The sequence below is a fragment of the Acinonyx jubatus genome, chromosome B1, assembly GCF_027475565.1.
Source record: "Acinonyx jubatus isolate Ajub_Pintada_27869175 chromosome B1, VMU_Ajub_asm_v1.0, whole genome shotgun sequence".
Classification (NCBI taxonomy): domain Eukaryota; kingdom Metazoa; phylum Chordata; class Mammalia; order Carnivora; family Felidae; genus Acinonyx; species Acinonyx jubatus.
In genome coordinates this window covers 38,818,083-39,078,740 of record NC_069382.1, presented here as the reverse complement: position 1 = coordinate 39,078,740, position 260,658 = coordinate 38,818,083, and the positions used below count along the sequence as shown (strand labels likewise).

The 260,658-nt window shown below is 37.1% G+C and overlaps 4 protein-coding genes and 1 long non-coding RNA gene across 15 annotated transcripts; 3 read left to right on the top strand and 2 right to left on the bottom strand.

The window, feature by feature from the left end:
- Positions 1 to 33,451: 33,451 nt before the first annotated feature.
- On the bottom strand, positions 33,452 to 46,005 carry THAP1 (THAP domain containing 1). 2 transcript variants are annotated; one of them, XM_015088502.3, is made up of 3 exons: positions 45,680 to 46,005; positions 41,881 to 42,076; positions 33,452 to 37,231 (listed from the first exon to the last, which is right to left on the bottom strand). In XM_015088502.3, exons 1-3 carry the CDS (start codon positions 45,748 to 45,750, stop codon positions 36,857 to 36,859), a joined length of 642 nt encoding a protein of 213 aa, XP_014943988.1. In that variant the 5' UTR covers positions 45,751 to 46,005; the 3' UTR covers positions 33,452 to 36,856. The 2 variants fall into 2 exon arrangements, with proteins under 2 accessions (XP_014943988.1, XP_014943990.1); XM_015088504.3 differs by lacking the exon at positions 45,680 to 46,005 and adding an exon at positions 45,281 to 45,495.
- Positions 45,926 to 48,866, top strand: LOC113602973 (uncharacterized). Its single transcript, XR_003424476.2, has 2 exons — positions 45,926 to 46,036; positions 46,339 to 48,866. It is a non-coding gene; the product is annotated as an uncharacterized LOC113602973 (long non-coding RNA).
- A 6,557-nt stretch (positions 48,867 to 55,423) lies between these two features.
- Positions 55,424 to 96,882, bottom strand: RNF170 (ring finger protein 170). Of its 5 annotated transcripts, none has more exons than XM_027071575.2 (8): positions 96,743 to 96,807; positions 90,738 to 90,813; positions 89,911 to 90,054; positions 74,290 to 74,365; positions 71,002 to 71,110; positions 66,975 to 67,048; positions 62,358 to 62,468; positions 55,424 to 58,319 (listed from the first exon to the last, which is right to left on the bottom strand). In XM_027071575.2, exons 3-8 carry the CDS (start codon positions 90,045 to 90,047, stop codon positions 58,050 to 58,052), a joined length of 777 nt encoding a protein of 258 aa, XP_026927376.1. In that variant the 5' UTR covers positions 90,048 to 90,054; positions 90,738 to 90,813; positions 96,743 to 96,807; the 3' UTR covers positions 55,424 to 58,049. The 5 variants fall into 5 exon arrangements, with proteins under 5 accessions (XP_026927376.1, XP_014943992.1, XP_026927375.1 ...); XM_015088506.3 differs by lacking the exon at positions 96,743 to 96,807 and adding an exon at positions 96,423 to 96,697; XM_027071574.2 differs by lacking the exon at positions 90,738 to 90,813 and having other exon boundaries at positions 96,743 to 96,882.
- Positions 96,883 to 97,155: 273 nt separating this feature from the next.
- On the top strand, positions 97,156 to 211,791 carry HOOK3 (hook microtubule tethering protein 3). 6 transcript variants are annotated; one of them, XM_053216499.1, is made up of 24 exons: positions 97,156 to 97,448; positions 105,448 to 105,533; positions 112,373 to 112,471; positions 125,155 to 125,227; positions 128,356 to 128,406; positions 129,886 to 130,018; positions 134,031 to 134,098; positions 142,504 to 142,566; positions 144,182 to 144,265; positions 151,644 to 151,807; positions 158,067 to 158,207; positions 159,770 to 159,971; positions 164,243 to 164,353; positions 165,079 to 165,166; positions 172,349 to 172,418; positions 174,988 to 175,128; positions 187,927 to 188,014; positions 192,660 to 192,694; positions 196,069 to 196,151; positions 196,718 to 196,818; positions 199,297 to 199,401; positions 199,569 to 199,640; positions 202,125 to 202,261; positions 204,796 to 211,791. In XM_053216499.1, exons 1-24 carry the CDS (start codon positions 97,392 to 97,394, stop codon positions 204,854 to 204,856), a joined length of 2,313 nt encoding a protein of 770 aa, XP_053072474.1. In that variant the 5' UTR covers positions 97,156 to 97,391; the 3' UTR covers positions 204,857 to 211,791. The 6 variants fall into 6 exon arrangements, with proteins under 6 accessions (XP_053072474.1, XP_026927393.1, XP_053072475.1 ...); XM_053216501.1 differs by lacking the exon at positions 97,156 to 97,448 and adding an exon at positions 110,473 to 110,611 and having other exon boundaries at positions 105,474 to 105,533; XM_027071592.2 differs by having other exon boundaries at positions 97,158 to 97,448; positions 202,125 to 211,791.
- A 12,821-nt stretch (positions 211,792 to 224,612) lies between these two features.
- Positions 224,613 to 254,794, top strand: FNTA (farnesyltransferase, CAAX box, alpha). Its single transcript, XM_027071627.2, has 9 exons — positions 224,613 to 224,859; positions 226,892 to 226,977; positions 238,199 to 238,313; positions 241,952 to 242,056; positions 245,050 to 245,176; positions 246,736 to 246,884; positions 252,230 to 252,292; positions 253,712 to 253,883; positions 254,159 to 254,794. The coding sequence occupies exons 1-9, from the start codon at positions 224,654 to 224,656 to the stop codon at positions 254,279 to 254,281; spliced, it is 1,146 nt and encodes a 381-aa protein (XP_026927428.1). The 5' UTR covers positions 224,613 to 224,653; the 3' UTR covers positions 254,282 to 254,794.
- Positions 254,795 to 260,658: the final 5,864 nt, after the last annotated feature.

Here is a 260,658-nt window from a genome sequence, read left to right as displayed (position 1 = left end):
ATTATTAATATTTTTAAGCACCCCCCCCCAGTTGCTAAATTAAAGTCATTGCTTCGTTCATTCTAAAAACAAGGGCGACTATTTGATAAAACTCTATAAAATTGGTTATGTGCTTATTTGAAGTCTGAAGGGTTTATGGCGTAGAAACTGCACGGATGAACATTTTGTTGACCTTTCTCCAACTGTCAGTTCGCTTTAAACTCAAAACGAGAAGACTCTTCAGTTGTCCCTAAAGAAATGTAAAGGAAATAACACTTTAAACATGTATTATTTATAAATCCATTGCAGCAAAACATCATCAATAATTGAATGATCCCATGTGCCGGTTGTTGTTTTTTTTAACTACTGTCATTAAAACTGTCACATGTTCAATATCCTAGTCAGTAGTATTTCACATCCACCTCACTTGACATTTCCCACACAGGAAAAATAAAACAGCAGTAAGGTAAGTATTCAAATTAGATGCTAATTTTTAGACCATGAAGAAACATTTAATAAATAGCTCATAAGAGAGACTCGAATTAATCCTTACGATACCTATGTTTTGTCCACCTGAATTTTTTTTTTAAAGAGGAAAGCCTTAGAACCTAGGGTGGGGTAAAGCAGTGAAAGAAAGTTGAAACTGGGTTGAAATGTTAAGATCATGCATAGCAATGATGGATCCTTCTTAGCAGCCTACATGCCAATCAGCAGGCTAAGTAAGCCCTTTACATTCTCTCTTTTAATCCCCACAGTAACTCTAGGAAGTGAGATTCAATGTCATAGGTGAAGACACTGACACTCAAGCAGGTCCTTGCTTAAAGGTCCAATGGCTGAGTTAGGATTCCAATCTCAGTCTGTCTGAATCTACAGTTATGCTTTCACCTTAAAGCCATATTCAAGTGCTTTTAGATCTATGAATACCTTATAAGTTCAATATATTTTTAGAGGGTTGTTATTGAAATGGACCATGGTTAGCACTAACTTCATTTGCATTCGCCATGGATCCCTCACATAAGACAAAGTTAATATATAAAGGGAGTTGTAGTGGAGCACGTAATGCCAAACAGAAATGAAAGACCAGAGATTGCCCCACCTAAGTCACAAGCTGACATCAGGCAAGTTCCCAACTCTGGGAGCGTGGGTGATGGCAGCCACATCACATCTTCGGGGGTGCTGTTGCTGGCTGTGCTGTGAAGGTCGATAGGCCAAGCACTTACTGGTGAAGGGCATGATGGGCCACACTCTTCCAGCCAGAATGATTCCTACACAGACCTTTGGGAATTCTGTAACTTCCCTCCAGGCTTTCCTCTTCACTAAATGGGCAGCAATTATCTCTGGGTTCTTCAACTTAGAATGGAATGTACTTAACTCATAAATCCCCTAAAAGGAAAAATCAATTCAACGTTACCATTGTCCCAGAACCCAGCAGTAATAGAATTGTAACAAAATTTATCACACTTACAGTAGACCCAGCTCTATGGTGGTAAATAGGAATAACAATGCCAATTTGTATCCATTTCTGAGGACTGTTCTAACAAATGACCACAAAGTTGTTGGCTTAATGCAACGGAAGGTTACTCTCTTGCAGTTCTAGAGGCTAGAAGTCAAAATCAAGGTGTCAGCAGGACCACGTTCCTTCTGGAGGCCTTCAACTGCGGTCTTATTGGGTAATCCAGGATGAACCCATCTCAAGATCCTTAACTAAGTTATATCTGCAAAGCCCCTTTTTCAAAGAAGGTAACATTTACAGCTACCAGGGGTTAGGGCACAGACACATGTATTTTTTGCCCGGGGTGGGGGGGGCACTATTCAACCCACCACAGAATCTCACGGGATTGTGGTGAAGATTTAATTAGAAAGTATATGTAATAGCAGCTACTGAAGTGCTATAGGGGCAAATACACATTCGTTTTCATTTTCCAGAGAACAGTGCTCTGACGTGTCGGACTTTGCGGACTTTGTGTGACGGACTTTGCGGACCAGTGGGGAGGCCCAGAAAGTATGACCGCTTTTGAATAGAGTGGGAGATTCCTTTTTCTTTCACAGAAGACATTCTGAAAAGTCCTGATTTTCCTGATTAGTAGTTCAAATGTTAGTGTGCATCAGAATCAAGGGTAGGAGGCAATCTTAAAAGACCAGCAGGTTGGGCGTCCAACTCTTGATTTTGTTTGGGTCATGAGCTCATGGTTCATAAGACTGACCCCCTGAGCTGCATGGGGCTCTGTGCTGACAGCGAGGAGACTGCTTGTGATTCTCTCTCTCCCTCTCTCTCTCTCTCTTTCCCCCTCCCCTGCTCTCTCTGTCTCGCTTAAGATAAATAAATAAACACTAAAAACAAAACAAAACAAAAATAAATTAAAACAAAAACAAAAACAAAGATCAGATTCTGGGGGACGTTCTCAGAAATGCTGATTCACCGGGTCCGGGATCTGGAAACCGCATTTTTAAAAAGCTCTGTAGTTGATCCTGACGCAGGTGGGCAGTGGTACACACGTGAGGAACTCCTCCAGTGAGCTACGGGATATGGTCCATCTACGGTGTGCTTCTGTGATATTATAGAGTTAGACGTTTCTAGGACATACGTAACCCCACAAATGCATAGGTTGTAAAACAGAAATGTTAGAGATATTCTGAAGTTGCTATATAAGCACTGTGTTTTATGTGGAGAAGCTCATTCAACATAGTGTTTTCTAAGTCCTACTGTGCTTTGGGCACAAGGATAGATGCTAAAACATAGCTGTAAAAAATACACATTTATGTTTTCAAGTAGCCATGGAATATTTACAAAAATTGACCTCTTATTAGGACCAGAAAAAGTCTCACAAAGTAACAAAGAATCTACCATATGGAACATTCTCCATCCACAAAAAGGCAAACTAAAAATTCCAAGATAATGCTCCAAACTTCCCTTTCTTGAAGATGTCAAAATTTTGTATCAGTTTTCTCTTTTTCTAGGGTCAGGGAGGTAAGGCTAACAGTGGATGGGAGTCATGTGGCTCAGGTTTCAGTCCGAATATAACAAGGATCATATCAATCCTAAGGTGCTGATCACACCAGTTCTGCAGCATGCAGCCCCTTCCCAAAGATGCCTTGCTATTCAGGCTGCTGCCCAGGCCTCCATGAGGCTTGCCTCTGCCCCCAGGCCTTCTTGCTACTTTGCAGAGCATGGCTGTCTTCCCAACATCAAAGCCTCCCTAAGGTCTGAGAGGTAGAGATGAGGAATGGGGGATGGGAGAGAGGATCTGGGCAGGGAAGAACCACAAAGAATCACCAACCCCACAAATCGTGAGGCTGTTTGTGCCCAAAGCCTTACCTGGACTTTTATAAACATGATGTAGGGGTGCCCACTGGGCCTTCAGCTAGGATACAGTCTCCACTAGCTAAACCCCGCACTCTCAATGCACCCTGTCTCCTGGAGCCCCCACACCAGAACACCTCCTTCTTCCTCAAACTAAAAAGGCAGAGGCCCAAAGACTTACCTATGGATGTGAATTGCTGGGGAGAAGGTTGGCACCAGGAAGCTCCAACGTCCAGAAGCAGCAAGTGAAAGAAGGGAATGAGGAGAGAGGAGTGAGGCACTCCTCACAGGGGCCACTGGGGTGGCTCACTCTACGTGCTGTTACTCATAAATAGAGTTACACGGGGAGGAGAAAGAAAGTCAAACTTGTGGAAAGGGAAGTGTACTGTTGCCTAGAGCTTTGCCTAGAGCCCCATGGCAAAGCAGAAAGCAGTGTGCCAGAGGCAACCATGGCTGTGTCAAGAGACATGGCTCTGCCTCCCCCAACACCTGTGCCCTGTGCACAGTAAGACCCTGATTTTACCTCTGTGGGCAACAACTTCTTCCTTCAAAGGAGGTGAAAGGACCAGAGGAACTCAAGGCCCCAGCTCTTAGTTACACTCAACGAAATATAGCAACATGAGCAGTGGTAGCCTACTGTGGGCAATGTTTTCTTTTTTTTTATTATTATTTTTAATGTTTTTTATTTTTTATTTTTGAGAGAGAGAGACAGAGCAAGAATGGGGGAGGAGCGGAGAGAGAGGGAGACAAGTAGGCTGTCAGTACAGAGCCTGACGCGGGGCTCAAACTCACAAACTGTGAGATCATGACCTGAGCCGATGTCAGACACTTAACTGACTGAGCCACCCAGGCACCCCACCAATGTTTTAATTTAACAACTAGCCTAATATTAGAAGGTGCAGAGAGGTGCCTTGAAAGAAAGTGAGAAAGCATTCATTTAAATGAGATGAACTAAGGGGAGCAGTCAGGGCAGGGGGAAAAAAGAAGTGAGAAAGCACGGTATCTGGAGATGGTTAGTAGATCAATTTGGCTACTCAACTGAGGAGTGATGATGCCATTGAATGGAGAGCTCGGAGCTAGATTTTGGAGGAACTTGAATGGTAAGCTAACAGATTTAGTCTTTGGGTAATAGGAAACCACTGGAAAGTTTGAATATGGGATTCACATGATGGAAACTGTGTTCTGAGATCATTAACTTCCACTTTGTAGTGTTTGTTTTGATGTATCAGATTTTTGTTTTCAATAATTTATAAGTATTTTCTCTAGCATATTTCAAGGAATTGAAAAGGATTGAAATGCATTAAACTAATTCTCTTAAGACATCTTAAGACTTTAAAACCCTGTGTTCTTTTCGAGTCCAATGCTCTCATGACTTACAAGAAAAATTTTAGAATCTACTGCAAATACATACGCTACAACAGTTTTTACATTTTTGTTTGGACTTAAGGAATTTATAACCTAAGACTTGAATTATATAGTTTCCGTGTGCTCTCCAGAGAGTTCGAAACTAAGCAGGTTAATTTATCTGATATCTTATAGTTCAGTTGAAATGATTGACAAGGCCATTTTTCACTTTCCCTAACAAATATGAGGTTACACCAAAGGAACTTGGCTGTTTTGATCTGTTTTTGAGCCTAATTTTGTATGGCTCAGCCGATTATATTGTTATATGTTCTGTTAGTATACACTTACTGTTCTCTTTTCCTTTAAAAGTGTCCATAGAGTATATAATATATGTATGGCATTGGGGAGAGGGAGAGGTTACTGGGATAAATAGTAATAATCCTTACCCTCATATACCATAAAATCTAGAAGATTCTCAAACTTTCAAGTATATAAGAATTATCTGGAGATATTTTTTGAGGGGGAGATTTTTTTAATTAATGAAAATCCCCAGAGATTCTAATTTTCACCCAACACATAAAGTCAGAGTTCTCAGACTATCCTCTCTCAAACACTGATCTACAGAGAGAAGCATTTTAATGACTAATATGTGTGGGATGTGGGATAGCTACAAGTCAGAGGAGGACCATTTTCTCCCTGGAACTCTGAGGAATTCACACAACATTTAGAAGCTATTGTCTACTCAATGTCCTCCCAGAAACAGGGATGACCTTTGGAGAAAAGGATTAGGTAGAAAGAAGAATCAACTTTGCACTGTTAATATCACCTCCCTTGCTAATGGGTCTCCCAAGTTAGTAACAGTCTTGTTTTCAAAAATGGCCCAGAAATAGATCACTAACCTAACTGTCTCAGCTTGGTAAAAGTATTCTAAATGGCCAAACTTCTATTTTCTAAGTAGAAAGTTCAGATTAGAATTCAGTAGAAATTCAGAATTTTTATTTCCAGCAATATGACATACACTAAAAGTATCGGAAAGCTTTTGAGAACAGAACACTTAAAATGAGATTTAAAATACAAAAAAAAAAAAAAAAAAAAAAGGGCACCTGGCCGGCTCAGTTGGTTGAGCATCGGACTCCTGATTTAGACACAGGTCAAGATCTCATGGTTCATGTGTTCAAGCCCCATGTTGGGCTCTGTGCTAACAGTGTGGAGCCTGCTTGGGATTCTCAGTCTTACTCCCTCTCTGTCCTTCCCCCCATTATCTCTTTCTCAAAAATAAATAAACATTTTTTAAATACCAAAAGAAAATATTTTTAAATTTTGTTTCAATGTTTATTTATTTTTGAGAGAGAGATGGAGACAGAGAATGAGTGGGGGAGGGAGAGAGAGAGAGGGAGACACAGAATCCCAAGCAGGCTCCAGGCTTTGAGCTGTCAACACAGAACCTGAACCCATGAACCTTGAGATTATGACCTGAGCCAAAGTCAGAGGCTTAACTGACTGAGCCACCCAGGTGCCCTCCAAAAAAATTTTTTTAAAAAATGTTTATTTATCTTTGAGAGAGAAAGAGAGAGAAGGAAAGCATATGTGCATGTGGGGTACGGACAGAGAGAGAGGGGGAGAAAGAGAATCCCAAGCAGGCTCCACGTGGTCAGTGCAGAGTCCCACAGGGGGCTTGATCCCACGAACCATGAGATCATGACCTGAACCAAAATCAAGAGTCAGATGCTTACTCAACTGAGCCACCCAGGTGCCCCCCTCAAAATCTTTTTAATTCATGGATGAGATGGCAGGAAAGAGAAAATCATGAAAGTCAGTGAAAGAGTGAGAGAAGAGAAGAAGGAAAGGAAAGGAAAGGAAAGGAAAGGAAAGGAAAGGAAAGGAAAGGAAAGGAAAGGAAAGGAAAGGAAAGGAAAGGAAAGGAAAAACATTACAGGCCCCAAATCCAGATAGGTATACCAGCCAAACAGGTAATGAAGCAATAAAGAGAATATTTGCCCTAAGGTAGCATCTGTTGATCCCTGGTTTCAGAGAGGAGACAAAGCTGTAGAGCCCCCACCCCCTCACACTATGAGTTTAGGGCTGGTGCTCACCCTATTTCAGTTACACAGGAAACCCCAAGGGGAAAATCCAGTTTAAAATGCACAGAGTGCACAGGTTGGCACCTGCCCCCTTCCCTGCGGGTACCTGAAAGAAGCAAAGCATATCTTTTTTGGATGCACCCTTTGAAGCCCAATCCTCAAAAACTTCAGACAGATAAAACTCTATATAATATGAGGAATAGTTTTTAAAAAATCACAGACACATAAGGGCGCCTGGGTGGTTCAGTTGGTTAAGCGTCTGACTTCAGCTCAGGGCACGATCTCGCAGTTTGTGAATCCAACCCTTCACGGGCTCTGTGCTGACAGATCAGAGCCTGGAGCCTGCTTCAGATTCTATGTCTTCTTCTCTGTTCACTCTCTGTCTCTCTCTCAAAAATAAATAAAAAACATTATTAAAAAATCATAGATGCATAAAAAAATAAGCCACTCTGAGTAGAAGTCCAAAGAAACAGTAAACTACAGAATAAAGCTTGCAAAGATTTAGTTAAAAATTATTTATCAGATACAGATTCTGAAATATATTTTACATGTTTAAAGAGAAATAAAAGATGGTTATCATAAATACGATAAAGTAACAGGAGACTCTCAAAATAACCAAATGACAGATACGAAAAAGAATCATATAGAACTTCTAGAAAAGAAAAACATAATTAAAATTAGAAACTAAATAGATGGCTTAGACTGAAAATAGACATAATGAAATAGTGATTTGAAAAACTATTTAGAATGCAACACAGAGACAAATAAATGGAAAATATAAAAGATATTAAGAGACATGGAGGAAAGAGAAAGAAGGTCTAAGATTGATACATCTAATTAGAGAGGATAGGCTAGGATCACAAGGGAGTCTGTACGACAGGTGAGATAATAATGGCTAAGGGTTTTCTAGAATTTATTAAAGATATTACATTTATAAATTGGTATAAATACCAAGCAGGACAATTACAATGAAATCCACAGAGCAGTAAAAATACAGAATGCCATAGGAAAAAAAAAAAAACCTCAAAAGAAAGCAGGTAGGAAGACAAATCACATACCAAGATATGATATTTAGACTGAATATAAATTTATCTATGGCAACAATGGAGGTAAGAAGGTGGCGGAATAGTATCTTCAAAGTGCTTAGAAAAAACTATTGTCAACCTACAACTGTAAACCTTATAACACTGTCTTTCAAAACTGGGTGAAATAAAGACATTTTCAACAGAGATAATACAACCTAAGAGTTAACTAAGAGACCCTCACTGTGGTACCTTCTCAAAGATGTACTTAAGAAAGAAGGAAAGTGGGGCACCTTGGTGGCCTAGTTGTGTAAGTGTCCAACTTTTGACTTCAGCTCAAGACATGATAACACAGTTCGAGGAATCAGGCCCCCCATCTGGCCTTTGGATGATGCCACAGAGCCTGTTTGGGATTCTCTCTCTCCCTCTCTCTCTGCCCCTCTTCCTCTCATTCTCTCTTTCTCTCTCAAAATAAATAAACATTAAAAAAAAAAAAGAAGGAAAGAGATCATATTAGATTAGAGAGGAAAGAAGACATAGCAAGCAGCATCATAAACATGTAGATTGATGTAAACAAACATTACTTGACTATCGAATTTTTTTGATACTCTCTTAAATTTTGTGTCCAAGGCAAGAGCCTCACTCACTTCACTATGCCCTGGAGGGGGTCTCATCATTCAATGGGAAGAATTTCACTTTATCTCCCTATTTTCAACATGGTACCTTCCTCCCAGCCTCATCCTTGGGCCAGACTCCCTTTGGTTCAATATCTCAAGATAATGAAACTCTAGCCCTTTGCTTGGAAGAAGAAAGGAGATCTGGGGTCCAGTGTTTATTATCATATATCTTCCTGTATTTGTCATATGCATCTCTCATTTCATAAGTATCCAGTGTTTCCAATTCCTGACCTTTCTGGGGATCTGCCAATCAATCGAGGGCTTTTGCCACTGCTGGCTTAGGTTTCAGCTTTCTTGGGTTCATGAAGTCCATTATTACTCATCTATCTCTCTTCTAGCTTCCAAAATTTTGTCCTTTTCTTCCAACATCTTTACCCTGTGTTTATTCCTAGCATTTTAATGGAGTTTCGGTTGCATGAGAGGCATTTTTCAATCCACCATATTTTAACTACAGCTTTGTCTCCTGTGACTCTTCAGAGAGAGAAGAATCCCCAGAGGCTCCACCAGACTTCCCTGTTCATCTCAACGGTCAGAACTAAGTCACACACCCAATCCTAAACCAGTCACAGGTTAAGAGGAAAGAATTGTCAACGCTAATTCAAACCTTATTATCTGGGGTGGAATGGATGTTTGAGATCAACCACGACCACAAGAACCTTAATCAGGGAGTGGAAATACCAAAGTCCAAACCACTTACCCAAGCCAGAAAATGACCTCTTAAAGGTAGTGGTCATATTTTTACTCTTTACACCTTTAGTAGTGAATGTTGGTGTTTAGTTGACTGAGGGAATGATCTATTTCATAAATACAATGTACAGAGATCATCTTTATGTATAAAACCATGAGATGGTGAAGGCAAGATGATAAAGGTTATCCACTCAGAAAAGACCTAGAATCATGGAGTGAGGAAAGTTTTAGACACTGTGATTACCTGCCTGAATCCTTCCAGGCTAACCAGTAACCGTGACTCCCTGTGTAAATAGGCATTTTAAATGTCAAAGAGCTAAAAGACAGGATTATGGTAGCTCTCAAGCTAAACACAAAATCAAATTACTTCGAGGATTCTAGCCTGAAGGTCATATTTATATAACGATGGCTAAATTAGACTAGACAAAAAGTTTGGACTGTTCTGTTTAATGTGGCTTATGTGTATATACATATGTGCATATCTGGAATACTCCCTGTTCTGCAAGGCGTTAAAAGTCTCTAACAAATTTTATCAAGTGAAGTTTGGGTCTGAAATTAAACTTTGTCATAATCATAAGGTTTGGGCTTAATATGAAATTTTAAGAGAAAGTCAACAATTTATCAGAAAATAAAAGACACGGTTGTATTGGTTGCCTAAAAAATAAGCAAAAACCATGAGAAGTCATGTGTTCTTATAATTCTGAATTGTCTGCTACAAAAACCTTGTAGTTTAAGAAAGAATGTATGAAATTAAAGAGGTTTCATTTTTTGTCTCGTAAATGTCTTGTTAGGAGCTGTTTAAGTGAGGGGTGCTTGGGTGACTCGGTTAAGGGTTTGTCTCTTGATTTCAGCTCAGGGCATTATCTCATGGTTTGTGGGTTCAAGCCTTGTGGCTGGCTCAGCACTGAGAGTGTGGAGTCTGCTTGGGATTCTCTGTCTCCCTCTCTTGCTGTCCTTCACTCTCTCTCTCAAAAATAAATAAATAGGGGCACCTGGATGTTCAGTCAGTTAAGTGTCTGCCTTTGGCTCAGATCATGATCTCATAGTTCAAGAGTTCAAGACCCACATCTGGCTCTCTGCTATTTTAAAGTCAAAGCCTGAAAAGCCTGCCTCAGATCCTCTGTCCCTTGTTCTCTCTGCCCCTCCCCTGCTTGTGCACGCTTTCTCTTTCTCTCTCAAAAATAAATTAAAATACATACATACATACATACATACATACATACATAAACTTTAAAAAAAAAAGCTGTTTAAGTGTGTTTGTAAATGCATATTTTGGCAAGATTTGGATGCATATTTGAAAAAGAACCTGGGGGTCTCTGAGAAAGATATTTACCTATACCGTTATTTGAGTTTATTGCTAATGCAGAAATCCAAAAAGTCACTGACCACTTCTAACTTCAAAGCTGCTGAGCCACAAATTTTTGGAAAATGAAGAAATATAGAAACTACACAAGCACCTTTTAAAGGAGAGTGCCCAGTGGATTACATTCAAATTATATACAAATAAGTAGTGCAAATACTTCAGTACTATTTTTTTAGAAATGTGCTTTATACTGATGATAACATTTCCTACAATATCAGTTTTTATGTGCTATGCATATGTGAAAAAAACAATACATTTCTAAATATGATATCCCTTGGGGCTCCTGGGTGGCTCAGTCGGTTGAGTGTCCGACTTCAGCTCAGGTCATGATCTTGCGGTTCATGAGTTCGAGCCCCGCGTCGGGCTCTGTACTGACAGCTCAGAGCCTGGAGCCTGTTTCGGATTCTGTGTCTCCCTCTTTCTCTCTCCTCCCCTGCTCATGCTCTGTCTCTCTCTTCTCAAAAATAAATAAATGTTAAAAAAAATGTTTTTAAATAATAAAAATAAATAAATAAATATGATGTCCCTTTCCAGTAAACTCATGAGTTTATGACATCGTCATGGGGAATTCACTCAGTTTCACGGAAGAAAAAAAATATATATATAGGAAATCTTCTAAGCTTTTGAAGTCGATGGGTGATATAGCTAAGAAAAGAAGAAAACTGCATCACACTGGTTTCTGATATTTTAAAAAAAACAAAAACAAAGAAACAGTATCATAAATAAGATTTTTAAAAAGGCAACAGAGCTACAGACGTTTGCAAATACTGATCTGATATTCTCAAGCTGTTCTCATTGTGGATAATCGGGAGAAATAGGAGATGGTGGACAGTGTACATGAAATCCAGCTTCTCCACTGCCAGCCTCTATCCAGAAAGATTCACATGTATGGTGAATACCATACACGGAAATGTATGGTGATGGCGAGAAAATATTTACTATTCTAAAAGCAAGCTGCAGCTTAAGACTGTTGCTCTAAGCAAGACCTGCCAACTCAAACACCTTTAGAGCCCAACAAGCATCGAGCAGGAGTAAAAGGGCAGGTGGGGGAAGTTGCCCCCTGCCGGGTTGCCACAGCCCTGTTTGGCTCCAACACGTGTGGCCACGTGGAATGGCGTTGCCAGGATTGATTTCTCAAAAGAAACACAAACTTTCCATTATACGTGATTTCTCTTGTTTCTTTCTTCTTCACCTTCTTCTCCTCCCCCTCCTCCCTTTCTCCTTCTTCTTTTTCCTTTGTTCAAGTAATCTGTATGTCCAATCTGGGGCTCAAACTCATGACTCCAGGGGCGCCTGGGTGGCTCAGCTGGTTAAGCATCCGACTTCGGCTCAGGTCATGATATCACAGTCCATGAGTTCGAGCCCGGCATTGGGCTCTGTGCTGACAGCCCAGAGCCTGGAGCCTGTTTCAGATTCTGTGTCTCCCTCTCTCTCTGACCCTCCCCTGTTCACGCTCTGTCTCTCTCTGTCTCAAAAATAAATAAAAACGTTAAAAAAAATTTTTTTTTAAATTAAAAAAAAAAACCCTCACGACTCCAAGACCAAGAGTCACGTGTTCTACCAACTGAGCCCGCCAGGTGCCCCTTTCTTGATCCTTAATTTTAACAAATTAAAAAACATTTTATTTTATTTTATTTTTTAAATTTTGTTTAAGAAACATTTTTAATAGCTTGTGGCCCCACAAAATATGTCTGCTGGCTAGATTCAGACCATGACCTAGAATTTTCTAATTCTGCTCTAGAGGAAAAACAATATCTGTAAGTAGAGAATTGCAGTGCCCACTTAGGAAAATATGCAAATGGATCTTTTTGCTGAGCTAGTGTGCATTGCTTAGTTCATCCGCATAACAAAAGTAAGGTAAATGTGTAATTTTGGTGGAATTTGGGGGCCAAACAAAAACAAAATTTCTTGGGAGTGAGTGAGAAAGCAGATGTCAACAGTATGGATGATGGTCTGCACTTAAGCTGAGGGAGATGGCAAGAACCCAGGATAACTGAAAATTTGCCCCGCGTGCTTGAGTTGTGTGTGTGTGTGTGTGTGTGTGTGTGTGTGTGTGTGTGTTAGAGAAAGGGAGAGAGAGAGAGAGAAACACTGCATTAACCCTCTACTACCACAGACCTTCAGGTCAAGCCCGGTTCACAAAAGCACAGCAGAGGTGGCACCCAACACAAGCCTGAGTTGTCCCACCGTGAAGTTAAGAAGTTTTGCAAGAAAGATCACAGTATAACTATTAAGGACAATGGCTACCAGAATGCAAGTGTGTATGGAAAAGGAAGACACTAGTTTTGGCTACTTCGTTTTAATTTGGAGAGTGACATGTGATCACAAGGACTTTAAAGGAAGCATTATTTTTTCTGTGATTAGGGGGACGGAAGAACCTGGGTTTTTCCCTTTTAGACTCTTCAAATACCAAGCTTTCCCTGCCACCTGCTGGTTATTGGTTGCAACTTAAAAAAAATATCTTCTGAATAAGTCCTAAAGTATAAAAAACATCACCACAATATGCCAGCTTAAGAAATAAAATAGTATCATTGAAGTTTAGAATTTCCTGTATTCCTCTCCCTGATTGCATCCCCCTCCTCTTCCTAAGTACATATCTTGAATTATATGCTTATCATCCCAACACACCTCTTTATTTTTCTGTGTATGTATCTCTAAGCTATGCGGGTGTTATTTTGCATGTTTTTAAAGTTCACCTAAAGAGTATCATTTTGTATAGAATTTTCTATATGAAATCTGCAGGTTACTTTTTTTTTAAGTTTATTTATTTAGTTTTGAGACGGCCAGGGCGGGGGGGGGGGGGGGGGGAGGGGTAGGTAGAGAGAGAGAGAATCCCAAGCAGTCTCTGCACTTTCAACGCAGCTGGTCTAGACCATGAGATCATGACCTGAGCTGAAATCAAGAGTAGAATGCTTAACCAACTGAGCCACCCAGGTGCCCCTACAAGTTACTTTTTGAATTCACATTGTGTGTATGAGATTCATCCATGTTTGACCAGTGTATTTTCACTGCCATATAGAATTCTGTGTAATGGATATGTCATAAGTTATTTGCCCATACTCTTTTTAATATGTATTTAGATAGCTTCCAATTTTCTTACTAATACAAATGTTGCTGCTCTGATCATTCTAGAATATGTTCTCACATGTAAATGTTGAGTTTCTTAGTTAGCAATAATGCAATTGTTTTGTACTTGATATTGATGGGATTTTGGAATGATGGGGGTTCGATGCTGACAGCCAAGAAACAATTCTTAAAGATGTATTTGGTGCAAAAAGGTGATTTTATGAAAGCACAGGGACAGGACCCATGAGCAAGAAGAGCTGCACTGGGCTTGTGAAGAGTGACTGGTTACATACTATGGAGTTGGGGGAGGTAAAGTCAAGAGGAAGTTTCTTAAAGGGATTTCCATATGCTAAAGAAGACTCCTAGGATACTGGACGCCTTGCTATTGTCAAGCTGAGGTTGTTTTTCCCTCCAGCAAAGCAATAACATTAAGACAGTAGGGAGTTCCTGGAGATAAGGCTATTGATAAGATTGTTCTTTTTCTTGTAATATTACTAAGATATTTGTAAACTGATGGAGACTATCAGTTTAACCATTTGTTTTCTGTCCTTTCCTTTGTTCTTGGGCAGGCAGGAGTGCCTGAGGGATGTCACACAGATTCCTGGGGGGGTTGGGGGGAGGGGGGTTGACTTGTGCTTTGCCCTCAGTTTGCCTTATGCTCCCTCATCAGTATTGTCAGATTTCTGAATTTTTGTAGTTCTAGTGCGTGTGCAGTGATATCTCTTCGTGGTTCTAGTTTCATGTGCTTGATGGTCTTTTGCACAGGATCTGTGAATCAAGTTTTTTAGGGCATCTTGAATAAAGGTTTATAATTGCCTCTGTAAAGATCTTTCATTTCCTTTATTGGATTCATTCTTAAGTATTTCATATTTTTATTGTAAATGTATTGTTTTTATTTTTTTAATTATTATTATTATTTTATTTTAGAGAGAGAGAGCATGAGCAGGAGAGAGGGGCAGAGGTGGAAAGTGAGAGAATCTTAAGCAGGCTCCATGCTCAGCATGGAGTCTGATGCAAGGCTCAATCCCATGACCCTGGGATCATGACCTGAGCTGAAATTGGGAAATAAAGTTTTACACCATAAGATGGCCGACGGGACTAAAACAAGCTCTGGTCTCTAGCTTGGAGACCCCTCTTCCGGGTTCTTCTTGCCCTGTTTGCCAAGCGCGTGAAAACCCCCACAGATATGGAAGCTGACAACTATAAATTACACTTCTCACTTGCATTCTGCACTCAGATCTTTGGAGAAACGGTCTCCTCTGAGCCTGCCACTGTTAAATAAATCTCCAATCCACCAAGATCTCCAAGTGCCCCTTGGTTTTTCCACCAGCATTCCAGCCTGGTTTTGTAACAAAATTAAGTCAGATGCTCAACCAACTTAGCCACCCAGGAGCCTCTAAATGGATTATTTTTAAATGACATTTCCTAACAGATTTTCTTTTTTTTTTGGTACTAGGGTATATTAATGCAACTGATTTTTTATATTGGTTTACTGTCCAGTAACATTGTTAAGTGCTTTCATTAACCCCTAAGACAGTATTTGCAGATTCTTCTGGATATTCTATGAAGGCAATTATATTTTCCATGGGTTTTTATTATCTTTTTTCCTTTTTAAATTCTTGTTCTTGTTACCTGTTTTTCTGATCTTATTATACTGTCCTGGGATGTAGTACAGAGTTGAATAGAAATGGTGAAAACCAGCACTTTTGGATAGCCCATGATATTATCAGGAAGTCCTCTTTAGTCCTAGTTTTTAAGAGTTTACTTTTTGTTGTGTTTTTATCATGAATGTGTGTTAAAATTTATCTTTCTAGGGGCAACTGGGGGGCTCAGTCGGTTAAGTGTCCAACTTCAGCTCTGGTCATGATCTCACAGTCCTTGGGTTTGAGCCCCACATCAGGCTCTGTGCTGACAGCTCAGAGCCTGGAGCCTGCTTCAGATTCTATGTCTCTCTCTCTATCTCTCTCCTAGAAATAAATAATTAACTTAAAAAAAAAACTTATCTTCTTAGCCCTGCATATATGGATAATTCTATTTGGTTTGTCTCTTTTGACAAAATTTGAAGTGGGATTCATGAGCAAACAGCTAAGAAAGAATTCTTGAGATGTCTTTGGTGCAAAAAGGTGATTTTATTAAAGCACGGGGACAGGACCCATGGCAGAAAGAGCTGCACTGGGGTTGTGAGGAGCTACCCGTCATATATTTTTAAGTTTGTGGAGGGAGAGAGGGATGGAGATAATGTTATTTTTCAAGGAATTTCTGGATGCTGAAAGCAGGGGCTCACAGGACCCTGAAGATTTGGCTATTATCAAGATAAGATTGCTTATATTTTTTAAGAAAGTGTGAACATTAAGGCAGCCATAAATGTCTTGGGGAGTGTTACACGCTGCAGGTGTCTGACATCTATGAATGGGCTGCAAGCTGGAATTTCACTTAAACTATATTTTTCTTAGCACTACGAGAAATTTATCCTAAGGATACAGGAGTGCTGATGCATAGGGGCACATGTACCCCGATGTTTATAGCAGAACTTTCAACAATAGCCAAATTATGGAAAGAGCTTAAATGTCCATCAACTGATGAATGGATAAAGAAGATGTGGTTTATATATATAATGGAATACTACTTGGCAATGAGAAAGAATGAAATCATGCCATTTGCAGCAACGTGGATGGAACTGGAAGGTATTATGCTAAGTGAAATAAGTCAGTCAGAGAAGGACAGATATCATATGTTTTCACTCATGTGTGGAACTTGAGAAACTTAACAGAAGACGGTGGGGGAAGGGAAGGGGAAAAAATAGTTACAGAGAGGGAGGGAGGGAGGCAAACCATAAGAGACTCTTAAATACAGAGAACAAACTAAAGATTGATGGGGGTGAGGTGAGAGGGGAAAATGGGTGATGGGCATGGAAGAGGGCACTTGTTGGGATGATCACTGGGTGTTGCATGTAAGTGATGAACCATGGGAATCTACCCCCTAAACCAAGAGCCCACTGTACACACTGTATGTTAGCCAATTTGACAATAAATTATATTTTAAAAAATTTAAAACTACATTTTTCTTGACTTTGTTTCCTTCATCATCTTTCATTCTGTTACTCCAGTAAATAACATTAGCAGATTTTTTCAGACTTAAGCCATTCTTGCATTTGGGGGATAAACTTAACTTGAGTTTATCCCAAAATTAATGAACTCAAGCCTGATATGTTATTTTCTTACATTGTCTGGTTCTGGCTTATTGGCCACATAAATTAATTGGGTCACATTCTCTCATTATCTTTTCTCTGCCAATGAATATTAAGACTTAGTAGAAATATTTGTTCCTGAAATCTGAGGCATCAGTGGAAACATTTAAAGAATGCCTCACTTCACTTTGCAAATGTATAGTCTACTGTTAAAAAGAAAGCCACAGGCCCAAAATGGTGTCACTTAGGTTGAGGCCCCAGGTCAGTAAACCAAGACTTAATAGCCAAACTAACTAGAGTTTCAACCCCCCAGAAATGTGACCGTTAGGCTGTCAACATGGGAATTTCCTGGTCAGCTCTAGGAAGTTTACTGATAGACCTCTTCCATTCCCCTTAGGGGGAGGGCAACCTTGCCTAAAACAATGCATTCTTTGCTAATAGTTTCCTTTTTACCACTCCCTATCTACCTTTAAAAATCTGTCTTTTTCTGTAACCCTTTGGGGTTCCTCTCTACTCCATCTAGCAGATACTGCCAGATTCATGAGTCGATTAATAAAGCCAGTTAGATCTTTAAAATTTATTCAGTTGAATTTTTGTTATTTTTAAAAAATATTTGTTATTTAACAGAGCATATGTCAAAGATTCATTTAACTCCTTCACGAGGGAATCAGCAGCATAACAAAGCTGGTTCAGTGTTTGAAAGAATGAATAGGTACTGAAGCCAGATGCTGGAATATGATGGTTAGATTAGATTCAAAACAGGTTAATGTCTACACAGGGAAATAAAACTATAACCTTTGGGGTTATCTCTTCTACCAGATAGAAGTCTCGTGCATCTTTATTGGGCAAAAAATGTACAGGTTAGCCTGCAACTTCAAAGAGTCTTAGTCCTAATCACTACTACATAGTCAATCAGACAAAGGTATAGTTTTTTAGAGAATGAAATAGTCTTTGGTGAGCCTGTTAGATAATGCTCTAGTAAGACACTGAAGAGACTTGCAGGCATCCTTTGCCCTACTTCCATGTTTTGGCTTTGATTTCTTAACCATTGAATGCCCATGGCAGGCTGAACACCCTATTGGGGACTAAGGTGAATGACTTCAGACTTGTTTTCAGATATCTTACAGTCTAGCAGAGAAAGACAGCCATGTAAATGACTAAGTTCAATACTGTATTATAGGTTCTATAATAAAAAGTCTCCCAGGACACAGGAGAGACAGTAAGAAGGAATAGTCCTGTGTTAGTAGGAGAGCAAAAAGGCCAGAGGCATTGCCCAGGTGCTGGGGAGGGAAGTCCATTCCAGGGAAGAACAAAGTCAAGAAGGTGTAAAAAAACAGTCATTTTTCTTGTCATAACCATTGTTTATAGCCTCTAATTACATTCTGCCCTGAATTGTCATTCAGCTGCTTTCTGTAACAGCAACATTTCAGCAGTATCATATCCTCCTCATGGGGAAACACTGGACAGAGATGGTCATATACTTTTTGAAAAAAGTCAGAAGTCATGGGTAGATGATGAGATTTGTAAAAATCAGGAAAGTTGACATTTGAAACCCAGGTTCAAATCCCAGCACAACCATTTACGAATGCGAGACCTTGGGTAAATTAATGAAGTTCTTTCTGTGATTGCTTTGTGCAAAAGGGTCCCCAAACCACCTGACACTAGCACCACGAGGTATAAATGAAGGAGAGCATTTCCTTGGAAGCTCACAGGTAGAAAGGCAGCAGAGTCCACTCCAAAATAACAATCTAGCTATGTTCAGGGGAGGGGGGAGAGTCAGGGGGAATATTTAGGTGAAGCCATAATTACAAGAACTTCCTAGAGGAGGAAATGACCTTTTTAGAACGATGAACCTCCAGAGGCAGCCTCTGGTTTCTGCCTATTGGATGTGTGTTCAAAAGTTATACCTGCAGGGGCGCCTGGGTGGCTCAGTTGGTTAAGCATCTGACTCTTGATTCGGGCTCAGGTCATGATCTCATGGTTTGTGAGTTTGAGCCTGGCATAGGGCTCTGTGCTGGCAGTGCAGAGCCTGCTTGGGATTCTCTATTCTCTCTCTCTCTCCCTCTCTCTCTGTTCCTCTCCCACTTGTTCTTTCTGTCTCTCTGTCTCTCTCTCTCTCAAAATAAACTTTTAAGTTAAAAAGAAATTACACCTGCAGGATTTTAATTCATGAAGGGCAGGACCAAGTGCCAACAGGAGAGGCCAATGCCACTGAGAGAATTTATCACTTATATTTCCCAAGAGAAGGGGACACACAAGGCCACACAGGGCCACAGGGGAAAGCCAGGATTGGTCAGGTGGGAGAAGACAGGAGAGAGGGGAAAGCTGAGGCCAGAGGTTCTGTTGGGGTTTAGGCAGAAAAGGCAAGGCAGGGCTGGGTTTACAGGTTAGGCTTGGCTAGTTCAGACATGGTCTCCAGTTGTCCTATTTCTGGCCTGGGGGGATTTGGGGCTGGGGAGATACTGGTGTGCAAGAGTCAGAGAAGGGTCTTGGTCTCATGTCTGCCAGTCTGCACATGAAATGTGTATCCTAGGCAAGCTACTCGGGGTCCCCAGGAAGTTGCTAACCCTGGGAAGGGCAGTGTCGCTCCAGGACTGAAAGGTCCCCAAGAGATATCAAAACATAAGATACAGAAAATTAAAAAAGCAAAATGAATAACCTGCTGGGACAGCTTCCTGCTAAACTACTCATGCACCTTCAGCATCACCTGGACTTGTCTGTCCTCACCTCATCTACCATACGGGAGCATTCATGTTCACCAACCTCACAAGGTTATTATGAGACTTATGTGTGGTAGCAGACACTTCATAAATGGCAGCTCTGTGACCTGTCTCACCAGCCTGAGCTTCCATATTGCACATCACTTTTTTATTGTAACAAAATATATGTAACATGATTTCTTTTTTACTTTCTGTAATTTATTTATTTTTTATGATTTACATCCAAGTTAGTTAGCACATGGTACAACAATGATTTCAGGAGTAGATTTTTAAGCTCCTTATCCATTTAGCCCATCCCCCCTTCCACAACCTCTCCAGCAACCCTCTGTTTGTTCTCCATATTTAAGAGTCTCTTATGTTTTGTCCCCTTCCCTGTTTTTATTTTATTTTTAGAACTACCCTACAACCCAGTAATTGCACTACTATATATTTATCCAAGGGATACAGGTATGCTGTTTCAAAGGGACACATGCACCCCCATATTTATAGCAGCACTATCGACAATAGCCAAGGTATGGAAAGAGCCCAAATGTCCATCAATGGATGAATGGATAAAGAAGACGTGTTACACACACACACACACACACACACACACACACACACGCAATGGAGTATTACTCGGCAATCCAATATATATACATATATATATATATATACATACACACAATGGAGTATTACTCAGCAATCAAAAAGAATGAAATCTTGCCATTTGCAACTACGTGGATGGAACCAGAGGGTATTATGCTAAGTGAAATTAGTCAGAGAAAGACAAATATCATACAACTTCACTCACATGAGGACTTAAAACAGATGAACATAAGGGAAGGGAAATAAAAATACCGTAAGCCATTTGATCTGCTAATATTTTCCTTTTCATGTATCCACAGGTGATATATAAGGAACTATGTCTAAATACATCTTTAAAAAACACCTTTGATGAGTATATAGATTTAACATTCCTGGTGACAAGAGGACATTGTGTCATCATGGAATTGACAACCACTATGAAAGATAGTGGTACATGAACTGCTTGTTCACTGATCATTTGAAGGTTTCTTAGATTTGGTGACAGTTGAGATGGTATTGTAAATAGGAATTATGGAGAGAACCAGAAAACCAAATTGAGGTTAGAAGTCAAGAATAATGCTGAAAATCATTCCAGAAAAATGGTATGGTGTGAACACCGTTACTCCCACTCCCAAGCATGGATACCACAGCTCATACAACCAATAACCTTAGCGCTACAGCATCACAGCCAATGCTGACCAGAACTCAACACTGCTCTATTATAATCCCTACTAGAGACCACGTCTCACTTTTTTTTCCCCACCCCTCCCTTCCCTATGTCTCACCTTTTTGCATTATTAGCTTCTGGTACAAAGACTGAGGTGGGTATTAATGCCCTTACCACAGAAACTGGGAAAACAAGTATCTGGCATTTTGGTCCTTCATAGTAGAAAGTGGACTTGGTTTCTGGCCAGTACTTATAGATAAGAGAATTCTCCAACTGTAAAAAGGGGATTCAGATGTGGGGCAGCCAGAAAGAATGACAAATATCCATACAGGGAGGATTGGGATAAGATCTACTGGTGAAATTAAAATGCCCTTCTATGGAAACCCATGGTGAAAAGAAAATCATGCTTAATGCTAGGGAGAGGCCAGAACCACAAAAACTCTGATCCCACCCCAAAATCAAAGCCCCAGGGACACCAAGGATCCCCAGGGACTGCAGTTCATGTTTCAGCTTCATTGGTCCTGGTTCTTCCCTCCAAGATAGTAATAGACAAATTATTTCCACTTTTACTTTCGGAAAGCCTTTCATATATTTGAAGATAGTAGCTCCTTAGAAAACATTTCAACAATTTAAAATTTTAAGTTATGAGAAAATAGAAATTGAAAAACCCCAAGCTAGTACCCTCAGACTAAGACATTATTTTGCCTTGTATAAAACTTATTATTGCATATCAAGAAAAAAATAAAATTTATTATAGGGCTAAAAACTACCTTTCCAAGTTAAGTGAGAATTACATAGAGAAGAATAACATAAAATCTTTGTGATGATCTTTATTCACCATTACCTGAATCAGAATTTAACTTTGTATTTAGAATAATGTAAATCAAAATAGCCAAAACTTTAAATGAAAAAGATCTGACTGTATGGAAGTGCTTTCTGCGTGAATAACAATAATAATGATAATAATTTTTAAAGTATTTATGCTGACTTAAAGTCATTATCATGCATTCTTTTTTTCCAGCTTTATGGAAACATAGCTGACATCTAATAGCTTGTAAGTTCAAAGTGTACAACATTGATTTGATACATTTATATATTGCAAACTGATTTCTGTGGTAGCATTATCTAACACCTCCATCAGGTCATGCAGATACATTTTTTTTTAATGAAAACATTTAAGATCTCTTAGCTTTCAAGTATATGATATAGTATTATTAACTATAATCACTATGCTGTACAAAAGATCCCCACACCTTATTGGTCTTATAACTTGAAGTTTGTTACCTTTGACCAACATCTTCCCATTTACTCTACTCGTCAGTTTTTGGTAACCACCGCTCCACTCTATGAGTTCAGCATTTTTAGATTCCATATACAAGTGAGATCATACGATATTTCTCTTTCTCCCTCTGACTTCCTTCACTTAACGTAATACCCTTGAGTTTTATCCATGTTGTTGCAACTGGCAACAAATATTCATAAGCATGTGAATTTCATGTCCTGAAATTTGTGCAAGTAAGTCTCTGAGGTCATCTCCAAATTGCTTTTAGTATTTAAAATACTTCCTCACGAGAGGCTAGAATTCAGAATGTTCAAAATGTGTAACCATTTATTTTTCTTAAGACTCTAGAACACTAGTCAAGCCCTGGTTTTTCAGATTCTTTGCTTTGAAAGGAATAGAAACATCTCTAAATAGGTGTGGATTTCTTTACCATACACTCATCCAAAATTAGGACCACTTTTTTACTTCTTAGGGAAGGCAATATATCATGATGGCTAAGGGTGCCCATTTTTGAGTCAGCTGCTAGAGTTCAAATCCTAATCCTGCTTCTTTCTAACTGTGGGATTTCTCTGTCCCTTTGTGGTCCCATGTGTAATGTGAGGATAATAATAGTATCTCCCTGACTCATTGAGGTGTCCTGAGGATCAAATGGTATGAAGTGTTAGTAAGGTGTCTAATGCACATTAACTGCTAATAGAGTAGCTATTTTTTGCTATTTTTTGTGTGTGTTTGGAACCTCAGGTTACAAAATTAACTGGTTGATCCTTTATTCATAACCCACTGTCATCATTAGTCCACATACAGTACTCTTGTTTTATTCATTTTATTTCATTTGTCATCATTTTTAATTTTTCTACCTTAGCTTGTTTAATAGTATATTAGATACATACCAACCCACTCAACCCCAGAACTATATTATTATCAATAACTTGCATCTACTTAAAGGCTCTCACCTTGTCCTCTCCTTTAGCCTCCCTCCTCCCAGAGATAACCACCATCTTGAATTTTGTGTTACTCCTAAATACCTCTGTATTTATTTTATTTTTTTTTAAGTTTATTTATTTTGATAGAAGAAAGAGAGAGAGAGAGCACTTGAGCAGGGGAGAGAGAATCCCAAGCAGGCTCTGCACTATCAGCATGGAGTCTGACACAGGGCTTAAACTCAGGTACCATAAGATCATGACCTGAGCCAAAACCAAGAGCCAGCCACCTAACTGACTGAGCCACCACCCAGGCATTCCTCTTAAATACCTTTTGAAGAAATAAGTTATATACCTGTATGGCTCAACAATATATTATTTAATTTTGTTGGCTTTGTACTTTAGAATAAGGATACAAACTATACATTGTGTCCTAAGATTTGCTTTTATCACACATTATTTTACTACAACAATTCATCCATGTTATTTCATGAGCCCTAATTCATTCATTTTCACTGTTATATGATATTCCAGTGTGTGACTAAACCACAGTTCATCCATTCTCCTATCAATGGGAATTCAGACACTTCCTTTTTCTTTTCTAACACTGCTTCTATGACCATTCTGGTGGATGCCTCTGGTGCATTATGTGCAACAATTTCTCTTGTGCATATAAATATAATGAACGTGCTAGTTTATATGCCAAATTGTTTCCCAAAATGGGTGTACCAGTTTACAGTCTCACTAGCAATATGTAAAATATCACATTGGTCCACATGCTCTCTAAATCCAAGTATTGTCACAATTTTTTTCAGTGACACATTTATTTGGGGGCCTTGTTTGAGAATTATACAAATAAGCAGTTGATTTTCTGTTAATTTGTTAAAAATAGAGAAGGATAGGGACGTCTGAGTGGCTCAGTCGGTTAAGTGGCTGACTCTTGGTTTCTGCTCGGGTCATGATCTAGCTGTTTCTGAGTTCAAGCCTTGCCTCAGGCTCTGTACTGATAGTGGGGACCCTGCCTGAGATTCTCTTTGTCTCTCTGCCCCTCCCCTGTTTGTGGTCTTCTCAAAACTAATAAAATAAACACTTCTTAAAAAATCATATTTAAAAAAATAGAGAAGGATATTTGAAAATACATATATGGCATTTCAGTTGCTGAGCATCAAAGTTGATCTTGTGTTCAACTCAAAAAGAATAGAATGGAAGCTGTTTTGTCTCAGCATGCTTAATTTTATGTTTGTTCATTCATGGGCTATAATTATACATTACGATTAAAATGTTAGGTTAAAAATACTAAATAATATTAATTGAATGAAAGTTGAATAAGTAAAGTCAACTCTATGTTTTTGTTTCTTGTAAGTTATGATTCAGATTGCTATTCAGTTAATTGACTATTCATTTAACAGATTTGTTTTTGTTTTTACCTTTCACTTCTTAATTCTTAACCATCAAATGAGTATGAAATTATATTTCATTATGGTCTCTATTTCCATTTCTCTAGTTATTGATGGGATTAAATATTTTCTTATATGGTTATTAGCCAAATGTGTTTCCAGTTCTGTGAAATTCCTTTAAGCAGGCAGTCATATTGGCATTTAATTATTGTTGGTTAGTCTAGCTAAAGTTTGTCCATTTTGTTGATTTTCCCCTACAATAATTTTTAGTTTTTTCTATTTTCTCTCTCATTTTTCTATTTCATTAATTTCTACTTTAATATTTATTATTTTCTTCCTTTTGCATACTTTAGGTTTAGGTTGTTCTTTTCTCAATGTCTTTAGGTGGAAGGTTAGGTTATTGAGTTGAAATCTTTTTTTTTTAATTTTTAAAATGTTTTTATTTATTTTTGAAGGAGAAAGAGACAGAGCATGAGCGGAGGAGCAGCAGAGAGAGAGGGAGGGAGACACAGAATCCGAAGCAGGCTCCAGGCTCCGAGCTGTCAGCACAGAGCCCGAGACGGGGCTCGAACTCACCAACCGTGAGATCATGACCCAGGCTGAAGTTGGGCGCTTAACTGACTGAGCCACCCAGGTGCCCCAAGATCTTCTTTTTTTATTTTTATTTATTTATTTAATTTTTATTATTTATTAATTTTTTTTGAGATCTTCTTTTTTTAATTTTTTTTCAAAGTTTTTTATTTATTTTTGGGACAGAGAGAGACAGAGCATGAACGGGGGAGGGGCAGAGAGAGAGGGAGACACAGAATCGGAAACAGGCTCCAGGCTCCGAGCCATCAGCCCAGAGCCTGACGCGGGGCTCGAACTCACGGACCGCGAGATCGTGACCCGGCTGAAGTCGGACGCTTAACCGACTGCGCCACCCAGGCGCCCCTGAGATCTTCTTTTTTTAAATATAGGTTATAAATTTCCCTCTAAGCACTGCTTGGGCTGCATCCAATAAGTATTGATGTTATTTATTTTTATCTATCCCACAGCATTTTTAAATTTCTCTTGTGATTTCCCCTTTGTTCCATTGGTGGCATAAGAACATGCTTTATAATTTTTACATTCTTGTGAGTTTATCAAATTTCTTTGTTAGTGATTTCTCATTTAATTCCACTGTGGTTAGAAAATACACATTGTATGATTTCAATACTTCAAAACTTATTGAGACTTTTTATGGCCCATCATATGTTCTATGTGATTTGAAAAGAATATGTACTCTGCAGTGGTTGGGTGCAGTGTTTCATGGAGGTCCGTTAAGTCTAATTTCTTTATAGTGCTGTTAAAATCTTCCATATTCTTGCCAATTATCTGCTTAATTGTTCTACTGATTATTGAAGTCTTCAACTATTATTGTTGCATTGTCTATTTCTCAATTTCTGTCACTTTTCACTTCATGTATTTTGGGGCTCTGTTGTTAGGTGGATGTATGTTTCTAATAGGTATCTTTCTGATGGATTGACTTTTTATCATTACCAAATATCCTTTTATATCTAGTAATGTATATATAATATACATTTTCTGTTTTGTCTAATATTAGCATAGCCACTGCAGCTCTGCTGTGGTTGCTGTCTGCCTGGTATGTCATTTCCATCTTTTTACTTTCAACCTATTTTTATCTTTTTTTTTTTTTTTACATTTTTTAATGTTTATTTATTTACTTATTTTTTTAAATATGAAATTTATTGTCAAATTGGTTTCCATACAACACTCAGTGTTCATCCCAAAAGGTGCCCTCCTCAATACCCATCACCCACCCTCCCCTCCCTCCCACCCCCCATCAGCCCTCAGTTTGTTCTCAGTAACCTATTTTTATCTTTAATGTTAACTGTGTCTCTTGTAGACAGCATATGGTTGGAGCTTGTTTTTCTTATCTAGTCTGACAATCTCTGCGTTGTGATTGGATAGCTTAATCTATTCACATTTAATGCTATTACTGATATAGCTGGATTTATGTCTGGCATTTTGATTTTTGTTTTCTATATGTCTCAAGTATTTTCTCTCTATTCCTCCTTTATTGCTTTCTTTTGCATGAAGTGAAGGTGTCTCATTTAAAGTTTTAATTCCTTTAATGATTCTCCCCTCTACACTTTGGAGTTATTTTCTTATTGGTTGCTATAGGGCTTGCCATATACATCTTAATTTATCATAATTTACTTCAAAGGTATACCAACTTAATTCCAGTGAGATATAGAAGCATTACTTTTATGTAGCTCTATTACCTCTTCTCCCATTTGTCTATTATTATGCATATTACCTCTATATATGTTACAAACCCAACAATATATTTTTATAATTACTAAAATGTATATATAATTTTATATCTTCAAAGAAAGCTGAGAGAAAAAAGGAGAGCAAGTGTATATTTACAGTTTATTAACCTTTTAGTTATAATTTCTGTTTCTCTACATGTCTTCTTATAGATTCAAGTTACCATCTGGTTATTTCCTTACTTCAGTATAGCTTTCTTCCCACCCACTTCTTATTGTAAAATTGATTACATTTCTCTATGTTATAGGCTAACAATTGTACACATAGATTTATGCAATTGTTTTTTTTTTTTTTTTTTAACGTTTACTTATTTTTGAGAAAGAGAGAGACAGCATGAACGGGGAGGGTCAGAGAGAGAGGGAGACACAGAATCTGAAGCAGGCTCCAGGCTCTGAGCTGTCAGCGCTGAGCTCGACAAGTGGATCGAACTCATGGACCTCGAGATCATGACCTGAGCCGGTGTCAGATGCTCAACCGAATGAGCCACCCAGGCGCCCCTATGCAATTGCTTTTTAAATCAGAGTGAAAAATGCAGTTATATTGTCTTTTATGATTACACTATTACCTTTACTGGCAATCTTTTTATTATTCAAATTACTGTTGGGTGTCATTTGCTTTCAGTGTGAAAAGCTTCTTCTGGTATTTATTTTAAGGTGGGTTGGCTAGCAACAGATTCAGTTTTTGTTTACCTGAGAATCTTTTTACTTTATCTTCATTTTTGTAGAATTATTTCTCCTTTCAGTTGTGCCAAATTTTTCTTTATATTTTGGTAGTCTATTAATAGGTATGTGAATGTTTATAATTGTTATATATCTTATTGCTGTGTTGAAACTTTTGTTAAGATAAAATGTTCTTTTTTGTCTCTTGTGAACTTTTTTATCCAAAGCCTATTTTGTCTGATAGCCACCTTTGCTTTCTTTTGGTTACTGTTTGTAGTGACTCTCTTTCTCCCATCCTTTCATGTTTAACCTATTTGTGTCTTTGAATCTAAAGTGAGTCTCTTAGGGACAAGCATATAGTTTGATCATGTTTGTTTGTTTAAAAAAATTTTTTTAACCTTTATTTATTTTGAGAGACAGAGTGTGAGTGGGGGAGGGGCAGAGAACGAGGGAGACAGAATCCAAAGCAGGCTCCAGGCTCTGAGCTGTCACCACAGAGCCTGATGCAGGGCTCGAACCTATAAACTCTGAGATCATGACCTGAGCCGAAGTTGGACGCTTAACCAACTGAGCCACCCAGGTGCTCCTGTTTGTTTTTTAATTTTTTTTTTTAATGTTTATTTATTTTTGAGAGAGAGAGAGAGAGACACAGAGTGTGAGTAGGAAGGGGCAGAGAGAGAGGGAGACACAGAATCTGAAGCAGGGTCCAGGCTCTGAGCTGTCTGCACACAGCCTGACTCGAGGCTAGAACCAATGAACGGCAAGATCATGACCTGAGCCGAAGTGGATTCTTAACTGACTGAGCCACCCAGGCACTCTTGTTTGTTTGTTTTTTAATCCATTCTGCCAATCTCTGTCTTTTGATTGGAGAGTTATTCCATTTACTTTTAAAGTAATTACTGATAGGGGCACCTGGGTGACTCAGTAGGCTAAGCAGCTGACTTGGGCTCAGGTCATGATCTGGCTGTTTGTGGGTTCGAGCCCCATGTCAGGTTCTGTGTTGACAGCTCAGAGCCTGGAGTCTGTTTCAGATTCTGTGTCTCCCTCTTTGCCACTCCACTGCTCATGCTCTCTCTCTCTCTCTCTCTCTCTCTCTCTCTCTCTCTCGCTCTCTCTCCAAATAAATAAACATTAAAAAAAAAGTAATTACTGATGAGGAGGGACTTACTTTTGTCATTTAGCTACTTAATTTCAATATGCTTTATAGCTTTTTTTGTCTATTTCTTGTACTATTGTCTTTTGTGTTACATTGAATTTTTTTATAGTGAAATATTCAAATTCCTTTCTCATTTCCTTTTGTGTGTATGCTTTAACTATTTTCTTTGCAGTTACCATGGTGATTACATTTCACATCTTAAAGTTATAACACTATAATTTTAATTTATACTATTTTAACTTCAGTGACATAGAAAAACTGCTCCTTTACTGTTTCATTCCTACACCTTTCAATATTGATGTCACAAAATTACACTGTGTGAGTAAAAACATAAACTAATACTTTTGTTAATGTATTAGTCTCTTAAATTATGTGGAAAACAACATGTGGAATTACAAGCCAAAGTTACAATACCATCTTTTTCGCTAATTGTTTTGTTTTTGTTTTTGTTTTTTTTTATGTTTTCAACATTTCTTGCAGGCAGGACTAGCAGTAATGAAGTCCCTCAGCTTTTGTTTATCTGGGAGTGTCATAATTTCCTTCTCACTTTTGGAAGACAATTTTGCCAGCTGCATAATTCGTATTTACAGGTCATTTTTGTTTTTGGTTTTGGTTTTTTCTTTTAGCACTTCAAATTTATCAGCCCACTGCCTTCTGGCCACTAAAGCTTCACCTGAGAAATCTGCTGATAATTTATTGAGGATTCCTTATATGCAGCGATTAACGTCTCTCCTGCTGCCTTCAATATTCTCTTTGTCTCTTGACAGTTTGGTTATAATGTGTCTTACTATGAGTCTTTTTGAGTTTGTTCTATTTGGAGTTTGTTGACTTTCCTGGGTATTTATATTCATGTCTTTCATCAAACTTGGGGGAATTTTCAACCATCATTTCCTCAAATACTCTCTCCAAACTTCCTCTCTCTTTTCTCTTTCTGGGACTTCCACGATGCACATGTTGGTCTACTGATTTCTGTCCCACATGTCTCTTAGGTTCTGTTCACTTTTTTCCTATCTTTTTTCTTTCTCTTCTTCAGATTCAACAATTTGAATTTCCCAGGCTTCATGTTTGTTGATTCTTTTGCCTGTTCAAATCTGCCTCTGAACCTCTCTAGTGAATTTCTCACTTCTGTTTCTTTTCAGATCCAAAATTTCTTTTTAATTCCTTTTTCATTTTCTGTCTCTATTTTGTTCATACCTCATTTTCTTGACTTTCTCCATGTCTTTCTTTAGTTCTTGAGCTCACATCTTTATTAAAGTTGTTTTAATAGTAAAGTTGTCTAGTAGGTCTGCCAACTGTTCTTTCTCAGGAATTTGCTTTCGATTTATTTTCTTCCTTTGAATGGGTCATGTTCCCTTTTTTTTTGGTATGCTTTATGACTCCTTTGTTGAAAACTGGAAATTTGAATCTAATAATGTGGCAACTGAGGAAATCTGATTTTCTCCCTCCTCAGGGTTTGCTGGGTTTTGTTTTACTTTTTTTGTTGTTGTTATTGTTGTTTTTTATTGCTTTAGCCTATCTACTAAGACTCTACCAAGGGTCAGCATAAAGTGTGAACTTAACATCTTCTCAGGTCTTCCCCAAGATTTTATTTTCCCCTGAGTATGCACAATGACTAATTGTGTGGATGTTTTAATGCCTCGGCCCCCAAAGGGGAGGGGAAAAAATGAAGTAGGGAGGGGAAGGTACCAGCCTTTTAAATTCCCTGAAGTCACTTAGGTCAGAGGAGAGGGCTTGGAGAGTGAGGGGGATGCAACAATGACTGCCTATTCTGTGTTTTCACCTTAAGGATAAAAATAGTAGTCACCTTTTAGAACACAGATCTCTGATATTTGGAGGACAGGATCCTTATCGTTCATCATAGGTCTCACCAGCTGCATACAAATTTCTCCTGCAACTCCTCCACTGCCTGCATTGGGGCTGGGGGTGGTAAATGGGTCCTTGCCACTGAGCTAATAGTTGAAATTCACTGATATTAACCACAGTTTACCATCCAAACTTTCTTCTGGAAGTTGCAGGCCCTCAATAGATTCCAGAGTTCCAAATATTTATATCAGATAGATGATGTCAGTGCCAGCGTGGCCTAGGTAAGGAGACAGATTTCCTGGTGGTTTCTACTGCACCTTCTTAGAAACCTCCTTCATTTTTGATAGTTTTGCTACATATAATATTCTTGGTTAACAAGTTTTTCTTTCAGGACTTTGAATGTCATCTCACTGCCCCCTCATCTTCATTATTTCTGATGAGAAATCAGATGTTAATCTTATTAGGGTTCCCTTGCATATAATGTCATTTTTCTCTGGTTTTGATCTTGATAACTTTACTATGATATGTCTGGGTATGAATCTCTTTATCTTTCTTAGTACTTGGTGAGCTTCTTGAATTTGTAGATTCATATTTCAACTGAGCCAGCTAGGCACTCCTCTTCAAATATCTTTCTGCTCCTTTCTCCCTCTCCCTGTCATTTCTATTCTACTCTCCCTTCTTCTGGTACTTCCATTATGCATATATTGATGAGTTTAGATGTATTATTTTTCTCTTGGGGCTTCTGGGTGACTCAGTCAGTTGAGTGTCCAACTTTCAGCTCAGGTTGTGATCTTGTGATTCACAAGTTGGAGACCTGCATTACACTCTGGGCTGACAGCTCAGAGCCTGCTTCAAATTCTGTATCTCCTTCTTGCTCTCTGCTCCTCCCCCGCTGATGCTCTATCTCTCAAAAATAAAAACATTAAAAAATATATTAAAATATATATATATTAAAAAAATAGAGGTATTATGTTTCTCCGAGCCTCTGTTTATTTTCTCTATTCCATTTTGTCTCTGTCTCTTGATCTATCTTCAAGTTCATTGATATTTCTTCTGCAAGTTCAAACAATTGTTGAGCTTCTCAGGGCTCCTGGCTGGCTCAGTTGGGGGATTGTGTGACTCTTGATCTTGGGGTTGTGAGTTTGAGCCCCACATTGAGTGTAGAGATTACTTAAAAATAAAATCTTTAAAACACAGAAATGTTATGCTTCTCTAGCAATTTTTTTGTTTTGATTATTGTACTTTAAAACTCCAGAATATTCTTTAAAAACAAAATTGTATCTCCTTGATATTTTATTTTTGATGAGATATTGTCATCATTCCTTCATTTCTTTAAGCATGGTTTCCATTAGTTCTTTGGAACTAATATTTATATAGCTTATTTATAATGGCTGCTTTGAAGTCTTTGTTAATTCTGATATCTGCCCCTGTTTCTCTTGCTTGCTCCCTGCCCAACCCCCTCCCCATGTATGAATTACACTATCCTGTTTCTTTGCATATCTCATAACTTCTTTTTTATGACTGGACATTTTAGGGGTGCCTGGGTGGCTCTGTTGGTTAAGTGTCCAACTCTAGATTTTGGCCCCAGTCATCATCTCATGGTTTGAGATCAATCCCCTTACGGTTTGAGATCAAGCCTCATGTTGGGCTCCATGCTGACAGCATGGAGCCTACTTGGGATTTTCTCTCCCTCTGTCACTCTCCCCCACTCTCTCTCTCAAACGAAATGAATTTTAAAAACTTAGAAACAAAACACACAACATTTTAGATTATATGTTGTAGGATCTTTGGACCTTGACCCACCCACAACCCCCTCCCAGGCTTGGATTTTTTTTTTTTTTTTAATTATTTGAGTTATTAGTGAAGTTTATTTCCTCTCCAGGGTGAAGTCTCTGATTTCATTTCCTAGAAAGTGCAGCCTTGGGCATGAACATTGTCACTTGGAGTGACAGAGCTTTTAACAGGTCCTTCTCTACCTTCCTGATATCTTTGTTAAACTATCTAGCCTTTGCTGGTACCAAACTCAGATGTTAGTTCCAACTGCCAGTTAATGGCCTTTTGAAGATGTCCTAGAGCTTATATTGCTCTGTAGCCTGATCCACTTAGATTCAGGCCTTTTGCAAGGTAGGTTTTGAGGTTGGTCTTCAAGGCTTGTTATGACCCCAGGAGGGTTCTTCTTCTTTCCCTGTTCTCTCTGGTAAATTAGCTAGGCTAAAAATAACAGCTTATTACTCTGGTGGAGCTATTAGCCTCCTTTAATTTTTTTACCATTAAATTTTCCATTGTCCTTGAGAGTTCCCTTAGTCTTGAACTTCCCCAAACTCTTCCAAATAAAATTAGTTCTTTTGGGGTGAGCTTCAGAGCTCTCTTCTTATGGCCTTCTCTCCCATGGGAAAAAAGTCTATGCCACTCCACTGTAGTTACAGGTAGTAGATGACATGATCTGCTTCTTTAGGATTGATATGCTTGCTTTATGAGCAGAACTCAGTTGGGATGGTAGCTTCTGGTCTTCTTGGCTTACTTCTCCTGGCATGAAAACTTTGCCCTATGAGCATCTAGGATGAAGGTGATCAGAGTCCTGGTACTCTTGGCCTGCTGCACCTAGGGTAAAGTTCCACCTTGTGAGTGGGAGCTGGGTGGAGGGAGTCCTGACCGTTTGGCTGCACTTACCTGTAGTTTAGCCTTTGCAACACAGATCTAGGGGTGTATGAGAAATATTGGCTGCCTGCTCTCCCTTGGGAAATACCACAGGACTTAATTGGGTACTGGGAGGAGAGTGACCATTGTCTTCTTGGCTGTATCCACTCAGAATGGAGTTCTGTAGCACTGTGCTGTGTGTGTGAGAGAGTGGTGGTGGACAGGTGGTTTAGGGCAAGAATAAGTTGTGGCATAAATGCCACAGACTCTCTTTTTTTAATGTTTATTTATTTTTGAGAGAGAGAGAGAGAGAGAGAGAGAGAGAGAGAGAGAGAGGGAGACAGGATATGAAGCAGGCTTGGCACGGATGGCAGACAGCCTGACATGCAGTTCGAACCCATAAACCATTGAGATCAGGACCTGGGCCAAAGTTGGACGCTTAACCGACTGAGCCACCTAGGCGCCTCAATGCCACAGACTCTTAACACTCTTTCAGAGATTTAGATGTTCTTGAATGTTTCTTCATTTGCTGTATGCCCCTAAGACAACATGCAGAGAACTTAAATGGTTGTTTAAAAAAATTTTTTTTAACCAATCATGGTAGTTAGGGTGAACATGTAGCCAGTCCAGAAGTCATTTGTCTATTTATTATTAATATTGTACAGTTTGTCTCATGAAAAACAGTTTAAAGCAAAGGAAGTTTATTCATATCCCTTAGGATATTTTAAAAATAAAAATTTAATAATCTCAAAACACCAAATAATATGAATTTAGAAAAGAATAAAAATTCCCAATATATTTTTTGAGCTTAAAAAATATTTATCGTTCAGAAAAAAAATCCCAATAGAATAAAACAACATCCCAGGTTAAAAAAAAAAAAAAAGTTATCAAGACATGGAATTGTAACTTTTTCTGTTATTTTAAGTACAATATTTATAACTGCTTTTTTGCTTGTTTGTAAATCATTGTTTGCTTTTTGATCACAACAAGAATTGTATTTTAATGCACAATATAAAAACATAATGCCCAGAAACACCAGTTAACATCATCAATGCTCTTCATTCATTGGTTATCTAATTCACATGGTTGCCAGTATCAGGAAGAGTAATAGCCAAGCAGATTTGTAAGCCTGCTATGATTGTTATTCATCGATGGCTGTCTTTTAAAAATCCTAGAACATAAACGGGAATTTTCTTTTTATAGATCATATGGACTTTTACTAATTTATGTTGCTTACCACTGACTTTATAAAAGTCATAGGTGTTGAGTATGTGTATATGCGTATAATTTTGTAATAACTAAAGATGGCCAGAGAATATTAATTTCACCAGAAAACCCCATATCAAATGAAACTTCCATTTGCTTTCACCCTTACTATTACACTTCTAAAAAAGAGGAAAAAAAAAAAATCTTACGTACTTGGACTTCCAAGTAAAAGTTTTGCTAATAATTTTAAACACCGCTGTTTCTTTACTGCAACAACAGAATTATTTTTAGTTCACAGAACAGGTATACAATTACTAAACATTTAAATTATTTTATAAAATTTTAAAACTTCTTTAACTTGGAATGTGATGGTTCAAACTATGCAGCAGTTCAAAGTGAAGTTTGTATTTCCACTATAAACAAGTATAAAAAGAGTGGTAACTAATTCTTTCCTAATCCAGAAGCCCATTTTAAAGAATCTAATAAGAATAACTGCTTAAACAGAATAGATGACCACTTATCACGGATATTTTACAAACAGATTTCTGTAGGGTTTGTAGGTTAGGCTAGTGTTTAATCATGTCTAAGTCCCTTCTAATTCTAAAATTCTATGAGTCTATAGTTTTCCTAACAGTTCTATTAAAGAAGTTATTTCTTCTCACCATTAACGCCAGATTATGTCATTATACATAGATGGAAATTTTAGTATGTTACTGTATGTGCTTAAATGTCACCTTTCAGAATATGCTGCAGTTCACATGAGTCTTCCCCCTATTTGTTCCAGATTGAGACTTTGTCCATTTGTTTCAGACTGAGTTTGACTATACTTGAACAGGACCTATTTTAAGGACCAGTTTTCCTTTACTTGGCAATGTAATAAACAATACAGTAGACAGAATGAATTTTGAAAGCATTCACCAAATGTTACATCTCATATTCAGAAATAACTACTTGTAACCTCAAACTCCCTATGTTAAACTATGGTAATTTATTGAAATGCAAACAGTTAGTATACATGCTGCTTGCTCAGTTCTCTCCAAATAGGGATTTACGTTTGTTAGGAAAAGAATGTAACTCCAGGTTAAATCATAATGGTAAGATGCTAAGTAATTAGGATTGCTACTTTTACAATTCAGTGTTGGATTCTTGACTGTGGGAATACACACGTACACACACACACACACATACACACATACACACCCACACACACTTCCTTTTATGTAGATGACAATTTACATAGATTTATACTTTGCAAGATGTTTACCCATATATCCTCCAGGAATTGCTAGTGAGATGGAATGTAAAGACAAACTACTTGGAGATTTCATGGGTTTCCAAACCAGGGATGAGATTCATGAATAACTAGAGAAAGTCTTCTGATTCATTAGAGCTAGTTCTAAATGTTATCAGACAACATAAGGTCAAGTAATCTTTTGATCATAATTTTCTATTTTTGAAATACTGGTTCATAAAAAATCACGGTATTATCCACTGGCAGGACAATAGTAAATTACATTGGAATCCACATCTACAAAAGACACTTCTGAATGTCATTGTTTCAGATTTTTAATACTGCCTTAAAAAGGCCTGTTATTCTTCAACTATCTCAGTATACTTTTAAATATAAAATAATTATAATTGGAACAGTTATTGTAAATCTAAGTAGATAATTCCTAAGGCAGTATTTGTTTAATCAGAACATATTTTCATTTCAAATATATAACTAAAACTTCTCACAAAGTCAGAACACAACTCATAGTTTGAACAGAAACTTCAGTGTTTAAATCTCAACATTCAGTAAAATAAACACTACACATTAAGTTCCTCTGGAATACAAATCACTCATTTAAGTAAATGGGATATAATTTCTAACTTGTGTTAAAAGTGAAGAAATCCTTTTTTATGTGAAGACTTGACCAAAATCAATTAGTCCTATTACGGTACAAATCAAACTCTACTGACACAACACATTTATTAGAGATTTGGATACGGATATAACTACAGTTGGAAACTAGATGCTCCTTAGCTTGGGGGTAGTGAAAGAAAAAGGCATACTATGGATCAGGCCCCCGTTTTTATTACTTTATTAACAACAATGCTTACTTTATTTAATGAAGAATGTCTCTTCCACTGGAAATACACTTCTAATTTAATAATGCTAGACAGTGGGGAAAAAAAAGCTGGACCCACTTTTTAAAAAATTCATCCTTTATAAAGTTATGTAACAATATTGATTAGGTATAGAATGATTCTTCATTTTATGCTCTGAAGACAAGCAATTTTTTTAAGTATTGACTTGTCAATTTATCTTTGACAAGTGATTAAGAAAGATAAACAAATCTTCTGACTTTACAAATAAGAATATGTGAATAAGAATATATATATTCTGAGAAGTTATGTCCCGTGATCTGACTTATACTTCTGATTTATAATGTAACTAAATTCTTTTAATAAACTGCATTAATTTTACATTTTAAACTTAAATCATCCTTGCTGTACTGTTCTCATTCACTTTACTTTCAATTTTTGCATTTCTATAAATACTCAAAAAACAAAACTCAATTTGAAACCAACTTACATTGGAGTTCTGAGGTTAGATTATAACTTTTAAGATATTTTGTTAAAATGTAAAAACCCTGAAATTACAAACAAAAAATTTACAATTTTACAGTATATATCTAATTTATTTTTTTAAAAAAATATTCTGAATTGTTTTTATATAAGTAATCAAGTGTTATTTTTTCAAATTAAACTCCTTTATAGGCTAGAAGAAGGTATGTGGTTTTGCCCCATTAAAAACCAATACAAATATCATTTTTTTATGCTGGCACTTCAACTATTTCAAAGTAGTCATTTGGTAGAATCACATAACCTCTCTCTGATATGTCGTCCTTCTCCTTCTGGAAGTGAACAACCTCCTTTAATTTTTCAAGTTGTCGTTCTTGTCTTCTGCATCGCTGCTGTGCGGTCTTAAGCTTCTTTCGGAGTTTTTCAACTTGTTGTTCTAGCTGATGAATCCTTTTTCTCTGGTGCATTGTATCCTCCACAGTATAGTTGTGGTCACAGAAAACTGAGAGATTATCAGGGGTCTGAAGGGGAGGCATTAGTAATCCAATAGCAGCATCAACCTGGGAAATGGGAGGTGTTAAAGGAGGCGGGGGAAGCTGTTCTTGTGGCTCCAGAAGATCTTCCTTCTACAATGATAATGAAGAGTATGTTCAAGTTTAGTAACTACAAATAACAGTTTAAAACAATCTACCCAGGGTGCCTGGGTGGCTCAGTTGGTTAAGCGTCCGAATTCAGCTCAGGTCATGATCTTATGGTTTGTGGGTTTGAGCCCTGCAATGAGCTCTGTGCTGGCAGCTGGGAGCCTGGAGCCTGCTTCGGACTCTGTGTCTCTCTCTGTCTCTCTGCCCCTGCCCCACACATGCTTTGTCTTCTCTCTCTCTCAAAAATAAATCAACATTAAATAAATAAATAAATACATACATAAATACATAAATAAATGAATCCACCTGTGGAATTTAAGAATGACTTTTTACAAACTGGACAACCTAGAAGAAATAGATATGTTTCCAGAAACATACAGCCTTCCAAGAACAAATCAGAAGAAATAGAAAATCTGAAAAGACCAATCATTAGTGACAAAATTGAAAAGGTAATCAAAAAATTCCCAAAAGACAAAAGTCCAGGACCAGATAGCTTCACAGGTGAATTCTATCAAATACTTAAAGAGTTAATATCTATTCTCCTCAAACTATTCCAAAAAATACAAGAGAAAGAAAAGCTTCCAAATACATTCTATAAGGCCAGCATTACCCTGATATCAAAATCAAAGACACTACAACAAAAGAAAACTATAGGGACAATATCCCCGAGATGCAAAAATCCTCAATAAAATGAGCATATTAGATAATACATTAAATATTCAATATACATTAAAAGGATCATTCACCAAGATCAAGTGGAATTTATGATGCAAGGATGGTTCAATATTCATAAATCAATGTGAAACACTACATCATCAAAATAAAGGATAAACCCATATGATCATTTAGGGGTGCCTGTGTGGCTCAATTGGTTGAGCATGTGACTTGACTTCAGCTCAGGTCATGATCCCAGGGTCAAGGGATCAAGCCCTGCATCCGGCTCTGTGCTGAGCATGGAGCCTGCTTAAGATTTATTCTCTCTCTCTCTCTCTCTCTCTCTCTCTCTCTCTCTCTCTCCCTCTGTCCCTGTCACCCTGCTCAGGCTCTCCCTCTCTAAAATAAAATAAAATAAAATAAAATAAAATAAAATAAAATCATGTGATCATCTCCATAAATGCAAAAACAGCACTGGACAGAATTCAATATCCATTCATGATAAAAAGTCTCAATAAAGTTGCTTTAGAGGGAACATACCTCAGGGCAACTGGGTGGGTCAGCTGGTTAAGCATCCGACTCTTTGTTTCATCTCAGGTCATGATCTCACAGTTCATGAGTTTGAGTCCCACACTGGGCTCCAGGCTGACAGTGTGGAACCTGCTTGAGTCTCTCTCTCCCTCTCTCTGCCCCTCCCCTACTCACTCTGTCTCTCGCAAAATAAATAAGTTAATTTAAAAAAAAAAAAAGAGGGAACATACTTCAAAATAATAAAGGCCATATATGAAAAACATACAGTTGCTATCACACTCAGTGGTGAAAAACTGAGAGCTTTTCCTCCAAGATCAGAAACAAGACAAGATGTCCACTCTTGCTACTTTCATTCAACATAGTACTGGAAGTGCTTGCCATTGCAATCAAGCAAGAAAAACAAAAGGCATCTAAACTGATTAGAAAGAAGTAAAATTGTCACTATTTGCAGATGGCATGATAATACATACAGGAAACCCTAAAAACTCCAACAGAATACTACTAGGAATAATAAATGAATCCAGTAAAGTTGCAGAATACAAAATTAATATATGAAATCAGTCGTTTCTATACACTAATAATGAAGTAGCAGAAAGAGAAATTAAGACAACAATTCCATTTATAATTACACCAAAAAGAATTAAATATCTAGGAATGAATTTAACCAAGAGGGTGAAAGACCTGTACTCTGAAAACTATAAAACACTGATATAACAAATTGAAGATGATGCAAATAAATGGGAAGATATACCATTCTCATGGATTGGATGAAGTAACATTGTTACAATGTTTATACTACCCAAAGCAATCTACAGACTCAATGCAATCCCTATGAAAATACTGAGAGCATTTTTCACAGAACTAGAACAAATAATCTTAGAATTTGTATGGAACCACTAAAGACCCTGAATAACAAAGCATGCCTAAGAAAGAACAAAGCAGGAGGTATCACAATCCCAGTGTTCAAGATATACTACAAAGCTGTAGTAATCAAAACAGTATAGTACTGGCACAAAAACAGACACATTGATCAATGGAACAGAACAGAGAGCCCAGAAATAAACCCATGATTACATGGTCAATTAATCTACAACAAAGAGAGTAAGAATATATAATGGGGAAAAGACAGACTTTCAATAAATGGTGCTGGAGAAATTGCACAGTTACATGAAAAAAAAATGAAACTAGACCATTTTCTTATGCCATACACAAAACTAAATTCAAAATGGATTAAAGACCTGAGTGTGAGACCTTAAACTATAAAAATCTTGGAAGAAAACATAGGCAGTAGTTTCTTTCACATCAGCCTTAGCAACATTTTTCTTTTTTTTTTTTTAATTTTTATGTTTATTTATTTTTGAGAGAGAGACAGAGAGAGCGGGGGAGGGACAGAGAGACGGGGGGACACAGAATCTGAAGCAGGATCCAGGCTCTGAGCTGCCAGCACAGAGCCTGCCGCAGGGCTTGAACTCACCAACCAGTGAGATCATGACCTGAGCCGAAGTCAGACATTTAACCACCTAGGTGCCCCAGCAACATTTTTCTAGATATGTCTCCTCAGGCAAGGGAAACAAAAGCAAAACAAACAATTGGAATTAAACCAAAAGCTTCTGCACAGTGAATAAAATCACCAACAAAATTAAAATGCAACCTACTGAATATGAAAAGATATCTGCAAATGATATATCTGATAAGGAGCTAATAACCAAAATATATAAAGAACTTATACAAGGCGCATCTGAGTGGTTCAGTTGGTTAAGCATCTGACTCTTGATTTTGGCTTAGGTCATGATCTCACAGTGGGATTGAGCCTGTCAGGCTCTGCACTGACAGTATGGAGCCTGCTTGGGATTCTCTTTCTGCCCTTTCCCCACTCATGTGCTCTCCCTTTTTCTCTCTCAAAATAAATAAATAAACTTAAAAAAAAAAAAAAGAAAAAAGAATTAAAAAAAAACCTTATACAACACCAAACAAACAATCCAATTAAAAAATGGGCAGAGGACATGAATAGACATTTTCCAAAGACATACAGATGGCCAACAGACACATGGAAAGATGCTCAACATCACTAATCATAGGGGAAATGAAAATCAAAACCACAATGAGTTATCACTGTATCTGCCAGAGTGACTATTATCAAAAGACAAGAAATAACAAGTGTGGAGAAAAGGGAACCCTTATGTACTGTTGGTGAGAATGCAAACGGATGCAGCAACTGTGGAAAACAGCATGGCATTTTCTCAAAAACTTAAAAATAGAATTACCATATGATCCAATAATTCCCCTACTGGGTATTTACCCAAAGAAAATGAAAACACTAATTTGAAAAGATATATGCACCCCTATGTTTACTGCATAAACATATTTTTTTTACAATAGCCCAGATATGAAAGCAACCCAAATGTCCATTAATAGATGAATGGATACAGAAAATGTTTTGTGTGTTTACATATATATCTATGCATACATATATATGTACACCCACACACACATATGCACAATACAATATTACTCACTGTAAAAAAGAATGAGATCTTGCCATTTTGTGACAACATGCATGGACCTAGAGGGTATTATGCTAAGTGAAACAATTCAGAAAAAGATAAATACCATGTGATTCCACTTATATGTGAAATCTAAAAAACAAATGAAAAAAAACAAAAAAAGCAGAAACAGATCCATAAATACAGAGAACAAAGTGATGGTTGCCTGAGCAGAGGGGATAGGGGGAATGGGCAAAAGGGTAGAGGGGAGTGGGGAGATACAGGCTTCCAGTTATGGAATGAACAAGTCGCAAGTATGAAAGGTACAGCATAGGGACAATGGTCAGTGGTATTTTAATAGCCTTGTATGGTGACCGATGGTAGTTACACTTGTGGTGAGTGTAGCATAATATACAGATCAGTCTATTTAGTATGCTTACATTTGAAGCTAATGTAACATCATCATGTGTCAACTACACTTGGATTAAAAACAAAAGAATATTAGATTTTTGTAAATCCTTGATATGGAAATATTCTAAAATAAGAAAAAAATTTAAGTTCTAATAATTACACTTTTCCACCTGGAGTAGAAATGGGATCCAAGAAAGAGAAAGAATGACTGGTGAGATTTAATAAAATACTAAGCACTTAAAACTGAGGGGGAAAAACTTTGAAACTGAACTGTCACTGATAAAGGAAACCCAAAACTTATTAACATATATGTAGGGGTAGAAAGTGATCTTCAAGTAAGTTACAAAACTAAATTGACTTTCTTAGTGTGAGGATGTTTAACTTTTAATAAACTGCATTTTGTATTTTTAAATAGTATATCGTTGTTAACAGTGGTTATGTACAAGTGATGGCTTCCAGGTAACATTTATTTTCTTAACACTGATCTGAATTTTCCACAATAAAAACAAATTAATTTTATAAATAGAAAACCCAGTATTTTAAAACACATATTACCTTGTCATGTGGCTCAGTACAGAGAAATATCGTGGGCACTGCATTCTCTTTCAGCAACTTGTTGTTGCACTCCCTCTTAAAGCAGTCTGGAGTAAAGTGTTCTGAACAAATACTGCTATACTTGGTGGGTTTAAAGTTTTTTCTTCTGACAGCTGCCTCCCATTTTTTACAAAGACTGGGTCTTGTAAGAGGAAACCTAAGAAGAAGAGATAATTCAGTTCTCTGACTTTATTTTAAAAGAAAAAAAGGCACATCTCGACTTTCCTGCTTAGAAAAAAACTATCTTACATTGGCATTAACAAACTAAGGGGTATTTGATTAAAACACTAGCTCTGCTATCTTTTCTTTTCTTTGACAGTTTTTAGTTGTGCTTTTATTCACCTTAGTTAAGAATGTACTTGTTTTAAAGATCCTATAAATAAAGTGACCATCTACTAATGTGGGATGTAAACCACCCCTCCCAGCATGGAATTTTTGTTTTTTTTAAAAGCAGTATTTGTTAGGGGTGACTGGGTGGCTCAGTGGGTTAAGCACCTGACTTTGGCTCAGGTCATGATCTTAGGGTTAGGGAGTTCGAGCCCAGTGTCAGGCTCTTTGCTGACAGCTCAGAGCCTGGAGCCTGCCTCAGATTCTGTCTTCCTCTCTCTCTGCCCCTTCCCTGCTCGCATTCTATCTCTCTCTCTCTCAAAAATAAATAAGCATTTTAAAAAATTAAAAACAAAAATACTGCTTTAAAAAGAATTTTTTAAAATGTTTTTATTTGTTTTTGACAGAGAGAGAGAGAGAGAGAGAGAGAGCATGAGTTGGGAAGGGACAGAGAGACAGAGAGGCAGACACAGAATCTGAAGCATGCTCCAGGCTCTGAGCTGTCAGCACAGAGTCCGACGCAGGGCGCAGACTCGGGGCTCAAACTCGTGACATGCGAGATCATGCCCTGAGCCAAAATCACACGTTTAATCAACTGAGCCACCCAGGCGCCCCCAAAAAGCAGTATTTTTTATAGGAATCTTTTGATCACAGAGTAGTTACAAGAATGTCAGATACAATGATGTATACAATCTGAACAAGATAGGCTGATAAAAATTTACAAAATGTAAAAAGATGCATATTAAAAGTTAGCCATGCAATGGGAGGAGGAGATGATGGGAGGTCGGGGGTCAAGAGAAATATGTAGTAATATTGCTTGTCTCTCTCCGTTACAGTAAATGACTTTCACTAATTGATACAGATATTACACACACATCTAAATACACAAAGATAAATCATGTAGCTCCTCTCTCATTTATTAATGTTTAACTTTTTATGTCAAAGACACTAAGAGTTTCAAGTAAAATACATACTATGGGGTGAATTTGTTATTAATTTTTTTTAACCAATAAAAATAAAATTGCATGTTTATATCTACATACTGCAAAAAAGGTTTTAGTTCTCTTAGGATCAGTCTGACATAATGAATTAATCAAATCATAGTCAAATCATAATGATAAATACAAGATTTTATGTATGTATGTATGTATGTATGTATGTATGCGTTTGGAGAAGACTGGAACTGAAATGGGATGGTCTATTAGTGTCATGAACATGGATATCCAAGTTTCTCCCCAGGTTTGGGAAGTCTTTATTTTTTAATTTTTAAAATTTGTATTTATTTTAGTCTTCCAATTTGTTTTTAATTCCAGCATACGAATATTATTTATCTGAATTTACCTTGAACTCAACTGGAATATGTCTCTTAGGCCCAAATAAGGAGGGTTAAGAAGAGTTTAAATTTATTGTGATTTTACTTTTCCAAGTCAAGTATTTAGTGAACTGGGGAGACTGGAAAGAAGCCAAAAGATGTTTCAACTATATGTTCCAGTTTCTCTTCCATGTAAGGTATGCTACAGCCTGACTCTGCTATATTCTGAAGACCTAACCAATCCTGGGACAGTTCTTCTCTTCGCCCAGCATAGTTGCTGCCACTGGGCCACTGTGTAGAAACTGGGAAAATAAGTACTCCTAGAAGATCCTGCTGGAAATGGCCTACAGAAAAACAAACTATGTTAGCAATTACTGGTACAATTCAGCACCTTGGGCCTCCTGTCTCAAGGACTACAATGCTCAGGCTGTTTATGAGATTCTGTCAAGGTATTCCCATCTACTCTCAAAAAACCGTTCTTTATAGGTAAGAATGGGAGGCAGATCAGCCCTTCTTCTGATTCAATCAATTGTTTGACAGCCAGAAGAAACTATTTCTGATGTGTGAATGCCATCCTTAGTTTCCAGTACCAATGAAAGGTTTTCCATATTTTTAGATTTCTTTAGATTTTAGATTCCTTGCATATTAAGAGGACTTTGTCTTACTTAGCCTTGTAACCCCAGCAGCTTGCAGTGTTTGGCATAAATTAGAAATGTGGTTGTGGGGAGCAAACTGTATGTAACCATGTCACCATCTTCTGACTTATTCCAACACTTTCAAAGAACTGGAAGTCAATTCATCAGCTTTCAGAAATTCCAATAAATCAATTAAGTAATACCAGGAAATACTGAAGTAAATCTTGCAAGTGTTAGTGTTCTAGCTCCTCCTGGAGGTGGGGGGCCAGGGGTGTTGGTGGTGGTGGTACATCAACACTCAAGATCTTTCTATGCTGCAAAGCACTCATTTCTATAGGGTCCCTCTCATATGAAACATAAAAATGCATCTACGCTCTGTTAAACACAAAACGAATCCCACCAAAAATTGAAGGAATACTTAATTTTGCTTTTGTAATTATTTACCTATGAATAATTCCTATAATTGACCACTGGTTCTAGTTTCTTAGCTACCATCTATTCAGGGTGGGGAATTTTCGCAAAACAAAGTAACGTAAATGTAATAAAATTTGTATTTGGCTGAATAAAAATACCATCGTGTCACATTTTGCAGACATCTGATTATCAGTAAATCGTTTCCATTTTGCAGTTTTCTCTTCGTATTTTCAAAAGAACATTTTCCCCTCTAGGCCTCTAACTGCAGCGCTTTTTGGATAAAACAGCCCTGAAAGTTGTGGGGCAGGTTCTTTTCCAAGGGCTTCCTATAGGTGCCCATAAGAACTCATATTGACCTTTATTATGACACTTCATTATGACCTGTGTTATTATTGTCCAAGTTATCGTTATTGTCCGCTGAAAACATTAAGTATTCATCCTGGTAGTACCAGAAGCTTTCTCTAAAACTTAGGGGTCCTTAAAAGTTAGTTTCTAGGAAACTGGGTGAAGACATCCTCCCCGAAATTCTGGCCAAAATCAATCCTTAATTTCTGTGATGCCGGCCTCCCATCCACAGCAAAAACGAAAAAGAGTGACTTCGGGATTTTAAAGGTTTTTGTTTCTATTTCAAATTTACTTCTAAGGCGTTATTACCACCTGGTTTCTCTATTACCCCAGGAGTGAAATCCAGATGCCTCTCGGCTTGGAGGACCTCACGACCTGCGCTGGGCCGTGAGACATAGCTCCGAGGTCCCGAACACTCCAACAGCAGGAGGCGGGCGAACCTCACGCAAGGGTTCCAACCCTCGAGCGCGAGAAACGGTCGCCACGGCGACCTGCGCCGAGAACGCGCAGCCCAGTGCGACATTGCCTGAACTTCTACCAGAGGCGGGCACACCCACCGCTCGCGGCCGGGACGGACTGTGAGGAAGATCCGGTCGTGCCCCGCCCCTGTCCCGCCCCCCTTATTAGTCTCGCGCGGACACGCGCCTGGCTCCGCCCCCGAGCCTAACCGGCCGCGCGCCCCCAGCCCCAGCTGGGGCCAGCCCCGCGAGAGGCGCAGGGTACTTACTTGTGGAAAGAAACGGGCTTATCCTTATCATATCGGTTCTTGCAGCCGTAGGCGGAACAGGACTGCACCATCCTTCCGGTTTTCAGTCACTTCACTTCTGCCTCTCCAGCAGGCAGGAGAAGCTATCAGTGTCGCCGCGCTGGGCTTTGACACCCTCGCTTCTTGTGTAGCTTTGGTCACCAGATACAGTGATGATAACCTCTTTCGGGTTGACTAATGTGCCCGTTTTGTTGTTTGCATTAGCAGAAGAACCACAGCCATCGCCCGTCTCCCATCTCCAAGATGGCGGAGGCAGCTTCAACCTCACCTCTCGCGAGGAGTTTGTCCCACTGTCTCTGATTAGCCCCGAGGTCAGAGGTAACGTTCCTTGGGAAGCAGGCCATTGGCTAAAGCCCGGCGTTGCGGAAGTGGGTGGGGCCTCCTAGCTTCCGGAAAGGAGAAAGGAGGTGCTTGGGCGAAGGGAGACATGCGTGCGGAGGGGTGGGGAGGGAGAGCAGCGTGATTGTAGGACCAGGTTTTGCAACGTGTTGGGTTTTCTTGTGTAACATTTTCTGGGACGGTTTAGGGTGAGGAACAGTACGGTCTTTGGATCTGGTGGCCTAAAGGAGGACAGATGTAAAACTGAGGTCGTTGGGTAATTCTTCCCATTTCTTTAAAAGGGCAGCCACAGATGGTATATGATTTGTGAAACTTTGTTGGATCCCTTTCCCACATCGCTAGTCTTCATCCCATTACCTGTCGTTCAGGTATCACAGGCTTTGTGAGAACTCAGCTGCCAGAATTTTAACAATGAGAGAAAACATTCATTCTCACTTCTGAAGGCTTTCATTGCTGTAATGATCTCCAGGTGCTGCTGTGTTGGAACTCTAGAACTGGTGCAAGCTATTTTCACACCATTTGCCTCCTGTTGCGTGCCCTTCCTCTCTATGCAGATCAGAGTCTGGAAATCCGGATAGCGGGATGTTGACAAATTCCAGTGCTCTATTAAACTTTTTTCTCCCTCCCCCCACCCCCGCCAAATCTTGTTGCTTCCCCAGGGTTCCATCCTCTGTCTTCCTCTCACTCAACACCCTGCTGCTTGAATTCAATAAAATGCTATGATCTACCAAGTCTTCTATTTCTTATGTAAATTTTCTGCCTTCGGATTATTGTCTGAATTATCTATTCAGTTGTTTAAACCGGAACCTTAGTTTTCTCACCCTCTACATCCGTTTGATGACGAGGATAATACAGAATAAGTAAATAGTTATTAAATCCATCCCTTTCCGTCTCTCTTATTGTTCTTGATCAAGCCCTCATGGCCTCTTACCCTCAAAGGCAGTAATTTCCTCCATGGTTTGCTGTGCAGGAAGTATCAGAATGTGATAAGTGCTTGTGAACTGAAGTCTATTTTAAGAGTTCACTGAAATTCTTTACTCATCAGTTGATTCCCACAAATATTTACTGAACACTTGTTTTATGCACAAAGGGCTTGGGATACATTAGTGAACAAGACAAAGATTTCTGCCCTCATGAAGCTAATATTCTAGTGGAGGTTGGAGGAGGCAGAGAAGTCTGACCATATAAAATGTTGTAAGGTGAAGGGGGCTAGGTGGCGATGAGGGGATTGCAATTTAAATACAATGGATGGGACAGGCCTAATAGAAGAAGGGACTATTGAGCAAAGATGTGGAGTGGGTAAGAGTTAGCTCTGAGGACATCTGGGGGAAGGGCCTTGCAGGCAGAGGGAATGGCTAAGGCAAAACTCCTGAGGCTCAGTGTCCCCAGCCTATACAAAGAACAGTAAAGGGTCAGTGTGGCTGGAGCAGAGTGAGCTAGGGGGACAAGTATAAGGTCAGAGGAAACAGGATGCAGTCCTATGGGGACTTGTACGCGAGGGTAATAAGGCTTTGACTTTTACTCTGAGATGGAGAACATGCTTTAAGCAGAGGAGTAGTGACCCAGTCTTTTAAAACGATCACTCTACTGTGTTGTATATAGATATCAGGGGGCAACTTAGAGGCGAGGACACTGGTAGGCAGGCTTCTGTAGTAACCTAGGTGAGAGATGATGGTGGCTTACACCTGGGTGGTAACAGTCAAGGAGTAAGAAGTGATCTTGTTATCTCTTCCTTATTCCCTTCCATTTCTTTATTAACCTTTATTTATTGAGTACCTATTATGGTGGCAGGCATTATGCTAGGTCTGGGAATATACTGGTGAGCAAGACTAACATTACCTATCTTCATAGAGCTTATCCTAGTGAGGGGAAGCCATACAATAAAAATGTGAATAAAATAACATTGTGCTGAGACACCTGAATACATTACAATGTTATAAAGGTGAATGAGGTTAGAGGAGGGGTCACTACCTACTTTAGCTGGGGTAGTTAGGTAGTCTTTCTGAGAAGGGAACATTTTACTGAAAACCAAAGAATAGAAAAAAATCTAGTAATGTGAAGAATGAAAATAGGGAGGATGGGAAGAGCATTCTCCAGACAGGGAGTGTGTACTGGGGCCTGAGGCAGTTGTGAGTTCAGTATTTCCTGGGAACTGAATGGAGGCTATGGTGTGAGCCAGGGGAAGAAGGGTATAAAATGAGGTTGAAGAAGTAAGTGACTTGTTAGTTTGGATTTTAAGTGCAAACCTTTTTAGGCATGGTAGAGACCTGATCTAAACATTTTTAAAGGCCATTCTATTATGTGAAGAGTTTATCAGTGCGAGTAGCAGACCAGTAAAGAGGCCATTGCAGGCAAGTAAGATAAGTTGGTAACTTGGACTTAGGTAGTGGCAGCGGAGAAAGAATAACCAGGATTTGAGAATATGTTGCAGGTAGAAACATCAAAACTTGCTCACAGATGGATATGAGAATGAGGAAAAGAATCAAGGTATTAAGGTTGACTTGTACTTGAATTTCTTCTGGCTTGAGCATTTACTGAGATGTGGATGGCCTTTAAGAAAGAGAACAAAAACTGCCAAACTACAAAAAATAAAAATAAATATATATTAAAAAAAGAAGAAGAGAGCAATGTAACCCCCACAAAACAGGAACTGTGAGATGGGAGCAATTTAGGAAGCAGGGTCATCAGCCATGAGGTTGTAGGACTGGGGAGTGCCAGAAGAGAAAGAATGTATAGTTCTCAAAGGTTGGTAATGCAAGTTACTAAAGAAGCATGAAGATCACCAGCCAGTGCAGAGTGCCCTTCTGAGGTTTGTGATTTTTTTAAGTTTATTTATTTATTTTTGGGGGGAGGGGTAGAGAGAGCAAATCCCTGAACCCAAGAACCACGAGACCACGACCTGAGCCGAAATCAGGAGTCTAATGCTTAATTGACTGAGATACCACACACCCTGGTTTGTGATCATTTTTAATCAGTGTAGAGTGAAACTAGTCAATTAATTATTTGGTTAGATTTCCTTCCATGAAGTTCTCCTTTGCTCCCCATTTTTTCTGTTTTCTTTCTTCTAGCTATCTATAATTTGGAAGTGAAATCTACATTTTTATTATTGAATATAATCCTCATTTTTCCTTACTTCAAAATGGTAAATTGATCATGTAAATTGTATATAATTTTTAAAATATTAATTGAACTGGATGTTGAATTTTTCTTTCTAAAACACCCCCCAAATTAAATTTTCACTCTGCATGGCTTAAAAATATTTACTTAATACAACAATAATTTTCACTTTTTCTAAACTAATTTACAACCATTGTCTGGTTTTCTTCTCTCCTTTATCCAGTTCTTCTCAACATTTCCTAAGGCTCACATAACTGTTCTCAACTTGTCAAAGGGTGACTGTGAGGAAACATTTTTACTTTCAAAGATGACCATCTGCCTTTTTAAAAAGTTGATAGAAACTATCCAAATGCCTGTTAATAGTTGAATGAATAAATTGTGGTATAGTCATATAAAGGAATACTATACAACAAAGTAAAGCTATGGCCCACAACAATATGGATAGTTTTTACACCCATAATATTGAAGTCACACAAAAGTAAATATGGGATCCTATTTTTTTGTAGAGTAAAAAAGGTAGGTAAAAGTCAGTAAGTTGTTATTTGGGGGAGAGAGGCAATGAAAGGGGGCTTACCGGATGGTGGTAATGTGTGTTTTGACTGAAGTGGTGGCTAAATAGTGTGTTCACTTTATGATACTTCATCATCTGACCCTGATGATTTAGAAAATCTCTGGTGTTTATTCTACTTTAATAAACTAAAAGTTTATTAAGCAAACAAGGGCTATATAAAATATGTAAAATTGCCTTTCTTTTAGAGAATGGGAGATATTTATATGCTCATGTGATGTCTTCATTTGGCTCCTTACATAAGTATCAAAAATGAATTTATATCTTAGCTTTATATGACCATTTAAGGGAATGAGAATAAATACAGGTAAGTTGAGGAAGGTTGGTTAGAAGTTTGATGTTTTTCAAAGTCTTAAAGGCCAAGAGCTGGTTCACTTACTAATAGGCTTTTTAAGGAAATAAATACAGTTTTGTTTTGTTTTTTAATGTTTATTTATTTTGAGATTGGAAGAGAGAGAGAGAAAGCAAGCCAAGGGACAGACAGAGAGAGAGAGAGAGAGAGAGAGAGATGGAGGGAGAGAATCCCAAGCAGGACCCGTGCTGTCAGCACAGAGCCTGACATGGGGCTCGAACTCACAAACTGTGAGATCATGACTTGAGCCAAAATCAAGAGTCAGACGCTCAACTGACTGAGCCACCCAGGTGCCCCGATAAATACAGTTTTTAAGGAAAAAAGAAAACCCTTGACATTAAAAGGATAAGTTGTGTCACAATTATTGTAGAAGGCTTAACTTTGTCTTCTTGTTTGATAAACTGGAAAGAAGTAAGCCACTTGTTTTGACATAAGGACTGAACATGTTTTAAACTCACTGATCTCAAACAGTTTAGATTTTAATTTCTATCTAACTATGCTTTCCTTTTCTATAAACTTTTATTAAAAATACCTAGCATTCATTCTCTCTGGTTCTCATTATCCTTATCTGTAGAATAAAAGCTATGGGACTAAATGAAGAATTTTTAATTTGAAATCCATGAATGCCAAGGTCTTTGAATCCTCTGAAAATGAAAGAAAATCATACATAGGTGTGTATATATGCATTTTTCTAGGGAGCTATCAGTAGCTTTCATCTGTTTTTGTAAGGTCCCTTCCACTCTGGTATTCTAGAATTAGTGAAACAAAGATTAATTTTCATGTAGATACACAGATTTTCTCTAAGACTGATTAGAAGGGTTATTAGTGTTTTGATCTGAATATCAGGTATTTCAAAAATTTGTTTTTAAACAAATTGAAATGTAAACTATTAGATACACGTTAAAAATTTTTTTTAATGTTCATTTATTTTTGAGAGAGAGAGACAGAGAGAGGGAGTGGGGGAGGGGCAGAGAGGGAGTCACAGAATCTGAAGCAGGCTCCAGGCTCCGAACTGTCAGCACACAGCCTGATGCGGGACTCAAACCCATGAATCATGAGATCATGACCTGAGCCAAAGTTGGATGCTTAACCAACTGAACCACCCAGGTGCCCCTATACCAGTAAGTTTAAAACATCATTAGCCCTTAGCCCTCTCCAACATCACATAAACTATATTCCCCTCAAAAGACCTACTACAGCTACGGGTGCCTGGGTGGCTCAGTCAGTTAAGCATCTGACTTTGACTCAGGTCATGATCTGGTGGTTTACAAGTTTGAGTCCACTTCGAGCTCTGTGCTGACAGCCTGCTTCAGATTCTGTGTCTCCCTCTCACTGCTCCTCCCCCACTTGTGGTCTCTCACTCTCTCGCTCTAAAAAAAAAAAAAAAAAAAAAAAGGCCTACAGCTAAATACCACTAGTCTGAAAGAATAGGGACAGTGTCCAAACACATTCAGTGTTTCTAACAAGGTGTTTACTCCTCTCGTGCACCCTTCTGGGACATAGAACAAGTCAGGAGATGCAGGTGGATGAAGAGGACAGCGACTGATAACACTTCAAATTTGCTTGCAGTCAGTATCTCAATGCTTAAAACAAATACTAATGCCATGAAGATGGTCTGGTTTGGGGAGAATAACAAAAGCTCAGTGATTGTCTTTATTTCTATAATATAGCTTCCTATCAGTAGCCTTTAGAGCCCACTGGCCTGATCCTGGGAAACTCTTAAGTCTTAGAGCCATAAAAACTTGAGTGCCCTTTCCTATTCTGACCCACTCCCAGGTTTTTGGGTTGCTGTTTAGCAAAATAGAAGAGCCTGGAGTACATCAGTACATTCAGTATTTCAAAGAGTGGTGAAGGAAAGTGTTGGTGCAAACATAAAGACACAGACTCAGAAAAGAACATTTCAACATCACAAGAGAGGACAAAAACATATGGATCGTTTCAATAAATGTACAAAAACCATCTGGCAAAGTACAACATCCATTCATGATAAAAACCCTCAACATAATAAAGGCCATATATGAAAAACCCACAGCGACATACTTAATGGTGAAAAACTGAGAGCTTTCCCCCTAAGGTCTGGAACATGACAACGATGTCCACTCCCACCACTTTTATTCAAAATAGTACTGAAGTCCTAGCCATAGCAATCAGACAATAAAAAGAAATAAAAGGCATCTGAATTGAAAAGAAAGAAAACTGTCACTTTTTGTAGATGACATATTACATATAGAAAACCCTAAAGACTCCAATATACTACTAGAACTGATAAATGAATATATTAAGGTTGTAGGATACAAAATCAATATACAGAAATCTGTAGCATTTTTATGTACTAATAATGAGGTAGCGGAAAGAAATTAAGAAAGCAATTCCATTTATAATGGCATCACAAAGAATGAAATACCTAGGGATAAATTTAACCAAGGAGGTGAAAGATCTATACTCTGAAAACTATAAAACATGGATGAAACAAACTGAAGATAACAAGTAAATGAAAAGGTACACCATTCATGGATTGGAAGAATTAACATTGTTACAATGTCTGTACTACCCAAAGCAATCTACAGACTCCATGCAATCCCTGTGAAAATACCAACATCAGTTTTCACAGAACTAGAACAAATAATACTAAAATTTGTATGGAACCACAAAAGGCCCAGAATAGCCAAACCATGCTTGAGAAAGAAGAACAAGGCAGGAGGTATCACAATCCCAGACTTTAAGATATACTACAAAGCTGTAATACTCAAACAGTATGATACTGGCATAAAAATAGACACATAGATTAGTGGAATAGACAGCCCAGAAATAAACACACGATTATATGGTCAATCTTCAACAAAGGAGGCAAGAATATGCAATGGGGAAAAGAGAGTCTTTTTTTTTTTTTTAGTATTTATTTTGAGAGCGAGCGAGCGTGGGGGAGGGGCACAGGAGGGAGAGAAAGAGAGACCCCCAAGTAGGCCCTGTGTTGTCAGTGCAGAGCCCAATGTGGGCTTAATCTCAGGAACTGTGAGATCATGACCTGAGCCAAAATGAAGAGTCAGATGCTTAACTGATTGAGCCACTCAGGTGCCCCAAGACAGTCTCTTCAACAAATGGTGTCAGGAAAACTGGACAGCTACAAGCGACAGAATGCAACTGGACTACTTTATGTCAATATATACAAAAACAAATTCAAAATGGATTAAAGACCTAAACAGGAGACCTGAAACCATAAAAATCCTTGAAGAGAGTGTAGGCAGTATTCTCTCTGACATGAGCTATAGCAACATTTTTCTAGATATGTTCCCTGAAGCAAGTAAAATAAAAGCAAAAAAAAACCAAAAAAATTATTGGGACTATATCAAAATAAAAAGGTTTTTCTCTTTAAAAATATATCTAACAAAATAATGCCCCTCTCCCCTGCTTACGCTCTCTAAAAATAATAATAAAAAGCTGCTTCTGTACTGCAAAGGAAACAACCAACAAGAAAAAAACCTACTGAATGGGAGAAGATATTTGCAAATCATCTATCCAATAAGGAGTTAGTACCCAAAATATATAAAGAATTTATACAACTCAACACCACAAAAGCAAATAATACAATTACAAAATGGGCAGAAGGCATGAACAGACATTTCTCCAAAGAAGACATACAGATCGCCAATAGACATGTGAAAAAATGTTCAACATCACTAAACATCAGGAAAATGCAAATCAAAACTGCAATGAGACATTACCTTACACCTGTCAGAATGGCTAAAATCAAAAGCCTGAGAAACAAGTGTTGATGAGAAGGTGGAGAAAAATGAACCCTCTTGCACTGTTGGTGGGAATGCAAACTGGTGCAGCCGCTATGAAAAACAGTATGGAGGTTCCTCAGAAAATTAATAGAATTACCATGTGATCCAGCAATTCCACTACTGGGTCTTTACCCAAAGAAAATGAAAATACTAATTCAAAAAGATATAGGCACCCCTATGTTTAATGCAGCATTATTTACAATGGCTAAGATGAAAATAACCCAAATGTCCACTGATAGATGAAGAAGTTGCAGTGTGTGTGTGCGTGTATACATATATATATATATGTATACAACTTCTTCAGTGTGTGTGTGCATATATATATATATATATATATATATATATACAGTGTATATATATGTATACACACACACACACACACACACACACACACACACACACACAATGGAATATTACCCAGCCATAAAAAAGAATGAAATCTTTCCATTTGCAACAATATGGATAGATCTAGAGGGTATAATGGTATGTGAAGTTAAGTCAGAGAAAGACAAATACCATATGATTTCACTCCTATGGAAGTTAAGAAACATCTAAGAAAGATATAGGCATCCCTATTTAACCAGAACTCTTAAATATTACATATCTATATAAAATATAGAGAACTGGTGGGGAGATGGGTGGGGGGATGGGGAGAATAGGTGAAGGGGATTAAGAGTACAGTTATAATGTTGAGCCCTGAGTAATGTATAGAATTGTTGAATCACTGTATTGTATACGTGCAACTAATATAATATTAACTGTATGTTAATTATACTGGAATTAAAGTTAAAAAAATAAGTTAAAAAAAAGAATCTTTCAGTTATCAAATATATACTCAAAAGAAACAGGAGTGGGGAATCAGGGTACAGGCCTAATTTCTAATTCACCTATATTGTCCAGAATAGATTGTCCAGATTAAAGAATTTTCCTCAAGAACAAAACATTTCTGCTTTTTCAATTTAACAATATCTAAGCATAATTAATTAGAAATGTGATGAGGTATACTTGCGTGACTCAGTCTTAACTCTTGATTTTGGCTCAGGCCATCATCTCTTAGATGGTGAGATCCAGTCCTGCATCAGGCTCTATGCTGACAGTGCAGAGCCTGTTTAAGACTAGCTGCCACCCCCCCCACCCAACACCTCCCCTCCCTGCTCTCTGTCCCTCCCTCGCTTGTGCATGTGCACTCTTTCTCAGAATAAACATTTAATTTTTTTTAATGCTTATTCATTTTTGAGAGACAGAGACAGGGCATGAGCTGGTGAGGGGCAGAGAGAAAGAGAGAGGAAGACACAGAATTGGAAGCAGGCTCCAGGCTCTGAGCTGTCTGCACACAGCCCAATATAGGGCTCAAACTCACGGACTGTGAGATCATGACCTGAGCTCAACCAACTGAGCCACGCAGGCACCCCAACAAATAAACATTAAAAAAAAAAATAGAAGAAATGTGATGAGACATCAGACGTCCATTAGTTGAAAAGGAATGCTATTTCAGGAGTTCTGAATTTTAAAGCAAATATTAGAAGAAAGGAATATAACACAAGTTTTTAATTTTAGATATGTTGCTTTTATTCAAAAGAATATCCGCTTGACAACTTAAATCACAAAGTTTGGACCAAACCACGAGTCCGCTGAAATAGTCCTGTGAGGTATGTATCTGCACAGCCACAGGGACTGACAAAGTCTTTTCGTCTCTTGTTGCTCTCAAAAGCTGAGAACTGTGGTAGCTGAAACCACTGTTCTAGTGGACAGTTATAATAATTATTTCTTCATCTTGTTCCCTACAGAGCTGCCCAAAGTTATCTTCTGCTCCTGGGGTCGGACCGTGTTTTTGTGAAAGTTACAATATTGCTATTTACAAAAATCCAAATAGTTCTTTTGATTTATATGATCTAACTCTGAATCATAGAAGTATTACTATGATGTTTAAAACACTGATTGACTACTTACTTTAAATACTCTCTCAGATCCCTTACATGTTTATTACCAGTGATCAGTAAAGAGGACATAATAAGCAGGTCTAAAATTCTGAGATGTCTACATGTTCCCTTTTTAGTTTAATAAGACTTCACTTTATATAGTGTTTTTGTATGTTACAAAGTTGGTACAATACACCTCTACCAGGAAAGTCTTAGAAGGAATTCCAAATATTACAATAAAATTGTAACTAGAAACATGACACGCAAAGCAGAATACATGCACAGAAAATTAAATCCTTTCCAAAAAATGACACTGCTGTAGCCCTACACCAAATCTGTAATTGGTGAAAAATCCGTTTCTAGTCTGGTAAATGGTAGTATAGCAACCTCTTAACTCATTAGCTTTTCAACTTGTGATTGCCGCTGAAATGTTTTCTATGAAGCATGCCACTGTCTGTATTAGACATTTGATTTGGAAGTGTAGAATTAGGATTCATGAAGTCTTGGTATATAACCTTTCTAGACCTTTCCTTTAGGATCACCTAAGTTATGGTACTCCAATGTGTTCTGAAAGACTTCCCAAGGATCCCACTTTCTCTCCTGCTTCCCCTCTCCATAACCTTCAGATCTACTTGAACCCATACTAGGGAGTCTACTAAGAGTATAATACCTGCTCAGTCACTTATTTGTGTGTGGCTTCAGGCAAAAAAACTTTGACCTATAACATATGGGTTTCATCTGTGAAAAGGAAGGCCTTCACATAACTATCCTAACGATAAAATTAAAAGTATGCAAGAAATGCTTTAATTATAATGTGCTATATTTAAGCACTTTTTCTCTATGACAAGCAGCTTTGTCCTAGGCCCAAATTAGAAAACACTGTTACTGATACTTCATTCAGCATCTCATTAATTGATGACTAATTAGTCTGATGAACTTGAGAGAATGTGATAGATTTGGTTTTCCTCTCCCTATCACTACATAATGAGGCTCACTAATACATGAACGGACAGTATGACTATCAGTGACTGCAGGTAACAGATCCAACACTAACCCTTAGCATCAAGGACTAGTTCACAAATGAGCAGTTCACAAATGAGCAGTGCCACCTGAGGGAGTTACGATTTCATAACACTTGTGGTTTTGAATATTCTAAACCAGAAAATTGCAGATGAGAGCACTGGGGACTTAAGCTGTAGCTATCAAAAAAGCAAGATAACTTTTCTTATTGAATTGCCTCAGACATTTGCGCATTCGGTTAGACCTGAGGAATCTGGGCTCTATGCTGCCATCTAGGGACAGTATTACAAAAGTTTTCTGACCAGAGAAAAGCAAATTAGGCCATTTTGTTGGTATAGGTCACCAGTAATTTCTCTTGTCAAATTTAAATAGTGTTCCTTTACCCTCCTAATGTCTTTAATGCTCATTGCCATGAAAATCTACTTTCCTTAGAAATGCATCAAACTACTATGTGTTTGCAGTATTATAGAGGTTCCTGAAAAAAATTTCCCTTTACAGTTACTTGTATATACTATTCTTATAAAAGGACCAAACTCTTGTTTAAATGTCATAAGTGAGAAAATCAAGAGTGCTGACTGGAGATAAACGTCTTATATCTTATTAATTCTTCTATTGATTAAGAAGTGTCTTATAAGCTAGTATATGAAATCAAATTATAAACTTCAAGTTTCTTCTTTCATTTTTAGCTGTTAGCAAACAATTATATCAGAATGGAAAAGCACAGCTGCTCCAAGTACATAAAACTTAGCTAGTACTGAAAGAAACACTGACTTTCCTCCAATATTGTACAATATTTTATTGTAACAAAAATATTTAAACGTATCTCATACCAATATATTACCATATAGGTACTCACCGAGAAAGATAAATTGGATAAACTGTAAAACAATATCTTACTATATACATCCAATTAATCTGAGTAATTTTTGGAAAAAAAAGATATAAAAATCATCCCTTTTTATATAATTCCATATTTTTTCCAGACACTTCATAGACAACATAGAATCAGCATATAATTGTAAATTATTATTATAATTCTAACCTTAATATTAGAACCTGTACATGTAAAAATTCCAGTCATATATTGCTAGACATTTGCCAAATGAAATCAAATGTTTGTCATACAGTGGTTTTACGCTCGTATAATAATATTCAAATTCCATATGCTGCCATGGGTCCTTCTGTTTGATTTCACGTATTAGCTGAAATATTTTAGTAAACTCACATTTTTTCACCTGTTTAGTCTCTGTGTTATCACCTCTCGATACATAATAGAGATGTAGATGAGCAACAAAAAGATGACAAAGAAATCATCTAGAAAGCCTAGAATTCCAAACAAGGCTTCAGGTACAAAATCTAGAGGTGATATAAGATAGAAAAAAGCTCCCATTAAACAAAGTATTATCCTGATGCGGAACATCCAGAAAAGGCCCCCGACTGAAAACATTTCCCTGAATGCATGCCTCAGTAAAGTAGGTAGATCCATAATTCTTTCCATAATCTGGCAGAGGAAAGAACAAATATGATTTGTCATCTAATATGTCAGACTTCAAAATAATATAATTTTCTTACAATGTGCAAACTCCGTTAACATGAGTTAGGAGTTTCATATATTTTCTAGTTACACATTTTACTTCAAACAGATCTTTCATTACTAGGTTCTTATAAAATAGATCTTATTGCAGATAACTGAAAGGCAACTAAAATGTCCACAAACTTGAAAATAGAGGATACAGTGAGGCAAAACTCAAGTCCTCTATTATTTGAATTAATAAAATAAACGAAATGAAGAACTTATCAAGTCTCAGCTCTAAAGTCAGACAGGTCTGGGTTTAAACTCCAAGTCAATCACCTTGGGGGAAGTTGTTTAACCTACTAGAGATCCAGCAACAACTAATGGAGTATGATATGCCACAAGGACTAGTAAGAACTAAAAGAGATATTGTATACAAAAGATCTTTATAAATTGCTAGACAATATATAAGTAGTATACGTTAAAGACACGGTAACTCGGAGGAATCTGACAGTCTAAGAACAGCAATGAAAGGGACTCCATCTTAGGATGTGTATTCGGCTTAACTTGAGTTTAAGTGAATTACTAACTGCCACAGTGATTTTTGGAAAGCCAGACCCTACCTTTCTGAAAATGATTAAGTTTCTGAATATGTACAGAAACATCAATTACTGGGATTTTACATAAGTGAGCATAATTTTCACAGCTGAAATTTTACAAATTATATAAATTTTTGAAAATTGGGGATTCAGAGAAATTAGAACCCTCATACACTACTGGTGGGAATGAATGGCCTCCTTGGAAACAATCTGGCAGTTCCTCTAAATGTTAAACATAGAGTTATAATATCAAGCAATTCCATAATGAAGTATATACCCAGGAGAAATGAAAACATATGTCCACAGAAAAACTGGTACACAAATGTCAATGGAAACATTATCCATAATAGCCAAAAAACAGAAACAATTCAAATGTCCATCAACTGAATGGATAAACAAAATGTGATATATTTGGCCACAAAAAGCAATGAAGTTCTGATAGATGTATTACAACATGGATGAACCTTGAAAACACTAAGTGAAACAAGCCAAAGACAAAAGGCCAAATACTATATGATCCCATTTCAATGAAATGACGAAATATTCAAAGTAGCCAAATCTATAGAGACAGAAAGTAAATTAGTGGTTGCCAAGGGCTGGGGGTAGGGAATAGGAAAGGGGACAATGGGAAAGGATGGCTAAAGCTTTTGGAATGATGAAAATATTCTAAAATTAATTATGGTGATAATCCAATTATATTTACTCTAAATACATGAAAGACCATTGAACTGTATACAGGTTGCACTTTATGACATGTAAAATACATCTAAATAAAGCTGTTAAAATAAGTACCAGTATCTATTTGTATTGCTTCGAGCGAGTTAGTTTATCCTCTGACTGCAAACTTCTCATTTGTTTTGTGTAGTTTGTTTGTTGACTACATGATCTAGAAGGTCCTGTGTGGTAAATGAACTACCATGACTTCTCAATATAACTTCTTTCTTTATCTCATTTCTCAGGGGCTAGGAGATGCAGAGAAACTGACCAAAGGAAGAAAGTCACTTCCTGTGGTCATTCCACTGTAACAGTTCAGCTATTTTTAATAATCTGTATAATTCCTATATATCCAAGTCTAGGTATGTATCTTGTGTGTTTAACAAGTACCAAATGAGAGGGAGGGGGAGATAAAAATGGGAAGAACTATTTTCTAAGGAAACAGTTTTATAAACTCCACCAGATTATCTTATAAATCCTTTTTGGAAAACTGGTCACAAAAAACAAAATGGTCTTTTTAGAATCATTCTAAATGTTAATTTCCTATTCTTTATGGGAGAAACTAATATTGAAAGCAAGACAGGTGCACAACTTTCACAAAGTCTATAGTCAGTTACTTTAAATATTCTAGTGACCAGATAGGATATCTTTTGAATATTTTTCTGTCCTTTATCAGAGCTATTTGTTCACTTCTCAGATGGTGTCATTTATATAAAATCTATAATAAATAGATAAGAAGTATGAAATGGGTTATTAAGAAATGTTTATATATTAATCACAATCTTACTTCAACTTTGGAGGTGACAGAATATCAAACTAAGAGCTAAATGTTTCTATTACACTATAATTTCATAACCTACAAAGATTTCTTATTTATTAAATATCTGATATGTACCAAAAAAATAATAATTGAGCAATGGTATGCTTCACACTTACAAATCTTAAAATGATTTTTTAAGGTCAGTGGTAGTCTTGAATTTGGAACATGTGAATTTTCAAAGAATCATCCTATAGATGTTACTGCAGAATATGTAAAAAAAAAATTGCTGGATGAAAAATAGCAGAAGAGGCTCCCAGATAACTGTGGATTAAATTTTCTTTCTGTTTAAACATCTAGAATATTTACCCTTTATCCACATGGGTATGCCTTTAAAGGTATATGACATCACAGTATAAGGAACATGTGCAAGGGTGCACAAGAGCACACAAGTGTTTAATACTGAAGCATTTTAACAGCTTATATTCTTGATGGAAAGTAGTAGTATCAATTCTTAAGGATAGCTTATTAATCTATTCAACAAATATTAAGGGCCTACTGTATACCAGGGCACTGAAATTGGCAATGAGAATATAACAGTGAATATATAAACACGGTCGTTGCCCTTATGAAGCTTTTAGTTTACTGAGAAAAGGATACTGAACAAGATTTGAGTACTGTTTGTAATAAATGCTACAAAGGGAAATGTATAGAGGACAATAATAGAGAATACCTTAGCTGATCAGGGCAACCCTCTTTGAAGAAGGTCTATTTAAGAGCGACCTAAAGGATAACAAGAGCAGAGGGACAAGCACCCCAAACCAAGGGGTCACATGTAAAAGCATTAGATGGAAAGACCTGGAGTGTATTTTGAGAGCTGAAAAGTGACTGGTGGAGGTGAAGCATTTTGGGTGAGGGGAAGGGAGGGACCAGGTCATACAGGGCTGTGTAAGCACAGTAAGGAGTTGGAACATTATTCCACAACATTGGAAGTTTTAAAATATAAGAATATCATGGTCTTACTTATGTTTTCAAAATATCACTTGGGCTGCTGTGCAGAGAAAAAAGTCACAGTGAAGAGGCCACTTGCAGTTATTCTAAGCAAGAGATGATGGTGGCTTGGGCTAGTATGATGGCTATAGACACAGGACATTTTTATGAAATTAAAATGACAGGATCTCCCAAAAAAAGAAAAAAAAATGATACAACTTATTTATAGATCAGATGAAGGGAATGAGGGAAAGGAAATCAAAACAATTAAGACTGAAAAAAGAGTAAACTGAGTTGAGGAGACAAGCAATTCAATACTGTACATGTCACGTTTGAGGTGCCTATGGAACATCCAAGTGGATATGGAAATGTATAGTCTAGAGCTCAGAGGAGAGGTCTAGGCCCTCCATATAAATCTGTACTTAGAATATTCTGATTTTTGAAGTACATAGTCATGCACATGTTTCTAGAATTGTTAGATTTTGAAAAAACTGGAATGAGTCAGTAAAATGTGACAGTATATAATCTATCAAACGCCTTTTTTGGGAGGAGGAGGTAAACTGTAAAATGAACGTGTTCTTTAAAAATCAAATGTTTTTGAGTAGCTAAAATGATATACCAAAAAAACTGCCTAACACCGAGGGTTACTTAGGAAAACATTTCAAACAGGAAACCAGGGTAAGTAAAAAAGAGGAAAACACAACTGTAAAACTTTTCAGAAGATCCCAAGTTATAAGCCTCTTTTATAAAGACTTTTATAATCCTTTTTTTTGGACAGAAAACTGTAGTTCTTGGAAAAGCTGTAACTCAGTGATTGACAACAACGATGAAGTTTGTTAAAACTTTACCTAAACACATAAACAATGAGATTCTTTTACAGTCAAAGAATACTTGTTGGTAAATCTCACCTTATCAAAGAGAAGTATCATTATACTGTAACTTTGCACCTGCTATAACATTACTTACAGATCTGGGCTGCCCTGAGAATCTCCGGTTATAATCATTAATATCTTGACGCAATGATACAACATCCTGAGACTGGTCATTTTCACCAAATACTGTTAGCAGTAAAGTTACCTGTATATTACAAAAAACAAACAAAAAAACACTGTTAAACCTTTCTACAGCATTAATTTTTTCATTTTGTGTTATTATTCAACAGAATGAGAAAAACTTCTAAATTTATATTTCACTCATTTCCTTTAATAAAGGCAACATGGGAAAGAAAGTAAGTTATCATTGCCTTACAATAAAATCCAATGCAAAATGTAATCTGAATTCCTATAAAATCAAATGCGTACCTTAACCAAACACGGGTTCTAGTATGTTCCAGTTCACACCAGGGATAAAGCCAGTAGTTCTCTGTTTGAACTAACAAATATTTGAAGATACAAGAACTGAAAAAAATATTCAGGGGCAAAGTGACACAAAAATATATATCACTCTGAGAGAGAAAAATTAGGGAAGTTGGTTTTTTTTTTTTTTTTTTTTTTTGAGGAGGGGGGGTTCGCATGCAGGGGAGGGGCAGAGAGAGACAGAGAGAGAGAGAATCCCAAGCAGGTTCCATGCTGTCAGTACAGAGCCCAACATGGGGCTCGATCCTATGAATGGTGAGGTCATGACCTAAGCTGAAATCAAGAGCAGGACACTCAACCAACTGAGCCACCCAGGTGCCCCTGGAATTTCTTTTTTTGATCAAAATTATTCTTCAACCTCACTGGTATTTGAAATATCTTTGAATGCTACCAAACAGAATACAGAGATTAAGTTATTGCAGGGACCCACTCTCAAGCACCCATCTCTACTATAATCAAAAAGGGTAGGGGCACCTGGGTGGCTCAGTTGGTTGAGTGTCCAACTTCGGCTCAGGTCATGATCTCATGGCCTGTGAGTTTGAGCCCCACGTCAGGCTCTGTGCTGACAGCTCAGAGCCTGGAGCCCACTTCAGATTCTGTGTCTCCCTCTCTCTGCCCCTCCCCAGCTCATGCTCGCTCTCTCTCTCTCTCTCTGTCAAAAATAAATAAACATTAAAAAAAAGTTTTGTTTTTTTTTTTAAAAAGGTAATTTGTGACACTGTAATATAACACAATATTTTTAGCCTGGTTTCCTCCAAGGTAGAGGTGAGTATACACAAATATCACAGGAACATAACTGGGGTAATCTGAAGATGACAGTACCTTGAAAAATCAGTATATTTAAAAATATAACAATGTCTATAGAAATGCTAAATGTATGATGAGATACAAATGGGAAGGAGCAGTAACAGATTTAGGTTTAAATCATCTAGGTGTTTTTATCCTTCATCAGTTCAGCTTTCCAAACAGATGCTTTCCAAACAAAGGACTGACAAAGAACTGTAGGTGGTAGGAAAGCAGGTACAGCCTGTTTTCACAAATATGTTAATAAAAATGCATCTTTCAGAACATAATAACTGAGTACCTATTGTGGGCCAGGCACTGTATTAAGGGCTACATGTACCCCCAAAATGAAGACATAGCCCTGCCCCTTGCTAACCACAACACCCAAGATAGAAGGGGAGGCAGACCTGTTCAACAGCCTGTTACAAAGCACTATGGTGGGGGTTATAATGATGCTTCAGAGGAAGGACTTCTGCTTGGGGTGCTCAGAATACTGGAAACATAAGCTGGCCCTTGAAGTGCAGGTAGGACTATTGGTATGTTAGCGTATACATTCAGGAAGAGAAGTGGTGAGTATGTTACAGTCGGAAGCAGCAGCCTATGCACTATTTCCAGCGAAACAGGATGGGGAGCAGGTATCTGCCACCTGTCTTGCTTCTAGGATGAATTATTCTACAGTTAGGGAACCAAAAGCTATTATATAAAAACAATTTTATCTCCACCTTTTTAGCCTCTAGCAATTTATGGGTGATCCAAAGGATATCACCTGCTAATACATATACACCCTATGAAAAGCCATGGATAGAGCCAAGAAGGGGACAGGTGGTGGAACTAGTTCTTTAATGCTAGACCTATGGCCTGGTCTCAGTGTTGCTGGCAGATAGCTAAAGATTATGAGAGGTGGTACTGGCAAATAAACTTCAGTGTTGACTGCTTGTGTCACATATTAAATCAGCCACAGAGGCAGTGCCCAAAAAAAACCCAAAAACAAAAACAAAAACTATTTTCCTCCTGCCATGTGCTACAAAGTCAAATGTGAAAGATGCAGAATTTGGGAATGTACAAGCAAGGAGGAAAAAAGATAAAGCCCTGAACCTCTCTCTCTACACCAAAAAGGGAGGCAGTAATGGGGGTAAGTGGATGGCCAGAACAAAGGTTGAAAGTATCTGTGCATGTGCATTCATATAACAATAAGTCCAAAAATCGGACAAAATTAAACAATAATCTTAGAGATGCATGCTAAGGTAATAAACCTATAAAGAAAATCAAGGAAATGCTTATCATAAAAGTCAATAGTAGTTGCCTCTAGAAGATGTAGGAGAGAGTAGAGATTTGGAAGGGGTCCCGAAGAAATTTCTGGGGGCTGTTGGCCAGTTTCTACTTCATCTGAGTGGTGATTATTGAAGTGTTGCTTTGTGGTAATTCAATAAGCAGTACTTCTTTGTTTTGTGTATGTCTGTTATATTCTACCAAGAATTTTTCAAAAATTGTCACCTCTTCTATCATTTTGTTTATTTTCTGATCTCTGTGGGTTTATGCCTTTACAAAATGTCTTGTTCTTTTAGTGGGGTGGCAAGCAATAGCAAATATATGTGTTCAATTTGACAACTTGGAAGCTCTCTATCCTTTTTAGGACTTCATTTTGCACTTTGGAAGACTTCCTAAGGAGCTGCTGTCTTTTTCATGTTCATAACTCATTACTAGAAAGGTATTTTTATTTTAATTTTCTTAATGTTTATTTATTTTGAGAAAGAGAGAAAGACAGAGTGTGAGCAGGGGAGGGGCAGAGAGACAGGGAGACACAGAATCCAAAGCGGGCTTCAGGCTCTGAGCTGTTAGCACAGAGCCCTATGCGGGGCTTGAACCCACAAACCATGAGATCAGGACCTGAGCTGAAGTCAGACACTTAACTGAGCCACCCAGATGCCCCAATATTATTTTAAATGAGAAATTAGTATATAGGAAATTATGAAAAAATAGTATACAACTGTTAGAATGTTCTACTACATTTGCTAATTAAAAAACTAAGACTTAATTTTTTCGGGTTTTTCAGTATTTTGTTTTTCCAGTTTGTCAAAGAAATTGAGAAAATTTGGCACATATCATCTGTGCTAACATTTCAGTCTTCAATATATGTTTATAAAAACTGTCTCCCTCCTGAAGTAGCTTCTGTACTAACTATAACGGTCTGATCTGTTCTGGATAATGTAATGTGGTTATGTCTCCAAAAGAGACATTTTATGAGACTGACGCGCTGCCAGCTGCGCTAAGAAGGCACCTTAAAACAGACATTTTAAAAAATTATTATCCATCATAGAAAGCTACCTACACCCTCACTGGAGAAGGGCAGATTAAAAATAAATAAAAAAGGAAAAATATTTTTTTCAAAAGAAGTATATGTAGGGGAAATATCTGTTTAAGCTTAGCTAGTTCAGTTATTCCTTTGCTAGTATTATAATAAAGACTTATTAGAATTTTAGGGAGGATTCATTTAGCAGCTGTTTTTTATTACAACTGAAGGATTTCAAAGGGAATTTCTTTCTTTTTTTTTTAGTGTAAGACCCCCCCAAAAAATAATGGAGGGATGCCTGGGTGGCTCAGTCAATTGAGTGTCCGACTTGGTTTTGACTTAGCTCATGATCCTAGGGTTGTGGAATTGAGCCCTGCATCAGGCTCTGCACTGAGTGTGGAGCATACTTGAGATTCTCTCTCTCCCTCTGTGCTTATCCCCCACTAGTGCTCTCTCTCTCTCTAAAATAAAAAAATAAAAATAAATAAGGGGGTAACATTATAGAAGTTTGGAAAAATAGAACTACCCTATGATCCACCATCTGCACTGCTAGGTATTTACCCAAAGGATACAAAAATACTCTAATAGCCAAATTACAGAAATAGCCCAAATGTCCATCGACTGATGAATGGATAAAGAAGATGTGGTATGTATGTACAGTGGAGTATTACTAAGCCATAATAAAAAAATGAAATCTTGGCCATTTACAATGATGTGGATGGGGCTAGAAAGTATTATCTATGTGAAATAAGTCAGTCAGAGAAAGACAAATATATGATTTCACTCATATGTGGAATTTAAGAAACAAATGAGCAAAGCAGAAGAAAAAAGAGAGAGAGGCAAACCAAGAAACAGACCCTTAGCTATAGAGAACAAACTGATGGTTGCAAGGGGGGGGGGGGGGGCGGGCGGGTAGGGATGCGTTAAATACATGATGGGATTAAGGAGTGCACTTAACCCCGGATGAGCGCAGGGTGATATATCCAAGTGTTGAATCACTATATCGTACACCTGAAACTAATATTACACTATATGTTAATTAACTGGAATTTAAATAAAAACTTTAATAAAAATAATTCAAAATTTAGATACAGAAATTATAAAAATTTACAAAATAAACTAGCATAAATGATGCTTTCTGGATACAAACATTACCGTTTGTCTACAGATTGGACAACTGATTGCCCCAAGCCATGAACCGTATCGCCAGTATGCAATAATGCAGGTACCTAATGAGAAAAAAAACCATTAATACTGATGTTTTAAATTTTAAAGCCCATGAGTCCTCAGAAAGTTTCAAATTTGAAATATTTTTATAGCATCATCTTATTTTAAAATATTTTTATTTCATTTCATTTCAGGCAAATTCAAATCTGGTAATAATTCCCAGCCATTAAAAAATATTTTTATTTGAACTACCAATTAAGATAAAATTATACAATCCAAAGCAAGAATACATTAACTGCTTCAATACTGTGAGGCTTAATAGAAAATACTGCATTTCCTATGTAAAATAAATGAACATCACTGCAAATATGATAACCAACAAATCACAGCATAAATATTCTGTTCCAAATGGTATATATGTTACAAAAACATAGCTTCTATTTTTTTAAAAATTTAGAATGCCAAATTACAGTAGTATCAATAATAATAATAAAGTACTATGAATAAGGAACCAAAGGATACAAAAATTACATGCTATCTGACCTAATAAAGTTTATAATCTAGTTCAATAATTCAACCAACTTTTGTACTGGATAGATATGATTTTTCTGCCTGAAGCTGTTCATGAGCAGCAAAACAACTAAACACAGCTTAAAGGAAGAGTTTATAGACCTCAAAATTAGCAGGTAAGCTAAGTGTATAAGCACTAAAGTTCAGACCAGTAACAAATGAAGAAGGAATATTTATTTTATTTTATTTATTTATTTATTTATGAAGAAGAAAGAGGAGGAGGAATACTTTAAAATCCTATCTGATGTTTAAGGGCCCAATTCATTTCTTCTCTGCAGGACGCCTGTTTCTCAGACCATTTAGGTCCCATTGTGAATCTGAACTAAGTGCTTCCAGTCTCACTTCTACCTCCAAGATCTTTTCTGTATTCTTTAAAAAAAATTTTTTTAAGAAGAGTTTTTTTCTAATTTTTATTGATTTTTGAGAGAGAGAGAGAGAGAGAGAAAGAGAGAGTGCGAGCAAGGGGCAGAGAGAGGGAGGGAGACACAGAATCTGAAGCAGGCTCCGGGCTCTGAGCTGTCAAGATAGAGCCCAGTGCGGGGCTTGAACTCACGAACCATGAGATCGTGACCTGAGCCGAAGTCGGATGCTTAACAGACTGAGCCACACAGGAGCCCCATCTGTCTTCTTATCCTTGTCTTAGCAACCTAGGTTAGCCCTTCTGCGTTCCTTATTCTGATTCTTCCAGATCAAATAAATGTCTAGAATTTGGAATAAGCAATGACAGTCAAATTGAGAAGTCCAAGGTGACATACTGAAATCAATCAGAAGGTAGTTAAATCTCAAACTATGTAATATTAACTTTAAGTACAAAAGGTATGTAGGAGAGAGAATTCTGGGATATATCAGAGAGTCATTTGTAGATGAGAAAGGATTTGAACTGAACTTTGTAGGATAGGTAAGATTTAGAAATAGAAAACAGGAGGGAGGATGCTCCAAGTTTTATGAATAGCAAAGAGCAAATACCAGAAGTAGAACTAAGTGGTATGTAAAGAGACTGGTGAGCATCCAACGGGCTAAGCAAAGGCTATCCAAATTGGACATTACAGTGACTGTGGGGAAAAACTGGTTCAGTGATTTAAAGATGAATTTAAAAGCTAAAGAATTTTTACCTGATATCTTTTCCTACTTTCAGAGTGCTGTGTTAGCTAATATTTATTAATTTGAGAAATCTAATTTCATATAGAAACTATATGAAAGCAAAACTTATAAATCTTGTCAGTATTAACATCTGTAATGATGCCTTAGTTTTATCTATGACCTTTTCACTCAAAAGTTCAATGTGTTTTGACATATGTTAACTTATTTAATCCCACATCTCTTTTCTACAAATTGGGGTACAGATGTCCTTGTTTTGCAAATTATGTAATGGCCACTGCCTGCACAGAAAAACTATGGTCCAGCAAATCAAACACTTCAGTTCACACACATCAGCTGTGATATGCTTAATGTTTTCCCTTTTCTTCAACCTCCCCCCTGTATAAAAAGAGAGATCCACCTAAATAAGATGGTGGGAGAGACAATGACATTAATCTGGGTCACAATCTCTATCTATTTATTTGTAAAATGGGAAAAATACCTCATAAGACTGCTGGAGAATTAAATAAAACAATGTGGGTTACAAATGCAAGTAAGATGAAGTCTGTTGCTGTTATTATTCTTAACACACTGTAAAGGAACAGAACTGTAGTTCCACATATAGGAAACAAGCTAAGGTGCTCTGGATATATACGGTATCAATATACTTGAACTACCATTCAAAGAAACACATTTCTATTTGAGAAGCTGAGTAACAAGTTTTTTGAATCTGTGAACCTAGAGACAGTAAATAAGTGTCTAGCAAGTACAGCAGGATATCAGAAGCAATCTACCCAATTACGTCAGACCCAGAAACCAAGAACACAATACAGCCATCTTTGAATTGACTAGGTTATCCACTCAGTGAATTACCTAAGCCTGGGCTGGCAAATAGAGTTCATCTAGCCTGCCAAACCGCACTGATTCTTAACACCTGTCCAAAGTATTGTGTTAAAGGATGGCCATTTAGGCCATATCCAGACTAAGAAAGAATGTCCAATTGATTAGGAATATCTACCAGAGGTTCGAGAGGGGGAAAAGTATCTGCTTTCTCTGTGGTCATTTAATTCCCTGTAGCTGATCTTTCATAATTTTGCTGCTCATTAGCATTCCCAACAGACAAAGACACTGAAATAAGTGTTTTATAACTTGTAGCTAATTTAGGCAAAACCTTTAGGGAAGACAATGAAATTAATGGATGATGCAATAATAGGACTGGTCAGGTATAGAAAAGGTATAGAAAACCCTGCATTGCATGATATGGATTTCAAAGTATTTATGCCATCCCTGAGAGCATAAATAATAGCACTATATACCTAATAATTCTATATAATCCCAAACAAAAGATACAATAGGGAGAAAGAAACTTAAAGGATCATTGTATGCTATATTTTAAATTAGTCTTAAAATGGAAAATGGGTACATTTTGGGAACAATTAGAACCCTATCTTGAATATAGCCATTGGAACAAGAAAGAAATACTACAAATAAAACAACAGGTCTAGTGAATGGATAAATGTTAAGTAGAGAGTAGTTATGTAAGCCACTAATCACGTAATAGAATTGACCACAGGGTTTGAAGTAGACCTACATTTAAAATCTGGCTCTTTCTCTGGCTGGGTTACCCTTTATAAAATTTCTTAGCTCAGTTTCAGTTTCCTCGTATCTGGAGTTTGACACAATGAAGTAACTTAAATGTTCAGCACATAGCAGGTATGTAGTAACTGACTCTCCTCAATCTCATAGGAGCACAATAAGCAATGACTATATGATACCTCGTTCTCTATGAAATCTTTCTGGAGGAAAGAAATGCCCAGAGGTAGAAAGCACCCCTTACTGATACTAAGTAAGTGTGAAATTGGTGTTCCCTTCTTGTCCTACTATATGCTCTGTGTTCTTATTCTCTCTTACAAACCCTCCTAAGGTCACACACACACACACACAACAGGCTAATAACTTTTGTGCTGACGCAGGATAAAAAGGAGGTAGGAGAGCTAAGGGAAGGTCTTGGGCAGGGTCCTTGAGAGAACCTTCCTGCCTTGGGAAGGACTATCAAAAAGTGATAAACAATGAAGGATTCAATGAATCCCTCATGGTATTCATATACTTGAATTACCATTCAAAGAAACACATTTCTGTTTATTGAGAAGTTGACTAATTAGGTTTCTTTTAATCTTTGAGCTCACAGATACTAAATAAAAGTGGCTAACAGGATATCAGAAGCAACCTACCCCACTTGTGAAATATAAAATGTAAATTAGGAATAACTTAATAATAAATAAAAAGTAAATTAGGAATCCAGCCCATGTACATTTATGGGTCTTGGTCTAAATAGTCACTTTTACCAAATATAGTATTGTTTGCTTACCACAAAAAAGATGTCCACAGTTTGTTTCAACAGGGAAGGAGGCTTGATGTAAACAGATTGGACAATACATGTCAGTGTAGAACTGCTGTCGAGCAGCAGCAGGGGCATCCTGAGGAGAAAACAGGGATTCATAATTACACAATGCACACAGGCTTTCAAAGTTATCTCTTAATTATACTTAAGAACACAGTCAATAGTGTATAATCCTCAGCAAGTTTTAGATGTGCATTAGCTTAAAATCTTATAAGTTTGATAAAATTATGAAGCCAAATTGTTGTTTTATTAAGCTCCACGGTCTCTACCTTCCTTCCTGAGCACATTTTAAAGACAAAAACCTACATTGACTCAGGAGTTTCTCTTTCACTGTTAGAATGACTATGTTATTCTGAGAAACACAGGCTGAGCTAATGCAAAAGCTAAAGATATATCAAGCGGTTTCCCAAGTAATAGCTTTTAATCATTTCTTACATCTTTTTCATTCATACATTCCTGGTAAGTGTTGCACGTGTGCCGTGCCTCACAAAGGGACCAGAATTAAACTTGCAAAGAATATTGGTCATTTTGGAAGAAGGAAATTTAATACCATTGGTACCTTATACTTAATCTTCCACATGGTCAGATTAGTAAAATTTAATGTTCCCCAGTTACATCACTGTTATGAGATTGTAATAGGAATGTTGAATAGAATCATCACTACAAGAAGCATCCAGATATCAAAGAACCCATCAGAATGTAAGTGCTATGAAGGAGCACTTTACCTATAGGACTCGCTGCAGTGACCCAGGCACTGGAAGGAATCTAGCACAGTATGTAATGTGTATCTTTGAAGATACTTATAAAAAACTATATTCACAGCACCCAGCACACCTCTTATAAAGTAGCCAGCATTAAAAACGTCAAATACCAAAAAAAAAAAAAAAAAAAAAAAAAAAATTATAGAATTCACTAAATATGAACTATTCTTAGTTGTAAACCAAATCAAAGATTTTTGTCACCTGCGTGCCTGGGTGGCTCAGTCGGTTGAGCATCCGACTTTGGCTCAGGTCATGATCTCACAGTTTGTGAGTTTGAGCCCTGCGTCAGGCTCTGTGCTGACAGCTGGGAGCCAGGAGCCTGCTTCAGATTCTGTCTCTTTCTCTCTCTGCCCCTCCCCCACTTGTGCTCTCTCAAAAATAAATAAATGTAAAAAAAAAAAAAAAAGATTTGTCACCTAAAACTAATAAACATAACCAAAATCTCCTATTTCTTATCAGTCCTAAAATACTAGAATATTCTATAAGCTATGGTCACACCTTGATGTTATAGTCTTTTATATTATTTAAAACAGAAAAACAGAAAAACACATAGCACTTAATTAAGTCTCCCTCTCTACCTTTTATCTTATTATTCTTTGTAAATTAACTAAAACAAAACAAAAACAATTACCAGTTACCAGTGCTGTCCAACCAAACTTTTTGCAGTAATGGGTATCTCCTTTATATCTTTGAGTATTGAGTCCTTGAAAGGTGACTAGTGTAATTAAAACATACTGAAATTTAAATTGTATTTAATTTTGGTCAATTTAAAATTAAATGGCTACATATGGGTAGTGGTTACCATACAGACCCGCATAGGAAGGGCTAGGTCACTAGCTTTATTCTAACTAAAGCTACATGCCATGTGTGAGGTAGGTGAACTGGAAAGTGGTGCAAAGAAATCTGGAATATCCAGCTCAGTGTAGGACTTCTGGATAGCCAGATCTATTCATGTAATTCCAGTGTGCATTTAAGTAAATCTTAGTGATCTAACATGTTAGATGGGAATGATACTTGTTGCCTTACTTGTGTTTGCAGATTAAATAAGATAGTTGTAATGTGAAAGCACTCTGTAAATTATAAAACACTATCCCAGTATGAATTATTAATAACAACAGCCCTTGAACAGAGTACTATTAACATGCTTAAGCTATTTTTACATCAGTGAATTGAAATTTTATGAAGGCAGGAATTCTTGTTTGTTTAGCTCACAACTGAATCCTCAATGCCCACAACAATGTCTGACATATGGTAGATGTTTAATAAATATTTGGTGAATGGATAAATTATAAAACCCTCTTTGGAATTAAAATTTAATTGGTGGGAAATCAATTTTTAAGGGTTGTTTTTTTTTTTGATATTAGCTATCTTGGCATGCAGGTGTATAATATCCTACTTATTCCAGCCTTCATGAAATACATTTCTGGTTCGTAGAGAGTCCATTTGGTTAAAAGCAAAGAAGAAGCAGAAAAGTTTTCTTTTTTTTGCCTAACTAGTTTTATTAACTTTGACCACTGAAGAAAAAGAAGAGGAAAAAAAAAAGCCACCCCTTACAGTCATTTCTTTGTAGGTCTTAGATATTAGAAAAATAGCTTATCTAGGGTGCCTGGGTGGCTCAGTCAGTTAAGCGTCTCACTCATTTCAGCTCAGGTCATGATCTCATGGTCTGTGAGACTGAGCCCCTTGTCAGGCTCTGTGCTGACCGCATGGGGCCTCCTTGGGATTCTCTCTCCCTCTCTGACCCTCCTTTGCTTGCATGTGCACATGTGGTCTCTCTCTCAAAATAAATAAATAAACTTAAAAAAGAAAAATAGTTTTTCCATTACATTTCATTAAAGCCCAATTAGATAGTTATTATTTCCTCACAAATAACTAATAGGAAAACTGCCGGGGTTTTTTTTGTTGTTGTTTTTTTTAATGTTTATTTTTGAGAGTGAGAGTGTAAGCAGGGGAGGGGCAGAGACACATGAAGACAGAGAATCCAAAATGGGCTCCAAGTTGTCAGGGCAAAGACTATGTGCGGCTTGAACTCACAAACCGTGAGATCATGACCTGAGGCAATGTCTGATGCCCAATTGAGCCACCCACACACCCCGGAAAACTGTTTTTAAAGCAGTTTTGGGGCGTCTGGGTGGCTCAGTTGGTTAAGTGTCCAAGTCTTGATATCAGCTCAAGTCATGATCTCACAGGTTCAGGAGTTCAAGCCCCACATCCAGCTCCCGCTGAAAATGTGGAGCCTGCTTGGTATTCCCTCTCTCTCCCTCTCTCTCTCAGAATAAACAAACATGCACATGAAAACATTTGAATAGTTAAAACTAGTCATTTGCCTAATCTGAAAATATACAATCAATAGAATCACTTAAATTAGTACAGCAGGAAAACACCCCATGTTTCCAAACAGTAATTTATTGTTTCATCACCATTTCATATGTAAGGAGAATAGCAACATCTACCCCTTACATAAATACACATATTTATATAATAGCAATAGTACCTGTTCTGTTTGAAGTTGCTCCCGAAGCACCCTTACTAATTCTTGGTTTTCTGGGTGAATGTTTTGATGGGCGTTTCTGTTAAATAAAATATAATAAGCTTTGAATACAAAATATTGCCAGATGAATCCATTTTCTTTATGGGTCTAATTTTCAACCAAGAACTTCATAAACGTAAATGATGGCACACAACTGTACTCCAATTCCAGGACTGAACATTCCAGACTACTCTGTGAGGCGTTCTAAGGTTACCGAATACAGCTGATTTCAGGTTCAGCTGGCAAATGATGAAATCCAGAGGCCTAGCACCTTGTAGATTTGATGTAACTGCAGGCTTACAAATCATCTGAAGAACGATTAACACATTTATTTCTTCTGCAAAATTCCTTCAAAATAAACTATATAATTCTAGATATTATTATGTATTTGAACACTTTTGCATATCTAATTAGATCTTTCTCCCATAGAGCTTTTCACAGAGCTTCATAGAGCTTTTATGAGGAAAGGGGGACAAAACAACAGAAAATAAAACTATGTCATACAGAAAAACCCAGACGTAACATACCACTTATACCTTAACATTAACAATTAAAAGGGAGATTCAAAGGCAAGAATTTAGTGGCTGATACACAAGGATGAGATAAGGTATGTGGGTATTGGAAATTGGAAGGGGTGGTTTAGGTTGGCAGGGTGGGGTTGAAGATTTCCATCTGAATCACAGCTTAATTCCATTTGGCTGTAACAGTTTCTTCTAAACTTAAACATTTTTTAACAGCAATATTTTAAGTCCACAAAATCCCAGTGTTACTTTATATAAGAGCCTTTATTCCCTGGGTGAGCTAATACCCAACAGTGATAAAAACTCTAAATCAATAACTTAATGGGACATGGAAAACTTTTTAAAATACATCTTACGATTATTCAATTTTTAGTAAAAAATCCAAATTTTAGGAAAAAAGCTGGCAAAAAACCATTAGTTTTGAAGAACATTAAAAAAGTCAAATTTCTTTTTGGTTTTAATTTTTTTAATGTTCATTTATTTTTGAGATAGAGAGACAGAGTGTGAGCAGGGGAGGGACAGAGAGAGAGGGAGACCCAGGATCCGAAGCAGGCTCCAGGCTCTGAGCTGTCAGCACAGGGCCCGATGCGGGCCCCACGAACCGCGAGATCAGGACCTGAGCCGAAGTCGGACACTTAACCAACTGAGCCACCCAGGAGCCCCCCAAAAAGTCAAATTTCTAATCAGAAACTAAACATAAATGTAATAAAGCTACTTGAACTGTTTAAACATCTTAAATTCTGGTGGATTATTTATTTTAAATATTACCTTCTTATGACTGAATAACGATCTCTGTGGTGGAAACAATCTATCCGGAACAGCACAAGGAACCATTTCATTTAAGTGTCAATAACTACCTACCTAAACAGCATTTCTCTGTTCTTTGACAGTGGAAAACCATTCCCTTCTCCTTGAAAGAAAGACAGTTACTACTTTTCAGAGTACACATATAAACCATGTAACTGGAAGGTCTTTCTTTTGGTTTCTTTCCATAAAGATTGTAAAATCTAGTAGTAGAATGTTAGAAAACTCAAAGTATAACCAAAGAACAAGATAAACAGCCTGAGATGTTGAACGCAGCCTGTAGTTTAGGCAATTAAATGGGATTAGCAACTGTGAGTCCAGAACCAAAAATCTAGAAAATAATGGGATAATTAAGACAGACTGAAAGTGAGATTAGAAAACCTCAAGATGTGATCACTTCAGTGATGAGAAAATGACAGCATTTGACACTAGGTCTAAAGATGCCGAGGAAAACAATGGCTCTAATACAGAAACAAAATATATCATTTACCAATGATTTATGGTCCTTTGTTATTCATGAAAGGAGAAACCAAAATTATCAAACCAGTTATGTGGCTCTGGAAAGAAGTCAGGAATCTCTGATAAGAGGAAATAAATATCCAAACTCTGGGTCAAGAAACAAAGTCTGAATCAAAGTTCACAAATGTGCAAGAGCAAATCTGTGGTTTATAGGTTAAACTGCTTACCAAACCCTTTGCACTGGTTTTTAGTATGTCAACTAATGGCAGCTATTCATAACAGTTTAAGAAGGGAGGACAAAAAGATTTAGAAAGAAATATAACTGTAATACACTGCTGAAGGAAATTAAAGAAGACATAAATAGAAAGACATCCTGTGTTCATAGACTAGAAGACTTAATATTTTTAAGATGTCAGTACTACCCAAAGTGACCTATTTACAGATTCAGTGCAATCCCTGTCACATCCCAACAGGATTCTTTGCAATATAGAAAAACCCAGATCTCAGGAAGATGGCAGAGTAGGAGGATCCTGAATTCACCTCCTATGGACACATCAAGGCAACAACTACATACAATACAATTCACTCTGGAACTGAAGACTGGCAGAACAGCTCCTCCACAGCTAAAGATATAAAGAGAAGTCCACATCAAGAAGGGTAAGGGCAGAGATGTGGTCAAGAACCAAACCCTCTACACAGTATCCCACAAGTGGGAGGGATATCACAGGCATGAAGGTCAACTCTGAAAAGGGAGATAAAGCTTAACATTGGGCATCCCCAGCCTTGGGGAACTGCACTGCATTCGGCCTATGTAGCCAGATGCTTATGGGAGACAGTTCTGATACTCTCTTTCTACCTTGCTAACCTTGTTAGTCCTGCTCGCCCCATCCCAGCATTCACCTGTGGAACTGCCCCACCCAATCATTCTACCCTGGCAGGCACCCTTTCAAAGTGGTTCCTGCCCTGGTGCACTCAGCAAGCAGTCCTGGCTAGAACTGGCATCTGCTCCAAAGCAATTCCTGCCCCAGAGAGGGAGGAGCCAGCCCCGCACACCAGCATGGCTGCAGCGGATGTGGCTAGGACGCTCAGCCGGTGGTGCAGGAACCAGCCCCACCCACCATAGCAGCAGCAACACACATGCCCAGGCACAAGCAGATAGCACCTGCAGCCTACAGAGAGGACACCATTGGAGCACCTGGTTCTAGTGATGGAGGTATGGGGGATGGGATTGTGCTACTGGGCCCCAAAGCACACCTTCTACAGAAGGCCAATATCTTCAAGACTAGGAGACCTAGCTGACATACCTAATACATAGAAACAAACACAGAGAATCAGAAAAAATGAGGGACGGAAGATTATGTTCCAACCAAAAGAACAAAACCAAACTGGAGAAAAAAGAATTAAACAAAACAGAGATTAAATAGTCTACACGATGAAGAGTTCAAAATAATGGTCATAAACATTTTCACTGTACTTGAGAGAAGAGTAGATGAACTCAGTGAGAACATTACAAAGAGAAAACATAAAAAAAGAACCAATCAAAGCTGAAAAAAATACAGTAAGTGCAATCAAAAATACACTAGAGGGAATCAACAACAGAAGAGAGGATACAGAAGAACAATTCAACGAATGGAACACAAGGTAGGGGAAAGCATCCAAGCTGAACAGAAAAAAAGGATTTTTTAAAAAATGAGGATAGGTTAAAGGATCTTTATGACAATATCAAGCATACTAATATTCACAATTATGGGGGGATCCAGAGGCAGAAGAAAAATAGAAAGGGGCAGAAAACTTAAGAGATAATAGCTGAAAACTTCCCTAAACTGGGGAAAGAAACAGATATCCAGGTCTAGGGAGCACAGAGAATCCCCAAAAATATGAACCCATAGCAGTCCACACCAAGACACATAATTAAAATGCCAAAAATTAAAGATAAAGAGAGAATCATAGAAACAGCAAGAAAAAATAAAATAGTTATATACAAGGGAAACCCCATAAAGTTATCAGCTGGTTTTTCACAGAAACTTTGCAGGCCAAAAAAGGTCTGGTATGATATATTCAAACTCTAAAAAGAAAACGCCTATAATCAAGATTACTCTATTTGCCAGAGTTGTCATTCAGAATTGAAGGAGATATAAAGAGCTTCCCAGACAAACAAAAGTTAAAGGAGTTCATCACCACTAAACCAGCCTTATAAGAAATGTTAAATGAAACTTTAAGCAGGGGGAAAGAAAAAAGTCAAAACTATAAGTAACAACATTATGAAAGGAAAACATTTCACTGGTAAAAGCAAACATACAGTAAAGTTAGTAGATCGTTCATTTATAAAACTGCTATGAAGGTTAAAATACAAAAGTAGTAAAATCAATTATATCTACAAAAACTAGTTGAGATATGCACGCGCACACAGGACAGGGGTGCCTGGCTGACTCAGTTGGTAGAGCATATGAATCTTGATCTAGGGTTGTGAGTTCAAGACCCACATTGGGTTAGAGTTAACTCAAAAAAAAAAAAAAAGATACACAAAATAGAAAGATGCAAAATATGACATCATATACATAAAACATGCAGGGAAGGAACAAACATGTATTGCTTTCAGAATATTTTCGATCTTAAACAACCTTCCACTTAATGTAGACTGCTATATATACATAGGATATTACATATGAATCTCACGGTAACCACAAACCCAAATCCGACAATAGACACACAAAAAATAAAGAGAAAGTAATACAAGTAAACACTAAAAAAAGTAATCAAATAACAAGGGAAGAGAGCAAAAGAAAAAGAAGGAAAAGAGAACAACAAAAACCAGAGAATAGCTGACAAAATGGCAATAACTTCATAGCTATCAATACTCACTTTTTATTATTTTTTCATCATACTAAGTGCACTCTTTAATCCCTATCAGCTAATTCACCCTTCTCCCCACCAATCTCCCCTCTGATAACCATAAGTGTGTTCTCTATAGTTTTGTCTTTCTCACTCTTTTTTCCTTGCTCATTTGTTCTGTTTCTTAAATTCCATATATGAATGAGACCATATGGTATCTTTCTCCAACTTATTTCACTCAACATTACACTTTCTAGCTCTCTCCATATTGTTGCAAATGACAAGATTTCATTCTTTTTTATGGCTGAATAATATTCCACTACATTTGTATACCACATCTTTTTATCCATTCATCTATAGATGGACACTTGGTGGGAGCACCTGGGTGGCTCAGTCAGTTAAGCATCCGACTTCGGCTCAGGTCATGATCTCACAGCCTGTGAGTTCGAGCCCCGCGTCGGGCTCTGTGCTGACAGCTCAGAGCCTGGAGCCTGCTTTGGATTCTGTGTCTCCCTCTCTCTCTGCCCCTCCCCTGCTCATGCTCAGTCTCTCTGTCAAAAATAAATAAACATTAAAAAAATTATAGATGGACACTTGGCTGCTTCATAATTTGGCTATTGTAAATAATACTGCAAATAAACACAGGGGTGTATGTATCCTGTTCATTAGTGTTTTTGTATTTTGGGGATAAATACCCAGTAAAGTGATTACTGAATCACAGAGTAGTTCTATTTTAAATCTTTTGAGGAACCTCCATACTGTTTTCCATAGTGGCTGCACCAGTTTGCATTCCCACCAACAGTGAACAAAGACCCTTTTTCTCCACATCCTTGCCAGAACTTGTTGTTTCCTATGTTTTTGATTTTAGCCATTCTGACTGGTGTGAGGTGATATCTCATTATAGCTTTGATTTGTATTTCCTTGATGATGAGTGATGTGGATCATCTTTTCATGTGCCTGTTGGTCTCTGGATGTCTTCTTTGGAGTAAATCTATTCATGTCTTCTGCCCATTTTGTAACTGGATTATTTGTTGTTGTTGTTGTTTTTAATTTTTTAATGCTTATTTCTTTTTGAGAGAAAGAGACAGAATGTGAGCAGGGGAGGGGCAGAGAGAGGGAGACACAGAATCTGAAAGAGGCTCCAGGATCTGAGGTGTCAGCACAGAGCCTGACGCAGGGCATGAACCCATGAACTGTGAGATCATGACCTGAGCTGAAGTCCGACACTCAACTGAGCCACCCAGGTGCCCCTATTTTTTTGGTATTGAGTTGTATAAGTTCTTTATATATTTTGGATACTAACCCCTTACTGGATATATCATTTGCAAATATCTTCTCCCATTCAATAGGTTGTCTTTTTGTTTTGTTGACTGTTTCCTTTGCTGTACAGAAGCTTTTTATTTTGAGGTAGTCCCAATAGTTTAGTTTTGCTTTTATTTCCCTTGCCTTAGGAGACATATTTAGAAAAATGTTACTACAGCTGTTGTAAGAGAGATAGCTTCCTGTGCTCTCTTCTAGAATTTTTATGGTTTCAGGTCTCACATTCAGTTCTTTAATCCATTTTGAGGAAACTCTCATAAACAAGCTAATGTTACACATACAGAAACTAGAAAAAGAATGAACAAAGTCAAAAATTAGTAGAAGGAGGGAAATAATAAAGATCAAAGTAGAAATAAATGAAATAGAGACTCAAAAAAAAAAATAGATCAGTGAACCTAAAAGCTAGTTCTTTCAAAAGATAAACAAAATTAATAAATCTTAGCCAGACTCATCAAGAAAAAAAGACAGAGAACTCAAATAAATAAAATTAGAAAGAGAAGTTACAACCAACATTACGGAAATACAAAAGACTGTAAAAGACTACTATAAAAAATTATATGCCAACTAAATTGACAACATAGAAGTGGATAAACTGCTTATAAATATACAATTTTCGGGGCGCCTGGGTGGCTCAGTCGGTTAAGCGTCCGACTTCAGCTCAGGTCACGATCTCACAGTCCGTGAGTTCGAGCCCCGCGTCGGGTTCTGGGCTGATGGCTCAGAGCCTGGAGGCTGCTTCCGATTCTGTGTCTCCCTCTCTCTCTGCCCCTCCCCCATTCATGCTTTGTCTCTCTTTGTCTCAAAAATAAATAAACGTTAAAAAATAAAATAAAATAAAAAATAAACACACAATTTTCCAAAACTGAATCAAGAAAAAAAGGAAAATCTGAACAAACCAATTACTAATAACAAAATTGAATCATAATCAAAAAACAACCAAGAAAAAAAAGTCCAGGACTAGAAGGTTTCACAGATGAATTCTACCAAACACTTAGAGTTAATACTTATCTTTCTTGAACTACTTTAAAAATATAAAAGAGAAAGAAATGCTTCCAAATTTATTCTATGAGGCCATCATTATCCTGATACCAAAACTGAATACAGATACAATAAAAAAAAAAAGGGAGAGAAATTACAGACCAATACTCAACAAAATATTAGCAAACCATATTCAGCAATACATTAAATGGTTCATTCACCATGATCAAGTTGGATTTATTCCAGGAATACAAGGATAGTTCAATATCTATTACTCCATCAGCATGATACACCACATTAACTAAATGAAGGATATAATTCATATGATCACCTCAATAAATGTAGAAAAACATTTGACAAAATTCAATATACATTCATGATAAAAACTTTCAATAAGGTGTGTTTAGAGGACACATACCTCAACATAATAAAGGACATAGATAAAAAACCCACAGTTAACATCATAGTGAACAGTTAAAAGTGGAAAGCTTTCCTTTAAGAGCAGGAACAAAACAAGGATGCCTATCCTTGCCACTTTTATTCAACACATTACTAACGTCCTAGTCACAGCAATCAAAGAAGAAATGAAAGGCATCCAAATTGGTAAGGAAAAGGTAAAATGGTCACTATCTGCAGATGACATGATACTACATATTGAAAACCCTAAAGACTCCACCAAAAATTAAAATAAGTGAATTCAGTAATGTTGCAGGATACCGAATATACAAAAATCTGTTCCATTTCTATACATTAATAAAGAAATAGCAGAGGGGCACCTGGGTGGCTTAGTTGATTGAGTGTCTGACTTTGGCTCAAGTCATGATCTCCTGGTTCATGAATTTGAGCTCCATATCAGGCTCGCTGCTGTCAGCACAGAGCCCATTTCAGAACCTCTGTCCCCTCTCTCTGCCCCTCCCCTGCTTGTGCCCACTCTCTCTCTCTCTCAAAAATAAATAAACATTAAAAAAAAAAGTAGCAGAAAGAGAAATTAAGAAAACAATCCCATTCACAATTGTACTGAAAAGAATAAAACACCTAGGGATAAATTTAACAAAGGAGATTAAAGACCTGTACTTTGAAAACTATAAAATACCAATGAAATAAACTGAAGACAACACAAACAAATGAAAAGATATAACATGCTCATGGGCTCAAAGAATTCACATTGTTAAAATGTCCATACTACTAAAAGCAATTTACAGACTCAATGTAATCCCTATGAAAATACCAACAGCATTTTTCACAGAACTAGAACAAATAATGTCCATAATTTGTATGGAACCACAAAAGATCCTGAAGAGCCAAAGAAAGAAGAACAAAACTGGAGGTATCACAATCCCAGTTTTCAAGATATACTACATAGCTATAGGAATCAAAGCAGTATAGTACTGGCACAAAAGTAGACACATCAATAGAACAGAGAGCGCAGAAATTAACCCATGCTTATATGGTCAATTAATTTACAACAAAGGAAGCAAGAATATACAATGGGGGAAAAGGCAATCTCTTCATTAATGGTGTTGGGAAAACTGGACACCTGCATGCAAAAGAATGAAACTGGACCACTTTCATATACTATTATACACAATGGTAAATTCAAAATGGATTAATGACCTAAAGTAGAGCATGAAACTATAGAACTCCTAGGAGAAAACACAGGCAGTAAACTCTTGGGCATCAGCCTTAACAATATTTTTTCTGGTCCTCTCTCCTCAAGCAAGGGAAACAAAAGCAAAAATACACTATTGAGACTGAATCAAACTAAAAAGCTTTGGTACAGCAAAGGATACTATCCACAAAGCAATAAGGTGATATATTGAACGGGAGAAGACAATTGCAAATGATAATAGCCACCAAGGGGTTGATATCCAAAATATATAAGGAACTCATACAACTCAGCACCCAAAAAACCCCACAAATAATCCGATTAATAAATGGTAAGAGAACCTGAAAAGACGTTTCCCAAAGAATACATACAGATGGACAACAAACACATGAAAAGATGCTCAGTGTCACTAACCATCAGGGAAATACAAATTAAAACCACAATGAGATATTACCTTACACCTGTCACAATGGCTATTACCAAAAAAACAAGAAATGGTAAGTGTTGGCCAGAATGTAGAGAAAAGCAAACCTTTGTGAACTATTGGTAGGAATGTAAATTGGTACCACTGTGGAAAACCAAGTGGCAATTCCTTAAAAAATTAAAAATAGAAATATCATACAATCTAGTAATTCTACTTCAGGGGATTTACCCAAAGAAAATGAAAACGCTAATTTGAAAAGATATATGCACCCCTATATTTACTGCAGCATTATTTACAATAGACAAGATATGGAAACAACCTAATTGTCCTCTGACAGATGAACTGATAAAGAAGATGTAATATATGTACACAATGTAATATTACTCAGCATAAGAAAGAATGAAATCTAAGGGCACCTGGGTGGCTCAATTGGTTGAGCGTCCAACTTCGGCTTAGGTCATGGTCTCACAGTTTGTGAATCTGAGCCTCACATCGGGCTCATTGCTGTCAATGTGAAGCCCACTTCAGATCCTCTATCCCCCTCTCTCTGCCCCTCCCCCACTTGTGCACGCGCTCTCTCTTTCAAAAATAAACATGAAAAAAATATTTTAAAAGAATGAAATCTAGGGGAAGGAGGACGAAAGAATGAAATCTTGCCATTCATGACAACGTGGATGGACCTAGTTGGTATTATGCTAAATGAAGTAAGTCAGATAAAGACAAAAACGCCATATGATTTTATTTATATCTGGAATCTAAAAAACAAAACAAATGAGCAAACGAAAAAACAGAAGCAGACTCATAAATACAGAAAACAAATTGGTGGTTATAAGAGGGGAAGGGGATGAGCAAAATAGGTGAAGGGGATTAAAAGGTACAAATGTCCAATTATAAAATAAATAAATCACCAGTGATTAAGTACAAAATAGGAAATACAGTGAATACTTTAATTTTTTATGTTGACAGATGGTAACTATACTCATTGTGGTAAGCATTTGGTAATGTTTATAACTACCTAATTACCATGTTATACACCTGAAACTAATATTGCATGTCAATTATACTGCAATTAAAAATAAAAATTGAGGGGCACCTAGGTGGCTTAGTTGGTTAAACATCTGACTCATGGTTTTGGCTCAGGTAATGATCTCACTGTCCGTGAGTTTGAGCCCTGTATCGGGCTCTGTGCTGACATTGCGGAGCCTGCTTTGGATTCTGTCTCCCTCTCTCTGTGCTCCTCCCCCACTAGCTCTCTATCTCTCTCTCAAAATAAATAAAAAATAAACTTACAAAAAAAAAAAAAACATTTAAAAGAAATAAAAATTGGAAAAAAAAATCAACTCTAAAAAAAAAGAAAGAAAACTCCTAATGGGGCTCCTGGATGGCTCAGTCAGTTAAGTGTCTAACTTCCACTCAGGTCATGATCTCGGGGTTAGTGAGTTCAAGCCCCACATTGGGCTCTGTGCTGACAGCTCAAAGCCTGAAGCCTGCTTCAGATTCTGTGTCTCCCTCTCTCTCTGCCCGTGTCCCGCTCACACTCTCTCTCTCTTTCTCAAAAATAAACAAACATTAAAAAAATTTTTTTTAAATAAAAATTTGTATGTTATGTCAATGGATCCCAACTAGCCAAAACAATCTTGAAACAGAGTGAAGTTATAAGATACACACTTTCTGATTTCAAAACTTACTACAAAGCTATAGGAATCAAAATGGTATGGTACTGACATAAGGACAAACATATACTAATGGAATAAAACACAGAGTCCAGAAATAAACTCATATAAACGGTCAAACTATTTTTGGTAAGGATGCCAAGACCCTTCAGTGGGGTAAGGGTGGTCTTTTCAGCAAATGATACTAGGAAAACTGGATATCCACATGCAAAAGAATGAAGATGGATCCTTACCTTCTACCATATACAAAAATTAACTCAAAATGAATCAAAGAGCTAAAACTGTAAAAATCTTAGAAGAAAACACAGGGGAAGATCTTTGTGACCTTAGATTTGTCACCAACAACACAGGCATCAAGAGAAAAAACAGAAAAATTGGGCTTTACCAAAGTAGTGCACCATAAAGAGAGTAAAGGGGTGCCTGGGTGGCTCAGTTGGCTGAGTGTCCGACCCTTAATTTTGGCTCAGGTCATGATCTCATGGTTCATGGGACTGAGCCCTGCATTGGGCTCTACGCACTGAGAGTGCGGACCCTGCTTGGGATTCTCTGTCTCCCTCTCTCTCTGCCCCACCCTCTGTTCCCACTCTCTCTCTCTCTCAAAATAAATAAACACTTTTTTAAAAAAAAGAGAGAGGGACACCTGGGTGGCTCAGTTGGTTGAACATCTGATTTTGGCCATGATCTCAGGGCTCACGAGTTTGGGCGCTGCATCAGGCTTGCTGCTGTTAGCATAGAGCCCACTTCAGATCCTCTGTCACCCTCTCTCTCTGCCCCTCACTTACTCTCTCTCTCTCTGAAAACTAAAAAAACACTTTAAAAAAGAGTAAAAAGGGGTACCTGGGTGGCTCAGTCGGTTGAGCGTCCGACTTTAGCTCAGGTCATGATCTCACAGCTCCTGAGTTCGAGCCCCGTGTCAGGCTCTATGCTGACAGCTCAAAGCCTGGAGCCTGCTTCAGATTCTGTGTCTCCCTCTCTCTCTGCCCCTAACCCACTCACATTCTGCCTCTGTCTCTCTCAAAAATAAACATTAAAAAAAATTTTTTTTAATAAAAATAAAAAAGAGTAAGACAACACACAGAATAGAAAAAAACATCTGTAAATCATATAGTTGGTAAGTGATTAATGCCATAATATATTAAGAACTCTCACAACTTTTGTGTCAACTATACTTCGATTAAAAAAAAAAACAACAGGGGCGCCTGGGTGGCGCAGTCGGTTAAGCGTCCGATTTCAGCCAGGTCACGATCTCGCGGTCCGTGAGTTCGAGCCCCGCGTCGGGCTCTGGGCTGATGGCTCAGAGCCTGGAGCCTGTTTCCGATTCTGTGTCTCCCTCTCTCTCTGCCCCTCGCCCGTTCATGCTCTGTCTCTCTCTGTCCCAAAAATAAATAAACGTTGAAAAAAAAATTAAAAAAAAAAAAAACAACAAACAACTCTCAGAGGGCACCTGATTAGCTCAGTTGAGACAGCATAAGACTTGATCTTGGGGTCTTGACTTCAAGCCCCACATTGTGTGGACAGTCTATTAAAAAAGACTCTCATTACTCGAAACAAAAAGCAAGCACCCAATTCAAAGATGAGAAAAGAATCTGAATAGACTTCTCTTCAAAGAAGATACACAAATAGCCAATAAGTAAATGAAATGATTATCAACATCATGAATGAAATGCCAAAGCAAAGCTCCAATGAGATACTACTTCATACCCATTTGGATGACAATTATAAAAAAAAAAAGAATAGAAGGTATCAAGTGTTGGCACAGATATAGAGCAATCAGGGGCACCTGGGTGGCTAAGTCAGTTAGCATCTGACTTCAGCTCAGGTAATGATCTCATGGTTCGTGGGTTTGAGCCCCGTGTTGGGCTCTGCACTGACAGAGCTGAGCGTGCTTGGGATTCTCTCTCCCTCTCTCTCTCTGCCCCTCCCCAACTTGCTCTTTCTCTCTCAAAATAAATAGACTTAAAAAAAAAAGAGAGAGAGAGAAATCAGAACCATTGTGCACGGCTGGTGGGAATGTAAAATGGGCCAGCTAGTGTGAAAAACAGTTTCCTCAAAAAGTTGAAATAGAATTACCATATGATCCAGCAATTCCAATTAAAAGCATTTGACAGACCCAAATGTCTATCAAAAATAAATGGGTAAACAAAATGTGGTATATACATATGGTGGAATATTATTCAGGCATAAAAAGAAATGATATTCTGATACATGCTAGAATGTAGATGGACCTTGAAAGCATCATGCTAAGTGAAATAAGCTAGATACAACTGGGCAATTATTTTATGATTCCACTTTATGAGATTCCTAAAACTGGCTAATTCATTGAGATACAAGGTAGAATAGAGGTTACCAGGGCTTAGGAGGAGGAGGAATGGGCAGTTAGTCAAGTAAACCATACTGTCTAAAAATTATTTTTGATAAAATTAATTTTATTTTCAAATATTTTCCCCTTATTTTTTTTTCTAATTTCCCTACTATGGGTATTTATTACTTATATAATAAGAGTGTTTTCCCCACAGACTGGGAAGATATGAAGCCCAAACTAAAAGTTTTATATTTAATATATAAAATTGTGTGTTGGAGATGTCAAAAACTTAACAGTATTAGGCTACAGTAATCAAAATAACCAGGAAGAGGTCACATTTGGCTTATATACAGTTTGGGTGAATTATTTTATTTTATTTTATTTTAATTTAATTTAATTTTATGTTTGGGGGGTGAATAATTTTAAACCAGTAAACATTTCAGGGGAAGTTTTCAGAATGGATAAAGCTATGGAAACCATATAGAATGCTTGAAGGGACTGGGGATATCTAGCTTAGTGGAAAATACTGTTGGACATAAAAGTTGTCTTTAAAAATGATCACGGCTTTTTTTTTATTTTTAGTTTTTTATTTATTTATTTTGAGAAAGACAGTGCAAGTGGGGGGAGGGGCAGAGAGAGAGAAGGGGCAGAGAGAATCCCAAGTAGGGGATGGGGCCCAAATTCATGAAAGCATGAGATCTTGACCTGAGCTGAAACCAAAAGTGGGACACTTAACCAAAGGAGCCGCCAAAGTGCCCTGATCAGTGCTTGTTTTATTGATAACTGCAGTTGAAGTAACAGGATTACAAATGCCAAGTGAATGTGAATCTGAAGAGCTGGACAGAAACTCAGAGCTCAGAGCATGGAGCTTACTTTGGATTCTGTGTCTCCTGCTCTCTCTGCCCCCACCCTTGCTTACGCGCTCTCTCTCTGTCTCTCAAAAATAAATACGCATTAAAAAAAAATGTTTTCTCCTATTCTATGGGCTTTCCACTTTCTTGATTATGTCCTTTCAAGTACACAATTTGGTAACTTTGATGAAGTCCAGTTTATCTATTTTTTTCTTTTGTTGCCCATATTTTGTGTCATATCTAAGAATCTTGATGTTTAAGAACCTTTTCTATAATTTTTACAACAAACTCATTGATTTGTAATTTTTGAAATTAATCTTTTTTTCTATTTAATACTTTTCTCAAAAACTTTTTAATGTTCATTTATTTTCAAGAGAGAGACAGAATATGAGCAGGAGAGGGGCAGAGACAGAGGGAGACACAGAATCCAAAGCAGACTCCAGGCTCTAAGCTGTCAGCACAGAGCCTGATGTGGGGCTCCAACTCACGAACCGCGAGATCATGACCTGAGCCGAAGTTGGACACTTAACCGACTGAGCCACCCAGGTGCTTCCATACCTTTTTTTTTTTTTTAATGTTTATGTATTTATCTTGAGAAAGAAAAAGAGAGCTTGCAAGCAGGGGAGGGGCAGAGAGAAAGAGAGAGAAAGAATCCCAAGCAGGCTCTGCATTTTAAGTGCAGAACCTGATGTAGGGCTCGATCCCAGGAATTGTGAGATCATGACCTGAGCCAAAATCAAGAGTCAGACACTTAACCGACTGAGCCACCCAGATGCACTTCTATTTTATACTTGTATACTTTTTTCCATTTCTGTTTTCAATTTTATATATATATATGTGTGTGTGTGTGTATATACACGTATATATGTGTATATATATAACATATATATATATATATAATTTTATTTATCTCTGTGTGTTAACACTTAAATTTCTAGTTTATATCCTAGTCTGTGTATTGGCATATAAACATGAGGCTTTTAAAGATTGTTCCTGATTCTATAACAGTAATTTTAATCTTTTTTTTTTTTAACATTTATTCATTTTTGAAAGAGAGAGAGAACGAGTGAGGGAGGAGCAGAGAGAGAGACATAGAATCTGAAGCAGGCTTCAGGCTCTGAGCTGTCAGCACAGAGCCCAATGCCGGGCTCGAACTCACAAACTGCAAGATCATGACCTGAGCCACCCAGGCACCCCTAATCTGTTTTTAAGTTTATTTATTTTTGAGAGAGAGAGAGCACGATTGGGGGGGGTCGGGTGGGTGGGCAGAGAGACAGAGAGATCGACAGAGAGAGAGGGCTGTCAGCAGAGAGCTGGATGCAGGGCTTGAACTCACAAACCGTAAGATCATGACCTAAACTGAAATTAAGAGTCAGATGCTTAATTGACTGAGTCACCCAGGTGCCCCTAATCTTAATCTTAATTCCCTACATACTGTCCAACTTTTTTTTTGCCTGTTTTTCCATTTGAAGACTGAAAATATTTTGCACTTATTGTCTGCATCACTTACAAATTGAGGGATTCAATTATGAAAATTATTATCTTAAACTGTGATACTTCCATAGAAAACATTAATATTTTATTCAAAATATGGTGATAAGTTTAAATTTTATCTCATAAGACAGCTGAGGACAGGAAAAATATATAGTAGCATTTAGAGCCTAGTGGAAAATAAAATACCTTAGTAAATATATACAATCACTGAGCTCTATTACTCACTTTTTAAATGAAATATTAAAAATTACTAGAAGCAGTCAGAAGGCAGTGGCCCTTGCAAATATATATTATTTCAACTCTTTTGTCCTTTAGTCTCACCTGAAAAGTGCATATACCAGGGTAGCAATCAAAGCGAAACTGACCACAACTGCCACAAGTACTTGGTCACTTACTCCTTCTATGACTGAATCATCATCCAGTTTCAAACTTTGAACCTCACTGTGATATTTGGCCATTCCAAGTCTAAAATATAAAGAAACAAGACGAAAGTTACAAATGACACAGTAAAAATGAAATATACTAATCAAAACAACATAAATATAACTGACTTCTAAGGTTTTTAAATTTTCAGAGTGCCCACTTAAGGAAGGTTGTTGCATTAACTACAACTCCAGTGAGGATTCTCCCTTTGAGTTCTGTAAAATTTGCCAGACACATTATTTTGAGGAAAAGAAAATTCTACTTCCTTTAAGGTAAACAATTACTCTAATTTGTCATCCATTTACAGTTTTTAAAAACAAATTAAAAAATACCGTTTCTTCTTCAAGCTCAGTTCCTTTAATCTTAAAGGAAAAAAAGACACTCCTCATGCTCAACAGCTCTTCTCATTCTTGAATACCAAATCAATTCTCCAAGTAAATCAGATTCCTCCTCTCCCTTACAGCACTAAATGTGTCCTGGAATGCACCATGTATAGATAAGGAAAGCAATATATTCTCTTCTTACGTAAATATTCTTATATTATCTAGCTTAGTGCTCTGTACACAGTAGGACCTAATAAATACATGTTTAAATAAAAGTGACTTACCTTACTTACAGTGTTAGTAATTTGAAAAGTAAAAGACATTTAGGCTATAGCACATTTATATCTACTAAGATTAGTTGAATTAATGAAAATTCTGGTGCTTGAAAACAATTAGCCTCACCTGGAACTAAACTCAGCTTATGGTTCAGAATTCTTTGAACTGCCTGGAATATGGAATCACTCTGAGGCTGCATTTCCTTATGAAGAGAAGAGGGAGGATATGAAACTCTGCTTCCCATACACTAAGCTAGAGAAAAATGGTAATATTCAATTTCTATAGGTATGAAAGGAAATAATCCAACCACATCAGAGTCCAAGTATCATAGGTAATTCTTATTTTTTATATGGCAAAAGAGAAAAATTTAGTCTCATAAGACACCACAAGGAAAATAAAGGAAATATTCAATTAAATATATATGACTATTCATAATTAAAATAAAATCCTGTAGGGGCACCCGGGTGGCTCAGTTGGTTAAGCATCTGACTTTGGCTCAGGTCATGATCTCGCAGCTCCTGAGTTCAAGCCCCGTGTCGGGCTTTGTGCTGACAGCTAGGTGCCTGGAGACTGTTTCAGATTCTGTGTCTCCCTCTCTCTCTGTCCCTTCCCCCTCATGCTCTGTCTGTCTCTCGCTCTCAAAAATATATACACTTAAAAAAAAAAAGAAAATTAAAAAAAATAAAATAAAATTCTGTATATAGGTACCTTATTGCACTGATAAGTTTTATTCATTAATCTAGTGAGTCTCTGTTAAGAGGAAACTGTGAAAGTCTAACACCTTTAAGAGAATCTGAACTAGCAGCTAAAAACGAAATTACCTTATGGAAGCAAACAAACAGATCAAGGTCAGTTTCCATCGGCTTTACACATAATAACAGCCTAATATATCAGGAACTTTCTAATGATAGGTTTCAAATAACCATTATGAAGGCCACACACCAGGAAACTCAGAAAAGCAGCTGTAACTTCATTATTTTCATTCAAAAGAACAGTTAAATGAACTGCCAAATGAAGGTGAAAAAACAGCCTCAAGTAGTGTAGGGGTGTGTCATGTAGTATTTAGATATTTATTTTTTCAGATTTCCTCTTCTTATATTTTATTTTATTTTTTAAAAGATTTAAGTAATCTCTACACCCAACGTGGGCTCAACTCTACAAACCCAAGATAAAAAGTCACAGGCTCCGGTGACTGAACCAGCCAGGTGTCTGGCTCTTTTTAGAGATGCTATGTACAGCTGTATCAAAAGTCCTAAGAACAGTTAGAACTATTTCTATCTGCAGAAAGATAACCAAAATGCTATCCCATAGTGTCAAGATTTCCCACCTCTAACTACTGAAAAGTGAAAAGATTTTTCCCTATGCTATACATTCAGGCAATTCACTACTGAATAGGAGAATTTGTCACCCCAAAATACGAATTTTGGTTTAAGAATTACTTTAGACTGGTTATTAAAAACAAACAAACAGCAAACAAAGGAAAGGCTCTGAAAACTAAGCGGAAGCTATCCTATTTTTAAAAGCCATTTATGAGTAAAATCTCCATTTGTAAGGGTGTCTCTCTCTGTACCGGAAGAGGACTAAATCTCTAGAAATTTTTATGAATGGGGCAGGGACTTAAATCTGCATAACATTACCCTTGTTTGCTGTGCTTTTCCTGGGAATCTCTCATAACTATGCTCCCTCCCTCCCCCAACATCTTTCTTTGGTCTTTAGCTGAAGGTGGTATATAATGTGATGGTTTGGGACATTTTGGAGTTACTCAGTTTTCCTGGGTACCTCCCATGTACGCAGAAGGTTTATAAGTTATTAAACTTCTGGGGTTTTTTCCTGTTAATTTGTCTTTTATTACAGGGGAGTCTCTGCCAAGAACCTAATAGAAAGATAGTTATTTTTTTCTCCCCCACACTCCTTGTATTTTTTTTTAAATGGGTTACACTTGTTTTTGTGTTCTTTCAAGTGCAATCAATGGTAATGTGACTAAATTCCACTGTACAAATTATCTATTCTTTTAATCCTACTGTATATTTAACCTCTATGCAACTAAGATATTGCTTATGATATTGCTTCAGGCACACTTCCAAGAGCTCAGAGAGCCAGGATACTCTAACTCTTGCATGGCCATATGAAGTTATTTGCATAATTTTACAGCAAAAGTTCCCAATGTTATTAAAATGAAGACACAATACCACAAATTCTAGTATCCCCAAAGATGTTTGGGCTTAGAGAGGAGAGGTTGGGGGGAGAGTGCTGATAAGTTTCTGAGAGGAACAGAGAGGTCAGCTGCATTTTCTGGTTACATGGAAATCCTAGCTAAACCTAGAGCTTTCATATGGAAAACTACTAATCACTGACCTAATTGTTGCGGGCTGCCAATAGCTCAACTTCCACCAGTAGTTTTTCTTATGATCAGAGTTAAAAAACAAAATAAAACAAAATAAAACAAAATAAAACAAAACTGCAGGAGCTAATAGCTCAAAAATGGGGTATTATAACATCACTCTGTTTGGAAAGAGGCTGATCTAAGATTACAGAGGATAAACACTAAAAAGAAAATTTTCTACTTGAAGAGATGACATAATATCTCAATCTCGAAAAGTCAATCTTATCTGAACTTCAGTTCAACTTTTGCTTTTCACAGTCAGGTCTTGTCTAGATCAGAACAGTGCTCCTGGTTTTGTTCAATGGCATTGGCTCTCAACTCAAGGCTAAGCACTGCTACTTGGACATTAACAGTCCTAGATTTTAGTTCCAATTCTACTACCACAAACTGTGCCCTACATAAACTCTAATGACCTCTCATTTTCTGCAAAATGTAAAAACTGTGCTTGAGGATTTCTTAAGTTCCTTCCCGAATTACATCTCTCTGATTCAGGGTTTTTTGAATTAAAACAAAACAAAACAAACAAACAAAAAAACCTCAGAAAGATAAATACAAGTTAAAAGTGGTTACACGTGGGAAATAGACCTGAGAGCCAGCCTTTCACCTTTCCCAGGACACAGTTCTATAGTATTCCTTTAACCATAAAAATAAAAGCCAGTGCCTAACTTCCTCCCTTGAGTGATGAAAATTAGGCTTCAGTGCTCAAAGACAAAATGTCTGTGTCCAGTCCCATTCTTACTTATCACCCTAGTCACTCTATTTCCTGATGGTCGCCTTCCTTCTAAAGGTATCTATCAAGGGCACTCTAAGACACTCACAGAGACATCTTATTCCTTAGAGCAGTGCACAGGGAATATTACATGTGTTAGGGGCCACTAAATGCTGCTTACTTGAAACCCAGAAATAAAGTTTATAAACTTATAGAACATGATTTCTAATGTATTTCAAAGGATCCTATCAAATATGAAGATAAGAGTTACCAGTACTTCATTTTTGTTTGAGATTCACAGAAACAACACACCATAGATCTTGGAGACAGTGTGGCATAATTGATAGAAGCCTGAAGAGGAATGCGTTTCTAGCTTGGGTTTTGCTATTGATTAGCTGAGTCTTATTAAGAAGTAGCTTCATATATTAGAGAAGCATAAGCTTTGGAGTCAGGCAACTGTGTACTCATGTGAAGTCTGTATCTCAACTCCCTCATATGTAAAAATAATTTTAACCATATCAAATGCCCACTTTTTTAAAAAGCAATTTCCACACCCAACGTAGGGCTCAAACTTACAACCTTGAGATTAAGAGTTGCATGCTCTACCTAGTGTGCCAGCCAGGTGCCCCTCAAATGCCCACTTTTTGATGAAAAAAAAGCTCCTTGTTTTATGGAGTTTATAATGAGATAATGAAGGTAAAGCATTTAGCATATTGCTTGTTACACCATACAGACTTTCAGTAAACAGTTGTAATACTTTGATTATTTTCTTTTTAAATTTTTTAAAGTAATCTCTACACCTAACGTGGGGCTCCAACTTACAACCCCAAGATCAAGACTTGCATTCTCTACAGTTTGAGCCAGCCAGGCAGCCCTTGGTTACTATTATTAACAACTGTCAAGAAGAACCACTCTAAAACTTAGCCATGCATTCCCTATAGCTGCACTATGGTGCATCTCAAACTCTCTTTAATCAAAGCTCTAAGTATGTATTCCCTGGGAAGACTTGGGAACATGGCCACATAGGACACCCCCGTGTTTATCTGAATCTGATAAACAGCTATAGTCTCCAACTAACCAAAGTAAGGAGACAGCTAAGGCAAATTATACTCACCTCTCAACTTGGCCTTTTACAAAATTTTCAGAAAAAAATAAGTAAATAAAAATAATGGAAATACAGGAAATTCCATAACTTCCAAAGGAGAAATCCTTTGTCTTTTTACCCAAGCTCATGTAGAAACATGATAGTCACATGACTTCCACAGTTACATCCAAGAAGCTTTTAATATAATTTCCTTCATCGAGGATAATAGGAGCCACAAATGAAATCTTAAGAACACTGCAGTATCATGCATAAATGCATTATGGGTGAGCAGTCAAGATTGAAAAAGGAGGCTTAGGTCATCTGTGTCAAAGCCTTAAAAACCTGAGCAGCTGGAGTAAAGGTGTTCACTACACCACAGTCCCTCCAGAAAAAGCTAGAATTTGGTTCTCCACATCAAAACACAAGTTGTGGGTGAGTCAGGCTTAAGTCAATGTAACATATACTTAATGACTTTACATGTCTAAGAAGGGTAATGGTCATTAAAGTGCTGGGGATTCGACAGAAACAACCTAGTATGGAATGTAGGAACTCTGGTTAGACAGAGATCCAGAGGCAACAACAGAAGAAACAAAGGCAGTCAAGATACATATTTATCATTTCTAAAGATTTCTCTGCCCTTGGCATAGGGAAGAACATTTTTTAAAAAGACCATTGAGAAGACTTCAGGTAAGATTTTTTTACATTTGCAAAATGATAAATCATCACGTGTCAACTGTTAACTGGTACTTTGTAAGGCGTCCTTAAAAACTCACTGCAATTCTTAATGCTCACGGACAAAACCTACTCCTAATGGGAAAAAGGGGGGCTCCAGGAACTGACAAACCAGAGTAAAGATGTGCTCTAGGAAGTTAAGTTTGCTGCACTCCAAATAAAAGTTTGGCATTATCTTATTAAGTTAAGCATATTCTATGACTCAACAATTTTCCTAGGACTCCAAGGCATGTATCCTAAGGAAACCCTTACACATTTGCACTAGTATCCAGGTGTAAGAATGCTTACAGCACTGTTTTTGGTAGCCTCAAACTGGAACAAAAAATGTCCATTAACAGAACGTGTACACTGTTATAATCATGCAACGGAATACTAGACAGCAATGTAAATTACCTATAGATATAAACAAATTTACTATTAATTGAAAGCCACAAAATACACTAATCCCACTCGTTAGAATTCAAAAACACGCAAAGTAAAACTATATTGTTCAGGCATGCATATAGTAAAGCTCTACGGAAAAGCAAGAGAGTATCCTAAAAGTCAGTCTAGGGAGGGAATTGTTCTCAGGAAGGAACATTATGTGTGGGTAGAACTTCTGAAATATGGGCAGTGTTCTTTTGTTTTTATCTGGGTGTTTATTAAATATTTTTCTTTAACCATGTACATTGTACGCACTTTTCTGCATGTTATGTCGCATAAAAATATACGGTACCCCAGCAGAAATCCACAACTCTAAAAAGGTGAGAGAACTTGAGGACAATCAAGCAAGCCATTAAGACGGCCAACTCCTAGCTCTGCGCTAGGAGAAACAGGCCCTAAGAACTATCGGGGTCCTCACGGACTAACTGGCGCACACCCTCTCCCTAAAGTAGCCTAAGTTTTCAGGGAGTCGAGGCTCACCGCGACCCAAGAAGGAACGGCTGGCTCTCTTCACCCGGCCAAGCACCTAGAACCACCAGACACCCGCCACGTCGGCCCTTCCGCTGTCTCCGGAATTCCGGGCGGGAGCCGGGCGACTCTGGGGTTTAGCCCCGGGCTTCCCGAAGAAAGGCGGAACCCCTGAGTCCAAGGCAGCAACTCCCCCCGCCCCGAAGCCCGAGGCGACCCCTAGGGCAGTCCCGCCCTCGTCCGAGCCCCGCCGGCGGCTCCCGCGGGCCCGGACGCGGGTGGGCGTGGCCGGCCGCGGCCAGGCGGGCCGCCGAGGGGGAGGGGGCGCGTACCTCTCCACCGCAGAGGATACCTCGCCAATTCCCGGTGACTGAGACTAGAGATTATTTCCGGGCACGGCCCCCGCCACCCTCCCAGGCAATCACTAGCTGTCTCTTTTTCAATTTGGAGTGCGGACACAGGCGCACGCGCACTGCCGAGCTTCCGTAAGGGTGCGAGCGGACAGGCGAGGAGGACCCGCCGCCGCCGCCGCCGCCGCCGCCAGGGCCGGGCGCGTGCGCGCCGCGACACGCAGCGGGCCGGCGTCGGGGCGCGCGCGGCGGCGGCGGCGGCGGCGGCAGCGGGGAGGCGGGCCAGCCGGAGCGCGATTGTGCGCAGTGGCTCCTCGGCCGCGGCTCTGGCCTGGGCCGGCGCTCTCCGGAGGAGGGGTGTGGGGGCTGGGGGCGGGGACGCGGGGCTGCGGGCGTGGCCGGGGGCGCGCGCGGCGGGCGCGCGGTCCCGAGTGAAAAGAGAAGGAGGGGCAGCGGGGGTGACGGTGCGGGAGCCGCTGGCAGCGCCGGGAAGGTAGTCCGCGGCCCGGGCGGGAGGAGAACGTGGGCCAGAGGCCAGGTCAACTGCCCGGACCCTCCGACGCAGCCCCAGACCGAGCGGCAGCGGTTTCTGGAGAGGTGGGGAGGCGCTGCCAAGCCCCAGCTGGGGAAGATGTTCAACGTGGAGTCGGTGGAGCGGGTGGAGCTGTGCGAGAGCCTTCTCACTTGGGTATGTGATGACTGGCGGGTCGGGGGAAGACCCCCTCCCCCAGGCCTCCTTTCCGGGATCCCCCACGCTTGTCGCGGGGGGCGAGCGCCGAGGGCGGCGGTGCCGTCACATCCGGGGCCTGGGGCGGGCGGAGCCGGGGGACGCCGGTGCGGGCCGCGTCTATCCCGCGGCCGGGTGGGGCGGGGGGCTGCGCGGATCGTCTGGGCGCTGGGGGCTCGGCCCCGGGTCCGAGGGGAAATTTGCCAGGCTTGGGGTTTGAGGTGTTGGCTGCGCTCCGAGAGGAAACCGGCCCTATGGAGGCTAATGATGGGGTGCAGGCGGCACTGTGATTAGGAATGTTGTTGTTTGCAGCTGATGAGGCGCCTGGTGCTTCCCTCTCGCGCTGCCAGGGACACCGAAGTATTGGCTGTCCCTGCGCCCCGCGCAGCCGGTAGAGGCACTCGGGACCCTTGGTTACGACGCTCCTCGCCTTTGTTGTAGCGTTCACGGAGGACGGAGGTTAGCCCCTTGAGGGATGAGCCAGGCCCACTGGAAGAGAAAAGTACTTTGAAGGGAAGATAGGAAAAATATGAAAAGGCACCCCGAGACCGTATTTTAAGTGAGAGATGCGCTTCAGCGATTAGAAAGTAAGCGGTGTGGAGGTACTTGTTAAAGGTATAAATATAAAAATAAATCTGGAAGATATGTGGGGATCAGTAATGGAACTCGACATTTTGGGAGCAACGTTGTGGGATTCTGATTTTAAATTATTAAACTCATTAAAATGGTCACGTTTTAAAGTCACTACATGTTCAATTCTGATGCTAACAATTGTGCCTTTAGCAGCTTCTTCGAGAGCTGGACTTAAAACCCATGCTGTGTGTGTCACTAACTCTGGTGTCAGTTTTTGGTGTGTGTGTGTGTGTGTGTGTGTGTGTGTGTGTGTAGAGGTCTGCAGACCCACGGGATAAACCTTTTGCTTTTTCCCAGAGTGTTACTCATTGCTAAAAATGTTAAACGTCATTTCTAGAATAGGATGTTGATTGAGGTGACTACAGCATTTGGGTTCATGTTAAAGGTAAGACGCAGAGATTCTGTTCAGCGGTGCCTTGAGTTACAAGTTCAAATCCTTGAAGTATAGATGTCACTCTCCTGTGTGGGAGCACTTCCGTAGAGGGTTTAGAGAAGCATTGCCTTAGGTAGGTTGTAACAAAGGTGGTGAAAATACTCTTAAGGTTTTCATAATGTGTTTTGTGTCAGGATTCAGATTACGTCTTCTGATATAATACATACAATGGTCGGGCTTGATATACTCTGTAATTTTTTTTTATGTTAGGCTATTGGGATTTCAAGGGTTTTGTTTTTGTTTTTTGCAATAATACAGTTAACATACAACTTACAAATGTAATGGGTTCCAGCTTCAAACGAGGAGATGGATTCCACTGCTGTATTTTAGAGGAGAGAAAAACTGATAAACTGCATAATGTGGCCAAGGCAGGGGAGAGATAAAGGAAAGAATGACCACATTCTTTGGTACTGTGGAAGAACTAGATTTGGCAGAGGTTGTAAACAGAAGATTGAGAATCTTAAGGTGTGCTTTTTGAATCTATACAAGTGCCTCCCTCAATGCTAGAAAAAGAGGCAAGAGGGCAAAGATGAGGAAGCTAACTGAATCTGAAGTAGGGCTACATTGCTTAAAGTCTAGAAAGACAAGTCTTGGAAGTGGAGGTGTATTTGAAGAGCATCCACAAAAAGATGGTAATCGGTGCAATTATTTGAGTGAGAAATGCTAATAAAAATAGAGAGGAAGAATCATAAAGGGAAGTTTGAAGGGATACTAACAGAAGCACACAATATAAGAGCATCTATTTAGAATCTGGTAAATATAAAAAAAAACAGGTATCAGATACTAGAGAGGTCAGGGAATATGGTATTGTAGAAAAGGATTAAAACATTTTTTTTTCAATGTTTATTCTTGAGAGGGAGACACACACACAGTGCTAGCCAGGGAGAGCAAGAGAGAGAGGAAGACACAGAATCCGAAGCTGATTCCAGGCTCTGAACTGTCAACACAGAGCGGGAAGTGGGACTCAAACCCGCTAACCATGAGATTATGACCTGAGCCGAAATCGGACACTTAACCAACTCCCTTAAAAGGATTTTTGAAATGTCACTGGAAAGCTCATCAAGGAAAATTTCTGGAGAAAATAAGATTGGAATTGTCGGGGTACCTAGGTGGCTCAGTCAGTCAAGCATCCGACTTTGGCTCAGGTCATGATCTTCTGGTCTTTGAGTTCAAGCCCCAGATCAGGCTCTGTGCTGTCAGCAGAGAGCCTGGAGCCTGCATCCTGATTCTGTGTCTCCTCCTCTCTCTGCCCCTCCCCTGCTGGCACTCTGTGTGTGTCTCTCTCTCTCAAAAATAAACATTAAAAAAAAATTTTTTTTAAATTAGAGATTGTCAACAAAACTGGAGAGCATAGTCTACACAAAGATTTACAATTCTGAGATTTTGAAACATTTTAAAACCTTGTGCATTGAAATGTTTTCAAAATAAAGTTGAGTTTAAATACTGGATTTGTTTTCTTTAACTTGTCATTATAAAAAGAATAAATGTGCAGAAAATGTTTGAGGTAGCTGAAAGTGTACATTTAGTCTAGTAGGTCCCTCATATCTGGAGGCCAGCTTATGCTGAAAACAATTCCAAAACCAAGTGTAAGAGAAAAAAATGTATGCAGTACACTCCAAAGACAAGACTCCCATTGGAGCACCTAGCAGGCTCAAATCAGTAGACCCATGTGACTCTCAATCTCAGGGTCTTGAGTTCAAGCCCCATGTTTGGCATAGAGCCTACTTAGAAAAGAATAAACTCCCATTTAGACTGATTTGCTCTATTTTACGTAAACTTCTAGCTGCCTTGGTCACGTGGGTTCTGTGCACACAGAAGGTTAGAAGGTAACTGTAATATTAGGCAAGATACAAGACAGCTGCTAGTGACCTAGAAGATCCAAGAACTGAAAGTTCAGTCTGGGTGATTCACCCTTTGAACTGACAGCCTTATAGAATTCAAGAGCCTCCATGCTCAGTTATTGAAGATCATAATTATGATCTTGAATATCAAAAGTTTATTTTCACTACATAGCATTTAGTACTAGATAGGTGGTATATAGTATACTTCAAAAATTCTTCCACTAGGAATAGTTAAAATAATAAAACCTCAGGTGTCTAAAGGGATGTATGTTAGTCGCCTATGCAGAATTCATTTCTGTGGACATGGAATTGCTTTAAATGCTGGATAAATTGTTATTGTATCAAGGAGCCTACTAGCTCAAGAACCAAATGTTCCAAATTTTTGTTGAAAGCGGAATACTTAGGAAAAGACAAGGTACCATCCTACCGATGGAAAATACTTTAAACTTAAATTCCCTATCAGAGTTTATGCAGCAAGCAAGTTCAGCAGGATGTGCTTGAAAATTTCCACTCTACCTCCTCTCCCCACCCTCTGAGTCAAAGTGTATTCTTACCTGTTAGAGAAATCTGCCCTGCCTATTACACCTGTCAAGCCTAATTTCTTGAACTTCACATGAAAAGATTGTGCTTTCCTGGGTTTTAGAAACTGAAAAACCAGAAAAAATCTGGAACACTACCAGTTAATGCAAGAAGCTGAGTGGGAAAAGAATCGTCACATAGGCTCACATTTCTTCTGGGAAACCCAGCAATATTAACATATCCTTGTAATTTTCATATTACTTAGCAGCCAGTGAAATGCGTACTAGTGTATAGACTTGAGGAAGGTATAATTATTGTGATGGTATCTCCCACATTCCATTCTCTCTGCTCTGCCTAACTCTCTTCTACCAACAATTTTTGTCCTCTGATGGAGGAATAGGAAATCCATGTACAAAAGTTAAAGCACACATTTTTTAAAAGCTTTAATTTTCTTTCTTTTTTAAAACTGAGGGTCAACATAAAATGGTAGGCAAGAGTATAGGTTCTGACATTAGACTACCTGGATTCAAATCCTATCTTTGTCTCATATTAACTGTTGGTGACTTTGGATAAGTTACTTTATCTCTGTGTTTGATCAGCATCATTGGAGGCTCATTAAAACACTGATGGCTAGGCCCCATGTCCAGAGTTTGTAATTCAGTAGGTCTGGGCTGGGACCTGAGATTCTGCATTTCTAACCAGCGTCCAGGAGATGCTATTGTTAGTGACCTGTGGAACCACACTTTGAGAACCACTGCTCTAGAGCAGGGATTTTTAACTTTAACATTACTTACATTTGGGGCTGGATAATTCTTTGTTGTGGACAGTACCCTGTTTATTTGAAAGTAGCATCCCTGGCCTCTACCTACAAGATGCCAATGGGACCCACTAATTTGTTAAAAACAAGAATGTCTCATAGGGAGCAAAATCACCTGTGGTTGAGCACTGTGGTTCTAGAGATACTAATTCCAGGTGATTTCATGTTTTACTTTTCTCATGCTTTTGTTGAGGAGGGTGAAGTGGAGGTTGGATAGTGTTAATACAGCTTTTTGGAACTGAGACAGAGATTATGACCTTTCGCATAGAATTTCACATCTTAATGCTTTTAGGTGTAATTATCTTTAAATTTTACTGTACTGCTATCCCAAAATATGCTGTAGATGTTAACTCAGAGGTTATGAGAACTGGTAGAGGAGAGATTATTTTTTAAAGTACAATTCACATACCATAAAATTCATTCTTTTAAAATGTGCAATTCAGTGGTTTGTAGTATGATGACCAGGTTGTGTAGCTATCACCACTATCTGATTCCAAGAACATTTTCATCATCCCAAAGGAAACTCCATAAAAACAGATTTTCTTTGGGACTTGCTCTACTTTATCTCAGAGCAGAGATGAACATCATCGACCCTCATGATCAATTATTTACCTCAAGACCCAGTACAGAGAAAGCCACATTTAAAAAATCAGGATGAAGATAGTTTTTTCTAAATCCCAAGACAGAAACAGAGTTTTAAAACTAAATTATTTAAGAAGAATTATTAAAAAATTGAAGAATTATTGAAGAATTGCCTGCTTTATTGAGTTTTTTCTTCTGATTGCCAGAGGCAGTTTTTTAATCTGCTTTGGATCAGAAGGATTCAAATGCCCAGTGCCCCACCATATAAGAATTACTTGGTAAGCTTGTTAAAAGTAGATTCCTAGACTTCTGCAACTTCCCAGATGATTCTGATGTATACCAGGTTTGGGAATCACTGCTTGTAAGTTTAAAATACCTAATGTGCATTCATTTTCTCATACATTCTTTTAGCAGCACATCTCCCCCTAATGTATTTTTCCCAATTGCTAGATTGAAAAACTCATAATAAGAGAAGTAAAGTAGCACACCCAGGTTCACACAGCAAATTAGGGGCAAAGCTGGGGATAGAATTAGTTTATTACATTCAAAACATACTGAGGGCTTGTTCTGTATCAGACCTAAGATTAGTGAGAGAGATGAATGAGATGTGGTTCTCACTGCTGCTTTTTCATTCTAAACAAACCTACAGGAAAGATTGATGTATCAACTGTAAAATGAAAGGTGCTTATCTCTTTAAACTACATTGTTGTTACCATATTACCATTGAAGAGGCAACTAAAGATAGTATGGAGTAAACTTTAATCTCAGTTCCTGCAGAGGTATTTATTTGTTCCATTTATTCATCTACTAATTATTTATTGAACCCCTACCATCTACTAATTATTTATTGAACCCCTGGTAGGGGGTTATGTCCGGGAATGACTTTGGGACTTGAGGTTAGTGTCCGGGAATGACTTTTCATTGCTTCTCCCAAATGGATAGCTAGATAAAATACACTTGCCATATGCTTTAAGGTAATTCCCTTAGTTTTTGTCACCATAACCACCACTGCCCACAAGACTCTCCTATGTAGAAAATATGGAAAAGCTACTGACTGCACTTGTCAGCCTTTTTATTTTTTAAAGGTTTGATAGATGATACAGTATAAAGAAGTAGACACTCATCTTCTGTTAGCAAGAGACTAAATTACTAGACTATTTGTTAAGGGCAGTTTGTCAATATTTATCAAAAACCTTAAAATGTACATACACTTTGACTAGTAATTTCACTTCTGAGAATGTAACCCAGTAAATAAAAATGTGTGAGAAGAACTGTTATTCCCAGTATTTCCATTGTCACTACTTAGTTTGATCTCATCGGTGTTCATAATGTAAACTTACTAAAATAAGTCTCTGTGCCTGCCTCTTTCCCTCCAATCCTTTCTTCATACTGTAGCCAGTGTGGTTTTTATGCAGTGCAAATCTCATTTCCTGCTTGGGGTCCTTTGCTTACTCCCCATTGTTCTTAGGATAAAGTCCTAACATGGCTTACGAGGTTTTGTACAATAATGCTTCCTTCTTTAGCCCCATCTTTCACCATTATACTCTTTTCCTTGTTCCATCTCTTCCTCCTATTCTTGCCCCCCATCCCATGGTAAGCAAACGTTTTTCATTCCTAGACTGCATCCCACTCTCACTTCTAATCTTTGTGTTGCTCTTTCTTTTTGCTAACCTATAAACTGCAAGAGCATGGCCTACCTCTGTCTTTTCTCAGTGATTTTTTTTTTTTAAGTCTTGGTTGCACTATTGGGTATAATCATTGTTGGCTTGGCTGTATTATCTTACTCGTGGAAATACTTTCTACTATTTCTCAGCCTTGTCATGTTGACTAGTACAAAGTTAGTTTTTGGGTTTTTTTTTTTGCAAATTTCTAATTCAGAATACATTTTTTTGAGAGAGAGAGCACGCCTGCGCACATGCACACAAGTGTGGGGGAGAGGAAGAGGGAGGGATAGAGATAATCCCAAGCAGTCTCCACGCCCAGCAAGGGAATGAGATCTCACAACTGTGAGATCATGACCTGAGCTGAAATCAAGAGTCACTTAGTCAGCTTAGCCACCCAGGCGCCCCTAATTCAGAATACATTTAAATTCAAAAGTAATTGAGGGGACAAAACATAAGAGACTTAAATATGGAGAACAAACAGAGGGTTACTGTAGGGGTTGTGGGAGGGGTGATGGGCTAAATGGGTAAGGCGCATTAAGGAATCTACTCCTGAAATCATTGTTGCACTATATGCTAACTTGGATGTAACTTTAAAAAAATAAATAAATAAAAATTAATTGAATATTTAACCTACTGCAGTGAATGTAACTTCTACATCTGTTTAAAGATATTTTGGTTTTAAGTAAAAGAAGTCTCAACTTGGCAAGGCTTAAACAAATTTATCTCATATGCTTTGAGACTTCAACAGTTTTTAATTCAGTGGCTCAGTTTTGGCCTCAGGGACATAGTTCTTTGTATCCTTCTTCTGTCATACACTGCATTGGCCTCATCGTAAAATGGATTCCATTAAGAGCCAAGATGACTGCTTGTGACCATTGAGTCAACATACTTGTTCACATCAAGAGGAGATTGGCTTTGGGGTTCCTGACTGGCTCAGTCAGTAAAGCATGTGACTCTTGATCTTGGGGTTATAAGTTCGAGCCCCATGTTAGGTGTAGAGATTACTTAATTTAATTTAATTTAATTTAATTGATTAAAAAATAGATAGATTAAAAAACCACTAAATTTAGTTTAATTTAAAAAGAGGAGATTGGCTTTTCTTTCCCAAAAGCTCAAGTAAGCTCTTTGGTTCAAATTGCCTTTGCCCTGTCAATCTCAGAGTCTGTCACTGGTAGAGGAGATGAAGATATCAGGACTTGCTTAGATTGATTATCTGTGATGAGAATGAATGCTGGGAAGTCACCAAGTGCCCAGCACAATTTCTTTCCTACCCAAGGGAAAAAATTACAGTAAGAACCTGCAGGAAATTTCCCACAAGGGAAAATGTTTCCAACTCTTCCACTTTTTAAAATTTATTACTACTCCCAAGGTGAGATAATCACAAAAATAAACTAAGAAATCTTGTGTGTAGTTAATCATGGAATCCACCGAACTCAACTCCCCCACCCCTCCCTTTTTTTTTTTTTCCCAGATCCAGACATTTAACGTGGATGCACCATGCCAGACCGTAGAAGATTTAACGAATGGGGTTGTGATGGCCCAGGTTCTTCAAAAAATGTAAGAATAAATTGCTTTGTCTTTTTGTATGTTCTTATATGTGAATATTTATTAGATTGAAAATATGGACAAAAAATAAAGGGTTCATATGAAACGTGTGTTGGATGTAGAATAAGAACTGTGTCAGTGAAAATTTTGATGGCATGTACTCATTTAGGTACAGATTGACTGGCTGAAAGTTCAGTTAGGGCTTTAATTGTTATAACACTCCAGTAGTTTTAGCAGAATTATTTGCTCTTGTGTTTTTCAGCATAAGCTTGGCAGAAATTTTCATGTTAGTGATGAGATTTTCTCATTGTATCAAAATCTAGAGCCTAATCCCTCTAAAGGATTTTGCTCAAATGTTATCAGTGAGGCCTTCTCTGACCACTCATATAAAATAAGTGACAACCATTCCCTTTTAACCTTTTGTGTTCTTTGAAGTATGTAACACCATCTTATATACCACGCATTCATTTGTTTTATGCTGCTTCCTCCACATCCATGTACACACAGACACAGACACACACACACACACACACACACACACACACACTCACACACAGTGTAAGCTCCACACAGAGGCAGGGATTTGTTTTGTTCACAGTTGTATCCTAGCACAGTGTTTGGTTTTTGGTTGAATCATATGAAAATGCCCTATGTAGGTCACAAATATCATAAGTTTTTCAAGATTCAGTTTGCATCATGGATACTCATGTCTACTGAATGACTGAAAGAAGGACATACTTGTTTGGGATATACAAAACATACCTGATTTTTTCCTTCTAAGTACTTGAAAACATAGTAGTTGTAAAACTGATGTTGTATGGCTATCTTCAACTTTTGATCTGGGAAGTTTTCAAATAAATCATAACATGTAAATTTAAAAAATCATTAGGTTTGATGTGATTTGAGAGAGATACTTTTTTTTAAAATTTTGTTTATTATTGAGAGAGAGTGAGTGAGAGAGTGCACACAAGCGAGCAGGGGAGGGGCAGAAAGAGGGGGAAACACAGAATCTGAACAGACTCCAGGCTCTGAGCTGTCAGCACAGGGCCCGAAGCAGTGCTTGAACTCATGAACTGTGCCGAAGTCAGACCTCTACTGACTGAGCCACCCAGGCGCCCCATAGGGAGATACTTTTGTCTTTGAAGCACTGAGCACTTTGAGGCCTCATGATATTAGAGATTTGCATATCAATAAATGGGATTTCCTGCAGTTGTGTTAAGAATTAATATCATCAGTAAGTGAATTTTTGCTGTTGTTCACTTTGCAGTGGACTATGTAGAGTTGCCCATCTGAAAAGCAGTTCAGATGCCTGCATTTCAGAGAATCTCTCAGTGTGCCTTTAGTACTGGGGACTCATGCTTGAAAACTAGCTTGCTGTCACTTTCTTCCAGAACTACGTGGCACATCTCTCCAGATACATAGGCGCATAGACTTCTTGATGGAGTGTGAGAAGGCTCATTTGAAACCTTGGATCAGGCTTGGTTTTAGCACTCTGAGAAGAGTGAGCTTGTGATTTTCATGGTCACCTCTGAGTGATGCCCTAATAAGTTTTAGAAGTTGAATGGTCTAGAGAGTTTCAATGAAGCTAAGCTTTCCAAGTATATGTCACTAAATGGATTTTTTGTTTAAGTTAATTAGGGTAGGATTTCTGTCACTGCAGAAACCAGAAGGACTGTATGTGTATATTGTTTTGCCAAACCAAGATCATAACATACAATATTTTAATTTACCAAAGTCTTGTAGGCATATTTTTCATCAGTACTTAGTTTTTTTTTTTTACCTTTTTCCCACAAAATGCCTTCCGTTTTTCCTATTGTTGTGGTATAACATACACAGAAAAGCATAATAAAAAAAGTGAATTTGTGTATGTACATGTTGTATGTATTTGTGTGTGTATACACATCTAAGTAACCACCACCCAGATGGTTCCCTCATGACCCGTCCTAATCAATAACCCTTGCCCCCAAATAGTCATGATTGTGACATCTACACCACTAATTAGTTTTCTCTGTTCTTGGGCATCTTATAAATGGAATCATACAGTATGTACTCTTGTGTCTGACTTCTTTCACTCAACATAATGGCTGAGATTCATTCATATTGTTGCATGTTATTTATTTTTAATAACTGTATAATATGTATGATTTCAAGGAAGTTCAGTTCCTCCTTGTCCCTGTGGTATTTATTGAATGGCTACTTTGTGTCCAGCACTGGTGATACAAGGGTAAGCTACAACCCACAGGGCAGGTACCTTCAGAGAGTTTATAGCCTTAGGAAAAACAGAGTTTAAATAACTATGAAAACAAAATTGCTATTATAACCAGTGCTCCAGGGCAAAAATACACAATGTTATGAAAGTTTGTAAAGAGGCTTATTTAACTTAATCAAAGAAGACGCGAACATTTACCTGAATAAAGAAATTAAATCTGCAAGATGATTGGTAACAGATTTCTTAGCATGTGGAAGAGCATACACTGAGGCCTCATAGGCTGATGGAGCATGGTGAACACCACCACGGAGAGAGGGTTTGAGTGATTAAAGCAGAGACAGGGGAGCATGTTACAAAATGAGATTGGAAGGATAGATGTTGCCAGATCACGTAGGGCCTCATGTCTTTATTCCAAGGGCTGTGAAAAGCAATTGAGGGATTTGGGGTCAGGGAAGGGTTAACAGTCAGATTTACATTTTTTAAAACTTTTAAAAAAAAATTATAGTTAGTTAACGTAGTGTTATATTTGTTTCAGGTGTACAGTATAGTAATTCAGTACTTCTGTACATCATCTGGTGCTCATCACAACTGCACTCCTTAATCCCCATCACCTATTTAACCCATTTCACTCCTCCCCTCTGGTAGCCATCAGTTTGTTCTTTATAGTTAAGTCCCTTTTTCTTTTTTTTTTTTTTTTTTTTTTTTTTGGTGCCTTTGCTGGTTTGTTTTGTTTCTTAAATTCCACACATAAGTGAAATCATGTGGTAGTTGTCTTTCTCTGGCTTATTTCTCTTGGCATAATACACTTCAGTTCCATCCATATTGTTGCAGATAATAAGATTTCATAATTTTTTGTGGCTGAGTAATATTCCAGTGTGTGTGTGTGTGTGTGTGTGTGTGTGTGTGTGTGTGTGTGTGTGTATGTGTATCTCAATGTGCACCATATTGTCTTTATCCATTCAGTGGATATTGGGTTGCTTCCAAGTCTGGGCTATTGTAGATAATGCTGCTATAAACATTGGGTGCATGTATCCCTTTGCATTAGTATTTTTGTATTCTTTGGATAAACACCAGTAGTGTGATTGCTAGATCATAGGGTGGTTTTTTTTTTTGTTTGTTTGTTTGTTTGTTTGTTTTAACATTTATTCATTTTTGAAAGAGAGAATGTGAGCGGGAGAGGGGGCAGAGAGAGAGAGAGAAAGAGAGAGACACAGAATCCGAAGCAGGCTCCAGGCTCTGAGCTGCCAGCACAGAGCCCAACGTGGGGCTAGACCTCACGAACCACGAGATCATGACCTAAGCTGAAGTCAGAGTATCAACCAGCTGAACCACCCAGGCACCCCAGGGTGTTCTATTTTTAACTTTTTGAGGAATCTCCGTATTGTTTTCCAAGAGTGGCTGCACTGGTTTTCTTTCTTTTTTAAAATTTTTATTTATTTTAATTTTTTTTTTTTAGAGAGAGAGAGTGCATGCAAGAAGGGGAGAGGGACACAGAGAGAGAATCAGGCTCAGCATGGAGACTAATGCAGGGCTCAACCCCACAATCCTGTGATCATGACCTGAGCTGAAATCAAGAGTCGGACACTCAACTGACTGAACTACCCAGGAGCTCCTCTCTTTCTTTCTTTCTTTTTTTTTTTTAATGTTTATTTTTGAGAGAGAGTGAGAACAAGGGAGAGAGAGAAAGAATGAGTGGGGGAACAGCAGAGAGAGAGGGAGACATAGAATCTGAAGCAGGCTCTAGGCTCTGAGCTGTCTGCCCAGAGCCCAATGTGGGGCTTGAAACCATGAACCTCAAGATTATGACCTGAACCAAAGTTGGACGCTTAACCAACTGAGCCACCCAGATGGCCCTCTTTTTTTTTTTTTTTTTAAGATTTTATTTGAATTCTAGTCAGATTTACATCTTGAAAATACTCTGCAGGTGTAAAATAAATTAGAAGAGGCCATAATGATGAGGGATGATCAATTGGAAAGAAATTTGTAGTAAGTCAGAAGGGAGATTATGGTACTTTGGATTAGAAGGTAGTGAAGGAGATGAAGACAAGTGGGTGAACCCAAAATAGTAGAGAAAGCCAAATGTTGATGATTGGTATGGGAGGTATCAAAATTTACTTTTAAGTTTCTAACTTAAGCAAATACATAGAAGAAGGTGCAAATGACTGATGTGGGAACGTTGAAGGGTGATCTGCTATGGAGGAGTGCTGGATGTATCATGAGTTTAGTTTGGGGGACACTGACTTTGGTGTTGATACATAAGAGAAAATGCCAAGTTCGCAATAGATCACATAGATTGAGAGGGTAGAAGAGAAGTCCAGAATCAATTTGGCTATGTCTTATTGAAGACATTATTGTGGGTTAAGTCACTTGGGGTATAGTACAGCATAAGAAGAAAATATGTGTAGCCTGAGCCTTGAAGAACTTTGACATTTAATTCTTGGTTGGAACCTCAAACAGCAGAAGTGCCAGAGAGGTATGAGGAAAGCCAAAAAGGTGGGTGCCAGGCAGAGAGTTGCATTGCAAATTGCAAATCTTTTCATTTTATTTGAGCTGGTAAGTGAAAAACTGTATCTTTCTGTAGTTTAAGTAGAAGTTTTAGCAAATATAAATGGATGTAAGTATGTTTCTTGTTACTGTAATTTTTTTCTCTTTTTAGTCTTTTAAATCATTTCCTATTAATCTGCTTTCCAGCTTCTAAAATTTTGTTGCTGTTGTCTTCTTTCTCTTTTTTTGTCCATATAGGTTCATGTCCCCCCTCTTTAAAAGACACGTTTTTTTAAGAAAAGTTTTGGTTTAACAGCAAAATTGAGTGGAAAAGAGTTTCCAAATGGGATGATGAAAAAGTTCTGGGGATGGATGTTAGTGATGGTTGCACAACAATGTGAGTGCACTTGATACCACTGAGCCACACACTTTAAATAGTTTACATGACAAATTTTATGTATATTTTACTACTTTAAAAAAAGTTTTTACAGATTGAGAGAAAAGTATGGCAAATTCCCACATACTCCTTGCCCCACTATACACAGAGCTTCCCCCACTATCAGCATCCCATACCAGAGTGCTACATGTGTTGCAATTGATGATCCTGTGCTGACACATCATTATCACCCAAAGTCCCTAATTTATTTATTTTCTATTTTTTTATTAAAATTAAAATTAAAATTAAATTAAAATTTTTTTTTATGTTTGTTTATTTTTGAGAGACAGAGAGACAGACTGTGAGCTGGGGAAGGGCAGAAAAGAGAGGGAGACAGAATCCAAAGCAGGCTCCAGGCTCTGAGCTGTCAGCACAGAGCCTGATGTGGGGCTCAAATTCACGGACCATGAGATCATGACCTGAGCTGAAGTTGGCTGACTGAGCCACCCAGGTGCCCCCAAATTTATTTTAAGTTTCTTAATTTCTTTTATAAATTTATAGTGTGAGCAAGGGAGGGGCAGAGAGAGAGGGAGAGAGAGAATCCCAAGCAGGCTCCAAGCTGTCAGCACAGAGCCCCGATGCAGGGCTTGATCTCACCACCATGAGATCATGACCTGAGCCAATATCAAGAGTTGGTTGCTTAACCAATTGAGCCACCCAGGCACCCCTAAAGTCCCTAATTTACATTAAAGTTCACTGTAGATACGTGTAGATACAGAGGAGTTTTACTGTCCTAAAAATCCATTTTGCTGCACCTAGTCATCCCTCCTTCCCCCTAGACAGACTCCCAGCAACCCCTGATCTTTTTTACTGTCTCCATAGTTTTGCCTGTTCCAGAGTGTCAGGTAATTGGAATCATAATCATATGTAGTCTTTTCAGATTGACTTCTTTCACATAGCAATATTGCCTTTAAGATTTCTCCCTGTGACTTGATAGCTCATTTCTTTCTAGTACTTTTCTGCAGCTTCATTGAGATGAAATTGACATATAGTAAATTGTACATTTTTAAAGTATAGCATTTGTTAAATTTTCACCTAAGTAGATACCTGTGAAACTATCACCACAGTCAAGATAATGAATGTGTCAATCACTCCAAAAAGTTTTTCAGTCCCTCCTTTTTCCACCCCTCTCCCATCTCTAGGCAACCACTGATTTGCTTTCTGTCACTATAGATTAATTAGCAATTTCTAGAAATTTATATACGTAGACTCACACAATATATTCTCTTGTTTGAGGGAGAAGGTATGGCTTCTTTCATGCAATATAATTATTTTAAAATTCATTCATATTATTGCCTGTAATAGTTCATACATATTTCATTGTATGGATATACCATGATCTGTTCATCCATTCATCTGCTGATGAACATGTGGGTTATTTTAGTTTAGGACTGTTACAAATAAAGCAGCTCTGAACATTAGTGTACAAATCTTTGTATGGAAATATGCTTTCATTTCCCTCAAGTAAAATCCCGCCTAAGAGTGGAATGGCTGGAACATATGGTTAAGTGTGTTTAATATATATTTTTTTACATGAAATTTATTGTCAAATTGGTTTCCATACAACACCCAGTGCTCATCCCACCAGGTGCCCTCCTCAGTGCCCATCACCCACTTTCCCCTCCCTCCTACCCCCCCATCAACCCTCAGTTTATTCTCAGTTTTTAAGAGTCTCTTATGGTTTGTCTCCTTCTCTAACTAAGTGTGTGTTTAATATTTAAGAAACTGCCAAAGTGTTTCCAAAGTGGATGTGCCATTTGTGGTCCCACAAGCAGTGTATGAATGTTCCTATTGCACCACAGTTTCACCATCACTTGTAAGGTCAGTGTTTTGTGGGGTGTTTTTTAAGATTTTATTTTTAAGTAATTTCTATAATCACTGATGATGTCGAGCATCATTTCAGGCCATCTGTATATCTTTTTTGGTGAATGGTTTCCCGTAATCTTTTGCCTGTTGTTTATTTAGATTCTTTGTATTACTGAATTTAGAGTTCTTTATATTCTAAATACAAGTCCTTTTTCAGATGTATATTTTAAAATATTTTCTCCCAATTTGTGGCTTCCCTTTTCGTTTTCCTAATAGTGTCTTTGAGAGGCAAAAGTTTTCAATTTTGATAAAATCTAATTTATTTTTCTTTCATGTTTTTTTTTTTTATGTTTTTAAAGGTTTGTTTTTAAGTAATCTCTATACCCAGTATGGCGCCAGAACCCACAACCCTGAAGATCAAGAGTTGTATACTCCACTGACTGAGCCAGCCAGATGCCCTGTTTTTTGTTTTTTGTTTTTTGTTTATTCTATTAACAAATGTTTAGCAAAGCCAGGGTCACTTAAGATTTTCTTCTACATTTTCCTTTAGAAGTTTTATAGTTTCAGTGCATATATTCAGGTCTATGATGCATTTTGAGTTATTTTTTGTATAGAGGATTGTTTTTTTTCTTTTTTGCGCTATTTATTAAAAAGATCCCTTTCCCATATTTTCAGGACTTTTGATTATGTTGATTTGCCTAATGACCAGACAGACATCATCCATAGATGATTAAATTCTTACTTGTTTAAATATTTTTTACTAATAGATCAGTCACTAGAAACATTAAGGTGTTCAAAACGAAAACCTATTTTTTCCCTTAAGTCTTGAGGGAACTGTGACTGTTAAATGAATTTTCTATTTTCAACCCACTTCAGAGAGCACAGGATTTAAATTGACTGTGCTGTTAAGCCTGTGATTCTTGGTTAACCTGCAGTATGTGTGCCAAAGAACAATCAGCACTTTTCCTCATCAGCTTTGGCTCTGAAAGAAATCTGGTTCTCCCCTAATGCTACTTGTGCAGGCTTCTCAAGTGATGGCTATTTTTACTCCCACAGGCTTTAGAAGTACACTTAGCCCAGAGGCGGTGCTCCTCAGTGCTGTTCCAGACCATTCTCCTTCATCTTCCCTAAAACCCTAGTTTTGAATCTTATGATATCATCCACTACCCTTCATTGTTGCTATCATTTCTTCTTGTTTCTCAACAGTTTTGGATCCTGGCACACGATTGGCTCTTTTCAATACTACTCTTATCTAAATTCTTGGTGATTTGGATATCCTTGCCTACCAGTTTCTTGAACTCTTCTCCATTGATCTTGTCTTCTGCTAGATTTCAGCCACTCATCCCCATGGTCATACCCCGTACCTTATAATTAGTGATAATGTGTAATCCCTCCATAATCTCAGTTTTCTCATTACCACTGTCTGATTATTGTTCCTGTCTTTCCACCTCACTTCCTCTGGTATCAAGTGTCCAATAATTCTTTGATTTTCTTCAGCCAGTGTGATCTCAACATTGTCCACCTTCATCTCTTTTTCGTTCCTCTTATTTAGCTGAAATTGCATGGTCAATCATAATCACTCCCTTGTGTATACTTTTAGCTTTGCTGCCCCCCTCATATTTGTTTGGCAAAACCACAACTCTGCTTAAATCTACCATCCCACCAGTTTTACTTCTTACCTATGCAGCTGAACCCAGCTGAAAAATAAAAGCAAACCTGCTGATGGATCTCATTTTAAATTTCTCACCACAAAATTGCAAGTGTTACCTTATGGAATCCCACAGTTGTACTGTGTTGCCCTAGTCTTCCCATTCCCCCAACCTTCCAGATGACTGTCTCACACTTTTCTCTCTTCAAACCTCCAGTATCACCTTCTCTCTCATCTGATCCCCTTAACAAGGTAGGATACATCCTACTTCTCAGGAAGTTGAAACAAATGTAAAAGAATTTCCGTGGAATCCTATGACGACGTGTACCCACCTACCAGCATCAGTTTGACTTTGCCTTGCAAGCTGTTGTCTACACATGAGCTGTGGGGTTGATAGGGAAGGGTTCTATCTTAAAGTCAGTACCTGTACTTTGTATTTTGTACCCTATTGCCTCTCGCCTACTCAAGATCATCCCTTAACCAGTTTGCCTCTCTTTCCTACATCATCACTTTTCCCTTCTCTGCTGGATCATATCTATTAGCATGTAAGCACACTGTTACTTCTTTTCTCTTTAAAAATACTTCTCATGATTTCACCTCTGTCAATCAATTTCTCCTCCTTTTGTAGCAAAAACTTCTTTAAAGCATAGTCTGTATCCAACCATCTCAAATTCCTTTATTTCTGCTCTCTTTAAATGTGCTTTTCAGGCAGGGATTTTTTTTTTCCCAATCATTTTATTAAAATTTCACTTTTTAGGGGTGCCTGCGTGGCTCAATCAGTTAAGTGTCCAACTTCAGCTCAGGTCATGATCTCGCAGTTCATGAGTTCGAGCCCTGCATCGGGTTCTGTGCTGACAGCTCAGAGCCTAGACCCTACTTCAGATTCTGTGTCTCCCTTTCTCTCTGCCCCGCCCTGGCTCATGCTCTGTTTCTCTGTCTCTCAAAAATAAATAAACGTTAAAAAATTCTTTTTAATAAAACAGCACTTTTTAGGACCACCAATTATCTACACATTGCTGATTCTCATGGCCCATTTTCAATCCGTATCTGGACCTGACAGCAGCATTCAAAGTACTTACCTCCTTGTTACCCTCTGGGGTTTTGTTTGTTTGTTTTAATGTTTGTTCATTTTTGAGAGAGAAAGAGAGTCACTCAACTGGCTGAGCCACCCATGCGCCCCAACCTTCAGGTTTTTCTCCTGTCTCACCAGATGATCTGCATTTCCTCTACTCATTTTTCCTCTTCTATCCTACTTCCTCACACTGGAGTGCATAAGAACTCAGGCCTTGCTCCTCTGCTCCTTTCTGTGTTCACTTCCTTGATGGTTTCTTTTAGTCTCATGGATTTAAATGTCATCCATGTCTTAATGACTCTCAAGTTTGTGTATCCAGCATCAATCTTTCCTTTAACTTCTAGACTTAGCTCATTTTCTACTCAATGTCTCCATTTGAGTCTAAAAGATATCTCAGTTATATATAAAACTAAATTCCCTGTTTGCTACCCAAAAGTCACTCAGCCAAAAATCTCATTTCAGTTGGTGTTTCTTGCCTTCCAGTTGCTCAAACCGTAAAACTTTCTTTTTCTCCCCATCCCACATCCAACCTATCAAGAATCCTGATAACTATACTTTTAAAATGTATCTATAAAATATATCTAAATCTAGCCTTTAGCTCTAACTTCCATTTACAGAAAAGTACAGAGGCTAGAGAAACAAGTTAAATTAAATCATGAGGAAACAATTAGGCAAATCCAGAAAGTAAGATATTTCCCAGGGCAATTGACCTAGTCTCCTCAGTAAGTCAGTGTCATGAGAAAAAAGGAAGGAGGTAGACTGTTTTAAATTAAAGAGCCTGAAGAGGTGAGACAGAGACACTAACCAAATGCATTGCATGGTTCTTGGAAATACTGCCATATGCAACAACGTGGATGAACCTGGAAGACATTTATGCTTAGTGAAATAAGCCAATCACAGGACAAATAGTGCAAGACTCCACTTATATGAGGTATCTAAAATCATCAAATGCATGGAAGCAGACATTAGAATGACAGTTGCCAGGAGCTAGCAGTTGGGGCAAGTGGCAAGTAAATATACTTGCTGTTCAGTAAGTATAAAGTTTCAGTTATACAAGATGAGTAAGTTCTAGGGTTCTGCTGTACAACATCGTGCCTATACTTAACAGTATTGTGCACTTAAAATTTTGTTGTGAGGGTAGATTTCATGTTAAGTGTTCTTTCCACAATTTTAAAAACACAAACAAATGCAGTGCATGATTTTTCTTGAATCTCATTTGAACAAATCAACTATAGCAGACGTTTTAAGGATAACGTAGGAAATTTGAAAATAGGTTGAATATTGGGTGGTATTTGGAGAGTGTTGTATATTAGGTGTATATCAGAACTATAAGAAAGTGCCTTACTGATTAGAGACGTATAGTGGAGTTTTTAGGAGTAAAATGTCAAATCAAATATGGAGCAAATGTTGGGAGAATGTTAAATCTCTATGATTGGCATATGGTTGTTCACCATGATATTTTCCTTCTCTGAATGTTTGGAGAAGTTTTATATTAAAAATTATTACCTTTACTGCTACCACATTGACCACCATTATCTCTTCCCTTTATCGTGTTAATAATTCCTGACTGGGGTGTTCTACACTTGGCTGCCCACAGTCTAATGTGAACCCAACTACCAGAGTGATTTTTTTAGTTAGCTTAGAATTCTCATTGGCACCCCGTTTCACTCAGGGTAAAAGCCAATGTACTCATAATAGTATATCCTAAGTGATATACTAGTGGTAACAAGTGACGACTTGTTACCATTCTGATGCCTTGTTTACTTGTGTTCTTTCCCACATCAGTTCCCTTGCTCATCCTTATGCACATCTGGCAACTCCTGCCTTAGGACTTTTACATGATCTCTCATAAATCAGATGTCCACACAACACTCTTCTTACCACCTTCCAGCCTTCACCAATATTTGCTGGTTTTTCAATATATCCTGCCTTGACTACCTGTTTAATATCATCAGCGCCCTTACAGTCTAATCCTCTTATCCTGCTCCATAGTAAGTATTTTGGAAATATTTATTGAATGAATGAATATGGGCTTACAAATTTTGGCTTTGAAATTAAAGCAGCTTTTATCTTTTGTATCCAAGAAGAGTTTACCACTACTCTGTCATTTTCCATCAACAATTTCCCTGATAACAGCTGGATGTCCTGCATTTCAGTTCTGATGCTAACTTCTGAGTTAGCACAGACTCCACAAGTTAAGGCCTCAGTCCCATAAAACTGCCCCCACTTCAGATGCCAGGAGGACATGGGGTTTTCAGTGCATCCACACTTTTTCCTGGCCAACTACAAATTCAGGAGTTCCTGTGAACTCCCCTCCACTGCCACCCCTTTCAGTAATTTTCAAGAATGACACAAAACTCAGGAAAGCTTTATATTTATGATTACAATCTTATCATGAAGGATAAAATCCAAGAATAGCCAAATGAAAGAGATGTATAGGGCAAGGTATGGAGCTGGGGGCAGCGCAGAGCTTGCATGCCCTTTCCAGGCATACTACCCTCTCAGCACACTGATGAAACTTAGATGAAACTTTCACCAACTTAGAAACTCCCTGAACCCAGTTATTTAGGGGTTTTATTTGGGGTTTCACTCCATAGGTATGATTGAAATTATGAACTCAATCTCCAGTCCCTTCCTGGAGGTCAAAGTGGGGCTGAAAGTTCCAACCCTCTATGTGTTTTGTTCCTTTGGAACGAGCCTCCATCCTGAAGCTGTCTAGGGGTCCATGATGAATTACCTCATTAGCATAAACTCAGTTATGGTCAGAAAGTGCTCATTATAAATTACAAAGGACACACTCCTGAGGACATTTTAAGGGTTTTAGGAACTCAGTGCCAAGAACCAGGGATGAAGACCAAATATATTTTTTATTATACCACAACCACATATTGATTGAAAGAGTAAAATCAGAAGTAGTAAGTTGTGCCTCTGAGTGCCTTTAGTTCTAGTTTTCAGAGTTTTAGAAAGAGGGGAAAATAAAATAGGAGACCAAAAGAGATAAAATGAAGGTCAAGCTGTGCACAGTGGTCGCAAGCCTCTTAAATGGATACTTTTCAAAGAGCCCTGAGTTGTTGGTCCTTGGCTCAGAGCCTATCCCTTATGCGCCTTTATTGCTTATTTTGATACAGTAGGGGCTAAGCATAATTCCCTATATTTTTATTGTTACCATAGATGTGAAATTTAATTACTATAGCTAACTCTTGAATAGACATTTAACTTCAGGGGACCAAAGTGATTGTTTTGGGTAATTAAAACATAGGAAAATAGACCTAAGAATCAACATATCTAAAAAAGTACTAAGGTTTGCTAATAAAAATGCCATATTGAGAGAGAATCAAAATATAGTGTTGGTTTTGGACCCGTCTCGATTTGGCTGAGTTCAATAAGAATATTATGGTGCTTAAGTAATTTTAGCAGTATAAATGAAATTTAATATGTTTATTTTTGTTAAGGTAATTAACTGCAGGCAGATAATATATTTCTGGAATTTTATTAAGTATTAAAGTCAATGAGCTTTTTTCTTTTCTCTGTCTCTCTTTTTTTATTTTTTAGCTTAAGAAGCTATGACTGGTACATAAGTTAAAGTCAAATAGATGTGCTACCGGAAAAATCTAAGGAAATGGTTTTGTATGTTTCATAGGTTCTTGTTTTTTTGTTTTTCTTAGCAAGAGACAGGACATAGTAAGAAGCTAAAGATAGCTTCTTACTCATGAAGAATGCTCCAGTAAGATTATCCGTTGTTGTTTACATGTCTGTGCAGAACTATGATCTATTAAGATCTTGGGGAAAAGTACCTTTATATTGTTTGATCATAACCTGAGAGCATTAATTAAGGGGTATTTAGAAAGCATTGCTGAAATTGTAAGCTACTTACAGAAACAGTTATGGCTAGATGCCTGCATATTGAGTCAATATTTATTACTCAGAAAAGTCACATTGGATATAAGAAGACTGGACTACGGTTTTTGCTATGTTCTGTGCAAGTAGTAGACTGGAGGCTTATGGATAGCTTAAAAGTTCACTTTCCAAATTTATTTTATTTTTTTTAATTGTCTATTCATTTATTTTGAGAGAGAGATAGAGGACATTCATGTGTGAGCAGGTGAGGGACAGAGAGAGTGAGGGAGAGAGAATCCCAAGCAGGCTCCATGCTGTCAGTGCAAAACCCAACACGGGGCTTAATCCCATAACCACGAGACCATGACCTGAACTGAAATCAAGAGTCAGACTCTTAACCAAGTGAGCCACCCAGGCGCCCCCCCCCCCCAATGTATTTTAGTCCACAGATATTTTAAAAAAATTTTTTTATGTTTATTTGTTTTCGAGAGAGAGACAAAGAGTGCGAGCAGGGGAAGAGCAGAGAGAGGGAGACACAGAATCCAAAGCAGGCTCCAGGCTCTGAGCTGTCAGCACAGAGCCTGATGTGTGGTTCAAACCCACAAACTGCGAGATCGTGACCTGAGCCAAAGTTGGACATTCAACCAACTGAGCCACCTAAGCACCCCATATTTTAGTCCACAATATTTATTGAGAACTTGCTATGTGTTAGAAATGAGGTATGGGGAAGGAGTGGGAACAAATACCTACCCTTAATGAATAACAGAGTGCCATGAACAATATTTGTCTTTCTCTTTGGGATCTAGTTTATTGAGCATGCATGAAGGAGATAATTAGACACAGGACCTTTAGTGTTGTTTGCTGGAACCAGTTTTGTGTTGAACTCTGCTGACTTAAGATTTATTGATTTATTTATTGATTTATTGATTTATTTATTTATTTATTTATTTATTTATAGAAAGAGCAGAGGAGGGGCAGAGAGAGAATTCCAAGCAGGCTCTGCACTGTCAGCAGCGCAGAGCCCAATGTAGGGCTCGAACTCATGAACCATGATATCACGACCTGAGCTGAAGTCAAGAGACAGACGCTCAACTGACTGAGCCACCCAGGTGCCCCTCTGCTGATATAATTTTTAACAAAAATTATTCTGTCAACTTTGCTGCTTAATTATCTGATAGAACTTGTGGAAATTATTTAATTTCTGAGTATGATATTCTTCAATGGTAAGAGGGATAATAATACCTTCCTTGCAATGTCATTGCAAATGTAAAGTACCTGATTCAATGACTGGTATGTTTACTAGTCCTTAGCAGTGGTTTTTGTGTTTTCCCTTCCTAGCTTAGACATAATCTTTTAAGGAATAAGCAAACTGTATCATAGTGTTTGATTTGCAATATTTTATTCAGATATTCTTTTAGTTACAATAAGTATTGTTCTAAATTGCAAATTAAGTATCCCAGGAGTTCTTAGAGTGTATAATTTTCTTACACATTTTTAAAGTTAATTGTTTATGTAAACTACCCCCCAACACAAGGCTCAAACTCATGACCCCAATATCAAGAGTCATGTGCTCTACTAACTGAAACAGCCAAGCACCCCTTCTTACACATTTTAAAGCATTCTTTTCTATAAGTTTATGAACTTGCTGGTGAAGTGTATTTTTAAGCAGTGTGACCCTAAATTGCCACTCAGTAAATTCAGCATCTTTGGCTTTGACTAATCATCAGCCAAATAGCACCAAACTCAGATTGTCTTCCTTATGAGTCTTTTTTTGGTTGGGAAGACTAACATTTGATTGGCAATGATTATGCTCTTTAGATTATTCAAGTATCAAAAAATATTGAATATTTTCTAATTTCTGTATTTTTATAATACTTTGGTATTTTAGAACTCAATTGTTGCTTTTCTTTGCATTATCTGTTTTTTTTTAATGTTAATTTTTTGAGGGGGGAGAGTGCACATGGGCGTGAGCAAGGGAGGAGCAGAAAGAGAGGGTACAGAGTATCCAAAGTGGGCTCCGCAATGATAGCAGTGAGCATGCAGGGCTTTAATTCATGAACTGTGAGATCATGACCTCAGCTGAAGTTGGACGGTTAACTGACTAAGCCACCGAGGCGCCCCGCCTTATCTATTTTTACAAGAGGTTTTAAGGGACAAGGACACTTTTGGGGTGGTCTGCCCATTTTTCACAATCACTTTCTCTGAATCACTCTTATCCTGCCAGATGTGGTCATTCTTCCCCTTAAAGTTGTGTGTGTCCTACTTGCAGCCCTCAATCCTTTTGGTTACATATAAATCGGATTAGGGATGAAAAAGAGACTCTAGCTGAATTATTTGAAACGATCTGGGAATTTAGAATTGGGACTGAATGATGGCTGGTCTTTAAACTATTTGCTTGAACTGAAGTGGTGAAGACTTGGAACATGTCTGCAGTTATCTTCAGCATTGTATGTGGAGAAACAGAAAAAAGTTGGTCTGCAGAGAGAAACGGTATAGATGGACAGAAAAAAAGATGAAAGGAGAGTACTGTCTGGATTCCTAACAGCTTTCCAGATCCTTATTCCAGTACTGTGTGAGGCCCAGTTATTTTTCAGTACCGTAACATACCTCAGTGGTCTTCCAGTAAGTTTCCTTTTTTTGTATAAGCTTGCTCAAATTAGTTTCTCTTCATTTTTATTATTCTTTTGTTGAATTCTAAAGAAGATGAAGCTTAAAAATAAAAGGGGTATATGACTATCCACATGCTGAAGAATGCATTTAGACTACTCCCTTACACCATACACAATGGGTCATAGACCTAAGTATAAGAGCTAAAAGACTCTTAGAAAGTGAAAGGACAACTCACGGAATGTGAGAAATTATTTACACATTTTATGACCGAAAAGGGGCTTTTATCTTGAATACTTAAAAACAAAAACAAAACCCCAAAAGCAGCTCTTAGAACTCAATAATAAAAAGTGAACCCAAATGTTATTTTATTTTATTTTATTTATCTTACCCATTTTTTAAAATTTATTTATTGAGAGAGAGAGAGCGAGCGAGGGATGGGCTGAGAGAGGGGGTCAGAGCGTCTGAAGCAGGCTCTGCGTTGACAGGCTGACGGTAGTGAACCTGATGTGAGCAAAAATTGGATGCTCAACCGACTGAGCCACCCAGGTGCCCCAAAGACAACCCAATAGGCAAAGACTGAATAGATTTTTCCCCAGAGAGAATATACAAACGGCCAGTGCTCAACATGATTAGTCATTAAGGAAAGGCAAATCAAAACCACAGTGACCTACCACTTCACATCCACTAGGATGCTATAATTAAAAGGACAGAAAATAAGTGTTGGCAAGGCTGTGGAGAAATTGGAACCAACATGCATTGCTGGTGAGAATGTAAAGTGCTGCAGCTTGACCTTGCTTCAAATGTTTGAAGCAACAGTTTGACCTTGCTTCAAATGTTAAACATCGAATTATTACGGGACCCTGCAATTCTACTCCTAGGCATATACCCACATGAAACATGTCCACACAGAACTAGTACATTCAAAGCATCGTTATTCATAATAGCTAAAAAGTAGAGACAACCCAAATGTACAATGGCTGATGCATAGATTACCAAAATGTATTTTATCCATAAATGGGATATTGTTGAGCCATAAAAAGGAATGAAGTGGTGATACGTACTGCGATATGAATGAATCCTAAAACCATACTAAATGAAAGAAGCCAGACACAAAAGACCACACAGTGTATGATTTCATTTATATGAAATGTCCAGAATAGGCAAACCCAAAAAGACAGAAGGGTGAGGAGTAATTCCCAGGGACTGGAGAGAGAGAGAGAGGGGGAAATAGGGAGTTACAGGTAGCTAAGGATTTCTTTTTGAGAAGATGGAAACGTCCTGACATAAGATTGTGGTTAGGTTGTACAATTCTGTGAATGTACTAAAACCCATTGCATTGTATACTTTAAATGGATGAGTTGTATGGTATGTGAATTCTAACTCAAGCTGTTTTTAAAAGTAGGTACAAAGTTAATGTTCACTTTGATACAAGCTTTAAAACAATCATAAAATAATTATAAAAAATAAATAAAAATTTGAAAATAAAAAAATAATAGATTTATACAGAGGTAACTTAGTTGTAACTGTTTTTTCATAAATTTTATACCTAAATAAATTTATTTTTCTTCCTTAATAGTAACACTAAACATTATAAATAACATGTGACTTCATGTAAATATATGAACAAAATTTAGCACAGATTGTACTTTCAGCTTGAGTGACAATATAAGTTGAAATGTAGTTTTTTTTTTTCCCTCTAACATATTTCTTTCATTGCAATTATGTTTTTTGGGTAAATGGAGACAGTTGTGGTGTTATGGAAAGATCTTTGGACTTAGCATTTGCTAAAGCAGGATAAACAGGTATCCAGTCTCTGGTCTTGAGCAAATAATGTCATAGAGCATTGGTTTCAAAAACCTTAAAATGAGGATCATGCTAGGGTAAAAAAAATTTTTTTTCTACTATTTATCATAGTTTGAGAGATTTTCCTAAGGAAAATAAGTATAGGTATATTCACAGGTGTTTTAAATATGTCCACGTGACACATGTCCACATATGTCCAACATGTCTAATGCTTAGTATTACATTGAGAAAGTGGTTCTCAATCTATACTGTTTAAAGGAATTGAAATTTTAATAGCATTTATTATTTATTGGTGACCTTCAAAATATTAAGTGATGGAGGTCATTGAAATATTAACTGAAAGGCTAATGTTAACTTTTTTCTTGATATATTTCTTTTGTCTGTTTAAAATTGTGTCATTGATTTTGACTTTTTAGATATTATTGTATCTAAACATTATGTTAATTCCAAGGTAGCATATTCCTCTATAATTTTTTTTTTTTTAAATGTATCAACTGTAGGGGCACCTGGGTGGCTCAGTTGGTTGAGCGCCCAACTTTGGCTCAGGTCATGATCTCACAGTTCGTGGGTTTGAGCCCCGCGTCAAGCTCTGTGCTGACAGCTCAGAGCCTGGAGCGTGCTTTAGATTCTGTGTCTCCCTCCCTCTCTGCCCCTCCCCCACTCATGCGCCCGCGCGCGCGCGCTCTCTCTGTCTCTCTTTCTCTCTTTGTCTCTCTCTCTCTCTCTCTCTCTCTCTCTGTCAAAAATAAACATTAAAAATTTTTTTTCCCCCCCGTAGGGGCACCTGGGTGACTCGGTTGAGTGACTCTTGATTTCGGCTCAGGTCATAATCTCACGGTTTGTTGGGATCAAGTTCCACGCTTTGAGTGTGGAGGTGGCTTGGGATTCTCTGTCTCTGCCTCCCTCAAAATAAGTAATTTATTTTTTTAGTTAAAAAAATAAAATAAATATATCAACTGTATGTTACAAGTTTTATTTTTATTTTTTTAATGTTTACCTTTAATTTCTTTTAACGTTTATGCATTTTTTGAGAGACAGAGAGTGAGTGGAGGAGAGGCAGAGAGAGAGGGAGACACAGAATCTGAAGCAGGCTCCAGGCTCCGAGCTGTCAGCACAGACCCCAATGCGGGGCTCAAACTCATGGACCATGAGATCATGACCTGAGCCAAAGTCAGATGCTTCACTGAATGAGCCACCCAGGCATCCCAATTTAATGTTTACCAACGGAGAGAGAGTGTGAGCGTGAGTGGGGGAGGGGCAGAGAGAGAAGAAGACAGAATTTGAAGCAGGCTCCCTGCTGTCAACACAGCCCGACATGGGGCTCAAACCCATGAATGTGAGATCATGACCTGAGCTGAAGTTGGATTCTTAACTGCCTGAGCCACCCAGGCGCCCATTTTTCTAGTTTGTTTTTTGGGGGGAAATGTATGTATATATACATAATATACATTATATATGATGTATATATAAATATGTGTGTGTGTATGTATGTATATATATGTGTGTGTATACATATATGTATATATACATGCATATTTTATGATGCTCTGGTAATACGTTGATTTTAGAGAAATCTGCGAAAATTGCATCCAATCTCCAGACTGAGTTCTTTAATTGCTTGGTATGTGGTAAATAGATTTTTATGTTGCAGTTAAGGGATAGATTTCATTTTTTTTTTAAGCTTGATAGCTGCATGATCTTAATATGCTAGCTTTTTCTGATTTGCAGAGATCCTGCATATTTTGATGAAAATTGGCTGAACAGAATCAAAACCGAAGTAGGAGATAATTGGAGGCTAAAGGTATTTTCTTTTTATTTTTCCATCTGTTAAATAGTCTTTTAGTAGTATGCGTGTAATATTTGTTGGAATTTTATCTGATGTGTTCAGTGAGCTTTAGAAACCTAGACAGCCTGTAGTGAAATAATCCAGAATTAAAGATTGGAGGTAACCTGAGGTTGCTCACAAAGATACATAGTGTGAGTTAGTAAAGCACCGTGACTAATGGCATGGACTCTAGAGCCATAGTGCCTGTATTCATATCATAACTTTACATTTACTGTCTGGGGAAGTCCTCCTAACTGTTCTGTACCTCAGATTCCCCATTTGTAAAATGAGGATAGTAAAAGGATCTACCTCACAGAAATAAATGAGTTGGTATATATAACGTACTTAGGATAGTGCACATGTAATGTTAGTTGTTGGTGTTGTTACTAATAATGAGAAAATACTGATTATAGTTGACTGAGTCCAGAGCACTCACAGAATGAAATATTTTCATTTTTATCCTAGTAGCCTTAAGTTCCATTATTTCTCAAGCTTCTTTGACTAGAACCCACAGTAAGAAATACAGTTTACATTGCAGCCTACTGTCAACTAAATGTATGTGCAGATATAGTTCCCTTAATCTGTGCACTGATGTTTTGATTTTAAAAAACATTAGTTGCAACCCACTAAATTATTTTTTTAACTTTATATTTTGAAATAATTCTAGAGTCACAGGAGATGCAAAACAAAATGTGTGGAGAAGTTCTGTGTACCTTTCACCCAGTTTCCCCAGTGGTTACATCTTGCATAACTATAATACGATATCAAAACTAAGGAACTGACATTGATGCAATCCAGTTCATTCAGCTTTCACCAGATTTATCTATGTTTTTTTCGTGTTTTTGTGTACAGTTCTGTGTAGCTCTATCGATACGTGGTTTCCCATAATCACAATGAAGACACAGAGCTGTTTTATCTCTGCAAGTCTCCACGATGCTGCCCATTTCTCTTTGATATAGACAGGTAGAGACTCAGAAATGCAAATGAGTAAGCATGTGAAGTCCCTGGACTTAAGATATGTTAAGCTTAGTTTGTCATTTTAGTTCTTTTTTTTTTTTTTTTAAACATTCATTTTTGAGAGAGTGAGACAGGGCGTGAATGGGGGAGGGGCAGAGAGAGGAGACACAGAATCCTAAGCAGGCTTCTGAGCTGTCAGCACAGAGCCCGATGTGGGGCTCGAACTCAAGAACCGCAAGATCATGATCTGAGCTGAAGTTGGACGCTTAACCGACTGAGCCACCCAGGCGTCCCCTTTTTATTTCTTTCATAAAACACATATTTGATGAACAATATTCACTGATTGCTTAAATATTGAGTCTGCCAACATTTAATTCCCTTTTTTAAACTAAGCTAGAGTGAATGAACACTGTTTAAGCCACTGTTTTAATTTCTAAATAATCTTTCAAGAAGAGGCAATTAAATGATTACTTTCATACGGTATAACATGTATAAAACAATTGTGGATGTTTAAAATAATGCTACGAATCATTTTGTATTTGCTTGCTATCTTGACCAAAGAGGGAGTTCTTTACCCAACTTGCATGCACAGAACACACACATAAGCATACATCCTGTCTTCATCTTTAGTATCATTAGTGTGGCAGAGACAGTAATATAGAGAAGGGGAAAAACTTTATCATATTCTTAATATTCAGAACTGGGATTAATAGGAAATCAACTACCATTTTATTATTATTTTTTTTAATGCTTATTTATTTTGAAAGAGAGAGAACAAGTAGGGGAGCAGCAGAGAGAGAGAGAGAGAGAGAGAGAGAGAGGGAATTCCAGCAGGCCCCACACTCAGTGCAGAGCCCGACGTGGGACTCGATCTCATGAACCAGTGAAATCATGACCTGAGAGACCTGAGCCGAAATCAAAAGTTGGACACTTAACCAATTGAGTCACCCAGGCGTCCCTCAACTATCATTTTAAATGAACACATTGATTTTTAAGACGTGTTAATTTTAAATGTTAAAATATGAAAAAAAAACCCCAAACATTCTAAAATAAAGGAAATAAAGTATATTGTATATTTGCCATGTCCCCAAATCTTTCTAGAAATATGAACATATTTGTTTTCTTTATGAGTTTTTTTAAATAAGTTTTCAGTTTATATTCTCCCTTAGAAATAAATACGTCTGATTGCACTGGATTGCACTGCCATGATTGAGTGTCTGTTACTTGATAGTCACAGGTTCTACTGTGACTTCTGTCCTACTGTGTACTTCTGTCCTAGGACATCTTCAGCTACTAATGTTGGGTAGGGACAGTTAGGGTCAACAGAATCCTGTCGTATACACATTTAACTTAACACAGTATCAACCGAATGAGATGGGTCAAAAAAAAAAGGAAAAAATAACAGCTTAAAATAGTGCAGGTGATCGTGCCTGTCATTTCCCTCAGATAACATATAAGCCAGTGAACCCTTACTTTAGAGTGGCTGAGTGATAGGTAACATGTTGGTCCCTCACCCTCTCTTGCTTCTAGAGGATGCTTCTTGTACCACAAGTATCTTGCAGTGCCGAGTGTTGTACTAGCATTTCAACATAGTGTATTTTTAACCATATGGCTCCTCAGTATTTACTTTGGTGCTCAACTGAACAATCAGCAGTCTTTTCTGACAGTGAAGAAAATTTGGAGACATTTCCAACCCTGATTTTGACTGTAATTTTCGCTTAATGCTCTAATTTTAGAATTTAACCTCTATGTGAGATGCAACTCCATTTTTCTAGGGAAGACAGTACTAGAGGATGTTTTCAGTAAGGATGGCACATTTTTTTCTTTACTTGCAGAAAATCTGATACTTTTAATCTTACTGTTAAGTGTTGTTCAATTACCCTCCAGTTTCTGTCAGTGTGATCATAACATTGAAAATTTAACATGATTGGAAACTTAATTTTTTTATTATAATCTCTTGAGATCACATAAATTAAGCCACTGATAGTCCTTTTTTGGTGATTATGGAATTCACATATGCTGTTGAGTTTTATTTTTTATATTTATGATTAACTAGAATGATTAGTTGGTTCAGAAATTTTTTATGTTAAATTATATTTTGATCTATGCTTGACTTTTACCCAGTTGTTCTATCTCTCTCTAAACAGATAAGCAATTTAAAGAAAATTTTAAAAGGAATCCTGGATTACAATCATGAGGTAGGAACTTTTTTCTCACTCTGCTTAGAAGTATTACTATAGGAAATTTAATTTTACAATATTTTACAGTGGTTTCAAGTAAAGGAAAATTTACCTCAAAATTAAAAAGCAGCTTATCTTCCATTGTTTTAGATGTTGGTTCAAACAACTATCTGTTAGGTGGTTACTAAATAGAGGCTCTTTTTCACTGTAACGTGGATAGTGTGTAGATGATTATTAATGTTATACTTTACTTTCTGCCATATATGAACTCTCTCCTCTTCTCCTCTTATGAAGGTAGTTTAGAATCCAGGCATTATAGCCAACTCCCTTGCTTACATTAGTTTTATTCCATGGCAAACCTCCATCCCTAGATTAACTCAGTTTATCCTCTGAGTCTGCATCAGAACAGTCAAGGTATTAAAAATCAGGCAGTGGAACTAGTTTTACTTTAAATTTCATGATCACAGATAATCAAATGAACACAACAAAGCATAGACGCCTATGTTATTTTCTTAACTGTTTTTACCCCATGAGCTTACCTTCATTTATACCTACGTCTATACTTGTATCATTTATCTTCACAACTTAGTAAGTGGTCCAAAACCTATAAATCATCCTATAGTCCTTCCTTTTTTATAATATTGTCATAAGACCTAAATCTCCAAAATAAAGCTTTTTTCCTTCTTTACTGCCACTACTTTATACCATGCCATCATTAGCTCTTGCTTATATTTCTAGAGTAGTCTGACTGGTAACCCTGATTTCACTCTTGCCCCTCTACAGTCTGTTCTTATTCTTCACTCTAAAACCAAAATGATTTTTAAAAATGAAAATTTGATTATGTCATTCTTCTCAAAAGTTTTTCATGGTTTCCTATTGAGAATAAAATTCATAGCTCTTACCATGAGCCACCAGGTACTGTGCTCCTTGCCCTGCTCACCTGTAACGCTAGTGCCTTACTCATCCTGCTTGTGTGCTTCTAGGATTTTCTTTATTCACTGTAGGGTTATTAGATAGGAACCTACCCGTTTGTCTGCATATATTTCATTTCATTTGGGACCAATTTCCCCATAAAGGAATCCTCTGTTTCCTTCCTGATACAGGTATTTGGCTATCAGCATTTTGGAATTAAATGATATTAACTATAGGCATGAATCTATATTTAATCTCTGCTCCTTCTGGTGCTCCCTTGTTCAGAACCTCTCTGGCTCTACTTTGAACTTCAGAGAATTTTTCTTTTGGGAGCTGGTGAAGGAATCAAAGTATTCAATTTCTTTTCTCAGTGTTCATACCATATACCAGATTGGGACTAAATTTGTAAATCAAGATCTTTATAATTTAGCTTATAGGAGATAAAAATAGAAATTGAAAGTGAAATTGACGTAATAGCTCTGCCCTTAGCAATGAGTTTCTGGTGCTGATGAGCTAATTTGTATCAAATATTTTATTTGGACATATAAATGTAAATGCAGTTCTAATCCTTTTGTCTCTATTCAGATTTTAGGACAGCAAATTAATGACTTTACCCTTCCTGATGTGAACCTCATTGGGGAACATTCTGATGCCGCAGAGCTCGGAAGGATGCTTCAGCTCATCTTAGGCTGTGCTGTGAACTGCGAACAGAAGCAAGGTAATTTATTTGATGTTAGGGTATGCATTTAAAATAATTAAGCAAAGGAATATATATTGTATAGATTATATATAAATCACTAGTACAAACAATAGCATCTTCGCAAGGCCACCCTCAAACAATGTCATTTTCTATGATTTTGCTAGTACTTTGTTTGCAAGCTTAAAAGAGTTTTGCAGCTTAGAATAAATTTGATTATGAGGATTCTCTCCCTATCTGCAGGACTATATAATTCCTTGAGTAGATTAGTTTTAGCTACAGTGAAAGTGATGAAATTTACTGTTAATTGGAAAATGTCCAGCTAAATTAATCTCCGTAATAATGGTAATGTTATACTGGATCAATTTAGCTCTGGGAACTTAAAATTGGATACTTTAGATTGCAAGTATGAAGGATTTATTTCACAAATATTTACCAAACTCCTGCATTATGCTGGGGCTAGGAGCACATTGCCAGACAGAGCAGACACGGTACCTTCCCTTGTGGAACAGGTTGGTGAGTGGAGGGAGGGCAGGAAGCAATGTCACACATAATAACTGTGTGGTCTGAATGGGAATGAGTGCTGTGAAGGTAAAGTGTAATGGGCCAGGGAAGTTATTTAAGCAAAGATGTGGAGATGGATGAAGAGTAATCTGAGTAGTAGAAACTGAATGTCATAATGACTTAGGTTATCTTTGAGAGACTGAAAAACCCACCACTATAATTAGAGAGTAGTAAGGAAGGGATGAGGGGTGATGAAATAGAAGAAAGGTACATAGGGACTACTCCAAACAATGAGGGCACAGCGTTTTACTGTTACTGTATGAACTTCGTAGAAGACGGAGGTTTTTATCTTTTTAAACCCAAAGATTTTTTTTCTTATTCCTTCTTCCTCACTCCTGGTAATGCAAAAACAGATTTTTATTTAAATTGTCTATACCTTTTCGGTGTTCTAATGTGATAAGTTTAATAGCTGTCAATATTGTTTTCTTGAAACTGTGACTAGTTTTATTGGTGTGTGATCCAGGAATTTTTTTCTAACAATATATTTATTTCTCTTTGTCCTCATTCCTGTTAGATTTTAGTATGCATGCTCTTACAGTAAGTTTTAGTTTTCTTTATTCAGTTTAACAATTAAAATGGAGAACTTTCTACATTTGCGATTTTTATATATTACTAAGATGTCTAAAAGTTTTTTGCCAAAAGTTAGAAGATTGCTATCAATAAGATTCCAGACACATTAAATTTCTAAGTAGATGCTTTGATTTTAAAAGGTGTGTGAAAATTATTTAATGTAGTTGACTGAATTCAGATAATGACCTCGTATGTGCTTATTCTGTTAGGAGATTCACCTACTCTTGGAAGCAGCATACCTGTTAAGAGTTGACCAATTATATTTATCACAGGAAAAGACAAGAATGTTACCTATATCCATAGTCCTATGGAAAGCAATCATAATATTTATCCAGATTCTCACACAGACCAAGAGTCCTGTGTAACACCTAGATTCATTTTTTCCCTTGAAATTGTGTATAAATGATGAAACCTTTGAACAGGATTTTAACATCTTATTTATCCAGAGGGCATTCCCTGTTTTCAGAAACATAGTTGAGAACCAAGAATCAAAGTAAATGAATTCCTGAGTTCAGATTTTCAGTGTAATGTGAGGCTTACTAAAGCGGCGCTGCCATTTACTACCTGACTGACTTTGGACTAGGTACTCAGCCCATTTCCACATCTGCAGAATGAGGATACAAAACCTGATAGTCGTGAGGAGTAAATGAAATTGTATATGCGTATTTGCTTTGTAATCCATAAAGTGCTATACGGATAAAAAAGCTTTTATGTTTAGATGAGTTTTTCAGTTACTAAAAGTAAGGAGCAATTGCTCAGAACATTGACAACATACATTTATGTTGGCCATCTGTCTTCCTAAACAGGGCAAATAAATGGTGGTAAAATTGGAAAGACAAATATTAGTAATATAAAACATACTACTAATCATTTCTAAGTGTCTGTCTTCTGTCTGGTACTTTATTAAGTACTCATAGAACAAAAAAAATACTTTATACACATGAGGAAAACTAAGTATTAACGTGATTTGCCCAAGGTTTCTGGTTTGTGAAAGGCTAGGCAAGGACAATAACCCATGTTTCTCCATGTTTAAATCACGCTCCTCATACTCACCTGCTATAAATTTTGGCCTTAAAAAAGCTGTTTTCAGGATGAACTCTGTGACATAGCACACCTCATTCATTGCCTCATAGATCTGCACCAAATAATCATATATATTTATATTTTGGACACAAGATTTGTAAATTTTTTTTCTTTTCAAAAATTGTACATTAACGTAGTTGTCATCATCATTTTATCATGTAGCATTTTACGGTGTTCGCGGGGAAGGGCCTTGACGTGGCAACACCGCTTCTTAACTAACGCTTCCCCTCTCACACCTTACTAACTTCCTTACCTCCCTGTTCCCACTGTTAGTTTCTTCACTTCCAATAGGCTGTCATTAAGTTTCCTTCCCCATTATCAGTGCCACTGCTTTTTCTTTTCCATGTTCACAGTCTTTTATTTTAAGGGCTGTTAGTCATCCTAGCTATGCCATTTTCTCCATAGCCCTGGGATTCTGTGTGTAGTAGCTTTGAACAGAACATCTACAAGCACTCCCTTGCATTCCAACACTTAGAGGATGCTCCTCATTAACAAAACAGAACAGGAAACGAGCTCAGACTAAAGAATTTTTTTTTCCCCAAATAGTGGTTCTGATACATTCCTACTATTGTCCTAAGAAAATACCTGTGATTAAAGTGTGTTGTGTATGTTTGTGTCACCACACATTTGATTGGGTACAAGTATCCTAAGAACAACACTTGCTTAAAAACATGTTTTTTAAAATCTTTGGCATCAATAACCAGGATGTCAGAATGTCACAATTTAGTAGTGTTGTCCAAATACTTTGGTTTTGTTTGTTTGTTTTTAATAAGTTGTCTGTCACACACAGCTTTATACACCTTGGCATTCCAAATACATGAGTCTCGTAGGTTCACTTTAACAATTTCACAGTAAGACTCCCATCATGTAATACTTGAAGTGCAGAGACAAGTTTTTGGTGTACATATGGAGAGGATTTTTTGGATGTATGTGGAGAGGCAGGTTGAGACTAAAATTTCCTAATTATTCTTTTAAATGTTTCTTATTAAAATGTATTTACCATGTTTGTTAGAACCCACCTGGCCTGTTGATTTTATTTTATGCTTAATGCCACTTTTTCCATTCATTGTTGGATTTGCAAATAAGGAAAAGTACTTCTAGGGCTTTGTTTTTAGGAGACAAGAAATAATTTTTTTCAGCTTTTTCATTACTGACAGCTGAGCGATCCTTCTCTTTTTTTGGCAGTGGCGAGGGTAAGATTGATGAAGTTGGTACTTCAGCTTATTAGAGATGTGTGTATTTTAAAGTCCAGGGTTATGCAATATTTATTTTTTTATGGTATCAGTTTCTATCATAATTTCGTCTTAATTCATTGTCCTAAGCAACTCTCAGGTTTATTAAGATTTTTCTATTCTATAGCAGAAAATATTAAGGTAGAAATTGTACACAGTGCAGTGCTTTGTCACACAAGCATAAGGCACAGACTTCAGAGTTATTTTTTTTAACTTGTAACAAAGTATAATGTGAAAGACAGATTTCTAAATTTTAGGAATAGCAATAAGGAGTTCTTTCCATCCTGGCTTTAGGCTTTACCAATTCATTGTCTTGCATTCCTGAGATACTGTATTCCTGTGACCTTTAGCTTGTAGCCTCAAACTTTGTAAATTAATGGGGTGGTGGGTGTGGTTTCTTAAAGAAAGAACTGTAACTTTCAGCCTGTACTTTACCTGTGGTGCAGATATTTAACCACTTAAGAATTCCTGGGAAGAGTCAAAACATGGGAGACTACTTATAAGAATTCATGAAGTGTAAGCCTTTTACTCCCTTGAGTATCTTTAACTTGAACAGTGACATTCCAGATTATTCTTGTTTTCAGAGTACATCCAAGCCATTATGATGATGGAGGAATCTGTTCAACATGTTGTCATGACAGCCATTCAAGAGGTACGTTGGAACTTTAAGTATGTGTGAGAAATTAAAGGAGCAAATAGGAATATGAATAGCAGAAGTAAAGATTTTTAAAAAAGATTCTCCTCATTTTTTTTTGAGAATTTTTTTCTTACACTTACAATATAGCTTGCCTCATTTTTATTTTAAAAAATCATACATTTTTCTCATTTTTATTTAAAACTTAAACATTTGTCTTTAGGTATATTTAGTAACTGTTCCTAATTTTTAAAATTGCTCTACTGAACTAGGAATAGTAGACTAATTCCTAAAGTCATTATAAACACATATCTTAAACCAGAAGTGTACCTCACACTTAATTGTTAGTTTCTTGTTTGGCAGAAAATAATGCCTTCAACTCCAACCATACCCAGAGCAGTTTCTAGATGAATATTTATACTGAAACTGTGGGGAAGGAAAAATATCTTTTTCCTCTACCCATCCAAGTTCGCAGCTGGGACCTCTATTAACAAAAGACAGATTAACAAGAAAAAGGGTACAAATGCATTTAAAGGATGTTTAACATTACACCAGAACCTTCTTAAGGAAATGAAGACTAAAGGCGTGTTTAAACCTGAGTGTTTTGATGCTAGGTTTGATGAAGAGTGGAGAATCATGGAAAAATGTGATAGGGCAAAAAAGGTTTGAGCTAAGGATAGTAACCTGGGGAAAACAGCATATCCTATTCATTCAGAATCCTTTCAAAATCTATCTTTGGAGATAAGGATGCTTCTTTCATCTGAGTATAGGGAGAGTACCTCTCATATGAGGGTCTTATGACCTGCTTCAGGAGAAGGTAGGAAATCTTTCCTGTACCTACTCAGATTCCTTCAGCTTGAAATATTCAGTATGCCAGGATGCCACATTTTGGGATAGCATGTCCTCAACTCCATCAAATGTGAAACATAAAACTATAAAAGTAAAAATAAAATGTAGATTAATATAACCAGTTTATCTCAGGATGTGAGAATGTTTTTGATCATAAAAGGGGAACAGATTGTTAGGGGTACTAGAAAACAATATAGGATGTGAATGTGCAACTGACAGAGAAAAAATATAACAAACATGAAAAATGCTAAATGCAAATTAAGTAAAGTTGTGGTTTTTTAAAAATCTGACCAAATGACTATAAATCTGGAGGTTCCCATTACCCCCTCAGGGTGCTGATTCACAGAACTCAGGAATGATGACAGTATTATAGCAGAAGAATACAAACCAGAACCAACTCCCCCCACCCCCAAAATGCATAGAGTGAGGTCTAGGAGAGTCCCATATGCAAAGTTTCTGTTGTCACCTGTCCATAGTATCAAGGCATACCACCACTCCCCCAGCATATTAACATGTACTGCCAACCAGGGAAGCTCACCTGAGTTTTCATGTCCAGAGTTTTCATTGGGGTTTCATTATGAAGGAATGATTGTTTGGATCTGTGACCATGGGGTTGAACACAGTTTCTAGCTCTCCTTCCCATCAGAAGTCAGGCTCATTATCAAGTGATAATCTGATACATCTGGTCTTCCTGGCATGACCAGCCCCCAACTGGAGTCATTCATCTTTTTAGCTTAAGCTACCTAGAGACCCACAGATCATAGATACTCTTTATCAGTTAGGAAATCCCAGAGATTGAGAGGCTACTTGCCAGTAACGGGACAAAGGCCAGCCAAATTCATTACTACACAGGACGTTTCAAAAAAACAAAGCTTTGAAAAGATCACTTTAGCAGTCAGCTCTGATGGTAGGAAGATAAACTGATACATCTTAAAATCATGTCATATTCTTTTACATCATGTAAGATATTAAGTCATGAGTATTAAAGTATCAAAACAATGATCTCTTTTAAAAAAAGTTTTTTATGTTTTTCTTTTACTTTTGAGAGAGACAGAGTGTGAGTTGGGGAGGGGCAGAGAGAGAGGGAGACAGAGAATCCAAAGCAGGCTCCAGGCTCTGAGCCCTCAGCCCACAGCCTAACGTGGGGCTCAAACCCACAAACCGTGAGATCATGACCCAAACCAAAGTCAGACACTTAACTGACTGAGCCACCCAGGCATCCCTCAAAACGAGTACCTCTTAAGCAAGATAGAAGATTTTGCTCTTAAGTGGTCCTGGACTTTATTCTATCGTCATGAGGGATCCAGCTTTCTTGTTTCTTATTGTCTGCCATCCTTAAATATATGATTCCCAGGTAGTGGGAGCATCTGTGGGAGTGGGAGTCATCTGTGGCTTCTCAAGTTCCATCTATCACATTCACATTTCCAGCCATCAGGAAGGATTGAGGGGATAGTTATTCACTTCCTCTAAGTAAACTTTCAACAATTCTCACTCCTATTAGCCAGATATTACTCACACAGCTACACAGGGAAACTGGGAAATATGGTCTTTTTTTAATTTTGAGATAGAGAACAGGAGAGGGACAAAGAGAGGGAGAGAATCCCAAGCAGGCTCCACGCTGTCAGCACGAAGTCCAGCGTGGGATTCAGTCTCTCAAACCATGAGATCATGACCTGAGCTGAAATCAAGAGTCAGTTGCTCAACTGACTGAGCCCAGGCACCCCTGAAATGTGGTCTTTATTCCAGGTAGTCATAGCCCAACCACAATTTGAGGAGTCTGTTATTAAGCAAAAATAGGAAAAAGAATAAGGAGCCACTAACAGTTCTGCCTTACAATAATTGATCCTACAATTCTATTTTTAGGAATTTATCCGAAGGAGATCTGAAATACAGAGGTACATAATAGTAATAGCAAACATTCATCTAGCACCTACTATGTGCAAGATAGTGCTGGTACTTACTAAATACATCTATTAACTCTTTTAAAATTATAACTAATACTACTGAAATGTACACTTAAAATTTTAAATGGCAAATTTTATGTTCTACATATATGTTCATACATATAGTATGTTCTACTACATACTACTACATGTAATAGTTCTACAACTACACGTGGTTCTACATACCACAATAAAAAAATGAAAAATTAATTGTAATGTTTTGAGGTATATGCTGTTATTATCCCCATTTTATAAAAGGGAAAGTGAAGCATAGAACTCAGCAGTAGGGAGACAGATAAGTAAATTATGGTAGAATAATACTTTGGCATAATATGTAGCATTGAAAACATATAACAACATGGGTCAGACTTGTCTAGGGAAACAGAGCACATGAGCAATAGAATCCCATTTCTGTTAGAGATTAAGATGAGTGAAAACAAACTTGCAAAATGTTAATTATCTCCAAGTGGTTGGATGTTCTATATTCTTTTCTATATTTGCCAGTTTCTCTATAATAACAGGTTTGCATCTATAATCAGAAATATTTTTAAAATTAAAGTCTATGACCAAGCAATTTTTAATTCTACATATCTAGCCCAAGGAATTATTTAGAAATTCAGACCAAGATTGGGTACAACAGTGTTTTTCCAACTATTTTATTTATTTTATTTTTTTAAGGTTTATTTATTTAATATCTACACCCAGCATGGGGATTGAACTCCCAACCCCAAGATCAAGAATCAGTGCTCTTCTGACTGAGCCAGCTAGGCACCCCCAAGCTATTTTATATTAATAGAAATATGAAAATAATGTGCATCCATTAGTAAGCAAGTGTTTAGCTTAGGGTACCTCCATCTCATGGAATATTATGTAGTTGATAAAATTTTTAAAAAGTATATTATGACAAAGGGAAAACATTTAAAATGTCACGTGAACAAAGTATATAAAATTATACATACAACTAGATTTTAAAAATAGATTACATGTCTTTATGTGCATATTCCTTTTATGCATTTAACACATACTGTCAAGCCCTTAATATGCACCAGAAGCTATAGATACACCAGAAGCATTCAGGATACAATTGTGAAAAAGACAGACATGGTCTCTTGCCCCAGAAAGTCTAAGTCTCATGGGAGAAATGGCTAACCAAGCAATTCACGTACATTTAAAGCATTCAAAATGAAAAGTACCATGTTGGGGAAAATATTAAGAGGACCTCCAAGAAGTAGCTAACTCAGCTTGGGGACTTAAGGGAAGGCTTCTCAGGGAAGGTGGCATCTCATCTGAGCACAGAAGGATGAGATGACGTGAGGAAGGGGTAAAAATTGTTCTAAAGTCCAGGTGGCAAGAGAAGCAAGACCTGCATGGAATGTTGGAGGTATTGAAAGAAGGTGCCTGTAGCAAACATGGTGAGGTAGGAAGTGCTTAGAAATGAAACCAGAGACCTAAGGTCATTAGAATATTGAGCAGTTTCATTAGAGATTTGGGACTTTGGAAACCAATGAATAGATTTTAAGGAGAAAATACACTGAAGTCTGTATTTAAGAAAATCCATATGATGAGAAGAATGGTTTGGAGGAAAACCAGGTTAGAAAATGGGAGAGCAGTTGAGAAACCTTGATAATTATCCAGCAAAGAATGACGGAAACCTGAACTAGGTTATGGCAGGGTGGAGACAGGTGGACAGATTTGAAAATTGTTAGAGCTTGAATCAATAGGCTTGGTGATTGATTGGACCTAGGGGGGAGAAGGTGTAGCTGGATAGAATAATACAGGTAAGAAGGGCTTTTTTTTTTTTTTTTTTTTTTTTTTTTTTGGCACATTGTATTTGTATTTCTTTATTCAAGTACTAATGACTTAGACTTTTTTTTTTTTACCATGGTAAAATACATATAACAGAAATTTGCCGTTAGTAACATTTAGTGTGCTCATAATGTTGTGCAAGCATTGTCACTGTTTAGTTCCAGAACTTTTTCCATCAGCACAAAAGGAAACCTTGTACACCCATTACACAGGCAATTCTCATTTCCTCCTTGCTCCAGCCCCCATCAACCAGTAATTTGCTTTCTGTCTATAAATTTCCCTATTCTGGATATTTCATATAAATGGAAACATAGGATATGTGACCTTTTGTGTCTAGCATTGTTCATTTAGCATAATATTTTCAAGGTTATTTTGTAGCATGTATCAATACATATTCCTTTTTATGCTGAATAATGCATTGTATGGATGTGTAGCATTTTGTTTATCCATTCATCAGTTGATAGACATTTGGGTTGTTCCTACCTTCTGGCTATTGTGAATAATGTTTCTGTGAATGTTAGTATATGGGTTGTTGTTTTTGAGAGGGAAAGAGAGACAGCTGGGGAGGGGCAAAAGGAGAGGGAGAGAGAGAGTCTTAAGTGGGCTCTGCGCTGGGCATGGACATGGATTCAATCTCACAACCATGAGATCATGACCTGAACTGAACTCAAGAGTTGGATGCTTTAGGAACTGAGCCACCCAGGCTCCCCAGGTTTTTGGTTTTTTGTTGTTGTTTTTTTTATAAAACACCTATTCTGCCTATGTTGAAATTGAATTGCTTGGTCATATGGTAATTCTCTGTTTAACTTTTTGAGGATGCACCAACTTCTTTTGCATGGGTGCTGTAGCATTTTACATTCCCACCACCAGCACTAGGATTCCCGTTTTTCCCCTGTCAACCCTTGTTGATGTCCATCTTTTTTATAATAGCCATCCTAGTGGGTGTGAAGTGGTATCTCCTTGTGGCTTATTTGCATTTCCCTAAAGGCAAATGATGTTGAGAATCTTTTCATGGGATCATTCTTTGGAGAAATGTAAATGGTGGTCAAGTAAATGATAAGTCTTTTAATTCTTTGAATGCTAATTGGAAGAAGCCACAAGTAAGAGAAGGACAGATGTTGATTTATAAGAGAGAGGATGATAAATGGTACAGGGTCTGTGAGAAGCTGGGAAGGGACTGGGTCAGGGAGCACAAGTGAAAGGATTAGCCTACTATGGGAAGAACAATACTTGTATTACAAGATTGGAGAAGGAAAGGATGGGCATGAATGTTGCCAATTTTGTGGATTAAGACATGGGAAATTCTTATTTGAAGACAAAGATTTTTTTTTTAACTTGTTTTATTTTTTATTTTACATCCAAATTAGTTAGTATATAGTGCAACAGTGATTTCAGGAGTAGATTCCTTAGTGCCCTTTACCCATTTAACGCATCCCCCCCCCCCCCACAGCCCCTCCCATAACCCTCAGTTTGTTCTCCATATTTATGAGTCTCTTCTGTTTTGTCCCCCTCCCTGTTTTTATATTGTTTTTGTTTCCCTCCCCTTATGCTCATCTTGGAGACAAAGTTTCCTGGTGAAGAGTATGGGGGTGTTGGTGAGGTTTGAGAAGTAGGAAAGGTTTAGAATAATCTCTGAAGGGAATAAAGAGACTGCTGACTGGGGAAGCATAACTATACTTTGGGGACAACTTTGAAGTCCCAGTTGAAATTGGAAACTATGTATTAATAGTGTTTTAGGATTAAAATATTTTTTGTTTACTCTCTCAGTACTTAGCAGTCAGGATTTATGGTCAGAACAGACAGGTATTTGGATTGATTCTAGATTGAGATTTTGCCAGGAAGAAGAAGGAATGGACGTAAGAGAAGTGATGATATTGGCAAAAGTTATCAACATAATAGACCGTGAAAAATCTAGGCTAGAAAGAGAAGGTAGTTGGTTAAACAAATGATGAACCATGGAAGCTAAATCAGTGGAGGAAGATTGCAGAAAATAAGATGATGTTAGCAAAATAAAGAAGAGTAAATGTGAGCAGACAAAAACAAGAATGTTTACTATAAAGTCTAAGCAGAATAAGAAAGAAAGTGATGGGTTCCGACTGGAAACCTGGGAGAAAGGAAGGGAGGTAGAGGGCCTGGAAACCTCAAGCAGAGAAGCACGTAAACTAAACATAATTGAATGAGAGAGCAGGGATGACAAAAGGTTGTGTTCAGAGTGTAGGACACCTAGGTTTTTGTTCAGAAGTGTTGCTGTGTTATGAGGAGGACTTAACTGCAATAATGGGAAAAGGAAAAAGATGGGGAGGAGATCACTCCTAGTATTTCTGCCACCTGCCTCCAAGTCAGATACCATCTCTTGATAATCTGTCACAGCCCTTATCACACTGTGATGGTTTTTTTCACTTGACCTGTGCTACACCCATGGTTGGTAGCTTCTTAAATATTTCAGAATTATAAAAGGTGATTATTGTAGATGGTAAAATAATGATTTTTCCTTTTTATATTTTTAATGAATTATATCTTCTCTACCATGGGATTATTTTTTCAGTTGGAAGAAGTCTTAAAAATCTTTTGATTAATATTGTCACAATAAAAGCATAAACATTGAAGCCAGTATTTTTTGCTCTTCCTAAGATTTTTTTTCCCCCTAATTATGCTAAGGGACTTTGAACTCTTCTCATCCCATTAATATAGAGCAGTGATTCTTAAACTTCAGTATGCATCAGAATCAGCTGGAGGACTTTATTAAACATGTTGTTGAACCCTAACCCCAGAGTTTTTGAGTCAGTACATCTGGGCTGGGACCTGGTAATTTGCATTTCTGATGAGTTTCCAGACAATGGTGATGCTGTTGTTTTGAGAACTTCACTTTGAGAACCACTGATAAGAACAAGGTACAGCTGAACATAACATTTCAGGTCACTCCAGATTGGGATTAAAGGCTGAAATTATAAAATCTCTCAACAGAACATCCCCACATTTCTAATTGTCCCCCTTTCTTTTGTCCTTCAGACAGAACATAAGAAGGAAGCAACAGAAAATTGAGACCATTTGGGTCTGCCCCTGACTTTTGTCACAATCAGATTTTATCTTTTTCTCCCCTAGCCCCTCACACTTTATGGATCCTTTCTCTTTGCAACACAAGGGTGAGAGAGGCTAAGACATAGATTTGTGTGTGCATGTGTGATAAACATCAGCCAATTCATTTTGGCTTATATTGATTTATATTGATGTTGACCATATTTATTCTTTAGAAATAGTTACTTGTGTTGCTGTTTTTTTTTTGTTTTTTTTTTTTGTTTTAACTGAAAAGTCAGTTTTAAAATATGTAGCCACTTCTTAAACTAAAAGACTTGTCTTTTTAGTGATAAGAATACTTGATTTTTATGACTGGGCCTACAGTGAAAATGAGCACAAGAATTTAGAACTATAATTTTATTTATTTTTAATGTTAATTTATTTATTTTGAGAGAGTGTGAGCGTGCACACGAGCGTGGGGGGAGGGGCAGAGCCCAGCTGTCAGCCCAGAGCCCAACGTAGGGCTTCATCCCACAAACCATGAGGTCATGACCTGAGCTGAAATCAACCAACAGAGCCACCCAAGTGTCCCCTAGACTTGTAATTTTAAATGAAGGCATTATTCTAGAATGAAAAAATATTCCAGACTGAAAAGTTTTAATGTGTAAGAAAATGTTCCTTTTATGTTTGTGTTTTCATTTTCATTTTTATAATTTTATGGTGATTTGGGTATTCGTGTTGTTATGTAAGTACATTTTATATGATGTCTTTTTTGCCACATAGTTACAATCATTTAAATCTTAATTTCAGCTGATGAGTAAGGAATCTCCTGTCTCTGCTGGAAATGATGCCTATGTTGACCTTGATCGCCAGGTATCTCATTTTGCATTGTTTTTATCCATGCAGAGATTGAAAAGAATAAACCTTATATATTCACAAAAAGAATGTTTCATTTGAAATTGCTTATAGAATATATTGGTTTAATTCGTTGTTTTTTACTAAAATTCAAGAGTTTAAGCTACTTTACTAGTGGATATTACACATTAGTAATTACATTTGTAATTTGTAATTAAAATATTGCATAACCCACTTTAACTTAAAGTCATTGTAATTCGTATTTCCTAGTCATGATTTTTCTTTTTCCATTAGTGATATCTTTCTTCATGCTACATTTAACACACAGCATTTTCTGGAAAATGGCATGCATTTAATCTTATGATTTATTTATAATACAAAATACCTTTTATTTCACATTATTCTTCCTTTATCTTTGTGAGAAAGACCATTTACCCTTTATCTTTGTGACGAACAGTCAACAGATACTTAAATACATTAAGGAATGTACTATATTTTTAAAGGAACTCTGTGGTGTATTCTTGTGGTTTTAACCAAAAGTTATTTTGTAATTTTAATTACTACTTTTCAATAGAATACTCTTAGTTACATTGTCAGTTTCTATGTTCCAACTTGGGACATCTGTCCCAAAGGGTGAACAGATATCTTCACATTACCCTCTCTCATTTCTTCCCCATGGTTTCTAAATGTTTTGTAGGAAAATCTTTGGACATATGATTTTAACCCAAGTTGTAATTTGCTTCCCTTACTTTGTGATGTTAGGTTTTAAAGGTGTTACTTTTTTTTAAGTTTATTTATTTTGAGAGAGAGAGAGAAAGAATGCATGTGTGAGCATGTGAGCAGGGGAGGGGCAGAGTGAGAAGGAAAAAGAGAAAATCCCTTAAGGGGGGGGTCCAGGGTGGGGGGGGAGGCTAGAACCAGAGATCATGGCCTGAGCCTAAATCAAGAGTCTGACTCTTAACGGACTGAGCCACCCAGGCACCCCTAAAGTTTGTTACCTTTATGAATTTTTTTGTATCTATATTACACAGAAGTTTGGTCATGTGAAAGGAAAAGCCACTATAATTTTTTAGCCAATTTTTCTTTTTTTAAATTAATTAATTTTAATTAATTAATTTTTTCATGCTTTGCTAACTTAGAGTGGATATAATAATGGGACACAACTTAGAAGTGTTTGGTTTGTGTTGAGAATCAGAATAATAATAATTTAAAAACTGTTATGCAAACTAAAGGTTTAATATGACTGAAGAACTTGGGTTGAAATACATCGGCTATATATTTCAACTATTGAAACCCCTATCCTCTAGCACATGCATATTTTATCAAGGTAAAATTTCTCACTTATTACAGAATCAACATTACCAAGAATCATGTAGCCCAGATAGGCAAATGTAAGAAAACTTGATAAGAGGAAAGTACCAGATTCAGAGTACAGAAAAAACAAGACTTAGGACTAGAAGATACTCAGTTAGAAATGCCTTCTTTTGACTCTCTAGAAGGATTCTCCATTTCTCCCTGCCCCTCAGAAAGAAATGGGATGGAAATGTTTTAATTCTTTATTGTACCTATGTAATTATTAACTGTTGCTACTTCATATTGAAATGTTTATTGTATCTCTTTTGTTTGTAACTAGTTGAAGAAAACTACGGAGGAACTAAATGAAGCTCTGTCAGCAAAGGAAGAAATCGCTCAAAGGTGCCATGAACTGGATATGCAGGTAAGAGATCCGTTCTGTGTACTATCTATTTGAAATGCACCATTATAAGTAACACCAGATATACTGTGTACTACCATGTAGTATAGTTTGGCTGTAACACAACCCTAATTAAAGAGAAAAAAAGGGAAAGCAGGTTTTTGATTAAAAATAGACTAATCAAATATGTTAGTTTTCTTTCCTTCTTGCAACCCTATTAGATTGATAATAACTGAATGAAAATGGCATAAGGACCCAAGAAAAGAAAGGAAGGATATCAGTGCTAGCTTTAGGGAGGAGTGGAGATTTTTAAAAGCCCTGATTGTAGTGTTTTCCAGTATCCATAGTATAAATACTCTAATTTACATGCAGGCCAGCTTCTTGTAGAGCATGTGACTCTTGATTTCAGGGTTGTGAGTTTGAGTCCCATGTTGGGTACAAAGATTACTTAAAAATCTTAAAAAAAAAAAAAATTTAATAGGGTAGGTAAATTTCAAGAAGTCACCAATAAAAAGAAAGTAAAGTGAAATTAGTCAGAGAAAGACAAAAATCATATGACTTCACTCATATGAGGACTTTAAGAGACAAAACAGATGAACATAAGGGAAGGGAAACAAAAATAATATAAAAACAGGGAGGGGGACAAAACAAAAGAGACTCATAAACATGGAGAACAAACTGAGGGGTTGTGGGAGGGGGGATGGGCTAAATGGGTAAGGGGCATTAAGGAATCTACTCCTGAAATGATTGTTGCACTATATGCTAACTAATTTGGATGTAAATTTTAAAAAATTAAAATTAAAGAAAAAACAAAAAAGACAGAAAATAAGAAAAAAAATATTTGGGATTTACCTCAAAATTAAGGAGGTTGGGGGCTTGGAGAGAGGTACAAATAAGACATAACTGACCATGTTTTGATGCTTGTTAAAGCTGGGTTATGAATATACTTAGTTCATAATATTTTATAATAGAAGCACTTTACTTTGAAAGGCATAGGTATTGGTCATTGCTTTGGATGCACATAGGAGGAAGTATAATCATAGCACACTTGTTGGGTTAGAAGGTAAATAATATTATCTGGTCACAATAACATTAAAGTTATATACTGGGATTGGTAAACTACACCTTGTCATCTGTTTTTGTAAGTAAAGTTTTATTGTAGCACAGCCTTGCTTTTTCACATCTTGTCTATGACTGCTTTCATGCTGTAAGGACAGAGTTCATGCCACAGAGACCTATGGCTCTCAAAGCCTAAAATATTCACTGCTTGATTCTTTACAGAAGAGTTTACCAAACTTGGTATAGACATACTGCAAAGTGAATGGCAGGGTTGCAGACAGGTTATGAGAATAGAAGGGGTTGCCCTATGACACACTTAGTCCTGCAGAAAATAGTAGTAATACACTTGATACTCGGATTTCTAATGTAATAATATAAACCAATTTCAACATTTAGAATTGTCCTAGAGAGAAATGTTATTGTGAAAGTAGAGGTGCAGGTGATAGTAGTTGAGAAGTAAACTAGGATAGGAGCCATGAGGAACACTAATGTTCTTGTCTTACCAAGAAGTCAAGAACCACTTCTGTGGCACAGCAGCTATTACATGGCTGGCTCCTTCTAGTCATCCAGTCTCAGCTCAAAATCACATGATTAATTTGGCATAAAATACGTATTAGGCACTTAAATGTGTGAAGTACTAAATTAGGCCTCCCGGAAGGGCTTTCCATGGTCCTGTGGTCCGTGGTCCATATAGTAGGCAGATGAGTGAGTGCATAAATGGGTGGGGGATTGAGTGGAAGGAGTTAATAAGTAGTTAAGATTGCAGAGGTGACCAATGAAGGAAACAAGAATAGCTGTTTGTGGAAAGGAAGGATGGCACAAGTTGCTATAATTTAACCTGTCAGAGGAGAAAGTCACTAGATAATGTCTGATGTTGATAAATCAAGAAATAGAAGTGTAAAACATTTAGAGATGTAAAATAACAACCCAAGACAGTAAAATTAGGAATAGTTAAAATTAGTTGTCTGTTAGAAGCAGAAGCACTCTGCGGGAAACTATAGCTTTTTTATGATAAACCCCTTTTTTGTCTGATTTTTTTCTTAAATCATGTTTAAGTATCATTTTTTATTACAAGCATACTTAGGAGTTATTGTTCCATACTGCTGCAATAATGCTGGTATCCCAGTAAAGCAAGTCAAATGAATTATCTGGCTTCCTAGTGCGTATAAAAGTTATGTTTATCCTTTATCGTAGTCTGTTAAGTATGCAATAGCATTATGTCTAAAAATGTAGGGGCACCTGGGTGGCTTAGTCGGTTAAGCGTCCGACTTCGGCTGAGGTCATGATCTTGTGGTCTGTAAATTCGAGCCCCACATCAGGCTCTGTGCTGACAGCTCAGAGCCTGGAGCCCACTTTAGATTCTGTGTCTCCTTCTCTCTCTGTCTCTCTCTCTAAAAAAATAAACATTAAAAAATTTTTTTTAAATAAAAACAAATGTATATTCTCTTTCTTTTCTTTCTTTTCTTTTTTTTTTACAAATGTATACACTTTAGGAAGACTTTATCGCTAAAAATTTCTAACCATCATCTTAGCTTTTAGTGTATCATAATTTCTTTTGCTGGTGGAGTGTTTTGCTTCAGCATTTATGGCTGCTGATAGACTGATCAGGATGGTGGTTGCTGAAGGCTGGTGTGGCTGTGGCAGTTTGTTAAAATGAAATTTGCTCCATCAATTGACTCTTCCTTTCACAGATTATCTCTCTGTAGCATGTTATGCTGTTTGATAACTTTAGCCACAGTATAACTTCTTTCAAAATTGGAGTCAGTCTTTTCAAACACTACTGCTGCTTTCTCAACTGTTTATGTGATACTTTAAATCCTTTGTTGCCATTTCAACAACCTTCACAGCATCTTCACCCCAAGTCACTTTTCCACCCCAAGTCACTTTCTTTGCTTGTCCCTATGGAGCAGCTACTCATTTATTAAAGTTTTATCTGAGATTGCAGCAGTTCAGTCCCATTTTCAGGCTCAATTTCTTTTTTGGTTGGTTGGTTTGGTTGGTTGGTTTGGTTTTTGTTTTTTTTTTTTTTTTTTTTTTTTTTTAGAGAGAGCGTACATGCCAGGGAGAGGGGCACAGGGAAAGAGAAAGAGAATTTTTTTTTTTTTTAATTTTAGGGAAACAGCATGCAAGTGGGGGAGAGGGGCAGAGAGAGAGAGAGAGAGAGAGAATCTTAAAGTCTAAGCAGGCTGCATGCTCAGTGAGGAGCTGGACGCAGGCTCCATCCCGTGACCTGGATCATGCCCGGAGCCAAAATCAAGAGCCAGATGCTCAACCCACTGAGCCACCCATGTGCCCCCAAGCTCCATTTCTAATTCTAGTTCTCTTGCTATTTCCACCACATCTGCAGTTACTTTCTCCACTGAAGTCTTGAACTCCAAAATCATCCATGAGGCTTGGGATCAGCTTCCTCCAAACTTCTGTTAATGTTGATTTTTTTTTTTTTAACCTCTTCCCATGAATCATGAATGTTCCTATTGCCATCTGGAATGGTGAATCCTTTCCAAAGGTTTTCAATTCATTTTACCCGGGTCCATTAGAAAAAGTATTATAATCTGTGGCAGCTACAGTTTTACCAAATGTGCTTCTTTTTTTTTTTTTTTTTTAATGTTTATTTATTTATTTTGAGAGAGCCACAAGCACAAGTGGGAGAGGGACAGAAAGAGGAGGGAGAGAGAGAAAATCCCAGGCAGGCTCCATGCTGTCAGTGCAGAGCCCAGCTCAGGGCTCAAATTCACGAACCGCAAGATCATTACCTGAGCTCAAATCATAAGTTGGACACATAACCAACTGAGCCACCCAGGTGCCCCCCAAATGTGTTGGTTAAATAATAAGACTTGAGAGTCTAAATTATTCCTTGATCCATCGTCTACAGAGTGGATATCGTGTTAGCAGGCTTGAACATTAATCTCATTGTACCTCTCCATCAGAGCTCTTGGGTCACCAGGGGCATTGTCAGTGAGCAGTAATATTTTTGAAGTCATCTTTTTTTCTGAGCAGTAGGTCTCAACAGTAGACTTAAAATATTTAGTAAACCATGTTGTAAGCGGATGTGCTGTCATCGGGACTCTGGTTCCATGGGTAGAGGACAGGCAGGGCAGATTAAGCATTAATTCTTAGGGGCCTTAGGATTTTCAGAATGGTAAATGAACATTGGCTTTAACTTAAACTCACCAGGTGCATCAATGTTTAATAAGAGAGTCGATCTGTCTGTTGAAGCTTTGAAGTCAGGCATTGACTTCTCCTGTCTAGCTGTGAAAGTCCTAGATAGCCTCTTCTTCCAATAGAAGAGAATTTCTCATCTACATTGAAAATCTGTTTAGTGTAGCCACCTTCATGAATTATCTCAACTCCTTAATTTCCTGGATAATTTGGTGTCTGTCGCTTCTATATCAGCTCTTGCTACTTCATCTTGCACTTTTTGTTATGGAGGTAGTTTTTCCCTTTTACTTCATGTACCAACCTCTGTTGGCTTCAGACTTTTCTTCTGCAGTTTCCTCACCTCTCTCAGCCCTCATAGAGTTGAAGAGAGTTAGGGCCTTGCTCCGGATTAGGCTTTGCCCTAAGGGAACATTGTGGCTGATCTCTCCAGACCACTAAAACTTTCTCCATATCAACAATAAGGCTGTTGTTTCACTTTCTTATCATTTGCGTGTTCACTGGAGTAGCTTTAAACCTTTAATTTCTTTCAAGAATTTTTCCTTTGCATTCACAATTTGGCTATACTGTTTAATACAAGAAGCCTGGCTTTCAGCCTATCTCGGTTTTCAACGTGCCTTTCTCACTAAGCTTAATCATTTCTGCCTTTTGATTTAAAATGAGAGATGCGCAGCCTTTCACTTGAACACTTACAGGGTATAGTAGGCCTAATAATTTCAGTATTTTTGTGTCTCTGAGTATAGGGAGGCCTGAGGAGAGAGAGAGACTAGTGGGGGAGGAACAGCTGGTCAGTGGAGCAGTCAGACCACACTCAACAGTTACCAACTAAATTAACCATTTTATATGGGTGTGTTTGGTGGCACCCCAAAGCAATTACAATAGCAACATCGAAGATCACCGTAACAAATACAATAATAATGAAGAAGTTTGAAATATTATAAGAATTATCAAAATGTGACAGAGACATGAAGTGAGCAGTGCTGTTGGAAAAATGGTGCCTATAGACTTGAGACTGGATTGCCACAAACCTTCAGTGTGTAAAAATGGCAGTACTGAGGAGTACAGCAAAACAAGGTATGCCTGTAGTCTCCGTTTTCCGTGTGTGTGAAAAGGACTTTTGCCAAATACACAGGCATACATCATTTAAAAAAAAAAAAAAGGAGGAAGGTGCAGAAATGGATGAAATAGTCCAGTGACATGGAATAGAGCCACTGCTCTCTTCTGAGACAAGACTCACGCATTTATAGAAACCTGACAAATTATAGAGCTGGCATTTTAGCTTCATTCATTTATTCAACAAATGTTACTGAGTGCCTTCTGAAGAGAGTGTGTGAAGTGGATATCAGTCTGAAGAGGCCTTAGAAGCCTTTGTAAAGATTTTGACTTTGAATAAGTGGGAAGTCGTTGGAGGATTTTGAGCAAAGTAGTCATGTGAGCTGACTTTGTTTAAATGGATTATTGTGACTGGTGTATGGAGAATAGACTAAAGGGAGGCAAGGGCCAAATTTAGAAGACTAATTAAGAAACCACTGCACAAATCCAGGCAAAAAAAATTATGTTAGCTTAGATTGGAATTTAGGGCTTGTTAAGAAGTGGTCAAAATATGTTTGAAGGTATAGCCAATGATATTTTCTTACAAATTGGATGTGAGTATGAAGGAAAGATGTTAAGGATTATGACTGAGCAACTGGAAGGACAGAGTTCCTTTTCACTGAAATAGGAAAGACTGGAGGGAATGAGAGTGAGAAGCGATTAAGAGCTCCACTTGGACAATTTAAATTTGAGATGCCTGTTAGACATCCAAGTGTAAATGATGTCCAGTTTAGGCATGCAGGCTAGAAATAGAAATGTGCAAGTTATCACTGAATCAAGGACGTTTATAGCCATGAAACTGGAAGCCATCACTGTATGTAAAGAAGAAAAGCTGTAGGGTAGTCTAATGGCAGGGAAATAAAGAGGAATTGACTAAGGAGACAGGGAAGCCTGGTAGGCTGGTATAGAAACCAGGAGAGTAAGGGGTCCTGGTAGCCAAGTGAAGGAAATGCTTCAAGGAGGAGTATGTGATCAGTTGCTTCAAACATTGATTGATCGCAGTGACATGGAGGTGTCAGTAGTGATCTGATGAGCAGTTTTGTAGAATGGTAGGGCCAATAGCCCAGCTAGAATGAGTTCAAGAGAAAGTGGAGGATGGGGAGCAAGAATTAGAAATGGCAGTTAACTTTTGTTATTACAGCTTTATTGAGATAAAATGAACGTATAATAAACTGCTCATATTTGAAGTGTACATTCAAAACTGTTGACATATGTATGAATGTGTGAAAACATTACCACAATTGATATAATGAACCCATCACCCTCAAACGTTTTCTCATGACTCTGTATTCCCCCTCCAGTCCCCAGCTCTGCTTTGTCACTATAGATTTGTTTGTATCTTCTTGAATTGTATATAAAAGTAATCATACATTGTATACTTTTTTGTCTGATTTTTTTCATTATTTGGTGATTCGTTTATGTTGATGGTATCCATAGTTAATTCTTTTTCATTGCCAAAAAGTATTCTCTTATATGCACATACTAGAATTTATCCATTAACCTGTTGATGAACATTTGTGTTGTTTCTAGTTTTTCTCTATTACAAATAAAACAGCTGTTAACATTCTTTATAAATCTGTGTGGCCATGTGCTTTCATTTCTCTTGAGTAAGTAAATACTGCCTAGGTCATGTAGTAGTTGCATGTTTAATTTTTTTTGAAAACGCAAAGCTGTTTTCCAAAGTGCTTGAAACATTTTACATTGTCACCAAAAGCGTATGAGACTTCCATTTATTCTACATCTCTGCCAACACTTGGTATAGCCAGTATTTTTTATTTTAGCCTTTCTAGGAGTGTATTGGTAGAACATTGTGGTTGTAATTTACATTTCCTTAATGATTAATCATGAGTATCTTTTTGTGTGCTTAGTTGCCATTTACATATCTTACTTGGTGGACTGTCTTTTCAGATGTAAAGAATGAATTCCTGCTTACTCTTGTATATTGCTCTGCCTGTGCAGTATTCAAAGGTAGTGTAAATGTTTGCAGTGGAGGTTGATCAAAACAGGCTTTAATTCATAATGGTAATTCACAAGTGATTGTGCTGATGCCAGTGTAATTGGAAGAAATAATTGCCGTCTTCCTATATTCTAACAGGTTGCAGCATTGCAAGAGGAGAAAAGTAGTCTTTTGGCAGAGAATCAGGTATTAATGGAAAGACTTAATCAATCTGATTCTATAGAAGATCCGAACAGTCCTGCAGGAAGAAGGCATCTGCAGCTCCAAAATCAATTAGAACAACTCCAAGAAGAAACATTCAGGTAAAAGACCCCTCACTAAAGTCTATCCGTTAAAACATTTGGTAATTGTCTTTTACAGTTAAGAATATAATGTTAGGACTATAACACTAGGTGGCTGCAAACCACAGGAGGATGTAAAATAAACAACTTCCCCAAATCTTCCCATGTGACACGAAGGTAACTTCATACCTAGGAAAAATTCTATCAAAACCACACACTCAGTATTACCTGAAAGACAGTATGCCTCAGCTGTTCTTGTGAGAAAAGCAAACAAGAACCACACATCCCATACACCTGTCCCACCCCATCCTGCTAGGTGCTTTGAGGCAAGTAAAAGGCAGATTAACAAAAAATTAGAGGAAGACAGAAAAATACAGGGCCTGAGGGTAAGGTAAGTTGGAGAGATCATCAGAAAGATTAAACTCACTCAAAATCTGAAATCAGTTTTAAGACAAAAAAGAGATTAAACCACAAACTGCAGGGAAAAGATTTCAAAGTCAAGTGAGTTGCCTTAAAGGACCAGATACCCTGAAAACATAGTGGCACTAACATAAAGAGATTGGTGCCCTTTGCAGGTACTTGGTTTAAAGGGACACAATAAAAAGGCCAGGTCCATGATTTATAGAGATAGGCTTATTTAAAGGGCAAGCTAATTTAAAGGGACTGTTTTCTAAACACATCTTCTGGGAGAGGAAAAGGCTAAGAGGAAGGGAGAATCACCCTTTGGCAATTGGATGGTGAAAGAGAAAAGGAGAAAAGGAAAAATTTGGCATCCTGCCAGATAAAACAGATCCACACAATTGAAGGATTTAGCAGTAAGACATATATTTTGCTTTAACAGGAAAAAACAAAAAACTATATTTAAGTCTTTTCTGAAACCTTAGAAATAGTCCATCCCCTGTGGTCTACATGAGCAATTCAAGATATGGTCTGTGGGCCCCTGCAGGTTTGCAGAGACCCTTTCAGAGAGGCTTCCAGCCCATCCCTTTTCTACCTACATGTCTGTGCAAGGGTGGATTTCCTTCATACATTCCAGCCAAAAAGGTGTCACAACAGGTGAATATAGAAATAGCTATGACAGCCCAGCTGTTTCCTGTGAAACTGGATTATTTGAATCACAAAAATGTAAAACATCACCACTCTTCTCCCTATTTTTGTGTTTTAGGATATACAGTTATTTTTCATAAATGATGTGTTGTCTATATTGATATAATAGTTTTATTACTGTCCTTTTCAATATATTTAGGTGTTTCTGTATTAAGTTTTAAATACGATAAGTAAATATCCATAGATAAAACCTACGTAAACAAAAGTTCTTTCAAATGTCAGTAATTTTAAGAGTGTGAAGAGGTCCTGAGACCAAAAAGTTTGAGAACTCTTCATCTTAATCTTGACCTTCTAAGACAGAATTGGTAGATAGTAAAATCTAAGTATGACTGTACCCTTTTGTTTCTAAATTATGGCTAGTTTTTTTTCTGTTTTGTTTTGTTTTGAAGGGGGGTTGAGGGGTGGACGGGGGGAGAGAGAGAGAGAGAGAGAGAGAGAATATGAGAATGAGAATGAATTCCATGCAGGCTCCGCACTGTCAGTACATGGAGCCCAACGCAGGGCTCTAACTCCTGAACTGTGAGACCATGACCTGAGCTGAAAGAAAGAGTTGGATGCCTAACCAACTGAGCCACCCAGGTGCCCCTAAATTGTGGCTAGTTTTTAAAGTATGGTTTGGGGAAGTGGTATTTAGAATTGTCCTGTGTATTCATTATGAAGGATATAGTGTCTAAGTCTTTTATTTGTTCCAGAATACATGTTGTAGTACATATTGCAATTATTATTTTGAAGCGCTTAAACAATTCAAGTACTTATCAGCACTACATATTTATACCTCTTAGTATTTATTATTCCTTATAGTCAAATATAATTCTTCTGGGTTATCTGTATAATAACCTTGTATCTTTCATATTTTTTCTTTTTTGAGCATTGATGCGAGCTTTAAAGTTTTAACTCTCATAGATTTTTTTTTGAAGAAATTATTAATTTTAATATATGTGATAGTGGTATTGTGCTTTTAATTTTTTTAATGTTTTTATTTATTTTTGAGAGAGAGAGAGAGAGACAGAGCATGAGTAGGGGAGGGGAGAGAGTAAAGGAGACACAGAATCAAAAACAGGCTCCAGGCGGTCAGCACAGAGCCTGATGGGGGGCTTGAACTCATGAGCCATGAGATCATGACCTGAGCTGAAGTCAGATACTTAACTGACTGAGCCACCCAGGTGCCCCTCATGGATTTTTTTTTTTTTAATTTTTTTTTTTAACGTTTATTTATTTTTGAGACAGAGAGACAGAGCATGAACGGGGGAGGGTCAGAGAGAGGGAGATACAGAATCTGAAACAGGCTCCAGGCTCTGAGCTGTCAGCACAGAGCCCGACGCGGGGCTTGAACTCATGGACCGCGAGATCATGACGTGAGCCGAAGTCAGCCGCTTAACCGACTGAGCCACCCAGGCGCCCCTCATGGATTATTTTTAATTACAAAAGGGACAATATATTTTTCTAATGGAGGGATCTGGCAGTTACCATTTAATTAAATCATCAAACTAAGTAGCACCACCCACAGGGTACACAGTGTCACTTGTATAGTATTTTTGCCAGATATTTAACCTGAATGTAATCATGAAGAAATAATCAGAATAAGGAATATCCTTAAAGATGGGTAAGACTACTCAAAAAAGTCAATAAAATAGGAGTTTATTTTTTCTCTTTATTTTTTTATATTTTTTAAATGTTTAAGAGAGAGACAGATTGCAAGTGGGGGAGGGGCAGAGAGAGAGAGAGAGGGAGACACAGAATCTGAAACAGGTTCCAGGCTCTGAGCTGTCAGCACAGAGCCCGACCTGGGCTCAAACCCACAAACTGCGAGATTATGATCTGAGCTGAAGTCCGACACTTTAACTGGCTGAGCCACCCAGCCGCCCATCAAAAAAGTCAATATTATAAAAAACAAAAGGAAGGAAATACAAAAGGGATAATACAACTAAAGATAATGTGAAAATTTTTCTTTGGATCCTGGATCAAAGTGGAAAGAGGGAACATTTTTACTACAGTTGGATAAATATGGACTACATATTAGATAAATTAATATTAATTGTCTTAGATATAATGATGGTATTGCGATGATGATAAGACTATCCTTACTGCTGTAGTATTTAGGGGTGAAGGGTCATGACCTCTGCAGCTTCCTTTATGATAGTTCTCAAAAAAAAATGTACGTGTGTATTTTATGTATGTTTACCCATAAAGTGAGAGAAAGCATATGAGGCAAAATGTTAACAAGTAGATGAATCTAGCAAAGGGTGTGCAGGTGTTCATGAACTAGTCTTTCAAATTGTAGATTTCAAATATTTAAAAGTAAATAGTTGGTGGGGGGGCGGTTAAATCCAATTTTCTAGACAATGATAACATCTGGAGCATAAGAATTTACTTCCACTTTTCCTTCCCTTACATCAAACCCAACAAAAATAATTTTAAAAAATACTAACATCTAATATATGAGTATTTTTTAAATAATCCTAAATAAAACAACAGCAATTTCAATTGGTACTTTATTACAATAAACTTTATCCCAGGATCGTTAACCTGTTATTAAGTCTATTACAATAACAATTTAACAATATTAAATTTCTTGTTTTAGCTCTTTCAATCCATAAGTTAAAGGAGAAGGAATAGTACAAAATAAGGTTGGTGTGTGAAATTCTCAGTAAAGAACAAGATGATAATTTGTATTAATATAGTATTTGATTTTTTTTCTAGACATTCCAAAAATCCTGGCTTTGCCACTTAGTAGCTGTGTAACTTTGGGCATGCCTCCATTTCATTCACTGTAAGATGGTCTAATAATTACCTACTTTCTAGAATTTTTGTATTAAATGAGTTAACATGTGAAAAGTACTGAGAATATTGCCTGGCACACAGATACAATTTAGTTATTTTTAGAAAATGAAATAAAAATAAGATAAAATTTTGGAATGACAAAAAGTAAATGATCGTTATTTATGGATAATAGGTTGGTCCACCTAGAAAATGTGAAGTGAATCAACCAAAAGTTCTCAGAACCGGTAAACACTTAATGGGAAGAGAGTAACTATAAGACATTTGTATAGGTCATAAGATGTTCTAGTAATAACTAGGTAGGATCATCAGGAAAAACTTGCTTTTGTAAGTTTATAAGTACCCAAGGAATAATAAAATTTAAAAGGAATATGAGGGACTTGTACAACAAAAACTTCTTAGTCGTACATAAAAAGTATCTCAGTATATGGAGAACGATAACATCTGTTTGTTTACTTTGTTTTTTTTTACACGTTTTTAACGGCGCATTGTAAGAATGCCATTTTCTCTTAAATTATTATATAATTTGAACTTGATTCCAATTCACATTTTGTGTTCAGCCAAAAGAATTGATGAGCAGGAGATTCCCAGAATGTTTACACTCAAAGTATAATGAGGGAGTGCTTGCCATGTCCTTTGTTGAAATGTTACACACCTATACTAATTTTGGTATTGGTGCAGCAAAGTAGACAAACCAGTAACAAATGCAGATCCAGAAAACTGACCCAAGCGTATACATAAATTTCTAATATGACAAAGGTGGCATTTTTTAATCAATAGGTAAAGATTAAATTATTTGTTAAATGGTTTTGGGATAATAGGTAAATATTGGCAGGAAAAGTTTGATTCCTACATTACATCATATACTAAAGTTAATTCCAGGGGGAATTGAGAATTTTAGTGTTAAAAATGAAACCCTGGGGGCGCCTGGGTGGCTCAGTCGGTTGAGCGTCTGACTTCAGGTCAGGTCATGATCTCGCGGTCTGTGAGTTCAAGCCCCGCTTCGGGCTTTGTGCTGACAGCTCAGAGCCTGGAGCCTGCTTCGGATTCTGTGTGTCTCTCTCTCTGCCCCTCCCCCGCTCATGCTCTGTCTCTCTCTGTCTCTCAAAAATGAATAAACATTAAAAAAATTTTCAAAAAAAAAAAAAGAAACCCTGTTAAATACTAACAAGAAATATAAAATATTTTTATAATATTTTATTATATATGTGTATATTTAAATTTATTTAAATTTGTATTTATTTATAGTAAAATTTATTCATTAAATTATTAAAATTTATTTATTAAATTTATTTATATTTAAATATGTTTTAAAATATTTGCAATATTTTTATGTTTTATATAAAAAAAAAGCTTTTATAATCATACACCAAAAGTGAAAACTATAAGGTAGAAAATGCATCAATAGAATTACATAGAAATTAAGAATTTCTGTTAAATTGAAATACTTCTATAAATAAAATTGAAAGTAAATAAAGGAACACCTGAGGGGGCGCCTAGGTGGCTCAGTTGGTTAAGCGTCCGACTCCTGATTTCTGTGCCGGTCATGATCTCGTGGTTGGTCAGGCTCCTCGCTGGGCATGGAGCCTGCTTAAGATTCTCTCTCTCTCCCTGTCTCCAATCCTTCCCCACTCAGGCTCCCTCTTTCTCTCAAAAAAATTTTTTAAAAGTTGGGGGCACCTGGTGGCTCAGTCAGTTGAGCATCCTACTCTTGGATTTCAGCTCAGGTCCTGATTCTCAGTGTTCAGGGGATCAAACCCCACGTCAGACTGCCCTCTTCTGCCCCTCTCTGCCACTCGTATGCTCACTCACTCTCATTCTCTCTCTCTCTCTCAAATAAAAAAAATAAATAATCAACAATAAATATTTGTGACATTAGAGACAATCCTGTAAATCAAAAGGAAAGATTTATGTTAAAGCAAAATAAAATAAGAGGTATGAACGGTATTATCCATATTTAGAGGGGAAAAGACCTATGAATAGCAACTAGACTAGAGGATATACTCAAAAATGTTAATTAACAGTATTATCTACTTAGATTAATACATATTTTTTCTTGCTTTTCTGTATTATAAATTTTCAACAAGGAACATCTGTTAATTTCATGGTCACAAATAAAACTTTAAATAAATTTTGTTCTGTATTTGGAAAAATATTACGTGATGTCTAACTTTCTGAACAGAGGAGTGATAATCAGTTGTTATGTTTCCATAAGCCTTGGACCAGTGGAATCCATTTTCAGGATAGTTAAAACTTGAAGATAGAGCTTATGGTCACAGAAGTAGGAGACAGGTTCAAGAGTGTATTCTCATGTTTTTTATTTCCTTTTGCTGTTCTAAGGAGAATTATTAGACAATAAATAGTACTTTCTTGGTCTATTTTGTTTTGATTACAGACTAGAAGCAGCCAAAGATGATTATCGTATACGCTGTGAAGAGTTAGAAAAGGAAATCTCTGAACTCCGGCAACAGAATGATGAACTAACCACTTTGGCAGATGATGCTCAGTCTTTAAAAGATGAAATAGATGTTCTTAGGTAAACAGTTTTCCCATCTTTGTGACCTCTCAGGCCTGTCATCACCCAGAACAGCTCTGCCACTTATGTTATAAACTCTAGGATCTCTGAGCATAGCAGGGTATTTAACTGGGTTCAGATTCCAGTGCTATCATTTAACCTCTCATGTAACCATTTTCTCATCTGTAAAATGGAGATAATACACCTCCCACCTCAGATTTAGATGCAGAACTAAGTAAGTTTTTATTTCTAAATCGTTGGAACAGCATCTGTCAAGTAAGTGCTGTATAAATGTTGGTTAAATAGAAACTAGTCTCCGACCATCACTAAATACTTGTGTAGCTCTGGAGCTTTTCTTATTATGACTCCTTTTCTTTAATTTCAAGTCCTCTGCTCACTCAGTCTTCCTCTTTCTCGGATACTGTCACACCCCACGAGGCATCATTTCCTTGCTGGACCAGTTTACCTGCACCTCGACTCACTTAGAGAACTAAGTGCCTTCACTCTCTGCCACCTCAGTTTGCCACCATTCCACTTGTATAATCTATCTTCTGTCGGATCATTCCAGCCATTTACACTTTTGCTCTTTGAATACTGAGAATGAATAGAGAAAATCACATAGTGATACAGTTTTGTCCTACTACAAAGCCATGATCTTTACTCTTCCTTGGGCTCTTACCTGTGGTCCACCATTCTGCTGCTCATGATAGATAGCTCTGTCTCCCATTTCTCTCATAGCTAGTACCTATTTCCATAACTCTTTTCACCTGGACACCCACCCCCCACCCCACCCCCCCACCTCTCAATGCTTTAGTCTCAGTAGATGACATTGTCTCCTACTGCATCAAGGAAAAACCATGAGCTGTGGGGACTCTCCATGCCCTGTACTTCCTGCACCTCTAACTGCCCTGCATTCCCACCTATCTTTTCATTTTTGCTTTTAGAACGTAGACTTGTCATTCTTTCTCATGTCCAGTGCTGATTCCTTCTTCAGTGCTCTGGGTCTCAATACTTCTTGCTTACACAAGGACTGTGTTCCATCTGTTATCATTTCTCTTTGCATTTGGATCTCCCACTTTAGCATATATTTATATGTTTAGGTCTCTCATCTTAGAAAAAAGACTTACTCCTCTCTCCTTCCCTCCAGAACAAATTTAGATTACACAAGGTAAAATTTACATTCTCTCCTTAACTCCTTAAAATGTGCCCTCTCCTACCCCCACTGCTGCACGGAAATGGCTGTTCCTTTGGTCACTAATGTCATTCTAATTGCCAAATCATTTGGACACTGCACAATTTATTTTGCTTCTTTGCTACATGTCACTGTGCTGGCTACCCCCCTACACACACCCCACCACCACCACTTGCTTTCCTGAAATTATATGACATTCTCCATTACAAGTTTTGCTGTAATTTTGGTCATATTTTTTAGCCTGAACAAAACATTAATCTAGAGTCACCTTTGGTCTTATAACTTCATTTGAATGTGTTCTTTTCTGGCAGTCCCTCTTGGTTTAGCACTATTAAAACAGCTTTACAACTCTGGATGTGTTTCTGATTTCTGATTTCCCATCTCATTCTAGACATTCTTCTGATAAAGTGTCTAAACTAGAAGGCCAAGTGGAATCATATAAAAAGAAGCTAGAAGATCTTGGTGATTTGAGGCGTCAGGTTAAACTCTTAGAAGAAAAGAATACTATGTATATGCAGAACACTGTCAGTCTAGAGGAAGAGTTAAGAAAAGCCAATGCAGCTCGAAGTCAACTTGAGACATATAAGAGACAGGTAAAAAGAATAGTAACAAAGTTTCTTAATGATGTTTTCAAGCAAGCTTTCCATTATAATACTGTGGCTTACCAAAAATCCATTGACTTTTGTTTTCACAGTATTCTGTTTTTTACCTATGGAAACTTCGTTCTTTTTTTCTTACTAAGTTCTTAATTTTAATTCCAGTGTAGCTAACATTAAAACTTAGTTCTTATCCAGAGTTTACCAACTAGTCTCTATAGCAAATCTTTTTATTGTTTTTTATTTTTAAGTTATTATGTAATACTTAAGAAATACACAAAAGTAAAAGAATAATATAAGTATCTATGCTTAAAAAAATAAAACATACTCTTCCCCTCTTCATTATAGTAACCACTATGCTGTTTTGTAGTTTTCTTTCCCTTGCATCTCTTTATTCTTTTGGTGCATATATATTTACTCACGTAGGTGTATATGTATGTATGTATGTATATATGTATATATATACATATATATATGTATGTGTGTATATATATATATATATATATATAATGTGTAACATTTTTGACATGTTTCAGAACTATATAAATGATATAGTAAAAAGACTCTTCTGTGATTTACTTTGCTCAGTATATTTGTGAAATTTGTTTATGTTGACAGGTATAGCTTTATTCATTTCATATGTACTGCTATACAGTATCCTGTTGAGTCACGAAACCACAGTTTATCCATTTTCCTATTGAAGGACAACATAGGATGTTTCAACATTTCTTTTAATTACAAGAAATATCACAATGAATAGTATTGAATATGTCCTCTTCTATACATGTGTGAAAGTTTTACAGCTATAAGGAATTTCTTCCTAGAGTATCTTCATTTAATGAGATACTGCTAAATTGCTCTTCAAAATGATTGTATTACTAACCAGAAGTTTGTATGAATCCCTGTTGTTCCACATCATCACCAACACATAGTATTGTCACACTTGAAATTTTGCCAGTTGGTTGAATATGAAATCGTGTCGCCTCATGATTATACTTTGCATTACCCTAATTACAAATATATTTACTGATTACATTTCTTTTGTGAATTGCCCATTTTTAATCTTCTATTCATTTTTAAAATTGTGTTATTTCTTGCTGATTTCTGAAAGTTCTTTATATGGTCTTGCTATTAATCTTTTGTCAATTACACTTGCTATTTTTATTTCCTACCATTCTGTGACCTTTCTCTTTACCTTTTTTGAGATTAACTTTAAATATCTTTTTGTGATATTGTCTTAAATATTTTGTCTTTTGTCTTAAATAATTTCCTACATAAAGATGTAAGACTAACCTCTGTTTTCTTAACAAAGATTTAAAGTTAGTTTTGTGCACAATTAGTTCTTTAAATCACACATAATTAATTTTTGTGTAGGATGCTAGATTAAGGATCCATTTGAATACTTCATTGTCTGTGTAGGCAACCAGTCAACGTAGTGGCATTTATTTAGTAGTCCGTTTCTTCCACAATGACCTGCAAGTCCATCTTATCACATACCTAAAGTTTCCATCTTAAATGTGAGTTTGTTTCTGGGTACTCTCTTCTGTTTCATTGGTTTATATGTCTATTCTGACACAATACCCCACTGTCTTATTATGTATAAATTTTTAGTAATTTAATATTTGATAATACACCTTGTTCTTTTTCAAAACTGTCTCTTAGAACTTTTCCTTACCTAAATACCCAAAACTTTTGGGAATTATAATTGCATTGACTCTTGTTGGTTAATTTGGGGAGAATTGACATCTTTATGACAATGAATGTTCCTATTTGATCAATATATCTTTCCATTTATTTAGATCTTCAGTGTCTTTCAGTTTTGTAATTTTCTTCTAAATGTCATGCACATATTACATTTACTCTTAGGTACCTTGTTCAGATTTTATAACTGCAATTAGCAAAAGAAAGGATACCATTTTCAGTTTGTTGTTTATTTATGCAATTGAAATCAATGTTTATGTCATTTTACAACCATGCCAGATTCTCATATTACTTCTAGTAATGTCTGCAGTATCTCTTGTCAGAAGTCATATAAAATACAAATAAAATAGTTTTGTTTCTCTTTTTCTATTCCATACCATTTTTTTCCTTCTCAGTCAGCATGTTTGACCTGTAATACAACTCAGAATAGAAGTAATCATATTAGGCAACCATTTCTTGTTGATTTTATACAGAATGCTTTAAATGTTTTGCCAGTGTATTAGCATATATTGTTCAGGGTGTCTATTTTAAATGGATATTAAACTTAATCAGCTCCTTTTCCTGCACTATTGAGATACTCCTATTCTGCTCTTCCTTTCTATTAATGTTGATGAATTATATTAATGGATTGTCTCTGCTTAAGCTATCCTTGCATTCCTGAATCAAAATTCATTTAGTCACTGCAGATTTATCGGTTTCACATCATTAGATTTGCTTTGTTCATTTTATTTAGAGTATTTTGCCTCTATGATTCACTTGAAGGTTTCTATCTCATACTTTCCTTATCTGATTTTGGCATCAAAACTACACTAGCTTAAAATGAGTTGGAGAAGATTTAGTAGAACAGCTCTGTGCACCGTGAATACTGGCAAGTTTTTTGCTGGGTATATTTCTCTTTATTTTTTAAATTTATTTTTTAATGTTTATTTTTTGAGAGACAGGGAGCGTGAGCAGGGGAGGGGCAGAGAGAGAGGGGGACACAGAATCTGAAGCATGCTCCGGGCTCTGAGCTGCCAGCACAGAGCCCAATGTGGGGCTTGAACTCAAACCGTGAGATCATGACCTGAACCGAAGTCAGACACTCAACCGTCTGAGCCACCCAGGCGCCCCCTGGGTATATTTCTTCCCAACATTTTATTACTCAATTTTCAACATACACTAACGTTGAAAGAATTAGTTAACTTGAATGTGGACTGAGAAACTACCCAAAATAAATGTAGCCCAAAGAAACTATATGTGACATTAAAAGATGTTAAATTAAAATCAGATGATCCAGTTAGAGTTCCAGAAAAGAGAACAGCAAGAAATATAAAAAGATGTTATTTGAGGAAAAGGATGCGTGAACATTGTTTTAGAACTAATGAAGGACATCAGAGGTAGTATTTACAGTGAATTACAAACTAAATAAATAAGGAATCTACAACTAGAAATATTGCAGTGAAATTCTGTAATACACTAATTCTCTCCACCTATTTCCGATCTGGAGCTTAATACACTTTGTTTTTCAATGATAATATTTTTCTTTCCAAAAGTTCTCTTTGAGTGTTCTTTCAAACCTGCCTGATCATCTTCCTTTCTTAATTTAGATTTCCATCTCTATTTTCTTTAAGTATTAAACCTACTATTTTTATAACTAATAATTCCAATCTGAAATCCTTTCAGGTCTTATTCTACTAGTTTGTTGTTAGTGTTGTTAATGTTAATGGTGTTCATGGTGGCTTCTTTATGGCCTTTGCTCTTTCATTTGGCTCCTCTTTATCTTCAGGAATACTAGGAGGTTTTGGTTGATGTTGTATTCTTCCAAACAATGTTTTGTATATGCCAGATTTGTCACAGCACTACCAACCAGGACAACTTTAAATTAATTGCCTGGGTTAGGATTTGCTGGATAAAGCCTGTGGTAAAAATGGAAACACAAATCTACATGTTAGTAGGCCATAGTTACAAACTTTCAAGTTATACTTTTTTAAACCCAGAGCACTCACTTTATGACAGGCAAGCTTCCTTACTGATTTTTTCCAGCTAATGGATTTTTTCTTAACCTACCTGTTTACTGACTCAGTACCTTTTAGAGCGCAAGATGGTTAAACAACTGGTCTTCCTTTACATTCAAAGCTCTAGTTTCCTGGTATTAGCAGTTGGTGCTTCGTGGAACCTGTAGCTTCCATACAGACTTCCTACTCATTTCAGGCCCTGAAGCTTTCTCTTACTTTCTTGTAAGCACAGCTGTGCAATCAGGTTTTTTGTTCCCTAGCATTTCTTTTGCTTTGTGCTGAGTTTCAGACCCCTCTGTTATGTGTAGTACAGGAAATGAAAGTCTATACTGTACATTCTTTGTAATTTTGTACATTGCTACTTTGGAGAATTAGATTTTAGAACCCATAATGTCTGAGCAGATTTTTGTTACTTGTTCTCTCTGTTGGGTTAGGCTGCTATATTGTACACTTTTTTTTTTTCTTTTTGATATTTGTTGCTGGAGGGGGTAGTTTTCATAGCTCTGTGGAAGAAAATAGTGATAATTTCCAATGTTTCAAATTTTAAAAATTAATGGTACCTTTCTGTATCAGGTAGTAGAACTACAAAATAGATTATCTGAAGAATCGAAGAAAGCAGATAAATTAGATTTTGAATATAAGCGGCTAAAAGAAAAAGTTGACAGTCTTCAAAAAGAAAAAGATGTGAGTATATATGTATTAGGCACTTTGGTTTTGAACATTGCTAAAATTAAGACAATGACATTTAATTCATATTTGGACTATAATAATTCCTTCTATTTATAAATTTAAAAATTAGAGATCCTATTTGTTTTTAAATTATAGAAGATTTACATTTGTGTTTCAGAAATAAATGTAAAATAAAAGATTAAAAGAATGTTTTTACTTCCACTCTAATTTCTTTTGTATACTTTTATGTTTTCTACCACTTTTGTATCTCATACATTGTTCTGCTCATGACTTTCTATAAATTTGAATAGCTTTTCTGTTTTCTGTATAATTGAGAGGACACAATTCTTTTTGTTGTTGTTCATCATATCTTGAATCTTTTAAAAATATTTTTACTTTGTCATGGTTGATGAATATTTAGTCTTAGCTCTTTGATCTTTTTATGTCTCATGAAAAGAATGTTATATAATGTACTTTATATAATGTACTGGAGTAAACAGTTTTGTTTCTTATGTTTAACTGTGTATAACATATTGCCTTGCAAATAGTAGATATTTAATATTGTTAAATATTAAATTTGTTGTAATTTTGTCCTTTTATGATCTTTCTATGGAAAATCAAAACATGAAACATGTCCACGTTCCCTACTGTTCATCACTCTCTTAGGTAAGGCAAAGACCACTGATGAATAAATTCATAAAACGTAAAGCTAACTTTCCTTATTTTTGATGTCCCTCCAGAGGTTAAGAACAGAAAGGGATTCTCTGAAGGAAACCATTGAAGAGCTTCGTTGTGTACAGGCGCAAGAAGGACAGCTCACAACTCAAGGTAAAAACATTTCAGTAGCTCAAGCAAGATCATTTATTTTTTACAGTATGAGTAGAAATTTTTGGTTCATTTTAAGATGCCTGCACCAGTGGATGAAAATGAAAAACTGGTGAAGAGGCATGAAGTTGATATAAACTGTTATCCAGATTTTGTGGCAAATAGGCTATAGTTAATAAGACCAGATTTACTTGGCTTATTTTGTATTTTAATTATATGTAAATATTTGAATTTTATTAGATCAAAAGCATAAACATTTGTTAAATCATCTGTGTTAATAAACCTGGAAAATTTTATTCTGGAAAGTTTCTTATGACCTCTTTTAAAAGTCAGTCAGTGGTTTTTTTTTTTTCGCCTGAGATGTGAGGTGGATATCAATGCATTACAGGACTTCTGTACAAAGTAGAACTCTGCTCTTCTCACAGGAAGGAGCAGCACTTAGCTCGAAGTTAGTCCCTTCCACTTTTGTCATCATGCTGGCAGATGTGGAGCCTGAACGGTGACTTGTACAGCTTCACAGTTTGTTCACCCCTGTTCCAGTAACCTGCCCTTGGCTTTTCAGTTACCCAAAACTGGAATTCTTCCTCTCCTCTGACTACAACCTCCTTTTTCTCCTCCTCATTCCTTCTGCCTACCGCATTTCACCTTTAACCCCCTCTCTGTTGTTCCTAAAAAAAATGTTTTTTTAATGTTTATTTATTTTTGAGACAATGCGAGAGACAGAGTGCAAGCAGACAGAGGGAGACACAGAATCTGAAGCGGGCTCCAGGCTCTGAGCTGTCAGCCCAGAACCCAATGCGGGGCTTGAACTCACGAACCGTGTGATCACGACCTGAGCCGAAGTCGGACGTTTAACTGACTGAGCCACTCAGGCGCCCCCCCGTCTGTGGTTTCTATTTCTGTTGATCAGCTCTCTTCTGGCCTCATTTTCCAGCTTACACAGCCCACCTCACAGCCATTTAACTGTGTTCTGATCACCACCATCTTTCCTTAATGGTGAAAGCTTGTCAAACACCAGTTCAGATTGCCTAAAGTTTTTTTTCTCTGTTCCAAATTAACCAGGGCCAGCTAACGACAGTTATATATCTTTATCTTTTTTTTTCCTTTTTTAAATTAAGGTATAATTAACATAACATTGTATTAGTTTCAAGTGTACAACCTAATGATTCGATATTGGTATTTATTGTAAAATGATCACCACACGAAGTCTAATTAACATTCGTCAACATACACAGTTACAAAATTTGTTTTCTTGTGATGAGAACTTTTAACTTATTCTCAACAACTTTCAGTATGCAATATAGTGTTACTAACTGTAGTCACCATGCTATACATTATATCTGTGTGACTTATTTATTTTATATCTGGAAGTTTGTACCTTTTGACCCCTTCACCCATTTTGCCCACCCCCTCATATGTCACCTCTGGCGATCACCAATCTGTTCTCTGTATCTGTGGCTTGGTTTTTTTGTATTTTTTATTTTGTTTCGTTTTGTTTTTAGATTCCACATATAAATGAAATCACACAATATTGGTCTTTCTGTGTCTGAGTTATTCACTTAGCATATTGCTCTCAAGATGCATCATATCACAAATGGCAAGATTTCCTTCTTATGGAGTTCATATATACATATGTGTGTGTGTGTATGTATGTGTGTGTATATATATATAATCTCACAATTCGTTTATATATCAATTGATGGAAACTTAAGCTGCTTCCATGTCTTAACTATTGTAAATAATGAGGGCACAGGTATCTTTTCAAGTTAGGATTTTCATTTTCTGTGATTAAATTCTCAGAAGAGGAATTGCTGGATCATATGGTAGTTTTATTTTTAATTTATGTTTTCCACAATGGCTGCACCAACTTACATTCCACCAACAGTGCACAAGGGTTCACTTTTCTCCACATTCTCACCAACGCTTGTTATCTCTTGTCCTTTTGACTGGTGTGAGGTGATAGCTCATGTGGTCTTGATTTGCATTTCCCTCCTGATGAGTGATGTTCAGCATCTTTTCATGTACCTGTTGGCCATCTGGATGTCTTCCTCAGAGAAATATCTATTCAGATCCTCTGCTCATTTCTTAATTGTGTTTTTTGCAGTTGAGTTGTATGAGCTCTTTAAATGTTTTTATATTAACCCCTTATCAGATGTATTGTTTGCAAATATTTTCTTACATTTAGTGCATTGTCTTTTCATTTTGTTCAGTTTCCTTTGCTATGGAGAGGCTTTTTAGTTTGAAGTAGTCAGTAGTAGATTTTTGCTTTTGAGAAAATTCTATATCTTGCTTGTCTTCACCAAAAATTATTTCTGAACATAATTGGATACTCATTGCTGCTTGGTAATCCTTTCATGTATCTCTAATCTACTGTGTAAGTTTTTCCCAAATTTTAAGAATCAGCCTAAACCTTAATTCCTTAACTCTCAGCCCCCATATCAAGAGAGGCTATCTCATGTAAACTTACACTTTTGTTTCTTTGCTACCTATAAGCCTATATGTTTTAACCTCATTTATGTGTATGTCGTTGACCTAGCAAATTTGCTCAAAAAATTTACCCTAATGAATTAAATCGTCGTTTATAATAGTGAAATTTAGAAACAACCTAAAAGTCTCATTCAACTGTAAACTGTAGAGCCATTTAAAAAAAGAACTATATCTTATATGCCTGACCTGGAGAGATATGTATGTTATGTCATTAAGTTAAAAAAAATGGTGACACCATTTGTGAGAAACACTCTCAGCAAGCTTCAATAGAAAGAAATTTCCTCAACCTAATAAGGGACATCTATGAAAAACCTACAGCTAACTTTATACTTAATGGTGAATACTAAATGTTTTCCTTAAGATCAGGAACAAGGCAAGGATGATCACTATTTTTTATGTGTTATTATTTATTAAACTCCAGCATAGTTAACATACAGTGTTAAACTAGTTTCAGGTGTACAATATAGTGATTCAACAATACTGTACATTACTCAGTGCTCATTCTAAGTGTACTCCTTAATCCTCTTCACCTATTTCACCCATCCCCCCACCCACCTCCCTTCTGGCAACCATCAGTTTGTTCTTCATAGTTAGCAGTTTGTTTTTTGTATTGTTTCTTCTTTTTTTTTCTTTTGTTCATTTGTTTCTTAAATTTCACATATGAGTGAAATCATATGATATTTGTCCTTCTCTGACTTATTTCACTTAGAATTATACTATCTCCCTCTATGTTGTTACAAATTGCATGATTTCATTCTTTTTTATGGCTGCATTTTATATATATATATATGTATATGTATGTATGTATATGTATATACATATATATATATATATATATATATAAAATGAATATCACATATTCTTTATCCATTTATCTATCAATGGACACTTGGACTGCTTCCATAATTTGGCTGTTGTAAATAATGCTTCGGTAAACATGGGGGTGCATAAAGGATGTTCACTCTTGCTGCTTCTTTTCATTGTCGTATCAGAGGTTCTTGCAGTCAGGCAAGAAAAAGAAATAAAACACATTCAGATTAGAAAGGAGGATGTAAAAAAAAAAATCACAGAACTAGTAAATGAGTTCAGCAAGGCCTCAATATATAATAAGATCAGTATGTAAATACCAATTATATTTTTGTGTACTATGAGTAAATCATCTGGAAATGAAATTACAATAGTAGCATAAAGAATAAAATGCTTAGGAGTAAGTTTAATAAAGAAGCATAACATTTGCAACAATGTGGATAGAACTAGAGTATATTATGCTAAGCAAAATAAGTCAATCAGAGAAACACAAATATATGATTTCACTCGTGGCATTTAAGATACAAAACAGATGAACATAAGGGAAGGGAAGCAAAAATAATATAAAAACAGAGAGGTAAACCATAAGAGACTCTTAAATGCAAAGAGCAAACTCTGCATTTGCTCCAGGGTTTGAGTGGGGGGAAGGGCTAAAGGGGTGAAGGGCATTAAGGAGGACACTTGCTGAGATGAGCACTGGGTGTTACATGTAAGTGATGAATTGCTAAATTCTGTTTCTGAAATAATTATTACACTGTATGTTAACTAACTTGGATTTGAATTAAAAAAAAAAAAAAATACAAGCAGAAGACCTGTACACTGAAAACTATTAAGTCATTGCCAAGCTAAAGATCTAAATAAATGGAGAGACAATCCATGTTCAGGTATCAGAAAATTCACTCTAGTTAAGACTGCAGTCCTCTTAATATTGACTTTATTGAATAATAAAGATTCAGTGCAATCCCAATCAAATTCTAAGCAGATTTCCTTTGTAGAAATTGACACACTTATTCAATTTATGTGAAAATACAAAGGAACCAGTATAACCAAGAAAAAAAATCTTGGAAAGGAAAAGGTTGGAGAAATCACATTCTGATTTCAAACTTACTATAAAGCTACTGTAATTGAAAAACATGAAATTCACATAAGAGTAGACATACAAAGATCAATGTACTATATCACATTAAGAGAATGAAGGGAGAAAAATCACATAATCATTTCAATTGATGCAGAAAAGGCATTTGACAAAGTCTAACACCATCATTAAAGGAAAAAAAAACATAAAAAACTTCAATAAATTAGGAAGAGTGCTAGAAAGGGAACTTCCACAACATGAAGTCCATATGTGAAAAATCCACAGCTCACATCAACTCAATGATGAAAGACTGAAAGCTTTTCCTCTAAGATCAGAAGCAAGACTACCAACTACCACCACTTCTGCACTTCTATTGAACATAGCCCAGCAAGTTCTAACCAGACCAATTAGACAAAAGAAAAATTTTTTAATCTAAATTGGAAAGAACTAAAACTATCTTTCGAGTTGGCATGATCACAAAAAACAAAAAACACCCGTTAGAACTAGTAAAATGAATTCAACAAAGTTGTAGGATGCAGCTCAGTTACATTAGCAGCAAAAATATATATGCAAACACTAATAATGAAAAATCTAAAAAGGAAATTAATAATTTTATATATTACAGGATCAAAGAGAATAAAACACATGGGAATAAATTTAACCAAGGAAGCAAAGACTTGCACCCTGAAAACTACTGCCGCCACTTCTTACAAAAAAATGAAAAACCCATCCTAAAATTAATATAGAATCTCAAGGGATCCTGAATAGCCAAAATAGTCTTAAAAAGGAAAAAAGTTGGAGAACTCACCCTGATTATTTCAAAACTTAATATAATGGTAGCAATCGGAGTAGTGTGGTATAGGCATAAAGACAGTCATATAAGGCCAGCAGAATAGAACAGAAAGCCCAGAAATAAACCCTTCCTTATGTCATCAGTCGATTTTCAACAACAGTGTCAAAACCATTCAGTGAGGGAAAGGAAAGTCTTTTCAATATACTGTGCTGGAAAAACTGGATATCTACATCCAAACTCATGTTTTAAAAAATGGACTCAAAATGGGTAAAAGACCTAATGTAAGGGCTAAACCTATAAAACAGAGGAAAATTGTCATGACTTTGGATTTGGCAATGATTTCTTGGAATTGATACCAAAAGCTAAGTCAACAAATGAAACAATTTGGACTTCATCAAAATTAAAACTTCTGTGCATTGAAGAACACTATTTTTTTTTTTTAATTTTTTTTTAACGTTTATTTATTTTTGAGACAGAGAGAGACAGAGCACGAATGGGGGAGGGTCAGAGAGAGGGAGACACAGAATCTGAAACAGGCTCCAGGCTCTGAGCTGTCAGCACAGAGCCCGACGCGGGGCTCGAACTCACGGACTGGGAGATCACAACCTGAGCCGAAGTCGGACACTTAACCGACTGAACCACCCAGGCGCCCCTCGAAGAACACTATTGACAGAGTAAAAAGCAACCCATAAAATGGGGAGAAAATATTTGTAAATCATATATATATATATATATATATATATATATATATATTTGATAAGTGATTGAAATCCAGAATATATAAAGAACTTATACAACTCAACAATAAAAAACAGCTAAGCTTACAAATGGGTGACTTGAATAGATATTTCTCCAAAGATGGCGGCAAAAAAGCATATGAAAAGATGCCCAATATCAAAGTCATTAGAGAAATGCAAATCAAAACCATGAGAGTTCACAGCCATTTAGATGGCTACTACCAAAAAATGAAAGGAAAATAAGTGTTGGGGGGCATGTGGAGAAATTGGAACTCTTGTGCATTGCTGTTAGGAATGTGAAATGGGAGGCCACTGGTAGAAGAGTTTGGTGGTTCTTCAAATGGTTAAACATAAAATTACCACATGATCCAGCAATTCCATTCCTACGTAAATATGCAAAATTCAAAGCAAGGACTCAAGCATATACTGGTTTAACAGTGTTGAAAGCAGCATTATCCACAGTAGCCAAAAGATGGAAACAACCTAAATGTTCCTCAATAGAGGAATGGATAAAGAAAATATGTGTGTGTGTGTGTGTGTGTGTGTGTGTGTGTGTGTGTGTGTGTGTGTGTGTTTGGCTATGAAAAGGAATGAAGTTCTGATAAATTCTACATGTGTGAGTTTTCAAAACATTATGCTAAGTGAAGTAATATAGGCCCCAAAGGGTAAATATTAGTATGATTCCATGAGGTATGTAGAATAGGCAAATTCATTGAGACAGAAAGTAGAATAAAGGTTATGAGGAGCTAAGGGAGAAGGGAATGAGGAGTAATTGCTTAATGGTTACAAAATTTGTGTTTTTGGGTAAGGAGTTTTGGAAATAGTGTTGATGATTCCACAGCATAGTGAATATAGTTATTGCCACTCAATTGTACACTTAAAAATTGTTAAAATGAGGGGCACCTGGGTGGCTCAGTCGGTTGGGTGTCTGACTTCAGCTCAGGTCATGATCTCACTGCTTGTGAGTTCAGGCCCTGCGTCGGGTTCTGTGCTGACAGCTCAGAGCCTGGAGCCTGCTTCAGAGTCTGTCTCCATCTCTCTGCCCCTCCCCTGCTCGTGCTCTGTCTCTCTCTCTCTCTCTCTCAAATATAAAAAATAAAACATAAAATTTGTTTTAAATTGTTAAAACGGTAATAACGTAAGGCAACTGTGATACAGTCTTTTACTTGACTAAAACAAAGATTTTAGATATTAAAATTAATGCTCAAAGTAGTGTTTCATATAGAAACTAAAGGAGATCGATATACTCTCTCTTAAACCTTGCATCCATGTTTGTGTATTTGTAGGGTTAATGCCTTTGGGAAGTCAAGAATCTTCAGATAGTCTGGCAGCAGAGATTGTTACACCTGAGATAAGGTAAGGAGAATATGACATTCAGTCGTATTGAAACTTACTCCTCTACAGTATAAAAAGGAGTTTCTTACTCATTATTACTAATAATTTCAACATGAACTCAGTATTAAATGTCCATGTTTTCAGCCTGTTAGAAGCTTTCTTCATTTGGCCCAAGAGACATTTTCCCACTTGGGTAGGACAGTATTTCGCACATTCACAGCAAACTAATATATCTGTGCTTGGGTATTCTTAGCAGACATTTAGCAGTGAAACCATTTGGCCTAAAGTAAAGGTTATGCCTACCCAACAGCCTGCAAAATAATTAGTCACTAAGATTTATCTGTCTGGGAAAAATATATTACAGTAGACAGACGTATCTTCCCCTCTCTAGTATTCTTCCTTCAGTATTAACTTACAGTTTTATTTAGGGATAGCATTTTAAAAATTCCATTTATTTCAATATATGCCTGCCTTGATGTGTAAGAATGAAAAATTAGGGGAGAGGCACCAAGTATCTGACAGAAAGAGAATGATTAACCCTGTATATTGCTTTTACCTTCTTGGGGACTATTTGCCCCCTTTTAAAATTGACACACTGGCCCTTGGGAATGCAAGCTGGTGCAGCCACTCTGGAAGAGAGTATGGAGGTTCCTCAAAAAACTAAAAATAGAACTACCCTACAACCTAGCAATTGCATTACTAGGCATTTATCCACGGGATACAGGTGTGCTGTTTTGAAGGGACACATGCACCCCCGTGTTTATAGCAGCAGTGTCAACAATAGCCAAAGTATGGAAAGAGCCCAAATGTCCATCTATGGATGAATGGATAAAGAAGATGTGGTACATATATACAATGGAGTATTACTCGGCAATCAAAAAGAATGAAATCTTGCCATTTGCAACTATGTGGATGGAACTGGAGGGTATTATGCTAAGTGAAATTAGTCAGAGAAAGACAAAAATCATATGACCTCACTCATATGAGGACTTTAAGAGACAAAACAGATAAACATAAGGGAAACAAAAATAAGATAAAAACAGGGAGGGGGACAAAACAGAAGAGACTCATAAATATGGAGAACAAACGGAGGGTTACAGGAGGGGTTGTGGGAGGGGGGATGGGCTAAATGGGTAAGGGGCACTAAGGAATCTACTCCTGAAATCATTGTTGCACTATATGCTAACTAATTTGGATGTAAATTTTAAAAAATAAAAAATAAAACAAGTAAAAAAAAATAAAATTGACACTGGCCTTGATTCTTCATAAAATCTTTGGGAGGGTATTAAATGAAATGATTGTGTAAGGGTTTCATAAACTTTGAAAGTTACAATAGGCATTCAGTTACTTGTTGAATAAATGAAGACAATATTTATTGTTGGCATTTATTTAAGGAGGATAAAAAGGAGAATAATGTAGCACCAACACAGGAAGCATCTTATATGCCTTTTCCTTTTCTACCTTCTGATGTGGTACTTTATTATTGGACCAATAAAATTTGTAGAATGAATCTAAATACAGGGCTATATCAAAAAAAAAAAAGAAAAACCACAGTTTTTAAGGAAGCTTTTAGATTATGCAGTTGGATTTTTAACCTGAAGAAAAGGAACAATGATAAAGATTCAACAAATAAAATGGCTTTTTTGAGTATGACTCATCACAAAGTCAAATATACTCTGTCTCCAGAAGAGCCATCAAGAAAATGAAATGGTAAAAGAGATGAAATATAACATTGTATTAGTTTTAGGTGTACAGCATAATGATTTGAAATGTCTATATTGTGAAATGATCACCACAGTAAGTTCAGTTAACATTCATCACCACACATAATTACAACTTTTTTTTTCTTGTGGTGGTACTTTTGTTTTGAGCAACTTGACAGGATTGTCATATTTTTCTAGAAATTAATCCTAAGGAAATAACCAATAAAGCTGATCGCTTTGATCACATCAAAGCTCAAAATTGATAACAAATTCCAAATAATTGTGCATTGATTAAATAGCAATTCATCTGCAGTATGTTGTTTAACATGTCATTTAAAGTATTATATTTATCATTAAGGTATAATATTTAATGATATGAAAAGATTGTGCAAACTTAAGTATGAATAGCAGATGCAGCTCTGAGAACATGGCTTGTTAACAAGAATACAATTTCACATATTTATAGGAATGGGTGGACTGCATATATTGAAGGCTTTCTTTGTTGAATATTATGTCTTGACACCAAGTGATTGGTAGTTCAAGAGCATAGCATTAGAGATTATGTTTTTTGATGAGAACTGAAAAACAAATACATAAATTCATTCACAGCTTAAATATTTAAACCAAAAAGGAAATAGAATTTTGAAGTATCGTTCATTACAGTCATGATGTTTGGAGATGCTGTTATCTTCAGATTATCCATTCTGAAAAGAAAGTACTGAAGACCTGAATGTAATGTCTTAGCCAATTACAAGAGCTAAATTCTTTGCAGTATTTTGTTTTTCATTTCTGTTCTATGCATTAAATCTGTAACTGTGAATAGCTGGATTTTGGTAACAGTATTGCATCAGTGTACTACATAATCAGCTTTTCTTTTGTTCATTCAGGGAGAAACTTATTCGTCTTCAGCATGAGAATAAGATGTTAAAAATTAACCAAGAGGGTTCAGACAATGAAAAAATTGCCTTATTGCAGAGTCTTCTGGATGATGCAAACCTACGCAAGAATGAACTGGAGACAGAGAATAGGTAAGGATGTATGTAGATGACAGCATTTTGACACAGGTTTTCTCTGTTTTCCTTGATTTTGATTCCCTTAAACAAAGATTTGGATTGTATGTTGAGTAGTGATAATGTGTTATTCCATTTCATTTTAAGAGTACCTTAATCCATTTTTCTGCTTACAGATAGACTTGCATAAAAGTGTTGTGCCTCTTTATAATAGCATTCCCCTCTTTATTTCTTCAAGCAAACTGATACCAACCCCCCCACCCTTTTCCCTTTCTAATTACTAATAAAACCAGAAGATTAAAAAAAAGTCTGATTATTAATTCAGTCTTTCACAATTTTAGTTCTATTCATTATGAGAATAATACAGTTTACCCTGTTTTTATAAGCTAATGTGTCGAAGGATCAGTTTTGAGAAAAACAGGATCCATCAGAACTGAATTGACAAGAGTTTTTTTTCTTTTTTTTTTTCAAACCTGTTATTTCTTGTGACCCTGAAAAGAAGTCATTCATTTTATAAACAATTTAATTATGAGAATTCAGAATCTGGAAATTTAACAAGAAAATCATTATGTAGTCATTCAAAGCAACTGTACAGCAGTAGCTTACTCTGGAAAGAATTACGTTTATATTTTGTTGTGACAGTCTTTTAGTTCTTTTCCTTTTTGGAAATGTTTCTTAGATACCAAACATGGTGTCTTTTCCTTTTCTTAGTGTTGTGATATTATGTCATTTTTGAGGGATTTGACATTTTCATTAATGGTTTCATAGTTTGCTTGATATTACGGTTTCTTTATTATGCCTGATTGGGCATTTCCCAGGTGTGAGTCAACAATGTTATGACCATTTTACATGTCCTGCCCTTCTTGGCACTTTAATTTTATTTATTTATTTATTTATTTATTTATTTATTTATTTATTTATTTGTCTATTTATTTATTTAAATGTTTATTTATTTTTGAGAGAGAGAGAGACAGCATGAGCAGAGGAGGGGCAGAGAGAGAGGGAGACACAGAATCCGAAGCAGGCTCCAGGCTCTGTCAGCACAGAGCCTAAGTGGGGCTTGAACTCAAGAACCACAAGAGCATGTCCTGAGACAAAGTCAGACGCTTAAACGACTGAGCCACCCAGGCACCCCTGCAGTTTGATTTTTAAAGCTGCTGTGGTAAAATCAGCAAAAAGCATAAATAACAGGGTGGTTATTAGAGCATAATAAAGCATAAAAAGGAGGACAGTTTTATATCAATTCTTAGAGCATAGAGAATGAATACTTTTTTAAAATACTTAGAAAAAGTTTAGAATGAAAAGTGGAGAAAAGGGACTTGCAGAAAGCAGCTTGGCAATCATGCAGCCCCATGGGTGAGAGCACTTGTGTTCATCTCCATCGTCCTTTGCTTCTGGGCTATATTTTAGCCATCTTTAGTCAGGAAGGTCTTCCCTGTACCCTAATTTTTTTCCAGTGAATCAACACCCATAACTTCCTTTATAATGCTTTGCATTGTTTCTCACTGATCTTATGGCCATTGGTCTTCTCTGATCAGAAAAAGAACAACTACTTGTCATTTACACAGCACTCATGTTGTAGATGACTGATTGCCTCCCAAGTCCCAATGCCATTTACAGCTGTTTACACTTTAGTATTGTGTTTGTTTCTTTTTTTTAAATCATTTTATTTTATTTTTTTCATTATGATCAGTGTACTCCATCCCCACACCCACCTCCCCTCTAGTAACCATCAGTTTGTTCCTTATAGTTAAGAGTCTGTTTCTTGTTTTGTCTCTCTCTTTTTTCCTTTCTTTTGCTCGTTTGTTTCTTAAATTCTTTTTTTTTTTTAATGTGTATTTATTTTTGAGAGGTAGTGTGTGAGAGTGGGGGAGAGGCAGAGGGAGAGGGAGAGAGGGAATCCCAAGCAGGCTCCATGCTGTCAGCACCAAGCCCGACACAGGGCTTGAACCCATGAACCCACTAACTGTGAGATCATCATCTGAGCCAAAATCAAATGTTCAGACACCCAACCCACTGAGCCAGCCAGCCAGGCACCTCTTATTTCTTAAATTCTACATATGAATGAGTTCATATGGTATTTGTCTTTCTCTGAGTGACTTATTTTGTTTAATATTATACTCTAGCTCTATCTTGTTGCAAATGGCAAGATTTCATTCTTTTTTACACTTAAATAATATTCCAGTGTGCGTGTGCGTGTGCATGTGTGTGTGTGTGTGAATACATCTTCTTTATCTATTCATGTTTTGATGGACACTTGGACTGCTTCCATGGTTTGGCTGTTGTAAATAATGCTGCAGTAAACATAAGGATACATGTATCCTGTTAAATTAGTGTTTTTGTATTTTGGGGGTAAATATCTGGTAGAGCGACTACTGGATCATAAGGTAGTTCTATTTTAAAATTTTTGAGGAATCTCCATGCTGTTTTCCACAGTGGCTGTGCCAGTTTGCATTCCCACCAATAGTGCAAGAGTGTTCCTTTTTTTCCAGCTCCTTGCCAACACTTTTTTCCTGTGTCTTTGATTTTAGCCATTATGATATTGTAGTTTTGATTTGCATTTCCTTAATGATGAGTGATGTTGAACATCTTGTCCTGTGTCTGTTGGCCATCTGTATGTCTTCTTTGGATAAATGTCTATGTTTTCCACCCATTTTTTAATTGGGCTATTTGGGGTTTTGGTTGTTGAGTTGTGTACGTTCTTTACATATTTTGGATACTAGCCCTTTATTGGATATGGTATCTGAAAATATCTTCTCCCATTCCATAGGTTACCTTTTAGTTTTGTTGATTGTTTGCTTTGCTATGCACAAACTTTCTATTTTGATGTGGTCCCAATAGTTTGTTTTCTTTGCCTCAGGAGACACATCTACAAAAGTGTTGCTACAGCTAATGTCAGAAAGATTACTGCCTGTGCTCTCTTCAAGGATTTTTATGGTTTCAGGTCTCACAGTTAGGTCTTTAATTCATTTTGAGTTTATTTTTGTGTATGGTATAAGAAAGTGGTCAAGTTTGGGTGCCTGGGTGGCTTGGTCAGCTAAGCGTCTGACTTCAGCTCAGGTTATGATCTCACACTCTGGGAGTTCAAGCCTTGCGTCAGCCTCTGTGCTGACAGCTCACAGCCTGGATCTCACTTCAGATTGTGTGTCTCCCCCTTTCTCTGCCCCTCCCCTGCTCATGCTCTCTCTGTCTCTCTGTCTCTGTCTCAAATATAAATAAAAACATTTAAAAAAATTTTTTAAAGTGGTCAAGTTTCATTCTTTTGCATGTGGCTGTCCATTTTTCCCAACACTATTTGTTGAAGATTAAATGACCATATAATTGTGGGTTTATTTCTGAGTTTTCTGATCTATTTTGTGTATTTTTATGCCAGTACCATAAGGTTTTAATTACTGCTGTTTTGTAATGTAACTTGAAATCTGGAATTGTGATACCTCCAGATTTTTCTTTTTTAAGATTGCTTTGGCTACTCAAGGTCTTCTGTGGCTCCATACAAATTTTAGGATTTTTTTTTTTAGTTCTATGAAAAATGCTATTGGCATTTTTGATAGGGATTGCATTAAATATGTAGACTGATTTGGATAATACAGACATTTTAACAATGTTTGTTCTTCCTTTTAAAAAAAATTTTTTTTTTAACATTTATTCATTTTTGAGAGACAGAGACAGCGTGAGTGTGGGGATGGGGGCAGAGAGAGAGGATGACACAGAATCTGAAGCAGGCTCCAGGCTCTGAGCTGTCAGCACGGAGCCCTACATAATCTCACAAGATCATGACATGAGCCAAAGTCGGACACTTAACCGACTGAGCCACCCAGGCGCCCCAACAATATTTTTTTTTCCAATCCATGAGCATAAAATGTTTCTCCATTTCTTTACTTCATATTAAATTTCTTTCATCAGTATTTTACAGGTCTTTCACCTCTGGTTAAGTTTATTCCTAGATATTTTATTGTTTTTGGCGCAGTTGTAAATGAGATTGTTTTCTTAATTTCTTTTTCTGCTGCTCTATTATTACTGTATAGGAATGCAATAGATTTCTGTATCTTGACTTTGTATCCTGCGACTGAATTTTTTTTTATCAGTTCTAGTCATTTTTTGGTGGAGTTTTCTATAAGTGGTACCATGTCAAGTGCAAATAGTGAGAATTTTACCTCTTCCTTACCAATTTGGATGCCTTTTATTTCTTCATGTTGTCTGATTGGTGTGGCTCAGATTTTCAGTACTATATTGAATAAAAGTACTGAGAGTGGACATTCTTGTCTTGTTCCAGACTTTAGGGGAAAAGCTCTGTTTTTCACCATTGAATATGATGTTGGCTGTGGATGTTTCATATAAGGTCTTTATTATCTTGAGGTATGCTCCCTGTAGATCTACTTTGCAGAGGGTTTTTAATGTGTTAATGGATTTAGTTTCCTGATACTTTGTTGAAGATTTTTGCATCTATATTCCTAAGAGATATTGGCTTATGGTTCTCTTTTTTTGTGGTGTCATTATCAGGTTTTGGTATGATCAGGGTGATGCTGGCCTCATGGAATGAATTTGGAAGTTTTCCTTTCTCTTGTATTTTTTGGAATAGTTTGAGAAGGATAGGTATTAACTTCTCTAAATGTTTGGTAAAATTCATCTGTGAAGCCATCTGGTCCTGGACTTGTTTCTTGGGAGTTTTTTGATTACTGATTTAATTTCATTGTTAGTAATTGGTCTGCTCAAATATTCTATTCCTGCTTTAGTTTTGGTAGGTTACATGTTTTCCAGGAATTTATCCATTTCTTCCAAGTTGTCCAATTTATTAGCATGTAGCTTCTCGTATAATACTGTTAAAATTGTTTGTATTTCTGTCATGGTCATTATTATTTCTCCTCTTTCATTAGTGATTTTATTTATTTGGATCCTCTCTCTTTTGTAATAAGTGGCTACAGGTTTATCAAATTTGTTGATAGTTTCAAAGAACCAGCTTTTGGTTTCACTGATAGGTTCTAATGGATTTTTTTTTTTTAAGTTTCTATATAACTTCTATCTGCTCTAATCATTATCATTTCATTCCATTTGCTGAGTTTGGGTTTTGTTTGTTCTTCTTTTTCTACTTCCTTTAGGGATACGATTAGATTGTTTATTTGAGATTTTTCTTCTTGATGTAGGCCTGTATTGCCGTAAACTTCCTTCTTAGAACCACTTTTGCTGCATCCCAAAGATTTTGGACTATTGTGTTTTCATTTTCATTTGTTTCCATGTTAAGTTTTGATTTCTTTGATTTCTTGGTTGACCCATTCATCGTTTAGTAGCATGTATTTATGCTCTTTGCAGATTTTTTCTTGTGGTTGATTTCTAGTTTCATAGCATTATATTCAGAAAAGATGCATGATATGACTTCGATTTTGTTGAATTGGTTAAGAGATTTGTTTTGTGGCCAAATATGTGATCTGTTCTGGAGAATGTTTCATGTGCACTTGAAAAGAATGTATATTTTGCTGTCATTTTGGAATGTTTTGAATAAGTCTATTAAATCTAGTCTAGTATGTCATTCAAGCCACTGTTTCCTTCTTGATTTTCTAAGTGGTTGGTCTGTCCATTGATGGAAGTGAGGTGTTAAAGTCCTCTACTGTTATTGTATTACTACAGATTAGTTCCTTTATGTTTGTTAGTAATTGTTTTATGTATTTGGGTGTTCCCATGTTTCATGCATAAATATTTACAATTGTTATATCCTTTTGTTGGATCATCCCTTTTTTATTACCTTATAGTCTCTCTCTGTCTCTTATTGCAGTCTTTCTTTTAAAGTCTACTTGTGGGGCGCCTGGGTGGCTCAGTCAGTTAAGCGGCCGACTTCGGCTCAGGTCATGATCTTCTGGTCCGTGAGTTCGAGCCCCGCGTCAGGCTCTGTGCTGACAGCTCAGAGCCTGGAGCCTGTTTCAGATTCTGTGTCTCCCTCTCTCTGACCCTCCCCTGTTCATGCTCTGTCTCTCCCTGTCTCAAAATAAATAAAACGTTAAAAAATAATAATAATAAAGTCTACTTTGTGTTTTAGAAGTATTGCTTCCCTGGCTTTCTTTTGACATCCATTTGCATGATGAATGTTTCTCTATCCCCTCACTTTCAATCTGCTGGTGTCTTGAGGTGTGAAATGAGTCTCCTGTAGGCAGCATATAGATGAGTCTTGTTTTTTTATCCACTCTGTCACCCTGTGTGTTTTGGAGCATTTAGTCCATTTACATTCAACGTAATTATTGATAGATTTGTGTTTGTTGTCATTTTGTTACTTGTTTTGTGGTCGTGTCTATAGTTTTTCTCTGATCCTTGTTCTCTTTCATCGTTTATTGGCTTTCTGTAGTGATATACTTGGATTCTTTTCTCTTTATTCTTTGCATATTTATTACTGTTTTTTGATTTGTGGTTACCTTTAAGTTTGTATATAACATCTTCTGTATATAGCAGTCTATCTTAAGTTGATGGTCGCTTAAATTTAAACCCATTCTTTATTCCTCTGCTCCTTGTTTTAGGTATATAGTGTCATATTTTGCATCCTTTTCTTTTATGAATCCCTTGACTGATTTTTATAAAAACATTTATTTTTCCTACTTTTGTGTTTTTTACTTTTCATATTCCTTTATGATCTTTCCTTTCCAAAGAATCCCCTTCAGTATTTCTTATAGGGCTGGTTTAGTGGTCATGAACTCTTTTAGTTTTTGTTTGAGAAACTCTTTCTGTCACCTATTCTGAATGATAGCCTTGCTGGATAAAGTATTCTTGGCTGCAGATTTTTCCCTTTCAGCACTTAAAATGTATCATGCCACCCCTTCTAGCCTGCAAAGTTTCTGTTAAAAAATCCACCGATAGCCTTGTGGGGTTTCCTTTATGTAACTGTCTTTTCTCTTACTGCTTTTAAATTTTTTTCTTCATCTCTGCTTTTTGCCATTATATTACTATGCGTCTTGGTGTGAACTTTTTTGGGGTTGAATTTTAGGGGGAATCTCTGTGCTTCCTGGATCTGGATGTTAGTTTCCTTCCCCAGATTGGGGAAGTTTTCAGCTATTACGTCTTCAAATAAATTGTCTGCCCCCTTATCTCTCTCTTCTTCTTCTGAGATCCCTATAATGTGGATGTTATGTTTGATGGAGTCACTGAGTTCCCTGTGACTATTCTCCATTTGCTTAATTTTCTTTCCTCTCGTTTGCTTAGCTTGGTTATTTCCCATTACTGTGTCTTTCAAGTCATCTAGCCTGCTATTTATTCCATCAAGTGTATTTTTAATTTCATTTATTGTATACTTCATCTCTGATTAGTCATTTTTTTTTAAAAGTTTATTTTGAGAGAGAATCCCAAGCAGGCTCCATGCTGTCAGCACAGAGCCCCGCACAGGGCTCGATCCCACCACCTTCCAGATAATGACCTAACGTGAAATCAAGAGTCAGACACTTAACTGATTGAGCCACCCAGACACCCTTCTGATAAGTCATTTTTTTATCTCTTTGTTAAGGGTCTCACTGATGTCCTCCATGCTTTTCTCAAGTCCAGTGAATATCTTTATGATCATTACCTTAAATTCCCTATCAGGCATATTATATGTGTCTACTTTGCTTTGGTCTCTTGCTGTGGTGTGGTCTTGTTCTTACATTTGGGAAACATTTCTCTGTCTTCTCATTTCATTTTGTTTTCTGTGTCTGTTTTTGTTCAGAAAGTCAGCTACTTCTCTTACTTTTAATGATAATAGCCTTATGAAGAAGAGGTCCTGTGGTGCCTTGCAGTGCAGTGTCCCCTGTTCCCCAGGGCTTGGCACTTCAAGGAGTCTTTTGTGTGTACCCTGCTGTTGTGTCTTGACCTTTTTGTCCTTCAGTCATTTGTCTGTAGAGGCTGTCTTTGCATATTGTGGGCAGTGTTTGGTCCCCAGCAGGGGTGGGGTGCATTTTAATGTGCAACGGTGTGCTTGGAAAATGAGACCTGCCCCACAAAACATGTGGGTTGGGAGATATGGTGTTGGCAGGGTTTGCACTATCTTCTGGGGGAAGGGGACCTACAGTGCTGGGAGGGACTAAGGGGAGCATGACTGGGAAGGGCAGAACATCAGGAGCAGTGCTTGGTGCAAAGAAGTTAGGTAGGAGTGGTGATGTGTGTTTATGCTCTGGGACAGGGAAAGGGAAATGGTGACTACCAGCTCCTTGTTCCTGGAGGGGTGTCTGCGTGATCCATGTCTCTCTAGGCCACATTCTGAGATGGACAAATCACTCTCCCTCTCACCTGCCCTCAAACTGCTGGTTCTCTGCTGTATTTACTTACACTGCTGTTGGTCTTGCTGTCTCTTTACAGACTGGGGCACCACTTCCTAATGCACTCAGGTCTCTACCAGAACCAAGCTCACCAGTTTTTAAAATTCCAGGCTTTAAGTCCTGCTGGTTTTAAGAACTCCTAAAATTTGGCCCCTCTAACTTTCAAAGTCAAATATTTTGAAAGTCTGTTTTCTGCTCTTTCTGGCTCCCTCCCTGCCACAGACAGTCATGTTCTGTTTCACTCCCAGACCATGGCTTTGCCCTTGCCACCTTCTTCCATGTGGCCTCTTCCCTACCTTTAGTTGTGAAGTTTGTTCTGCCAGTCCTCAGGTCATTTTCTAGGTTATTTACATTGATGTGAATGTTACCTAGTTGTAGCTGTGGGCCACAATGAGCTTAGTCATGGTCCTCCTACTCTGCCATTTTCCTAGCAGAACTATTTCCTGAATTACAGTACTGATAACTTACATTTATAGTATGACCATCTGTAATCTATAACAATAATAATATTAATAATAGCAGTTAATGTTTATTAGCTTTTGTCTGTTCCAAACATTGTGCTATTTATTTTAAATATGTAGTCTTATCTTTATTAAAGTTTTATTGGTGAGGGAATTTGGGCTTAGACCCAGGCTGCCTGAATTCAGAGCCTCTATCTAATCCTGTCTTCCTTCCTTCCTTCCTTCCTTCCTTCCTTCCTTCCTTCCTTCCTTCCTTCCTTCCTTCTTTCCTCTTTCTCTTTCCCTTCCCTTCCCCTTCTTCTCCCCCTCCCTTCCTTCCCTTCCTGCCTTTCTTTTTTAAAAGATTTTATTTAAAAAAAAATAATAAAAATAAAAGATTTTATTTTTAAGCAATCTCTATACCCACTGTGGGGCTTGAAGTCACAACCCAAGATCAAGAGCTGCACGCTCCATTGACTGAGCTAGCCAGGCACCCCATCCATACTCTTTCTTGCCAAGTTATCTTTTTCCGTGTTTGCAAAACTTATTTTTTCTTTCTCCTGCAGAGCATTTTTTTCTCTTCAGGATTAGTTCTTACTGAGTTTAATAAGTAAGTAGATGACCTTGTCTCTAACTTAATCTCTTACAAGCGTACAACATTAGACTAGTACAAAGAAACTTGAGTTCCACTGAATCTTTTAACTTAAACACAATTTGTTCAGCACCAGTACATTGTCTGTCAGAAGGAAAGGTTTATAGTAAACCTCCGAAGTCCTTTCCAATTAGTTTTCTCAGCAAGTTGGCATTTTAAAAATCTGTAATACCTGCTGACCCTCACTCAGGGAGCTTTCTCAAAGCATACGTGACCTTGTTCCCTTCCTGCCCAGAGTATATTGTGATTGCAAGCTCATCCTCTTTCTGTACACCCTTGAAAATTATATGTAAGTAGATTTTAATTAATATGTTAACTAAACTTCTGAAGGGGGAGAAAATAAGTAGAAGCAATTCACACTTATAGAGTGCCTGCTCTGTACAGGTACTGAACTAGACACTATATAATACCTTACTTTTCTAAACAGCACCATGAAGTAGGTATTAGAGTCCTCATTTATTTTGGCTTTTTGAAGTTTGCATTTTTTTGAAAAAAGGTGAGCTCATATGTTTACATAGCTTCATACTTGTATGTGTGTAAATACTTCACACTTTTGTTTGTTTATTCCCCATTAATGTTTGGGGTATTTGCTTGTCTATTCCCCATTACTGAAAATTTGTGTTGTTTTCAAATACTTCCAAGGAACATCTTGGTAGACTTATTATATATGGCATTTACCAAGGCCTAATAGGCTTACAGTATTTGTTGACTAAATAATTTCAAAAATGGCCAAATGGATGGTTGAAATACTCTAATGGTTTGAAATATATTTCCATATTACTTTCTGAAAAGATTGAACAAAGTTACAGTGTCACTAGTAATGTATTTGTATATCTCCCCATATTGAATATGGATTTTCAGATAATTCCTTCACTATTTAAAAAACACCGAGGGGTGCCGGCGTGGTTCAATTGGTAAAGCATCCAACTCTTGATCTCAGGTCAAGATCTCACGATCTTAGGTTGTGATTGCACAGTTATGGAGCATGGAGCCTGCTTGGGATTCTTTCTCTCCTTCTTGCTCTGCTCCTTCCCCCCCAAAAATAAATAAACGTTAAGAAAATAAAAAGCACCTAGATTTTCTGTTCCTTGATGTGAAAAACATTAGTTATTATCATAGATTTGATTGAATTTTCAATGTGATTGTCACTATAGAACTGTAACATTTATGGGAAGAATTTCTTACAGTTTGTTTAGTAAAAAAAAAATGCTTATTGAATTTTCTGGCTGTTTAGATTCTAAATGTTCATTGCCCTGTTTTGTCCTTAATTTGAGATAGTCTGGCTTCTACCATTCCACTAAAGTATTTCCTACTAAAATAACCAGTCATCTTGTAAATGGCCAATCCAGTGGGAGCATTCAAAATTTTATCTTTCCTCGTGTCTGTTGTATTCATTGTTGTTGATCATCCTCCCCTTCCTTAAACTTTTTAAAATTTCAGTTAAAATACCTCTCTTATGTTTCTCCTACTTCTCTTCAGGGTGATGTTCCTCTTTCTACCCTCTGGTTGGTGATCTGCCATGGACCATCTTTGTTCCTCTTTTCTACTCTTCTTTACATTCTTTCTAATCGATATTATTTTTGTTCAAGGCTTCTGTTAACTCCAAATGGCTCTCACATCTATCTTTTCAACTCAGATTTCTCTTTGTGCTTCAGATGCAGAGATACAGCTGTTTGACAGATAACTCAAGGTGCTGCATTTTCAACAACTACAAAATGAGCTTACCTTAATTTAGCAACCTGCTTCTCCTATATTCTCCTTCTCAGTAAATGTTTTCCAAAAGCTCAAACCAGAATTCTGAGTGTTATTTTTTAATCCTTGTATTCTTTTGCCTTTTAGATATATTTCATCCTTGTTCCCTCCTCTTTCAGGCATATTTAGTAATAATTGTAGTAGTCTCCTTCCGGTCTTCATGCCTTCACTTTGACCTTTTTAATAACATCTTCCATCCTCAAATCAATGTTATGTTTGTAAACTATTTTTGATTAAGTCTCACCCTCTGGCAATCCTTCAAAGATTCCAAGGAGGAATCCCAAGACCTAGAGAACCAGGCTGGTATACTGCGTGTTGCATCATAATGACTTAGAGGATGTATGAGGTACAGAATCAACATTCTTAAAGGCTGAGTTATTCAGCCAGATTTTAGGCCAGATCATAGGATAAGTTCTAAATACACATTTCATGTAAGGCTGTACTCAACAACCTCTCCTCTTCTCTGGTTTCATCTAGCCATTGTTCCCCTCATAGACATGCCATTCTTAAGGAATTTTTTTTATTACCTATTTTAATTTTAATTTTAATTTTAAGTAGACTCCAGATCTAATGTGGCGCTTAACTCACAACCCTGAGATCAAGAGTCACACACAGTACCAACTGAATGACACCCCCATACTTAAACAATATTGGGGAGGGGGACACCGGAGTGGCTCAGTCAGTTAAGCATCTGACTTTGGCTCAGGTCATGATCATGATCTGATGGTTTGTGAGTTGGAGCCCTACGTCCAGCTCTATGTTGACAGCTCAGAACCTGGAGCCTACTTTGGATTATGTGTCTCCCTTTCTCATGGCCCCTCCCCCTGCTCGCACTCTGTCTCTCTCTCTCTCTCTCAAAAATAAATAAACATTGAAAAAAAATAGAATTTTTTTTTAAATTTTAAGTAGGCTCTAGACATGCCATTTTTGAACTCACTGTGCCCCCTCATATTTCTGTGTGCTTTGGACATGATGAATTCTCTGTCTTAAATCCCCTTTCCATCCTTAATCACTTAAGTGTTTTATTTATTGTTCTAGTCTCAGTTCAGTCAAGCCTAACTCCCCCATACAATTAGATTTAATTCTTGCTGCTTTGAGCAATCATTATTCTTTTTTGTACCTCTATGTGATATGTTGAGGTATTTATCTTGTATTTTAATATTTTGCTTCCCCACTAAATTCCTTGAGTACAGGGATCTTTTAACACCATGCTGAGCATGGTGCATGACACATAGTGTGAATAAACATGTATTGAAGTGAATTTCAGATAATTAGATATGCATAAGTATACTGGTATGGCAAGATATGTCCACTAAAATACCATATTTGAAATCATCATAGAAATTTCAAGTAAGGGGCACCTGGGTGGCTCAGTCATTAAGTGTCTGAGTTTGTTGCTCATGTCACAGTCTCATGGTTCATGAGTTTGAGCCCTGCATCAGGCTGTCTGCTGTCAGTGTGGAGCCTGCTTTGGATCCTCTGTACCCCTCTCTCTGCCCCTCCCTCACTTATGCACAAACACTCTTTCTCAAAAATAAACTTTTTTTTTTTAATTTCAAGTAAAACAAAAAATAACCTGAACAGTGAGCTGCACTACTATCTTAGCTTTGTGTTGCTAATTATACTGTGTCTCTAACCAATATGAAAACCAAGGGAGAAGGTATAAGTAAGTCTGAACTTGACAAATTAATATATGTTTGATTTCTAGGCTGGTGAATCAAAGACTTCTGGAAGTACAGTCACAAGTTGAAGAACTGCAAAAATCTTTACAGGATCAAGGCTCAAAAGCAGAAGATGTAAGTTTTAATGTGAACTGAGCATGGTCCAAAAGTTTCACAATGTTAAGAAAAGCTATAACTTTTATTTTTTTTTGATGGTCTCTGTCAAAATAATTTATAATTATATTCGTTATAGAAAAAAAAAAAAACCAGTGTTTTCCTTTTACTAATGTTCCTTGTGAAAAGGACCAGACAGTACTTCATTGTCTGTTTTGGAATCCTTCTGCTGGGAATTAGAAGTTTATTTGTAGTTATTAACTAAGGAATTCACTTCGTGGGGTTTTTGTTTGTTTGATTTACAGAGTAGAGAAGCTAGGATTTTTTTTTTTTTAAGTTTTTATTTATTCATTTAAGTTGCCTCTACACCCACCGTGGGGCTCAAACTCATGACTCTGAGAGCTAGAGTCACATGCTCTTCCGACTGAGCAAGCCAGGCTCCCTGAGGCTTTGTGTTTTAAATGTACTCCTCTCTATTCAGAGTACAGGGTTTTTCCCTCTGGTCAACAACAACAAAAATGCTGTACAAATTTAGTATGTTCAAATAGAAATTTTTTTTTTTAATTTTTTTTAACGTTTATTTATTTTTGAGACAGAGAGAGACAGAGCATGAACAGGGGAGGGGCAGAGAGAGAGGGAGACACAGAATCTGAAACGGGCTCCAGGCTCTGAGCTGTCAGCACAGAGCCCAACGCGGGGCTCGAACCCACGGACCGTGAAATCATGACCTGAGCCGAAGTCGGACGCTTAACCGACTGAGCCACCCAGGCGCCCCAGAAATTTTTATGTATAATTGATATTTTTAAAAATAGTGTTATTCCTAGAAATAACCACCTCTGGATTTCTGAATCCCTCTTACTATCCCCAGCACTGCCCTACTCAATATAAGTTCACTGACCTTCTTTTTATATTCTCTTATGCAGAGTACTGCATGTCTGTCATAGCCTTGCCTGCTTGAATGGCACGCTCACACTAGAATATCGTAAATGCATTAAGCCAGGAACTAGATGGACTTTCATCTTCTCATGCTCACTGTCTATCACAGTGCTTCTGTAGCACATAATAGTCAGTCTCTGATGAAAGTGCAAATAAATTAAATTTTCCACATCTTTTACATTTAATAAGCAGTATACAGTAGAATTACAACAAAGTATTCAAAAATAGTTTAATCTTTGCTTCAGTCAGTTGGTTCTTTTTTATTATTGCTGGTATAATTTGCTATAAAGTCTGGCCTTTGAGTATAAACCTACACAGTTGCTTCCATTGGTAGTCTTTTTGGAGAATGTCAGAACTACAGATCTATCATTTCTTTCCAGCCTTATAAATATAAGAGGGCATAAAAACAAAAGGAACCAAAAAAGGGGTATTAAATCAGTATATTACTCAAAACCTCCAAATATTAGATACGAAAAGCTCATTATTGACCTAATTTTAGGAGTTTCATAAACATGTATCTGTCTTCTATTGACAGTATCCTCTAAGATTGGTGGTTTTAGTTTATCCTTTAATTAATGTGTTGATAGTCTTTCTTAGATCCCAGATTGATTCCTAGTTCCTAAAATTGTAACCAACATCCAACCTACCTTATTCCCTTATTAAAATAGAACTAGTTTGAAATGTCATAAACATACTTGATTAAACATACTTTTAATCCAGAATACTAAACCAGGAAGAGGTGAAGCAAAACCACCATTAGTGTATTAAAGTATTAGGAAGCCCAGCTAAGTTCTTAGAGATGAACCAAAGTGATTTCTTCAGTGAAATCACTGGGTCCCTTAAACTGAGGTAAATGTAGACTTTGTTTTGGTCTCTAAAACTTTGAGGAGACTTTTTGTTGATTTGTTATGGTAGAAAGGGGAAGGGCATGTGGTACATAGGAAGTAAGAGTGGCAGAACATCAGTATCAGCTCTACTTTAGTGTTATAGCGATAGCCATTGTACAGGCTTGATTCTCTTACTCAGAGACACAGAGGAAATTTATTCTGTAAAAAATAATTTTGTGTAGCCTGATTTAGATATCACTGTGGTAATCAAATCTAATTAAATATGCTCTGTGCCATCACTTTAAGAGAACATATTTCAGAAGTGAGATCCTGGCCCTAAAAGTACTATTTGCATAAGTTAGTCCATTTATTTGACTGCCCAGATTCTAAATGTCTTGCTCTAAATTCTTAGATATTTCCTCAGAGTTCCTATTCCAATAGGAACTTTCTCTGATATGCCTCAAAATGGTGTGGAGAAAGTATGTGGTTCTTTCCCCCAGCAAATGTTTGATGCTTTCATCTTCTCTTTCACTACCTTACGGCATTGCGTCTCCAGAGTATGTAGTATGTAGGACAACCTGCCCAGTGGAACTGGTCCTCTCTGGAGAACATTATAATTCCTGCCTATTTCTGTTATCAAAAGCACAGTCCTTTCATGTGACCTTAAGTCAGAGTAGGATGGTTTACACATTTTTATTATTATTTTTATGTCATTTATTTTTAGCATGGAAGCAGAAAAACATTGTTATATCCAGTCATATGGATAATTTGAGCTAGCCACATTGTATAAAACTCCAGAGAACAAGACAGGATGAGGACACCATAGAAGAAAGAAAACTGTACATTTTTGAAAAAAAAAATGCATAGCTTTTACTTCTATTCATGAATTACTAAATCGTTCCTTCTATTGGCTGCTGTGTTTGCTTCATACTAATATGTCCTCTCTGTCTCTTGGCATGGTTTCTGCTCAAAAGGCTATTGTAAGTATGGCTTCCTATTCATTTCTATATATTGAGCAACTTTTTGATTTATGTACATTCTCTTCCATCACAGTTGATGGTATTAAATTTTTAAGTGATGCAAATTTTATGGAAAATGAATATACCAATATTATTGCCTTATAGGTTTATGCCCTTTACACTTAAGATATTTAAGAGGATATTGAAAACAAGTCAAACCAAAAAACCTCTGCTCTTATTTTTTCACCATCCCACTTCTGTTCTACCCCCTTTTATAAATCACATTGAAGCTATCTTCCTATGGCAAATAGTAACTGGCCTCCTGCCACTACTTTAATAGTAACAGTCTTTAGTGGAGAAGTGCTGGAGCATCGAAAACATGGAAGTAAAGACCATGTATAAACTTTGGAGTCTGGCCGACCTGGGTGTTAATTTTGGGTCTGCCACTTGGAATCACTGAATGTCTCCCCAGTCTTACCTCCCTCACCTATAAGATGGGGCTAACATTGCTCACATTGTGAGATTAACATGAGACTGCGTGCGACAGTCTATACACAGTACACAGTACACACTATACACAGTGTCTAGTATATTAACCATTCATGAGGTAATTATTGTGTATTATCTCAGTTAAAACTAATTTTGCTAAATTCCAGTCAAAACACAAATGCAAAGTTGTAGTTAAAGTATTTAGAAAATATGTTCACTTTACTCTCTGTACTAAAGAAGGAACAAGCAATAATTGAAAGTTAATAGGTTAGTCCCTTTTTTTTATATTTGGGGGAAGCACTGATAGAGGACCTTATAGTCCACTGATCTTGCTTTAGTTAATATACTGAGCAAAGAAGCGAATTGGATAAATTCCAGAGCTGTGTTACAATGGACTTGAATGAATAATTATAGTAATCGTTATTAAATAAGGTGACTGAAAATCAAAGAACTTAATGTGAGGTTTTTTCGCCCCTCACTGCTGCTATTGGCTGATTGGACAGTTTGTTTTATAAGCTGGGTTTGTTTTATTAACTGGGTTTGGCTGAATTTATCTCAAAATGGAATGTTTGATAGAATTAATTAATAATATGTGCCCTACAAGTATAATGAAACCTAGTGGTCCTATGTAGAATGCCATTATTTTTTGTTTTTAGGTCAATTCTGATCTGCTTTTTAGGAGAATTTTTAAAAAATACTCAGCCAAAGCCGTGTTCTTCAGTCCATTAAATTCTGTGCATATGCCATCCTTCACATTCCCATACCATCACATAAATTATTTGTATGCATATTCAGAAATCTCGGAGTGAGTCAGTATTTATGGAAGTTAATCCCAGTATCTATCATGATACAAGGAAATTATACAGTAGATAAAGAATATGTTAGGGAAAAATCTGTTATTGTTTTTTTTTTTAATGTTTATTTATTTTTGAAAGAGAGAGAATGCATGTACGCAGGCAAGGAAGAGGAAGAGAAAGAGGGAGACAGAGGATCCACAGTAGGCTCTACACTGACAACAGAGAGCCCCATGTGGGGCTTGAACTCATGAACCATGAGATCATGACCTTAGCCAAAGTCAGATACTTAACCGACTTAGCCACATGCCCTGGGAAAAAATCTATTAGAGTTACTAGAGTTCTAGCTACCTGCCTGTTGACTCCAAGAATATTAGGTCTATATATAAATGGTCTTCTTAGTCATTTCCTCCTGACCCTCATGACTATAGAGATTTCAGATATGCAGTTCCTGGGTATTTTATACCAATTGCTATCAATCAGGGGCTGCTCTCTCTCTAACCAAAAAGAAATAGACCTAGGTACATTGTGTGTTTTGAGCTCTTTGACAAGAGAACTTACTGAGAATTTATTCAGAGTTGGTTACTACTGTACTCTTTATTTTAAAAAAATAATTTATTAGTTAAAATGTTAAATAAACTTCTTTATTTTCCATTTTCAGTCAGTTCTTCTAAAAAAGAAGCTTGAAGAACATCTGTAAGTATAAAAGCTGTTGAGTCTCATTATCCTATTTTCTAGTGAAATAGAAGTATTTTGTTAGATGGTTACGGAGTGTCTAGGCCATGGCACAGGTGGCCCCTGAAGATAAGGGAAATTATAAGACATGTTAATAGTGTCTAAAGGGTCATCTCAACCCAAGGTCCTTAAATCAAAGCAATTACTGCTTTAGAACTGTTTTCTCAAATAAGATTCCTGGGTTTTACATCTTTGTGATAGTATTTATAACTAACTATAGTGAGGAGTTTTAGACAGTCTAGGTCAGGAGGCAGAAACCTTTTTCTGTAAAGGGCCAGAGAGCTTTTGCAAGCCATGGTCTGTGCCACAACCACTTAGCTCTGTAATCTGAAAGCAGCCATAGACTGACTATAAACTGATGTGACTATTCCAATAAAACTTTATACTAAAACAGGCAGCAGGCTGAATTTGGCCCACAGACTGTAGTTTGCCAGCCCTAGAGTATAGCCAGCTGAATCTTTCTTTTGAAGTAAAGTTTTAAAGTAGTACAAAGCTATCAGTAGCAGATTTGCAAACATATCCTTCAATTGCAAATACATCTGAAAATGACTTTTTAATCTAAAGATGAAATAAATTTTTTCAAAAATTTTTTGTTTATTTATTTATTTTGAGAGAGAGCCAGCGAGCAGGGGAGGGACAGAGAGAGAGGAAGAGAGAGAATCCCAAGCAGGCTCTGCACTGTCAGCGCAGAGCACGATGTGGGGCTTGAACTCACAAACCGTGATATCATAACCTGAGCTGAAATGAAGAATTGGAAGTGTAACCATCTGAGCCACCCAGGCACCTCCAATTTTTTTTTTAGCATGAGAAAAGTGAGATAATCCTAGCAATGGACACTTGCTGGCAAGTCTAACAATGGGCAGATTCTTAATGTACTAGTAGACAGAAAATGGTACCTTCTAGCCCTTGTGAGGTTACCTAGAGCCTGAATTCTGTCCTTTTCTTATTCCCATTTCTTTATTTCAAAAAAAGTGGAGTACCTGTTGTTTCATAAAACTGACCATTGTTCTGTGTTCATTTACATGGTAAATATCTTCATCTAAAAGAATTTATTAGTGATAATGAGGCCTATGTTAGTTTCCTGTGGCTGCCACAACAAATTACTACAGCCTGGGTGGCTAAAAAAAGCAGAAATTTATCCTCTACCAATTCTTAAGACTAGAAGTCTAAAATCAAGGAAGTGATTCCTTCTGGAGGTTCTAAGAGAGAATCTGTTCCATACCCCTCTTCATGATGGCTGCTAGCAGTCCTTTGTGTTCTCTGGCATATAGACATATCATTCTATCTCCGTCTTCACATGGCGTTCTTCTCTCTGTCTGTTTTATCTTCACATGGCCTTCTAATAAGGACATCAGTCATTGGATTTAGGGCCCACCCTGATTCATTATGACCTCATCTTAACTAATTATATCTGCAAAGATGGTATTTTCAAATGATGTTACATTCACAGGTACTGGGAGTTAAGACTTCACTATATCTTTTTTGGGAGATACAGTTCATTCCACAACAGGGTCCATAGACATTTCAAATGGTCATTCTCATGCACATTTGCAATGGAGGCTGATTTACACATACCAAGTTGGTAAAATTTAAAAGTCCGACATACTAAGAATTGCCAAAGCTGTTGGGTAATGGTAGTTCTAATCCACTGATGGTAGGACTATACATTGATTTACTTAGTAAACTGAACATGCACCTATCCTGTGACCCATCAGTTCTGCTCCCTGTATAAGCCCTAGATTCCTAGAAATGCTGTTACCATCTATCAGGAAACATGTAGAAGAACGTAAGAAAGTACGTTGTAATCATAGAAAAGTAGAAACAATACAAATGCCACCAATTGTAAAATGATAGAATGAAGTATATTCAAACAATGTGGTAAAATATGTAACTTAGGGCCAACACACCAACATACATGAATCTTGAGAGCACAGTGTTAAAGATGGAAGTCAGAAGAGCAATACATACAGTATAATGTATAAAGTAAAATCGGGCAAAATTCAGCAGTATATTGTTCAGGAATGCACACAAAGTCTTACACAAAAATCGGGAGAAAGGTGAAAATTCTGGGCTTGGGTTCCCTAAGGTTCTGTGATAATTTGTCTCATAACCTGTTTCTTTACTAGGTTAAATTTTCTTATTCTTTAAACTATATATTTATTATTTATCTAGATATATCACATTCTCAAAGAATTTGTTTAAAAGATACTAATTTATTGAAGTATTATACGTAGGAAAAAACAGGAATAGACTTAACATAGTGCTGTTTTCTTCTTAGCTTTTTTTCCCTGTGTTTTCCAATTTGTGCAGCCTTTTTTCCCCTCTCATAAAGTGCCAGAATTATGCATATTATATAACTACCAGGAAGAAACTTTCTGTTCACTTTTTACTTTTGTTTTGGAATATAACTTACATGAAGTACACAAGTTCTAAGTTCCTAAGTCTAGAACTTGATGAATGTTTTCCTACAATATAAAGGTAACCCAAATCAACATGTAGAATACTTCCAGCAACTCCCCGGACTCTTCGTTTTCCCGTCTAATTGATTCCATCCGCAAACTAGCCACTATGCTGCTCTCTTATCACCTTTCATTAGTTTTGACACTTTCTGAACTTCATGTAAAAGGAATCCTACAGGGGCTCCTGGGTGGCTCAGTTGGTTAAGCATCCAACTTTGGCTCAGGTTATGATCCTGTGGTTCACAAATTTGAGCCCTGCTTCGGGCTCTGTGCTGACAGCTCAGAGCCTGGAGTCTGCTTCAGATTCTGTGTCTCCCTCTCTCTCTGCCCCTCTCCGGCTCTCTGTCTGTCTCTCTCTCTCTCAAAAATAAACATTAAAAAAAAGGATCCTACAGCACTACCCTTTGTATCTGACTTACTATGGTCACCATTATTCTGTGGAATCTGTCCTGGTGGGTGCATGTATCATTAATTCTTTTTTATTGGAGGATTGTGTTCTTTCTGTTAATTTTTATTTTTAGAACTTTACTTTTTAGAATAAGATTTTGCACTGTAAAACCTCTGTAAAGTTTTAAATTAATTTTTATAATATACGTACTCCTAGAAGATGAAGATCACTAAATTCTTTGTACCTTCTTGTGCATGTTTCTGTGAAAGAAATGATAACTTTCAAAGTCTGAGATTTTTGTCTCTATTTTTTTTGCCTATTTTGTGTGTGTGTTTTAATTCATGTTGGATTATGCTTTTTATCCTTTTTTGTTTCATAGCACTTGTATGCTATGCAAGTGTATCCCAAGAATAAAGAACTTAAATCTTTCAAGTGGAGAAAAACACGAACCAGTAGTAGGTGACAATGTGTTATATATTTTGTTGCAGGGAGAAGCTGCATGAAGCCAATAATGAATTGCAGAAGAAGAGAGCCATTATTGAAGATCTTGAGCCACGATTTAATAACAGCTGTGAGTTTTTCCTAATTAGCATAGTTGTTTTTAATTGAAGTATAGTTGACATATTACCAATTAGCATAGTTTTAAATTCATTAGCCAGGCATTACCCTAGTAATAAGTTTATATAAAATTCTTTCAGAAATAGGTCCTGTTACATATCCTAGCAATTAAAAAATTTGTCTTATTTACAGAGTATATAATCATCTTCAGATTATTTCTGATTATACTTTTGAGTTTTTCCTTAACTATGGATGCTAATGAATATTTTGTGAAATTAGCTATTTTCATAGTAAAGTTGCATGTAAGTCAGCCAGATTTTGACTGCTTTTGATATTTACGCATGTAGGTAGCCTATTAATTCTTTTGTGTGGAGCAGGACACAGACTTTTTTCCCCACTGTGGTAAAATCTACATCACATAAAAAAAAATGACCAATTTAACTTTTCTTAATTATATAGTTCAGTGACATTAAGTACATTCACATTGTTGTGCAACCAATATTTCCAGAACTTTTTCATCCTCCCAAACTGAAACCTTGTGCCCATTAAACACTAATCCTGCCCCCCCCCCATCTGTAGCCTTAAAAATTGAAGAACTGCAAGAAGCTTTACGAAAGAAAGAAGAGGAAATGAAACAAATGGAAGAACGATATAAAAAATACTTAGAGAAAGCCAAAAGTGTAAGTATGAGTTTCTGGGCATCTCACTCCACTTTCTTCTTCTTTTTTTTTAAGTGTTTATTCTTTCTTTATTTTCTTACTGTTTATTTTTGAGAGAGAGATAGAGTGTGACTGGTGGAGGGGCAGAGAGAGACAGGGAGACACAGAATTCCAAGCAGGCTCCAGGCTCTAGGCTCTGAGCTGTCAGCACAGAGCCTGATGTGGAGCTCGAACTCAAGAACCACAAGATCATGACCTGAGCCACAGTTGGACGCTTAACCGACTGAGCCACCCAGGGGCCCCATAAATATTTTATTTTTGAGAGAACAAGAAAGAGTGAGTGGGGGAAGGGCAGAGAGAGAGAGAGACAGAAGATCCGAAGCGGCTCTATGCTGACAGCAGCGAGCTCATTGTGGGGCCTGAACCCACGAACCACAAGATCATGACCCGAGCCAAAGTTGGACGTTCAACCGACTGAGCCACCCAGGTGCCCCTCCACTTTCTAATCATGTTTCACTGGTCATCCAGTTTAGTGCATATACAGTGACTTCTCATGCCGAGAGCTATCAGAAGAACAAAAGAACCTTTGAAAAGAAAAAGTATGAGGAAGAAGCAGTGATCAAAATAAATCACCCCACAGAATAGTTATTAATTACCAAGAGGAAAATGTTCCTTTATGTAGAAAATAAGTGGCAGTCACCTCCTTAAGTAGTAATCAAAATTAGCTACACTAATGGTAGGACAGCCAACATCTTATGCCTCCTGATGGAGTATCATTGTCATAATATTTAACTTGAAGCTAAGCAACCTATTAAACCTAACTCAGTTCCCAGGGGAAATGAGTTTATTGGAACAAATTAAATAACACCTTCAGGAAATCATCAGATAAATCAAGAACTGGGGATAAAAGTTAATGTTACAAAAAACAAAAATAGGCATTTGAGTATGGGGGAGGACAAGAGGCTGTTCTAATTTAAAAGAGCCCAAAGGGATCTAAGTACCAAATGTAATGCGTTAATCTTTGAGTCCTATATTGGTGGTGGAAGGAGCAGTTATAAAAGACATTTTGGAGACACTTGTGGAAATATGGATTTGGAACCCATAGTGATGACTTCTAGAATTGTTCATTTTCTTGCAGATGATGATGATCTTGTGATTATGTAAGAGAATATCCTTAGTCTAAGAAGTATTAAAGGGTTACATGTCATGAGGTCTGCAGATTATTTTATTCTGTTTTTTTTATTTTATTTTATTTTAGAGACAGAGAATCTTAAGCAGGATCAATACTCGGCACAGAGCTGACACAGGGGTTGACACATGGCTTGAACCCATGAATTGTGAGGTCATGACCTGAGCCAAAGTTGGATGTTCAACTGACTGAGCCACCTGGGCGCCCCATGCTGATTACTTTAAAATAGGCTCCCAGGGGTGCCAGGGTGGCTCATTTGGTTAAGCATCTGACTTTGGCTCAGGTCATGATCTCACAATTCATGGGTTCAAGCCCCACATTGGGCTTTCTGCTTGCAGCACAGAACCTGCTCTGGATCCTCTTTCTCTCTCTCTCTCTCTCTCTCTCTCTCTCTCTCTCTCTCTCTCTTTCTCTCTCTCTCTCTCTTTCTCTCTCCCTCTCTCTCATAAATAAACATTTAAAAAAAGGTGATGCGGGGGGAGCTCCCAAACAAGCAAGTTGTCTGTGTCAAAATGTGGCAGTGCAGCAGTTGGCGAATTAGGGTTAAAGGAAATGGGTTTTTATTGTTCCTCTCTTTCAAGTTTTCCCTAGGTTTTTTTTTTTTTTTTTTTAACATTTATTTATTTTTGAGACAGAGAGAGACAGAGCATGAACAGGGGAGGGGCAGAGAGAGAGGGAGACACAGAATCTGAAACAGGCTCCAGGCTCTGAGCGGTCAGCACAGAGCCCAACGCGGGGCTCGAACTCCCAGACCGCGAGATCATGCCGAAGTCGGACGCTCAACCGACTGAGCCACCCAGGCGCCCCAAGTTCTCCCTAGGTTTGATCAGTTTTGATAGTAAAAGTATTGGGCCAAAAAGCAAAAAGACCTTCCCCAGAAGACTGCTAGTAGGCCAGCTAGAAGTGCATCACATGCCCATGCCTAAACCAAGCCACTGGCAGAGTAGGAGATCGGGTCACAGTGACAACCATCAGGATCAGCTCTCTCAGAGACAGAGGGTAGCTAAGCCACTTTAGAAGAAAGGGAAAGGGAACACAGCTGTCAGTAATGTGTGTTGTAGTATTCTTTATTAATTTTAAGCCAGAATTACTTCTTAAAATTGATTCTTTACATAGATAAAAGTTTTATATAATTGAAAGCTACAATTGAATAGTATTTCATACATTCAAATTTTAAAGTATCCTTGTAAGATAGCTTTATGATTCTCACAAGGTTTGTCCTTGATTTTTTCTTTTATATAACTGCTTCCTTAGATGTTACATTCTTGCAAGTTTGAAACTTCAAATTTTTTTCTTATTCTTTTTTGCAGGTTATCCGTACTTTAGATCCTAAGCAGAATCAAGGAGCAGCACCAGAAATACAGGCTCTTAAAAATCAGCTCCAGGAACGGGACCGACTGTTCCATTCTTTAGAGGTAGGTAGTTTGCTATACTATACAATAACAATAAGGTATTCGATTTTTGATTCTTTTTTTTCTAGGAGCCTTGGTGTATACAATTGTGTCCATGAATTTAGCTAACTAATTACATTTTATTAATATTGTTTTTCATCTTTACATGTTTACATGTGCTTATTTTTTAGAAAGAATATGAGAAAACAAAGAGTCAAAGAGAAATGGAGGAGAAATATATTGTTAGTGCCTGGTACAATCTGGTAAGGAAATAACACTTCAAAACATATTGCAAAGTTCAATGAATATGTAATAATTATTATACTACCTTTATTATAGAAATAATTCTACTAAATGAATCTGAAAGTAATTGCTATCCTAACACACACTAACAAAACCTAATGCTGATCTTAGGACTGAAAAGCAGAAATGAGAACCACTATAAGCAGGGTTACGACGTTTTGAACACATCACTATTCCTACAGCATAGAAAGATAAATGATGTTGATTTCTATCCCTCGGAACCATTTTATTCCAGGGGAAGGGGACTTTAATAACATCTAAACACAGATGCAGTAGCTTTTATTTTATGGAATGATTTCATTGCCTTTGCAGGACAACAACATTCTGGGCTTCAGTAACACTTTCTGGATATAAATAGCTGTGAATTTTGAAGAATGCTGTACTTTTTTTTTCAATATTTTGTCCTAGACTGGTCTTTTTTTCTTCTTTGTTTTTCTTCCCAGTAAGACCACTTCTGCCTTGTCAAAATGTTAGTTGCCTAAGACAGGAAATTGAGCCAGATTTTTTTTCATCATCCCCCTGTGACCCTATAGTTATGTTATTGTTGTTTCTGTTTTACAGTTGTAACTGATACTGTGTCTTCAAGGGTAATGCCCCAGGTTTCCTAATAATGTGATTTTATGTTTGTCAGAAACTCAGACAATTTCATGATTTGTCTATATTTGCCTTGGTTAAAACTACATATTTCAAATCTTATCATAATTTACAAAAACAAAGGAAGAAACCAAATTAGTTTAGAATACTATTATTAACAAATATAGATTTCTTAAAAATTAAAAAATAAAAATAGGGGAGAACTACCTAAGGAAGTTCTCTGGGAATTAGTTCTGAGTCCACCTCTTCTGTGTCCCCTTTGTCCTCTTTAAAGGTTGGTGTTAGTGATCTTGGAACTCTGCCCCTCAATACTTAGTAGTCATTTCTTAAGTTATGATTGATTTATATGACTTCACATATTGTGGAAATAGAACTAAATTTATTTATTCTTTGACATGGCATTAAAGAACATTTTTAGCTCTCCAGAGAGTAAAGAAGTAACTCCAAATAGTCTCACACAAGTTATGTTCTAGTTAGGTAGCCACACATGCATTCAGAAAATTCTACATCTCAGACTACTGAATGGAAGGGGAGGTGACAGGCACTGGGAAAAGGCATTAAGTATCTCAGAGAATTGCCCAGTTGTGGCTATTGAGGTCTTAAAGGTGTTGTGTGAAGAACTTGAATAAGTTGCTTGAAATGTGAAAATGAAAAAAAAAAAGTTTATTTTAAATAACTTGTTAATATATGTAGCCAAATTAATAAATTAAAGATTACCAATAGATATTTGTTAGTTTTCTTCAGATTCTTAAATGCTTTGATTTCAAATTGAGTAAAAAAACATGTTCTGGGTTTTCTCATTGGGAAAATGGAGAAGTGTTATGTATTTGGGTATACATGACAGATTCTGTTAAAGATACACAGCCATGGCCAGTGTTTTCCCTAGAAGCTAACTAGTGATAGGAAGATTGATTGTTTAGTCTTCTGTCTTCTGTGCCAGTCTTTCCTTTCTCTAGGAAAGCCCTAGGACTTTTCACATTGCTTGGCATATGTACCTGCTCTCCTTTTAGTTCTCAGTTGCTTATTTCTTACTTTCTTCCTTGTCACAGCGTCCACTTCCTCCCATCAGTTTACTTGTAGCCAATCACTAGTGAGATTAAATAGCTCCTCTTGTTTCTTAATGTTTCCCTGGCCAAGGTTCTTTACTGGCTTATGAAATAAGTACCAAAACCACTATTTCCCTGATCTCCTCATAGACTAACAGTTGAAAGGGTGCGCTCCCAGAGGTTTCCTCCCCCCTGGTAAGGTGCTCTGGGCCCAGCAACTCTATATCCTCTCCCTTCTAAGCTAGTAGACCATCCTACTCCAGTATTCAAGAAAGACCCCCAGCTCTGGTTTGGGGCCTCTGTTGTGGGCTGTCAGGAACTTTTCTTAATTTGCTTGAGAATGCAAGCCTGCCTGAAGTGAAGAAAAACACCCTGGAGGTATGTATTATACCTAGTGTGGCTTTCCTCCTTAAGAAACAACCTGTGCTTTTCACTCAAAATAAGTAAGCCATGTGATTTCCACAACCACGTGTGAATCAACTCCTACCAATCAATTGCACTATTTGTTCTTGGGAAATCACTTTATACATTTGATTTGAGAAGGAAGTATATATGATTATGGGTAATCTATTGTTTTGATTATTGTAAATTCAGAAAATTAAGACTTAATTTTTCCAAGAGAAAATTTGTACTTAATTATTGGAACAAAATGTCTCTAAGATTTTAATCTGAAATGAGCAGAATTAACATTCCTAATTGTGCCTTATGATTCATTGTGACAAATACTGTGTGAAGAAATTTTCTTTAGTGAGAGTATGTTCTACTTTTTTTTATATTGATTTTTTTTTTTCCTATGTTATATAGGGAATGACCCTGCATAAAAAGGCGGCTGAAGATAGACTTGCTAGTACAGGTTCAGGGCAGTCATTTCTGGCTAGGCAAAGACAAGCAACCAGCACAAGAAGATCTTATCCGGGCCATGTTCAACCAGCCACAGCAAGGTAGACAAGTCTTGCCATCAGAATAAAAAAACATCCTACATTCAAAGCATACTTCTGTTACATATGACAACATTTCAGGAAATTCAGCCAGCTTATTTTTTGTCTCTTTTATGTTGATATTTAGTTGTTTCTCATTTGAGGACTTTCTCTCTCCTATATCTATAATATTTTAGTTTCTTGGTTCTTTATTTTGTAGTCCTTTCAGTTCCTTTTAATGTGCCAAAAATTTTTAAATGCCCAATTAAAAGTGTTGTATAATAGTGTAGTACTTTTCTTTGTATGAAAATGTCCTTTCCCCAATGGTGTAGGCTTTGTAATGAATTAGATTTTCTGCCAATAATTGATATACAATTTATATTCTTTATTGTGCCTCTGTGTTACCATGCTTTATAAGAATGTCTTTGTTTAAAGGGAATTAATCTTTTTATGATGTATTAATCTGTGTTTTCAATTGTTTTCCAAATGCACTTCAAATAACTTGCATATTTACTATATAAAATGGTTGGCAAGTGCACTTTTTGCAAAGACATAAATACATTGGCAGAGGTGCTAATCCGATGTTACCTAAGGCACCTGATAGATTTATTTAGAGGGAAAAAAATAAGTTTTCCACGTTGTTTTATAGGAAATTAAATTTGTCCGAAGATTTGGAAACTATTTTTAAAACATACATAAAATTTCATTATTTCTTGCTATCTTGTTTGCTGACAGAAGATAATGGATTGGTTAGGTTATTTGGGGGGAAATTACAGAAAAAAAAATCAGGCAGTGCATTCATTTTTTTCTTGTTTTGAAATATCATAGTAACTGAGGATCAGATTCTAGCAATGCGGCTGACATTTACAGTTTCAATTACCCTCCACATCTAAAAGATTTATTTTTCATATACTTACTAGTAACAGGTAGCCTTACCTTTTGGGCAATTTCCTTGTTGCACCTCATTTTACTTATTCTTTAATATAAACCCTTCTATTTCTCAATTCCTAAACCTAACATCTTAGTATCAGTCCTTAAGATCAATAAGTGACTTCTTGTATGTGATGTTATGACAGGTCTTTTAACATTTTTTTCTTAATTCTATGTACTAGTCCAAGAATCAACCACTGAATAGATTCTCTTGGGTATTTGGTTGCCTCAAAGTTCTTAGATTTGTTGACAGATTGTAAACCATGTTCATTTACTTTTTTGAATGGCCATCAAGTCATAATGATTGTAAAGCACTTTGGCTGTATAAGGTGCTATATAAATGTGAAACAGCATTCATTTGAAAATGAAATGCCTCTGCCTGGCTTTCCATATTAAGTATTTGGTCCCAAATTATATCTAAGTTCCCCTCCAGCCTTTTTCTTGCACCATAGCCAATTTTTTTTAAGCATAAAATTATTGAAATTAGGTTGATTGGTTGGTTGGTTGGTTTTGGTTTCAGATACGTCACCTAAAAAGATTTTATTTCATGTACTTGCTATTTGGAAGTTCAGGTTTCATTTAGTCTTGTATATTAAATACAAATGAATAACTCTAAATCAAGTTAAATGTAATTAAGAACTTTCAGAAACTATATTCAAGTGTTTGATTTTAAATCCTTACTTTCTTTTTTGTAAGAAAATTGACCTAAAAATTAGTAGCGTTTTCATTTGTCCTCAGAAACCATTCTTGAAGAAAGCTATTAGAGTATACACGGAAATGACTCCATACACTATGCTAATTTTTTACATTACGTACAGAGGTCTGAGTGCAGTATGATTGCTTCTGCCTGATAAGACTATAAAGCAGGAAGAATTAGTAATAATGGAGAGAACCACGTGAGTAGAATGCATTGTGAGGTTTCAGGAGGCTAAGCAGACCTCATCAACATAGGCAATTTAACAGTACAAGATTAAAAACTAGTTAAGATGGTTCTTACCCCTGCCCCCTTATTTCACAAATAACATAAGGATTTAGCTGTTTTAAAACAGGGCATGAACACTAACCTTGGTAACATTAAAATTGTTTGAAAATTATACTACCTGCAGAATAAGATAGATGAAAATAAAAAAAAAAGAGTCTATGATCTCTTTATTAGATGGATTATATCCTATGAGATGAGAGGTTTTAATTTTAGTTCTTTGTTTACTGCTCCAGTCCTGGTCTTCTGGTCTACCTGGTAGGTAGGCTACCAGGTGCCAGGCATTTAGAAGCAAGTTTTACTCATTTTTCTTTGGCATCTGTTGCATGCTATTATTTTGGTGTTTACATTCATAACTTTCATGTTCCTTTACTGTACCTGTATGGGTTTAGTATATTACTTGCATTACATAGCAGAAATTATATTCCTAAACATTCTGATATTTTTTTAAAAAGCAGGAATAAAACTGAGCTGTAGCAGTGACCACCTTGTTTCCCTTGCCCAGCTTTGGGCGAGATTTATAAATCACTATTTCTCCAATAATGATTAATTTTTCAGGAGGTTTGTGATGATGCATGGTTTGTCTGGAAGTTAAAAGCCATTAGGCACTTTATCTAGATGTGAGCTATACTGTGCTATATTCTTACAGACTCCCTGTATACAGTAGCTTCAAGAAGCCACAGTTTGCTCGAACAACAACAGAGCTGTAGCCCTGGCCTCCACAATGGAGTAAGTACAGTGTTACTGCATTAGCTTGGGGTAACCCATCCCTGCAGTGTTGAATTCTTATAAACAAAAATCTTATTTTCTGTTTTCCTTCTAACCAGGGTAAGAAAATACAAAGTAAATAAAAAAATTTTTAAGAGTAACATTTATGTTCTGCAGTGTGCATTTACAAAGTTTGTAATCAGAAAAAATCCAACAGCTATTGTAGTTTTACCACCTAGAAACAGAGAATAAATAATACAACTGTACATATCTGAAAAGAGCTTCAAAAATTCAATCATATCTTTTTATCATTTGTCTAATTCCTTGATAATAACCGAGAAAAAAAGTCCCTAAATAAAGGACCCATGTTCCAAAATTGATTAAGATTGAATTATTTCTATTTGATAGTCCTAGCCTGGTAAAATTGGCTTGGTGGGATGTGAGATGAGTAGATTATAATAAGGATAATTTTGCATTTGTAATTTTGTTGAAGTTTTATTGTTTTGTTTATACAGTAAAGCTCAATTGTAAAAAATTAAGCTAGATGTTATCCAGTCAGACATTGGCCCTGACATTTCATTAACCCTGCACAGGCATGAAAATCCACACTATGCAAGCACGTCAGCAGTAAGTGATTGTTCAGTGAGAGATGAGTTAGGCTAAAGAAAAGATCATTTTATTAGCTAGTTTACTCATGTCTCCTTATAATAGCAGTTTTGTTTATTTTTGTTAGCTAATGATACAAAATATCTTCCAGTGCCTCTTGCTCTCAGACAAGCATTCATCTTTTCAAGCTAACACCATGTTAAAAATTTGAAAATCCCTATCCCAATATGAGAATTATCTTGAAACCAAAGTCTAAATTTTTAAAATTATCTTAACTCTCTGCATTTAATTTCCAATTGTCCAGATCTGACTCTGGAATGTTATAATTATTGTCAGTTGAACATGTGAGATTATCTGAAAAAGCACCCACAACCCACAGCTACTGCACACCTAGCTAGTTTCCAGCCCTGTGGTAAGAACACTGTGACCCTAAAGTGAGAGGAAATTGCTTGGTGTTTTGCTTTTTGCTAATTGCAGAATAACAACATTAAGGCAAAATGCTTTTTGTTGTCTATTTCTTAAATTATGGAAGGAAGCATTGACTTCTCCCCCTTGTATGATGAAGGGACTCATTGTGCTGATGTAGCATATTCATTATACTTCAAAGTCAAACCTGTGTGATGCCCTGAAGTAGATGAAGGAGTGTGTTAACAAAAGAAATGGGGCATCATAATCTTTGAAAATTATTTTAGCATGCCTTTTATTTTCCCTTTTTCTAAGTTAAGAGGGTCATTCAATAATGATAATCTCTTTTTCTATAGTCCCAACTGTCGAAATGGCAGCTTATTTTGGTACATTTGATTCATTACATTTAGAAAGTGGTTTCAGAGCTTATTCTTTGTAACTATAATGATTCTAATATTTTATATCATGAAGTTTTTATATGAGGAAGGCTATTCTCAATGTGTCTGTCATCCAATTTTTTACTTTCTATAAAGCATATTTAAATAATTATTGGTGTATGTTCCTTTTATTGAAAATGTTTTATTGTCCAGTTTAAGCACAATAATTTTATTCTTCTGAAGTTTTATAGTAAATACTGTTCATTTCTCAGAACCTAAAAACCAAAATAATTTTCTGCTGACACAGCTAATTTCTGCCCTTCCCTATTCCCCCAAATCATAGAAATATTAATATTCAGCTTCCTTTTTATAAAGCGAAGGATAGCACAAACGTGATGATATCCATCTCTTCTAAATCACTGAATATGTTCTGGAGAAGAATTTATTGATTATTTTGTTGCTAAACAGCCCTTTATCAACCCAATCCAACTCAGGCGTGTTATCTATGAATGTAAAAACTTATGAAGTTTATTAAATTGATAGAGAAAGGGACATTAGTTTATTTGAGAAACAAGAGACCTGAACCTAATTATGGCAAGTATATGAGTTTGAACAATTGTAGGGGGGTCTATACATGTTTCCTAATGATTACATATCAACAATTAATGTGATGTCTCTCTTCATTATTTTTCTATTTTCCAATAATATTCTGTAAGATCAGTTTGTCTGCTGTATTTATAAGTGAGCATAAAAATGTGAGGAAGTAACAGAAGACTGTGAAGGCAAATCCATTCCTAGAAATTAGAATGTATTATTAGTATAAGAAATGGCCTGATTATAAACAAATATCCAGGCTGATAGAAGTACTAATACAATTAAAAATAACATTGTCTTAACAAATGTTCCTCAAGTGATAGTTTACATAAAATCTTCTGACTCTCTTACATGGTCATTAAATAAAGAAGAGTAGACAAAAATGTAATTTAGTTTCTAACTGTCCTTCCCTTCAGTGGGCATTAGCTGGCATACAATATTAACTATACGTTTATCAGTGGAAGGGAAAGCATCTATTTTTATTTTGAAACTGTTAACCCATTACTAAATCTAAGATAGTGATTTGAAGCCATTGAGGATACTTGGATTTGATCAGAAGAACTCTGTGGTGGCTGAAAATTACTACTGACTTCTCTAGATCTGCTGCTTTATCTAGTTTATACACCTTAGGATCAATTTTATGTTCCCCCCTAATTAGACATAGTAGCCCCCCCACAATATTTTGTTTAAATTGAAAGCAGGAGTAGAGATTTTTAAAAATATATTCAAGAGAGTCTTTATGTACCTGATACGTTATCACCAGGCTCTGAATTAGATCTTTAGGATCTGAAGATGAAATCATCAGAAAAATGTCCATAGCCTCAAAATTTCAGGCCCAAAGGGCTATCAAATGTCCTAAATTCTACCTACTCAGAGCTTAAAGGAAGAATTAAATACCGTGACAAGAATAATCTCAAAATGAGAAAAAGAAAACTACCAAAGCATGTTGAGGCTTTAATGTATGTGGGAGACTTCTGAGCAGGTGTTATCACTTTAGATATCTCTAAGGTGACAAAGGAAAATAATTAGTTTAGCAATTGTTAAAATTAATAAAAGGGATTCATGTTTATTCTTGGTGTATTTGTCACCCTATGGGCAGTGCTTACTGTATACATTCTATTGTGTGTATGTGTCACTGTTATAGATGAGTGTCTTAATATTATTTACTGTTCTATCTAATCATTTATGTATTTATACTTTACTGCAAGGTTCCAGCACTTTACTAATATTAGATAATTATTTTTCTTCTACTTTTCTGTGGCATTTTCTATTTATGTCTTTTCTGCTAGGGTCTTTTCCTTATTTTGGAGTACTCACTAAGAAAAATGTAAAAGATCGCCCAAAGAAATGGGCTCTGTACTCTTCCTGAAATGTTTAAAGTGGGATCTGAAAATCCAAGTCTAAAGATCTATTTGAAGCTGGATTGGGGCTATTGGGCATAAATTGCATTTTATATTTCACATTAATAAGACTTGTATAAGTCAGTACTCATGAGGCCAAATTCTCTCAAATGCCAACACCCTTGAAACCTTTTGTTTTCTGGAGTTATATTAGTAAAAAGTAAACAATCTTCTAGTTAATTAGAGAATACCAGAAGGCACCTAGTCCCATGGCCTGTGTGTACCCAATTTTGAGAGACCAGAATAGTCCAGTTCTTGGGCTTAGACGAACCCTTTAAACCCAGCTGAATTGTTCTCAGCAGGCTTCCTGATAAAAGGGGAAGTGTCCACTGGCCTGATAACTAAGTCACTCCTGGTCCTCCCGACTCCCAGAGAGATGGACCATCAGCCATGGGGAGTTCTCACCTTTGCTGTGCTGTTTCCTAAAATACAAACCTACCAATTACCCTTAACTCTCATAGTTTCTTCATCATTGCCTATACCCAAAGACAGGAGAAAGAAAGCCAGGTTCCAGGAGCCATAAAGTTGGAAAATCTGGGAAATGGTGGGAGTTAGTTGATGAGAAAAGGTAGCAGAACGCTCCAGAAATATCCTTCATTCTGCTATAACAGATGCTTAATGAACTTGACTGTTCTTAAGTTCAAAAGTAGCTAAGTTTTCAGCTTGTTCTCTTTAGAGATATTTTTAGAAATCAGGACTCTTCCATTTGTAACTTAAAAATGTTAATACTCAAATCATAGTCAAAAAGTAGTGAAATATTTGTTGTTATGTAAACATTGACACATGATTACTGCCAAAGAATAGGGAGATTTGCTCATAAGAACATTCTCTTAGAGTTTTGTTTTGTGCTTTCACATGAGAGAAATGCCTTTATATTGTGAAAAGTTTCTGTAGTATTTTCTTCTGTATTACCCCCTGTTCTACTGATGTGCTTTGCTTAAGCAAGTCACCTAGAAGAGAGCAACACTGAAATAAGAGAAGTCTAGACCCTGACCTTTGAGAGAAGAGCTGCTTTTGTCCCCCTAAAGTAAAAAATTAAAAAAGAAATATGCTCATACATACACACACACAAAGACAGAATATGATGTTTTGACTATCTATTACTTTAGTTGTTGAGTGAATAAGTTCCCTTCTAAATGTCTTTACCATCCGGTGGCTTTTGCTGATTTAGATAAGAGTAGATCCTGGGCCTACATTGTCCAATTTATTAGCCACTAGCCACATGGTGATTTACATTTAAATTAAATAAAATTCAAACTTTGGTTCTCTCTAATCACCAACCACATTTCAAGTGCTCAGTAGCCGCACATGAATAGTGGTTACCATATTGGATAGCATAAATATAGAACATTTCCATCATTGCAGAAAATGCCTTTTTACAGTGCTGTCATGCCCAAAGAGAAAACAAGGACAAAATGAAAGTTTTCAGTTAACTTATAATAACTATTAGATTTTACTGCCGTAGTTGAAGAAAGCTGTTTTTCATATAAAAATTAATACCAGCCCTTTTTAAAGACACTGGAAAAATCAAAACCCCATTCTTTGAAACTAGTTTTCAATATATTTTTTTAAACAGGTTCTTAGCACTTTACTTTTCAAGTGATTAAATTAAATCATTTCATAAATCATAACTTAGTATCTTCAGGCTTTTTTCTCCTTGTTTTGTAGTCCTCAAATTGATGATACATAGTTTCTAACACACATAGAGCAAAAACCAATGAATGCGTTATTTATTCACAAATAAAAATTGCTAAACATTTATCCTTCTGTTATTTTTAAATCTGTATAGATCTAATGAAAGTGGCAACAATTTTTGTTTCTGTCCCTTTAAACATTTCTCCCTAACATCACATTTGATTGTTTCCCCCTTAAAGGTATATCAAAATCCAAATAATTCCTTGGTTTTCTTCATACTTTCTTGCTCTTAATAACTTGTATTACATGAATTAAGTTCAGTTTCATATACGAAGCAAGAATTTTATTCCAGTGACTTAGTTAATGAAACATTTTTTTGTATTTATTAATTTACTTTTTAACATAACGAAAAGGATGCACATGGATGCATCTTTGACTTTTTTAATGAAAATAAGGGACTTAATCATAACTCTTTTCAGTAGGCTTGGTACTTAGTTAAAACTGTCCTGTTAGGAAGTCATGATGCTGATGCTTTCCTCTTCCGTTTTAAATGTTTTAAATCAGGCAGCAGACTCAATCCAGTAGGTCAGATTCCAAGCAAATTATGAAATTCTTATCATCATTCAAGTACAGATCGGTAAATGGTGTGATTTGAGTTTGTGTTATTATTTTCTTGTTGGCCTAATTTAATATGTGTTCTACAGAGATTCATGTTAGTTAAGGGAAATTTTCATTATGCTTGAAATACATAGTATTTTAGTATAAATACAGGAAAAGACTGTACACAAATCCCAATCAATGATTTGAGGCCTTTTAATTTTTTTAAATAGTAGCCTTTTGTTTTTTAATAGCCTTAGTTATTTAAAATTTAGATGCACTAAAATGTCATTGCTGTCACTAACTTTGCTGTGAACAGGTTATGTGTAATTCAGAATGCTTTGCACCTAGAATAATTTCCAGATTTATTTTGTTTTGCAGTTTTCATGTTTTGACAATTGCCCCACCATTTATAACACCCAGTTTTTGGTTGTGTAATGAATGGTAAAATTCAAACATATCTAATAATTTAATAATTTGCCTTATTTTGATTAATAAATTCTATCAAAGATTTGAGGATAGAAAAGGCTTTTTTTTTTCCTATAGTATTTTTTAAACTTTTCAGATGAGCTGGAAAACACCTTAGTACATTGGAGTTGGAATTGTATTGATTACAGTCCCAGCTCTAAAGCCTTATACTCATGTCTTAAGTATTATTGATTGTTCTATGAATTGTTGTTAGTTTCCTATTTGACATCACAGTTATCCACCTTGCAGTTAAGCTTTGGCAAAAAGGATATTACTTGGTATATTCTTATTTCTGGTTGACTATTGAATTTATAATTCAACAACTTCATTCTTTGTCATTATAATCCAAAAATGAAAGCCACATAGAACTCTAAATTTCTCACTTCACAATGGAATCAATACAGATTTAGCAACATAGTACATAACAGCATCCAAGGATTTTTCCACATGTTTACCAAGTTTACCAACCATTTACTGTATATTAGATCGGTGGATTTTCTGTTTTTCTGAGGTGAATGACTTATTAGCCTCAGTAAGAAATTTTCACTAAAGTCACAGAAACATTAAGTCCAATAAACCACCAGAAGACAGATTTTTAATTTTTTTGAAATCTTATATTGTATTTCCTTTTGATATCACTTATTCATTTTAATTTTATGACTGCCAACTTGTTATGGTATTAATTATATGTATATGTTTATATGTATGCATATAATATATGTATATGTATATGAAGAATAAAGTTAAGATTTGGTCAAACTATATTTTCCCATTCAAGTACAAAAATGTTTTCAAGGCTGCAAAAAGTGTACAGTTGTTAAACAAGTTGTAAATAAAGACTTGTATAAAAATTCAGTGTAGATTTTTCTTCTTACTCTTAAACCATGACAAACACATACTTAATAATTAACTAATACTATTCATCCACTTGCCTTTGGCACTTGCCATAGTGTACTATCAATTTAAAGACTATGCCATTGGGGCACCTGGGTGGCTCAGTCGGTTAAGTGTCTGACTTTTGATTTCAAGTCAGGTCATGATCTCATGGTTGGTGAGTTCGAGCCCCACATCCAGCTCTGCACTAACAGTGCAGAGCCTGCTTGGGATTCTCTCTCATCCTTTCTCTGTCTTCCCTCCCCTGCTTTCTCTCCCTCTCTCTCTCTCTCTCTCTCTCTCTCTCTTTCTCTCTTTCTCTCTCTCTGTCTCTATTTATCTCTCTCTCTCTATCTCTCTCTCAAAAATAAATAAATTTTGGGGTGCCTGGATGGCTCAGTCGGTTAAGCATCCAATCCTTGATTTCAGCTAGGGTCATGATCTCACAGTTTGTGAGTTCGAGCCCCATGTCGGGCTCTGTACTGACAGTGAAGAGCCTGGCTTGGGATACTCTGGCTCCCTCTCTCTCTGCCCCTCCCCTGCTTGTTCTCTCTTTCTCTCAAAAATAAACATTAAAAATATTTTTTTGAATAAATAATCTTAGACAATAATAAAGTTTATGCCATTGACTTATTGTAAATTACTAAATATTCTTTGAGGGTTTTTTCCAGTACCTATCAGAGATTTTGTTTTGATTTAGTCTGGTTCTTAATAGTTGTAAGCTGATTGTCCAAAGTTCTTAAGGGATAAAAGCTAAACATTACAGCTTCTCCCCTCTCAGAGTTACCACATTAGCACCATCAACCTTACTACCGACAGTACAGCAATAACCAATGGTAGAGTAATTGCATTCTTTAATAATATAAAGCATTATCCTTTTTTTAAAAAGGTTTTTTTTAATGTTTATTTTTGAGAAACAGTGCATAAGTAGGGGAGGGGCAGAGAGAGAGAGGGAGACACAGAATCGGAAGCAGGCTCCAGGCTCTGAGCTGACAGCACAGAGCCTGATGTAGGACTTGAACCCACGAAATAAGAGATCCTGACCTGAGCTGAAGTCCGACACTTGACCAACTGAGCCACCCAGGTACCCCTAAAGCATTATTCTTGAAGCATCCCATTTAGGTGATTAGAGCTCCTTTTCCTTTCCTTCCTTTTCCTGCTCCTTTTCCATGCTTAAAATTCACCCTTTTTCTCATCTCCACCCTAAACCTTACTGGAATATGACATCTTTAGTGTTGGATAAAGTGGCAGTGGCAGTGTGGAAATTGATTGTATTTACATTAAAATAATCAGCTAATTAATTTCAAAGTGAAGTTAGCACCAAGATAAAAAATAGCTATGTAGTCAAAATAGTGCCCATTTTAATGTCAGATAAGTATAAGTTTTCTTCACTCATTACCATGGAGATACCATATATATTTAACATTTTCTGAGTGTCTCTCCTAATATTGAAGTGAAGGACAAAGGTAGGTTGAATCAGAAAATAAGCAAAATATTTTTGGCCTTCAAAGATCTGGTTAACTGAAGCACAACACAGAAAAGTTCCCAAATAGAAGCATCACTCAGGTAAAACCTACCAGTTTTCCTTAAATACATTTATATACTGTTCAGGTTATTGCTGCATTACAAACCACTCCAAACCTTAATGGCTTTAACAATATAACCTCTCTCTTGCATCTGGAGACAGGCTCAGCCCCTCATTGAGCTGCAGATAGATGATGGTTGAGGCTGGAGCCATCTGAAGGCTTTCTGTCACACATCTGGTATCCAGACTGATACAGATGGAATACCTGAGGGCTGATCAGGCAACTCCACACACAACCTCCTGACATGACTAGTTTGGACACTCACAAAATGGAGTCTCAGGGTAGATGAACTTACACACAGCTAGCTTCCTCAGAGTGAGTTCTAAGAGACCCAGGTGAAAGAAAGCTTCACAGCTTTTAGGACCTAGGCCCGGAAACTAGATAGCATCATTTTTATTTGTCAAAATTGTCACACACTAGAGTGGGTTCTGAGGGCTGACCAAAAATACACTCCACTTCTCAATGGAGGAATACCAAGTTACCACAGCTGCCATTGGAAGGAAGATTTCTATGAAGATCATACTTCTGAAGCCAGAATCTTTCCATATCTTTTAAACCCTGTGCCAAGCACAATCATAGTGGTATACAATCAGGTACATAATTTCAGTATGAGCAAAACCTGAGGTAAATACTACATAAAACACCACTAAATTTGAAGCCACAAATATGCTCATAGTTCTTTTATCCAATTGTATATAAAATGAGCTAAGGGGTGCCTGGGTGGCTCAGTAGGTTGAGCGTCTGACTCTCGACTTCAGCTTAGACCATGATGTCACCGTTAATGGGTTCGAGCCCCATGTCGGGAGATGCACTGACAGTGTGGAGCATGGTTGGGATCCTCTCTCTCCCTCTCTCCGTCTCTCTCTGCCCCTTTCCCACTCCCCCCCCCAAATAAACTTTAAAAATGAGCTAAATGTTTCTATACCTTACTGTAATAGTTAATTTCTATGACTATGTTTTAAGGAAATTGTTGAGAATATAAATATCTGTGTCTATATTCCTAGCCAAAGTTCACTGCCTTTAAAGAACATGTTTCCAGAGATCCCCACCCCTTGCATAACAGCTGGAAAGGATGAAATGGAAGTACACTATTGAAGGTTCTTATGCTATACTTGTAGGAATATAATATCACTTGAGGGGTGCCTGGGTGGTCAGTCGGTTAAGTGTCCAACTTTGGCTCAGGTCATGTTCTCACAGTTTGTGAGTTTGAGCCCCATGTCAGGCTCTGTGCTGACAGCTCAGAGCCTGGAGCCTGCTTCGGATTCTCTGTCTTCCTCTCTCTCTCTCTGCCCCTCCCCTGCTCTCTCTCTCTCTCTCTCTCTCTCTCTCTCTCTCTCAAATAAACATTAAAAAAAAAGGAATATAATATCACTTGAAATTAGACCATGTTAAGAAATGTAGTATAAGTCTTAAAGCATGCACTAACACAATAAAGTTACAACAAATAAGTCCACAAAGGAGAGAAAATGGAATAAAAAATATTCCAAAAGAAAACAGAAAAAGAAACGGGAACAAGCCACCCAGGCGCCCCGAGAAACCACTTTAAATATGAACACAGAATTACTTAAAAGTAGAAAAGTGGAAAAAAAGTACAAAAAAATATAAAGATATATTGGGGCACCTGGCTGGCTGTTGACAACTCTTGATCTCAGGGTCATGACTTCAAGCCCCATGTTGAGCATAGAGGTTACTTAAAAAATATTTTTTAAAAGATGTATCATGTCAACACCAATTAATAGAAAAGTGGAGGGCACCAGGGTGGATCAGTCAGTTGAGTATCTGACTCAATTTTGGCTCAGGTCATGATCCCAGGGTCATGGGATCGAACCCCATGTCAGGCTCTATGCTGAGCGTGGAGCCTGCTTGAGATTCTGTCTCTCTCTCTCTCTCTCTCTCTCTCTCTCAAATAAGAAATAAGTAAAAAGGTAGAATGTCTACAATAATAACAAAGGGGCTATAGTTATCTCAAAGCTGGGCTGGGGAACAGTGTACATTCAAGTTTACTTACATAACTGTTAGTAGGTTTTGGGTCTTACTATTGGCCAGCAACATCAGTTTCTTGCCACATGTACCTTTCCTTTCCATAGCACAGCTCACAACATGGCAGTTTGCTTCCCTCAGAGTGAGGGAGAGCTCTGAGAGACATAAAGGTGCCCACACCTAGTCAAGAGGTGCAGCCCACATTCAAAGGGAGGGGATTATACAAAGGCATGAACACCAGGTGGAGTTATTAAGGGCTGTCTTTGAGGCTATCTGCCACACCTTCCAGTAAGAATCTGCTGTCATCCTTGCTTGTTCTGTACATAGTGTATCTTTTTACTGTGGCTGATTTTAAGATAATCTCTGTATCACATTTTAAGCAATTTGATTTTGATTTGCCAGTATATATTTTTCTTCACATTTTTAAAAATGTTTATTTATTATTGAGAGACAGGGAGAGCATCAGCATGGGAGGGGAAGAGAGAGGAGGAGACACAATCTGAAGCAGGCTCCAGACTCTGAGCTGTTAGCACAGAGCCTGATACAGGGCTCAAACTCAGAAACCAAGAGATCATGAATGACCTGAGCCAAAGTTGGACGCTCAACCGACTGAGCCACCCAGGGGCCACTTTTTCTTCACATTTCTAATGCTTGCAGTTCATTGAGATTTGTGGATCCATAGATTTATATTTTTCATCCAATTTATAAAAATTGCAGCTATTGTTTCTTCAAATAACTTTTCTGTCTCTTCTCCTTTGGGAACTCTGGTTACATTATTAGTGAACTGAAGTCCCATAGCTCACTGATTAATCTCTTTTCAGTTTTTTTCTCTGTTTCATTTTGGATAGTTTCAATTGCTGTCTTCAAATTTACTCCTTTTTTCTTCTGTAATGCCCAATCTGCCTTTAATGCCATTCAGTGTACTCATCACTTCTAGAAGTTCCATATATTTTTGGTGTTTTGGTTTTATGTATATCTTCCACATCTCTACTTAATATGTTTAATCTTTCCTCTAGCTTCTTGACAAATATGGAACACCGTTATAATTGTAGAAATGTCCATGTCTGTTGACTGTACTGTCTTTGTCTGTTCCTGGTCAATTTTGATTCATAGAATTTTTTCCTCTTGATTACCAGTCGAATCTTTCTGTTTCTTTGCATGCCTAATAATTTTTAATTGTATACCATAGATTATGAATTTTATTTTGTTGAGTACTGAATTTTTTCCTATAATAATCCTTAAACTGTTTTTATGGGATATGACTAAGTTAACTGGAAACAGTTTTATCCCTTTGCATCTTACCTAAACAGAGCAGTGCTTACTCTAGGATCATTTTGTCCCTCTTTTTCCTGTCTCCATAGTTTACCTTTTCCAGAATGTCATATAGTTGGAATCACACTATACTATACTAATACTATACTGTACTAATACTATACTGTACTGTACTATACTATACTATACTTACTATATGTAATCTTTTCAGATTGGCTTCTTTCACTTAGTATTTGTATTTAAGTTTTCTCCATGTCTTTTTGTGACTTGATAGTTTTTTTAGTACTGAACAATATTCCATTGTCTGTATGTACCACCATTTATCCATTTGCCTACTGAAGGACATCTTGGTTGGTGGCCAATTTTGTCAATAAAGCTGCTATAAACATCTGTGTGTGTGGAATTTAAAATACAAAACAGATGAACATAAGGGAAGGGAAGCAAAAATAATATAAAAACAGAGAGGGAGGCAAACCATAAGAGACTCTTAAATACAGAGAACAAACTGAGGGTTGTTGGAGGGGCTTGGGTGGGGGGATGGGCTAAATGGGTGATGGGCATTAAGGAGGGCACTTGTTGGGATGAGCACTGGGTGTTATATGTAAGTGATGAATCACTAAATTCTATTCCTGAAATTAACTAAAAAACAAAACATCTGTGTGCAGGTTTTGTGTAGACATAAGTTTTCACCTCCTTTGGGTAAGTACCTAGGAGCACAATTGCTGGACTGTATGACAAAAATATGTATAGTTTTGTATGAAACCACCAAACTATCTTCCAAAATGGCTGAGCATTGTGCATCCCCACCAGCAGTGAATGAGAGTTCCTGTTTCTCCACATCCCTGTCAGCATCTGGTATTGTCAGTGTTCTGGATTTTGACCATTCTAATAGGTATATGGTGGTGTCTTGTTTTAAGGCAAGACCTTTTTAATTACTCTACCCAATGCCCTGTGGATTATGTGATTTCTCACTTTAGATGGCAGTATTCCTGACCCTGTATGAGTTTTGGGAATTCTATCTAATCCTTTGTGCAATACTTTCTCCAGCCTTGGTTACTTTCCTTACACACATACACTGATCATTATTTAACTGAAACTCATACTATTCAACTGAAACACATTATTCAACTGAAACTCAACTGAAAACTTATGCAAATCTTTGGAGTTCCCTCTTGGTAGCTGTCTCTTTTCAGGCATTCTGCCCTTTAAAATATAGCCACTTTGGATTCCTCAGACTTCCAGCTCTGCCTCATTTCAGAAAGACGACTATGCTCTGTGTTTCCCCTCACTACATCATGATGATTTGGATTTTTTTAATGTTTATTTATATTTGAGAGAGAGACACATACACAGAGCACGAGCAGGGGAGGGACGGAGAGAGAGGGAGACACAGAATCCGAAGCAGGCTCCAGGCTCTCAGCTGTCAGCACAGCACAGAGCCTGATGAGGGGCTCGAACTCACAAACCGTGAGATCATGACCTGAGCCAAAGTCAGCACTTAACCAACTGAGCCACCCAGCAGCCCTGATTTGGAAATTTTTTATAGGCTGTTAAAACAATTATAGGATTCACCTTACTTGTTTCCCACTGCTCCAGGATCAGTTTCATTTTTCTGATGTCCAGTGATCTGAGAACTGTTGTCTCATTTTTAAAAAATGTTTTTATTATTTTGAGAGAGAGAGTGAGAGAGCACAAGCAGGGGAGGGGCAGAGAGAGGGAGACACAGATTCCGAAGCAGGCTCCAGGCTCCATGCTGTCAGCACAGAGCCTGATGTGGGGCTTGAACCCACGAGCTGTGAGATCATGACTTGAGCCTAACTGAGACGCTTAACCAACTGAGTCACCCAGGCGCCCCTGTTGTCTCATTTTTTGATCCAGTTTTTCAGTTGTTCCAGTCCCTGATACTCCATATTGGCAGTAACAGAAGTCTTTATTATTATAAATGTAGGCAGGATAATGGTAGTAGAATTATACTCTTTGTATTATAGTAAAATTATATGATGTTTTAGATTTCCTTCAAAAGAATCCAGTAGGTTGGGAGATCAAGTAAGGGATATTGATGAAATGAGTATCCATAAATTGATGATGATTACAGCATTTGACTGACAGGTGAATGATAGTTCATTGTATTATTTTCCCCATATTTGGGTGTATTTGACATTTTCCATTATAAAAAATAAATATAGAGTATTTATACAAATCTATAGTAATCAAGCTAGTGTGATACTTATATAGGGATATACATAGATTAATGGAATAGAAGTGATAACCCAGAAATAACCTCTACTTTTATGGTCAATTGCTTTTTGAAAAGAGTACCAAGACCATACAATGGGGAAAGCATTCTTTTCAACAAATCATGCTGGGACAAGTAGATAGCCATATGCAAAAGAATGAAGTTAGACCCCTATGTCTCACACCACATACAAAAATTAACTCAAATTAATGATAGACCTAACTGTAAACGCTACAATTTATAAAACTCTCAGGGAAAAAAAAAAATGTACATCTTGAGGTTGATCCCTCTCACCTTTGTCAAACTCTTTATTTGACTTCCAGGGCACTACATCTGTCTTCATTATTCGACTATTACCATCGCTACAGCTATTCTTTTTTTTTTTTTTTTTTTTTGGTGACTTTTGCTGGATCTGCCTTTTCTCTCCAACTTCTAATGTTTGAAATGCCACCAGAGTTCAACCCTTCCTCCTCTACTCTTTTCTATCTACACTCACTACATTAATAATCTCATTCAGTCTTTCATTTTTATATAACAGCTTTGGGCTAAAGACTCCCATATTGGAGTCTCCAGTACAGACCTGACTGAACTCCAGACTCATATATTCAAATGTTTACTCAATTTACATTATTGAATATGTAAAAGGTAGCTCAATCCTAACATGTCCAAAATAACTCCTAAATGCCCTCCCAATCACACACACACACACACACACACACACACACACGCACGCACACACACTTTCTCCTATTGCAACAGAATTCCCTATATGTGCACATGTCAACATCACTGCTCAAGCCTAAAGTCTTGGAGTCATCCTTGACCCTCCCTTTCTCTCACCCAAACCCAATATCCAATAGCTTAGCAATTCCTGACAAGTCAATCTTCAAAATTTAGTCAGAATTTGGCCTCTTCTCACCACTCTCACTATTCCTACCGTAGTCTAAGTCACTATCTCTCCTGGATTACTGCAGTAGGCTGTCTGGTCCTCCTCATTTTTACTTTGCCCTTCCATGATACTGTATTTTGAATGGATGAAAGACAATCCATTCTCAACACAGAAGACACTGACCTGTAAACACATAAATCACATCACTCCACTACTCAAAATCCTTCAATGACTCCCCATCTAACTCAAGAGTAAAAGCCAAAATGCTGTAAGGCCCTATGTTATCTGCTCTGCCTTAACTCTCTGACCTCATCACCTCGTACCCTACCCTTCAACCACTCCATTGCACCTACACTCCCACACTAGCCTCCGAGATCATGAACACTTTCCTCAGTGTTTTTGGACTTCTGCCAGAAATGATCTTCTGGAAAGATATTTACATTGATGCACTCAAATCTGTATTCAAATGTCACCTACAAAATGAAGGCCTCCCTATCGACATCAGTAGTAACCCACCTCTACACTTTCTCTCTGTCCTGCCTATTCTTAGCATTTGTTACTGTCAGCATTCAATAAATACAACATGTTTATCTTCTTTATCTCCCTCACTATAGTGAAAGTACCATAAGCACAGAAGTTTTTTGTTGATTTCTTTTCATTGCTGTTGAGAACAGTAACTGGTCCACACTGGTCACAAAATGAATCCTTATTAAATCATGGATCATGTTTATTAATATGAAGATAGTCATTGAATGAAATGTAACAGTGAAAAATTATAAATGTTAAATATTGAATGATGTATGAATGATTAAGTACTATGTAAAGTACAGTATATAAAAGGAATATCATGCAGTCATTAAAAACTATCTGTTTCTAAGAGGAAGCCAGCCTACACATTATATTTGGCAATATATTTTAACAGTTGCTTCAGAGTGTTCAGACAGAAGCAAGCTGCCTTGATAAAACTGAAATTGTCTTTCTTTTTTACAAAATTTCACACGGCCTTTATAGAAAGATGAGCTACAGCTTTCGTTAGTCTTGATGGTGGAGTTAAGCAGCCAAAAGACAAACATAGGCTCCTCGTTCTGGCAACCAGAATTAAGCAGTAATCATCTACTTTACCCCTCTTATTCCCCCTCCCTTTTTCCTCCCCCCTTTCTACCAGGTACTAGCTCATGGAGTGCAATCAATGTCCTGAAGCAGTGTAGGTATCATCCTTTCTGACTGTAGCCAAAGAGAAAATGGTGAAGCCTAGAGAGCATGGGGGGGGGAACTGGAAGCCCAGGCATTTAACACAATCTCTAGGCACCTAATAACTACCAAACTTCTGGGGAAGACTCTGGAAGAGTGCAATCAAATTAGTAGTATCATGTAGTAATAACAGCTATACCAATGAAAAACTCTTATCCCTAATTCCTGAAAATAAAAAATGAATTGATGATGAACTATACTTATGAAAGAGGTAGATTTTGTGATATTTAAAATATACAACAATAAAGCTGTTAAAAATTGATGAATAATTTGCACTACAACTTCTATCTTATTTTATTTATACACACATTGTGATTTATTTATATTTTAAAAAGTAATATATTTTAACATTTTTTATTGATTGGTTTATTTGTATTTACCATGACATAGTGGTTGCTTTTCAACTCTACCTAGGCCTGTCTCCCCAGCAGTTGTGACACCTTGATATCCTTAGGAGACTTAATGACTTAATGCACCATGGACTGAAAGAGTAGAGATTCTCAACCTGGGCTGCATGTTAGAATTATAAGGGGAGCTTTTAAAATATACTGTTGCTGGGGCGCCTGGGTGGCTCAGTCAGTTTAGCATCCAACTCTTGATTTTGGCTCAGGTCATGATCTCACTGTTATGAGAATGAGTACTGAATCGGGCTTTGCACTAAGTATGGAGCTGCTTGAGATTCTGTCTCTCTGATTCTACTGCTCACCATCTCCCTCTCTCAAAACAAACAAACAAAAAGACAAAACAAAACAAAACAAAACAAAACAAAACAAAAACCAACCCACAATAAAACATGATGCCAGGGCCTCACTCTAAACCAATGAAATTAGAACCTCTGGGGGTTGGGGGAAAGTTCCTCAAAAAATTAAACATAGCAGGGCATCTGGGTGGCTCAGTCGGTGAAGCAACCACCTCAGTTTTGGCTCAGATCATGATCTCACAGTTCATGAATTTGAGCCCCACGTCGGGCTCTGTGCCGACAGTATGGAGCCTGCTTGGGATTCTCTCCCACTCTCTCTGCTCCTCCCCCTCTCACTCTATATCTGTCTCAAAAATAAAGAAACATTAAAAAAAATAAATATAGAATTACCATATGACCAAGCAATCCCACTTCTGGGTATGTCCAAAAGAAGTGAAAGCCAGGGACTCTAAGAGATATTTCACTATTCACAACAGCCAAAAGGTCAAAACAACCCAAGTTGTTATCCATTAACAGATGGATAACAAAATGTGGTATATACATACAATGGAATATTATTCAGCCTTAAAAATGGATATTCTGCTACATGCGACAACATGGATGAACCTGGGGGCCATTATGTGAAGCAAAATAAGCCAATTACAAAAGGACAAATACTATTATGATTCTTCTATGAGGATTACTCTTTGATTAGAGTAATCAAATTCATAGAGACATGAAGTAAAAGCTGATTATTAGGGGTTAAAGGGAAAAGGTGTTCAATGACAAATATTCAACCAAGTAAATTTTAAAAATAGAATTGACTTTATTAATTGAGTCATGAATTGGGCAGCATCCCACATACCAAATAGAGTGGTGCTCCATCAAGTTGCAGAAAAGGAAAGATTTTTAAAGGTAGAGAAGGAGGATAAAAAAGGAATTTAGCAAAGAATCCATTGTGTAAGGCATGGTCACCCTCCTGATGGTAACAGAAGGGGTCTATCAGTGAATTTCCTCGTACTGACCAGTAAATTACATGTTGGCTAGTTAAAGGTTACATTCCTGGGGGTAGGGATGGGCAGAGAGGTTGAAACTGCAGTCAGGTTAGGTATTAAGTCTTGGCTTGCTGATGTGGGGCTCTTAATATAGTGGTTCCATTTGAGGTCTGTGGTTTTCTTTTTAACAGGGAATGGGGAGTTATTTAATGGGTATAAGAGTTTCAGTTTGGGAAGATGAAAAATTCTAGAGATGGATGGTGGTGATGGTTGTACAACAATGTGAATGTACTTAATGCCATTTAACAAGTACACTTAAAAATGATTACAAAGAGGGGTGGCTCAGTCAGTTAAGTGCCTGACTTCAGCTCAGGTCATGATCACATGGTTCATGAGTTCAAGCCCCACATTGGGCTGGCAGCTCAGAGCCTGGACACTGCTTTGAATTCTGTCTCCCTCTCTCTCTGCCTCTCTCCCACTTGTGCATATGCTCTCTTTCTCTCTCAAAAATAAATAAACATTAAGAAAATGATTACAAAGATAAATTTTATGTTATGACTATTTTACCATGTACACTCACACACACTTCAAATTCTTACCATGGCCCCTGGCTTCTTCTTTAATCTTATCACTTACCAATTCCTTCCCCTCATTAACAGGACTTCAGTGATATTAGCATCCTTGCTGAGCCGAGAACACACTAAGCATGTACTCCCTATCTGCTCTACATGGCATGCATTTTCCTGTTTCAGGCCTTTGCTCAAATGGGCTCCAGAAAAAATCTAGAGGGTGAAAAATAATTTTCCCTCTACTGTTCTGAGTCCTGGCTGTGAACCCTGCAATAAAAGATTAACAAGAGAAAAACAGATTTATTAACATGTATGCCTCATGTATACATGGAGGATATTTAGAAAAAATTAGTAATTCACTGAGGTTGCTTAGAATTCAGGCTTAAATATCATCTTAATAGGGAAAGGGAAGTGGGAATGTAGGCCTCTCAGGGAAGAATGATTTTTAGGAAAGATGAATGAGCCCTTAGAAGAGTAGATGGGATATGATATTTTGACAAAATTTGTCTGGATGTGGTCTCCACTTCTACTCTGGAAACCCCAGTGTTGGGGTTTATGACAACAGAGATTTTTTTTAGATTTGTCTTTAGGCAAATAAAGGGAGCTCAGAGAAAGCTTCTGACCGCATTTGCTGTTTTTCAAGTGCCTACAGCTCAGAAATAATTAGTATACCAAAGCAGCAGATTTTGAAGTGGCATGTCCTGAATACCTACATATTTTAGGGTGGTATATTGTTACCGTTCATTACAATGTAAACTTCATGACTACAGAGACTTTATTTACTGCTGTGAAAAAGCCACATAAAACAGTTGTTCAATGAATGTTTACCTTTTCTGTATCATATACACAGTACCTGTGTAATTAAGATTTTAATTTCGAAAGACAGAAAACCCTGTATTACTTAAATTCTTCGATATCAACACTTAACATTCAAAAGAAAAAAAATGTGCACAAGAAACATGAAGCTTAATAGGGAGCACTGGAGGCCAGTTACCTAGATATGGGTGAGAGGTGTTGGGTTTTCAGCTTCCCTTATCCACTGCTTCTAAGATACTCTGTCCAAAACAAGAGAGAACCACCTCCCATACGAAGGGGAGCTAACAAAACCAACACCTTCCTAAGTATCAACTACAAGCATTCAGAAAGGCCTACAGACAGGATGACGTGTGTTTCTGGTGTCCCTAGAAACAGTGCAGTTTCCTCCCTTGTGGCCAAGTGCCCATCTCAGACCTCCAGGGCTGGAGCGCAACCCGGGTCTCTCTGGTCCGCATCTCTATGGTTGGGAAGCGAGAAAGCCGGAAGTGGGCCGCCGGTGGGGAAGGGAGCGAGGGGCGGGGCCGCGAGGGGCGGGGACGCTGCCACCACCTCCGCTGCGGACCGAAACGAGATGGCGGCCACTGAGGCGGTCGGGGAGGCTGCGCGGGGCAGCGTGTCCGGTCAGCCGGAGCCGCCGCCGCCCCAGCCGCACCCTCCGCCGCCCCAGCAGCAGCAGCCCCAGGAAGAAGCTATGGCGGCTGAGTCCGGAGAAGCGGTGGCGTCCCCTATGGACGACGGGTTCCTGAGCCTGGACTCGCCCACCTATGTCCTGTACAGGTAACGCCCACAGCAGGGCCGCCGCGGCGGAGGCCCTTCCCTTGAAGGCGTGTGCTCAACCCGGCCGGCGGTTCCGGGTAGGCTCCTCTGGCCTCAGCGTGTCCGGCCGAAGTTTCCGCCGCTTCCCTGGCCGGCCGGGGTAGGGGGGCGCGCTCGCGGCCCTCGCGCTCTTTTCGGGGTTGCTTTTTCCCGGAGTCAACGTTGTCACCTAGAGACAGAGGGGAGACCAGAGAGCAAACAGCGTAGAAACTGCAACACACTGGACAACACTCTTTCTTAGGCTGTTTGGGTGTGATTCAGGAATTCAAGAAATATCCCGCTCTCTTGCATGCTCCCACAACGCTAGCCTGATAATCTGAGTACCGAAGGGTTTGAGTGCTGTTTAATAGCCGGGCAGGAAATAATTATTTAAATATAAATAAGGTCCGGATTTGCTCACTTTAAAAACAAGGTGTAAGGGCTTCCCAGATGTTTGCACTGTTAAAGTGGAGACAGCTAGTGTAAGGTCTTTAAGGTCTGGGACATTTTCATTCAACATTTTCTTTAATATTTTAGCGCCTACCATCAGGCACCGAGTTTAGGCTATAAAACTGAAAAGGTATTTGTTCTTAAGCTGTGTAATACATCCCTACATCACCTCCTACATAATACAAGAGGTGTGCAGTAGCCAGTATAGGGTACTTTGTAACTTTCTTGTTCTCCCCAGTCTCATCCCTGTCAGTTCTTTGCTTTCTGGTAATGCCAGTTCCCTAGCTGCAATAAACTTGCAAAGACAATGGAGAAATCCTTGTGACTTATTTTTCTTTTGTCTTGTTTTTTTTCTTATGCAGTTCTAGGTAAACCCATTAGATAGCTTATTTGCCTTGGTTTTATGAATGAGTGAAAGTCACTATCCAGATTTTGTTATTGGAGTTTTACTCATTTAATTTGGCTGTGGTAGCCCCATAATCCTCACACCTCCTCTCTGAATTGTAAAATATTCAGCTGCTTCACTTGGCTGTGTCTGATTTTTCAGTGACTAAATGATAGCCTTACCTTTCTCGTGCCACTCCCCCAGTCTCTAGGTCTCACTTCACAACTTCAAGATTGAGTAGATGCCACAGAATCTTTGCTGCCAGTAGCTGATCAGTATAGAGAAGTAAAAGATGAGTGGAAGGAAAAGAATATAAGTAAAAGAGTGGTTAAGACAAGTTTGGGCAGTTTGAACAGAAATATCTATAGGCACCCTTTGGTGCCGCTAAAATGTTCTTTTAGCATTTATAATGAGAAGTAGGTTTCAGTGAATGCTTACTGTATGTATTACTTACTATATATATATTAGTATATATACAGAATATATTTACTAGCCATGTGCTTACTGTTAAACACATTTAAGTGCGTAACGTGTTATCTCATTTAGTCCTCCAAACAGTCTTCTAAGGCTGGGTAGTGATAGCATCTCCATTTTATCAGTGAAGAAACTGAGGCCCAGAGAGATTAAGTAAGTTTCTCAAGGTCACACAGCTGGTAAGTGGTAGAGCCTACATTCTAAATCAGACAGTTGTCAGATTCCAGAGCCTGCTCTGTAAAGACCAACTGGACCCCCTCGCAGTATATAGTAAACTAATAGTGTTTACTTTGATTTTAAAATGTGAGTTCCTAGCAAATTGTTATTCAATGTTTATAAATGCTGACTAACTGCAAAAAGTCTCATTAAACCAATGAACTGAATTGATTTCTAGGGTAAAACTACTGTGTACCTACTGCAAAAAAACATGTTTTTCCACTTCTATAAAAACTTTAAATTTGGGAACTATTGTTTGATTAATTTCAGTGACAGATTTTCATTTTTCTTTATGTTACTTTAAAAGTTTAATATGTAAAGCAAAATGGCAAAACTTGGTAATGAAGAATCCAACCACAATTACATTAATGTATTTATAATTGACTAATATGGATGCAAGTGTAATTGTTGCTGTTGTTAAAAACACCAGAGTTGTTCTTTCTTCTTATGTGTTTGAATACAATCACTGAAAAAATATATTTATTTCAGGGACAGAGCAGAATGGGCTGATATAGATCCAGTGCCGCAGAATGATGGCCCCAATCCAGTGGTCCAGATCATTTATAGTGAAAAATGTAAGTTTATTTTCATCAGGAAAAAGTCTATAAGTTAAACTTAGTAGCAGAGTTGAAATTGACAACTATATGGCTAGGTAGATGACAGGTTTTTGTCTAATAAAGATTTAAATGACTTAAGCTAATACTGTTTTTTATAATTCATTTTCATGGTTAAAACTTTCATTTTGTCCAAAGAATGGACATATCCTAAGTATAAATAATGAATAATACATTATAATATGTAATAGCTACAATATGGTTATGCTTTTCATTTACTGTGTAATCTGCACACAGGATACAGCATAAATGAGTTATTGTTTTATGTAGAATAAACTTAGGTTGCTGAAACTTGCACATTTTGAAATATATTTCAGCAGTGAAGTGCTAGGCTCAGTTGGAATACATTTACTGACATTAAAATGAGTGGATTATTTTCTTTGACAAAGTATCATTCTTTCATAATGAATGTGAATGAAAATGCTTTGTAAATTGAAGGTCATGCAAATGTTAATTGTTAGTTGTTCTTCTAAGAAAGGATAGATGAATAAAATGGAATGCTAGTTTTGTATTTTTGTGTGCGTGTATAATTCTGATTTAAATTAGTTCTGCCCCCCACCCCAAACCTCATACCTTTTCTGTGTGCGTATATATGTACATGTTTCAGTTAAAGCTCTGTTATCCAAGATCATTCCTTTTTAGGAAAAGAATTTATTGTACTTTTCTGACTATGAAGTAATGCCAAGAAATGTTTGAAAAGCAAGAATAATGGTCTGAAGGTTTGACCTATCAAATATGAAAATGTAGTACTAAAAATAACGTGTGGAACTAGTGCAGAAATAAATAGATTTGGTAAGAAACTAAAAATAGATGAGCATAGATGGGAACTTAATATTTGATAAAAAGAACATCTTATAACTATGAAAAGATGGATTAATCAGATTGGTTTTGCAGCAGTTGTCTATGCATTTGGATATAAGCAAAATTATATCCTTGTTTCATGTCTTAATTGGAAATAAATTACAGATGCATTAAACTTCTAAAACAAGACTAAACATACTAGGAGCAAACAAAAGAATAATCTTTTGTTCTTTTGGTGAAGAAGGTATTATTAGGCAAGATGTAAAACTTAGAATTGAGGAAAAGATCAGAAGATGTAACTGCATAAATGCAAAACTTTCACATGATGAAGAGAGATGATACAAAGATAGAATTCGTGAGAAGAGATCTGTGAAGAAATGTTAACCTCACTAGTAATCAGAGAAGTGAAAACCACAACTTTTTCAGATTCATGAGGTCACTAACAAAGATGTTGGAAAAATAAACTGATACAATCATACATTTCTCATTATGTTAAAAATTATTTAATAAAACCGTTTTTTGCAGGCTGAAAAAATTAACGTTTAAAATTCTTACATATATCATGATTAGAAACTACAAAGGAAAAGATAGAGAAATATGAGTTGTCAATCAAATATTGATAGGTATATATATCAAAATTTAAAATCTGTACAAGTGAAGACACCCTGAATAAGTTAAAAGGGAAACAGCAGTATGGGAAAAGATACACATATCATATGAAACAGAATTGATATTCAGAACTTTGTAAGGAATTCTTACAAAAGGTTAAGGAAATAGGCAACTTAATAAAAAAATAGACAAAGGGTATATGAACTGGTAGTTTACAGAAGAGAAAATTTCGTTGGCTTTGAATTTTTTTTTTTAATGTTTTTACTTAATTTTGAGACAGAGAGAGACAGAGCATGAGCAGGGGAGAGGCAGACACAGAATCTTAAGCAGGCTCCAGGCTCTGAGCTGTCAGCACAGAGCCCAATGCAGGGCTTGAACTCACAGACTGTGAGATCATTACCTGAGCTGACGTCAGACACTTAACCAACTGAGCCACCCAGGCGCCCCAAATTCCATTGGCTTTTAAAGAGGAGGAAAAGTCCATTATCATTAGGAATGGAAGATACACAAAATAAAATGGGCATGTTATTTCCCGAACACACATTAAAAAGCAAAAAATTAAAACTATCTTATGATATCAGGTATTAGGACATATGAATGGATGCATATATTTCAGATGATAATTTTCATGTTTAGCCATTTTGGGGTTTGGTTTGTCTAGTAAAACTGGAAAATGCTCATATCATAACCTTGAAATATTGCTTCTAATGATACATTCTGGTACACTCTGACATAGGACATCAGAAGATGTACTAGGAGGTTAAGAACACAAACATTAGAGACAGAACAACTGGTTTAAAAAAAAATTCTTTTTTTTTTTTTTTTTTTTTTTTAGAGAGAGGGTACAAGTGAGCCAGGGCAGAGAGAGTGAGGTGGGGAGAGAGAGAGAGTCGCACTAGGGGCAGAGGTGGGGGTGGGAAAAGAGAGAGGGAAGGAGCTCACGGCGGGGGGTTGGGGGGTTGCTTATGTTCACCAGAGGCATAGCAGAAGCTCATCGGAAGCAGTGCTCGTGCTCACCTGAAGTGGGACTCAAACTCGCTAACTGTGAGATTGTGACCTGAGCTGAAGTCAGATGCTTAACTGACTGAGCTACCCAGATGCCCAAACTGGTTTAAATTCTAACTTCACCATTTTGTTGGCTCTATAACTTTGGACAAATTATTTAACCTCTCTTTACCATTATTTCCTCCTAGGTAAAATGAGGATAATAATAACTGCAGTTGACTCTTGAATACATGAGAGTTAGGGGTGCTGACCCCCCCCAACTCAGTTGAAAATCCACATATAACTTTGGACTCCTCAGAAGCCTAGCCTGCTGTTGCTGGCAGTCTTTCTTTAATAACATAAATAGTCGACTAACACATATTTTGTACGTTAAATGTATTATATACTGTATTCTTACAATAGAGTATGCTAGAGAAAAAATGTTATTAAGAAAATCATAAAGAGGGATGCCTAGCTGGCTCAGTCTGTAGAGCATGTGACTCTTGATCTAGGGGTCATGAGTTCAAGCTTCACGTAGGGATATAGTTTACTTAAAAAAGAATTCATAAAAGAAAATGCAGTACTGTATTTATTGAAAAAGTCTGTGTATAAGTAGACCTGTGCTGTCCAAACCCATGTCGTTCAAGGGCCAGTACTTTATTGAGTAAGTTATACACATAAAATAATAAAACCTCTCTGGCTCAGAGTAAGTACTATATGGTTTATTTAAATCTGTAACATTTTTTGAGGAAGCATAATCTTGGAAGCCACTTATATATGTGTGTTTTGGAAAGTGGATAAATAAAATGTATCATTGTCATACAGTTGAGTACTAGATAACCATTAACAGGATCTAGATTATTTATAACATGGACAGATCTCAGAAACAGTGTTGAGTGAAAAAAGCCACGTAAGTTTTAGAAGCTTTGGATAGGACATTATATTAAGTGTGTAATTTTTATTTTATATTTTTTAATGTTTATTTTTGAGATACAGAGTGCCAGTGGGGGAGGGGCAGAGAGAGAAGGAGACAGAGGATCCAAAGTGGGCTCTGTGCTGACAGTAGCAAACCTGATGTGGGGTTCAAACTCACAAACTGTGAGATCATGACCTGAGCTCAACTACCTGAACCATCCAGGTGCCCCTTAAATGTGTAATTTTTAGTTTAGAGAATACTTTAATATTGAAGACTACAGGAAAAAAAATCTAATGAATATAAAATTCTATTTATATAACCCCAGATTCATTTATAAGCCTATTGGTTTGGCATATATAGTTGTAAGGCTGAATATTCTATTTCTACTTGTAGAATTCTGCCCCCAAAAAAGGCATTCATATGTAAATTATGCCATGGCCTTTGTATGGAATGAATAGTGGACAAAGAGTGTTGTAGATGTGTATATGGAAGAACATATAATTGAGGAGGAGAATGGCAAAATGAAAAGCAGTGTGAATAATAATATAACAATTTCATTAAAAATAAGTAACTGGGGTGCCTGGCTGGCTTAGTCTATAGAGCATGTGACTCTTGACGGGGTCATGAGTTCAAGACCCACGTTGGTCATAAAGATTACTTAATTAAAAAGAAGAATTAAAAAAAAACAACTATGTTTATATGCTTAGAAAAATGTCTGGTAATAATCAGTACCCTTGAAAGAAATCCAGTGCATTGGAGAGTGGCATTGAAGTGGGGGAAACTTCATGTACTTTTATATTGTTTACAATGTTTGCATGGAATATGTATTCTTTCTAGTTAGAAATGTTTTTTAAAGTAAAACGTGCTCATTATAGAAAATTTTGAGTATTAAAAATCAAAAGAAGAGTCTTATCATCAAGAAATAACTACTGTTGGGTCCCCTGGGTGGCTCAGTTGGTTAAGCGTCTGACTTCAGCCCAGGTCATGATCTCCTCTGTGGGTTCAAGCCCTGTGTTGGGCTCTGTACTGACAGCTCAGAGCCTGGGTCCTGCTTCGGATTCTGTATCTCCCTGTCTCTCTGCCCCTCCCCACTCACACACTCTCTCTCTCTCTCTCTCTCAAAAATAAACATTAAAAAAAAAAAAAAAACAGAAAGAAAGAACCACTGTTGGGCTCTCAGTCGGTTAAGCATCCGACTCTTGATTTCAGCACAGGTCATTATCTCACGGTTTGTGAGTTCGAGCCCTGCATCAGGCTCTGCACTGGTGGAGCAGAGCCTGCTTGGGATTCTCTCTCTCTGCCCCTCCCCCATGCACTCTCTGTTTCTTTTTCTGTCTCTAGAATAAGTGAATAAACTTCAAAACAAAACAAAACACTGTTACCCTCAACAAAGTAGTTTTAGAGGGAACATACCTGAACATAATAAAGCCCATATATGAAAAACCCATACCTAGTATCATCCTCAATGTGGAAAAACAGGGCTTTTCCTGTATGGTCAAGAACAAAACAGGGATGTCCACTCACCACTTCTATTCAACATGGTACTGGAAGTCCTAGCGACAGACAGCAAAAAGAAATAAAAGGCATCCACATTGGTAGGGAAGAAGTAAAACTTTCACTATTTGTGGATCCCATGATACTATATATAGAAAACCTGATCATCAAAAAACTGTTAGAACTGATAAACAAATTCAGCAAAGTCACAGGATACAAAATGGATGTACAGAAATTGCATTACAATACACCAGTGATGAAGCTGCAGAAAGAGAAATTAAGGAATCACTCCCATTTACAATTGCACTAAAAACAATAAGATACCTAGGAATAGACATAACCAAAGAGGTGAAAGACCTGTACTCTGAAAAACTATAGAACACTGATGAAAGAAATTGAAGATGACACAAAGAAATGGAAAGACATTCCATGGATTGGAAGAACAAACATTGTTAAAATGTCTGTTCTTCCCAAATACCCAAAACAATCTATATATTTAATGTAATCCCTATCAAAATGCCAACAGCATTTTTCACAGAGCTAAAATAATCCTAAAGTGTGTATGAAACAACAAAAGATGCCAAATAGCCAAAGCAGTCATGAAAAAGAAAAGCAAACCTGGAGGCATCACAATTCCATACTTCAAGTTCTATTACAAAGCTGTTGTAATCAAAATAGTATGGTACTGGCACAACAGTAGACACACAGATTGGGGCACCTGTGTGGCTCAGTCAGGTAAGCGTCTGACTCTTGATCTCAACTCAGGTCTTGATCTCAGGGTAGTGAGTTCAAGCCCTGTGTTGGCTCCGTCCTTGACGTGCAGCCTACTTAAAAAAAAAAAAAAAAAAAAACAGACACACAGATCAGTGGAACAATAGAAAACTCAGAAATGAATCTGCAGTTATAAGGTAAATTAATCTTCAACAAAGCAGGAAAGAATATCCAATGGGAAAAAGACTTGTCTCTTCAACAAATGGTGGGAAAACTGGACAGCTACATGAGAAAGAATGAAATGACTACTTTCTTACACCCTTCACAAAAATAAATTCAGAATGAATTATAGACCTACATGTGAGACCTGAAACCATAAAAATCCTAGAACATAGGCAATAACTTCTTTGACATTGGCTGTAGCAACTTGTTTTTAGATGTCTCCTGAGGCAAGGGAAACAAAGGCAAAAATAAACTATTGGGACTTTATCAAAATCCAAAGTTTCTGCACAGTGAAGGAAACAAAATTAAAAGGCAACCTATGGAATGGGAGGAAATATTTGCGAATGACATGTCTGATACAGGGTTAGTATCCAAAATATATAAATAACTAAACCAAAAAAGTGAATAATCCATTAAAAAATGGACAGAAGACAAGTAGAGATTTTTTCAAAGAAGACAAACAAATGGCCAACAGACACATGAAAAGATACTCAATATCACTTATCAGGGAAATGCAAATCAAAACTATAATGAGATATCACCTCACAATAGTCAGAATGGCTAAAATCAACACAAGAAACAGCAGGTGTTGGCGAGGATGGGGAGCAAGTGGAACCTTCTTGCACTGTTGATGGGAATGCAAACCAGTACAGCTACTCTGGAAAACAGCATGGAAGTTCCTCAGAAAATTAAAAATAGAATCACCCTACAGTCCAGTGGTCATACTACTAGGTATTTATCCAGAGAATACAAAATACTAATCGTAGGGTTACATGCATCCTGATGTCTGTCGCAGCATTATTTACAATAGTCAAATTGTGGAAGCAGCCCAAGTGCCCATCAATCGATGAGTGGATAAAGAAGATGTGGTAAAGGGCACCTGGGTGGCTCAGTCAGTTAAGCATCCGACTTTGGCTCAGGTCATGATTTCACAGTTTAGGAGTTCGAGCCCCACCTTGGGCTTTGCGCTGATAGTGCAGAGCCTGCTTTGGATTCTCTTTCTCCCTCTCTCTCTGTCCCTTCCCTGCTCATGCTCTCTCAGAAATAAACATTAAAAAGAATAAAGAAAAAGATGTAAATATACACAACAGAGTATTACTGAGCCACATTTGCAATGACATGGATGGAGCTAGAGAGTATTATACTAAGCAAACTAAGTCAGAGAAAGATACCATATGATTTCAGTCATAATTGGTATTTAAGAAACAAATGAGCAAAGGAAAAAAAAAAAAAAGAGAGGCAAACCAAGAAGCAGACTCTTAACTGTAGAAAACAAACTGACAGTTTACCAGAGGGGAGGTGGGTAAAGGGATAGGTTAAGTAGGTGATGGGGATTAAGGAGTACACTTGTGATGAGTACTAGCTGATGTCTGGAAGTATTGAGTCATCATATTGTACACCTGAAATTAATATTATACGGTGTATTAACTAACTGGAATTTAAAAACTTAAAAAAAAAAGAATGTTCTTGATGACACAGTAAGTTACCAGTTTAAAAAAAAAAAAAAAAGATGGGCACCTGGATGGCTCAGAAGTTAAGCTTCTGACTTCAGCTCACGTCATGATCTTGAGGTTCATGAGTTCAAGCCACACATCAGGTTCTCTGCTGTCAGCACAGAGCCCGCTTTGGATCTTCTCTCTCTCTGTCTCTCTGCCCCTGCCCCACCTGTGCACACTGACATGCTCTCTCAAAAATAAATAGACATTTTAAAAAAAGAACCACCGTTAATATTTGGTATATAGCCTTGTACTCATCTGTGAATGTTTCTGCAAAGTTGGTTTCATATTGCATATATGTGCATGTGTGTATGTTTTATATGTGTAGATATGTGTGTACATAAAATAATGTATATATACATTGTATATAGAGTTAATGTGTTATAAGCATTTTGTTATAACTTGAAAATTATTTGGGAGCTTGGTTCTTAGTGCATAATATTTCATAGTTATTTGCCACTTATGTTTCTAAATTTTATTCTGGTATGATTTAAATTCAACTTTTTAAGGATAGTGTTTAGGGGCGCCTAGGTGGCTCAGTCAGTTAAGCATCTGCCTTCAGCTCAGGTCATGGTCTCGTGGTCTGTGGGTTTGAGCCCCGCGTTGGGCTCTGTGCTGACAGCTCAGAGCCTGGAGCCTGTTTCAGATTCTGTGTCTCCCTCTCTCTCTGCCCCTCCCCTGTTCATGCTCTGTCTCTCTCTGTCTCAAAAATAAATAAACGTTAAAAAAAAAAAGATTAAAAAAAAAAAAAAGGATAGTGTTTAGAAGTAGGTAACCTTTTTATGTCTCAGAATTTTTTTTTTCAATATTTATTTATTTTGAGAGAGAGAGCACAATCAGGGGAGAGGCAGAGAGAAGAAGAAGAGAGAGAATCCCAAGCAGGGTCCACACCAACCGCCAGTGCAGAGCCCGATGCAGCACTTGAACCCTTGTGAACTGTGAGATCTGACCTGAGCCGAAACCAAGAGTCGGATGCTTAACCAACACAGCCACCCAGGCACCCCATGTCTCAGAATTTGTAAAGAGCTGTAATTGTTTAATATACATATATAGTATGTATTTAATATATATATGTGTATTGTAATTGTTTAATATATATTTAAATGTTTATTATTTTAAAAAAAATTTTTTTAAGTTTATTTATTTTTGAGAGAGAGAGTGAGACAGAGCACGAGTGGGGAAGGAGCCAAAAGAGAGAGGGAGACAAAGAATCTGAAGCATGCTCCAGGCTCTGAGCTGTCAGCACAGAGTCCGACACGGAGGCTTGAACCCACAAACCCCAGGATCATGACCTGAGCCGAAGTCGGACACTTAACTGACTGAGCCACCCAGGCACCCCTATTTTTTTATTTTTGAGAAATAGAGTCTGAGCAGGGGAGGGGCAGAGAGAGGGAGAGACAGAATCCGAAGCAGGCTCCAGGCTCTGAGCTGTCAGCACAGAGCCTGACGTGGGTCTTGAACTCACAGACTGTGAGATCATGACCTGAGCTGAATGAAGTCAGATGCTTAACTGACTGAGCCACCTAGGTGCCCCAGATCTGTAATTGTTCATGTTCTTCTCTGATAATTTCACTTTGGGGGCTTTAGTCTAAGGAAACAGTATGTGCACGTATGCATTATATATGTAACTTAAAAAAATTTTTAGTGAAAAGTCATTGGAAGCTTAAAACAGTGATTTTTATAAAACAAAATTGTAAATGATCCACATTGCCAATATTAACAGACTGGTTAGGCAAACTAGGATATATAGATATGGTTTTTATACATAATCTGTTAAAAGTTTTTGAATTACCAGTAGCTGGAAAATTATACAGTATTAAGAAAAATAGCATAGCATGTCCACATACGTTTTTAATTGTGGAAAAAAGTATTTAAGAGTGTTTACCACATTTTTTTTTTTAATAACGTGTGTTGGGCTATCATCTATTATGTGCCATAGCACAAACTATGTTATGAGGGCATTTCAGCTGCAGTATCTACTAGTTCATTTTGATTAGTGGCATGGCCTTTGGCATCAGTCTAGATTTGGGTTTAACTTCTGTCTGCAAGATACACTGACCCATTGTGAACTTGTTGATCTCTCTGAGCCTCAGTTTCTCTTGTGGAAAATGGGAATACATCAGGTTAATATTTGTCAAAGTCTAAGTTTCTTCAGTTAAGAGATTGGCGAAGATGAGAAGTTTTAATATATTCGTGAGGATATGGAAAAAAATAGGCTATTCATACATTCTTGGAGGGAATATATATATATTGATCAGATCTTTTTTAGAGCTTAATTTTGCAATACCTGTGAGCATCAACAGTGCACATCACCTTGATGCAGTAATTCTACTTGTAGGAATTTATCTTAACAGATGTGCTGAATTTGCACATGCACACAAAAGCATACAGTGGTACTCAGGACAGCAAAAGAATGAGATATTCATTGATAGGGGATGAGTTAAATAGAATTTGAGTACCATACAGTGAAATGCTCTGCAGCATATGGTGAACTTTGTTTTTTTTTTTTTAATGTTTTTTTTTAATGTTCATTTATTTTTGAGACAGAGAGAGACAGAGCATGAATGGGGGAGGGTCAGAGAGAGAGGGAGACACAGAATCTGAAACGGGCTCCAGGCTCTGAGCTGTCAGCACAGAGCCCGACGCGGGGCTCGAACTCACGGACCGCGAGATCATGACCCGAGCCGAAGTCGGACGCCCAACCGACTGAGCCACCCAGGCGCCCCAACATATGGTGAACTTTGTAATGGAATATTATGTCTTCCCATCTCTGTTCCTCAGTGTATTCATAAATAAGCATATATTTTTAACTAAATGAGTAGCATGCTGCTCCATTTCTTCTGTTTTCACCTAATAGTCATAGCAGTTATTCCGTACGTGTATGTACCAGAGCAGCCTCATTACTAATGACTGCATAGTATGTCGTTGTATGATTGTGCCATAATGGACTTAGCCCATTGTTTACTAATGGAAAGATTATTTGTTTCCAATTTTCATTGCCTTTTTTTTTTTGAAGCCAGTCAGATTTATCAGTGGGTGGTTATATACCAACTTTAGTAAGTTCTCATTAACCTATTACCATCAGACCAGCCTTTTAAATTTTTCTTATGTATGTAATCAAATACTCCAGTAAAATTTCCTTGGATGCTTTGGGTGTGTATGGGAGTATATTTGTAAGAAAACTTCCTAGAACTGGAACAATAGTTCCAATTGATTCAATGAGTATGTAAATTTTACACTACCTTTAATAATGTGTGAATGAAAAAAGCAAGGCCCAGAACATAGAGTGTGATGTGATCTCATTTATTTTTTTATTTTTTTTAAGATTTTATTTTCAAGTAATCTCTGTACCCAACATTGGGCTTGAACTACAACCCCAAGATCAAGAGAGCTAGCCATGTTCCCCACTGTGATCATTTGTATTAAAAAATGGGAGGATGGATTTAGAATATATATTTGTATATCCATAGAATGTATTTGGAAGGCTACAGTAGAATCAGTTAACAGTGGTTGCTTCTGTGGAGAAGGACTGGGAATTTAGTCAAATTTAGTGTGAACTTTTTTATACTGTTTGAATTTTCTACTATCATGTACATTGCTTTTTTCACTTATAAAACTGACAAAATGTGAGAAAAGTAGTAACTGAATATATTTGAATATATGCGCTTTAATTTTACTTCAATGCATTAGGTCTTTTGGAGATTTGGAGTCTGGCATTAACCCCTGTACATACACACGAGCAGGAGGCACAGTTACACATATATTATGGCTGTGACACTAAAGCATTCTCAAGGTGGCATTCACATAGTCATTTGACTTTCTTTTGTTTATTGTTATAAATGATACACATGCAGTATCTTTCCTCATAAGATAGAACAGCATTTTGTATTATAGTGCTAAGTTTAAACAAGAAAGATAGTCCTAATGCAACGGTGTGCTCTCTCCCCAGTTAGAGATGTTTATGATTATTTCCGGGCTGTTCTGCAGCGTGATGAAAGAAGTGAACGAGCTTTTAAACTAACCAGAGATGCTATTGAGTTAAATGCAGCAAATTATACAGTGTGGTAAGTAAAACTCATCATTAATATTTCCCACGTAAATGTCTCATGTTTTAGTTCAGATGGCTCTTTTTTTTCCTTAACTAAACTTCAGTTGTTATCAAAATAATAATTCATGCTATGAGTTTAAAAGTCAGAGACTGAATGAAAAATTGACATCCTCTGCCCCCTTCCTTCTCACTACCAGGGTCCCACTCCCCAGAGGCAAGAGCTCTTGGCTGTTTTTTCTTAAGCTAACCTGTATATTCTAAATATGCTGACCCACATTTTATAGTATTTCAGAGTATTCCTTTTAACAGATTGCTTTTTTTTGTTTAGTTTCATTTTCTTTGTGCCAGTAAGTAATTTGTCTCCCATGTGCTCTGATATGTATAAAATGTGTCATTTCTGCTGAACACCACAGGTAATCCTTCAGCTCCTTTTTTGCTTCTTCACCTGTACATCTAGTTTGGGCACTGTACATCTAGTCTTCAGCTCTTTCTTGCGTTCATGATCCCATTTCCAGACCTGACCCTCTTTCTCTTTATTGATTTACTCTCATTTTACTGACCACATTCTTGAATAGAACTTGTAAAAGGATGTGTGGAAAAACATTTTTGAGATTTTGTACATTGAAAAGTGTCTTAATAGAGGCTCTTCTCGATTTTATTGGTAGAATTCTAGATTAGAAATATTTTCCTTCAGAATTTTAAAGATGTTTTTCTATTTCCTTTAGCCTCTATTGAGAAGACTCATTACTTCACATTTAAACCTTTTTAGTAGGTCCAGGGAATTTTTTTTTTATGTTCGTTTGATAATTCCTTCTCTCTTTCCTCTGTTTTCTCTTTCTGGAATGTTTTTTTAAGTCACATGTGGTATCTTTTTTATTGCTTTTTCTTATTTTCATTTCTTTGTCTTTTCATTTACATTTGTGATATTTCTTCAACATTATCTTCTGACTGTGTCTGTGCTCAAAAATTTCTTAATATCCAAAAGCTCTTTTTTGTTCTCTGAATTTTTTTTAATAGCATCTTATCTTTTCATTGATGTGTGACGTATTTTCATTTTTTTGTGTTTGTTTTGGTCTCTTTCTTTCATGTAAATATTTTTTTCAAATCCTTGACTCTCCTTTCAAACTTATAATGGAGGCAGGACAAATCCTGATTGGAAGCTCTGTGTGTGGCAGGACTTGTCGACGGGCGGGCTTCACTGTGAGGTTAGTGAGTGGAGATGTGGCTGTTTTGTGTGAAATCTTTACATGTCAGCAGTTCTCCATCTTTTCTTGTGGCTACTTTGTTCCTCCAGAGAAGAGTCGTCTGGTTATTGCCTCAGGAGTATGTGTTTGGCTGCCACAGTTCTGGGGGTCAGGCAGGGGAAGATGGGTTGGGTGGGGGTTCTCAGATGTTTAGTATATCAACATTTTACGTTTCCTTGTTTCACCCTGTATTCCTTTTCCTCACCCTATATTCCTCTGTGTCTGTTATTCCTTTCTGCTTCAGATTTTTCCAGAGAATAAAGCGACTTATGTCTTGCCAGGTTTAAAAAAACGAAACAAAACATGGTTTCTTCTCCTGTGTGTCTCCTTTACATTCACACAAAACCCTTCACTTCTGACATTTCTAGTCAACAATGGCTATGGGTGTTTCCCCTATCAAGCAATTTTCTCTGATACCAGTTGTGTATCCTACAATTTAACTCAGTTCTGACATTGTCTACCTGATATTGTGTACATACCTGAGACTCAGATAGCATCAGATCCCCCAGGTTTAAGGGCTCAGTCCCACAAGACTGCCCCCTATTTCAGATACTTAGTGCAAGTCCATTTGTCACCTGTGCTTCTAACTGATGGGCTATAAATCAGAGGTTCCCATGACCCCTTCTTAGGGTTCAGTTAATTTGCTACAGTGGCTCATAGAACTCAGGAAAACAGTTACTTATGTTTAACAGTTTATTAAAGGATGTGATAAAAGATACAGATGAACAGCCAGATGAACAGATATATAGGGCAAGGTCTGGGAGGGTCCCAAGCTGAGGATCTTTTGTCCTTGTGGAGGGTATGTCCTTCCTAGAACATGAATGTGTTCACCCACCTAGAAGCTCTTCAAACCCCCTAGTATTGGGATTTTGTAGAGGTTCCCTCATTTAAGCATGGTCATTTAACTCTATTTCTAGCCCTTCTACTCTATCCAGACAGTGGGAGGTGGGGCTGATAATTCCAAGGTTTGGTCTTCCTGGTGACTAGGAGCCACCTAAGCACCCCACCCAGAGTTGCCTCAATAGGATGCTTCTAGTACACTTATCACTTAGGAATTTTTAAATGTTCAGGAACTCTGTGCCAGGAACCAGGGGCAGAGACATATACATATTTTTTTTTGTTTATCTCATACCAACTTAGTAGATGTTGTCACTTCTGTGCTCAAGGTTGGGGGAGGGGTCTTGGCTGTTAAGGGCTATTTCCAGATTTTATACTGTTTCCAGCCCCATCCTTGATTCCTGGTTTTGGGAATACCTGACACCTCTGATTTCTAAACCTTTTTCCCTCTGTTGACAGTTAGGTTTTTAGCACTTTCTGTTTTTCAAAGTCAGTTAAAATTTACCTGTCAGCTTACCATTTTCCATAATTCTGACCTTTCCCAATTGCTGTGGTATCCCCTTGTCCCTAATTCTCTTTGTCCTGTGGATTTATACTGTTTTCATTCCTTTACTATCATTTTATGGGGTTTTATTAGGGTAGGAGGATAAACTTATTTACTTAATCTACCATGTTCACTGGGATTCTTAGTATGATATTCCATCATTTTGGAATGAATCGTGTCTAATATGCACTTTCTTATCTTTTAAGAAATTCCTGACTGTACATAAGACAAAGTAACTTAGAATGCATGTAAAAATCTCCTAAGTTTATTTGCTGTTTTTTTAAAAGGCAGTACATCTGATAACTTTACCCATGTAAACCAAGATGCTTATGTCCATGCTTTATGAAGCCTAATTTTCTTTAATAATAATAGAGAAATACTGTTATAGTCCTATTTAGCATTTCATTTTAAAAGATAACTTTCAAAGCAGCTGTTTTTCTTTTAGTATATATTGAGTTGGAAATTTTGAATTAAAAATAGACCAGAACTAATAATCATGTCTTTAGAGAAAAGTTTTTTTTTTTTTAATGATTTGATTCTACCTATGAAGAAATTAAAAAAAAAAAAAAAAGAAATTAAAGAGAAACGTGTTTCATTTATAAGTAGGATATTTGTGGTGGCTCTAAAAATACAATATATGCTGATGTTTGCAATGGAATTAATTATATGAATAATATATCTAAACAAATAAGCTGTATCATGTAGGGAAATATTATAGGTAAAGAGATGTCTTTGATTTGCCTGCAATAGAAGAGTGGTAACCAGTGTTAACTGAAAATAATCATTAGTTAACTGAAAAAAATCATTTGTTGCCTCTCACCAGTTTTAGTTCAAAATGCTGATTCTTCCAACCACCAGATAGTTGTAGGAGTTGGGACAACCCCATGCAGTTCCATTGCTAAATTATTGGTTATATGGAATACCTACCAAAAAAAGAAGCGTGTCTAACTGTATTGTTAAAGCTTTATCTGATCCTGTGGCTAGTCAGTTTATGTGGAGTAATGAAACAATGCTTAATGTTTGCTACAGGCATTTTCGGAGAGTTCTCTTAAAGTCACTTCAAAAGGATCTACACGAGGAAATGAACTATATCACTGCAATAATTGAGGAACAGCCCAAAAACTACCAAGTTTGGTAAGATGAAAATAGGAAGGAAACATGTCACTATGCTAATATTACCTTCCCAGTGATGAGATTATAGGGAATTTATTTCTTTATAATTTAAGTACTTTGCATTGGAGCTAATATTACCTGTCTCATAGGGTTTTTAAGAGAATTAAATGAGATAATTTTATGTTTAGTGCTTAAAGTGGTACCTAACATTTAGTTAACACTCAAGTGTGTGTAATGCTATTATTATTTAAATTTTTGACATTAGCATATAATACTGCTAGAAAATTTTTGAGTGAAGAATCTGAAAAAATGTTTTCTATCCTGTGTGTTATAAAATGACTTGACTGGTATTTTGATCTTTCATTCGTTTATGTATTCAAAAAATTTATATTGATGCTGGGGATACAAAGGTGAACCACACAGTTTAACAAGGAAAGCAAATAATACAGCCAGTTATTTCACAGTGCAGTGTGAAAACCACAGTGTTTTACAGAGTATATTTGTTGTAGAAACTGAGCCCTAAGTTAGCATGGACAAAACCATAGGGATTATTATGGGCGAGGGGAATAGAATACAATGAGAAAAAAGAGAGGCATTTTGGAGCAGGAGGACAGAGAGCAAATAGGAAAGAAATAGAGTTTGAACAGTACCCATCGTATACTGAGCACCCCTTGAATTAAAGCCCCTGTGGTTGCTGTTATTGTGAAGATGGAGGAGGAGGTAGTGGTGAAAGTTCAACTTTCATGCGGAAGGATTTCTTTCTTTTTTTTTGTTTAAGGTTTATTTATTTATTTTTGAGAGAGAGAGAGTGCGAGCAGGGGAAGGGCAGAGAGAGAGAGAATCCAAAGCAGGCTCTGGAATTTTGATGCGGGGCTTGAACTCACAAACTGCAAGATCATGACTTGAGCCAAAGTCAAATGCTTAACCAGCTGAGCCACCCAGGCACCCCAGGACCTAATTCTTAAGTTTTTCCTAAATTACAAAATAGTAGGAATCTAGAAAAATAAATTACTAGTGTTCACTGTATTGGAATTTTTCTGAAATAAATTTAAAAGCCTTTACCTCTTGAATTTTCCTCTTGGGTAGTATCTTGCCTTCTTGATATTCTGTAAGATGAATTTTTATTTATTTTTTTAAATTATTTTTTTAAAATGTTTATTTTGAGAGAGGGAGAGAGTGTGAGTTGGGGAGGGACAGAGAAAGAAAAATCCCAAGCAGGCTCGACACTGCCAGTACAGAGCTGGATGCGAGGTTCAGACCATGAACTGTGAGATCATAACTTGAGCCTAATTGATTCAGATGCTCAGCCTACTGAGTCACCTAGGCACCCCTATAAGATGAGATTTTAAATTTTCCATGCATGCAAATAAGTCATTTATTAAGCATTAAATCTTTTTCCTTTTCCCTGTCACTCCTACTCACTTTTATATTTTTATTTAGTTTTTTAGAGAGAGAGAATGCAAGCAGGGGAGAGGGATAGAAGGAAAGAGAGAATCCCAAGCAGGCTTCACACTCAGAACGGAGCTGGATATGGGGACTCAATCCCAGACCCTGGGATCATGGCCTGAGCTGAAATCAAGAGTCCCACCCTTAACCAGCTGAGCCACCCAGGTGCCCCCCTACTCACTTTTAGTATATTGAATACTAATGGATTTTTTTAAAAAGCAGCTTTGTTGAGATATAACTCACATATTACACTATTTACCAATTTATTTATTTGTTTGTTTGTTTGTTTATTTATTTTTAAGTAAGTTCTACACCCAATGCCAGACTCATGACCCCAAGATCAGGAGTCTCATGCTTTACGAAGTGAGCCAGCCAGGTACCCCTACTGTTTACCTACTTAAAGTGTACAGTTCAGGGAATCTGGGTGGCTCAGTCCGTCAAGCATCTGACTTCAGCTCAGGTCATGATCTCATGGTTTGTGAGTTCAGGCCCGGCATCGGGCTCTCTGCTGTTAGCACAGAACCCAATTCAGATCCCTCTCTCTCTGCCCTTCCCCGCTTGTGCTCTCTATGTCTCTCTCAGAATAAATAAACTTAACTGAATGAGCCATCCAGGAGCCCCTATTTATTTCTTTAAGTTTGTTTATTTATTTAAGTTTGTTTGTTTGTTTATTTAAGTTTATTAAGTGTTGGACTCTTGGTTTGGGCCCAGGTCATGATCTCATGGTTCATGAGTTTGAGCCCCACATCCAGCTCTGCGCTGACAGTGTGGAGTCAGTTTAGAATTCTCCCTCTCTCCCTCCCTCCCTTCCTCTCTTTCTCTGCCATCCCCCCCTCAAAAATAAACTTAAAAAAAAAAAATGTGTACAGTTCAGTGGTTTTAGTATAGTTACAAATATGTACAACCATCACCACAGTGACTTTTAGAACATTTTTACTAATAAATTTTTATAAATATTTTAGCTAAAAAAATTTAAAAAATAGACTCCAACAGAAAACCTAAGCATTTTTCTAGTACAGAAACAACTCTTGACAAACTTGGCAGCTTGTCATAGCTAATTGCCAGAGTAGAAGTGAATTCAGTTCTGCCCATGAACTAGTGGAATGAGCAGTTGCTTGTATGGTGATGCTGTGGACTTCAGAAAAACTGAGAGCCTGTTTATAACCAGAGGATCTTCTATACTGGATTAAGTAGTATCACATTTCCTGTAGTCTCATTATGCCATCTGGGAATGTTTCAGAATTCTTAGACAGGATTTTGTGGTTGTCAGAAGATTACTGGACTTCCAGATTTAGCTTTAAATAAACATTCTTTAAACCCTGAGTATTTTATTTCATTTTACACACAAATTACTGTTTTGTTTCTTCAGCTCTTACTTACTGTTCTGGAACTTTTCCCTCTTAGTGTTTCTTCTGTGTTACCTTTTCTCTCCAGTAGAATCTTGAGAATTAAAGGTGAATTTCTGTTTTTTTGAGTGTCCCTCCACATCGCCTTAATACAATACGTGCAGTTGATACCTTAGTTCTTGGATACGTTAACACAAAACCTCTTTCTTTTCCCGGCCTTAGGCATCATAGGCGAGTATTAGTGGAATGGCTAAAAGATCCATCTCAGGAGCTAGAGTTTATTGCTGATATTCTTAATCAGGATGCGAAGAATTATCATGCCTGGCAACATCGACAGTGGGTTATTCAGGTATTGCCTTTCTTGTTACAGTGTTTTTCAGATTATGTTTTACCTGAATTAAATAATTAAAATTACTGTTGAATGTAAGTATACTCCTGAACTGAAACACACATATAGATCATTACCCACAATTACAATGACTAAGAATTATTAAGATACTTAATTAAAAACCTGACATCCTTCATGTTGATTAATTTTATAACCTTTCAAGATATGTTGGTAAGTAGCTTCATATTAAAGAAGAGTAATAGTAATTTTTGTATTTTTTAGATTGAATTTGCATCCCATTTTATATTTGCTAGCAAGTTGAATAGAAAATGTAGTTGTAATTTTTTAATATAACTGTATTATTTTAATTAACAAGGGCATTGTACCTACTGGGGGTTTTGCATACATACAGTTTGGAATATGATGTTACAATAATAGTATTTTATTTCTGCCCACTTGTTAAAATTTTATGCTAAATCCTGAATAGTAGAGAATAGTTAAAACTCCCACTCTGGGCATTTTATTTATTCTGTCAAACAATTCTAGTGTTGTTTCCTATGAATTTTTTCCAGTGATTGCTACTTTGTGCACTATTCATTATACCAAGAGGATTTCACAAAATTCTTTTTTTTACTTAAAAATTTAAACTTTTCTAAATTTGTTTAAAGGGATAAATTTTCTAAAGATTTTTGGTATTTTTATTTTTTATGAAATTCTACCTTTTTGCCAGTATCAAAAAAGAAGTATAACTCCATTGGCTTTTTTCATAATTATCCCCAATTTTTGCCACATTTGTAAATTTTGACCATTTCATTTCTTTTCTTAATTATCTTTATTGTTTCTCTTCTCCCTATGATCTTTTTTTTACTAAAACAGCTCCATAATGTAAAAGTTTATATCTAAATCCAGTTTTGTATATTTCTCCACATGTATTTTAATGTAGTTTTATCATATATAAGCATTTTTAATATTTCCTTTTACTTAATATTATATATTCATATCAAATCCACCAAATTAATACACTTTACTATAGTTTATCATTTTATTATTACTGAGTTTGGGTTTTTTCCCTCTAAATTTTCACCTTAAACAATGCATAAGCATTTAGTTACATAATGCCTTTTTTTTGCCTGTGATTTAGTCCTTTAGAGTAATTCTTGGGTCTATTTAAATAGTATAAACATGCCTCTTGGTATCTAAATTGTTCTCAAGAAGATGGTACTGAATTACAGGACACTTTGCTTTGTCTTCCTAAAATTTCTTTCCTTCCTTGTGACCGTTCCCTTGTCTTTGATGACTTTTCTTTCCCCCCTTCATTTCCTTGACCTGCAACTAGCACTTTCCTCCAACTATGTGATGAGTCCCACCCACATCTTCAGTTCTAGCTCTGCTGAAATTTTATTTTTTATTAATAATGGGACATTTCTAGGGGTGCCTGGCTGGCTCAGTCGGTAGAGCATGTGACTCTTGATCTTGGGATTGTGAGTTCGAGCCCCACTTTGAGTGTGGAGATAACTTGAAAATAAAATCTTAAAAAATAATGGGACATTTCTAATTGGATATTCTGTATTTTCTCTTAGGAATTTAAACTTTGGGATAATGAACTGCAGTATGTAGACCAACTTCTCAAAGAGGATGTGAGAAATAACTCTGTCTGGAACCAAAGATACTTCGTAATTTCTAACACCACTGGCTACAATGATCGTGCTATATTGGAGAGAGAAGTCCAGTTAGTAATCTTCACTTGTTCACTCATTAAAAGAACATTTGTGTACCTGTCAGGTCTCAAGCATTGGGGTTACAGCAAAGATCAAGACTGCTCGTCGGGCACCTGGGTGGCTCAGTTGGTTAAGCGTCCGACTTCGGCCCAGGTCATGATCTCACAGATCATGGGTTCAAGCCCCACATCAGGCTCTATGCTGACAGCTCAAAGCCTGGAGCCTGCTTTGGATTCTGTGTCTCCCTCTCTGTTCCTCCCTAGCTTGTGCTCTGTCTCTCTGTCTCTCTAAAAATATAAACATTGAAAAAAAATTAAAATAAAAAAAGACTGCTCCTGATCCTGCCCTCATGGAACTAGTAGGACAGAATACATGGATGAAGTCTATAATGACAAATTTACAGATACTCTAGTATACATCTACTTTGTAGTGTCTTACATTTTCTTGAAATATCGTTAACTATTAGAGATTGAGAAGAAGTCAGATTTCATAGTGTCTAGGAAGCTTTACTTTAAAACGATCTCAGAGACTCTTAATGATATAGAACACACTGAGGGTTGATGGAGGGAGGGAGGTAGGAGATGGGCTAGATGGGTGTTGGGTATTAAGGAAGGCACTTGTGATGAGCACTGGGTATTATGTGTAAGTGATGAGTCACTGAATTCTACTTCTGAAACCAATATTGCAATGTAAAAAAAAAAAAATGTATTTTATTAAATTCTGGTGACCTTTAGATAATAGTCCCTATAGGCCATGTTACTCTACTGTGCAGAGTTTAGAGCAGGATAAGTCTTTGTTGTAGGGAGCTGTCCTGTATGTTGTAGGGTTTTTATAGCATTCCTGGCCTTTATGCCTTTTTTTTTTTCAATGTTTGTTTATTTTTGAGAGAGAGAGAGAGAGAGAGAGAGGGAAACACAGAATCTGAAGCTGGCTCCAGGCTCTGAGCTGTCAGCGCAGAGCCCAATGTGGGGCTCGAACTCATGAACAGCAAGATCATGACCTGAACTGAAGTCAGATGCTCAACCGACTGAGCCACCCAGGCACTATGCCCTATTATATCAGTAGAAAACCCCTGCCCCAAGCTGTGACAGAAATGTCCGCAGACGTTGCCAAATGTCCCTTGTGGGGCAAAACCATCTGCAGTTGACAACTACTGCTTTAGCATACAAAAAGCTGTTAAAAGAGAATTTATGAATTGGCATGAATATTAATATCCATAAACATTAATAGCCACCTCTTTTCTGACTTTGTCTATTTTGTCTTAATGTCTGGTTTTTTTTTTGTTTGTTTGTTTGTTTTTCCAACGTTTATTTATTTTTGGGACAGAGAGAGACAGAGCATGAACGGGGGAAGGGCAGAGAGAGAGGGAAACAGGCTCCAGGCTCTGAGCCATCAGCCCAGAGCCCGACGCGGGGCTCGAACTCACGGACCGCGAGATCGTGACCTGGCTGAAGTCGGACGCTTACCGACTGCGCCACCCAGGCGCCCCCTTAATGTCTGTTTTAAATTTGAATATATTTATTGTTTTTATAGCCTGATGAGAACATACTTACCATTTTAATTATAAAAGTTGTTTTAGGGGCACCTGGCTGGATCAATTAGTAGAGCATGTGACTCTTGTTTTTTTAATGTTTATTTATTTTTGAGAGAGCACAAGCAGAGGAGAGATGGAGGGAGAGGGAGACAGAGGATCCCAAGCAGGCTCTGCACTAAGAGCAGCAAGCCTGATGTGGGGTCCGAACTCAGGAACTGCAAGATCATGACCTGAGCTGAAATTGGATCCTCAACTGACCTAGCCACCCAGGGGCCCAGAGCATGTGACTCTTGCTCTCAGGGTTGTGAGTTCAAGCCCCACGTTAGCCTAGAGTTCACTTTAAAAAAAGAAAAGAAAAAAAAGGTAAAAGTTGTTTTAACAGCTCCTGGGAAGAGCTGATTTTTATGACCATCTGCTTATATCTCCTTTGCTATTACTTCTCTTTGGATCAGGGCAGCTGGCTTTTCTATTATGTGTTCTATATAAGGTTCTGGTGATTTAAATTAAAAAAAAAGAAAGGTTTATAATTAAGTGTCCTGCATTAACTCTCTGTTTCAGGCGTCTTTCTGGAGCAGCCACATATCCCTCAAAAACATCTTACACCTTCTTTTTACTGTTCTGTTCTCCAAAGCTGCACTGTCCAATATGGTAGTCACTAGCCACATATGGCTGCTTAAATTCAAATTAATTAAAATCACATAATTCAGTTCCTCAGTTGTATGAATCACATCTCAGGGGTTCCGGATCCATATGTGGCTGATGATTACTAACTATATTGGAGAGCACATATAAAGAACATTTTCATCTCTGTTGAATAGTATTGATCTAAGGGATCAATGAACTTACTGAACAGTGAACTTACTGAAATAATTATATTATTCTTAAATGTAAATACTGGGACTTGCGTAGAGAAAATTCGGACTCATCATCCAGCCCTTAATATATTACTTTTTTTTTCTTTTAGAGTTGATACTCTGTTGTGAGGATTAGGACAGAAGTACTCTAAAGGACAGCAAAGTGTCATCTTTTTTGTAGAGTTCAGTAGCTTTCTTGCCAAAAGGTAGAATGCTTCAGGTTATTCTTCCTTAAATTAATCCAATTAATAATTAGGAATTTCATATTCCTTATTTATCATAGTGTACTTCATTAGGCTAGATGTAATAAGATACTTAAAAACTGAGTATGAAGAGTGGAAAGTGGGAACTTCTCATAGCCTTCAAAGGTAGGTTACTGGGTTTCTATTACCAAATAGAAATAATCCGTCAAGAATCTATGAGATTTCCAGGGGGTTTGCCCGGTTGGCTCGGTAGGTAGAGCATGTGACTCTTGATTGCGGGGTTGTGGGTGTAGTAATTATTTAAAAATAAAATCTTTAGGGGCACTTGGGTGGCTCAGTCAGTTAAGCATCTGACTCTTGATTTTGGCCCAGGTCATGATCTCACAATGGTGAGATCGAGCCCTGCATCAGGCATGGAGCCTACTTAAAGATTCTCTCTCTCCCTCTTCCTCTGCTCCTCCCTCACTTGTACATGTGCTCTGTCTCAAAAAAAAAAAAAAAAAAAAAAAATCTTTAAAGAATTGTTTAAAAAAATAATCTAAAAATTTTCAATATTTAAGGTGTTACCATTAATACAGATAAAAGAAAGTGCTTAAAGAGCTGTAGTTATCTAGAATTAGTTGTGTTAACTAAATTTTTTAACTCTAAAGAATATAGGTGTACCTGATGATTTGTTCTTTTCCTTTTATAAAAGGAATGCAGTCTAGTTGTAGGGGGAAATTGTACTGGATTACATAAAGTAAAATATCAAGATCTCTTATTCTCTCTCTTCTCATACCCCATTGTTTAGAGTGAGCTACAATTAGTGTGAATCTTTCCAAACCTTATTAAATATATTTACAAACATGTAATACAGCAATATAGGCAATGGTATTATACACATTGCTCTTTTTTATTTAATATATCCTGGCCATATTTCTAGGAGTACACAGTCTACTAGTACTATTAATAATAGTTACCATTTATTAAGCATTTACTACATGCAGGAATTTTTATTTAATTTTCATAATTACACTGTGAGATATCTGATGAAGAACTTGAAGTTCACAATAGTTCTATAATGTGCCTAAGAGCACCTGGATAATAATTGATGGGGCTATTAGAAGCTAGGCTTTCTGACCTCAAAGCCCATGTTTTAACCATTAAAATAGATAATAGTTTAGTGCATGTATATATAAATAAAATCCTTCAGGTATTGCCAAAGTGAAATTAATAGTCTGCAATGACTAGTGAAGACATGCAGGGACATGGTTTTAAAAATAACTGGAAACATTAGGTCATGTAAAAATGTTGGGAAAAAAACTTTTCATAGTGCTGAGTGAGTTTATTATTACAATAGTCCCTCGCCGCCCCCTTTACATGTGGTTTCACTTTCCATGGTTTTAGTTACTTGTAGTCAGCCATCAGATCCAGAAACATGATCTTCCTGATGACATATGTATGGTGAGACATTAGGTAGTATAGTCTACTGCTCTGTCACAATGCCTGTCCTTTACCTTCATCTTACCATGTAGCATTTAAAAAAATTTTTCTTTTATGTCTTTTTTTGAGAGAGAGACAGAGTGTGAGTAGGGGGAGGAGCAGAGAGAGGGAGACACAGAACCTGAAGCAGGCTCGAGGCTCTGAGCTGTCAGCACAGAGTCCGACGTGGAGCTCGAACTCACAGACTGTGAGATCATGACCTGAGCTGAAGTCGGACGCTTAACCGACTGAGCCACCCAGGTGCCCCATCATGTAGTGTTTTATTATCTTACATTATCACAAGAAGGATGAGTGCAGTCATAAGATATTTTGAGTGAGACCACATTCATATAACTTTTATTACAGTGAGTATATAATTGTTCTGTTTTATTGTTAATCTCTTGGTGTCTATAAACTAAACCTTATCATAGGTATGTATGTATAGGAAAAAACCTAGTATAAAGGATTTGATACTTTATAAAGGATTTGTGGTTCAGGCATCTGCTGAGAGTTTGGGAGCCTATCCTCTGCAGATAAAGGGGGACTCCTGTACTTGCTGTGAAAAAAAAAAATGCTATCCTAATGGCATTGCAATAAAACCAAGATTACTAAATTTTGGTAACTTATTTGAGCAAGTGTATAGTGAAGCTAAGTTCTGTAACTCTTGGAATTTGTTGTAATTGGATCCGAATTATATTTAATAACCTGGTTAAAGGGAAGAGAATTACCATTCTGACTGGTAATCACATCATGGTTAGAATATAAGGTATATAATCACATCTTTTAGAATATAAGAAATATACATTTGTGTTGGTTTCTCATTTTTATTCTGTCTATATAATTTCCATGCTGTCTTATTTTTTATTACAGCTCCTGAGATTATGTAGTTCTTCTTTTTGAATGACTTACGATTTGTTGGGCATATATAGATCTTAGACTTCCCAAGATTTCTTTACTGATAAGAGGAAAACCTGTTTTAGCTGACATTTTCTTCAAAGGGAAAGCCTATATTAAAGGAAATCTTCCACATCAGTTTCTTTTCCTATTGTGAGTTGAGCCTTCATATTAGTTAGGCTTCCCTTCCTAGAACTGGGTACAGACTTCCAGGAGGGAGGAACTATGTAAATATGAATTGATTCCTGCAGACTTGAGGGATTCTGTCTAATGTAGATATAAGTCCTAGACCTAGTCACAGCCCACTAAGATAAATGAAAGCACATATCCAAGCTCTGCTACAATCTTAGAAAACTGTTTCTAATTATTGCACTGCTTTTCAAATTATACACGTATTTATTTTCTTCTAGGTACACGTTGGAAATGATCAAACTAGTACCACATAATGAAAGTGCTTGGAACTATTTGAAAGGGTAAGAGGTTGTTTTGGATTGTTTTGTATTAAAACAACTGCTAATATGATGTATCATGTAATATGTTCCATTAATCAGATTCTAAAGGATACTAAAGAATTTTCCATTTTTCTGGATCTAAGGGAAGTGTAACTGTTAGACAGTAACACCCAACAGTGCCTTTTATCCTTCTCTTCACCTCCCAAGCACATACCATCATAGTTTTTAGACTAGTCCATGACTAGGGTTCAGAATAGTTCTATAATGTGCCTAAGAATACCTGGATAAATAATTGAGCCTGGGTAGCTCAGTCGGTTGAGCATCTGACTTCGGCTCAGGTCATGATCCCACAGTTCGTGAGTCCAAGCCCCACATTGGGCTCTGTGCTGACAGCTCAGAGCTTGCTTTGGATCCTCTGTCTCCCCTCTCTCTCTGCCCTTTCCCTCCTCATGCTCTCTCTCTCAAAAAATAAACATTAAAAAAAAAAATTAAAGAATAGTCCATGACTAAACAATAATACAATTTTAATTGTATTTGAGTCCTGTAGTCTTTATGTCAAAGAATGGGATATACACACCTAGACACCTAGTTTCTGTTTGGCTCAGGAATGTAATAAAGGCAAAGCAAACTATTTATAAGCACATTGCACAGATGGATAGCCAGCATTTCTGTTTTCATTTCTAGAGATCTGTTAGAAGTCTTATTCCTTAAATTGACAAGATTTCACTTGCCTGGCCACTGACATAAGCAGGCTGCTTATTGAGCTTAGAGGTCTCCCTGGAAACTAGGCCCAAAGAGCATAAAGTACAGAGCCCAGTCACATTTGTTGATGTGTCCAGGGTTGGGGCCTATAATATCTGGATAGCTAAAAGAATAAGGAACCTTCTTTAAAAAAATTTTCTTTATTTACATTTATTTTTGATAGACAAGAAAGAGACAGCATAAGTGGGGGAGGATCAGAGATAGATAGAAGGAGACACAGAATCTGAAGCAGGCTCTAGGCTCTGAGCTGTCAGCACAGAGCCCAACACGGGACTCGAACCCACAAACCGCAAGATCATGACCTGAGCCGAAGTCGGATGCATAACCAACTGAGCCACCCAGGTGCCCCTGAATAAGGAACCTTCTTAAGAAGAAATAGAAACATCTCTGTTGTTTTCTTCCTTCACTTCTTAATGTTAAGAAGGTGTTTATTTTCTGATTTAATTGTGTAGCAGTTTGAGTTAATAAATGATCCTTTTTAAGTTTCATTATTGTTTTTAACTAATTGTACTCAACTTGTAATTATCCATGATAAAATTCACACATAATTTAAAAATTTCATTTAGTTTCAGCTTCATTCAAAATAAGTTTCCTCTTGTGCATGTTACAGAGGTCATTTTCTCTTGAACTTTCTGTTATTTTTGTTCTTGTCAGAATTGAGGATAATTTTTCTTTTAGAATTTTACAGGATCGTGGTCTTTCCAAATATCCCAATCTGTTAAATCAGTTACTTGATTTACAACCAAGTCACAGTTCCCCCTACCTAATTGCCTTTCTCGTGGATATCTATGAAGACATGCTAGAAAACCAATGTGACAACAAGGAGGACATTCTTAATAAAGCATTAGAGGTAAGCCAGTGGGGACTCTGCTTTTCTTCTTGGTGTCTCAGAATTCACCCAGTGTGGCTATAGTCATGACCTTTTCAATGTGTTCACTCAGGAGTTCAGTGCAGGGCTATTTCTGCTGTTTAGGGCAAAACCCAGGTCACTAGTGAACAGAGTATATAATTATAGTGGTGTAGGTCATTTGAACATGATCTGAGTTTAACTGTATTGGCTTGAAAGCATTTGCTCTAGAGATTGATTTTCATTATCTTTAAAGAATTTTTGTTTTTCGTTTTCAGTTGTGTGAAATCCTAGCTAAAGAAAAGGACACTATAAGAAAGGAATATTGGAGATACATCGGAAGATCCCTTCAGAGCAAACACAGCACGGAGAGTGACCCGCCAACAAATGTACAGCAATAACACCATCTAGAAGAACTCGATGGAATGATTTTATTTTTTTAAGAGACTCTAATGCAGGAGTTTAAAACTAAAGTGATCATTCCTTTTGCCTGTGGTATAAAACGTGCACAGGTATTGCTTTTTAACAAGAACTAAGTGTGATGCTCCTTGGGTGCTGCTGCTATTCAGACTAGTAACTTGATTCTTCTTAAGCAAAGTGATTTGGTGGGGGAAGGAGAAGAAACAAAGTCCCGTTCAGGAACTTTTGTAGTCTTATCAACATTTGTTCTAATCCCTTAGCATCAGCTCTTCCCTACAGGGTATGCGTCAGAATTTGCAGCATTAATGAGTGCGGGTAACTTGTATGTAATGCATATAAGGTAATTTAAATTTTGGTTCAGGAAGCAGGGAATGCAGTTGTTACATTAGAGCTGCTATGCCACACTCACAGTATCTTGCTATCACTGTAACCAACTAATGCCAAAAGAATGGTTTTATAATAAAATGATAGATGTATCCTAAAACAATGACAAAGTACTTTGATTTTTTTAAATAGTATTTAATATGTACAAGGGACATTGTCTAAGCTTAGAAAAGCCACTGAGAAAGAAAATACTGCCATAGAACTATAGAAACCAGAAACATGATTATGTTAAAGGAAACGTTATTAGAATGTGAATTGGTCAGTTCTTTAAATTATTTTTTTCACCGTTTATTTATTTTTGAGAGACACAGAGACACTGAACATGAGTGGGGGAGGGGCAGAGAGAGGGAGACACAGAATCTGAAGCAGGCTCCAGGCTCTGAGCTGACAGCACCAGAGCCTGACGTGGGGCTTGAACCCACAAACTGAGATCATGACCCGAGCCGAAGTCAGATGCTTAACTGACTGAGTCACCCAGGTGCCCTGAATTGGTCAATTCTTGACATCAACAAAATCTACTCAAGACAGTTTAGTCCTACAGGGTTTATTAAGGTATATAGTAACTCACAGAATGATTACCTGATCTTCCATAAATACATGGCCCAGCCACACTGTAGCACTGGGCCATCGAATTGCTGTTGCCTGTGCCGGGATCAGGAAACTGCTGACAGGCTGCCACTCCAGGACTGTGCACCCCTGCCCCATTGCGTGCGGGCACATCTGCTTCCCTTCCCACATGGTGCAGCTCCCAATTACAGGCTCACTCACTTTGGTGGGTCAGATTAGAAAGAACCTGAATGACATCTAAAACTCTGAACTGCAAAGGAATCTGGCAAATGTAGTTTATAGCTTTCCAGCCTCTACAGTTCAGGAAGACATGCCAGAGTAAAGTGTTGAACAGGTTAGTTCTCTGTACCTGTGCATAATTAAATCTCACTTTCTGAATAAAGAGTTCTTGTTCAGTGTTCAAAGCACCAAACTACAACAAAAGGAATTTATATACAGTAGGATAGTCTTCTGAAGAATTTAGGAAATAATATTTTTAACATTTCATATCTTTTTGCTGTTTTAGACTCAAAAGTCTGATTTGATATTTTAAATTGTCATATGAAGTCTCATTCTTAATGTAGACCATTTCAAGCGTTATATGGAACAAAAACCTTACAGAGAAGTTGCAAGATAGCATTTACTCTCAGAAGCTATCTCATCGGTGTCCCAAAATTGATTGGATTCTGAGTTATAGGCTGAACAAAGTTCATCAAGACTGTTTAATAAGAAGCAGAATTTACACTGAGAAATGTAAGTGAAGCAGACCAGACACAGTTGAATTAGCCTGGTTACTTGGCATTTTATTTTCTGCCTGAGGTGGCAATTCATTTATTAAAACATTGCTTTGTGGGCATGGGATCAGGTGAGGAGGCTCTATGATTTAAATGTATAATGATTTTAGGCTCTGCTAATCCTGACGAGGACCATCTCCTTAATGGACAACTGGACACATAAACCTGGCAGCACACTCCTTTCACTGGACCAGCAATTAACATGTCTGTGGAGGGGGCGCCTGGGTGGCTCAGTTAGTTAAACGTCCGATTTCAGGTCAGGTCATGATCTCGCAGTTCGCAAGTTCGGGCCCCTCCTCAGGCTCTGTGCCAACAGCTCAGACCCTGGAGTCTGCTTCGTATTCTGTGTCTCCCTCTCTTTCTGCCCCTCCCTGTTCACACTCTGTTTTTCTCTCTCTCAAAAATAAACATTTAAAAAAAAAAAAAAAAACACGTCTGTGGAGGAGTCTGCTAGTTCAGAACTACTTGCTTAATAACACTGTCACTGTGTTGCTGATTTGCACTGTTGGTGCAAAAACAATGGTGGGTAAAACTGCTGGTGCCTTACTACGAAACAAGGCAGTGGTACTCAGTAGTTGCTGTATTCTTCACTGCCACATATTCACTGAAACATGTCTTTGATGAGTCAGTAATTATATATTGTATTCACAATACTCTGTCTTTTCAGTACTTTGTGTGACCAAATGAGTTTGTGCATAAAGCATATCTTTCTGGTTGTCTTGAAGAAAAGCATTTGTACAATTGTGAAGTGGGCCAAACAGGCCACTTCTCATAAGTACCACTTTTACTTGAAAGAACAATTGATAAACTGGTTACTCATACTTGGGTGGCTGGCATACATTTTCTCCAAAATGAATGAAGAGTTTGTCACTTCAGTTTGTCATAGGAAACAACTGAGTGTTTATTGCCAATGATAAAATTTGAGTTTTCAAATGAAAATTTTAATCTACCGCGGTAAGGCTGGCAACTTCCCAATACCTATTACAGACCTTTCAAATGAAATCAACATGTTATTAATTAAAGTGAATAATTTTTAAGAATTTTGATACTGTTTAAATGTGTCAACAATTGGGAGAGATACATAACTGAAAGAACCATTGTTTTCCAAATGGCCAATTCATGATGTTATCATGCACAGATAAACAATCCATTCAGATTATAAATCATAGAGAAGGTTGCAGATTCCACATTGCAACTGACCTTTGAAAAACCACCCCTTGTCAGATTTTGGTGTAGTATCAGAGTATCAGAGGTATCACAACTTCTGAAAAGGCTATTAAAATATTCCCTTTCCAACTATATATGTGTGTATGAGTCTGGATTTTCTTCATAGACTTCAACCAACACATTATATTGCAACAAGTTGAATGTAGAAGTAGATAACAAAGATCTAGATATCTCTTATTAAGTTAGACTAAAGAGATTTGCAAAAATGCAAACTGCCACTTTTCTGTTTAATTTGGAAAACGCAGGTTTTATAAAATGTTATTTTTGTTAACATGTAATAGGTTTATTGCTTTAATAAATTAATAAAAAATTTAAATTTCAAATATGGTAAATGTCAATAGATATTACCCACATTAAGAAAAGCTGGACTTAGAAAAGATTAAGACACTATGTCCTCTGGGACATCAATTTTGAGAGAGACCAGCAGCATGCTCTGCACCATGGTACGTTGAAAATGTTTATTGGCTATTGAAATACTATTTGGAGACAAAGAAGCAGAAGAGATTATCTGCCTGATGGAGTCAAGAAGGATTCACAAAGGAGAACAAATTTGTCTAGTTACATCCTTTAATAAGGCTGTAAACTTTACAATTGGTTATATCCCAAATACTAACTTATAAATTAACAGGACAGTACAGAACATTTCCCTGGATCATTTCCATCTGGAGAAATCAATGTTTTTCAAACTGGATTGTAACTCATTAATGGGCAATTACATCAAGTCAGTGGATCTGAACCAACTTAAAAAAAAAAGATATAGAAAATGTTTAATTTCACTGAATTCTCTCACATTATTTCTTTCATTCTACTTGATTTGGTGTATTCTAATATTTTCCCCAGCATTAATGAGTAATATTGTGTGTTAAGGTATACAACATAATGATTTGATAAATGTATATATTGTGGGATGAACTACCACATTTAAGGTTAGTTAACAAATCCATCATGTCACATACCACTTTTTTTGTGGTGAGAACATTTAAGATCTACTTTCAGCAAATTTCTCTAGTTTTTTAAGGAAGAAGGATAGATGACTGATACAAGACCCTTCTTTCACAGTTTACGCCTTTAATGCTATACATTTTCCTCAAGCAACTACATTAACTGTTCTCGGAAATTTTGATATTTTTTATTTCTGTTTTCATTCAGCTCAAATATTTTCTGATTTCTCTTCTTGAGACAGCATCTTTGACCCATGGATTGTATAGAAATGTGTTTAATTGCTAAGTGTTAGAGGAGACTTTCCTGCTATCCTCTGTTACTGATTGAGTTGTTTGGTTTTATTTTGTTTTCAGTGGTGACTCTAGAAACTTTTCCACCATATAGGTCTCCTTACCCTCCACCATTTATACTGTAATTATCTTTTGTACTATAGCCACTTACATTAAGAAGCTCATCAGACAATTTTACATTTTGTGCATTCAACCGCCAAACATTTTAAGGAATTCAAGAAAAGAATAGTCTGTTACATTTACCCAGCTATTTACCATTTCTTTTACTCTTCTTTCATTTCTGATATTCCAAGTTTCCTTCTGCTGTCATTTCCCTTTTGTGTGAAGACATTTCTTTAAGCAATTCTTTTTAAAAAAATAATTTTTAAAAGTTTATTTATTTTGAGAGAGATAAAAAACATGAGCAGGAGAGGGGCAGAGAGAGAATCCCAAGCAGGTTCTGTACTGTCAGCATGGAGCCAAACTTGGTGCTTGATCTCACGAACCGTGAGATCATGACCTGAGCTGAAACCAAGAGTCAGACACTTAACTGAGCGACCCAGATGCCCCTGTTTAATTCTTTTAGAGTAGGTCTTCTGGTTGCAAATTTTATTATTTTTTCTTAATCTAAAAATATATTTAACCTGCATTCTTGAAGGACATTTTCACTGGATGGAATTCTGGGTTTATAATTCTTGCAGCACTTGAAAAAATATGCCACTTCCTCTGGCCTTCATGAATTCAGATGAGAAATCTGTCATTAGAATGGTTGTTTGTCCATAGGTTTCTCTCTTTCTCTCTGGCTGCTTTATAATTTTTTAATTTGTCTCTTGTTTTCAGTAATTTGATTTTGATGTATCTGGGCATGGGTGTCTTTGGATTTATCTTTCTTGCTTAGCTTCTTAGATCTTGAATTTTTTACCAAACTTGGTATGTTTTCAGCCATTATTTCCAAATATGTTTTCAGCACTTTCTCTTTTCCTGTGGGACTCTGATGACAAGAATGTTAGACCTTTTATGTTTGTCCCACAGGTGCCTGAGGTCCTCATTTTTTTTTCTTTTTCTCTCTGTTGTTGGTCAGATTAAACGATTTCTATTAATCTGTCTCCAAGTTTAATGACTTTTTCTCTGTCATCTCCATTCTGCTATTGGATCTATAAAGTGAATTTGTTTAGTTATATGTTTTTCAGTTATAAAATGTTTATTTAATTCTTCCTAAGTTCTATTTCTTTACCAATACTTTTTTTTTTAATGTTTATTTTTGAGAGAGGTGGGGGTGGGGTGGGGCTGGGGGGACAGAGGATCCAAAGCGGGCTCCATGCTGACAGCAGAGAGCCTGATGTGGAGCTCGAATTCACCATTCATTTAGATCATGACCTGAGCCGAAGTCAGCCGCTTAACTGACTGAGCCATTCGGGTGCCCGTCTTTACCAATACTTTCTATTTCTTAAAATTCATTTGAGAGAGAGCGAGAGAGAGCATGAGCAGGGGGGAGAGGAGACAGAGGGTAAAGAGAACCTTTACCCAGGCTGTATGCTCAGTGTAGAACCTGACACAGGGGTCAATCCCACAATCCTGGGATCATGACCTGAACTGAGATTGAGAGTTGAATGGTCAACCAACTGAGCCACCCAGGTGCCCTGTAATACTTTCTATTTTAACTTTTGTTTCTAGAGTGTCCATGATTGTTTCAGCATGTGTATAACTGTTTTAATGTCTTTGTCAGATAATCTCAATATCTGTATCATCTCATCATTGGTAACTGTCAATGGTTTTTCCCCATGCAAATTGAGATTTTTGGATACTTCGTACACCTAGTAATTTTCTATATTATGGGCGTTTTGAATGTTATGAGACTCTAATTCTTATTTAAATCCTGTGGAGAAGGTCAATGTTTTTATTTTAGCAAGCATTTGCTATAGTTAGGTATGGGTCACAAGTTACAACACTCTGTCTGTGGCTACATTCCAAAATCAGTTCAGTTTTCAAATATTTTGCAGTGCTATTTTTTAAATAAAAATTTTAAAGTTTATTTATTTTGAGAGAAAGCACAAATGGGGATGAGGCAGAGAGAGAGAATCCTAAGTAGGCTCTGCACTACCAGCACAGAGCCCAATGGGAGGCTCAAACTCATGAACCATGAGATCATGATTTGAGCTCAAGTTGGACACTTAACTGTGCCACCCAAGCACCCCA

What these genes read in the sequence shown, in the direction of transcription:
- FNTA (XM_027071627.2), top strand. Translation starts at nt 224,654, where the DNA reads ATGGCGGCCACTGAGGCGGTCGGGGAGGCTGCGCGGGGCAGCGTGTCC. An exon ending in CCCAAAAACTACCAAGTTTG is followed by an intron (nt 242,057 to 245,049) that starts GTAAGATGAAAA and finishes TCCCGGCCTTAG; the next exon opens with GCATCATAGGCGAGTATTAG. An exon ending in ATATTGGAGAGAGAAGTCCA is followed by an intron (nt 246,885 to 252,229) that starts GTTAGTAATCTT and finishes ATTTTCTTCTAG; the next exon opens with GTACACGTTGGAAATGATCA.
- THAP1 (XM_015088502.3), bottom strand. Translation starts at nt 45,750, where the DNA reads ATGGTGCAGTCCTGTTCCGCCTACGGCTGCAAGAACCGATATGATAAG. An exon ending in AAGCCCGTTTCTTTCCACAA is followed by an intron (nt 42,077 to 45,679) that starts GTAAGTACCCTG and finishes TCTTCTTCTTAG; the next exon opens with GTTTCCTCTTACAAGACCCA. An exon ending in GTACTGAGCCACATGACAAG is followed by an intron (nt 37,232 to 41,880) that starts GTAATATGTGTT and finishes TTATCATTGTAG; the next exon opens with AAGGAAGATCTTCTGGAGCC.
- RNF170 (XM_027071574.2), bottom strand. Translation starts at nt 90,047, where the DNA reads ATGGCCAAATATCACAGTGAGGTTCAAAGTTTGAAACTGGATGATGAT. An exon ending in CTGTGGACATCTTTTTTGTG is followed by an intron (nt 67,049 to 71,001) that starts GTAAGCAAACAA and finishes TTTTCTCATTAG; the next exon opens with GTACCTGCATTATTGCATAC. An exon ending in TCTCAGGGCAGCCCAGATCT is followed by an intron (nt 58,320 to 62,357) that starts GTAAGTAATGTT and finishes TTCCTCTGCCAG; the next exon opens with ATTATGGAAAGAATTATGGA.
- HOOK3 (XM_053216499.1), top strand. Translation starts at nt 97,392, where the DNA reads ATGTTCAACGTGGAGTCGGTGGAGCGGGTGGAGCTGTGCGAGAGCCTT. An exon ending in ATTGTTACACCTGAGATAAG is followed by an intron (nt 172,419 to 174,987) that starts GTAAGGAGAATA and finishes TTGTTCATTCAG; the next exon opens with GGAGAAACTTATTCGTCTTC. An exon ending in AAGAAGCTTGAAGAACATCT is followed by an intron (nt 192,695 to 196,068) that starts GTAAGTATAAAA and finishes ATTTTGTTGCAG; the next exon opens with GGAGAAGCTGCATGAAGCCA.